We start from the raw sequence: 271,089 nt of genomic DNA on the forward strand, positions 1-271,089 counted from the left end.
AACAGCATCTGGAACACTGGAAGTATTCCATGAGTGGCACCCAGCGCCCTTCTCACCGCAGACGAGGAAACCAAGGCACGAGTGGAGGGAGTAGGGTATGAGGTAATTGTTTTTGCTTTGCATCCCTTGCTGTGGTTAATTATTCTTTCTACCCCTTCCAAGGGATTCTGGTGGGGCTAAAACTCACAGTGTCCAATACCCCTGGAGCATGCAGCCTATAACAAAACCCTGTCTTCCTGGATAGAGTGATGCTCTAAGATGTGCAAACAGTAATCCAGGCCCATCAGGAACCCTTTCTGGGATTGATCTAAATTGAATATACTGAGGCAAGGAAGGGGAGGTCTTTTTCCTCTAGGCTTTCCAAACTGGCTAATGTAAGCCTAGAGTGATCTGTGACATGCCCTTACTGGCTCCCTCATAGGAAAGATTTTTGACAATGGGACAGAATGGGATTGAGAGAAGCAAATGGAGAAAGGGAGAATCCTAAGGCTAGCCTTTGAACCCCTGGATCTATCCATACCTGAAGCCGAACCTTTCCTTTCCTTGATGACTTACGAACCAGTCAATTCCCCTTGGGACATAAGACAGTTTGACCTATGTTTCTACTTGAAGGAGTCTTAGAGGACAGAGAGGTGAAGTGAGTTGGCAGTAAAATATTGGAGCTGGGAATCCAAAACCAGGTCTCACTGCTACCCAAGCTCAAACTTGATTGCCACTTCCTACCTGTGGGACCAGGGCAGATGCCTGCGATTCAGGATGGAGGGACGGAGCCAATGGGAAACGCTATGGGCTTGTACCACACAGGGGAACAACAGGGGCCTGAGCTCCCAAAAGCCGGACATGAGACTGAGCTTTGAGGGAAACCACTCAGCTCAACCCATGTAGGGATGATGACTCACCTCAGGCTCCTAACCCCTTGAAGAGATTCAAGAGACAGGACAACAGGTCAATGGCATATTTATTTACAATCGGACCAAAAAAAGGCATACAGGCATCTTTTAATTAAAAATAATAATGATGATGATTAAAAAAGTCAGAAAAATTGATGATGTTTGAACCTTTTATGAGGAGTCCATTTCCTAATTCCCCCCACCCCCAAAAAAGAGAATCTCTTAGGGAAAAAATCCGAGATTTGAATGAACAAAAGCCTCCATTATCATTCTCTACTGCTTGGGTTCCCTTTTCTCCAACCTGATTCTTGGTGGACACCGTTTGGCGCTACGGAGTCACTGTGAGCAAGGTTGAGAAGTCCACTGGTTTGACTGGTGGAGCTGGTAGGGGCTGCTGGGAGAACCTGGAGTCGGGGTGCAGGGTGTCATGGGGGTGGGGTGTGTTCCGAGCTTAGCCAGCATCCTGAGCTTTGTCTTGTGGTGGGAGTCCCAAAGGGGCTGATGCAAGGGTGAGCGGCTGTTACTTAAACACTAACCCCAGGGTGGGTTTGGCCTCTTGCAACTTAAGAACAAATGTTTGGTTTGGGACATGCACAGGGTGCACAGGGGGTTGGGTGCTGACAGAGGAGCCAGGCTTGCAAAGCTAGCTCCCTCTTTCTAACTTGGCTCTTTGCCTATTCCTGGGAATCGGGGAAAGACTGACAGAACTGACCTTCCGTCTTCCTTCCCACAAGCAGGTGTCACCCAAGGAGGCAAGAATCAGACAGACAGGAGATGGAGGTGGAGGCGGAGGGGATGGGTCTGGCTGAAAGAGCTGAGCATGAGCACTGAGGCTGGGGGATGTCAGGGATAGAACGCCTCTCTCCCCAGCCACCTAAAGGAGGGCATCTGAGGTCTCCCGGCCTTATTCTGTGCTGGTAGGGGGAGTGGAGAGGGCCCGCCACCAGCACACTTCGCAAAGAGCAGCAACCCCCCGGGTAAAGAACTGGGGAGCAATCCTGAGGGGTGAGGACCCTTGTCCCAGACAGACACGTGGATGCTTGGCTTGACTCTGTAAATACTTGGCCCTGGATCCAGGGTTTCTTGGCACACACAGTTCACTGCAAGTCTCTTCTCTGGTCCAGCAAACTCCCGCTGCTCCGAGCAGGGGTGAGTCCTGCTGTCCTGGGGCACTTGGCCCCAAGTACTTCCCGGGGTTTTTCTTGTAGCAATAAGACTTGGTCACCCTGGAGGCCTGGCTGGAAGCCCTGCTTTGGGCAGCCCTGGGAGGAGGTTGGGGGGAGAGAAGAGTGAGGGAGAGGGCTGGTAGAGGCTGGTCGGCACTGAGGATGCACGTCCGGGCTAGAGCTGGGCTTTGTCGCGGCATCAGAGGTGAGGATGGGCCGTGAGAGGCTCGGAAACCTCACCGAAGCCCCAGAAGGCCAGGCGTTTCCTCTTCCAGTTAGTTGTGGGGTGGCCAACAGCCTGAGGAACTGAGGTGGAGACAGTGACCAAACCCAGTGTCTTGGTGATTTATCCATCCTGGATCCTTACGTTAAAAAAACTAAGGAAAAAACCCCCAACCAAAAATAAACCTGAATAAACAGGTCTGAGAGTTCCTGCTGGAGGGAACTTTCGTAGCACTGAAGAAAAAACAACCCACAAAAACCTCATCCCCCACAGAACTGGAATAAATTGATGAAGAAAAGTCCAAGATTTATCTACAGGCCCTCCCGCCCCCCACGCAGCCCCGGGATCCAGGAACACTGTGCCAGGAGTTACATTCCAAACGAGCAGGAGTTATTTTATTTGCGTGCCTGCAGTTCCCCACGCAGAGTGGCTTCCTGTCCGTGGACAGAGTGGGCCTGGCCATGGTCCACCCCCATCAGTCTATCTTCACAGCAGCGTAGATCTTGCGGACAAACATGTAGGCTGCATAGAAGCCAATGGTGCCCGTGAGAAGCCAGAAGGACAGGACCATGAGGGCCGTGTAGCCAAAGTACAGGAGAGAGGGGATGAACTCGACGATGTCCAGCTGGGGCGAGTGGAGAGAGAAGAGAGGGGTGGACACTTAGTGTCAGCCTGCCATGGCCAACCTGGACACCGCCCCCCACCCGACCTTCTCACTGATCTTGTGGTGAAGCGGAAGCCTGGTAGGGGAAGGGGCTTGCTCCGAGTCGGCAGGGAGGGGCAGGCGGAGCTCACAGCCATGGCGAGCCTTCATCGGCAGCAGGGCCCGGGTACCGCCTTGAGTGCTCATGACCACCATGGCAGGTTTTTAACCAGCCACAGATGGGGGACAGAGGGGTCCAACAGCACCCATGGTTCCACAGCTAGGAAGCAGAAGGAGGTAGAATGTAAGCCTTGGGCTGGAGGGCTGGGGGTGTCCAAGGCCCAATTCCACTATCCTAGGCCATTTCTTGTGCGGGGGGTCGGGGGGGTGGGGGGGTGGGGCGGGCGGGTAGGGGTAGGAATCTTCCTGGAGAAGGGCCTGAGAGCTCATTAGGAGAGAGAGAGGAGCCAGGGCCAGCATGCCTTAGGAATGGCCACAGCTGTGTCACTTCTTCACCCTCCACAGTCCCCAGAACAGCATGGCAACAATCCTGGATGGCTGGAGCAGCAGCCGGGAGGTGGTGGGAGACAGGATTAAAGAGCGGGGAGCCACCATAAGCCAGCCTACAATCCTCTCCTCCTAAGAATGCTTCTGTCACTTTTGTTAACATCTCACAGGGAATTCATCTTGGAGCATGCTGGACTCTCCTGCAGAGTTTAGGGGCCCGGCAGGGATGCCAGAGACCTGTTTGTGGTGGTGTTTGCTGGGGTGGGCAGAGCTAATCTGGAACCTTGGTATCAAGACCTACTCGGCACACCAGGGCCTGAGTGGGGCCTGTGCTGGGGCTCATGGGCAGACACATGGTCACAAAATGCCAGGAGCTCGGAAGAAATCAGTATATCCTCTAACTGGGGGGTGAAGGCCATGTTTTCAGGCTTAACCCTCCCCAGGTTCCTACTTTCTCGTGTCTGGAGATGGGGTGAGGGAGGTAGGGGACAGGACAGTGGTAGGTAAACCCAGTGGCAAAACCAGGAAAGGTACAAGGCAAATAGGCAAAGCTGGAAAGGCCCCTAGAATTCAGGCCGGCCAAGGCTGTCATTTTACAGACAGGATCTGGGGCTGGGGTGGAGGTTTTTAGAGCAGAGAAGAAAGACTGGGGCACAGGGAAGAAGACAAGGAGATCATGTATGATCCCGGGGCAGTTTAGGAGGCCCTGTAGCTAGGTTTCATTTGCCCAACACTGTCTCCCATCTTCCATCTTCCCAGTGTTTTGGGGTACCCACTCCTTTACTCTGTGGCCCTGCTGGGGCTGTCAGTTTTAACACAGAACCTAAGCAGGTCGATCAGAGGACGCCATCCCATGGGACCTGAGGAGCAGTGAGGGATGGCATGTAACCCAGGCCAATGAGCATCTTCCCTGGGACTGGTAACTTGACGGTAGAGGAAAGATGTTCTTTTAGCTCTAGGGCTGCCACTGGCATCTTTCCACTTTGAGGCAAGATCCTGCATGCAGATTAAAGCCAAGAATACACACAGAGCTGAGGAATGGATGTGGAGCACCATTTGAAATGCTGGATCTAACCATGCCTGAAGCTAGAACTCCAGCTTCTCAAACTTCCCAAGTTATACCAGTCAATACATTCTCTTTTTGCTTAAGCCAGTTGGAAATGAGTTTTGGTCACTTTCCGCTCAAAAGTTCTGATGAATACGGGCTATAGAGGAGGGAAATTAGATTTCTTCTGGATGATTCCAGGAATAAGAGGATGGCCTGAAGATGGAAGTTACAGGGTGATGGATTCCAGTGTGAATCAAGGAAGACTTTGATAATGACAGGAGGTGCTAACCAAAGAGACTGAGAATGCCAGGAGGGAATGTCTTCTGTCACTGGAGGTGCTAGAGCAGGGGTCAGCAAGCTTTTTCTTCAAAAGCCAGATAATACATAGTTTAGGTTTCGCAGGCCATGTGGCCTCTGTCACAACTACTCAACACTGCCACTATAGTGTGAAAGCAGCCATAGACAATACGTAAGTGAACGAGCATGGCTGTGTTCCAATAAAACTTTATTTACAGAAACAGGCTCACTGGCGCACGCACTAGTTTGCTGACCCCTGAACTACATGGTTACTTGCTGGGATCTCTGGAAAAGAGGGGCACAGTCGGCAAACCGGAAGCGGGGGTGGAGTATCATAGGAAGATCCACACAGTTCTTTCCAACCTGACGATTTGGCCAAAGGGCGTTCTAAGCCTCCACCAACTGACCTGTGACTCTGGTTTGGGAGGACACCCTGGTTGCAAGCAGAGAGGACTCTGCCTGTTTTTGGATTTTGGAGACCTGAGAGGCACAGCGGGTGAGACTGTCTTCGGTGGTAGCCTTGGAAGGGAGGGGTCCACCACAGTGAGCCCAAACTCCTTTCAAGTGGCCCATCCATCTGGCTCATGTGTCATGCACAGACCTACCAAAACCACTGTGGCAAGTGGGGATCTGCTTGTGTCCTTCCATGCCACTACTGGGTGAACCCGAGTTCCTAAATTTGGGCGCCAAAGCCTATTTCGGAATTTTCTCCTTTTATCCTCATTAACTCTTCTCATCTACCTTCTTTGTTCTTTCATGTTCTTGCTATTTCTTTCTTAGTTTGAGCTGAGTACCTCATTACCAGTGTCTCCAATTTCCTGTGAACAGTGCTGTAAGGTGAGAGATTTCCTTTAAGTTCTGCTTTGGCTGTATCTCACAGGTTTCGCATGCAATATTGTGCCACTTATCCTGAAGGCTTTTGTCTCCCAAACACACAGAACACAGATTCTCTCTGTCCTAAAAGGCAGCATGTTCTAGAACACAATGACTTTGGTTCTTCCCACTGTTGGTGGGAAAGACTCAGACACTTGGGTGTTCCCCCAGCACCCTCGTCTCCACCAACCTGCCCTGAAAGGGCTGGGGGCTCCCTCACACAGGGCAGTACCTTGTTAACAAAATAAAAGATGGCATAGACAAGGACGTAGAACGCAGATCCCCCGGAGACTAGGAAATTCCTCCACCACCAGCGGTAATCCTGAGGAGGAAACAGAGCAGAGTTATTGTCTCTAGGCACAATCTCTCTTCCCCAAGTTTCATGGTTGCCTGAGGGGCTAAAGACCCTAGATAAGAACAGTGATATTTGGGGTCATGGGAATGTTTTCTGTCTTGACTGTGATCATGGTTACACAACCATATGCATTTCTAAAAATTCACTGAACTGTAGACTAAAATTGGTGAACTTTATTCTGCATACGTGATACCTCAATTAAAAAAAAAAAAATCAACAAGGACCACAGCAAAAGAGCAGTAGTAACAACAACTAACATTTCTTGAGCAAATGCTCGCTGCAGGCCAGACACCATTCTAAGTGTTATACATGAATCAGCTCATCTATTCCTTGTAGTAGCTGAGTCAGGCCCTCTTGCTATCCTGTCACATGATGAGGAACAGAAGACACAGAGAGGTTAACCAACTGTCCAACCAGGGCTTCTAATGCAGGAGCCAGGAATTCAGCTCAGGCTGTTTGTCCCAGAGCCCTTCCCAAGGGGCTCCACCAAGAGCTAGTCTGCAGAGGGAGGGAAGGTCGTCCCATCTGCCTCAGCTACTGGAGAAACCACTACTGGAGTGGACTCTGTACTGACAAATCTAAGTGTCCTTCTGCAAGTCGCAGTAACTACTCCATGTGACTATGCTGTGAGGTAGGGATTCTTAAATCCAGTCTACAGCTGAATAAATGGGGGTTCAGCTAAGTGAAGTGATGTACTTGCCTAAGACCTCATAGCCAGAGGAGGGGGGCCCACATGGGAAACCCAGACAGCTTCATGACCCATCCAGTCCAGACCCAGCTTTCCTCACCCCCAACTCTTGGCCCCATTCCCCTCACCTCTGCACAGAGCTGGAAGTACACCATGACGATGCTGATTTGTGAACACGACACCACCAGGATGATGAAGACAAGGAACAGGAAGCCAAAAAGGTAATAGAACTGATTCTCCCAGATTGCCTGTGGACACATCACAGCTGGCCTTCAGCTAGCCTGCCTCCACCCAGCGACCCCTTCCCTTGGCACATGCTGCCTGTTCTCGAAAAGCCACCCCTCAGTTCCAACCGGCACACCACCTGCCATCAGGACAGGAATGGAGACACCATCATGATACCATTGGGGCCTGTAGGCCTCGCATGTGGGGTCTGACTGGCCCTTCCTCTCTGGAGCACAGGGGGAGCCAGGCTGTTCTCAGGGAGGAGCTGCGGCATGGCTGATCCTGCAATGGGTGGGCCCCAGCCTGAACTTGACAACTTGTGGAAAATAATGAATCCCACCCAAATCAAAATTACACAGCAGCCACCACCACTTACGGGCAGCCTACTGTGTGCCAGACAAGGTGCTACATGCTTTATGTGCATCTCCAGATATAAGCCTATGAAAGTGTGGCCATTCATGGATGAGGAAGCCAAGGCTCAGAGAGGCTGGCAATTGGCCCAGGGTCACACAAAAAGAGTAAGGTACCCCCTCTGGGGGGCAGCCAACCCATCCTCTGACCCTTTTCCTAGGCAGGGCTAGGTGGGCAAGGGGGTCTCAGCAGGGAGGGGCTGGACCATTCCAGAGCAGCAGATGCTGGGCCAGTATATCAGCAGGGAGGGGCTGGACCACTCCAGGGCAGCGGATGCTGGCCCAGTATAGATTTGGTGCAAGGCACTCTAGGTGCAGAGTGCCGAGCTGGCTCAGCCAGGTGCAGATGGCTCTAAAGAGCCCTTCTGCCAACTTCCATCTTGGCAAGCCTGGGCAGGAGTCACATCATTCCAACAGCTACTACTTAACAAGCTCTGCTTGAGTGCCAAGCCCTGTGCCTTTTATAGACATTGTCACATTCTAGCCTCACAACAATCCTGAGAATTAGGAATCACTCCCCCCGCTTTCCTGAGAGTTCAGAGTATAACAGGTAAAAAGATGTATAGGGACCTGGAAATCAAATCAGATGCCATGATGTTAGTCATGGTGGAGACTGGCTGCCATATTACTGACACAGCTTCTATTTACTGAGCACTTCCCACACACCAGACCCCATATACAATGGCCTATCTCATTTATCCTTCCAAGCCATCTGAGGGGCAGGAGTGGACACCCTGAGAGCATAAATGGGCCTGTCTGAAATCTCTCAGGTGGTAAGAGGCAGAGCACATAAGTGGAGGGACAGGGACGAGGCTAGTAGGGGTGAAGGTTGTGTGTGGAGGGGCGGGGGAGCACCCTACCAACCTCTTGGGGCTGACCTAGCCCCGGGGAGAAGCAGTACTCACACTGAAAATGAAGAAGAGCTCGATGAACATGGCGCCGAAGGGCAGGATCCCAGCCATGAGAATGCTACGGTAGAAGGGGAGGGTTAACACCGCTAGGAGAGCCGGGCCACTGGGCATCCAGGCTCCTCCCAGGTAGCATGAGGGATGGTGCTCACACAGGTGTGGTGGTTCTAATTCTCTGGCATACTTTTTGGACCATGACAGCCTCCTGAGAGAGAGGCAAGCTGGGCATCAATCTCCTCATTTTATAGATGGGGAAAGTGAGGTACAGAGAGGTGGCACAACTTGCCTAGATCTAAGTGATGGTCTTCCCCTGTCTCATCTGCACTTTTCCATCCCTCCCTTCCCTATCCTGGGGGTTCTTAGGCCAACACCAAGTCTGGTTACAACTTGGTCTCCTTAATGTGGCATCGAGTTAAGCTTTCACGAAGTCTACGAGAGCCTGTTGGAGCTGCAAAATACCAGGCACAACATCCCAGGGGAGGGAACCCTGTTCCATGTTCTAAGGAAATGGCTCAGGGCAGTGTCCGCCTTGCCCACTCTAGAATTCCCTGGGCTCACCCCTGCCAGAGACTCACCCAACAAATCGGTTCATGTACCACCGCTGTTCGGGGATCTGCCGGGGAATCTGGTTGGTGCGCACAGGGTTGTCATATGGCTGCTTGCGGAAGCCGAAGTAGTAGCCCAGGTAGACAAGGGGCAGGGAGATCCCGAACCACATGCACAGCAGGGCCACCATGGTGGGGAAGGGTACCTGCGGGCACAGCACCGTGAGGCCCCACAAGGCCCTGAAGCTCAGGCCAGGGGCTATGCAGGGAGGAGGGGGACCTAATGGGTCCCACGGAAGGAAGGCCACTACGACCGAGAAGATCCTGCAGACACATCCCCCACAAGGCTCCTGGCCAGAACCTCCTGGGGCTGATCCAGCCCTGAGGAAACATGGAGGGCAGCTTGAGGACCTTAAAGAAGGAGCCCCGGCATCCCAGAGGGGCTTGTCATCCAGGGAGGAGGCAGGAAGCAAGAACATAATGGGGTGGTGAAGAGGCCAGGATGAAGAATTACATGGTATGTTAACCGAAGACGAAAGGGAAAAAACAAAAGTGCACAAATTGTGTGTTCCCAATTTTGTTAAAATGAAACACCATAATACACTATGAAGCCAAAAAAGCAGGTTATAAAACTGTATGTATAGGACTCCATTTTAATAGAAACATCCCAGTATTTATATGTATATGTGCCTACAGAGGCCTATGCTGAAAAGTTGACAGTACTTCCTCAGATGGGATGTAGGGATTATAAGTTATTTTTCATTTTTTTCTTTATCCTGTTCTACACAGTATTATGTTGTTACAAGAGTCATGCAAACTGGAAGAAGTGAATTAATATATACAAAGTGTTGAGAACAGTACTTATTCCAATGTAAGCACAATATAAATGCCTGCTGTTACATTGCAATTTTAAAGTTATATCATTCTATTTTAAATATAGCTGAAAAGACTGCAAAAATATACTACAACTTCTCTGTACTTTCCAAAATTTCTACAATGAGTATTTATAATGAGCAGTTGGTAACTAACTGGGAGGAAAATGTTGAAAGAGAGAAGGAACACAGGTATAAAAGAGGAAGTGAGAGGATGAACATGACTCTGTCTTTCCTGAGGGCGGCTTCCCCAACCGCTGCAGAGAAGCCAGTCCACCGGCACCCCGGACTCCCAGCCTCACCCAAGGACCTCTGATCAATGGGCACCTGCAGGCGGAGGGGAGGCGGCTCTCGCCACTGAGGCCAGGATGGCAAATGCCTGCCCTCCCCCTCCACTGCAATCCTGCCACAGGATCAAAACCCACCCCCAGCTGAGTCTGCAATCCTACTCCATGAGTCCCGCACAAGTTACTACCAATGGCCGGGGCTGGCAGGGTCCCCGCTCTGAGGGCAGGACAACCCGCGGGAGCTGGTGTTGTGGGACAGGGACAGGCGGAGAGCCTTGTTTGGGATACTGACCTAATAAACCCACAGCAGGCAACGTTCCCTTGGCCGAGGCAACGGGAGATTCCCCAGCTGGCCCCTGGACTGTGGAAATCTCCCTTTAGAGAAGTGAGCTCTGGCCAGCTGTCTGCAAGAGCCCACAGGAAGGCCAGGGCTGGAGTATGGGCAGCCGGACGGGCAGGGCTGGGGAAACCCCAGCTCGTCCACAGCCCCTGAGACTGGGAACAGAATGCTGGGGACTCAGAAAAGGGAAGGGAACAGCAGGAAGTGACCTGTGGGAGTGGGACCGAGCATAGCCGGCCCTCCCTTACTTACTGCTCCTGATGAGTGCTTTCCCCAGATGAAGCAATTCAAAACGAAGCAGATGCCAAAAACCACACCAGGGTACAGCGTTGCCGTCTGGAAGCAAGGGAGACCAAGTTGGGGGTTGCAACTAGGGAGCTGCCACCCGTTCCAGTGGGGTCCCCAGACTAGAGGCCCTCAACCCTCCTTGTCCCTCAGGACTCAGCTCAAGGACCATTCCTTCCAGAAAACATTCCCTCAACTGCCCTTCCCCTGCCCTCATCCCAGTCTGTGAATATGTATTGTTACCTGGTCAATGTCTGCCTATCCCCGAGACTGGAAGCTCCTCAGGAGCTCCCCCTGCCCACTGAGCTGCTCCCAATCCTTAGAACACAGTAGCTGCTCAATACACATTTGCTGAACAGGAATGGCAGCTCCCTAGTTGCAATGAATGCAACTCCCTAGGAATTAATGAATAAAACTTTTATAAAACACCTATGTCTGGGCCTCACCCAAACAGCCTAGAGTGGTGGATAAGCTTTGAATCTTAGGGGCAGTGGGTGCTGGCCTCACAACACATCCTCTCACCTACTCCTCACTACATGCCTGCCTCGATGGATAATTAGCATTACCCTTTTTAAAGAAGAGGGCACTGACGCCCAGCAATGTTAAATACACACCCTGACTCCACACAGCTAAGGGTGGATCAGAGGCTCAAACACAAGCAGTGTAACCTGAGTCCCAGCTCCTGACCCACTGCATTGTAGACCATCCATTCAGATCTCTTGGACTGGGGCCCAGGCAAAGGGAACCAAAGCCCTGGGCCTACAGGAGCCTTCTTTACTGCTGTGGCCGCCCAAGCACCCAGGAGGGCCACTGACCACATTGCCTGAGGGCCCCTGCAATCCGGCACTCAACCTCCAATGCTAATTTCATCTTAGGCCCATAGCCCCACTTCCCCGCCCTCCACAACAGGTCACTGCCCTTGTGCTGTTATGCAAGCAGAGTTATCTCAGGGTATCTGCCTCCTGAGTGCTAATGCTGTACCAAGGGCCTTCCATGCAGTTTCTCTATCCACACAACAACTCTGAGGGGTAGGTGCAACCATCCCCCACTGGAGATGGGGAAAGAGAAAGGACAGAGCCAGGACTGGGAACTAGGAGATTCCAGAACCCCAGACCACCCTGCTGGCTGCTTCCGCCCACCTGAAACCTTCCTCAAGGCCCACTTCAAATGCCATTTCCTCCCTTGTTGCGTGTTCCTGCTTCATACCACTGTGCAGCAGGGCATTCATCTGCCCTCCTGGACGAAATTTACAGAATGGGCACTGTGCTAGGTACCAGGGGTGAGAACAGGAAGGTTCCAGCGAGGCAGACAGACCCGTAAATGGAGAACTAGCTCCATGGCACTATTTGTAGGCATGAGGCTCTGCCCAGGTTCCTCTGGGGTGTCAAGGAGGACACAGAGGTCAGAATGGAGGAGGAGGCTTCTAGAGGGTGACACTGGAGCTAGACCTTATGGATGAGGTGGGAGGAGAGAGGGGGTGGTGTGGCCGGGCACAGGGGAAGACAGGCTGGAGAAGGGCAGATGAGTATCTGTACCGCTGTGGGCCGTAGCACATGCTCACCTGTGGGCAGAGGCAGAGCCCCAGGGAAGGGTCATCTCTTGCAGGGACACCAGGGGCGCCTAAGATAGTCAAGGGTCCGGGCGAGAGGCAAAGATATCCTAAACCTGGGCAAGAGTTCTAGAGCCAGAGCTGGAGCTGGGAGGGAATTCACAGACTGTCTGGCAGGAAAACTCTCAACACTTGTTGCCCGAGAGGAGGTGGGCAGGAGGGAGCAGGAGGCTGGGAAGCAACGCAACAGTCTGGCCTGGGGGTCCAGGTGAATGATGGTGCCTTCAGACGCAAGGCCCAGGTGCGGAGCAGAGAGGCTGGGTTTGGTGTGGGGCTGGCTGAGGGAGGTCCTGGGGGTGCTGTGGGAGGAAGAGCCGCACCAGGGGAGGTGGGGCTGGGTTCCATGCCTCCATAGGTCCTCAGTTCTTGGCACACCGTGGCCTGAGAAAAATACTCAATGCATCAAGAATTTAGGACCTTTCTTTGATCCTTCTAGAACAGTCCCCTTCACAGCTCTTCTACAGGGAGGGCTTAATTTGTGCCAGGGGTGTCGCAGCTAGAGCTCCCCTGGGGCTTTCGAGAGAGAGAGAGAGAGAGAGAGAGAGAGAGAGAAAGAGAGAGAGAGAGAGAGAGAAGAGAAAGAGAGAGAGAGAGAGAGAGAGAGAGAGAGAGAAAGAGAGAGAGAGAGAGAGAGAGAGGGAGGGAGGGAGGGAGGGAGGGAGGGAGGGAGGGAGGGAGGGAAGTGTTTCAGAAAGCTGGGACCACAAGCTTCTCTGAGTTTGGCACCAGGGGGTTCCTGGGTCCTGGAGGGCCTCACTTGTCTGGGAGAGGGGGCTTAGGGCTCCCTGAGAGGTAGGGTCAAGTCCCAGGCATCCTCCTGGGTTTCTTTTCTGTTGCCAAGAACTGTCCTCACCACCAGGAGGACAGAGAAGGGCAGGACCTGTTCTCCCCGAAGAGGAAATGGAGACAACAAAGTCCAGAAGATAGGCTGGAAGCACCATGGCCAGGCCTCTTTTACCCCTGGCGGGTACTTGTCTTTGCTCCATGGCACAGGATGTTCTCTCAGCAGCCCTGGTGGTCAGTTTCTGGCCTTAAACTTTAACACCTAGGCTTGGTGCCCAAATTCTGTTATTCTGAATTTTCTATTTCTTCTCTTGTTTGAGCCATCAGACAGTGTAAGCTAAAAATCACCTCAATTCAATCCTCTCTTCTTACAGATGCAGCAAAAGGCCCTTGGAGGTCTCAAGGTGCCTGTGGCAACAGCCCAGTGTTCCTGACCCTCAGGTGAGTACCCCCCCCCCCCCCCCCGCCCCAACTCTATCACTCTGCTGCTCTGCCTCTGGTCCTAACCCCCACCACAGACTGCCTACACTGCTGAGGAGCCTAGGAAGCTTCTTGGCTCCACACCAACACTGGCAGGAGGTTAGGACACTTACACAGAAGGCTCCTTTCTTCCACCGATGGCCTTTTAGAGTGCGGTACAGACGGCCAGCAGAAAATCCACCAAACACCCTGCAGGGAAATGGGAGGGATCCACACCAATGGGATTTGCTGGCTGAAGGGCAGGCAGCCTATGCCAGCCCCAGAGCCTGCTCAGACACACCTACCCCATGAACATGAAGAGGAAGCAGGCCGTGGTCATGAGAGCTCCCCGGCTGGAGGGCGACAGCATCCCGAGCATGGCCACGACTGTGGAGGGAGTGGGGGAAGAGAGAGAGTCAGGGTGGCTGATGGCCATGGTCCCAGGCCCCAGCCCCCATCCCAGGATAGCACACAGGGCCCAGGGCAGATGAGGCTAAATGAGGCTCCCTTCTCCTTTGGCCTTCCTGACAGCATACTCCCTTCCTCTCTGCAGGGGAAGACCGGTCTCAGCTGCGATGCAGAGGGGCACAGTGGCACTGGGCCTTGGCTGGACACATCTTAACTGTGGCTTCCAGCCCACAGAGCACTTGCAACCAGCCAGGCACTGAGCTGACAGACAGCATTATGAACGCCAGCTCACTGAATCTGCCCTATCAGCCCTCCAAGGTAGAGGCTGGTTATCCATTTCTCAAATGAGAAAACACGTTCGCAGAGGTTAAGTGACTTATCCAAAGTTACAAAGCTCAAAGGCATGAGGCTGAGATACAAATTTAGGCAGATCAGTTGCTGAGAGATTAGATCTTAAAAGTTCTCATCAAAGAAAAAAAATTATGTACCTACGTGGGGTGATGAACGTTAACAAAATGTACTGTTGTGATCATTTCACAATCTATACACATATCAAGTTGTTGTGTTGTCTACCTTAAACTTACACAGTGTCATATGTCAAAAAATAGTTAAAATGGAAAAAAAAAATTTAGGCAGACTGACTTAAGAACCGTCTATAATTACCATATATTAGGGTTTTTTGGGCTGTTCTCTGAGAAAAGACCTGATTTCGTTCCCAATGCCATTGCTGACTTGTGTTAGTCACTAAGGCCTGACTGTAGAGACAGGCCAATGTCACAGCACTAATGTGCGGCTTCACTGATGGAGTGGGCGTGGTAGGCTATCAATAGTGCTGGAAAACTCTGAGGGGCATCAAACCACCAGAGCCTGGTGCTGAGAGGACCCAGCCTTCCCTCTGGGATGGCTGACTCTGTCTGGCCCTGTGTTGCCGACATGCCCCCCTTCTCCAGGAGGGAAGCCACTCCTCTCTCAGACTCAGGCCTGTGCTCCTCTGGTGACAGGACCCCACACCCAGCCCCACCAGGCCCACTCACAGATGACTATGAGGATCATACAGAAGAGCTGAATGCCTGAGCCCAGGAGGGAGCTGAGGATCATGGGGTACTGGGGGGGCCTGAAGACATCACCATGAACCAGCTTCCACCCAGACTCTTCCATGGTGTCTTCCTGCAGGAAAGGGTAAGAGAATGAGGCTGCTTCCTGGGCTTCAGAGGAGGCAGCTCCTGCAGGGACCATCCCCAAGGACCCATGCCACCTGACTAGGGCTGAGGGTCCCTCAGGTATCAACCAGCCTCCACTCTGACAGGGGTGTAAGCAAATGAAATAGCGCTTCCCAGAGAACTGTCACATGGAAAAGGAGGGCACAAATATGAGGCTGACAGCTACATAAAAGGCAAAACTCCTCTCCAAATTCCACATGCCTGGGGCATGAAAAAATAATTTAAACATCAACACAATGAAATGTTAACTCTGAGCGGTTTTGGGTTGTGAGATTTAGAAGCAATTTTTTTTTTTAGCTTTTTTTTAATGTTTATTTTTGAGAGAGAGAGAGTGTGAGCGGGGGGTGGGGGTTTCAGGGAGAGAGAGGGAGACACAGAATCCGAAGCAGGCTTTAGGCTCCGAGCTGTCAACACAGAGCCTGATGCGGGGCTTGAACCCATGAACCGTGAGATCATAACTGGAGCCGAAGTCGGATGCTTAACCGACTGAGACACCCAGGTGCCCCACCCCCCCACCGCCAGCTTTTTTTACCTGATTATAAAAGTAGTATGTGTGGGGCACCTGAATGGCTGAGTTGGTTAAGTATTCAACTCTTGATTTCGGCTCAGGTCATGATCTCACAGTTCATTGAGTTGAGCCCCACATCGGGCTCTGCGCTAATAATGTAGAGAGCCTGCTTGGGATTCTCATTCTCTCTCTCTCTCATTCTCTCTCTCATTCTTTCTCTCTCTCTCTCTCTCTCTCCCTCTCTCCCTCCCTCCCTCCTCAGCTCGCATATGAGCATGCTGTCTCTCACTCACAAAATACACTTAAAAAAATTATGTGTTCTTGTGTAATAAAAAAGTGAAAAAATATTTTTTTGGCATATGGCATGATATTCAAATGGACAGAAAGTAGAAAATTTTTTAAAAATCCAGAAAGACTACACAAAAGATATAAAACTCATAAGTAAACAGTCAAAAGTTTTTAAAAACCCAGAAAGACATAAAACAATGCCATTGTTTTGATACATTTCCTTTAGCCCTTTATATATGTATATGTGCATATGTATATATAATTTTTAAACAATGGAATTGGAATCATACTGTATTTACTGCGTACTTTGTTATTTTCAGTTGATGTTTGATCATGAGCATTTCACCATTTCCAATAAATGTTCCGTGCATTACTATTTTAATGTCTGCACAATTTTTCATTGTATAATTGTACCATAACATAACCAATCCATTATTATGGAATATCAGGCTACATCCAGTTTATTCAAGTTATAAATATAGCTATAATAAATATTTCTAGCCCAAGCCTTTGTGTTTTTGTTTTCCTTAGGAAAATTCTAGAAGAATTACTGGGTCAAAGCAAGCAAATCATTTTATAGCTCATGGTATATAGACTGATTAGTTACTTTTCAGAAAACTACCAATTTATACTTGCTTGGGTGGTGTGCAAAGGTGTTTAGCTCAGGTCAACCATGCCAATGGTAAGTATTATACTAAAAAACACTTGAGCTGATTTGAAGGTCCAAACTTTTTTTTTTTAATGTTTATTTATTCTTTAAAGAGAGCAACCGAGCACAAGTAGGGGGAGGGGAAGACAGAGACAGGGAGACAAAGAATTTGAAACAGACTCCAGGCTCTGAGCTGTCAGCACAGAGCCCGATGAGAGGCTTAAACTCACAAACTGTGAGATAATGACCCAAGCCGAAGTTGGATGCTTAACCACCTGAGCCACCCAAGTGTCCCACTGTCTTCTCATTATTGTTGGACTCTGTGTTTGGGGGTGGGGGAGGGCAGTTATCCCTGAGGTAAAAATGGGTATTCGCAAGTTTGCTAGCCATGTATAGTCTATACATTTTTTGTTCCTTCTCACATTAGAAATTCTGGGGCTTTTTAATTATTTTAACTGTATCATCTTTTTTCAAGTTTGTTGCAAATACTGTCTCCCACTTTTCTGTTTTGTGTGTGTATGTATTCTGACATGCAGAACAGTTTTTAGATTTTTTGTTTTAAGTAGGCTCCACAGCAAACGCGAGGCTTGAATTCACGGCCCTGAGATTAAGAGTTGCATGCTCTACCAACTGAGCCAGGCAGGTGCCCCCAGTTTTTAGATTTTTAATGTCATATCCATTAAGTTTTCTTTCTGTGATTTCTCCCAATCCTTTTGTGCTTGGAAATCAGAAAGCCTATCCCCATCATTTTGGGATTAAACATTTATTTTCCCTTTGAAACTACTCTATCTCAGACACACACACACACACACACAGAGTCTGATAGGCCCAGAGCCCTACTGCTAGTCTGCCCTCCCTCTCCAAGTCCATCCCTCCCCAGCCAAGACACACACACACACACACACACACACACACACACACACACACAGTCTGATAGGCCCAGAGCCCTACTGCTAGTCTGCCCTCCCTCTCCAAGTCCATCCCTCCCCAGCCAAGACCTCGTACAATGTCATCCTCCTTGTTATAGTTGGCGATGTCCTTCCGGAGGGTCCGAATGATGATCATGCTCAGGATGCCTGAAACAAACGGGTGGGGAGAAGAGTTTTGAGTACTGCCAATACGGTCTCCTGGGCTGCATGCCCTCCTAGGCTTGGTGTTTTGCTGAGTGATGGCTGGGAACTTCCTCCAGTGGGAACTGGCTATGCAGCTGCCTCTCCTGAGCAGAGCTCTACCCCAGCTATCCAGACAAGGGCACAGGGAGGATCGCTCCCCTGGTAGGGGCAGAAAAGAGGGCAGGGGACAGGTGTGGGCAGCCAAAGCACAGTGTTTTTTTTTTTTTTTTTTTTTAGCACAGTGCTTTTTATTCCAGGGAGAACAGCACCCAGCTGCTCTGTGGCTTGGTCTTACTGACTTCTGTAGCCTCACTTCCTCCCAGACTCACCTCTTACTCTGCCCTGCTTGCCTGCTCCTTTTGTCATCCGTTCACAGCCTCCTCTACTCTCACCTCCATGCCTCTACCGGAGCTACTCCTTGCTCCCTTTGCCTGCAATGCCCCACTCTGCCCCGACTCCCACCCCCACTGCAAGACTCATTCTAGGCATCTTTGCCTTTCAACACACCAAATGGTTTGGAGGTCCCCTCACTTGTACCTCCACAGTAGCTCGTTTGCCTCTCTGGGCAGCACACGACAGTGGTTAAGAGAACGTGTTGTATGACCTCAAGCTAACTTAACATTTTAGGCTTAGCTCATGGAATCTGAAGGAATGAGAGGTTTGTAAAGTGCTTATTAACACAGCAGCTGGCCCTCAGTAAGCGTGAAATACAGAGCAGCAGGCATTATCTTTACTTCCCATATGATACTGAAATGACCAGTTTTACTCTACCTCTGCCCACTACCCTCCCCCTGCTCGCCAGCCTCTCACCAAGCCTGTCCTACTGCAGGGCCGTGGCCTTGCTGGACCAGTCCTTCCCCGGGTCTCTGAATGGTGGCTCCTCATTCAGAGAGGGTTTCTCTAAAGCAGCCTTCCACAGCTGGGCGTCTGGTCACCCTGTATCTGCTCCACAGCACTTATCACCCTCAGGTCTCAACCATGTTTTTGCTTTTTTGTCTCTCCTACCACCAGAACAGATTCTGTGGGGGCAGAGACTGGGCTGGACCCGCTCAATGCCACATCCCCGGCCTGTGGCACAGTGCCTGCACAGCATGGGCAACAACAAAATCTTGTCCAATGAATCAAGGAAGGTGTGCATGAAGAGATGTATCTGTCTCTCCCTAGGGAGCTCTCCAAGGTAGAGACTGAATCTTCTTCACCTCTGCACACCTGATGCCTACCACAGAGCCCTGATGTCTGTTTTGACCTACACTTGGCCCCCTGGAACACCCTAGAAGTCCCCCTTAAAGTAATGTGATGCCTCAGACCTTCCTCCCTCACCCTCTTGTCCTCTCTACCTTCCATCCCACAGATCTCTCACCTGATAGGAAGAAGACCACCACGACGGAGTTAATGATAGAAAACCAGTGGATTTGCACATCACTCATGGTCAGGTAAGTGTCCCAGCGAGAGGCCCATTTGATGTCACTTTCCTGGAGGGTGGCAGGGGGAGGGGGAAGATAGGGTGGAAAAGAAGCACTTAAGAGTCAGGTCTCTTGTTAGACAATTCCTGCCCAGACCAGAACCCGCCTCCCCTGTCATGAGCTCCAGCCCCTTCTCACCTCCCAGTGTACAGAGTAGGTGAAGTACAGCTGATTCTCCTTGGTGGGGTCAATTTCCTGGGGCGAGGAGCTGGTGCCCTCAGGCAGGGTGCAAGAACTCTTCTCGTCTGCTTTGATGTCTGTGAGAGATAGAGACTCAGTCTGTTCCCGTGGGGGCCAGTGACACTACCCATGGGCTGTTTTTTGGGGGCGGGGGGGGGGGGGGGCCCTCAGAGGCCTGCTGCTGGGACCCAGGGTCTGAGCAGAAGCAAGACAGTTGTAAAACTGTGCATCCCAGAGCCCTGACCTTCCTAAGGGCCGTTGGGGATGCAGAGAGGCATGTGCTGAGTGTGCAAGAGGGAGTCTGAGACCCTCATTTAATGTCTTCCTTCACTCAATTCAAACATTCACGTATTCACTCAGTCACCCTCACCAAACAGGAAAAATACCACCCATTCATGCTATCATGTTTTCTCATTCACTGTCTCCAAAGGCCCAACACTTCAGTAATGCAATCACTCAGATGCTTTGTTCTTCATTTACTCATCTGTTCATCCTGTTATCTGTCCACCAATTTAACACATAGTAAGAACCTACTACGTGCCCAGTACTGTGCTGGAAACAAAATGGGGAGAAAAGGAGACAGAGTCTCTAAACTCAAGGAAACAGTTGAGGGGAGAGATGATGTCAAAAAATCCCACGGCAAACGTAAAGCTGTGCTCACGACACTCACCAGAAGGAGGGGCAGCACAGTGCTCTGAAAGCACAGGATCTATGTCTTACATGAGATTTCTGGGTATGACTGAAAATGAGGTTCCATAGCTTAAAAAGAAAAAAAAACAAAGAAAAAAAAAAAAGCCAGAAACCCACTACCACCTGGACCAAGGCCAGGCCTGCTAAATCCAAGTATGTCCCATGGTGAGCAAAGGCTGACAGGTGAGAAGCTGGACCAGGTCCTATCAGGCCTATAGGGCTAGAGTTGGGCTCTCAGATTCCTGCACAACTGTTGACCTGGGCCAATTCTAGTCTACGCCAATCACTCACACAGAGGAAGAGAAGCACAGAAACCAGCTGCCCGACCGCTCTGCCTGCCCCTTTGTTCTTCAACTGAGGGTAAGCCGGCTGGTTCTTATGAGAGGCCTAGCCAAGTCTCAGTGGCTGTGTGTTCTTGGCCAGGTCACCAATCTCTCTGAGTCTCTGGTTCCTCATCTATGATCACCACATACCTCCAGGGGTTGCCGGGAGGTGGTAAACTGGGAAGGTGCCAGGCCAGGACACAACAGATGGCAGCTCTCCCCTTGCTCGTCACCTTTTCTGATGGGAATGCAGTGACCCTACCTTGGCCGGGCCCATATAACACAGTGGCCTATCAGCCGTCTCAGAAACGAGTGTGAGAAGACCCTGGGTGTGGAAGCCCAGGCCCATCCAGCCCTGCCCCTCTGGTCACACCTCCCCACTCACCCTCCAGCCTGATGCTCTGGGGAATCACCTCGAAGCGGACGACGCGGTATGTGTGCTCCTGGTCCTCTTCCAGGTCCTCCCGGTGGTAGTAAAGGATGAACGAGAGGTGATTGTGCAGGTAGATCTAAAACAGCGATGGAGAGAACAAAATACCAGCAGTCAAGAAATAGCCAGAGAATCACCCCAGGTAAGCAGGTCCCTCCCCTCGTCCAGCATGCCGAGCTATTTCAACCTGCCAGAAACACTGCTCTCACAGCACTCCCCACTCAGAAACCCTCTAGGGGTCCCTGGGGCTTAGGCCCACCATTCAAGGCCTTCTATCATCTTCTCAGACATCTAGCTCCCCCGCAGTCTCCCCTGACATCTCCCTGCCCCGTGCACAGTCCCCACTCCGCAGCTGTGTTCTCACATCTGCTGCAGCTAGGACACCACCCGACTCCACTCAGCTCTAGCCTACCTAGTTTTCAAGGCCCACCTCCTCCATGACAACCTGAACGCACAACAAGCTCTTCTGAACTCCGCTGGCATCAGTCGTCATGGCGCCAGCACCATCAGTGAGCAGCAACTAGGACTTAAGATGCAGGGTCTACATGGTCAGTCCTCTTCCTAACTGGGATCAGAAGCCCTTTGAGGACAGGGATTATGCCTCAAAAGAAATGGTTTTGCCTTTTATTCCCCACGCGGTAGGAGTTCCGTTTAGAAAATTAGTAAGATAGGAGAATCACTATTACAACCATTGCCATTATCAGCATATTTCTCAGAGGCTGTGCTATGAAGCAGACACACAAATTATCTGATTTACACTGCATAACAACCCCAAAGGGCGGGTATGGCCATTACATACATTTTACCGACGAGGAATCGAGGGCACAGTGAGGAAATAGGTAGGCTCAAGGTCACTCAACAACTAGTAGGTGGTGGAAGTGAGATCCAAAACCCAGGAAGCCAGCATGCTCTAGACCACTACAAAGCTCTCTTTCCTACATACTAACGGAATTCTGTGTTTTTTCTTTTGTTTTAGTCTTATAAATGTGGAATCTAACTTTTTAGGGACTGTGCCTTCCACTTCCTGTGTAGCATCTGCCAGAGCCTTGCCCAAAGCACTCGGACTCTGACAGGCCATGCCTAGGGGCACTAAGAGAAAGCTGCCCTGGCCATCCTACCTTTGTGATAAACCTCTAGCTAAATATATCCTTCCCTGGGGCCCCAAGAGCTCGTGCCTTAAAGGGTGAAACTCCCACAGCCCTTCAGCCCGCCGAGACACCCTACCTTGTTGACATCCGTGAAGCCAAGCCGGTAGCCATGCTCAAACTGCACATCCTTTTCCTTCTTCTTGTCATCGCCTTCGCGGTTGGAGTAGAGCTCCAGCCGGGTGGCCACAGGCAGGTTATCGGCAATGCTGGAAACCGAAGGCCCGCTCAGTCCCTCTGGGCCGCCTCTCCCATCAGTGCCCTCCCATCCACCAAGGCGAGGCTTGCAGGGAGCAGAGGACAACTTACAGGTGGACATAGTAGTCTTCCGTGATCCGCTCGGCCACAAGCCGGCTCTGTTCCACGGTCAGGGTCACTGGCTTGTTGGACTGGCTACACAGAACTTCACACTTCTTTTCGCTGTTCATTAGCACCTGGAAAGGGGTGTTGACAATCCGGTCCCCTCTCAGCACCTCTCCTGCCGTAAGAGAGACAGATGGATCTCAGAGTTTCAGCCCTGAGGTTGCTGAGGCCAGCAGAGCCACGGGGACACCGGGCTGACTTGCAGGGCCTCTGGCAGTTCTGCACCTGGCAGTCAATGCTCTGCCCTGTCTGTAGATAGCTTGCCCATCCTACTCCCACCTGTACGCTCCACCCCCGTTCTGCTCTACCACCCCCAGACTCTCCAGGGCACATCAAATATGCCATGTCACTCCATGCCTCTGGGCCTCATGTCATTTCCTTTGCCCAGAGTGCTACTTCTTGCCCCATGTTCCTGGGAAATTCCTCCTCACTCTTCAAGCTGTTTCTATTTCACCCTCTGGGAAGTGCTTTCTGAGTTCTTCAGGGCTGAGCCCATCACCCTCTTCCCTGATTTGCCTCTGTGTACAGGCAGTCTTGTACAGTGGCAAAGACAGGACTGGCCACTGAACCTTGGCTCTGCCACTCACTATCTTAGCAGTCTTGGTTAAATTACTTAATCTCAACAAACTTCAATTTCCTTACCTGTAAAATGGGGATTATAATAGTAACCATCTCACAGGGTTACAATGAAAAATAAAGTACCAGGCACAGAGCAGGCAGACAACAAATACTATTTTTATCATCAGCATCACCTTTGCACCTTTCCATGTCAATGATGCGACTTTGCACAATGTGTTAATATATTACATTTCTGCGACCTCTGAGTTCTTTTAAGGGCCGACAATGTGTCCTATTCATTTCTGTGTCTTCAGATCCTAGCTCAGGCAGGGAGAGGAAGTGGACTGAAATCCAGCACCTGAGATTTTTTAGCCAAAACATGTTTTTACTTAACGAACTGGCACATCCTTTGCATGCCTGTTGCTTCAGAGGGGCCTCCGGATGTCATGCTAGCAGGCACTGAGCAGTTAGGGACTGTCAACTAAAACCGATGGCACTTTCATTCTGAACTCTACTAACAGTTCTTCTGGGACACTGTGAAACTGGGGCAAGCTGAAGACCCACCGAAGCCAACAGGCAGGACTAGCTCCTGCACGAACAATTGGTCTAACACGTGCTTCCCAGCATGGACCTGCTTGGATATGGCACTCTCTGCCTAGTCAGTCAGTCATTCCTTCAGTTGTTTGTTCATTCATTCATTCGTTTGTTCATTTGTTCCTAACGTGAACCTAGTACTGGTTACGTGCTGGGCCCTGAAGATGCAATGTTGAACAGACATACTCATGGATCTTACAGTGTAGTGGGAAGACAGACTTTGGTTAAATCATCAGGATAACGAGACTACACTGTATAACAAGAGGAACTTGCTCTAGACATGGGGGAGCAGGTCTAGGAAAGTTTCTCTGAGGAAGTGATGTTTGAAGTGAGTTCTAAAAGAAGAGAGGCGTTAACTATGTAACGAGACAGAGGAAGAACATTCTAGACAGAAGGAACAGTACATGCAAAAGCTCCTGAGGGTGGGAGAAGTGTGGTGAGTCTGAGACACCTGTGTGGTTGCGGTGCAGAGGGCAGGTGGGAAAGTGACTTAAGGTGAGCTCAAGAGATGGGCCAGAGCTGGACCTGGGGGCCTGGGGGCTGTGCTGGAAGTCCGATCTTTATCCAGGGAGCAAGAAACGCCAGTGAAGGGTTGCTAACAGCTGAAGGAAGACAGTATCTGATTCTGATGACAGAAAGATCACTCTGGCTGTTTTGTCAAGGAAACACAGAAGAGGCAAGGGACTGGTTGGGGCGATGCCAGTCAGTCATGCACGTAAGCGATGACGGTGGCTGGTCAGGGCTATGCTGAGGCTGGAAGCACGTACACAGATTCAGGAGCTACCGAGCAGGCAAAACTAGGGGACCTGATGCTGACTGATAAAAGGGATGAGTGAGGAGTGGTGCACATCAGGTAGACTGAGGTTTCCACAGCCGAGTGCTAGGGGGAAAACAGGAAGAAGAGCAAATTTAGACCGAAGGCGTTTTTTCAGTTTGGAGACGTCAGGTGGGTATGTCAAGCAGGAGGTGAGATATCCAAATTTAGGGCTCAAAGGCCAGGTCAGGGCTGTGGATAGAAGCTGTGAGTTGCTGGCCTGTGAACTGTGCGGCAGGGCACGAGCTGTGCCACCTCAGGGAGTACGACACAGCCATGCAAAGTAGCAGCTGTGACGAGTGTGGACGAGGCCACTCAGGAGAGGGTCTCCCCTTCTCCCCCTTTTAGAAGCCTAGTAACAGCAGCTGACTCCATTAAACCCAGGGAGCGACTGGCCAGTGGAGAACAAGGATGCCAATAAGACACGTGCACGGTCCACTGTCGAAATGATTCAGGTCATCCTCTTCATTTCACAGACGGCCATGCTAGAACCAGACAGGGACAGTGACTAACTAGCCCATGATCATTCAAGGGGACAGTGGTAGTGCTAAGCTCTTGGGCCCCTTCCTTTACACCATGCCCTAATGCCCACTTCTTTTTAGTTTACAAGGAGCTCACTTGAGAAAAGGAAGGACATACACAGAGAGAAACCAATCTGCAGACCAAGCCAGCAGGTATCATTTCTTGATATTTAGAAATTAAATTTAAACCAAGAAAGAGGACATGCTGGTTTGGAATGGCTCATTTCTAATACAGAAGTATTCCTTTCAACCTTTTATAGCTGGAGCAGAGAGCCAGCCAGGCTGAATGAGCAACAAGCTATGAACGTGGACCCTCTAAGAGAGCCTGACATTGTACTCCAGTGCATCTGCCACAGACACTCCCTCGCACGCCATGATATGAACCTCCATCAGTGCGATCACCATGAGCACAGCCCTCAGACAGTCCAAATGAACCTTTCTGGGGAAGGCAGCCAGGACAACAGAAAGAATTGTCTTTAGAGTTAAAAAACAAAACCAAAAAAAACCTGGTCTAGTATCTCAGTTTCTCCACCTATTGGCAAGTCTTAAACCCCTGAAGCTGCTGTTCCCTCTACTATGAAATGGGGGTAACCATATTGGTGAATGACTGGGGCACATGACTTTACCTCCTTTTGTCTCACTTCCCTTACCTATGTTAAGGGGATAGTAAGGGTAGCTACCTTCATAGGGCTCTTGTGAGAATTAACTAAGTTAAAGCAGAGAAGGGCCTAGAACAATGCCCAGCTCCTAGAAGAGCCCTGTAAATACTAACGGTGGTGATGATGATAATGCTAAGTACAAGGCTTGCCATCCAACAGGTATATAATCAAGGAGGTTTCTGCTCCATTCAGGTAGGACACTTAACATTGACTGAATCCTCCTGTGGATTCTGACACTGGGTCAGAAGTGGGAGAGATAGGAATGGAAGGCATGATCCCTCCACTCTAAGAGCCCCTAGGCCATGAAGGGAGCCACTCCTTCAAGACAGAATGATACAATACAGCAGGATAACTTTTGTACACAGAGGTTTCTATTTCTTTCTTTTTAAAAAAAATTTTTTTTAATGTTTATCCATTATTTCACACACACACACACACACACACACACACACACACACACACACAGAGTGCAAGTGGGGGAGGGGCAGAGAGAGAGAGAGAGAGACACAGAATCTGAAGCAGGCTCCAGGCTCTAAGCTGTCAGCACAGAGCCCGACACGGGGCTTGAACCCACAGACCATGAGATCATGACCTGAGCTGAAGTTGGAAGCTCAGCTGACTGAGCCACCCAGGTGCCCCAAGAGGTTTCCATTTCTATGAGGCAGGAACATCCCCCAGCTTCATAGAAGATATGGCAGAGGCTCAGAGAGGTTAAGATCACCCAGTGTCACACCGAGGTGCTGAGCCACGAGTCCACACCAGCTCATGGGAAGGGAGGAGCTGCTCTCAAGGGTCCGGGTAGCAAGGGGCCTGGAAGACAAAGCAGGTCACGTTTCTCAGACAGAGACAGGTGGTTGGGCATGGCATGGTGTGGAAAGAGAAAAGAAGCATAAGTGACAGGCAGGAGGGGCAGCCCAGACAGTGAGTGGAAATCAGCCCTGAGGCAACAGTACGAGGCAAGACTGAGGGCTGGGAGGTGCTGCCTGGTTCTGGTTAAGCTGACTAAAACATCTGAGCCATGGGTAGCCCTGACAGAGAAGGCAGCCCTTTCAGAGGCCTGCTCAAGAAAGTTCTCTCCTTTCTCCCTCCTCAGCTAAAAGAGGAAAGTCTCCTAAGTTCCTTGAGGTCAGGGACAGCATCCTTCCAAAACCAAGATGGGCACAGCGTAAGTACTAATAATTATGTCAGGAACAGAGGCTTCTGAATGAGTGTCTTTTGCTTTAAGTCTAAAATTCTACCAAATGAAGAATTATTTGAATTAGAATAAAATGGCTACTATTTATGGAACACATATGTCAGACACTGTGCTGGGTGCTTCACACATTATTTGAGGCAAGTCTTGCACAACCACTTAGCAAGAACTATGGTGATGTTTCTGCTTCCTTTAGGGCCAGAGGTAGTCACTCATTCTTTTAATTAAAAGCAGAGTAGGTTACAGAAGCCAAGAGCGACAGAAGGGAGTATCTAGAAATCAAGGGAGAGCCAGTCTGAGCAGTAGCCTGCAACTCTGAAGTCCAAACACATGGACTCCAAGCCCAGCTTAGCCATTAACAACATAACCAGAGGCAAGTCACTTAACCTGTAAAATAGGCATAAAAACAGCAACTACCTCCCCGGGGATGTTACGAGGATTGAATGAGCTGATATGTACGCAAACCACGTAGAATGGTGTCCAGCACACGGTAAAGTCAGGGTTCACGGCTATCACCATTACGCAAAGATCTGGCTTCCCATCTGCGACAGGCTGACAGTGAGAGAAAAAACTTACCGAGATTCTCTGCCTTGTAGGTTATTTTGCTGGGCTGGCAGAAGGGCAGCGAGTAGTATTCATAAGGTAGCTGGGTTCGAGAGCTGGTGAGCTTCACAGCCTGGTGGGAGAAGAGAGGCTGTTTGTTGTTCCTCAATCCAGAAACCAAGACAGCTGTTTCAATAGTTCTGCCTGTACCCACACATCGTTGGTATAGTCGGCAATATTATCAAATAAGCAAACTAAGTGCAGCAGATGCAACTGTAGTATACTACACACGATAAAGTCTACAATTCTGATTTCGTGTGTCATTAGTTTTAAACTACATCACAGATTTTGTTTAAACTCATAACCAAATTCAAATACACTGAGAGTCTGATGTCCTTTGACCCTATAATTTCACTTCTGGGCATCTTTCCTAAGGAATAACTCCAAACGAGGATAAACTTTAGGAACAAAGAGGTCCACTCCTTGCTCATGACCACAGCGTGGTTACAGTGCCTACAGTTCCTCGAGCCCATCAGGCTCTGCGCCCGCTGCTCCTCTTGGTCCGACCCCGTGCCTGTCTGGCTCCTTCTCACATTTAGGTCCCAGCTTAAGGCCCCTCATCTGGAAGTCTTTCCCCAACTATTTCATCTAAGGGAATTCCTTCATTTGCTGTACTCCAACATGTGTAGTTTCCCAGGTAACAGGTCTGATACAACATAGTTATTTTGTTTACCTGTTTTAAAAAATCAGTTTCCCCCACTAGAATTTAAGATTTAAGCTTCAAGAGGGCAAGGACCTACAGAGCCAGGCACACTTGTAATGCTCATTAAATGTTTGCTGCATGACAGAAGAGAGAAAAAACGGGAAAACAAGTATAAGCCCCCACACTGGTCAGTAAGCCATAATATACTCATCCAATTAAATATCACGCAACCATTAAAAATGAGGTTTAAGAAGACCATGAAGGAGAATGTTTAGGAACTGATACACGCACACAGACTATAGCTCTGAAAACAGTGACAGTCATAGACAACACCAAACCGTAGGTAAACAGAACAAAATGTCGCAAAAAAAAAAAAAAATTCTAGTCTACGTGTACATAAAATTATCTTTGCTATTTAGAAACTATCAACCATTCCTCATGCATCATCTATAAAAGGACCAATAATTTTTAGAATCCAGGTCCACAATCCTTTTTTAAAATTCATGCTTTGATATGGAGGTTCCTTAAAAAATGAAAAAATAGAACTACCCAACGACCCAGCAATTGCACTACTAGATATTTATCCAAAGGACACAGGTGTGCTGTTTCGAAAGGGCACATGCATCCTTATGTTTACAGCAGCACTATCAATAATAGCCAAAGTATGGAAAGAGCCCAAATGTCCAGTGACAGATGAATTGATAAAGATGTGGTGTATATATGTGTATATATACATATACACAATGGAATATTTCTTTTTAAAATTTTTTTTTAATGTTTATTTACTTTTGAGAGAGAGACAAAGAGACAGAGCACAAGTGGGGGAGGGGCAGAGACAGGAGGGAGGGAGAGGGAGGGAGACACAGAATCCAAAGCAAGCTTCAGGCTCTGAGCTGTTAGCACAGAGCCTGATGGGGCTTGAACCCACACACAAACTATGAGATTGTGACCTGAGGCAAAGTCAGATGTTTAACTGACTGTGCCACCCAGGTGCCCCTATATACAATGGAATATTATTCGGCAATCAAAAAGAATGAAATCTTGCCATTTGCAACAACATGGATGGAAGTAGAGTGTATGATGCTAAGCAAAATAAGTCAGTCAGAGAAAGAGAAATATAATTTCACTAACATGTGGAATTTAAGATATAAAACAGATGAACATAAGGAAGGGAAGCAAAAATAATATAGAAACAGAGAGGGAGACAAATCATAAGAGACTCTAAAATACAGGGAAAAAACTGAGGGTTGTTGGAGGGGTGTTGGGCTAAATGGGCAAGGGGCATTAAGGAGGACACTTGTTGGGATGAGCTTCGTGTGTTGCAAGTAAGTGATGAATCACTAAATCCTATTTCTGAAATCATTATTATACCATATGTTAACAAACTTGGATTTAAATTAAAAAAAAAACCTCATGCTTTGAAATTAGGAATTTATTTTAAAAAATTTTTAACGTTTATTTTTGACAGAGAGAGAGAGAGACAGAGCATGAGTGGGGAGGGGCAGACAGAGAAGGAGGCACAGAATCAGAAGCAGGCTCTCTCTGAGCTGTCAGCACAGAGCCCGATGCAGGGCTCAAACCCATGAACCACGAGATCATGACCTGAGCCGCTACCTGACTGAGCCACCCAGGAGCCACAAAAATTTTTATTTTAAAAGGGCAGGGTGGACAATGCCCTCCAGCTGAGTCTGGAGCAGTACCCCATATTTAATGACTATGTGTGTAAAGAAATGCAAAAATGTTCATACTAAGTGGGATAAATAAAGTCAAACACTTCAGGCGAAGTCTTGTCTATAAGGAACTTACAAAAACTGGGTTTCAGAGCTTTTTTAGATGTCGGACTAAGAGACAGAGGACATCTATTAAGCGTTTCATGAATTGCTTGAGACAAAATGGCCAAAAAGTTACTGTCTATTAGAACAGCCTGCTATTTTGTGTTTCTTCCATTCTCTCTTTCTGGATAATCAAAAAAGAATCCACATTACAAAGAAACTGAGCCCCACCTTTATGTTCCCTCCCACCCTCCCTCCCCCAACCCAAAGTGTGCCCTCTTCCATCCCCAGCCTGGCAGGACTGGAAGCCAGAGCCACCCTCTCCTCCCTGTGCCACAAGCTTTGCTCTGGAGGCAACTTTTGACAAAAGCACTGAGAGGAAGGGCACTGTAGTAGTTAAGAGATGGAGCAGTTAAGAACTAATCCTACTTCTTTGTCTCCATATGACCTTGGGCAAGTTGGTTTACTTCCCTGGGCCTTGGTTTCCTTATCTATAAAATATACAGTAAATCTGTAAAATATACAGTATCTGCCTCAGAGCGTTCCTGGGCTGGGGGGGGGGGGGGCGTGCGGAGAGGGAGGAATTGTGAGTTAAATCAGGCATAATGCCTGGCATGTACATAACCCTCAATAAACGTTACTTTAATTACTGTTCCTGAAAGTAACAGTCTGACCTCCGAGGAATAGAGATGCTCACAATAATGCAACACACCTAATGTTGCATCTACTCATTAATTACTGCTTAGTTCTAAATGCAGATGCTTTTTAACATATTTATATGCTCTCAGACATACTTATACACCCTGCCAGTCTATGTATTAGGAGCTGGTAACACAGCAGTGATTGAGACAGATAAGATCCCAGCTCTTTTACAACTTGATTCATAGAAGTTTTCGTTTTTTTTAAAAAAACAAATGTACTATTTATATATTTATCCTCTTCACTGATTAACAACTCCTGGACAATCACAAACTGCTTGTATGTGATGCCCCAAATAAGCATGACACATAGCAATCTGTCATTTTGCTAATACCTAAAATGTGGTGTCAAACAAAGGGGCCCATACATGGTGGCACATCAGGTAGATGGCCCTTTGTGACCTTCTTGTCTTCTGTTTCTCCTTTTGGACACTGTGACGCTCAGGAAAGGATACAAACTTGATTTTCATGCAATCTTACTGAGTTGCTTCTGCACAGACCAGTGAAGATGTGGTTCACATCAACACGATAACGAGGCAGGAAATGTACGTTTATTTTAGGAGCAGGATTTATTTTTGGAACTAAGTTTTGTTAGCCCTTTTTACAAAATCACTAAGGATGTGAAGGACTACTCAAAACTTTCAACTACTCGTTACTTTGCCAAGGAAGGAACAGTGTAGTAGTCAAGTAACTGGGGACTTATAGAGGCGAGGGGATGCCAAGTGCCCTACACGGTCAACACTGTACAGGAAAAAAAAGACCCAGAAAAATACCAAAGTATTAAGAGTGGTTATATTTGGATGATGACAGAGGAGAGACCCTTTGGCTGGGAGCCCGTGCACAAGATTACGCCCCTTCCCCGTCCTCCCTGGTGGCAGTCCATATCCAATGACTGGTTCATTGGGATACAAAGAACCAGTCCTCTTGCCTCAACTTGGAACAACTCTGAAGGGTCGGCCATTCCAGTTCCAGAGCTTCCCGCAGGCCTCAGTGAATCCCTCTGCCCAGTCCTGCTTCCCTCGCTCCCTCCCGAGCGCTGACTCTGAGAGCCTATCCAATAAATCTGTACCATATCTCTACCTCGGAGTTTGTACGGATCCAAAAAGATCCACCACCAACCCCTAGCCCTACTTGGGGCTCTGAGAATGCCACCACCAGTATACTGTTAAAGAGCCACTAATCAAAGTGCCAGCCTGCCCACTGCCCCTGACCAACCATATTTTAAGAAACTCGTTCCCCACCCTGGCTAGTTGACCGACTGACAGGTGGACATCTAGCTTGAAAAGCAAAGGTGTCTGGTGGGATGGCTTCTCTTTACACTTGAATTGTTCATGCACCAGTTTGCCTTATCTATTTACCATTGATTCCACTATTTATTTGGATCTGATTCATTTTTTAAGGAAATACATTTATTTAAGAAGCTAATACTATTATCACTATTAAAAATGGAAAACCAAGAGCAGCCATAAAATCATGAGTTGAAGTAGTAGCTATATTTCTTAATACACATTAAAAGAAAACAGCTATTAAAATAAATCGTATTTGTCAACTACTTGAAATCACCTCATATACCCCCACTCAGATAGGTAGTACACAGTTTAGAAAAACTGAACTGGGGAATCCAGCTGTGGCAAAATCTGCAAGCAAAAACACAGAGCCGTATACGATAGGCTGTGTGTGTGTGGACAATGTGGGTTATGCAAGAGAAACTGGTGACTGAGAAGAGAAGGGGAACTGATGAAAGAGGGAGGCAGAGGTGCCACAGAGGAGGCAGCCGGTTGAGAGAGACAGACAGACAGACAGACAGACACACACACACACACACACACACACACACACACTCACAACTAGGAACAGGGACACACGTGAGGATGAAAGTGAGAGAGAAACACAGGCCTGGCCAGAGCCAGAACCAAAGAGAAAGCCAGAAAGGGACACAGAGAGAACACATTCCCACTAGCAGAGTTGCAGACAGGGAAAGGGAGAGAGATGAAGAGGCAGAGTGCCCGGAACGGTGGACTCCGGATAGCACTCCCCTTCCAGCCAAGCAGCACGCAGCGGACTCGCTTTTTCCCAGGGCGACTGGCACGGGCTTTTGTTCTCTGCAAGCTTGGGCCCATCTCACCAGGGCCCTCCAGCCAGGCTGCCAGCACAGAGGCTCCAACAGCCCAGAAACGCACCTACCTTGATTTCTACAGGGTCGTTCTGGTGGAAGTTGATTGGTGCAACCCCAGGGACATAGAAGGCGTGAGAATCACACGCGAGCGAGAGGAGCAACAGGGACCACGGCAACCAATCCTGCTTGGAAGAAGAGAGGCTGTAGTCAGAATGGGGGAAAGAAGCGAACATCTCCCTGGGGCAGGTCAAGTCATAGCACCTTCACGTCTGCTTTACCTGACCCAGTGTCATCCCTACTCTGTAAGTGCTGCCTTCCACATGCCCCCAAGAGTCCCACACGGCACCGATCTTGCACTTCTGCACTTCTGGAAACGAGTCACAAAATGAGTGAAGTAATTAACATGGGGACAAAAGGGAAGACTGTCATACAGGAGCCACACTTCCCCACTTCCGGATCAATGTTCTTTCCACCATGTCATGTTGTATCACTCTTCAGTATAGCTAGCAGGAAGCTAAGCTCCACAATGTTCCACAAATTCCCTTTTTTCTACGTAGCAATGGGCTTACTTTGTCAGGAAGGTCCCATATCACCAATACAGCTTCATACACGCCTTCTCCAAACTGTATGGGCCTCATCCCCTGCCACTCTCCTCCTCACTCAGTTCCAGCTATGTTGGCTTTCTTGTTGTCTCTTGATAGCAGGCCCTTCTCTACCCCTCAGGGCCATCCCCTTTACTGCTCAGAATGTCCTTCCCACAGATACATGCATGGCTAATCTCATTCCTTATTTCATTCAGGTCTCTCTCAGATGTCACGTCCTCAGAGAAGCCTTCACTGACAATCCTATCTAAAATAAGCACCCCCACGGTTCCCATTACCCATTCTCCACCCCCCTTGCTTCATGTCTCTTCATGGATAATTACGTACTTGATATGTACAATATGCATGTGTTTATTTGTGCAGTCTGTCCCCTTCCACTTGAATGTGATCTCCGTGTGTCCCCAGTGCCTGGCACAGAGCAGGCACTCAGTAAATGACCTACCTGCAGGATAGTCACCTGAGAAAAGACAAGAGTGACCAATTACTGGCCTCAAGAAATGCACTCCATCGAAACATCTCTTTCCCTTAACAACATGCTTCACCCCCTCAAAGAACTAGAAGAGTTTCCTGATTCTCTCTCTCCATTTGGTCTAGACAAGGGACTCTTGTCCAGACACCCGGATCACAGATTCACTAGTGTTCCTGCATCTGCCCTCTCTGCTCCCTGTACTGTCACAGCATTTCAGACCCTTGTTTCCTCTCACTGGACACAGCCTTCTGATCACCTTGCCTCCACAGCCCCTCCATCTTTCAAGTTACCAGCACATGCACGCACACACACACACACTCAGATGGTTATATGGAGTCAGAATTGCTCAGGGGGCTTGCCAAAAATGTGGCCTCATCTGCATTCTTACCAGGAGCACAAGCTGAGAAAAAGTGGCTTTAATAGTTTAAGGTTCTGAGCTTGGTGCACTTTTTGTAGATGCATAGCTTGGTTAAAGCCTTAAAAAGAATATATTCAGAGTGTTCCCCCCCCCTCCCAATTTGCTGTAAATGTTTGTAAGTATCTGCCAGCTTGTTCATTATGAAATTATGAAGGAACAGTGTGACCCCAATAAAAACAGTGAAAGATGACTATGACAGCTATACTGTACTTAGTAATCAATGGGGTCAGGGGTTAACAGCAGGATATTTAAAAGAAATGACCAGACTAGAAGGTAGAAAATTATCAATGGGGTAGGATTCTGTATAGAAAAACAATACTTTCCCCTTTCTGTCCCTTAAAATTTTTTTTAATTTTATTTTCTTTATTTATTTTGAGAGAGAGTGTGTGTGTGAGTAAGAGAAGGAGGGACAGAGAGAGAGAGGGGGAGAGAGAGAGAATCTCAAGCAGGCTCTGCACTGTTAGCACAGAGCCCGATATGGGGCTTGGACTCAAGAACCGTGAGATCATGACCTGAGCTGAAACCAAGAGCAGGATGCTTAACCAACTGAGCCACCTAGGCACCCCAGAAACTTAAATTTAGATTTATAAAAGAGTTGTAAAAATACTATGAGAGTTCCATGTACTCTTCACCCAGTTTCCTTTAATGTTAACATTTTACATAACCACAAGCAGGCAAGGCTTTTAAAAATAACTAGCTTAAAAATGTTTTGAAAAAGTAGCACATACACAGTAAATAATTCACACAGTACAAATGGATATACCGTGAAAAAGAAATCTTCCTCCCACTTGGGCTCCCTATAGACAACTGCTATCACCAGTTCCTTGAAAATCCCTCTAGAGACATTTTACGCACTTCCAAAGGGAAGGGTGTAGTAGTATGAGTTTGTCTTGAGTACAACAACAACAAATAGGATTTATTCTCTCTTTTTGTGATGGAAAGCCTACGGACCCAGGCTGGCTACAGCATCTGATTTCCTCTCCATCAGACAATTTCCTCTAATTGACCTGTTGTGAGAAGATTATGGCCCTTCCTCTTTGGAGCCCTGTGCTAGGCCTCATTGGTCAGTCTTTAGGAATGTGAGTGCTTTGAGTCAAAGAAACAAATCAGGTCCTCTTTCCCCTAATTCCATCGGGGGGCAATCTGGCACTCCATCAAAAGCCTTCCCCCTCCCCCCCAAGCACATACTCTTTGACCCTGCAATTCTACTTTGAGACATGTTAAAAAAAATATGGCAGGGGCACCTGGGTGGCTCAGTTGGTCAAGTGTCCAACTCTTGATTTCGGCTCAGGTCATGATCTCATGGTTCGTGGGATAGAGCCCCATGTTGGGCTCTGTACTGACAGCTCAGAGCCAGGAGCCTGCTTTGGATTCTGTGCCTCCCTCTGTCTGCTCCTCCCCACTTGTTTTCTCTCTCTCTCTCTCACTCTCTTTCTCAAAATAAAAAGGAAAAATTATTTAACAAAAGAAAAATATGGCAAATATGCCAAAATGTACACAAAAGGATGTTCAATATGGTGTTATTTAAACTGTGAAATTTTCACTAAAATAGCCAATATTAGTGGAATAGGTTAAATTATAATGTATCCACTTACCTATTTATATACTCACTAAAAAGGAAATATTTCTTGAGTGGGAACATTTAAGCTTTAGATCTAAGTAGAACAAGCAGGGGATAGAACACTGCATAGCAGGATTCTCCCCTTTTTAAAAAAGTTACCTTTGAGAAAATGTGTAGCAGGCAAAACGGGCTCTGGGTGTAATGGACTTTCTTCCTTTTTTTATATCTCTATTTCTAACTTTTCTTAGGGGATTATGAAGCATTTATATCAATTAAGAAAAACAATAAAATAAATGACGCAGAAAGACAAAATCACCCTTCTGAACACCTAGGGTAGAGTAATTCTAGGTCGGTACGGAAGGACTTGCACCTGCTGGCCCAAGATACCTTTCCATCAGCACCTTCCACCTTTTGTTTCTAAGCCTTCAGGAAAATCCCAAGATTGTCTTGGCCCTTAGTGAGCAGACTTGGTCAGGTGAGGCTGCCTTTAAGCCTCTGCTCAAGCTGTTTTTCACACCTGCTCTCACCTTATTCAAGTCTACCTACACTTGAAGGTCCAGTTGAAATGTTCTCCAAGACCCTCAGATCTCCACAAATATGTCAAAATGTACATAAAAGGATACTCACCATGGCATTATTTAAAATCGTGAAATTCTGGAATATACACAATTTCCTTTTTAATTACCTAGTTATATACTACTTTAATAAGTATATAACTGGGTAAGCGGATACATTATAATTTAACCTATTCCACTAATACTGGCTATTAAAAAAAATTTTTTTTTAACGTTTATTTATTTTTGAGACAGGGAGAGACAGAGCATGAATGGGGGAGGGTCAGAGAGAGAGGGAGACACAGAATCTGAAACAGGCTCCGGGCTCTGAGCTGTCAGCACAGAGCCCGACGCGGGGCTCGAACTCACCGACTGTGAGATCACGACCTAAGCCGAAGTCGGACGCTTAACCGACTGAGCCACCCAGGCGCCCCAATACTGGCTATTTTAGTGAACAACTTCACGATTTCAAATAATGCTGTGAACATCCTTTTATGTACATATTTTGTGGAATTATTCTTTCCCTTTCTTTTCAAGGTACCTTGTAAGTATCTCTATGATGTCACTAGAGGCAAGAGAATGGAAACTACCCAGTACCCAATTTTCACATCTATACATGTTCAAGGATTAGTGCTTATGTTATTTGGCCAATACTTAAACCTGCGCTTGTCTAAGGCACTACTATAGTACATTTCATGCTGAATTGTGGTCATTTAAGCTTCTGACATCTGTCCACCTGCACTAATTACTTGTCTAGCCATGTTATGGGAGTACTCAAACTAATAATAAGCGTCAACCAACCTCTGATCTATAAAAATATAAAACCATCCACTCACATAAGATTGAATGCTATGGGTTTTGTTTTGTTTTTTAGTAAGCTTTATGCCTAACATTGGTCTCGAACTCACAACCCTGAGAACAAGAGTTGCATGCTCCATGGACTGAGCCAGCCAGGCACCCTGGAATATTATGGTTCTTAATCTCTGCTGTATCCTTAAGAATCTGATTTTTTTTTTTTAATTCTTAAATTTAAGGAGTTCTTGATACCTCCTACCTTTCCGCCTGTCCAAGGATCTAGTTTGAGACTCCTGGAGAATATCTATTACCCCTATACCCTATCTGTACATCTAGGATAGTGGTTCTCAACCCTGATGCATATCCGAATAAGCTGGGAGTAAATGGATTAAATTCCCAATCAAAAGGCACAGGTTGGCTGCATGGATAAAAAAAAAAAAAAAAAAAAAAGATCCAGCAATATGCTGTCTACAAGAGACTCGCTTCAGATCTAAAGACTCACGAGGGCTGAAAATGAAGGGATAGAAAAACATATTCCACATAACAAAAAGAAAGCAGGGGTAGATATACTTCTATCAGACACTACAGACTTACAGTTTAAAATTGTGTCTAGAAACAGAGAAGGTCACTGTATGAGAAAAGGGTCTATTCAACCAGAAGATATAACAGTTATATCTAAGTTAGAAACATATACACACCCAACATCAGAGCACCTAAATGTATAAAGCAAATACTGACAGATCTGATGGAAGAAACTGACAGCAATACAGTAATAGTAGGGACTTCAATATCTCACTTAAAATAATGGCCAGAACATCCGGACAGAAAATCAATAAACAGCTGACTCAAAAAACACTACAGACCAAATGGACTTAACAGACACATATGGAACCTTCCACCCAACAGAAGAAAACACGTTCTTCTCAGCTGTACACAGAACACTCTCCAGGACAGTTCACATGTTAGGTTCACACAACAAGTCTTAACAAATTTAAGAAGACTGAAATCATTCCACATATCTTTTCTGATCATAATGGAATGAAACTAGAAATCATTAACAAAAAAATGGGAAATAAGCAAATATGTGAAAACTAAACAACACACTCTTGAACAACCATGGAGTCAAAGAGGAAATCCAGTGAGAATTTAAAAGTACCTCAGACAAAAGAAAATAAAAAGACAACCTACCAAAACTTATGGAATGCAACAAAACTAGTACTAGGAGGAAGTTTACAGGGGTAAACAACTACATTATACATTTATATATCTCAAAAAGCCTAACTTTACATTTCAAGGAACCAGAAAAAGAACAAATGAAGCCCAAAGTTAGCAGAAGAAAGGAAATAATAAAGATTAGAACAGAAATAAATAAAAACGAGGATTTTTAAAAATAGTAAAAAACAAAACAAAACAAAAATAACCCCACCCACAACAGAACTGTGTTGGCTTTTTGAAAAGCTAAAAATTGACAAATGAAACTAAACAAAATTTAGCAGCACCAATGAGAGAAAAAGAGGCAATGCTCAAATACAATCAGAAATGAAAGAGGAGACATTATAAAAGGTGACTCAGAAATAAAAAGGATCATAAGGGCCTATTATAAACAATTATACACCAACAAATTGGGTAACTTAGGAGAAATAGAGAAATAGGTAAATTCCTAGAAACACATAACCTCCCAAAACTGAATCAAGAAAAAACAGAAAACTAAAACAGACCAGGGCGCCTGGGTGGCGCAGTCGGTTGAGTGTCCGACTTCAGCCAGGTCACGATCTCGCGGTCCGTGAGTTCGAGCCCCGAGTCAGGCTCTGGGCTGATGGCTCGGAGCCTGGAGCCTGTTTCTGATTCTGTGTCTCCCTCTCTCTCTGCCCCTCCCCCGTTCATGCTCTGTCTCTCTCTCTGTCCCAAAAATAAAAAAAAAAAAAAAAAAAAAGAAAACTAAAACAGACCAATAAAAAAAGGGGGGGGCGGGGGTTCAATCAGTAATCAAAGAGCTCCCTTCACAGGTGAATTCTCCCAGACATTCAATAAATAATACATACTAATCCTTCTTAAACTCTTCAAAAATAAAAGAGGGCATAATTCTGAACTCATTTTATGAGGACACCATCACCCTGATACCGAAACCAGACAAAGATACCACAAGAAAACTACAGGCCGATAGCCTTGATTAACATAGATGCAAAAATTCTCAGTAAAATACTAGCAAGCTGAATCTAATAGCACATTAAAAGGAGCATACACCAGGGGCACCTGGGTGCCTCAGTCGGCCAAATGTCCGATCTCAGTCTAAGTGTCTCTCGGCTCAGGTCATGATCTCACAGTTTGTGGGTTTGAGCCCCGCGTCGGGCTCTGTGCTGACAGCTCAGAGCCTGGAGCCTGCTTCAGATTCTGTGTCTCCCTCGCTCTCTGCCCCTCCCCCACTCCTGCACGCACGCTCGTGCTCTCTCTCTCTCAAAAATAAATAAACATTTAAAAAAAAAAAAAAAAGGAGCATACACCAAAATCAAGTGGGATTTATCCCTGGGATGCAAAGATGGTTCAACTTAAGCAAATCAATGTGATACACATTAATAAAATGAAAGGAAAAAAACCCCACATGATCATCTCAATAGACACAGCAAAAGAATACGACCAAATTCAACATCCATTCACAATTTAAATTCTCAACATAAAAGATATAAAAGGAAGTTACCTCAACACAATAAAGGCCATATATGAAAAGCCCACAGTTAACATCATTATTTCTTGCTAATCAAAAATATATATATGTGTTCTGAATTTCCCCTCTCAGAAAGCCAGATACCGGACCTTTTTGCCTTACCTAATACGTGATTTGAAGCCAGGGCAGAGGATTACAACCTTCTGTAGTCATCAAGCCAATTAAATCTAAGAAGTTACTCCAGTTCTACCTTCTTGTGAAACAGAGGTACTGCCCTGGACAACTAAGGGGCTCCCTGAGAGCTTAAGGCTGCAGACAAATGAAAAGCAAATCCTGAAAGGCTTCAATACGCTTCTGTTCCAAAGTCTCGAACCCATAGCACAAGTACATACACCAAAACCAAAGAAAAAGACACAACAACAATGACAATACTCACTCACCCTGGTGGAAAACTCAACACGAAAAAGCAACAAGCCACAGAGCCACTGGGCACCTACCAAGTAAGTACAAGGCACTGTGGCACACAGTCCTTTCCACTTTACAAATACTGACTGGTGCCATTCTCACAACGACAACTGCCTGGGGATTTCTGTCACCATCTCACAGACGACGACTGACAGTTAACCCGAGACTCCGAGATTAAATAACTTGACCCAGCTGAGAAGGCGGAGGAACAGGGATGCTCTTTTCAGGCAGGTGAGCTGCATTAAGAGATGACGAGCATGTAAGGACAATACTGATCACAAGGGCAGCCAACACTGACTGAATGCTGGTTACGTTCTACGAAATACTAAAATACAGAGCTCTCCAAACTGGTACTGGAGAAGGCAAAAAAGACTTAAACAGACAAAATGAAATGGAAGTGTTAGACGCAAATATAGATATACTTTTAAACAATCTTGACATGGAAAGTTTTCTAAGAATGCAACAAAATCCAGAAGCTAGAAAGAAAAAGGATATATATAGGAAAAAGGAAGAAAAATGTACAATTATATACATTATAGACAAAGAAAAAGACAATTTGGGTAAAAATATTTACCATACACCCAACAGAGGATGAATTCCTTCAGTATACCAAGCGCTCTTACAAACCACTGAAGGACAAATAACTGAAAAGAATATGCATGGGCAGTTAAAAAAAAATTCAAAAGGCCAAACAGAAATTTAAAAATAATTTTAAAAATGCAAGTCAAAATAACAACATCTGACTTTTTTTTTTTAATTTTTTTTTTAATGTTTATTTATTTTTGAGACAGAGAGAGACAGAGCATGAATGGGGGAGGGTCAGAGAGAGGGAGACACAGAATCTGAAACGGGCTCCAGGCTCTGAGCTGTCAGCACAGAGCCCGACGCGGGGCTCGAACTCACGGACCGCGAGATCATGACCTGAGCCGAAGTCGGCCGCTCAACCGACTGAGCCACCCAGGCACCCCACGTCTGACTTTTTACCTATCAGAGTCACAAAGCTTTAAAAAATCTGAATACACTAGATATAGGTAAACTGGTGCAGTCTTTAGGGAAGGCAATTTAGTAATATATACTTAAATGGAAGGTAGAACTATTTTTGAAGGACTGCCCACATAAGTTATGAAGTGTAAAAAAATATAATGCACAGCAGTGTGTATAGCATAATCTCATTTATCTAAAAAAAATTTTTTTAAAGCATGCCAAAGACATCATAAGAAAACTACAAATCGTCCTCATGAACACAGATGGAAAAAATTCTTAACAAAACATTAGCAAATCATATCCAGCATATATAAAAAGGTCTACATGGGGCACCTGGGTGGCTCAATTGGTTGAGTGTCCAACTCTTGATTTCAGCTCAGGTCATGATCCCAGGGTTGTGGGATCAAGCCCCATACTGGGCTCCACACTGAGCATGGAATCTGTTTAAGATTCTCTCCTTTCCTCTGCCCCTCTCCCCTGCTCCTGCATGCTCCCTCTCTCTCTCTAAAAAAAATAAATAAATAAATAAATAATACATCTTAACCAAGTGGGGTTTATCCTAGGAATACAGGAGAGTTGGCTTAATATCAGAAACTCAATGTAATACCCCATATAAATAAAGGACAAAAACCACACAATCTTCACAAAGAAAAAGCACTTGACAAAATCCAACACTCATGATAAAACCTCTCAACAAACTAGGAATAGAAAGGAACTTCCTATTCCTATTCTAAGAGCAGCTATGAAAAACCCACAGCCAACATCATTCTTAATGGTGAAAGACCGAATGATTCCTCCCAAAATGATTGATAAGGCAAGAATGTCCACTTTTGCCATTTCTATTCAACACTGTGCCATAAATGCAGACAGTGTGCACTGAAGCAAATAATTAAAGACACCCATACTGAAAAGTAAAGGAGCTTTCATTTGTAGATCACATATTATATATCTAGAAAATCCTAAGGAACCCACAAAACAACTATTAGAACTAATAAAGTGAGCAAGGTCAGAGACTACAAGGTAAACATAAAAATTAATTGTATTTCCACATACTAGCAATAACCCCAAAATTAAATTAAGAAAATAGTTCCATCTGTAATACCTTCAAAAAGAATAAAATATTTAGGAATACATTTTTAAAAAAGACTTGTGTACTGAAAATTACAAAACATTCTAAGTAATTGGAGAGATGTTCCATATTCATGGATTGGAAGACTCAATATTGTTAGGGTAGCAATTCTTCCCAAACTGATCTATATATTCAATGCAATCCCTATCAAATTCCCAGCAGCCTTTTTTTTTTTTTTTTTTTTAATGTTTACTTATTTTTAAGAGACAGAGACAGAGTATGAGCGGGGGAGGGGCAGAGACAGAGAGAAAGACACAGAATCTGAAGAGGCTCCAGGCTCTGAGCTGTGAGCACAGAGCCCAACATGGGGCTTGAACTCACAAGCCATGAGATCATGACCTGAGCCGAAGCTGGACGCTTAACCGACTGAGCCACCCAGGCGCCCCCCCAGCAGCCTTTTTTGTAGAAATTGAAAAGTCGATCCTAAAATTTATATGGAAACACAAAGGACTCAGAACATCCAAAACAACTTATAAAAAGAACAAATTCTAAGCTTATTATAAAGCTATAATAATCAAGACAGTGTGGTAAGGATATACATAAAGACCAAAGGAACAGAACTCTAAGTCCAGAAATAAAGCTATATGTTTAAATTGATTTTCAACAAGGTTGAGAAGGCAATTCAATAGGGAAAGGATAGTCTTTTCAACAAATGGTTCTTGGACAACTGGGTAGCTATCTGCAAAAGGAGCCTCACACCATACACAAAAATTAACTCAAAATGTATCTTAGACCTGAATACAAAAACTGAAACTTCTAGAAGAACAGTAAGGAGATAATCTTTGTGACCTTGAGTTAGGCAAAGCTGTCTTAGATACAACACCAAAAGCACAATCTATATTTAAAAATTTGATAAAATGGATTTCATAAAAATTTAAAACGTTTACACTTCAAAAGATATCATTAAGGAAATGAAAGATATGGGCCAAGAGGGTACTAAGCTAAGTGAAATAAATCAGACAATGACAAATACCGTAGGATTTAACTTGTATGTGGAATCTAAAAAACAAAACAAATGAACAAAACAGAACCAGACTCATAAACACAGAGAACAAATCAATGGTTGCCACAGGATATGGGATGAGGGGGATGGGCAAAATAGGCAAAGAAGATTAAGAACTATAAACTTCCGGCTATAAAACAAATAAGTCATGGGGATGTAAAGCACAGCATAGGGAATACAGTCAATAGTACTGTAATAACTTTGTACGGTGACAAACGTAACTACACTTATAGTGGTGAGCATTTCATTATGTATATAAAATATCACCATTCTGTACAATTGAAATGAATACACTGTAGGTCAACTATACTTCAAATTTGAAAAATTTGAAAAAAAAAAAAAAAAGGAAACGAAAGGTCACAGACAAGAAGAAAAATCTTTCTAAATCACATATCTGATAGAAGACTTGTATCTAGAATACATAAGGAATTCTTATAACTTAATGATAAGACAAACAACCCAATTTAAAAATAGGCAATAGGGGGCGCCTGGGTGGCTCAGTCGGTTAGGCGGCCGACTTCGGCTCAGGTCATGATCTCGCGGTCCGTGAGTTTGAGCCCCGTGTCGGGCTCTGTGCTGACAGCTCAGAGCCTGGAGCCAGCTTCGGATTCTGTGTCTCCCTCTCTCTCTGACCCTCCCCTGTTCATGCTCTGTCTCTCCCTGTCTCAAACATAAAAATAAAAACGTTAAAAAAATTTTTTTTAAATAAATAAATAAATAAAAATAGGCAATAGATCTGTATATACATTTCACCAAAGATGTAGGAAAGGCTAATAAGTACATGAGAAGATGTTCAATATCATTTGTCATTAGGGAAATGCAAACCAAAACCACAATGAGGTAGACCACACATCCCTAAGAATGGCTAACCTCAAAAACAGACAATAACAAGTGTGGACGAAGATGGGGAGAAACTGGAACTCTCATATACTGATGAGAGTGTAAAATGGTACAGCCATGGGAAAGTTTGGCAGTGTCTTTAAAAAGCTAAACATAAACCTAGTATACTATTCAGCAGCTCCAATCCTAGGCATTTACCCAAGAGAAGAGGAAACAGTAGTCCATACAAAGACTAGTACATGGGGGCACCCAGGTGGCTCAGTCAGTTAAGCCTCCAACTCTTGATTTCGGCTCAAGTCACTATCTCATGATTTGTGAGATGGAGCCCTCTGTCACTGGCAGGGCAAAGCCAGTGCCTCTGACACTCAGAGCACTGACAGTGCCTCTGCCACTGGCAGGGCAAAGCCTGCTTGGGATTCTCTCTCTCTGCTCCTCCCCCACTCGTGCTCTTTCTCTTTCAAAATGAGTAAATAAACATTAAAAAAAAAAAAAAAAAAAGACTTGTACATGAATGTTCTAACAGCTTCAATCACAAAGTCCAAAGTTGACAATCCAAACACCATCAATTGGTGAATGGAGACATAAAATGTAGTAGTCACTCAATGGAATACCATTCAGTAACAGAAATGAGGGAACTACCAATTCATGTTGCAACATTGATGAACTCCATAAACATTACGCTAGGTTAATGAAGCCAAATGCAAGTCTATATGGTATATGATTCCCTTATGCAAAATGCCCAAGAAAGGCAAATCTAGAGACAGAAAGATCAGTGGCGGGCTGGTGTTCGAGCAGGGGTGGTCTCCAAGTGTCATCCCCTTGGCTGGAAGGGAGCCTGCTGGGGTGACAGAAATGTTCCAAAACTTTGTGTCATTGTGATGACGATTGCACAAGTCTATACATTCGCTAAAACTTACTGAATTCTACACTTAACATCAGTCATTTTATGGTGTTAAATGACACCCTTATAAACCTGAAGAAAAAAATAACCAGCTCAAGGGAGGCACAGAGGGAACAAGTCTGGCAATAGAATGGCAGTTGTTGAAGCTGAGTGATGGGATATGGGGGCTCCTTACGCCGTGTCTTCTTCTTTTGTACATGTTGAACACTTGTTATAATAAAAAGTTTTCTTAGAGATTTTTATGTGTACAAAAATGTTCTAGAGGAACTTTTCTTTTTTCATCAGACTATGTACCCCTGACGAATGGACTAGGAGGGTAGCTGTGTGACTTTTTCATTGATAACTTATTTACCCTGTTTTCCAGGTACATGGATCACCCATATTCAAAATAAATATTTACATTTTAAGAAGGGGAAGGAAATGGGTTGCCTCTGAAAACACCTGGGCAAATTCCTCTGAAGATGTACAGAAAACGGGGGCTAGAAGGCAAGGACGGTGCAGAGGGGATTCTGGCAACAGATGCAGGAGTAACCAGTGCTGGCTTCAGCAGCGCATGTACTAATTAGAACTGGAACGATAACGGCGATTAGCACGGCTCCTGCACAAAGATGTGTGAGTAACCAAACAAGATCAGTAATCCTTAATCTTGCGGAGAGTACTGCAGACCCCTCTGAAACTCTTCTAAGTCACTGGGATGAAAGGTACACCATAGAGAAGCAGTCAATGATACTGGAACAGTGTGGTATGGTGACAGATGGCGAGCAGAGCATAACGACTAGAGTTAACAATCAATGTTGTGTGCCTGAAACGAATACAACACGTGTGTCAACTATATTTCAATTAAAAAAAGAAAAAGAAAGAAGGATCTAGAACCTGTTCCCAGAAAACACACTCCAAAACACAATCTGATATATGACTCCAGGCCTAGAAGTTCACCGGTCCCAGAGATAAGACCCTTGTACTTGTTACCATTCCGACTTTTTCTGACTCTTTGACTTCATTGTTGCTGCAGCCCAGACAACCTGATAGAGGATGTTTGATCCACAGTTCATTTCTGTAAGGAAATTAGGAAGTAGCAAAATACCTGCTTTTTAGGAAATTCCTTTGTACCTTCCTGTAACTTTTAATTATCGTCATAGCAACTTCCGTGTGTGGTTCACTATGAAAAGCCAATTAAGTAGTTAGCAAATGTCTGTTCAGAGCCAAGAAAGGAGTGGGAGGGAGTCCTAACATGTGAACCAGCCCATTCAACATTATTTTGCTTTACTCGGTTTCCAAGTCACGAGGCAGCAAAGGTAGCGCGTCAAGAAACAAGGCGATAGCAATCTAGAAGCCCTTCATGGTGTAATCTAACACGCCATCACTGGCAAAGATATGGGTGACCTGGAAAGTTATAAAGCTCAAGAGACCCAAGAATCAAGGTCTTGCCCTCCCTACCTATTTTATTCTTGGGGGGCTGGGCAGGCAGAAAAATCTCTCCCAAGAGCCCAATGAAGAACTGGTAGGACTAAAAAGTACCCCTTTCCTCCTAAAATTTGCTCCACCCAGTTTGAAAGGTGTGAACAATTAACTTCTTCCAAGGAAAATAGGAAGTTTCTTCCCCCTACGAACTAAAAATTAGGGGGCGCCTGGGTGGCTCAGTCAGTTAGGCGGCCGACTTCAGCTAGGGTCATGATCTCGCGGTCCGTGAGTTCGAGGCCCGCGTCGGGCTCTGTGCTGACAGCTCACAGCCTGGAGCCTGTTTCAGATTCTGTGTCTCCCTCTCTCTGACCCTCCCCCGTTCATGCTCTGTCTCTCTCTGTCTCAAAAATAAATAAACGTTAAAAAAAAAAAATTAAAAATTAGTTCATTCACTCATACTTCTCTGTAGCCATAAGTTAACATTCTCACTTCTGGAGCCCCCTGCCTTGCAGTCTTCTTTCCCATAAATAGCATCACCCCAGTGATCGAGTCTGGCCTGTCTGAACAGCTTTTCTGGTTCTTATTCCACACCTCTCCTGCTGCAAAAGCAGCACCTTCCTGAACTGTAAGCTAGACTCTTTCATTTCCTTCTCAAAGATACAGTCACCATTTTAAGATCATGTAGTAACTGCTCCCCAGATTAAGAAAAAAATAAAGAAAAAGAAAATGGCTTTGGGGCACAGTTTGCCAACAATGAACTGAAATCAATTACCCAATCAGTTAAAGCTCCCTAAGAATTCAACCACACATGCAAGATGGCTAATGACAGCTTAGGACCACTTACCAAGCAGCCCCCATGGAGCTAAAGAACTAATAGAGGAAAAAGAAAAAGGGAGGAGGGAGAACCAAATTAGCCACAGGAGGCTCTGAAAATGTAGCCTTTATTTCAGAGCTCATAGATACAGAGTTGCTGTTGAGCAGATACATAAAAGACTCAAAGCTGTTCTTTGGGAGTTGGGAAAACCCACAGCCAGCTGTGCAAGAGTCCAAGTGAAAATAATAACTACCCTCACCAAGCAACAGACAACCAGGCCTAAACCTTCAGGCCATAAAGTGCAGAAATAAAACACAAGAAATGCACTCACCTTCCCTCTCCCCTTTGGGCATTTATAAAAGAACGCTCAGTTAGTTGAACCAACAGGCTTAAATGGTTCCCCTCTGGAAGACTTCAAACCTTGGAACTGAAAAATTACAGAGAGCTCTTTTTGTGCTAGGCACTCTCATCTCATATTCTATTTAATCATTACATCAATCCTTTGAGGACAGTATCATTCTCGTTTTAAAAATCAGGAAACTGGGGGCACCGGGGTGGCTCAGTCGGTTAAGCATCCGACTTTGGCTCAGGTCATGATCTCACAGTTCGTGGGTTTGAGCCCCACACCGGGCTCAGCGCTGACAGCTCAGAGCCTGGAGCCTGCTTTGGATTCTGTGTTTCCCTCTCTCTCTACCCCTACCCCTGCTCGTGCTCGCTCTCTCTCTCAAAAATAAACGTTAAAAAAAATTTTTTTTTTTAAATCAGGAAACTGATTCAGTATGGGATGATATCAAGTTCTGAAGATGGATGGTGATGAGTGTTGCACAACAATGTGAATGTAATTGATGCCACTGAACTGTGTACTTTAAAAAAATTACAATGATAGGATCTCCTGAGCCCCTCATCCCCTCACATCCCCTCATCGGGTTCTCTGCTGTCAGTGCAAAGCCTGCTTCAGATCCTCTGTCCCCTTCTTTCTCTGCCCCTCTCCTGCTCGTTCTTTCAAAAAAATAAACATTAAAATTTTTTTTTAAAGTTACAATGATAAATGTGTACATACATGTGTATATATATGTATTTTTTTTAAACACACACACAAAGATTTTAAAAATGGCAATTGAAGTTTAAAAAACAGCTTGCCCAAAGTTATGAAATCAATCACAGTGTCAGATTCTAGCCCAGGTCCTTAGACCAAGGCTTAGTTTCTTCACCTGTAAAATGGACTTTTGTAAGGATTATATGGAATAGTGGATGGGCATATGGTTTATCAACTGAAATATCATGTGAGTAGAAATTTTTCTCTTAAAGTCAGGTCACATAGGTGGTTACTACAAACCTTTGATAGCTTTTGAATCAGAATGTCAGAGTAGGACACACCTTATGAGACCAACTTATTCGGGGGTTGCAAATTTAAACACTTAGTGGGACCATGCACGTGACCTAAACGGTGAGGCTGCTCAAGAGTAACACAGGAGGGCACCGAGGATTGGTGAGCTGGGCCCCATATGGGGAACGCCCTTGACAGGGAATCTGGGCCCAAATTCTCAAGAGAAAATGAAAACCTAGAAGCTTTTAAATGTGAAATCTCCCAATTATGAAATGTTTTGGCAACCAACTCAAAAAATTTTAAGCCTGTGACAGTCAAAACAAAACAAAACAAATTAAAAAAAAAACCCACCCCAAATCAAGTCCACATGAAGATGTGGCCCATGGACTGCGAAATTTATAGCATCTAACGTACCACGAGTAGAAAGTAAGGCCCGAAGATGTTAAGTGACTTGCCAGGGCACCCACACTCCCTTCTAAACCGGCTTAAGAATTCAGTTCCAACTTATGATTTGATTTTGTTTTTTAAGAACTGTTAGTAGCACTAAGCATATCCTCTGAATACAAAACCTCAGGATTTCAAACCGTGGGAGGCCTGTCAGTTTAATGCTCAGGCATAGGTGAGAAATCATGTTAGGAAGGCAGAGAAGGAAGCAATGAGGAGGACGGAGATGGAACTGAGAAGTCCTGGGTGTCCCCAACAGTGCCCCATTTGGGAAACACTAGTGTCAGCAAATGGTTCAGGGATCAAAGCAGGTTGGGGGGTGGTAGGTGGCTATCATTCGTCCGTGGCCAGATGGCCCTGCTCATCCTGGGTCCTTCCCACCTTCCTGCCAGTGCCCAGAGATCAAAACTCAACCTTCTCCAGCATTCTGTGACCTGTTTCTTTAATGCCAAGATCAAAGGAGAACTTTTGTCCAAGTTGTAAAAAAGAAACCAAGAGGCAACTTAATGTTGTCTCGGTCTCCTCTGTACTTCCTGAGAGGATTAAGGTGCTCCTTTAAAGGGACTCCTCAGAGAAACACATCGGAACCAGGGCCTGGGGTCGGCACCTTAACTCCAAGGACACAGCGGCTCCTGTGGAATCCAATCCATACCAGGTAGGGCAACTGGAGAGATCAAAGAGGCAGCACACCCAGTAGACAGCAGCTGGGAAAGACTACAGACACTATGATCATGGGGGGAAAAAAACACTTAAATTTGAGTATTCTGAAGTACAGAATTTTCAACCTGAAATTTTGAAACCATTAAGTCCAAACTTTAATCTCACGTACGACATTTGTGGAAACAAACCAAAAAAACGCCAAAGGGACTTGCCTCAGGCCACAGAGTGGATCCGTGTCAGTGCTGGGACTAAGCCCAGACTGCTGACTCGGGCTCCAGGGCTCTGTTCTCAATGCGCAGATACCAAGCCACACGCGAGGCCCGGACAAAACAGCAACTTTCCCACACATGGGACTGTTGGCAGAGTCCAGGCCTCCTGCAGTCCAGCCCTCTACCATCCAGATTTAGCCATTAAAAACAGTTCGTGTGCTTCTGACTGGAACTGCTGGGATGGGGGTAGTTGGCTACACTGCCTCCATCTGTCCAAATGAAGCTTGTGGTCATTCGGCCCATTCCCCTGTTTCTGGACTGGATCAAACCCAAATAACTTCAAAACACTGTGAACTGACCTAGCAATTCCACTCCTAGGTGTACACCCAAAAAACTGAAAATATGTGTTTGCACAAAAACATATATATGCACATAAATGTTCACTGCCACGTTCTTCACAACAGCCAAAAGTCCCAGCGTCCATCAACAGATGAAAGGATAAACAAAGTGTGGTCTATCCACACAGTGGAACATTATTCAGCCACAAAAAGGAATCAGATACTGATACATGCTACAACATGGATGATCTTTGAAAACATTATACTATGTTAAAAAAAAAAAGCGCCACATATTCTATGACTCCAGTTACAGGAATTGTCCAGAGTAGGCAAATCTTATACAGATAAAAAGCAGATTAGTGGTTGACAGGGACAGAGGAGTGGGAAGTGACTACAAAAGCATTTCTTTTTGGGGTGATGAAATGTTCTAGAAATCAATGGTAGTGAGGATTGCACAAGTTTGTGAATATATGGAAAACCACTAAACTGCCACTTCAAAAGGGTGAATTTAATGGTATATGAATTATATCCAATAAAGAAAGGAAAACGATAAAATCCAGATCGTATGAACCATGATACACATGAGAGAAGTACAGTTTTATTCTCCAACTGGAGGTCTCCACACTCCTGAGGTGCCTACAAATGTACTCAGTGGACATTTTCCAAATGCCACCAAAATATTTCCCAAAACATATTTCATATGCTCAGTAATTCCAGCAAGAATGAGATACGGGCCTGCCTCTCACCCAAGACCCAGGTAGAACAACTCAGTATCCTGTTACTTTATAAAGTCCTCTAAATCCAGGGTACTAGGAAAGCAGGAAACTGACAGAACTTCCATTTACATCAGCCATCCACTGCTATGGTGGGAGAAGTCTTGCCCTGCAGCTTTAGGAAACACCCACTGTGCAAACACAGACCTGAGAGGTGGCAGCCCAACCCCTGAGGAAGAAGAGCCATTCACCAAGAAAAGGGAGGGAGGGAAAATTCCATAAAACGTCTCTAGCAACTTGCACCCATAACCCTAACTTTCAAAACAAAAGGACAAACCCAAAACCCAGCCTGTTCCCATGGTCAATGAATCCACTAGCTTGGTTCCTCTTTAGTTGTATGACTTACCACAGAAACCCATATACCCCCAGAGCACATCCACACACCTCCATCCCCACTGGTTGTGAAACATTAATTATACAAGGGTGTGGGGACTGTTCTGACTTCCGTGTAATAAACGCTTGACACAGACCAAACTCAAGTCTATCTGTGACCCCACTCTGCCCTGTTACGCACGTCCCTCTGTAATACACTTGCTTCCACTCATTTTCACTATTGCATCAAACATAAAGTTTCTCATGTGCACCCTTTAAACTGGCCTCTGTGAGTCACTGTATACATTACAACTTCAGCTTAAAATCAGTTACTCTATACACCATGAAAGCACAGGACGATACTCCCAAGTGATGTGACAAACACCAAATCACTGACCGTGCTTTTCACCGAACTTAGAATAAAATCCCAACTCCTTTTCATGGTTTCCCTGCAGGCTGAAAACAAGCTGGCTCCCCAAATGGAATGTTCTGGAGGGGTGGGAAAGGGAAGCGCCCTAATAGAACAGTCTATTTCAAAATGCAGCCCACAGACTACAAACTGTAGACTACAATCCACTGCAATGATAGGCGTGCTTCTAGAAACACAGCTGCTCTTGCCTCTCCAGTTTCATTTTGCATCATTCTCTCCCACCCCCACCCCTCACCATGCTTCAGCCCCTCCAGCCTTCTGTGTTCCTCAAATATACCAAGCTCTTTCCCACGCTGGTCCTTTATGCTTGCCATTTTCTTTGTCTGGAACATTCTTTGCATTATGCTGGTTCCTTCTTGTCAGTCAGGTCTCAACTCACATCACCTCTGAAAAGACTTCTCTGACCATTTACTCCAAAGTGGTTGCATCACCCCATCGCCCCTAAACACTATCACTTTACCTTGCTGTCTCCACAGCATTTATCACAATCTGACCTTATGTCATTCATCTACCTGTTCACTGGTTCACTGCCTGTCTCCTCTCCTCGGACTAGAAAAGCTCCGCAAGGGTGGGGGATCTTGACCCTCGAATTCACAACTACATCCCCAGTTCCTGCCACAGAGCAGGCACTCATATATTTATTAAGTCAATGTGTGCCAGAAATACGTATTGCTAACTTATTACCTCTTTAAAAACCTCTGAACAGGGCAGGAACTTCCCCAGTGCAATGTGATAAATGCCACTTTATTGAACTTTTCCCCTCGGGCAAAGGAGGGTGTGACTTTTTCTGTTACATTCTTACACCATTCTTGTTTTGAACATAGTCCAGAGAAAAATCAGTTTCAACACACCACTTGTGGTTTAAACTGAAGTCTGAAACCATAGAAATCAAGCAAGGCTATGAAATCTTTTACCTGACCTCTGAGGTTCTAAATAAGGAATCCCTCATTAAACAAAAAGGATGTTACCAATTGGTTAACAGGAGGGAAACTCATTGTCAGCCATTAACATACCATTGTTTGGAGAAAACCAACACCAAAGAATTTACACAAGAATCTTGTCTGTCTGTCTTTCTTTCTTTCTTTTTTTTCTTTTTTTTGCTGAAGTTAAATGTCAGCTCCTTTTTTTCTGTCTTCCTTTGCATTTACTCTCAGGATGAAATTATCTGCTGAGGAAGCAACATACAGGAAGACCTAGAAAATCGCTCTGGATGAAGTGACTTCAATTCTGGTTCTGGTCTCTTGACAAGGAGAATGTGAGCTGAGCTTCTGGAAGGAAGGTCAGTCTTTCGTAGATCTACTTCCCGGGTTCTGTACTAGGAGCCAATAATGTTCTGACCCACATTCCAGGCACAGCTCTTTTACCTGCACTCTTATCCACACACAGGCTTCATCCTAACAAGCTCCATTCTAATGAACCCTCCACCTAAAGAGCTGTGTGGCCCTGCAGGGGCACCCAAGAGGGAGGCAGCAAACAAGGCTGGTAAGGTGTTTTTCACAACGCAGTTCACAGATCACCTGCATCATAATCACTGGAGTGCTTCTAAAAGTGCAGATTCCTGGGCGTCACCTAGACCTACTGAATTACAACTTTGGGAGTGGGGCTCAGGAAACTACATTTTTAACATGCCTCCCCCACGCACACCCCGAGTCTTATGCACAGTGAAGTTTGAGAACCAATGGGATAAAAGCTCCCCAGAAGAGAGGCAGACAGGTGATTTAGAGACGGGACAAAGGTTTAGGGAAGGGTCTGGAGACAGAAGATGGGGAGGGGGGGCGGGGGGCAGTGTAAGGGCATGCTCCGGGGTAGCGACAGTCAAGACCTGTGCGCGGTGGGAACAGTTGAAGGTGGAGGTGAGGACAGGGCTCCGGAAAGGATCTGAGACGGGGTTTGGGCTGGGAGGCTGGTCAGAGGTGAGGTCGCATCCGCGAACCGGTCAGGACAGAGGGGAGGCGGAAGGCGGAGGGACCAAAGTCTGGACGTGAGGAGGAGGAGCAAGAGTGGAAATAATAGGGGGCTCTTCAGAGGGGTCGGAGCTGGGAAGTGAAAATTAGAAAAAAAGGGGGTCACAGGAGGTGGAGACCAAAGCAGGAATAGGAACCCGGCCGAGACGGTAACCGAGACCTTCCCTCCTACCGAGTGCCTCCCCCAAAACTCTGGGCCCTGACAAGCCTGAGTGTGGGGCCAGGGTCGGGGAGAGGGAGTTTGGGAGAGACAAGCCCAGTCAGGGACGTCCCTCAGGACTGAGCTAGGGGTCCCGGAGGTGGCTCGGGCCAGGCATGGGGCGCTGGAAGGTCCTGGGAGCCCCCGGAGGACCCCGCTCCAGCTCTGGCTCCCGGAGTCTCCTTCACTCACCATCGCCGCCGCCATCTTGGATCCACGTGTCGCCGTAATGACGTCAGCGGAAGTGGTGTTTCCCTGGTTACGGAGTTTAACTCCGTGGGGTGCTGCCTGGCTTCAATCTCTCCCGTAGTCGTGTTCAGCAGAGGGGCGAGAAGACTTAACTCCTGATCGGCAGCCTGGTCTGGGCAGGGAGGTCGCTGATTAGGTGACGAAAGGATGGTGTAACTATGGGGGCCATATTAACTCCTGGCAGAGACTGCGCCTCCTCTTCTTCCCCACTGTATTGTGGGTAATGGGGGTGTGCGTAAACGCGCTTGTTCTCTGGACGCCATCTTTACTATTGGCAGGAAGACCCGTTGCCAGGGTTACCTGAGGCCCTGATTTAATGAGTGGGATGGGTACCAGGGCTCCAAAAGCAGTCCAACTACGAGAATAATTTGTAATTAAGTATATGATTATTTGCTTGACTATTTTATATCCTCTCTAATAGATTGTGATTCCTATGAGGGTTGGATCCGCTTTTATTTAACCTTGTACTACCTTATTCTCATTGGCAAAATAGGTAGGGATTATAATAATAGGCTTATGATGAGGATCTAATGATATAATGTTATATGGTAGGTATTCAATAAACAATTGTCTTTTTACATTTATTTTATAATCCTTCAGGTAGATGGTAGGTGCCCAATACAATACACTACTTATTAAATGATGAAAAGCAGCATATTTCATGGAGGAAGACATCTTTGAATATGGACTTCACCATGGCTTGGTTAGCTAAGAGTGTGACTGGAGGTAAGTTACTCAATCTTGCTAAGCCTCAATTTCCAATATCTGGAAAGGGGACTCAAAAGAGTCATGGTGTTAACATTGGGAAAGATCTGCAAGTTCATTTATTCCATGTATTGCTGTAAAGTGGATACAGTACCAGTGTTACCAGAGACTTTTTCAAAAAGTTGTTTAAAAAAAAGAACCATGAGATCATGGACCTGAGCCAAAATCAAGAGTCCAATGCTCAACTGATCGAGCCACCCAAGTACCCCCTTAGAATGGGGCATCTTATCTACGCTCTCCTTTGCCACCTTGCAGGGGAGGAGTGCATGAAGTCTTCCCAAAGCATTGGTGGCAAAAAATTTATTTCCATGTGTTTTTTTTCTTTCGCTTTTTTATTTAACAGACTTTTTAAAGAATGTTTATTTTGAGAGAGAGAGAGAGCGAGAGAGAGAAAGGGAGGGAGGGGGAGAAGCAGAGAAAGAGGGAGAAAGAGAATCCCAAGCAGGCTCTGTGCTGTCAGAGCATAGAGCCCCCAGTTCGGGGTTTGATCTCACAAACCATGAAAAATCGTGACCTGAGCTGAAATCAATAGTTGGACACTTAACCCACCGAGTCACCCAGGCACCCCAGCAGACTTTATTTTTTAACGTTTATTTACTTATTATTTATTTATTTATTTATTTAGAGAAAACATGAAAGGGAGAGGATCAGAGAGAGAGAGAGGGAAAGAGAGAATTCCCAAGCAGGCTCTGTGCTGTCACTGTGGAGCCTGACATGGGGCTCGAACCCATGAACTGTGAGATCATGATCTGAGCCGAAATCAAGAGTCGGACTCTTAACCGACTGAGCCACCCAGGTGCTCCCAGACTTTATTTTTTAGAGCAGTTGTAAGTTTACAGAAAAATGAGTAGAAAACACAAAATTCTCATATACTCCCTCACCTGGTCTCCAGTTTCCTCTATGATTAACATGTTGCCTTAGTATGCTACATGTTACAATTGATGAGCCTATTATTATTTTTATTTTCATTAACTTAATTCTGTAATTTGCATTATAATACACTCTTTGTGCTATGCATTGAGTTTTAACAGATAATGATATGTATCCACCATTAAAAGTATCATACAGAATGTTTTCACTACCCTAAAAATCCCCTATGTTCCTCTTTATTCATCCCTCCTTCTCTGCCAAACCCCCGGCAACCACTGATCTTTTTATTATCTCTGAAGTTTTGCATTTTCCAGAATGGCACAGTTGGACTGCATGGTGTGTAGCCTTTTCAGGTTGGCTTCTTTCACTTGGCTCTGTGCGTGTAGGGTTCTTCCGTGTCTTGATGGCTCGTTCCTTTGGATCACCGAACAATATTCCAATATATGGATATACCACAGTTTGTTCATCTCTTCACCTGTAGAAAGGCATCTTAGTCACTTCCAAATTTTGACAATTGTAAATAAAGCTACTGCAAACATTAGCGTGTAGCTTCCTACATGGACAAAAGTTTTCAACATGCTTGAGTAAATGTCAAGGGATGCAATTACTGGATTGTATGGCAAGAACATGTGTGGTTTTGTAAGAGGCGACCAAATTTTTTCCAAAGTGACTGCACCATCTTGCATCCCCACCAGCAATGAATGAGAGTTCTTGCTGCTCCAAGTTCTTGCCAGCCTTTGGTATTGTCAGTGGTTGGATTTGGGCCATTCTAAGTAACGTGTGGTGATATCTCATTGTTTCAATTTGTACTTCTCTGACATATGATGTTGAACATCTTCTCGTCTTCTCAGGTGAACATCTTCTCAGGTGGCTTGTTTGCCACCTGCATATCTGTTATTTCTTTTTTAATGTTCATTTATTTTATTTTTGAGAGAGAGCGAGAGCACAAGCCAGGGAGGGGCAGAGAGAGAGAGGGAGACCCAGAATCTAAAACAGGCTGCAGGCTCTGAGCTGTCAGCACGGAGCTGGATGCGGGACTTGAACTCACAAACTGTGAGATCATGACTTGAGCTGAAGTCGGACACTTAACAGACTGAGCATATCTTCTTTTGTGAGGTGTCTGTTCAGGTCTTTGACCATTTCTTAATTGGGTTGTTTGTTTTCTTATTGTTGGCCTTTAAGGATGCTTTGTATATTTTGGATACCGGTCTTTTATCAGACATGTGTTTTGCAAATATTTTCTCCCAGATTGGAGCTTGTCTTTTCATTTTCTTTTTTTTTTTTTTAATTTTTCTTTTAACGTTTTATTTATTTTTGAGACACAGAGAGACAGAGCATGAACGGGGGAGGGGCAGAGAGAGAGGGAGACACAGAATCGGAAGCAGGCTCCAGGCTCTGAGCCATCAGCCCAGAGCCCGACACGGGGCTTGAACTCACGGACCACGAGATCATGACCTGAGCTGAAGTCGGACGCTTAACCGACTGAGCCACCCAGGCGCCCCGTCTTTTCATTTTCTTAACAGTGTCTTTCTCAGAGCAGAGTTTTTAAATTTAATGGAGTCCAGTGTATCAATATTTTCTTTCATGGGCTGTGCTTTGGTGTTGTATATGTCCCCATAGTTTAATCTGTTTTTCCTGTGACCAGATGGATAAATCACAGTATAGGGCAGTTAAACTGAAGGAGCAGGAGGGTAGGAATTGACCCCTGGTCTTGTCCATGTAGCAATAGGCTCCCTCCTACGGATCACTGAACAGCAATCCAATGCACCACAAATCATGAGTGCAAATTCCTACTGCAGGAGATGAGCTCCGCTTTCGAATACCCAAAAACATATCCCAAACAAGAAAGCAGGAGAGAAATTCAGTTACCGACTAGGTAAGTTGAAACACTGCTAGATGTGCTTTCCACTGCTTATACCCAGTTCCTCTGTGCTACTCAGGGGTACAGAAGCAATTCAGGATAGGGCTCCAGGGGACCCTGGCAGGTGCTGTGAAGTAAATCTTTCAGGGGATGCAATGATATAGAAAGGTGTCGTTGGCTCCCCATCTCGCTGTCCACCTCTTCCCGTTGTTCCCCTTCCAACGAAAGCTAATGTCAGGCACTTTCAACTGAGACAACATGCAGGAAGGGCCCATTGATCCTTGTCCTCTCTACTTCCTTCCCACATCTCCCTCCCCTCTACTGAGAACTTCCCACACAGGGAACCAGATAGCTCTCAGCAACTACATCTCCAGACTCTGGTATTCCTACGATGGTGGATACTATCTTAACAACCACGATGGCTGCTTGGCCATGGGAAATGCCCCGGCTTCGGACAGCCCTGCAGCCCTAGGGGAGACCCAGACTAACCAGCTCAAGTATCACTGTGGCTTGGCAGGAAAGTCCGGGCTCCAGTCATGAAAAATCATTCCTATCATCTTGGCAAACTCAGCTCTTTGGAGACACAACCCAACCAGCATCCCAGTGCCAATGTGATTAGCAGAATAATGCCCCTCCTCCCTGCCCAAGATGTCCCTGTCTTAATCCCTGGATCCTGTGAAGATGTTGCCTTACATGGCAAAAGGGGCTTTGCTTTGCAGATGTGATTAAGGATCTTGAAAGGGAAAAGTTAGTCTGGATTCTCCAGGTGGGCCCAATGTACTAACAGGTATCCCTACATGTGAAAGAGGGAGGCAGGAGCCGGTCAGGGAAGGAGATGTGACGACAAGCAGTTTGGAGTGACGAGTGGAAGAAAAGCACGAGTCAGGGAATGTGTCAGTTTCTAGAAGTCAGAAAAGACGAGGAAATGAATTCTCCCCTAGAGGCTCCAAAAGGCACGTAGCCCTGCCAAACCCATTTCAGACTCTGACCTCTGGAGCTGTGAGATAATGAATTTGTGTTTTAAGCCACCAAATTTGTGGTCATTTGTTGCAGAAGCCGTAGGAAACTAACATAGCCAGCGACTACTTGGGGGGCCAGTTAGAAAAGCTGGAGCATCGGACCCCATTTCTCTTCAGACTGCTGGTCTTTGGAAGGGTCCCTGCCCCTTTCTGTCTTGTCATCTAGCAAAAAGGCAAATAGATATTCAGGAACTGGCAGAACAAGACAAGCTGTCAGGAAAGCCTTTAGCATTTGTATCGTTTATTTAAATATTTATTTCATGATTTTTAAAAGTTTCCCGTCCAAACCACAGCTGTAACCGGAATCCAGCTGTCCCAGGCACTAGAAGAAATATCAACTTGGGGTCTCCTGAGGATGGCAGACTGGAGATTGCTAGAGTCAAAAAGAGATTGTCCAGTTCAGCCCACCCACCTGACAGGTGAGGCGCTGTGGCTGGGACGAGGGTGGGTGTCCGGGAGTGGGAAGGACAAGCAGGCACCAGGCAGATGGCGCTGGAACCACCTTTTGGGCGTCAGCTGGGTACTCGGCCCTGCCCGGGCTCCACCCATCATGGCTGTTGGTACTGGCTCTCCGTGGCCGTGTAGAAGTCATCCAGCACGCTCTGGATATATTCGAAGGTGGGCCGCTCCTCAGGGCGGTTCTTCCAGCAGCGTGTCATCATGTTGTAGAGTCCCTCGGGGCAGTTCTCGGGTCGAGGCATCCGGTATCCATGCTCCAGTGCCCGGATCACCTCAGGGTTTGACATCCCTGAGAAGGGGCCATGGAGTGAAAAAGGGAGGGACTGGGACAGGGAATCCTGGGGTGGCAGACACTGTTGCGTCCTCAGGAGCCATCACTTCTTACCTCTCCTGGGAGCTGAGCCCCTCCCACTGGGAAAGCCAGGTACCCCTTCCCCAGCCTCCCCTGCAGGCAGGGCAGGGACATGGCACCCAGTTTTGGCCAATGGGAGCTGAGGGGCATTCTCCCAGGAGACTGAAGGAAAGGTGTTCCTCCCTGATGAGAAAAGAGGCCTTGGAAGATACACCCCTCCGCTTTCCTTCAACACAGACACATGATCCTGCCAGGCTCCTCATCCTGGGGACTAAGAACTCGCCTACTGTTTCCACACTCTTAGTTATTTTGTTACTTCCAGCCTAATGCATCCTAATGGATTTAGGTCCCATAACCGATTGCCTGGTTTTTACTGGTGTACTCTCAAGAAAAAAACAGGCAGCCTGTCTCTATGTCACTCTGTGAGTGGGACCATTTCCTTGTTCAACTGATGTTTATGTGGGGTATCCTTAAATTTTTTTTTTAATGTTTTATTTATTTTTGACAGAGACAGGGCATGAGAGGGGGAGGGGCAGAGAGAGAGGGAGACACAGAATCCGAAGCAGATTCTAGGCTCTGAGCTGTCAGCACAGAGCCTGATGCGAGGCTCAAACTCATAGACCGCGAGATCATGACCTGAGCCAAAGTCGGACGCTCAACTGACTGAGCCACCCAGGCGCCCCAATGTGGGGTATCCCTAAGAACAATCTTCCACATGTCTATGATCCCCGATTTTATACTACCAGTCTGGAGCACCAAACTCATACATCCAAGTGCTTCTCTGAACATCTTTACTTGGATATTACAAGTCACGTCAAATTTAACAGGGCTAAACCAGAACTCTTGAAGTTCTATCCCTAGACCATCCACCAACATCTACCCAGCTGCTCCACAAAAACCAAGAGGGTCGACCTTGGTTCTCCTCCCTCTCTCTCTCTGTCTCACCTTCCACATCAGCAAGTCACATTTTTCCTTCTTCTGAAATGTAGTATCAACCCATCAACTTGCGTCTGTCTCTACCACCTCTCCCTGTCCCCACTGCTGTGGCTGTTACCTTCTCCCCAGCCCCCAACCCACTCTCCATGCTGAACCAAAGCATCACTTAAAGATGGAAATCAGATGATGCTACTTCCCTGCTCCAGACTCTCCAATGGCTCCCGTACACTTAGACTAACATCCACAATCCACACCCTTCGCCATGACCATGGGCCCTACCTGATCTGGTCCCTGCCAACCTCATTGTTCACCATCTGCTCTCATTCCTTGTCTCCAGCTACCAGGCTTCCTTGCTTTTCTTCAGGCACATCTCTGGGCCTAAGAGCTAGCAAAGCAATGCCTTCTCCCTGGAATCTTTTCTCTAGATCCTCACTGAGCTGTCTTTCAAGTCACATATGACCTGCTCTGACAGGTGCTGGGGAGCCCCACGTCACCCTCTCTCACAGGTGCCCCATGTCACTCCCTCACACACGTCCTGCTTCATATTCTCCTCAGCAGTGATCTCCAGCTGAGATGGAGAGCCTAGGATGACACGCTAGCCTGGATGTGCTCCATGGCTAGGATGTGCTCCTTACGAGCAGAGACCTCATCTCTCACTGTATCCTCAGTGCCCAACACATAGTAGGTATTTGATCAATAGTGATGAATGAACCAAGTATCTACATCTTTTATTTCTAATCTTTTCAAAAATGTCTTTTTAATTTATTTTCGGGAGAGTGCAAACGGGGGAGGGGCAGAGAGAGAGGGCCAGAGGATCTGAAGCGGGCTCTGTGCTGACAGCAACAAGCCTGATGTGGAGTTTGAACTCACGAACCGTGAGATCATGACCTGAGCCGAAGTCAGAAGCTCAACCAACTGAGCCACCCAGGTGCCCCCTTTAAATTTTTTTTAAAGACATTTAATTTTTTTTTAATTTTAAAATTAATTTTTTTTTTTTTTTTAAGAATCCCAAGCAGACTGCGCTCTCAGCACAGAGCCCAGTGCGGGGCTCTAACTCACACACCGCGGACCATGACCTAAACCAAAATCAAGAGTTGGATGCTTAACTGACTGAGTCACCCAGCTGCCCCTATTTCTAATCTTCATAACCACTTCTGCAAGGTTGATGTCATTGCCTATATTTTTAAAAAGTGAGAACACTGGGGTAGAAGAAGCGAAGTGAATTTCTCAAAGTGTAATCGAGGATGGGGCAAGAACATAAACTCAGGGACCCTTTATATCTACCTTTCCCCTTCTCCCCAGTGTTCTGGCTACAGATCCATAAGGACACACCCTGACCAAAAAGGAACAGAAAATGAGATTATTTACTGAGTCTTGGGCAATCTACATGTTGGGTATACCTGTACCTACGTGGTCTGTTCAGCATAGGGTGCTGCCCATAGACATTGGGGATACAGTCATCCATTCAATAAATAGTTATTAAGTATCGACTGTGTGCCAAGCACAGAGGTGAGCAGTGCAGATATATTAATGAGGAATATAGACATGTTTTCTGGCTTCATAGAGCTCAGTGTCTGGTGGGGAAAATTAAAAAAAAATTTTAATATTTATTTTTGAGAGAGAGACAGAGCATGAGCGGGGGAGGGACAGAGGGAGGGATACACAGAATCTGAAACAGGCTCCAGGCTCTGAGCTGTCAGCACAGAGCCTGACACCGGTCTTGAACCCACGAACTGTGAGATCATGATGCTCAAAAATAAACATTAAAAAAAAAGTGGATGTGTATTTTTTTAAGTGTATTTATTTTGAGAGAGAGAGAGAGAGAGAGAGAGTGAGCATGAGCAGGAGAGGGGCAAAGAGAGAGAATCCCAAGCAGGCTCTGCACTGCAGGGCTCGAACTCAAGAACCGTGGATCATAACCTGAGCCAAAACCAAGAGTCGGTTGTTTAACCAACTGAGCCACTCAGGTGCCCCTGGGTGTGTATTTTGGAGTCAAATGGCCAGAATCTTGTGACTGCTTGGATGTAGCAAGGCGTGAGAGAAAAGGAAGGACCAAGGAAGCTCCCAGATTTTCAGCCTAAGAAATTGGGTGGATGGTGGTACATTGAACTGAGATGGGGCAGGTGAGGGGAGGTTGGGGGCAAGGATCAAGATCTCTGCCTGAATGGACACACTGACAAGTGAAGGGAGCCAGGCTGGGCCATGGAAGCAGTCGCAGCTGATGCCCCCTTCCCTACCTGGGTAAGGGATCCGGCCATAGGTGACGATCTCCATCAGCAGAATACCAAAGGACCAGACGTCTGATTTGATGGTAAAAGAGCCAAAGTTGATGGCCTCAGGAGCCGTCCACTTGATGGGGAACTTGGCCCCTGTGGGGTTGGACAGAGCAGAGTCAGCGAGAGTCTGGGAGCAGTCAGGGCTGGGTGTGTGCTGGGGAACGGGACAGGGGAACACCCTTCAGTCCCGCCTCCGCGGAAGCAAGGGGTATCTATCCTCAGGACAGATATCTAGAGTGGAGAGGAACAGGCACAGGGGTGTGGGGTGTGGCGGGGGAGCTGACACTCTGGGACCCCTCGTTGATTCAGCTGATACTCCAGTGAACCACAGCCCCTGAAGAGTAGGGTCCTCAAGGCCCCGTATAAATGGAATCATACAATGTGCCATCCTGGTGTCTGGCTTCTTTCACTTAACATGATGTTTTGAAAGTGTATCCACGGTTAGCATGTATCAGTACTTCATTCCTTTTTTGTGGCTGAACAATATTCTGTTGTTGCTTCCACTTTCTGGCTGTTGTGAATAATGTTGCTATTCATACCCGAGTTTGCCTGTTTCTGAATTTTATATAAATGGAGCCATCCTGCAACGACTTTTGCATGTAGCACTGGTTTGGAATTTTCCATTGCTGCATAACATTATATTACATGAATGTACCACAACTTATATATCCATTCTACTACTTATGGACATTTGGATTTTTCCCAGTTTTCATCTATTACCCACACAGTTGCCCTCCCCTTAAATCCAACATGCACTTGGCTAGTGCAACCTAAAATTGATCAGAGCCACTGGGTGAGACTACAGGCCTGGAGACTCTATCCAGAAGGACTCCATCAAGCTTAATGACAAGAGCTGGTGCCAGGACAGACACATGTCTCAACTCTCAGCACTCACTCACAGCCCACCCAAGTGGCCCCACGGTCCCTGGGCGGCGCTCCCTACCTTCCCGGGCCGTGTATTCATTGTCCTCAATGAGACGCGCCAGGCCAAAGTCGGCAATCTTGCACACCAGGGACGCAGAGACCAGGATGTTGGCGGCTCGGAGATCTCGGTGAATGTAGTTCCTCTTCTCGATGAAGGCCATGCCTTCTGCAATCTCCACCCAAAACAGACAACTTCATCCTCACAAGTGGCCCAGCCCAAGGTGGGTCCCACCCCAAAACACAAGAGGAGCGTCCAAGTTTGAGAAAACGGGGAAGTGTGTGCACGCAGCTCCCCCTTTCTTATGGAAGGGTCCTGAGCTCAGGTTGGCATTTCTCTACCTTCATGTCCAGGCTGGGGGGAATCTCAGGGCCTGGTTCTCTTTGGGGGGTTTTCTCTAGGGTTCCCAAACTCCCAGAGACTACTTAGAGGAGAAAGCAATGGCATTATTTTCCCAGGAGCCTCCCCCGCTCACACACACACCAGGATACTGTGAGGTACTTTCATCCCCAGCCCTCTTTCTGGGGACAACCTAGGCTAATGTCATATTCTGCTGTATATCTCTTGTACCTTCTTCATTCTCAAGCTTGGGTGGGGAAAATTCATTTATTCGTTCAAGAAAAATCTACTGAGTGTCTCCCGGGTGCCAGACCTATTACTTGAGCAGGTGCTGAGGCAGGCAATGCCCCCGCAGGTGGCGGTAAGTGCCATAAAGCATAAAGCAGAGTAGCAGGACATGAAGTGTAGAGGGCTGTTTTGGATTGGGTGGTCAGGGAAGGCTGCTTTGAGGAGGTGAAGTTTTGGCAAAGATCCAAGTGGTGGTACTAAGTGTGTGAAATAAGAGTATTCCTGGCAGCAAGAACATCATATGCAAAGGCCCAGAGGCAGGAATGAGTTTGGGTGTTCATGGAACAGGGGGCTGAGCAGAAGTTGCCACATGGAGTTGAAGTTGAAAGGGAGGCGGCTGATTGTGAAGAACCTTCTAGGTTTGAAGAGGGGTTGGACTGTATTCTGAGTGCAGTGGGAGGATGGTAGAAGGACTGGAGCAGGAGTATGACATGGCCTGATACATATTTTAATGCCATTATGGCTGCTGAATGAATAATAGATATATGGAAGATTCTTTTTTAAGTTAAAAAAGTCTTTTTTAAGTAATCTCTACATGGGGCTCGAACTCATGACACCGAGATCGAGAGTTGCATGCGTTTCCAACTGAGCCAGCCAGGTGCCCCTGTATGGAGGGTTCTTATTCACAGTGAATGGGTCCCTGGAAGCCTCTGACAGAAAGATGTGGGATTTTTTTCCTCAGAGACATTTTCCACTTACAAGGGTTTGTGCGTTTAACTCTCATAAAGAGGTTTATAATGAGCTCCCAGACACCCAGAAAACAGTACTTACAGTTTACAAATTGGGCTTTGAGCTCCTTGGGCCAGGTCTCATTATAATACGTTTATATGTTTTATAGAGGGGGGACACTTTCCAGATCATACAACCAGGAAAATTTTGAATGCCGGATTCAAACCAGTCTGTGGATTTCCAATACCTGTGCCCCACGTTGCCTCCAATTACTGCAGAACTGGAGGACTGTTTTGGAGGATTGCAGCTGGGTGCAATCTGGTGAGATTTTGGGGGTGGGATAGGGGAGCATGGCAAGACAGACCAAACCAAAACAAGCCTACTCAAGGTCAGAGGCAAGTGGGGGGCACACTTTTGGGAAGTGGCCAGCAGGGGGCACCCATGGCTACTGGAACTGAGGTGTGAGGCTTCAAGCTTTCCAGCCAAAACTTGAGACTGTGCTTTTGTTGGGAATCGCAGGCTAGGGGTGAGCTGAGACAAGGTCTTGCCGGGGCGGGGGAGGGGGACATTTATCAGGAGTCCTTAGACGACAGAAGAGTTAACAAGGGTTATTATGTTAATGGAAAACATTGTCGTTTATACATTTATCGGAAGATGATACTTGAGCTGAGATTGCATTTACTCTGTGCTCTGGGGGGAGGCACGATTGCTATCAGCCATATTTCCCAGGCAAGAAAGGTTAATCCTAGAGAAATAAGTAACTGGTCCAAGTGGAGACCAGGATTGGAACCCCAAAAGCCCAGCTCAGCATCTGTGCACTAATCCATTACCCTACCTGGATTTGTGGCCTTAGATTTGAAAGAACAGGCACTCATGCTACCAGTTACCATTTTTTTAGTGCCCACAGGCAGACGTGCACGTTATTGATTTTCACATATTCTCAGTGGGGCAGGTGGGATTAACCCAATTTGGGAGATAGTAGAGGTTGATGCCTCAGTGACTCCGGAGTTGGACCAGCTCAGCCTGAGCCCCACAGCTCTGTGATCTCAAGCAAGCTACTTCACTCCTCTGTGCCTTCCTTTTCTTCTCTGTAAAAGGAGGACGACAATAGAACCTGCTTCTGAGGGGTCATGTGAGGATTAATCCTCCATGCCTGCATCAAGGGTTTACAGCAGTGTCTGGCGCGTAAGTATCCACTTTAACAGTGGCTATTCATGCTCCCTGTTGAGGAAAGTGGCATTCAGAGAGGTTAAGCAACTTGCTCCAAGCTACACAGGCAGAACTGGGATCAATACCAAAACTCTGTGTGACTCCTCCGCCCATGTACCTACACAGCGTGGCTTCTCAAGGGTGTGTCACCTGAATGAGTAACGAAGAGGTTCCCTGGGCTCAGGGGTGGTCTAAGAACTAGGAGTTGCTGAGGGGGTGAGATTTCCTAAGCACCAAGCAGGCTGCCTTGATGTTGAGCATTAAAACTTGGGTTTACTTCTGAGAGTTATCAGGGAACCCACAGAATTAGGGCTGGAAGGGTCTATAGGGCTGTTCCAGCTCCGGGCTCTTCAAACCAAATCCTACTGATACCTCAAGGTCGTCTTGTGGGTGACGGGACAAAGCAAAGGGCACCCTCTTCAATCAGAGCCGGTCTGTTTTAAAATATTTGGCTCCTGGGACACCTGGGTGGCTCAGTCGGTTGAGCATCTGACTTTGCCTCAGGTCATGAGTTTGAGCCTCACGTCAGGCTCTGTGCTGACAGCTCAGAGCCTGGAGCCTGCTTCAGATTCTGTGTCTCCCTCTCTCTCTGCCCCACCCCCATTCATGCTCTGTCTCTTTCTCTCTCTCTCTCTCTCAAAAATAAATAAAAACATTTTTAAAAAATTAAACAAAATATTCAGCTGCTATATAAGATTTCCTTTCATCAACAGAATTATGGCTTAAAAAAGGGCTTTTGAACTTGAAAAGTACAGATGTGGTCTAATTCCCTCATTTGACAAATGAAGACACTCAGGTTCATGGTAGATCTGAGGCCCAGACGGCCAGTTGGTGACAGGGCTGGGGCATCTTCTACTGCACAATCTGCCTCTCTAGGACTGGAGGTGAAGACCAGGTCCCCAGGTTGCCTCCTTCCTATCCCCAGACCCTCTGCCCTGGACATACAAGGGCCAGGAACCTCTTTCGCTCCCTTGGTTTCTGTTTTCCCATCTGTGAAACAGGGAGAGTGGCTTCTGCCCAGCCTGACTCTCCCCCAGCAAGATTACTTGCCAGTCTGATGGTTATAATCTAGTTACAGGCCAGACTATTGTTTGCCTAGGGACAGGGACCATTACAGTGAAAATAAACATCAGGCCTTGATTTCCATGTGCCTCTGGCATTCCAGGCTCCAAAACTTAAAGCCTTTTTTTGGGGTGCCTGGGTAGCTCAGTCGGTTAAGTGTCTGACTTCGGCTCAGGTCACAGTCTCGATGTTCGTGAGTTTAAGCCCTGCATCGAGCTCTGTGCTGACAGCTCAGAGCCTGAATCCTGCCTCAGATTCTGTGTCTCCCTCTCTCTCTGCCCCTCCCCAACTCATGCTCTGTCTGTCTGACTCTCTCGCTCTCAAAAATAAACAACATTAGAAAAAAATTTAAGGCCTCTTTTTTTTATACCTCTGGACATCCCCTCCCCCACCGTTGGGATTTTCATACTCAAATGAGTTCTGCCTTAAAGATCTCCAGAAGACACAGCCCTAGGCCCTAGGCACGTCTCACTTAACACCCTCCAGGCTGCAAACCACACCCCCTTTATCTTTGCCAGTCCCAGGTTCCAACTGACCAGGCCCAGCTCTTTTGTTTTTCCCCCATGGGCTTTGGCACAGGCTGTTTCTTCTATCTAGAATACCCTTCTCTCTCCATTTCAGCTGCCTAATTTCCACTCACCCTTAAGGATTCAGCCTAGAAGCCTCTTCCTCTGGGAAGACCTCTTGGGTTGCTCCTGGACCATGATAAATGCTCTAGCCATGTACTCCCACAGCATCCCTTTCCTCCCGGTTTCCCACAGAGAGGAGAGGATGACAGAGGACAGAAGTGAAAAGCACTCAGGCCGCAGGTAAGAAGAGCTGCAAAGAGTAAAGGGAAGATGAGAAAGAAATTGGGATTTTAAGAGTGCTTCTGTGGTTTGTGTACATTATTTGTTTTGCTGGATACTTCTTTCTTTTGACGCTGAGCCAGGATCACTTGGGTAATGGCTCTTTCAGAGAGTCAGTTGTTTAATGTCTCTAAACTCTGGGAGGAGAGAAATACTCTCCATTTCATTCACTGCCATATCCCCCCAAATCAACACAGTGATTTAGGCAAACTACTTAACCTCACTGGGCCTCAGCTTCCTCTCTATGCCTTAATTTCCTATTCTGTAAAATGGGATAACAATTACCTATCTGTGGCCAGACTGCTACACTGGTGGCCCCCAATGGACTGTGTGTCTTGGGACTCATGCCCTTGTGCAGTCCCCTCCCACACTGAGTCTGGACTGGGCTGTGGGCCATACTTTGGCCAATGAAACAGTGGCAAGCATGATAGGAGGAGAGGATTCATAAGGCCTTGCACATAGAGCTAGACCTGTTGGAATACTCCTTCTTGGAACCGAGCCACCATGCTGTAAAGAAGCTCTGACTGGCTATCAAGTGACGAAGGTCCACAGGAGAGAGACCCCGGAGGATGAGCCGCCATGTTGGCCATTCTAGCCCCAGGCAAGTTCTCAGCAGAAATGAGTGACCTCAGTTTCACCATGTGGAACAGAAGAACCACCCAGCCAACCCCAGTCAACCCACAGAATCACAAGAAATAATACATTACTGTTAATTCAAGCTACTAAGCTTTGGAGTAGTCTGTTCCATAAGAACAGGTCATAAAAATCCCACTCTCTAAGGTTCATGTGAGGACTGGATGAACCAGTACCTACAAGACACATAAAAAGTATACAGTTGGGGCGCCTGGGTGGCTCAGTCGGTCGAGCGTCTGACTTCGGCTCAGGTCATGATCTCACAGTTGACGAGTTTGGGCCCCGTGTCAGGCTCTGTGCTGACAGCTCGGAGCCTGGAGCCTGCTTCAGATTCTGCGTCTCCTTCTCTCTCTGCCCCTCCCCGGCTCACACTTTGTCTCACTCTGTTTCTCAAAAATAAATAAATGTAAAAAAACCCTTTTTTTTAAGTATACAGTTGACCCTTGAACAACACAGGGTCAGGGGCACCAACCCCCACACAGTCAGAAATCCACATATAACTTCTGAGTCCCCCCAAAACCTAACTACTAATAGCCTACTATTGACAGGAAGCCTTACCGATAACATAAACAATTGGTTAATATGTGTTTTGTATGTTATGCGTATTATATCCTGTGTTCTTACAATAAAACAAGCCTGAGAAGAGAAATGGTATTAAGGAAATCATAAGAAAGAGAACATACATTTACGGTACTGTACTCTATAAAAAAGAATCCCAGCCTGGGTGGCTCAGTCGGTTAAGCATCCGGCTCTTAGTTTCGGCTCAGGTCATGATCTCGGGGTTGGTGAGCTCGAGCCCCGTGTCAGGCTCTGGGCTGACAGCTCGGAGCCTGGAGGCTGCTTGCGGATTGTGTCTCCTTCTCTCTCTACCCCTCCCCCACTCGTGCTCTGTCTCTCTATATCAAAAATAAATAAATGTAAAGAAAAAGTTAAAAAAAAAAAAAGAACCCACTTATAAGTGGACCTGCCACAGTTCACTCGCGTTGTTGGAGGCTCAGCTGGACTGTTGTTCTGAGCGCTCAGTACATGTTAGCTATGATTGCGTGCTATTATTACAGCACGTGTCCAATGAGAACGTGTTACATAAATCATTGAATTCCTGTCCCCTCCCCCCACTTCCCCATCAGACTCTCACCTGCGCTGAGAAGTCGATGAGCTTTGGCAATGGCTGCTTGCTGCCCTCTACGCTTTTCAGGAAGTCCAGCAGGCTTCCTGTGGGGGGGTGGGGGAGGGGGGGAAGCCACAGGACTGCGGTCACTGTTTTGGTGTATGGTTAAAGTTGTTCGTTGTGATGGACTTCAATAAAAACACTTACTTGCCACTCCTTGTGTTTGAGACATACAATTTGAGTGTTTTTAAAGATGACTTTGTGATTCCTAGACCGGGGGGCAATCACTATTTCTTTTGACGGAGAGAGAGTTTTCTGAGCCTGGTGGACCGGGGCCATGGCTTTAGGGCGCCGGCATAACTGTGTATTTAGAAAATGAAAAGCGTTTTCAGGTTTCAAGATTGCACTAAATGAGGTTGCGTGACGTGCTGCTGTTTATCGAAAAATGGGCAAGGATTGAAAATGGTTGTGGAGTGGTGGCCTAAAAAAACTCCCTGAGAAACACGGGTCGGCCGGGTGCGGGCAGCTCGGAACGAGTGCTTGGCCAACTCTTTTCCAGAGCATGGTCCACACAGGAGGGATGGCTGGTGAGGCAGGGAGCCGCCCCCAGCCTCGAAGGCTTAAGCCTCTTCTAGCATTACCCAGCGGGGCTCTGGCCATACTGCCCTCTCCTGTAGCTCCGTGAGCTCCCCGTCCTCTGGCATCCCCTTACCATGATTTTACCCCATGAACCAGGAGGGCTGGGCCACTCACTGCCAATGGAGGCCCAAGTACTCAAGTTCAAGAAGAGCTCCTGGCCAGACCAGGGGCATCTTGAGGGCAAGAACCATGTCAGAGTCACCTCTGAGTCCGTAATCGACTAGTATGAGCCACGGCCTGCATCCCCAGCCCCCAGAGGGCAGCACCTTTGGCCATGAACTCTGTGATGATGTAGATGGGCTCCTTGGTGACCACTGCATACAGTTTCACCAGCTTATCATGCCGCAGAGTCTTCATCAGGTTGGCCTCTGCCAGGAAGGCATCCACGGACATGCTCCCTGGCTTCATCATCTTCACGGCCACCTTGGTGTGCTTGTTGTAGGTGGCTGGAGCAGGAGAGGGAACAGGAAAGGTGGTCAGAACCCACTGCCCTTTCCCCACAGCTCTGGGAGGCCCTGCTGCAGGCCTGCCTCCTCCAGAAAGCCTTCCCTGCTTATCTCAGTCCTCAGAAAGGGAAAGGCTTTGGCCTCAGAAAGATGCAGCTTGAAGGCTAGTTCACCACTTCCTGGCTGTGTGCCCTTGGGTAAGTCACTTGACCTCTCTGAGCTGTGGTTTCCTCATCTGCCAAGTGGAAAGGATCAGTACTGCCTTTGAAGGGCTGTTGTCAGGATTTAAGAATCACCTCAAAACAACGCTCAGTTATTGCACACGCATGTGCACACACACACACATCACTTTTGCTTTCACACATAATCATACATACACACTATCTTTGCTTAAAATATTTTAATCTGAACACTGCTCTCAAAATAAACACCAGCCATATCACAGTCCACAAGGCCCTGCATAATTTGGCCTTGCCCGCTTTGCCCACCTCCTCATCCACCAAACTCCCCCTTCCTTTTTGTGCACCAATCAGCCTGCCTATCTATCAATCAGTCTCTCAAGCACCCAACTCCCCCGCCCACCACAGGGACCCAACCCACCACACCCCTGCTTCATCTTGTTGATCTTGTAAATCTCATAATTACTTGTGTTTCCATTTTTGCCTTGGCTGCCAGGAAGCTCGAATCCAGATCTGAGGTCTTCCTGTGGTGAGGGTCTAAGGCCTTACATAATATTTTTGGTTCTCTAACCTTATCACCCAGATCCATTTTACATTCTTCTCTATACTTTCTCTGCCACATTCTCTTATTCAATACCTGGCACACAACAGGGTCTTAGTAAATGTATTTGAAATACATGAAATTTAAACTTATTTTTTCTGGCTGAATTGTTTGCATCTCTGTAAGTCACCTTCGCTCCCATTTGGAACATGGTGGAGTGCACCGGGCACTGGCCAGGCCTCTACCCCACATCCTGCAGAGAAGGCACTGCTGTTCTCAAGTTATTAGGGGCAGGACAGCCTGCCTTTTGGGTGTCCCACGATGCCTTCGCATGGCGCTGGGCACATGACGAGCGCTCAGGGCAGCTTGTTCATCAGTTGGCAACATTGAACTTACCTGAAAATCTCCAAACTACATTTCCCCACTTTTTCATCATCCTAGGAGGCCTCTGGTTATCTCCACCCCAGACTGGTGGACTGTTCCAGCTCCACACAAGGAAGCAGATTCCTCATCCAGGACTCCTCCTTCCCAGAAGGAAGACCTGGACCCCAACAAGCCTGGCCTCCAAGGCAAATCGGTGTTTGCATAGCAGGACAATGTGGTTGCTATCAAAGGAATTGCTCCTTTATGGTTATTATTCAAATCTCCCCTTACACCCGGTGGCATCCCCACTTTGCCTCAGTCCGTTCCTGGAAGCAAAGACCTCCTTGTCTTTCTGCCCTCCCTCCACCCTCTGGCCCTGGATCCTTACCCATCCAGACTTCCCCAAACTGCCCGGCTCCAAGTTTCTTCTCTAGCTTGAGTAATTCCCGTGGGATCTCCCAGGCATCTTTCTCCCATGGCTTCTGGGGCTTGGAAGACACGCAGGGCACTATCAGCTTCTGGCAGAGTCCATCACTCCCCTCTGGAACAGAGCCCTTGGTTAGTGGAGGGCAGCCAGCTAGAGGGTTCCCCTTGGAGGCCTCCCTGCCTTGTCCTCTGCCTGTGGCTGCTACCATCGGGGACATTCCCAAGACGCCACCTTGACCCTCCTGCTCAACAAGCCTGAGACTTCAGGAGAATCAAAGCAACTATTTGTCAGGGCGCCTGGGTGGCTCTGTCGGTTAGGCGTCCGACTTCGGCTCAGGTCATCATCTCGTGGTTTATAAGTTGGAGCCGCGGGTCGGGCTCTGTGCTGACAGCTCGGAGCTTGGAGCCTGCTTCGGATTCGGTGTCTTCCTCTCTCTCTCTGCCCCTTCCCCACTCACGCTCTGTCTCTCTCTCTCTCTCTGTCTCTGTCTCTCTCTCTCTCTCAAAACTAAACATTAAAAAAAACCCTCACAGCAACTATTTGTCTGGGGAGGGTCAGGAAGAGCTCAGCAGGCCTTAGAGGCTACAGGGCACCCTTCACTAAGATTCTTGAGAGACGAGTCCACGCTGGTTGGGACGCAGCCCTGGGCAGGACTCACTCTTGTAGTGAGCCACCAGCTCCTGCAGGGTGTTGAAGGTGCTCCGTGGGGAGATGTAGAAGCCCCCGCTGTCCAGGGTCCGGATCTTGTAATGTTTCACCGTGTCCCCGTGCTGGGGGTCGTAGTCTCGCACTGACAGAGAGTAGCTTCCTGCATTGGCCAGAGAGAAATCCTTCAGGAGTGGGGTCTCAGCCTTGCCACCTCATGTTAGCACTCTGACACCCCCTCCCGACACCCCTGTAAGGCCACTGCTGACACTGTGTGGGCACCTGGGCAGTGGAGTCGAGTTAAGAGTGGGCTGTGGAGTCAGGCCGTCTGGGTTCTTGTCCAGCCTCCTCCATGTCCAGCGGACAGACTCTGAACAAGTGCTATGTCACCGCTGTATGCCTCAGCTTCCTCATCTGTGAGATGGGATTGGTCACCATCACTCCCCCTACTTTATCACATTGCCTGAGGATTAAAAGATGTAATGCTGGGGCGCCTGGGTGGCTCAGTCGGTTAAGCGTCCGACTTCAACTCAGGTCATGATCTCACGGTTCGTGGGTTCAGGCCTCGTGTCGGGCGTTGTGCTGACAGCTCAGGGCCTGGAGCCTGCTTTGGAGTCTGTGTCTCCCTCTCTCTCTGCCCCTCCCCTGCTTGTTCTCTCTCTCTCATAAATAAATTAATTAATTAACTAATCAATTAATTAAAATAAAAGAAGTAATGCAATATAGCACTCAAGATGTGAACACTCAGTAAATGTTGGCTCTCATTTATCTATCTATCTATCATCTATATCTATCTATCATCTATCACAAAAGCCAAGACACCACATCGGATTGGTAAATACGTTACTCAGAAACAAACAAAAAATTAGCAACAACAAAATGCAGTCTGATTATTGAAATGTAAACATGAAATATTGTGGTAGGTGAACAGCAGCCCCCCAAGATGTCCATGTCCTAATGGCTGGAACCTATGACTTTCTTAGCTTATGTAGTAAAGGGGCTTGGAGGATGTGGTTCCATTAGGATCTGGAGATGGGACATTATTTTGGATTGTCCAGGTGGGCCCGATGGAAGCACGAGGGTCCTTATAAGAGGAGGTGGGAAGGTTGAAGTCAATGGTATGACATGCGAAGATGGATACACAAAGTTGGAGAGAAGTGAGAAAGGGGCCATGAGCCAAGGAATGCCAGTGGCCTCTAGAAGCTGACGACGGCAAGGAATCAGATTATTTCCTGAGGTCTCTAGAAGGAACCAGCCCTGCGGACACCGGGACTTGAGGCCAGCAAGACTGATTTCAGACTTCTGAGCTCTAGAACTGTAAGATAATAAATTTATCTTGTTTTGAGCCACAGAGTTCGTGGTAATTTGTGACCGCAAGAATAGAACCTAATGTGCATGACATCGCATAGACCAGAAACACCCAAGTCTTTCAGTCCATGACCATACTTCTGCCGTTTGCAAGCTGTGTGTCCTTGGGCACGCTATTAGCCTCTCTGTCTCTCAGTTTGCTCCACCACAATGGAGCTCCACTGCTCCACTGTGTCTCAGGATCTTGCAGGGGTTTAAATTGTTGCATGAATAACAAGTGACCATATATGCCAGCCACTGGCCTAAGAACTTTGTCCAAATAAACTATGAATAAATATGAATAATAGCCTCTACGATGAATTGTAATTATATGAATATAATGAATTACATAACTTATTATAATGAATGAATAACCCCACATGGTACAGGTTTTATAGCACCATCATTTTACAGGCAAGGAGACTGAGGTCCAGGCAGGTGCGCTAACTCACTTGCAGCCACGCAGCTGGTAAGCCGCAGAGCCAGGATTCAAACCCAGGCCGCTGGCTCCCCACCCCACTCATTGCCACTCTGCCCAGCCAAGGTGAGGCTGGCTTGGCTGATGCTAGATGGGGCGGGGCAGAATCCAAGAAACAGCAGGACGGGATTCAGGGCACTCGTGCTGCCACTTTTATTAAATTGGCTAAATGGGTCCCTACGGCCCTACCTCTGGAGAGCTGTGAGAGGGAACCAGGCTCACCCTTCTGGCCTGCAGGTCTGGGTTGTTTCTTTGGCTTCTCAGCCTCTATCTGCAGAATGGACCAGCTCAACCAATCCCCCAGCTGCCCTGGGAGCAGTTGGAGAGGAGAAGCTGGGGGTTTGGTATACAGCTTTGCCTTTTTGTCCTATTTCTCTTGTCCCTGGGCTTGAAGGGGGCTTGTTGGGTGGGAGAAAATTAAGCCTAAATATTCACTGGTCTGAAACACTGATTGTGAGTGGCGTTATCCTGCCATGTTCAGGCTTGGCCAATTCAGACATCCAGCCGTAGAGTTGAGGACCACACAGACGCCTTTGTTGGATGTCCCCAAAACTGCTTAGGGTACTGTGGGGTCACACTTTGTACAATTTACTTGACTAATCTGAACCAAGCAGCTTCGAGTCTAAACATATTAGTAAACACGCTTCCATGTATGAAATCTGACATCACGAGACTCCTTATTTCTATTCCTTCCTTTGGGAAAGTTAGCCTCAACTGATGCCAGTTTGAGTGATGTGATGTTTTTGGGTACTGTTCTAGCTTCCCGTGCAACGGCCCTGCAGAAAACCAACCTCACCGCCCAGGAACTTCAGGAAACAGGTCGCCAACATCAAAACTTCCAAAAAACATCAAAAGAGACAGTTTAAGCAGTCTCAGAGGAGCCTGGCCTGGGGCTCTTCCTGCGGGCTGGTCTACCCCTTCCTTATGGAAGGAGGGGCAATCAGCTTTGTGGACAAGATATACTGCGATGGGTATTTTAAATAATACAAGCTGGTAAAGATCAAGCTTCACTAGAATATTTTTGTTAAGGGTCCACAAGCACTGGGGCTTACTTCTAGGGACCCAACCAGGAACTACAGAAGCTAAGAAGACCCAAACCAGGCTTGAGCAAAGGGCAGGAGAAAATTTGGCAGTCTGGTGGGCTGGGTGAGTTACTCAGCAGAATTGCATTTGCAGAGGGAGCGTGGTGGCCAGTCATGCCTGGGGTAACCCTGCAGGGTGGGCAGGGTGGGGAGGGCTGTGTTACCTTTGGTGGTCTCGCTGTCCCGGATCATGAAGGAGCCCAGCATGTTGCCCGGGGCCAGAAGTTGGCGCTCCGCATCCTTCCGGCTGATGCCCTTGAAGAACCACCTGGTGGAAAGGGGTGGGGGGCCTTGTGTGAACCACGGAGTAGGCCAGTCCTGTCCCACCTCCACGGGGCGCCAGGAGACGGAGTGCCTGGCTTCCTTCAGCATTCATTTTCCTACAAGATTCTTTTGGGAAAAATCACCATTCCCAAATGGTGATTTGAAATCAAAACAGAGACATCTTTACTAGGAGTGAATCCAGTTTGCTGAGATAGAAACTTATGCAATTTGGGGAGATTTCTTTAAGAAAAATGATACCAAAAGAAAGAGCCCCCCTCCCCAAAAGACTATTAAAAAAAAACAAGAAAAGAAAAAGAAAACTGTTTTTAAAGAAAAAGAATACAGCATTACAAATACAAAATGCCCATGGGTCATTCCAATGCCACCCAGTGTTAGGGATACGGTGATGGATAGAAAGACGCAAATAGTAAGGTAACAGCAGTCTTAACCAACTCTGGTCAAAATCTGGCTTTTGCAAATTTCACAAGGCCACATGACCATCCTCTCAGGGTCTCAGAGGTCCATGTGAGTGGAGGCCTGAGATTCGTAAACTTCACAGTGTATCCTCTCCTGTGGGTAAAGTTGAATACAAAGTCAGCAAGAGGGGCGCCTGGGTGGCTCAGTTGGTTAAACAGCCAAGGCTTGATTTCAGCTCAGGGCATGGTCGTGCAGTTCATGAGTTCAAGCCCTACATCAGGCTCTGTGCTGATGGCGTGGAACCTGCTTGGTATTCTTTCTCTCCCTCTCTCTCTGTCCCTCCCCAGCTCATGTGTGCGCTCTCTCTCTCTCAAAAATAAATAAACATTAAGAAATAAATTCAGCATGAATTTTCAAGCTAAAATGTGAGATTTCAAATAATTTTATACTTGGACCCATATTCTTGGATCTTTTCATTTTTCCCCCGGGATGTTTGGGATATTGAGTGGGAAAGTCCAAGCAGCAGCTGTCAAATCCTACCATCAGCAGGGTGAGGAGTGGTTTGTGTGCTCTTAAGGAAAGAGTCCCAGACCCAAGGTCAGCTGGCCTTAGACCTGCCACCAACCTGCTGTGTGACTTTGAGCAAGTTGCTTTCCCTCTCTGGGCCTCTGTTTCCTCTGCATCAACGGGGGGGAGAAAGACAGCTAACATTCATCAAGTTCTTGTCATCCACCTAACAACTGCATGGAACTGTGGCCCTTATCATCCCCATTTTATGGATGAGGAAACTGAGGGAACAGAGAGAGCAAGCTACTTGCCTGGCATCACCCAGCTGGGAAGTGGTGGAGGCAGGATTCAAATCCAGGCAGGCTAACTCTTAATCACCATGAGACACTGCCCACCCGCCTTCTTTGCTTTCATTTTGTGGAGTGAGTCCTGCCGTGGTAAAATTTTCAAGCAACGGAACAGGGTACACGGTAAGAGCTGTCTCCCTGGCAACCCCCTCCCCCTGCCCCCCCCCCCCCCCCACCGGGGAAGTTATCTCAGGGGATCTTGCATGAGGAAGAAATGACATATACACACGGAGAGTCATTATAGCACAAGACTGGAAGCAGTTTTGATGACCACTGACAGGGGGCGGTAGGGCGTCTACACAATGGACACTGCAGCTGTGAAAGGATCTGAACAAAAGGTGCAGAACAGCAGGCGTGGTACCTTCCACTTGTGTAAAACAATGGGAGCTGTATGTATTTTTCTTACACGGTAGGAAGCATTTGGGAAGACTCATAAGAAAACTGCTTGCTTCTGGGGAGGGGAAGTGGCTGGTGGGGGAACAAGGGGGCAAGGGAGACTTTTTACTCTCTTCTATGTCCTTCCCCTCCATTTGCATTTTGAAACATTTACAGCATTGTTTATTTCAAGGAGGGAGAGGAAGTCAGATCCCCTCCCCCTCTGCTTTCCAATGCCGGGAAGGCCCTCCCCAAAGGCACCCTCTGTTAGCAGTTTCTTGATACAGGTTCAAGAACCTGTGAGTGCAGTCTGCAAGACTGCTGTGTCTATTTAGGTCAGTGGTTCTCAAGGTGAGAACCTGGACACAAGCAGCAGCCCCACCTGAGAACTTGCTGGAAATACCAGGTTCTGAATCAGAAACCAGCATTTTAACCAGCCCTCCGCGTGATGCTGATGCACTCAAGTTTGAGAACCACCATTTAGGTTATCGCCCTTGTTTGCAAATGATAACCCATCATACATGCTGTCTGCACCCTGCCTTTCCCACTTGGCAAGCGTGTTGACCTTGAGGAGTACCACCAGCCATGCCTCCTCCAAGGCTGCTGGGGGGTGTGGTGCAGGGATTCGGTGAGTGTTCAGATCTTGGAGTCCGGGAGCAGAGCATTGGATGTGCCAAGAGAAAGCCTAGAAGGAGGAAGAAGGAAGCAAGACCCAGCTGCAGCAGGCAGGAGGTGTGCTGGGGGGTGGTCCAGGACAGAAGAGTCCGTGGTAGGAGAGGGGCCTTCCTCACGGCCACAAGAAGGGAGACTTCACAAGGCAAAGAGGTTTCATATGCACTAACAAGAGCATGACTTTAAGATGGGGAAAAAGAGCCCAAACATCGTCATTTTTAACTGGTCAGCATTTCAAACCGTCAACACCATCTAGCCAGAGGGAGGAGGCAGAGGAGAGAAAACCGTAGGGACTGCCGTGTCTTAACTTTTTGAATGGCTCGTCCTGAACTGGACCCTTTCGTCGCCCTGTAGCATGGCCATCTTTTTACTCGCCGGTCCCACCCACCACGCCGTGAACGTCTCCAGGGAAAAACCCTGTCTGAGTCACCTAGTGTCCCTGGAACGGGGCTGCTGGGTGCATGAATGACGTATAACCATCTATATTTTCAGAGTCAAGACAGACGCAAAGAAGAGCCTGCAGCCAAGCACGCTGGGTCACAGGGAGCTCTTTGAGGGCAGGGCTGTGTCTTCCTGGTTCCTGCAGTCCCCGGTCCCGCACAGGGTTGGTGACGTGCAGGTGCGTATTTATCGAATGAACCAAATGAAGGGTGACTGAACAAGCGTGGGCTGGCTCGTCTCTCAGAAGACCCTCTTTGGCACAGGCCATGTACTTCAACCAACACGTATCGAGTACCTACTGCATGCCAGCCTGTGCCCAGGATGCAGTCACAGACAGGCAAGGCCCCTGTGGGGAGGGGGAGGCAGGCAGTGAACGTGTGAGCAACCACAGAAACAGGATTGTTTTTGCTAGCGAGGAGTGTTCAGAAGGGAATAAAACAGGTCTCCGTGAGAGACAGAGGCCCGGAGGGATCCACGTTAGACAGGATGGTCAAGGAAGGCCTCTTTCGGACAGGAAGGGTGAGAAGGAGCCAGGCAAGCCAAGATCCCTAGGAAGAGTGTCAGAGAGGGGAGATAGAGAGTGCAAAAGCCCTGAGGCAGGAACAAACCTGATAGAGCCCACACTGCCTTCTGTAGGGCAGGAAAAACGGAATACTTACTCCTCTGTCTCCAGGGAGTCAACTCGGGCGACGTAGTTGCTGGGAATGTAGCCTTCTTTCCCTGTGGCCAGGGACCGAGCCCTCCACCACTCCCCAGACCTGAGGGACACGAGGGAGCAAAGGAGTCAGGGAGCAGAGGGAATCCCCCCGGACCTCTTGGGCCCCCCAGCCTTGGCCTAGAATACACCCCCAACCCCAGGAAGCTGATAGGGTAAGGGGCAAGGCCGCTACTGTCCCAGTCCCCAGCACGCACTCCATGATTAGGGTAGGGATCTTTACAACAGTCCCCACTGTGCGTCCAAGGGTCTGGAATCAAGCCCTATCCCTGCATTTCACAGCCCACAGCCCTAGGTCTCTGGCCTCACTCTTTTCCCCAGGACTTGCAGGGGTCCCTACTCAGGGTATGGGGCCCTGTGCCCATGGTGGACTCATTGTGGGCCGAGAACCAGAGTGGTCTGACCAAGGACAAGCACTCCCATTCTTGAGCCCCATCTCACAGTGACACAGTCACCCCCCTACCTTATGGTGAAGAGTATTGGGGATTGGAGGTAGCAAACTCTGAGATCTGGGGATTCCTGAATGCAAACGTACCTCAGCAGGTCTGGTCCATAGATAAACCTGTACCTTAATTACAGGAGCCCAAGGAAAGCCTCCTTGAGAAAGCCTTTCGCCTGTTCACTGTCGCCTGGATGTGCACCCCTAGTAAGTACACAAGGCCCTCTTTGGTGGCTTTCGTCCAGATTAAGAGCAAACCCTTTCTCCTCTATTATGATGAGGTTCTCATCAGCCATTTACTCCCTACTTTAAGATAGCCTGTTGGGGTGCCTTGATGGCTCAGTCGGTTAAGCGTCCAGCTCGGGCTCAAGTCACAATCTTATGGTTTGTGAGTTTGAGTCCCGCGTTGATCTCTGCGCAGAGCCTGCTTTGGATTCTTTGTCTCCCTCTCTCTCCGCCCCTCCCCTGCCCGCCCACACTGTCTCTCAAAAATAAATAAATAAATAAATAAATGTATTTTTAAAATTGTTATTAGTTTATTTTGAGAGACACAAAGACAGTGCAAGTCAGGGAGGGAGAGAGGGAGAGAGAGAGAGAGAGAAAGAGAGAAAATCCCAAGCAGGCTCCTTGCTGTCAGTGCAGAGCCAGACGTGGGGTTCAAACTCATGAAACTGCAAGACCATGACGTGAGCCAAAACCAAGAGTCGGAAGATTAACCAACTGAGCCACCCAGGTGCCCCTAAATAGACATTTTTTTTTTTTTAAAGATAGTCTATCAGGCTCTTTATTGAAGCACAGAGGAGAGCACATTGAGTGTTGGAGGTAGCTATGTCTTAGGAGTGGGAAACTCACTCTTCCAGGATCACCATTTTATCTCCCTTCTGGAAACTGAGGTCTTCATGGTGAATGGCCTTGTAATCATACAGGGCAATCACAGTGATGTCGTCAGGACCTGCAGGGAGAGAGACACGGGATGGTGAGGCTTTATCAGAGCACCGCCACAGTCCTGGGTGTTTCCCATCCCAACAACCAGCACCCAGCCCCGGAGCCACTGAGGGATCTGTCTCATGGTATAAGCATCTTGCCATGTGGGGCGGGATTCTGGAGTTTAAAGCTAATGGTGTTTTGTCTGTGTTAGACAGTGTAATAGAAACAAAATAGCCTGTACAAAGTACTTTGGGAGCAACTGAAAGGATTTGCAAGCGTGGTTTTGACGGTTTGGGATTTGGGCCTTAAGCTCTGACTGAGAACCTAACCTAATCCTTTACATAAGACTCCGCCACTCGTCTGCCCAATACTTACCCTCCGTCGACCCTGGTGGGTTGTCGTTGTTGTTGTCAGGCCGCTGCGGGGAAGAGATGGGAGAAGGGGATGAATCCAATAGTGTGTGGGGAGCCACAGGAGGTCTGTGTCCAAAAGGATACCCGAGAGCATCTCATCTCAGCCCTGTGTGTCATGGGAGGAGGACCTGAGAGGGCTGGGAACCGATGTGAGGTCACACCGCGCATTAGAGGCACCACAAAGATCCAGGTGGCTTGGGTTGTGGCCTTGGCCTTGGGCATACTGGGGGACACTGGCCTGTTCCCCCCACCTTGACATATGGTGAGGGGTTGGTCCAGATCAGTGTTTTCTATGATACATTTGAAGAAACTGTAGGTCTTCCAGTATGTCCCATGCGTAAAGGCTCCATTATAATTATGAAAGAAACTGTTCCTCCAGAGGGAACTGGCATCCACTGTGGTGCTCTGAGCAGCCCTTAGCTGCGGCGGTGGAGGCGGGGGGGGGGGGGGGGGGGGAGGGGGGGAAGGGGGCTGGGACTTCATTCCTGGAGCAAATAGACCTTAAAGATACATTGTTGAGTGAACAAAGCTAGTTCTTCAGAAGGATAAACATGATACATATATAAAGAACACATACACACACATCCTAAATATGTTCTGTGCACATGTTACTGTATGCGTGTGAGTGTAAATTCATAGAAAAAGGTTTGCAAGGGTCCATACCAAACTGACAACAGTTGATGCCTCTGGGGAGGGGGGCCATTGATGAGAAGAAACTGTAGCTTTAACTGGGGCTGGATGATTTTTCTTTTCAAGGGGAATGTATTTGTGTGTTGCACACATAAGTGAACTTACAGAAACAGGTGTGGGAAACGATGACAAGTATGTCTTTTTGGGGGGAGATTCACAAAGCACATTAAGATTCATGAAAGCTCTGAGGACTTCCACAAGAAAGGACCCTGTGTCTTTAAAAAAATTTTTTTAATCTTCATTTATTTTTGAGAGAGAGACAGAGTGTAAGCAGGGGAGGAGCTGAGGGGAGGGAGACACAGAATCAGAAGCAGGCTCCAGGCCCCGAGCTGTCAGCACAGACCCTGACACGGGCCTGAACCCACAAACCATGAGACCGTGACCCGAGCCGAAGTCGGACACCCAACCGACTGAGCCACCCAGGTGCCCCAGAAAGGACCCTGTTTTACCCAGTATTTTATAAACTGATTTGGCCTAGGAACCCTCTGTCTGAAGAACACTTACTAACTCATCACTGAACTAATGCTCTGCAAGAGAACAACGAAAGGCTGATAATAGCATCCCTTAAACCTGATGCTCAGGAGACAACCAAAAACTAGTGGGAGAAAACCCTCGGCCTCCCACGGGTGCCAGGCTAGAGGGACTCAGAGAATCTGGAACCCTAGCCACAGAAAGTGCCCAGGGCCACACAGGTTAGGAAGGAACAGGTCTAGGAGTGACTTAGGGTTTAGGATGTCAGTTCAGGACATTACTGGTGAGAAGCTCATGCAGTCGCAGGCTGTATTAATAGAGGTCAAATGTCAGAGGGAGGGAGGCGACTGACTATTCCATCATCTGCCCATTGCCAGAATTAGTCCGATTCTAGACATCACGCTGGGGAAGGGCAAGCAGAAAGGAGAGAGGCCAGGAAGCAGTCCACCCCCACCTCTAGAGACCGCAAGCAGAAGCTATGCTTCCCTAGATGATCTCAGATAAGGCCATGGACTCCAGGACTCCAGAGGAGACAGAACCCCAGCCCTGGGGTGAGAGCGACCCGGCCCTGTTGCTGCCCAGCTGTATGACCCCCGGGGAGGCATTTCACCTCTTCGATCCTCACTTACAGTGGCTTTCAAGTGGCATAAGTCCTGGCTCACAGCTTTCGATGGGGACTAACGGTGTAGAAACACTTCACCCCAGTTGCCCGGAACACGGTAGGTGTTCCAAGAATGGTAACGGTTGTTACAACTGCTCCTGCTGCTATAACCACTGTCCCTACCTGTGCCAGTGGCGTTACTGTTGGCACCACCCATGTCCAACATTGCCGCTCTCCTATTTTACCATCACAACCACGTGGCTAGTGGTGCTGCTGTTGTGGGAGGGTCCCCTCCCTAAGGAGAAGGACAAAACAAAACAAAGCAACTTCAAGGTGACCTGGCTGTGCGCCTCTGTGACCACACCCCTCATGACCCTGTGACCTGCGACCACTTAATCAGACTACACGTTTGTGCGTGTTAGCATCCGTGGGAGACAAAGACATCGAAAATGCACTAAAAAAAACGATGCCCCGTGACGTTCGGTGCTCGGTGCTTCGGGGACGAACCCCAACTGAGCGGGGCCGGCACGAATGAAGTTACTTCCTGGAAAAAAAGCCGCGGCGAGAGATTCCCACTACACTGGCTGCCACGATCACCACTATTCCTGCCCTTACCGCCACGCCTCACGAGCGGTTGGAACTTGCGCTGCCTGGGTTTGAATCCCGCCTCTACCCTTTACTAACCACGTGGCCTCCGGCACGTTATGAAGCTCTGCGTCTCACCTGTAAAATGGGCATGATAAAAATCGTGACCTAGGGTGACCGTGAGGCTTCAGGGTGTTGACAACCGTATAGCCCTTGGGCCGGGGCTCGGTTCCTCGTACGCTCTGTTTAAGCAGAAGGTAAGCAAGCAGATGCCTCTACGAGTGTGACCACTTCTCTTATTTACTGCTTTTGCGCTGGCCCTTCTACTCCCACCCCTCTTGCTGTTACCACAATTGTTACCATGGTGATTGCTACCACAATTGTACCATGATCACTGTCTCTAGTTTAACTGGGCTACTGGTCAGGTCACTCACAACTCTCAGCACCGCTCACGCTACCGCCCAGGCTCGGGGCCTCTCTCGTGCCCTCTAGGACCCGGTCCCTGGAGCCCAGGCTGAGAGGCCAGGGCCTGGGCAGTGGGACCGGGAGAGCCGTCATTGCCCTGGGTACTCGGAGCAGATGTAGCCCAGAGAGCTGGGGCTACATCTGCTGGTGAAGGGTAAGCTCCATGTCACCCCAACACACCCTGCTCACCCTCGGAAACACAGGAGGATGTGAGGGCGATTTGGGGCAGCACGGGGCAGCCCACAGGCTACTGAACTCCTCTTTCTTCCCCCACTCACCCGTTTGCCCGCAGATGTGGGATCCGGCACATATACGGGGCTGTGCAGGGCACTGGGCTCCGTTTTTGAGACCTTGCCTCTGTCCTGGAGGAACTTGGACTTCATGCATCCCATCCTGCGGCAGAGAGAAGGGAAGTGAGCCCAGCTTGCCCCGAGTCCCACACAGGGGAGTCTTGGATGCTGAGTTCCAGGCCCCCTGCCTTCAGACTGGCTCCCCCTCCCCTACCCTGTCTCCACCCACCCCCCCCCCTTACCAGCCCCACTCACCCCACCCTTGCCACACGAGCTCACTCTGCCCTTGCCACTTCTGGGTTTCCCCACGTCCATGTCGGCCACATACCCACACAGGGCTGACTAGCTGTCACAGTCCTGCTACCGAGGACCCCTGCCACGGGGAACTTATCCAGAGAATGAATCATGATGATCATCAAAATTCAACATGCAGAGCCTTGGAGCAGTGTGGGTGGTAGGCACCACAGGTCTGGGATCAGAAAGCCTTGAGCTGACACGTGGCCCCTCCACCCCACTGACACCTCACTTGTCATTCGCCCTGCTCCCCAGTCTCAGTTCCTCATCGGCAAAGTGGGGATAATAATACTGTAGCCTACTCGCAGGGTGTTGGAAGGGTGAGAAAACATGTAGGCGGGGAAATACTCAGCCCAGCGTGGGGCTCAGAGCAAACAGTAAAGTGAAATCACACTATTATCATGTAATAAATTATCATTTTATATGAAATGACCAAGGTGAGGTCACATCGTATGGCTCAAACAATCTAGCTAAATGATCATAGTCAAGGCACCATATATCCCTTAGTATCATTTTACAATTGCCTTGCACTAGTTTCCTTCCTCCTCTCCTCCCTTTCTCTTTCTTTCTTCCTTCTTTTCTTTCTCTTGTGGGTTTATTTGGTCATTCCCTCCTACATTTACTCAGCAAAGATTTATTGAGTATTTTTCGAAGCCACGAATAAGACAAGCAAGGTCATGCCCTTAAAAGAGCTCACCCTGGAGATGAATGGGAGACACAGACAAAAAACAGGCAAACAAATACGTAACAAGATAAATTTCGTGAAACGTGTGAGGACAATTCAAAAGGATGTGACAGAAAACAGTGCAGGGCTTCTGTAGACAGGATGATCGGGGAAGGCTTCTCTGAGGAGGTGACGTCAGACCTGGGACCTGAACGGCACAAAGCAGCCAGTCGTGTAACACTCTAAGGAAACGGTGCTTCGGGCAGAGGGAAACGTCAAGGGCAAAGGCCCCGAGGCTGGAATGTGCTTGGAGAGAATAAGGCACTGAAAGGAGGCCAGTGTGGCTGGAGATCACAGGCATAGAAGAGGAGTGTGGTATGGCACAAGGTTGCCATATCTTTTACAGCCAATGAGCAATCTGGATTTAATTCCAAAGATGAGAAACCATGTAAAGTTTTAAGCAGGAGAATGATGGGATTCATTTGCACTTCAAATAATGGCTGCCAGGTGGCGTATGGACCGTAGGAGGCAGGGCAGGGAACCCTGCCTGTCCACTGCAGGAGTCCGGGCATGAGATGATGGTGGCCTGACCTGGGGTGGTGACCATCGAGGACATCTGTAAGCAATGGACAGATTCAGGGGGACATTTGGGAGGTAAGGATGACAGACTTTGCTGATGGGTTCATGAAATTTAAAGATACTTAAAGAAAACCTGTTTACCTGATCAGAGTCAAAACTTAATCACAGAAAGTGGCAGAAATGTTTTACTTCTTCTCTCAAAATGCCCACATGTATTTGCTGAGAAGACACGCCATAGGCATCCACATAAGAGAGTAATTGTTTTCCTCATCTCTGCACAATTACTCATTTCTTCCAAAGCAATTAGAACTCACTTATACTTATCTGGCTAAATAAACACATGTTTGTGGTTTAAGGAAAAAAGTCCATATTCGTAGGCTCAGTGGAGTTACTTTAAAAAAAAAAAAAAAAGATTTTTAATCACAAGGATGTTTTTGTCTGTCCTGGTGGGAACTGGCAACAATTTACCACTTCAAGACTTAAGCGGTTTCTGCTTCACTTGCCTGCCTGTTGTGAATAAAGTAAGGAACTGGTTCAGACTCCCGGAGTGCTGGATCATTAATTTGAAAAATTATCACAATTAATCACTGCTTTATAATGTACTTGTATGCATTTAAAACACCTCTCTTTGATTTGTGATACGTATGCATTACAGTTCTGGAAATAAGACGCATAGCGTGTGGTTCTGTATGGGATACAATTATATTACATTGCATATATTTTGATTACATAAGAAAGTTCTGGGAAGAACACTGCTGTGATGCAGAACAGCTCCTTCTGCTTCTCTGAGTACCTACTGAATTTCATTTATATCGTCAATTTACATATTCAAGATAGCCACAGGGGACGGAGGGATGGGTCTCTGAGGTCACGTTCGTGCATGATCCAAGGTCACCTCTGAGACCGGATGGTGGGGCTCTCCCTCACAGGGTGGTGGTGAGTACTGAATGAGTTGATAAATGTAAAGGTTCTTGGCACACAGTAAGCACTACAGAAAATGTTGACCATAACCAATTCCGTTTACTAGCAAACGTGGACGTGCTCTGGGGGATAAAGCAAAACCACATGGCAATTCCTCTGACCCACAAGCTTAGAGATACAGCAACACTTAAGTTAACCTTTTAGGGGCGCCTGGGTGGCTCAGTCGGTTGAGCGTCCAACTTCGGCTCAGGCCATGATCTCACAGTTTGTGAGTTCAAGCCCCGCATCAGGCTCTGTGCTGATGGCTCAGTCTGGAGCCTGCTTTGGATTCTGTGTCTCCCTCTCTCTCTGCCCCTCCCCCTCTCATGCCCTCTCTCAAAAGTAAATAAACATTAAAAAAAGAAAAAAAAAGAAGTTAAACTGGAGTTCCCATTAGTTCAACTTTTGCACAATAAAATATTATTTTTAAAAAGTGATATGCTGGCAAGAGTCAAATTTGCATAAAACGTGACAGTCCCCCTAAATCAGGAGAACTGTTCTACTCCCTGGTGTGGAATGGCCTCAGACATGTTCTTTTCGTGACCACCAGACCTAGAAATGTAATGTGAGCCATGTATGTAATTTAAAATGTTCTACAGCAAAAAAAAAAGTTCTACAGCCATATTTTTCCAAGTAAAAAGAAACAAGTGAATTAATTTTAAGATACATTTATTTTCTCCAATATGTAAAAAATGATTGATTTGTAACCCATATAAAAATGCTCAATGAGGGGCGCCTGGCCGGCTCAGTCCGTAGAGCATGCAACTCTTGATCTCAGGTTTGTGAGTTCGAACCCCACGTTGGGCCTAGGCTTAAAAATAAAAAGTTAAAAAAAAGTTAAAAATGATCAGTGAGATACTTTATACTTGTTTTTCCCTCTAAGTCTTCCAATCCCAGTGTGTATATTACATGCTCAGCACACCTCGTTAAGATTTGCCAATGTTTCAGGTGCTCAATAGCCAAGTGGCTGGGCTCAAAGCTAATGTATCAAACAGCGCAGACATAGAACATTTCCATTATCCCAGCACAGCAGAGGCTGGCCCTACATAGATCTGCGTCCCTCAGTGCTTGGCTTAGCACCTCCCTACAGCTCTTGGTTTCTGCTCAAGTTATGGTCTCATGGTTTAGGAGTTCGAGCCACACATTGGGCTCCATGCTGACAGTGTGGTGCCGGCTTGGGAATTCTCTCTCTCTCTTTGCCCCTCCCCTGCTCATGCTCTCTCTCTCTCTCGAGACAGATGAATAAACTTAAAAACAAAAAGATATATAGGGGCACCTGGGTGGCTCAATTGGCTAAGCCTCCAACTTTGGCTCAGGTCATGATCTCACGGTTCATGGGTTCGAGCCCCGCGTTGGGCTCTGTGCTGACAGCCTGGAGCTTGGAGCCTGGGGCCTGCAGCCTGCTTTGGAATGTGTGTCTCCCTCTCTCTCTGCCCCTCTCCAGCTCATGCTCTGTGTCTCTCTCCCTCCCTCCCTCTCTCTCTCTCTCCCAAAAATAAATGAACGTTTAAGAAACTAAAAACAAAAACAAAAAAAGGAATTGTAACCGAATGCCTGGCTACTGTGTGTGATCACGGTGGGGACCAGCAGCAGCAGCAGCACAGAGGAGCTGTTAGAAATACAGACTTTCAAGCCCCATCGCCCAAATCAGAACGTGCACTCCAACAAGGCCCAGATGAATTGCGTGATCATTCTAGCTGAGAAGCAGTGAACATCTCGGCATCCATCCCTCTTCTGATAACAGCACCTGGCTTTTCCTCGAGAAGCCAGCCTTCTCCCACTCAGTGCAAGGTGTTTCAGGAGGCTAACCCCACTCTTGCCTTCAGGGAGTGACAACTTGATACAGGTCTGGCCGATCAGAGAATTCTGTGTCCCCCTGGCAGCCAACGGTGGTCGATTCAGTTATAGGTATGTAAGTGACCCTGACTGAGGCGATCAAAGTTAGCCCTGGGATTTTGCTGGGAAAATTAGGAAAAAGGCACTCTGTTTCTATAAGGATTGCTGATGCAGATGTAGGTGCAGGTGTCGAGGCAGATATAGATGTAGACGTAGGAAACTAAAGTGAGGGACTGTCTTAGTGTGAGGCCGTCACAGAGGACAGCAGAGCCGAGCAATGAGACAGAGTGATTCCTGAAGACATGTATGAACACCTGAAGCCAGCTGTGCCTGAAGCTTGCCAACCTCAGGATTTTTCCAGTTCGTGAGCAAATAAATTCTCAATTGCCTAAGACAGTTTGAACTGGATTTTTACCGTTGGTACCCCAACAGTCCTCACTGCTTCTTACATATCCCTGTGCCATGATCTGGACCGAATGAACCAGAGTCTCTGGGGATGAGGGCCCGGAATCTGCATTGCTAACAATTCTTCAGGAGATTCTTATCCACACTAAGATGTGAGATCCACCAGTGTAGTAGAGTGAGGGCTGAACCTGGGGTGAGAATGCTCGGGTTTGGATCCCGGTTTTGCCCCTGACCCTATGTGACCTCAGGTAAGTCACTTCCCCTGAACTTCATTTCCTGCCCTGTGAAATAGGAGGCTCTTGCTTCTCAGGTTTGGCCTGACATCCTGTGTGACAGGGATGTGAAAGGCTTTTGAAAACCTCTGTACACATGATTCTTGTCTAATTGTGGTTCAAAACCAGGCTCTGAGAGCAGAAGTGGCCTGCCTGGCCCCAGACCAGTTGAGAACTGCTGACCCCTGACAAAGGCACGTCCTCAGGTCACTGCCCAAATCCTGGAAACTGAAACTCGCTCCTTCCCCATTCAGCTTCTGTTGGCCCTACGTGGGAGGGATATGAGAAAGGTCGGCTTGCTTGCCCTGGGACCTTCCCACGGTCACTCCATGTAGGCCATGGAGCCTTAGAGACTCCTCCTGCGTGCTCAGAGTGAAGCCCAAGGAGAGAGGCCAGTGCACTGCCTGGGCATCCTGTGGAGTGGGAGGGAGACTGTTTTCAAGGAGTTTTTAGGGTCAAGCAGAGGCCTGTCAGGGCTGGGGCCGAGGAGCCCTGGATTCTGGTTTCGCCTCTACCACAAGCTCACCGTGTGAGCTCAGGCAAGTCCCAAACTCTCTGGGCCTCAGTTTCTCCAAATATGAAGCGAGGTGTTGGATAAGTTGTCTGAAGGGGACAGCTATAGTTCTTTCCTACATAGTCTCTGCTCCCCCTTTTTCTGAGAACAGCTCCCCAGTCTTCCTTTTGTCACCACCTCTCCCGCATTCTCATTTCGTGCATCGGGGTAGGGCTGACTTCAGCCTCTGGCTGAAGTCTGACCAAGTCTGGCCAATCGGAATTGCAGTAACAGAAGCAGAGCTGGATGTGTGACCCAGTCCTGGACAAGGAGAGTCATCCATTGGCCTTTGACTTGAAGAGAGTTGCAAAGCAGAGCCCAGAAATGGAGGAATGCAGATTCCCAAGCCCTTGAATCCAGCCCTTCCTAAAGTGGAAGTGTTTGCGGACTTTCTAACAATATCCCTCTTCTGCTTGAGCCAGTTTAAGTTGGATTTCTGCCCCCCCCCCCTTAAACCTCAAAGAGTGCCGCCTCATGCAGAGGAAATTCTTACAAGGGATTGCAATTCATACTTCAGTGTAAATGGCTTAGGGCAAAGACTTCGTAGACAGCAGGTATTGATGGATGAGAAGAGGGTACTAGACCCATTAGGATGGGTGAGGATGTATGCAATATGGACCCCAAGCAGCTGATGGCACTGACACCATGCCTAGGAAGTGCCTGGCATGTATTAGGACCTCCATATGTATTTGTGGACTAAATATACTGTGTTCAACCTTCTACAGGCCTGACCATACTTGGCTGAAGTCAGCAGTACCAGAATTAAGAGCCCATTTTGCAGACAGGGAAATGGAGATCCATGGCACAGAGATTCCTCAGGGGGTCACTGGCAGGTAGAATGAGAACACAGCTCTCTTGCCTCTCATCCTCGGGAGGGGGGGTGGGGGGGAGTGGGCAGCCCCAGAGGCTGCAGTGGGGAACTGCAGGGTGAGAGCGAGGAACCCCAACAGGAAGTTCAGGAAGGCAGACCTCAAGGGGCCCAGGGCTCAAGACTGTTCACTAGAGGAACTTTCCCTTCTCGGAACAGCTCAGCCATGGAGGTGAGGAAAAAGTCCTCCCCCATCAGGGACAATTTCCTAAAGAGTTTGCAGGGGTGCAGAGCCCTGCAGAGCCCTCTCCTCTGGTTCCCTGACGATCTTCTCAATGAACCACCCAAAGTGACTGTTATCCCTAATAGACGTGCGGGGGTCACCCCAACTCCTCATCTCTCCCCTTTCCTGACCCCCAGCTTCTTTCTGATCAAAGAGCTCAAAACTTGGACTCTTCAAAAGGAAGGAGTCAGAGAGACCTCTGTTACACAGGCAGAACAGCAGCCCCGGAGAGGGCAAGTGTTGTGCCCACGTTTACACAACAGCGAGTGACAGAGCAACACGCTGAAGAGGAATTCAAGGCCTCTGGTCATCTGCCCGACTCGCCCAGAGGCCTGGCCCTGAGGCGCATTTGTCCCACCTGTTTGTTCTAAACATGTACTAGATTCCTAGCATGGTCATTGCTACCTCTGGATCACCTGTTAAAGTCTGGAATGCCAGGGCAATTGTGACCCTCCTTGGAATACTTTTATCTCTAAGGTAAGCAGGGGGCAGGCAAGTTTGGAAAATATGGGATGGGATTGGAAGTCACAAAGAGCTAACTCTGAATACCAATCCTGCCTCTTAGAGACAAGCAAACCTTTTCATTTATTCATTTATCTATCTATCTATTTATCTATCATCTATCTATTTTTAAATGTTTATTTATTTATTTTTGAGAGAGAGAGAAAGAGAGAGAAAGAGAGAGAGAGAGAGAGAGAGAGAGAGAGAATGAGTGGGGGAGAGGCAGAGAGAGAGGGAGAGAGAGAATCCCAAGCAGGTTCTGCATTGTCAGCATGGAGCCCATCATGAGGATTGATCCCATGAGTTGTGAGATCATGACCTGAGCCAAAAATCAAGAGTCAAACGCTTAGCCACTTGAGCCACCCAGGCACCCCAGTTTATTTCTTTTTTAAAGTTTATTTGTTTGGGGGGGGGCAGAGAGAGGGAGAGAGAGAATCTCAAGCACGCTCTGCACTGTCAGTGCAGAGCCTCATGTGGGGCTTGAACCCATAAACTGTGAGATCATGGTTTAGGCCAAAATCAAGAGTTAGACACTTAACAGACTGAGCCACCCAGGCGCCCCAAGCAAGGCTTTTAAACTGTAAATCAGGTCATATCCCTCCTCTGCTCAACAACTCCTGGGCTCCCATCTCACTTGGAATAAAAGCCAAGTCCCCTCTATGGCTGCCAAGGCTCCATGATCTGGGCTCTCCCCAACCTTGAGGTCCTGTCATCCTCCCTTGATGTTTCCTTTCCAGCCACACTAGCCTCTTGCTGTCCCTCAATTCACCAACCACGCTTCCACCTTGGGGCCATCACACATGCTACTTTCCGGAATGTCCTTCCCCCGGAAAGCCTCTTTCATGCCACCCAAGTCTCTTTGCAACCTGTCTCTGAGAGGCCTTCCCTCACCACCCTGGCTAAGAATGGGAACACCCGCCCCCAACTCCCATCACTTTCTAGCCCTTCCCAGCCGAATTCTTCATGGCTTTGACCACCAGCTGATGTGGCGGCCATGAAGATGAGCCTCCCAGATCTCTGACTGCAGACAGTGGCATTGACCAATGGCCCCAGCTGCTGTGCTTTGAAGTGCATCATCACTGTTGCCATGGGCTGTTCCCGGCCAATGATGGAGTGTGGCAGGGATACTGAGGCAGGCCGTGCCAGGGGGGCCTATGACAGGGGGCTTTGGCTAAGGGGTCCAGGCAGCCTTGCCAAGCCTTCCTTGGAACTGCACTGTAGTCTAAGATATTTCTGCCTCTCCTTCCCTTCTTCTTGCTTTCCTTTCCTCCCTCCTTCCCTTTCTTCTTCATTTGGAGTCAAACATGCCTTGCTGTGTGCTGGCTGGCTTTCCCAGCCTTTTCTTGCAGGGCGCCTGGGTGGCTCAGTCGGTTGAGCATCCGACTTCAGCTCAGGTCATGATCTCCAAGTTCATGGGTTTGAGTCCCATGTCGGGCTCTGTGCTGACAGCTGAGAGCCTGGAGCCTGCTTCAGATTCGGTCTCCCTCTCTCTCTGTCCCTCCCCAACTCACACACACTCTCTCTCTCTCCAAAATAAATAAACATTTAAAAATTTTTTCTTGCATATTTAATCTCTGAAGTGACAGTCTGCTTCTCACCTAATGCACTAATATATTACCTAGGGATTTGTTTATAATCTGTCTCCCACAGGATGTAAGACACATGAGAACAGTGATTCTTTTGTGCCTTGCTGTATCCCAGTATAAAATGAGAATGCAGTAGGTGCTCAGTAAATTCTTGAACAAGTGAATTAAGTCTCCTTCAGCTTCCTGGGAGCCCCAGCTTTCCCCATCAAAACGAGTTACAGGGGCGCCTGGGTGGCGCAGTCGGTTAAGCGTCCGACTTCAGCCAGGTCACGATCTCGCGGTCCGTGAGTTCGAGCCCCGCGTCAGGCTCTGGGCTGATGGCTCGGAGCCTGGAGCCTGTTTCCGATTCTGTGTCTCCCTTTCTCTCTGCCCCTCCCCCGTTCATGCTCTGTCTCTCTCTGTCCCAAAAATAAATAAAAAAACATTGAAAAAAAAATTAAAAAAAAAAAAACAACGAGTTACATATGCAGGTTTAAACTGGAAAGGGATATCCGTGTTTGTTCCTCTCTGCTTAGAGAAGAACAACATCCCTCCCTGACTGTGACTGACTGGAGTCTGCCCCCTTCACCCAGGACATGGTGGCCAGTTTGCCCCCAGGGATGGGGAGAGCTTTTCACCGTAGCTTCTCATCATGCTCCAAGGTCAACTGCCCCCAAATCTTCCCCCCGACCCCAGAGGGAAACCTTGAAGCTGCCATAATGCCTGCTCTGACCATGTTACAGTTGCTTTTTTATAGTTGACAGAATCTCAGTTTCTTTTCTGTTTTGGAGGGTATTTTGTTTTTTAAATTACCTTTCATCACCTGGTAAACAGTACCTCGTCCTTATACATAACATTGCAGATAAATCTAAGATGCCATTGGATTACTCCCTTTGCAGGCTCTCCGTGGCCACTCCTTTCCCCTCAGGTAGCCTCTGCCTCTGTGTTTACACCTATGCGTATTGACGCACGTGAACCTGTCCATGCACATCCCATCACCTTGCCTGTTACCGTTTCAGAACACTCCTGCTGGCAGCACCTGTGTTTCTTCGCCTGAGAGATTTCTCTGTGGCCATCGGTGTCTGCTCAGCCCGTGAGCTTGGCAAGTGGGAGTGTTAGAGAGACATCCCCCCACCCCCCGCCCCGGGAGCAGCCTTCAACCAGTGACTGATAGGAGCAGGTGCATAAATACCCCAGCTCCCTCACCTCTTGAACACGTTCACCAGCTCTCAGAGCCCGAGGGCTCCCTGCCCTCCAGGTGTCCACAGTAGTGACTGGTGCGATAACACACTTTTATTGGCTGCCTTCTCTTCTGTCTCACTTCCCCACTCTCCTACCAGGGCTTTCTGGGACCCTCTCCCAAAGAGACTAAATAATAAATGCATATGAGATTTTTTCTAAGGTCTGTTTCTAAGGAAACTCAAACTGAGACCTATGTCCACGGAAACTATGGAGTATCGTTTTTTTGCGTGTTGACCTCAAAGGATTTGTACTACGTGAAGTGACCTCAAAAGGTTTGTACTACGTCAGTTTGTGTACTGTGGAGTATTGTTTTTTTGTGTGTTGACCTCAAAGGATTTGTGCTTCGTGAACTTGTGAGGTTGTATCCTCCTTATCCCCATTTCTCAGATGAGGAAACTGAGACTCAGAGAGTGAGCGGCTTGGCTGAATGCACCACAACTTATCTGAGGCACCGTCGGCACCCAAACTCAGGTCTCCCACGCCCGATCTCCGGTTCTTCATTTCTCTGGCAGAGATGAGGGAAAGTCTGCTATTCGCTTGGCTGCACCTACGTCTCCCAGGCCAGAGGATTTCAGGGTGATGGTGAGAGCTTGGGCTGTCTTAGGGCAGTATTAGGAATGCAGGCCCTACTCGGTGCCATCCGGCGGGTGCAGTGACACGCAGAGGGTGCAGCCTGTGTGGCCACAGGCACCAGCCAGGAACAAGGGCACACTTTCCATTTAAGGAAACTGGACAAATGGAGCAGGGCACGGGTTGTTTAGAAAGGTGGAGGCTAAGAGACATGGTAGCACTAATGTTCTGTGTAACTTTGGGAAAGCTACTTACCCTCTCCAGGCCTGACATTCCTTTTCGGTGAAAAGGAAGGCCTTGTCATGATAGGGAGGCAGGACTTGAAGACTAAAACGGCTACAGGGGCCCACAGGGACACCCACGGGAGGAAAGTGATCCAAGAAAGGGTGGTGCAGGCCGACAGCTCAGGGTTAGTCTACAGGGCGGCCCCCACACCGCTTCACCGATGCTGCCGTGAGTGAATAGCAGACGGGCATGGGAGACGGAATTTCTAGCCTCGCTATTGGCAACTCTGCCAGTTTTTCACAAGACAGAAACCCAGATTTGTGTGAGTTCTCTTGACTTTAAAACTTGGCGACTAATTAGGCGCGCTTGGGTGTCTCAGTCCATTAAGCAGCAGACTCCGGCTCAGGTCATGATCTCAAGGTTCATGAGTTCAAGCCCCGCCTCGGGCTCTGTGCTGACAGCTCGGAGCCTGGAGCCTGCTTCGGATTCTGTGTCTCCCTCTCTCTCTGCCCCTCCCCTACACTTCTCTCTCTCTTTCTAATAAACATTTAAAAAAAAAGTTGGCAGCTAATTATAAAGAATCACTATGTGGGGCCAACTAAAATACACCTATATGCTGAAATATCTCAGGCAAGAGAGGGGAGAGTTTGTTCAACATTCCTACAATGTTTCTGAGGCCCTACCATGTGCCAGGCACTTAGTATGTGTTAGCGGCAGAGTGGTTTAGGAGCCTTTACTTTCTAGAAGCGTTTAAAGTGTGCAAGGCCTGGAAGATCCCTTGAATGCAGGTAATTTTCTCCTCACCCTCACGGGAAAGGGCCCCCAGCGAGCAGCCTGGTTGGGGTGAGATTAAGATTCCCACACCCCCTTGGGTGGCTATAATAACCGTAATGTTTTAAAAAGGAAAATAGCAAGTGTTGGCAAGGATGTGGGGAAATTGGAACCCTTCTACATGGCTGACGGGAGTGGAAAGTGGTGGAAAACAATCTGGCAATTCCTCAAAATGTTAAACATGGAATTACCACAGGACACAGCCACTCCACTCCTAGGTATATACCCAAGAAATCGAAAACAGGAGCTCAAACAAATACACTAGGTGAATATTCACGACAGTCAAAAGGCTGAGACAACCTAAATTTCCATCTACAGATGAACGGATAAGCAAATCGCGGCATATACATACAATGAAATATTATTCAGCTATAAAGAGAACCGAAATACGAATACATGCCTCAAGTTGGGTGAACCTTGAAAACATTATCTTAGGTGGAAGATGCCAGAATAAATTAATCCAAAAATACAAAAAGCAGGCTGGTGGTGGCCAAGGGCCAGGGGGTGGGGGGTGGGGCAGAAAGAAGAATGGGCATGACTGCTTTCATGGGTACAGGGCTTCCTTCTGGAGAGATGATGATACTTGGGGACTATACAGAGGTGGCAGTTACACAACACGGTGAATGGACTAAATGCCACTCAAATGTTAGTTTTCAGATGGTTAATTTTGTAATGCTATGTGAATTTCGACTCAAAATTCAAAAATTACAAACTACAGGGTGCCTGGGTGGCTCAGTGGGTTACGTGTCCAATTTCAGCTCAGGTCATGATTTTACGGTTGGTGGGCTTGAGCCCCACATCAGGGCTTCCTGCTGTCAACATGGAGCCCTCGTCAGATCTTCTGTCTGTCTGTCTCTCTCTCTCTGCCCCTCACCCACTTGCTCACTCTCTGTTGAAAAGAAATGAACAGTTAAAAAAATGGCAGAGGCGCCTGGGTGGCTCTGTCGGTTAAGCATCCCACTTCAGCTCAGGTCATGATCTCATGGTCTGTGGGTTTGTGGGTTTGAGCCCCGTGTCGGGCTCTGTGCGGACCCCTTGCTTGGAGCCTGGAGCCTGCTTCGGATTCTGTGTCTCCCTCTCTCCCCACCCCTCCCCCGCTCATGCTCTGTCTCTCTGTCTCTCAAAAATAAATAAACATTTTTTTAAAATGGCAAACTACCTAACAGTGCTCTCCTAGGACGGTTAAGCAAATTATAGTGCATCCAAACAGTAGAATGATATGCGGCCATCAAAAATCCAAGGATATTTTGGAGGGCCTGGCCGAAGGAGCATGTGGCTCTTCACCTCGGGGTCATCAGTTCAAGCCCCATGTTGGGTGTAGAGATGACTTAAACAAATAAATAAATAAGTAAACTGAGAAAAATAAAATGACAATTTAAAAAATCCAAGGCTGTCTTAATGACATAGGAAAATGTTTACAATGTAGTGCGAAGCAAATCACTAGGATGGAAATTGTATACGCAGCAGTTTACTGATTATGTTAAATAAAAAGGGCACAGAAAAGACTACGCAAAAACAAACTATTTGTTATCCAAAAACTTTTTTTTTTAAATTTTTTTTTTCAACGTTTTTTATTTATTTTTGGGACAGAGAGAGACAGAGCATGAACGGGGGAGGGGCAGAGAGAGAGGGAGACACAGAATTGGAAACAGGCTCCAGGCTCCGAGCCATCAGCCCAGAGCCTGACACGGGGCTCGAACTCACGGACCGCGAGATCGTGACCTGGCTGAAGTCGGACGCTTAACCGACTGCGCCACCCAGGCGCCCCAAACTTTTTTTTTTTTTTAAAGGAGCCGTGATTCCATGGTTTGAGTTTCTACCAAGTGTCGGGCAGATGAAGAGCTTTGCCCTCCTGCTGGAGAACAGGAGACATGGAACAGCGAGCGGCCCTGGGAGGTCAGCAGACCCAGACTCTGCTGTTTTCCCTGACCCAGACTCCTCAGGTGACCCTTCCCGGCTTTAGTCCACCTCATACACAAGAAGACTTGTGGCCCCTCTCTCCATATTCCCCAAGAAACACCTGCACCCCACACCTCCAAAGCCATCCATCCAGGATGGTCCCAGCAGAATGGTTTGTTGTAGTAAACACCTGTTCCACACCTGAATGTTTAGCAGCAGGGGAATGGGTACTAAGGTAGGGAGGTCAGTCACCTGCTGGGACACTCCACTTAGAAGGAATGAACTAGGCCTCCCTCTGTTTCTCATCCTGGCTAGACCCTGACACCTTAATGATGAGAAGGCAGGGACAAAGGGTATTGTAGAGGAATCACAGCTGGATAGCATTTTTGGAGATCTTCAATACACAGAAAACAATTCTATGTATAATTTGTGCATCCATCTCTATGCAATACATTCATGAAAGCACAGACCGGGAAGGATTATATTTCATGGCAATGGTTGCCTCTGGGAAGGGAGAAAACAGGACTGAGAGGGATACAAGGTGGAAAGGCTTCCGTTTTATCATTACTTTTAATAATTTTATTTTTTGAAAATCAGAAGCAAAAACATGACAAAATGCTAACATTTGTTAATTCTGGGTGGTGGGGTTCCTGGGATATTTGGTATAGGGTCTTCTTCACTTTTCTTTATTTTAACCTTCCCTCCTCCCCTCCTAAGGAAAACAAAACAAAAGGATAGTGAAGAGAAAGCCATGGGTAAAGGAAGCAATATCTATTGAGGCCTTTCTCTGTACTGGCCGAAGACTAACGTGGTGGTTTTCAAAGTGTGGTCCCTGGACCACCAGCAGCATTACTCCAGAATGTAAATTCTCAGACTCCCAGGCCAGACCTACTGAATCAGAAACCCTGGGATCGGGACCCAGAAATCTGTGTCTTAACAAAACCTTCCAGGTGGTTCCGGGGTACTGCTGAAGTTGGCGAGGCACTGGGCTAGACCATAATGTAGCTATGACAACAGTTAACGTGTATTAAGCATGCATACCTGTCAGGTGGTGTCCTAAGAGCTTAACTTACTCTAACCTTCAAAACAACCCTGTTGAGGGAGCCATTATCGTTATTATCCCTAGCCGACAGGTGTAAAAACGGAGGCACAGGAAGGCAAAGTCCCTTGCTCAAGGTCAACAGGCAGCTTGCTCCCGGAAACCCCCTTCCCCTTACACCACACTAAACATGACTTCACGTACTCCAGCTCCCTGTGGCCTTGGGAAAACAACAGCCCCACCTAACAGAGGAGGAAACTGGAATTTGGAGAAAGAGAGCGACTTGCCCAAGGTGTCACAAGGAGGAAAGCGACCGGCAGCCACCCTGCGGTCTGTCCAGGAGGTTTTGAGGTTCGACCTAGACCTGCTGGGGATCAGGGCCCAGCGCGGGAGGAGGAGGGAGCACAGCCGGCCCAGCTGCAGCTCCGCCCGGGTGTGGTTCGCACGTCACGCCTACGGCCAGCTGGCCCCTTCCCCACGAAGGTCCCCAACCCGGCTGCCAACCTGCCGTGACTCGTCACCCACCCCCACCAGGAACCGTAAGGGCCTTCCCCTCCCGGTCTCCGCGAACCCCCATCCCTTCCTTCTCGTTTTTTCTTGTCTTTTGCAGAAGGGGAACCTGGACGGCCCAGAAAAGTGGAGGCTGGAACAAAGTCACTCGGTGGCCAGAGCTCCCCTCCCCTCGAGCTTTTCCAGGTTCGCAGGGCAATCCCGCCCCTCATCTGCCCCACTCCCCGCTCCGTGGGCCCCTCATCCCACGGCCCGTCCGCCGCTTCCCCGACGGCACCTTCCCGATGCGCACCCCAGCCCGCCCTGTGCAGCCCCAGCCCCCCACCCCCCTCCCTCCGCAACAGCCGAAGACCCTCAGGCCGCGCTCACCCTCAGGCTGCCCCGCTTCCCCCGTCCGCCGCACTCACCTGGGCTCCCGCTCCTCGTCCTGCGGGCAGCCCGGATCCTCGCAGCTCGAGCCCCCCCCCAGCTCAGCAGCCCCCGGCGTCCCGGGGCGCCCGTTCCCTAAGGGAGACGGGCCGACTTTCGAGCGGCAAGGATGACGCCCTGAGGAGCCTCGGCGGGCGCCGCGGGGCTTCTCCGGCTCCCCTGGCGCAGAACTGCCCGCGTCCTCTCCCGCTCGCCTCTGGGCCCCGGCGGTGCGCCCGGGCAGGGACCAGCAACGCCGTGGCACTCACAGGCCATCTGGGCTCCTTAGCCGCGCCCAGAGCGATGCTAGCCCCGCCCCCAAGTATCCTAGCCCCGCCCCTGAAGACTCCAAACCCAACGCAGGGACTCTAATCCCAGGCCCCACCTCCCAGCATCCGAATCCCGTCGCCCATCCCAGGTTTCTAAACCTGCCCCTAAGGATCCTAACCCGCTCCCTAAAGGATAATAAGCCCGCCCGTAAGAACTTTAACCAGTCCCACAAAGATCCTAACCCCACCCCCTCCAACACCTCCCCCAATGCATTGTAATCCCCGCCTCCCCAAACCTAACGCGGTTCCCAAGGGATTTAACCCCACCCCAGGAATCCTAACCTGTCTTCAAGAACCGCAACACCCTCTCTTCCTCCCAAAATCCCAATTCTGCCCCAAGGGATTTTGAATTTCACATTTGAATAATTTGTAATCTCGCCCACCAGAGGTTTCTAATCCTGTCCCCAAAGATTCTAATCCAGCTAACTAAAGGATCTCAACCCTTCTCTTCAAACGATTCTGACCCAGCCCTCCAGATTTATAACCCTAACCCCAGGGATTCTAATCCCGCTCCTGGGTAACCCCAATCTTGTTCACAAAGGATTTTAATCCACCCCACCCCAGGATTCCAATCCGACCCTCCAAAGATTTTAATCTCTCATCAAAGGATTCCAACTGGGTCCAGAAGAATCCTAACCCCTATCCCCCTCGCTCTCACAGGATTCTAATCTCCTTCTTCCCGCCCCAAGCATTCTGATCGGTTTTCCCTACCATTCCGATCCACTCTCTCCAGCCCAGACCCCTCCCCCAGGCCGTGTCCCAAGCCTTCCTGGTACTTCTGTGGTCCGCGGTTTCCGCTCCGCAGGCTCTGCGCTATTCAAACCTCATGCAAATTTTCTCACCCGCAGGCACCGCCCTGGCTCATTCTTGGCCGGCTTCCGGCAGCTCAGAGGACTTCGAAAATTAGGGGGGCGGGATGCCGGGCTTGGAGGGCAGCTGGAGGCCCCACATGATTGTGCTCAGGACCCGGCAAGGGCAGAGCACACCTGTTCCTGGAAAAAGAGAGATATTGTCACACTAAATTCTGCCACGCACACTTCCGAGATGTGTAAGAATCCTGGTGCGTTTCTGTGTTCCCACCATTACCATCTCTTCATTCACTCACTCACTCATTCATTCACTCATTCATTCATTCAGCAATGCTGTGCTGGGCTACACAGGGCTTCTCAAATTCAGTACTTCTGACATTTGGGCTGCATAATTCTTTTGGGGTGGGTTGGTGCTGCATGATTCTTTGCTGTGGGAAGCTGTCCTGGGAATGGTAGGATGATAAACAGCATTCCTGGGCTGCACTCACTAGATTAACCTTCTTCCCCAATTGTGACAACCAAAAATGTCTCCAAACATGACCAAATGTGTGTGGGGGGGGGGGGGGAATGGGGCAGTAGAACCATGAGTTAAAAGATAATGACCCTGCTCTTATGTGTTTGGTATATGTGCTTAAATACATATGTGTGAGTTTTAAAAATACATTTAATTCTGTGTTTAATTTACTTGAATGAGACTCAGTTTTGTGCCCCCCCCCACAACATCACTGTTACTAATATTTAGTAGCCCACATTGTCTACATCCTCCAGTTTATTTACCCATTCCCCTAGTCATGGACACCTACATTGTACCCAACTACCATGCCTCCTATGGACTTGTTGTAAGAATTTTGTAAAGACTTTCTTTGCCAAGAATGATGGATGCTTGCAGAAGGGCTGCTGCCAACATTCTTCCAACATTTCCCCACATCTTGATGGACTCTTGGTATCATCCAGTAGTCTTAATTTGAGTTTCCCAGAAGCAGGCCTTAGACACAGATTCGAGTGAAAGTAGGTTATCTGGGAGATGCAGAAAACACTGGTAGGGAGTAGGTGGATGAGACAGGAGAGGGCAGAAAGCCAACTAAGAGAGCATTGTTGGGGTGCCTGGGTGGCTTAGTCGATTAAGCGTCTGACTCCTCTTTTTCTTAAATTTTTTAATGCTTATTTTTTTGGGGGGAGGGGCAGAAAGGGGGGCAGAGACAGGATATGAAGTGGGCTCTGCACTGACAGCAGTGAGCCCGATGCAGGGCTCAAACTCAGGAACCATGAGTTCATGGCCTGAGCTGAAGTCAGACGCTCAACTGACTAAGCCCCCCCAGGCACCCTAAGCATCTGACTCTTGATTTCGGCTTGGGTCGTGATGTCATGGTTCATGAGATTGAGCCCCACATGGGGCTCTATGCTGACAGCGCAGCCTGCTTGAGATTCTCTCCCTCTCTCTCTGCCCCTCCCCTGCTCCTGCTCATGCTCTCTCTCAAGATAAAGTTGGGTTTGTTTGTTTGTTTTTCTTTTGAAAGAGAGCATTGTTAAGCAAGTTACAACTGTGGGCTCTTGGAGCTCACTCCTGCTGGAGCAGGAACTCTGGAGAGAGTGTACTATTTTCACTTCAGAGTTATCCTGCCTAGGTGATGAGGGAGCCTGGGCACTTCTATACCAACTCCTGGCAGACATTGGTTGAGGGATGCTCCCAAGAGGTATTAATCCTCCAGCACTTCTGGCCTGCCCCATGTGTGCTCCAGCCACCACAGGGAGCCTCCAGGAAGAAAGATACGTGTTCTGGGGACTTGAGAGTGTCATCATTAGCATCAGCTACACCTTCCACAAATTTGTTATTCTGATGGTAAAGGACCACAGATAGCTGAAACATTCTCCTCTTAATAGCCAATTCTGCCTCCCCGCCCACCCCCCCTTTTTTTTTTGCTATTGAAGTACTTCTGCAATAAAAATCTTTGTATGTGTTTCCAAAGTTCCTATAAACTTTACTGTGGTATAGTTTTATAAATAAAATGCACCATTAAAACATTCAACTTGATGAGTTTGGGCAAAGGTATACATCTGTGTAACCACCACCCTAATCAAGATCGAGAACATTTTGGGGTGCCTGGGTGGCTCAGTTCATTGGGTATCCGACTCTTGATCTCAACTCAGGTCTTGATCTCGGGGTTGTGAGTTCAGCCCCGCTCTGGGCTTCACGCTGGATGTAAAGCCTACTTAAAAAAAAAAAAAAAAAAAAAAAAAAGATACAGAACATTTCTCTCACTCCAGAGAGTTCCCTTATGCCTATTGGAGTCCATGTCTCCCACCCATTGCCTTAGGGAACCACCGTTTGGCTCTTTGTCATTCTAGATTAGCTTTGTCTTTTCTAGAATTTTCTATAAACACAATCATACAGTATGATTCTTTTATGTCTGTCTTCTTTTTTATTTTTTTTAACATTTATTAATTTTTGAGAGAGAGAGACTGAGCGTGAGCAGGGGAGGGGCAGGGAGAGAGGGAGACACAGAATCTAAAATAGGGTCCAAACTGAGCTGTCAGCACAGAGCCCAACATGGCGTCGAACCCATGAACTGTGAGATCATAACCTGAGCCAAAGTCGGACAGTTAACTGACTGAGCCACCCAGGCATCCCTTGTCTGTCTTCTTTTACTTACGGATTGCTTTTGAGATTTCCCATGTTGTTACATGTTGCAGCATTTTGTTCCTTTTCACTGCTGAGTAGTATTCCATAGTATAAATGTATCACTATTTGTTTATCCATTTACTTGTGATGGGCATTTGGGCTGTTTTCAGATTCTGGTTACATGAATAAAGCTGCACGAACATTCAGGTACAAGACTTTGTCTGCACATGTTTTCATTTCTCTTGAGTAAATACTTAGGACTGGAATTGCTGGGTCATATAGTACGTGTAAGTTTTAACCTGATGATACACTGCTAAATCAGTTTTCAAAGCGTGCATATCATTTTGCATTCAAACCAGCAACGTATGATTTCCAGTTTTTCCACATCCTTACCAATTTGGTATTGTCACTCTTTTTTAATTAAAAAAAGTATTTCTTATCTAACTCATATTAGCATTAAAAAAACATTTGTACAATCACAAATTTTATCCGGAAACACATCCTTACCAGTACTCGGGATGGCAAACATTTTGCCTATTCATTCATTGCCACAGGGTGATCTTGAACAAATCAAATCATCCCTCTGAGCCTCAGTTTCCTCACCTGTCGAGTGGAAATAACAATAGTATTTATCTCAGTGAGTCATTGTGAAAATCAATTAACATCTTACACGCAGGGGTGATAAGAATTCCAAGAAAAATAAATCAGGGAAAGAGGGCGGGATGTGTCTTGAGACAGAGTGGTCGGAAAGACCTCATGAGGAGAGAACATGCAGAGACTCACTGGGTTGGGAGAGCGAGTCATGTGACAATCTAGGGGAAGTGTGTTCCAAGCAGAAGGAACAATAATGGCAAAGGTCCAGAGGTGCATCCACACTTAGTGTGTTTAAGAAATAAAGGAGGCCCACGTAGCTGGATCAGAGTGGGTATAGGGAAGAGAGTGATGGAGATGACGTTGGAAAGGTAACGAAGCCAGATTGTGGGGCCGTGAAGTCTCGGTGTTGATATGAAACTTTAATTGACACAAGATGAGAGGCACTGGAGGGTTTTGAGCAGAGGAGTAAGCCACACTGGCTTGTATTTTAATAGGATCTCTCTGTCTGCTGGGTGAAGAATGGATTGGAGGGGGGCGCCTGGGTGGCTCAGTCGGTTAAGCGGCCGACTTCGGCTCAGGTCATGATCTCGCGGTCCGTGAGTTTGAGCCCGGCGTCGGGCTCTGTGCTGACAGCTCAGAGCCTGGAGCCTGTTTCAGATACTGTGTCTCCCTCTCTCTGACCCTCCCCCGTTCATGCTTTGTCTCTCTCTGTCTCAAAAATAAATAAACGTTAAAAAAAAAATTAAAAAGAAAAGAAAAGAAAAGAAAAAAAGAATGGATTGGAGGGGCACGAGGAAAGCAGGGAACCCAGTGAGCAGGCTGAGGCAGTCATCCAAGGATAATATGACAGTGAGCTTGGGACAAGCTGGTGGCAACTGACAATCATAAAAACTCAGAGAGAGAAAAGATCAGAATATCTGAGACTTCATGGGTATGTACAAGGAAAGTTATTACAGTGCCACTTCTACTGGAAATAACCTCGAAAAGGACTAGTCAATAACCTAGAAAAGGAATAGTCCTAGGGAAGGACTGGAAAGAACCTAGATATCCATCATTTGGGGACTGGGAAAATAAATGATAAGACAATAATGGAGTACCAAGCTATTGTCGAAAAGAATAGGGATGTATAAAAGCTAATTGTATTTCGTGGCGCCTGGGTGTCTGAGTCAGTTAAGCGTCTGATCTCAGGTTAGGATCTTGTGGTTCATGAGTTTGAGCCCTATGTCGGGCTCCCTGCTGTCCACGTGAAGCCTGCTTCAGATCTTCTGTTTCCCTCTCTCTCTGCCTCTCTCTCTCTCTCTCTCAAAAATAAATTAATTAAAAAACTAATTCTATTTCTGTAGAGTAGCAATGATCAATCTGAAAATAAGATTAAGAAAACAATTTCATTTACAATATCACCAAAAAGAATAAAATGCTTGGGAATAATTTTAACAAAAGTAGTGCAAGGTACTTCAAAACCTAAAAAAAAATACCCTCGAAAGAAACTGAAGAAGACCTCAACAAAGGCATCTCATGGGGTGGGAAAGATATCTCATGGAAAAGACATTCTTTCATAGTTTGGAAGATTTCATATTGTTAAGGTGAGGATAGTCTTCAAATTGATCAACATAATTCTCATCTATTAAAAAAATAGACACGCTCATCCTAGAATTTGTATGGAAATGCAAGGAATCCAGAACAGCCAACCAATCTTGAAAAAGTAAACCAAAGTTGGAGGACTCACAATTTCTAATTTCAAAACTTACTCCAAAGTTGCGATAATCAAGACAGTGTGGTAGAAATACCTATCAGTGGAACAGAACCGAAGAGTCCAGAAGTAAACCCTTACATTATGGCCAACTGATTTTCTTTTTTTTCTTTTTTTTTTAATTTTTTTTAAAATTTTTGAGACAGAGAGAGACAGAGCATGAACAGAGGAGGGGCAGAGAGAGAGGGAGACACAGAATCCGAAACAGGCTTCAGGCTCTGAGCTGTCAGCACAGATCCCGACAACGGGGCTCGAACTCACGGACCGTGAGATCATGACCTGAGCCGAAGACACTTAACCGACCAAGCCACCCAGGTGCCCCGGCCAACTGATTTTCAACACAGGTGCCAAGACAATTCAATGGGGAAAAGACGAGTCTTTTCAGTAAATTGTGCTGGAACAGCTAGATATCCCCGTGCAAAATAATGAAGTTGGATCCCTATCTCACACCATCCACAAAAATAAGTCAAAATGGATCATAGACCTAAAGATATAAGCTAAAACTATAAAATTCTTAGCAGTAAACCTTCATGACCTTGAGGTAAGCAAAGCCTTCTTCATGTGACACAAATAACAACAACAAAAATAAACTGGACTTCATCAAAACTAAAAACGTGTGTTGCAAATGAGATAATAAGAAAATGAAAAGACACCCCACAGAATGGGAGCAAATACCTGCACATCACAGATCCGGTAAAGGACCGGTATTCCAAACACACAAGTAACACAACTCAACAATAAAAAGACCACATAATTGAAAAGTGGGCAAAAGATTTGAAGAGACATTTCTCCAAAGAAGTTATACAAATAGCTAATAAGCACATGAAAAGATGCCTCTTATCATTAGTCGTTAGGGTAATACAAATTAAAGCCACGATGAGATGTCACTTTACCTCCGTTAGAATGGCTATAATCAAGAAGACAATCACAAGTGTTGATGAGAGTAAGAAGAAATTATAACCCAAATATATTTTTGATGTGAATGTAAAACGGTACAGTGCCTTTGGGAAACAGTGTGGAGGTTCCTCAAAGGGTTAAACGTAGAGTTACCGTACGACCCAGATATCTCATGCCTAGGTATATACCCAAGAGAACTGAAAAGATATGTCTGCACAAAAACTTGTAAATGAAAACTTCATAGCAGCATTATCCATCATAGCAAAAAGCAGAAACAACTGCGATGTCCCTCAACGGATACATAAAACGGGGTATGTCCATACAGCGGAATATTAGTTGGCAATTGGCAATAAAGAGGTATGAAGTACTGATATATACTGCAACACAAAAGAACTTTGGAAATCTTATGTTAAATGCAAGAAGCCAGTCACAAAAGACCACATATTGTATGATTCCATTTATATGAAATGTCCAGGAGAGTCAAATCTACAGAAACAGAAAGTAGACTAGTGGTTGCCTAGGGCTGGGGGTTAGAGTAAAATAAGGAGTGACTGCTAATGGGTATGTTTTTTTGAGGGGGAGTTGGCTAATGAAAATGTCCTCAAATTGATTGCAGTCATGGTTGCACAACTCAGAATATACCAAGAAACCACTGAGTTGTACATTTAAAATGGACGAATGTATGCTATGTGAGTCATAATTCAATAAAAACATTTATTTTTTTTAAAGAATGAAGAAACTCCTTAGGTACCACTAGGGGATAAGTGGATAAGTGGATTGGGCAGGGAGCAAAGTGCGCAACAGCTCTTGTATTTTACCATTTGTGTCGAACAAGAGAACAAACATACATGGGAGTTTACCAGCACATGTCGGGCTGAGTCAGGAAGGGCACACCTAAACACAGCCCCCATGGTTTCTTCCAGGGAGGGAAATTGTGTAGCTGGGTGACAGAACAGGGAAGGAGACCTACAGGTCCTGCTGGACCCTCTGTACTCTTTAATTCTGGATCACTTGACTATAGTAACTACTCAAAAATTAAGTCAATTTAAAAATCAGAGACTTCACGGACAAGATAAAATTGAGGCTGGGTAGGATTTCCAGAGGATGAAAAAAGTCAAGAAAAGTTTGGTATGTACTTGACAGTGGGGTCGAGGATGGAGGAAAGATGGAAGCAAAGGCTGGACTGCCTTTAACTAGCCGTGACTTTGTTTTCTCATCTGCAAAGTGGAATGATAAGAGTACTTACTTCACCAGGTCATTAAAACTTCCTTAAAAGCTCTCATTATTATGCCCTCACTTATATCATCTCATTTAATCTCTTTGAGCTAGGAATGATTATAAGGGGGTGGCTCAGAGAGGTATAGACACCTGTCCAAGGTCACACAGCCAGCAAATGGGAGAGCTTGGGATTCCCAAGTCTGGGACCCTCAGGTGTACCTCCAAAGCCGGTGCTTGTAATCTGTACACAAACTCAGTAAGTGTGCCCCGGAAACTGAGGAATAGAGAGAAAAATTGGGACCAGAGGACACACCCCAGAGTTCAGTCCTGGAGGGAGGGCAGGAGCTAGGGAACAACATGGGCTTCACTTCACAGTGAGTCATTTGACTCTTCCAAAAATATATTTTCCTATTTCTAGGGGTCATTTGCATTTCATATTTCGAATTCTTTGGGACCACTGTTGATTGTTCCATATTCAAAACAGGATGGGGGGGCGGGGGAAGAGAGCCACAATCATTATTTCAGGACTCAGATATTTCCCCTTTAATTTGCAAAGTAGCCAATGCTCATTTCACAGCAATACCCTCCCAGGCAGGTCAGTGCTGCGCTCATTTCCCAAGACAGGCAAATGAAAATCTGAGAAGACTAGCCCTTAAGAAACTCAGCAACAGCCCCCAGCAGGTCCTTGGCACCCCTTCTTAAGAGTTCCTCCACTCTCCATCTTCTCCTCTCACCCTGCCTTATTTTTCTCCAGAGAACTTGTCACCACCAGGCACTGTAATACTTATTTATAATAAGTTAATCTGTTTATCGTCTGTCTCTTCTGCTTATTTGCAAGTTCCATGCGGGTACTATTCGTGTGCCCATTTTACAGATGAAGAAACTGAAGCTCGAGGTTTGCAAACAGCCAGTGAACGATAGCACTGAGATCCAAACCCTTCGTACTTTGATAAATTTTATTAATGTTTATTAAGGACTTATTATGTACGTCTCTGCCAGGGGCTGGAAGCACAAAAAGATGGACAAGATAGTCTTGGCCTTCAAGCAACATCCAGTCCAATTAGGGAGAGAAAAACTTAAACCAATAACTTAGATGCAGAGCGGAAAATGCTGTGGGAGAGAGTGAGGCCCATGATATTGTTAAGACCAAAAGTTGGAGGGACACTGGTCCAGCCTGGGCTGCATCAAGGAGGACTTCTTGAAGGAGGTGATAGGTTGACCTTTCAAGGTTGCTAACAGAAGATCATGGCAATGGGTATTTCAGACAGAAGAGACAGCCTGGCGAAGGCTGGAGGGAGGAACAGCCTGGCCTGAATGATGAACCGTAAACACTTCTGAGTCGTTGGTGCCTGAAGCCCTCGGGCGTCGACCGGTGGAAAATTAGGCTGGAAATGGCAGCAGACGCTGATAAGGAGCTGGGGCTTTCTCCTGTGGTGACCGCGGACACCATGAGTGCCTTGGATCCCTACAGCAGGTACCATCGTAACGTCAGCTGACCTGTGCCCAGGGGTGTGGCGCGGGAATGGGGGTGCTGAGGGGAGCCCCTGAAGTTGTTTTTCTGCCCCCAGCTGCGTGGCCTCCTCCAGCTGACGGGTTCCCCCCCTCCCAGGGGGATTGGGGGACAGCTCGGTTTCACAACCCCCTGCCTTCCCCCAGGGTCCCCGGAGGGCAAGAAAAGAGGAAGCGCTTATCTGACTTCCTCCGGGGCCCCTGCGCTGGTGCGCAAACCCAGGCAGGTCCCCTAGGCCTGCTGCCCCCCAGCATTCTCCGACATAAAAGGCCTGCCCAGGGACGCCTGGGTGGCTCAGACGGTTGGGTTGGGTGGCCGACTACGGCTCAGGTCATGATCTCGCGGTTTGTGAGTTCGAGCCCCGCATCGGGCTCTGTGCTGACAGCTCAGAGCCTGTAGCCTGCCTCGGATTCTGTGTCTCCCCCTCTCTCTGTCCCTTTCCTGCTTGCTCTCTGTCTCTCTGTCTGTCTCTCTCAAAGATAATAAACAATTAAAAAAAAAAAAAAAAAAAAAAAAGACCTGCTCTGCCCCCTCAGCCTTGGCCGGGCTCCCGGAGGGTGCGGCCAGGCCCCAGAAACCAAGAGAATGGGTTCGCGTCCCAGCAATTCGGATTTACTGTCTGCTCTTGAGCAATACCTCGTGCCCGAGCTTCTCATCTTGAACACGTCACGTCCTCTACTCAGCAATTTAAAACTGGGGCAATTGCATGAATTGACGTGGAGAGATCCCCAAAACACACGGGCAGGATAGGATGAAAACACACTTCTCAAAAAAAAAAAAAAAAAAGAAAGAAAGAAAGAAAGAAAGAAAGAACACGGTTTTGTATTTACCCATATATGTATGGAGATGCTAAGAGAAAGGTCTGGAAACTACACAGGGGCAACAACAGACGTTGTCGCTGAAGAAGAAAGGAAAGTTGGAATCAGGGGGAAAGAGATGATGACTTTTTCTCAGTTGTTTTGTGTTTTTTTTTTTTCCATTTTTAAACCAGACTGTATTTGTTTTTATTTTGTGTAATTGAAACACTAATAATTAATGAGAGGACTGACATATATGGTTATTGAAGGTCTTTTCCCCAAACATTTTGTTAATGAAAATTGCCAGGCATGTAGCAAAATTGAAAGACTTTTACAACAAAACCCCTACAGGACTTACCACTTTACATTCCGCCATTAATATTCTACTGGCTTCTTCACATGTCTGTCCATCTAGCCATCTGTCCACTCCCCCCCCCTTTTTTTTTAATTTTTTAAAATGTTTATTTATTTTTGAGAGAGACAGAGACAGAGACAGAATGTGAGTGGGTTAGGGGCAGAGAGAGAGGAAGGAGCCACAGAATCCGAAGCAGGCTCCAGGCTCTGAGCTGTCAGCACAGAACCCACAAGCCGTGAGATCATGACCTGAGCTGAAGTCGGACCCTCAACTGACTGAGCCACCCAGGTGCCCCATGTCCACTCCCCTTTTTAAAATGTATTTCAAAGTAAATTACTTCAGGTCACATTTTCATTTTTTTAATTAAAAAAATTTTTTTTTATTTTTAAATTTATATCCAAGTTAGCATACAAGGCAACAATGATTTCAGGAGTAGATTCCTTAGTGCCCCTTACCCGTTTAGCCCATCCCCCCTCCCACAACCCCTCCAGCAGCCCTCTGTTCTCTGTATTTAAGGGTCTCTTATGTTTTGTCCCCCTCCCTGTTTTTATATTCTTTTTGCTTCCCTTCCCTTATGTTCATCTGTTTTGTATCTTAAATTCCTCATATGAGTGAAGTCATATGATTTGTCTTTCTCTGACTACTTTCACTTTTTGGCTCACATTTTATTAACTGGAATTCAACGTTTGTTTACAGTATTTTTCGTGTAAAATTTACATACAACAAAGTGCATAAGATTAAGTGTTCATTTGCTGAGTTTTTATAAATGCACGTACACCAATGTAACTTCAACCTGATAAGATACACATTTCTATCACTCTAGAAAGTTCCCTTTTGTCCTAGAGGGTATTTTAATTGCTAACATTTTGTGTCAGCGTTCAGCACAGGGCCAGGTATATAGTAAGTGCTCAATAAATGTTAGCAGAAGGACCCCTGGCTGGCTCAGTGGGTGGAGCGTGCAACTCTTGATCTCGGGGATGTGAGTTCGAGCCCCACGTTGGGTGTAGAGATTACTTAAAGATAAAATCTTTAAAAAAGTAAATGTTAGCTGAAGGAATGAGCGTGCACATGGCCTGCTCCCCTGAAGTCATGCCGTTTTCCTTTTGCAATCCCCCTGCCCTGGGGCTGAAACTCAGTAAAGGCTTAATAAAGATTTATTGATTGCATTGGGTGTATATTGCTGCGTACATTTAGCAGCTTAAAACATTAGAAACAGTAATTATCACACACAATTTGGGGGGTGGGCGGTCAGGAATTTGGAGGCAGCTTAGCTCAGTGGTTTGGCTTGGGGTTTTTCACCAGCCTGCCATCAAGGTCAGGCCTGGAATCATCCAAAGGATTGACTGGGGCTGAGGATCCATTTCCAAGATGCCTCACTCACACGACTCGTGGCAGAAGGTGGCAGTTCCTCACCAAGTGAACCTCTCCATAAGGCTTGCCTGAGTACTCATGACACGATGGCTGGCTTCCCCCAGAGCGAGGGCTCCCGGAGAGCAGGGTGAAGCATCACATTAGTTCTCTGGGTCATCCCTGTTCAATGTGGGAATGGTCTGCACGAGAGCAGGGATGCTAGGAGACTAGACTAACCGGGGTCTCCTTGGAGAAGGTAGTCATTGTGAATGTGTATTCAAATTTTCTGAGCACTTGCTTTGTGCTGGGTGCTACGCTGAGCTCCAGGGAGTGCAGGAATGAGTCAGAACCAGCTATCCCTCTTCCCCTCACAAGATGTGTGTGTGTGTGTGTGTGTGTGTGTGTGTGTGTGTGTGTTTGTGTGTGTGTGTGTGTGTTGGGGTGGCGGATGGAGATCAGATAGACATGGAAACAGATGGTGTTACAGAGTATGATAAATATCACAATAGTGTTTTTTTTTTAAAGCTTTTCTATAATTCACATTCATGGTACAACATTTAAGACACATCATGAAACAAAGTTTCCTTCTCTCCTTGTTATATAGCTACACACTCTTCCAGCTCAGAGGCAGCAGCTAGAACTGTTTTGTATATTCTTCCAGAACTATTCCATGCATATACACAAAGACATTTCCCACCCTTTTTACGCAAAAAGACAGCACTATTCAAAGTGCATTGCTCTACACCCTGCCTTTCCCCCCCTCATTTACTTTATCTTAGAGATAATTTCCTATCAGTTCATAGACAGCTTCTTCATTTTTATGAATGGCTGTATGGCATTCTATTGTCTGCGTGAGCCACAGTTTATTTAACCAGTCTCCTATCCCTGAACATTTCTTTCTTTCTTTTTTTAAGTTTATTTATTTATTTTTGAGAGAGAGAGAGCAGAGGAGGGGCAGAGAGAGAGGGAGAGAGAGAATTCCAAGCAGGCACTACACTGTCAGTGCAGAGCCCCACGTGGGGCTCACGTTTGCCTCACAAACCATGAGATCATGACCTGAGCTGAAACCAAGAGTCGGAAGCTTCACTGACTGAGCCACCCAGGCGCCCCTGTTTATTTCTAATCTCAATGATTTTCCTTGCACATCCATCTTCTCCACTTGTGTGAGTATACTTGTAGGAGAAATTCTTGGCAGTGGAATTGTTGCATCAAGGGGTCTGTGCATTTAAAATATTGTTAAATAGGGTTTATACCAATGTACCCTTCCACCTGCCATACGTGACTGTTTCCTTGCACCTGCAACCACATGTACGTTACCAAACTCTCCAAGCTTAGCCAACCCAGCACTTGAAAAATGTTTTCTCAATGTAGCATTAATTCGTGTTTCTCTTATTATGGGTGAGTTTGACACTTACCACATATCAGAGTTGTTTGTATTTTCATTAAAAATTTTTTAATGCTTATTTATTTTTGAGATAGAGGGAGAGAGAAAGAGAGTGAGCACGAGTGGGGGAGGAGCAGAGAGAGAGAGAGAGGAAGACACAGAATCCAAAGCAGGCTCCAGGCTCTGAGCTGTCGTCGGGCACACAGCCCGACGTGGGGCTCGCTCGAACTCACTAACTGTGAGATCATGACCTGAGCCGAAGTTGGATGTTTAACCAACTGAGCCACCCAGTAACCCCTGTATTTTATTTTCTGTGAACTGTACAAGTTGCTACTGGGCTATGGGTGTTTATTATCTATTTGAATATCCTCTGCACATCAGAGGCCCTATCCCTTTGTTTACGTGATAAGCTTCAAAACCCAGGTTTTGAAGTTTTGGGGTTTTTTTGGAACAAGTTGCTTTGAGTCAGATAAATGAGAAGTTTCTGCAGGTTGTGTCATTTTCTGTACATCACTGCAGAGCTTGCCTGGGGTCCAAGGGAGCAGCTGTGTCATGTAGGGCTCGAAAAAAGTGATGCTGGGACCTGGGGGTGGGGAATAGGAGGTGAGTGGGCAAGGAGGCAGTTGTTAGCTCTTGCACTGGATGGAAAGGGCTGTCACAGGAGACAGGGAACTCACCATCACAGGAAGTGGGCAGGACAGGCTGGCCTGGCTCTAAGACCCTTTGCCCTTCATCTGAAATGCCTGACATAGACAAGTCAGAAATGGAGGGCACACCAATAGGACTGCCAATTTCTGATCGTTTAAGCCTAAACAGGTGGATACTGCACCTGCGGGCTCCAAGTAACATTATTTAATAGGAATATAAACTTTCTAGAGTGTAAGCCCCACGAGGCCAGGGTTCAAGTGCGAAATAAGTAGTCGTGGAATGAGTAAACGAACAAATGAACGGATGAATGAATCCAATCAAAGGATGTGAAAGGCAGCTGTTTCTGAACAGGGAGGGAGCCCTCTCAACCCTGCCCCTCCTTGAACACGCCTTCTCCTTTTCTTTCTCCTCGCCCTATCTGAGTCAGGTCTCTGCCTTTCTCCTCAGGTCCTGCCCAGCTCCCAGGCCCAGACTCTCCTTGGACCTCCAGTCAACCCTCCTCTCCAAGCAGCTAGACTCACTTCAGTAAAATGCAAGCCCTTTAGGTCACTCTCCATTGCCTGCATTTCAAAAGCCTTCTCAATCTGCCCACTCCTTTGCTTTCCTCTCCTTTAAGTCCTGGTCCCCACCCCCGACACCCCATGTTCCTCCAGCAATAAAAATGGTCGTATTTATTGAGCACTTGCGGTATGTACGTTTATGTGGATTATCCTGAAGTCTTCAGCAATCTACAAGATCTCTGAGGGTGATGCTATTATTATCCTCATTTTGTAGGTGAGGGAACCAAAGACCCAGAGACATGTAGGAGCTTATCCAAGGTCCCCCAACTAGCAAATGATAGAATTGGGATTCAAAAGTCACTTGGTCTGACCCCCGGGGCCACCAGTGCCTAACCACGGCAGTAGAGCTAACTGGTTACCAGTCCTTGGAGTGTGCCATGTTCCTTCGTGCTCCCTGCCCTTTGCTCATGATGGCCCTGCTGGGGAGGGTGGGGTGGGGCTCTCCTGTCTACCTTATTCCACTTGCCAAAAATCTTGCTCCTCCTTCAAAGTCTTGCTCGTAAGTCACCCCCTCTGCAAAGCCTGTCCTGTCTTCCCTAGGAAGAGACAGTTTCTCACTCTTTGATTTGACCGTTGAGAACTTTATGCTGTAGTGATTTGGGGACTCCCATCAAACTGAGAGCCCCCCCAGTGGGCGGGGATTGTTCTATATCTCCCTCTTGTCTAGCACAATGCCTGCTACAGAGTGTATGCTCTCTAAACATCTGGTGATCAAATGACAGCGGCCAGAGGACTCTTTCCCAGCACACAGTCAAGGAGCGCCGCTAGGAGTCTTCTGTTGGAAGCTGGGAGGGAGAGAAGTTAAGTTGCAGGGCCCTAAATAAAAGGAGCCACACTGTAAGGGGCAGCTGGAGATGATTTCACTAACTTTACCACTTGTCCATGGGTCAAAACTGTGCCCAGGAGACCTAGCTGGTACAGAAATTCCATCCTTACCCCACCCCTAGAGGTCTTTGGGAAGCAGCTATCTCATGCCCAGGGGTATTTCCCCTCTTGCAGTGCCAAGAATGAAACCATATTGGGAAGTGATCCTGGCAGGGTCTCTGAATGCTACAGGAGGAAGTGTGGCCAGAGTCCGTAGGCTCAGAGCCTAGACTGCCCCAGTCAGGGCCCTTTGGACCTCAGAAACCAAGGCATTACATGGCTTTGGTAAGAGGGTAGTTCCGGGGTGGGTGGGGACTTCCTTGGGGTGTGAGGGAAATTGCTCCATCCCTGGAGCTGTGAGGCAAGAATGTTCCAGTGACTCTGGGCAGCCCTGTCACTGTGCTTCTCCCTCTACGTCTGCCTCACTCAGGAACTTATTAAAGTTCCCTATAGTCTCAGGACAAATGCCTCAGCCTGTGGTCACTACATCCCAAAAGCTGCCGGACAGGATAGCAAAGCGGCTAGGAGCATGCGCGCTGGGGTTGGCCAGATATGGGTCCGAACCCCCGCTTACTGTGTGACCTTGGGTCATTCACTTCACCTCCTTATGTTCCAGTTCCCTCATCCATAAAATGAAGGTAAATAAATTTGAAAACATCAAAATTATGGATTTGTTCAGTGGAACAAATTTGTTCAAAGGAAGTCACCATAGGCCAGTGGTTCGCAAAGTGTGCTCCCTGGACCATCAGCATCACCTGAGTACATGTTAGAAATGCAGAATCTCATGTCCCACCCCTACTCTACGGAGTCAGAGACTCTGGGGTGGGGCTCAGTGATCTGTGTTTTAGCAAGCCGAACAGGAGATTCTGGTGCACGGTAGAGTTTGAAAGCCACTGCCACAGACAACCCAGCGGATGAGCAGTGGATTAGGTGAAGATACTGGGAACATCAATATCCAGCAAGAGATTAATATCTAAAATTTACAGGCTACTCCTGCAAATCGACAAGAAAAAGACAGGAAACCCAATTCATAATGGGCACCAGACAGGAACAGGCAATTCACTGAAGGGGAAGCCCAAATGTCTGGCAAGCACAGAAGATTCTGAGTCTCATATCATCAGAGAAATTCAAACACTGAGATGACCTTACACCCAAACTATAGGCAAAATTGCAAATATGGGGAGACAAGCATCTTTCACACGCTACTAGTAGAATTTAGTGACATGTAAAAAATATGTGCCCTGTGATTTAGGATTCCATCTTGGGTAGAGGGTCCAAAGAAGTTTTCACACAGGCTTATAGGGTCATGTACACAGATGTTCATCACAGTGTTGTTTGTGGTGAGAGGGAATTGGAAGCCACCTGGGCATCCATCACAGGGGGACAGGGGTGAATAAATTACACCATGGATGCTCAGCTTGGAATGCTTTGCAGCAATATGATACAATAGGCTAGATTTTCCCACAGAAACATGGGTGGAACTTAGAAATAATCACATGATGGAGTGAAATAAGAAAGCGTCAGATTGAGATCTTTACACAATACCATTCATGTGGTGTAAATACACACACGATGCATTGTGTATTTTATGTCCAGGACGTAGATCAACACATAGGGTGGGTGCCCACGGTGGGGAGGGGAAGGAAGGTGGGGAATGGGTGGATGGAGGGGGGAATAAAGCAAAAGAAAACATCATTTGCTACAAACTGAGTATAAATCCTGGAACCCTGGACCTGAAGCCCTAATAATAATATTTAAAAGTGGTGATAATTAGGGGCACCTGGGTGGCTTAGTCTGTTAAGCAGCCAACTTTGGCTCAGGTTATGATCTCACGGTCTGTGAGTTCGAGCCTCGTATCGGGCTCTGTGCTGACAGCTCAGAGCCTGGAGCCTGCTTCTGATTCTCTCTCTCTCTCTCTCTCTGCCCCTCCCCTGCTTATGTTCTGTCTCTCTGTCTCTCAAAAATAAATAAATATTAAAATTTTTTTTTAATTGGTAATAATTGTACCTACCTCACAGTAAGGACCATGTGTCTGGCCATGGAAGGCTCTAAAACTTTACAAATAAGTTTCGGCACTTCTGCGTGAGTCTCTGGCCCCCTCTCAGGGGTCACTCCTTCTAGCTTCCAAGGCTTTACTCAGGCTGTGTTGAAGCTGTCCTCATGCCGACTTCTCTAACCTCTCCAACCCGGCTGTCAGGTTTCTTTAACCACCCCGGACCCCTGTGATGATAGCCTGTGGAGTCTCAGGTACTTTTCATTTGGGGCTTGAGCACAGAGCCAGGGTGTAATAGGGCCATGAAGGGCAAGTCCTAGTTCCTCTTCACAAACTTCCCCAAAGATCTTCTTACATCTGACCCCCACCTCAGTTTCCATCTAACTGCGCCCAGCCAAGACAGGTACACCAAGTCCGAAAGTGTTAGAAGTAGAAGGGAACGTTTATTGAGTGCCTACTATGGGCTAGACCCAGCACCAAGGCCTTGTGCTTTTGTTAATCCCCACAACCAACCCTGTGAGGTGGATGGGGCCGACCTCATGGGACAGATTAGGGAATGGAAGTCACCAAGAGGTGAGAACACTAACCAGACAGGAGACCTAGGTCTGTCTGGCTCCCAATCCAAGATCCGAACAAGCAACTTGTTCAGAGTCTTAGGGCCAAGACTGGGACCCCCATCACCTACCTCTGACCCAACTGTCAGTGAAGATATGCCACACTGGTGATCCAATTCCTGCCATCAGGGGAGGGGCGACCCTGCCATTTAGAGTCTTAAAAAGGCCCTCTACGCTATTGTGTGTGTACTTTGAGGTAATATCTCAGGAGAAATAGGAGGTTTCCTCAAGTTCCTTCACCTTTTTTTGAACCTCAGTTTCTCAAACTGTAAAATAGGAGGAACAAGAGGTCTCTGGGCTCTGGGAAGTCTTTTCTCAGTCTGTCAGCAGGTGGAGCCCACTCCTCATCTGTCCTTTGGCCTCCAGAAAGCTGCAAGAGTGGCGGGAGAGAGGGGCTGTCCCTGGCACCTGGGGCTAGTGACAGAGGAGAATGTTGCCCACCCAGGTCTGGCAGAGGGGCTGGCTGAGCCTCCGGCAACTGCCTGCGATTTTGGGGTCCCGCCCCCTGCAGGACATTCTCGGTATTGCAGGGACTGGAGCGCCAAGGGCGAGGTCGGACACCCCGGGAGGGGGGCCCTGGGGCTGGGGTCCCACAGGCAGGAGCGAGTGAGACACAGGTGGGATTGAGGATGCTTCCCCGCCTTCCGCATGGGTGGCGGCTACAGGTAGTTGTCCTCAACCGTGTCGCCCCCACCCGGGGAGTCCCTGGCCTCCTCGTCGGTGCTCTCATCGTCCGGTGCCAGTGCCTCGATGTCATGCGTGATGTCGGCCAGCAGCCGGTGGAAGGCCTGTGCTTCGGGCCGCTGGGCCGCCCCGTCGTAGCTGCGCACGGCCGACGCCGACGTGGAGCTCATGCTGCGCTTGATGCGGCCGAAGCTGTCGGTGAGGATGCCCCCCTCGCGGATGCCCACGCCCTCCAGGAAGCCCTCGAAGTAGCCAATGTCCTGGTCCGGGATGAAGGGCCGCATCCCTGCGGGGCCAGGGGCAGAGGGACGTCTCAGGGTTCAGCCCTTCCCCTTCCATCGTGGAATCACCTTCTCCGGAGAACCGAGTTCAAATCCCCAGCCTGCCCGCTCTCTGGCTGTGTGTTCCTGCACAAGTTCCTTGACTCTGAGCCAGAGAACAATGACCTAATGCTCAGCACATAGTAAATGCTCACTACGCATTAGCTTATCGTTGTCATTATTGCAACTGCTACTTTCCCATTTATTAGTTGTGTGACCCTCATTAAACAGCTGCTCTGGGCCTTACTTTCCTCCCTGTAGAACTGAGATGATTGCACCTCTTCTCCCAGGGGGGGATGTGAGGAGGGGCCAGCACACTGCGTGCTTCATACAAGTCAGCTTGTTTTGCTTCCATCTCCACTCACAAGCTATGTGACTTTAGCACTTTACTTTGCTTCTCTGGGCCTCATTTTGCTCATTTGCCAAATGGGGGCAAATGAGAGTTTCTACCTTCCCAAACTGAAGCATTCAGTGAGATGATGCTTGACAAAGATATTACCTGTTAGCTTATTAATATTATTCCTGTTATTATGATCAGCCCTCCTTACCAGCTGTGTGATCTTGGACAAGTGCCTCAGCCTCTCTGAGCGTCAGCTGCCCCATGGGGTAAATGGGGAGAATATTCCCCCCACCACCCCCGCTTTGCTATGAAGGTGAATGGATATACCAGTGCTCTCTACTGATGGGCTGTGACTGCAAGCAAGTCCCTCCCTGCCCTGCGCCTGTCTCCTTAAATGTGCAATGGATTTCATGATCTTGGCTTTATCGGAGGCTGAGGACTAGGAGAAAACGCTTCTAGCCTGATGCCTAATCGGCAGTGTCATGGACCAGTTGGGAGTAGGGTCCTTGCCTGATCTCGGGGGGTGTGTGGCAGGGGGCTCACCAAGGAGGAGGAACTTGCGCCGGTCCCCGTAGAGCTTCAGCAAGCCTGAGCAGTAGTCCTGGATGGGCAGCCCCAGCCGGTACTCCCGCAGCAGCATTGCAAACTTCTGGATCTCGGGGGGCCCTAATTTACTCCGCAGCTGTGGGGACAACATCCAAGGTCAGTCCCAGGGAGCAATCCCCACCCAGCCTTTGCCTAAAAGACCCAAACCCTCTTTAAGGGTGTATTTGGCCAACATCTCCCCCAAAACCTTTCCCATGGCCTACTGGGGGGGGGGGCATGCAGACACTGGGCTGAATCTAAGCACGAGATGTGCCTGAGTTCAAATCCTGGCCCCTTGGTTGATCAGCTCTGTGATCTTGGGTAGGGGGCAACCTCCTTGACCCTTGCTTTTCTTAAATATAGTAAAGATAATGGTACCTCCCTCTTTGGCTGTTGAAAGGATTAAAATAAAGGCATAAAATGTGCTTAGAACAGTGCCTGCTATACAGAAGACACATAATGAATGCTAGCTGACATTAGTGAAGGCTTTCACAAGCTGCCCAGTTTACTTTCCTAACCTCATATCCCCCCACCACCACTCCGCCCCCGATCTTCCAAGGTCTACTTCAGTTATGTCCAGAATTATTCAGGATTCCTGAAATACTCTCTGTGTTTTCTCCAGCCTCCAGACCTTTGCTTGTGCTGTTCACATTGCCTGCCCCTGCTCACCGTGACCATGTAATCCTGCAACTGCTCAAGGCCCAGGCCGCTGTGGTCGCTGCCGCTGCAGTGGGAGCCGTGGAAAGAGGGTGTGGACGTGCCACTATAACACGCTTCAAATGTATCCTGGGAGCCATTGCTGCAGAGACAGGCAGAATGGGGCCCTCACTCACCTTCCTCTAGCTCCTCTCCCTACAGCAGGTGGGGGTGGGAGGGCACAGCTACTGATGCTCTGGGCTTCATCCTAGATCCCATTTTGGCCTCCAAAGCCCCACTTATCTGGCCCTTGGCTGCCTCTGAAGCCTCATCTCACCCTTGCTCTGTGTGCTCAGGCCTCTCTGCCATCTTCTCTAATACTTCAAGTACCTCTTTACCTCCGGGCCTTTGCACATGCCGTTCCCTCTGCCTGGAATGCCTCTCTACCCTATCTTTTGTTCAACTAACGCTTACTCATCATTGGAGCTTAAATGTCACCTCGGGAAAGTTTTCCCTGACCCTCCCCTCCCCATGACTGGGTTGATCCTCTGTCAAATGTGGTCACAAACTCATAAGTCTACCCATGACATGCAAGGCCTTCCCAGATCCTCCCACCGACATCCACGGTGGCCTCCTGGCTGCTCCTCAAATGCACCAAGCTTTGTCCTGCTTCAGAGCCCTTGCACTTTCTGCCCCTCTGCCCGGAGTGCTCTTCCCCTCTCCTCCTCTGGGCCTCGGTTCAAATTTCATCAGCTCTGAGAGGCCCTCCTGACCCCCAAAGAGGTAGGCTCCCTATGGTTCTCTCTCAGTGCTCTGAAGTGCTCGTTCTCTTTAGTTATCGTTAATGCTTATTTCTGTTAAATAATGACTTCATTGTCTCCTGTGCTAGACGCAAGTGTGCTTGCACAATAAACCATGCAGGAGCAGGGACCTTGGTTTCTTATTTGTTGAGTACCTACTGCGTGCCAATCACGGGTCTCATCCTTGTATGATTCCCCACCGTAACCCTAGCACACAGCACAGTGCCTGGTACATGAAAGGTACTCAATAATTCTTGCTTAATAAAAAAATCAACCTGCCCAAGATCTCATGGTTCATGAGTTTGAGCCCTATGTCGGGCTCTGTGCTGACAGCTCAGAGCCTGCTTCAGATTCTGTGTCTCCCTCTCTCTCTGCCCCTCCCCCGCGCATGCTCTGTCTCTCTCTCAAAAATAAATAAAACATTTAAAAAAAAAAAAGAATAGGGGCGCCTGGGTGGCTCAGTCGGTTAAGTGGCCGACTTCGGCTCAGGTCATGATCTCGCAGACTGTGAGTTTGAGCCCCGTGTCAGGCTCTGTGATGACAGCTCAGAGCCTGGAGCCTGTTTCAGATTCTGTGTCTCCCTCTTTCTGACCCTCCCTTGTTCATGCTCTGTCTCTCTCTGTCTCAAAAATAAATAAACGTTAAAAAATTAAAAAAAAAAAAGAGTAAAAAAAAATTAACCTGCCTTCTGGTTTCTAAATTGTTCCAGAACCATCTTCTATGATTGGCTACAGAAAAGCAGTGTAGCATCGTGGTTAGGGGGTGTGGACCTACAGCTAGGCTGCTTGGGTTCAAATCTCAGGCCTACAGCTTGACCTTGGGCAAGGCTGCTTAGCTTCTCTATTCCTCAGTTTCTCCATGTGTAAAATGGGATGACAAACATCGACGTCATCAGAATTAGAGGAGTCTATTTGTACAGCGCTCAGAGTCATAGACTAGAAGCAATAAATAAACAGCAGCCACTGTAATGTTGCTATGTAGATTTTTCTTGGCTGGCTCAGTTGGCAGAGCGTGTGACTCTTGATCTGGGGGTCATGAGTTCAAGCCCCACATTGGAAGTAGAGTTTACTTTAAAAAAAAAAAAATGAAGTGCTTTATAGAACAGCACTAGGCACACAGCAAGCACAAATGTTAGTCATTATCATGACTCTAGCAGATCTAGGTCTGGCAGCAGATATCAGGTTAAGGACTAGCCCAAGGGCACACAGTATAAGGAAGCCACAAATATTGACACAGAAGAGGGAAAAAAAAATAAAAGTAGGGCATATATTACTGGCAGAGCCTGCTACCTGTCAAGCCAGAGGCCTTAGTAAGAGAACTAACTTTGACCAACTTGTTCCAGTTTGCCTGGGACTTTCCTGGTTTTAGTATAGAAAATCCCAAGTCCTGGGAAACCCCTCAGTGCTAGCGTGGTTAGTCATACCAAACAGAACCCTGGACAATATTGCCAACTGAGTTTTGTTTTGTTTTGTTTGTGTTTTTTTTTTTTAAACGTTTATTTATTTTTGAGACGGAGAGAGACAGAGCATGAACGGTGGAGGGTCAGAGAGAGAGAGGGAGACACAGAATCAGAAACAGGCTCCAGGCTCTGAGTTGTCCGCACAAAGCCAGACGCGGGGCTCGAACTCACGATCCGTGAGATCATGACCTGAGCCGAAGTCGGACACTCAACCGACTGAGCCGCCCAGGCGCCCCTCCTACATTTTCCAGCCTTGCGGCGGCTAGCTGTGACCATGTGACCAAGTCCTGGCCACTAAGACATATGCAGAAGTCATTAGGCCGGGATCCCAGCAAAGCTCTTTACAGACATCCCTGGCATTACCATTGTGATAACTGGAGCTCTGACCATCATCTTGGTCCATGAGGTAACTCTGAGTACGGAAGCAGGTGCCGAGGACCTGGACCCTCGATGACCATAAGGGCCATAAACTCTTGATCTGTTTTACGCAAGAGGTGAGAGGGGGAAAGCTCGATCTTATTTAAAACTCAAATCCTTTTTAGGGTTTTCTATTACATGGAATTAAACCAAAATTAGTTTTTGGCATTAGCTGTGATTTGGGACTAGGCAGGCCACTGTGTCTGGATGACTGGCAGAGAACTACAGGCCTACGTGGAAACCACTCAGGGTTCCGGTTGTCCCCCAGGCTTCTTAGGGTCTGGGTCTGGATCCTATGAGCTCACTAGAGCCCGGAGAGGTCAGTTCGCCTACCCTCCTCAGGGCTCAGGGCTCAGGGCATCAGCACAAATCGAGGTGGGGTCCTTTTCACCCACCCTCTCTTGCCCACAGGGAGCTCAAGAATGCCTAGAAGAGAGACCCTATTTGTGCAAGGTGGGGGTGGGGCGGTACCCACAAGGAGCTGCAGCAGCTGAAGTCGGCATCATAGGCGTACGTCCCGTCTGTGCGGCAGCTCTCACCTGGGGTCAACAGACAGAGGGGCTGTTAGAGGCAGCAGAGAAAGGACCAACGTCCCCAGCTCCCCGAGCCCCCAACCCCAGTCCCACCCTGCGGTTGGGATGGTGGTTGGAGCACCGATGGCCTTGTAAGCAACTGTAAGGGTGTTAGCTTTTACTCTGAGTGAAATTGGGCAGCTGCTGGAAGATTTTGACCATGAAACCTGCCCCCATCACCAACTCACAGCCAACCTTGGGCAACTCACCTCCTCTCTCCCTGCCCTCAACTTCCCCAAGGTTGGGACAATACCACCTGCCTGCCTGCCTTGCGGGGAGGGGGGGGGGGAGTGGTCTTGAGAACAGCAGGTGAGGGAACAGGTGAGGGGATGTTTTGAAAACTGTACATGTCTGAGGCGAGAACAAAAAAGAACTTTGAGGGAAAGGAACTCAAGATCTCCAGAGAATAGCAGCACTGTTCACAGAGAACTTGCTCTGTACCTAGTCCTGTTACTTCTCTGACTCCACTAGCCTTACCCTTCTGATCTTGGCTCACCTCAGTGTCACTTCCTCAGGACACCGCCCTGACTTCCCAGGTGAGGCTGGTTCCTCAGTCTATGTCTGCAGAGTACAGCATGTAGTTACATTTTGTGTACCTATTTACTGTCAGCCTACCTAGCAATGCAAGGCTGTGAGGGCAGGGCCACATCTGGTTTTGCTCACCAGTATGTCCTGGTGATAGCAGGTGCTCAATAAATACTTGTTGAATTTGGTGGGGGTGCCTGGCTGGCTCAGTCAGTAGAGCATGCGACTCTTGACCTCAGGGTTATGAGTTCGAGCCCCCAAGTATAGAGATTACTTTAAAATTTTTTTTAACGTTTATTTATTTTTGAGACAGAGAGAGACAGAGCATGAACGGGGGAGGGTCGGAGAGAGGGAGACACAGAATCTGAAACAGGCTCCAGGCTCTGAGCTGTCAGCACAGAGCCCGATGCGGGGCTCGAACTCACGGACTGCGAGATCATGACCTGAGCCGAAGTCGGCCGCTTAACCGACTGAGCCACCCAGGCGCCCCTAGAGATTACTTTTAAAAAATTAAATCTTTAAAGAAAAAAAAAAAAAAGAATTTGTTGGAAGGTTTGTTGACTCATTTATTTATCCATCATTTGCTCATTTGTTTATCTCATCCTGTGAGAGCTGATGAACTATCTCAACTTCCTAATAACCTCAGTTCCCACAGATGGGGGTGCCTGCAGAAGTAATGAGCTGTCGCTCTGTTCCTGGAGCTATGCAGACAGGGACCACGTTGAGGGGGCTGCGGCTGAGGAAATTCACTTAGCAGCCTTGAAGGCAGCATGGGAGCAAGGCTGTTGCAGATAGGAGCTTTAGAAATCAGACACACCAGGGTGCCTGGGTGGCTCAGTTGGTTAAGTGTCTGACTTCACCTCAGGTCATGATCTCGCAGTTTGTGGGTTCAAGCCCCGTGTCAGGCCTTGTGCTGACAGCTCAGACCCTGGAGCCTGTGTGTCCCTCTCTCTTTGCCCCTCCCTTGCTTGCACATGTTCTCTTTCTCTCTCAAAAAATAAGCAAACATTAAAATTTTTTTTTTAAATAAAAAGAAATCAGACACACCTGGGTTTGAATCCTGACTCTGTCACTTACCAGCTGTGTGACCTTGAGCAATGCATTGACTACTCTGAGCCTTAATGTCCTCGTCTGTAAAATTAGAATCATAAGGTCTCAAAGAAGTCTTTTATCTAGGAGCACCTATGATGTCCCTGGACCTTTGCTTGGCCCATGGGATAGAGTGGCAAATAGGACCGAGAAGGCTGCTATGAGTCACAGTGGTACTGTGCTTGGCACATAGTTGGTGCTCAATAAATGCCTCTCCTAGTCTCATTCTTATTCTAGCCTTTGATTGCGTTCAAGGGTGGGCCTGGAAATCTTGGTTTTGACCTAGAATCCTAGCGGGGCTAGACAGCTCAGTAAACAGACAATGCATGTGCTTGCATTTCTGCAAAGAAGGGACATCAGAAACAGAAGGGAGAGAGAAAAGTTCAGCTCTGAGGGGCTCATTCCAAATCTGGCAACCAGAACGTTGTGCAGAAGCTAAGCTTGAGGTCATTGTGAAAACTGACATTTCATTTTAACTACATAAGGGGGGAGTGCACTGTAATTGCGGTAGAGATCAGGGCCCCTACAGGCTTTCATTGACCCTGAGTCCCAGAGTCCTCGCTGGCCTTTTGGGATGTTTCACAGGAGGGGTGGCCAGGAGTTCCAGTACTCACTGCGACTGCACAGCCACGGCCGCTCAGGCGTTGACGTGTAGTGGTAGCCGGCCCGGTCCACGCACTCGATACTCTGGTCCCCGTAGATGATCTGGAAGACCTGACAGATGAGGGCACAGGATTCCTCGGCAGCATCCTGGCCCAGGGAGGAGGACAGAGCACTCAGGGCCTCTCCAGTGCCCAGGACACCCCTGCTTCCTCAAACAGTGTGAAGAGGTTCACAGGGCCACACGTGCATCTATGGGCACCTTTAAATCGACTTGCAGAGCATTTCCTATCAAAATTACATGGCCACCCTCTGGGTCTTAGACTCCTATATAGAGTCCAGCAGCAACGTTAAGTCTTCTGCTCTGAAAAACGCACCCCAAACTTCTGGGGGATTCATAGGACCTCCTGAAGCCTATCTAAAATAAGCCCTAGTTTAAATTTGTCAGTAGGAAGTTGGGGCTCAGAGAGGTAAAGTGATTAGCCAGCACTAGAACCCAGGTCTCCTGTTACATACTAGGAAGAGGAAGAATCACACGTGTGAAAATTCTAGACTCAACATAGTTACTGCTACTGGATGCCATATTTAGATATGAGCTTCCTGGCATCCAGGGCAAAAATGGAAGTAGGATGAATACACAAACCTCAGTCTCCTGATAGAAGGCAGGAATTTCAATTCTTGGGTGAAACTTTTTTTGAGACTGCACATTTGAAGGGAATTTGCCTAATTTAATTCTTTATGTGTAAGCAAGAGACACAGAGAGACAATAACTGATGAGACCATCTTCACGATACTATTTCATATTTTTGCCTCTAAAAAAGCCCAGGGTATACATTAAAATGTAAGCCACGATAGGCAGTATTGATCCTTATAATAGAAATAGGCAGGGAAGAGAGTATTCTTATTTTATAGTTAAAGGCACCGAGGCTTAGAATGGTTAGGTAACTTGCCCAGGCTAATATAGCAAGTTCACAACGTTGGTTACTACTGGCACTCAGATTTTTTGACTCTAACTCCTGTACCCTCCTTGGGACCACAAGGCCTTGGATAGGAGGCCAGAGAATCAGATACTCCTGGAATGCAACTCTTGGTTTATTTACTCATTTTGCAAATTCTCATTTAGTCCTCTTTCAGGCACTGGGCCAGGCTCTGGGGTCTCAGATGAGGTCTGTATCCTAAAGCCCTCACCATCCAGTGCGATAAACAGGGCACACTGTTCCCTCTGCTTGGAATTCATTTTCCTGGCTTTTCGCCTTGCTTTTTGCTCCCCTTCACCTTTCAGTTTAAAAGGAGCAAACTCTCTCTATGCAAACTGGATTTCCTCCTTCATTACCACTGCAATCTGCTTGTTTTCTTTTTGGTCTGCATCATAAGGTATAATACTATAATATACATTATTTCACCCATTCGTTCAATACTTATTGGGTGCCAGGTGATATCAATATCACGGTGAACCATCCAGAATGCACAGGTCTCTTGTACTCTCTAAGGAGACCAGTCCAGCTGGAGTAGAGTGTATAAAGGGGGACACAGAAAGAGATGAGGCCAGAGAAGAAATGGACTTCAGCCACCACTATAACGTGGGTGGTCTTACAAGCAGTTGTAAGGACAATAACTTTTCCTTGGAGGGAAGTGGGGAGCCACAGGAAGATTTTGAGCAGTGATAAGATGTGACTTATGTGTTAACAGAACTGCTCTGTGGGGGGTACAGATTGTAAGCAAGAGGCAAATCTGTGATCTGGATGACAGAAGGTGGGCCATGGACCTGGGCAGGGGCAGTGGAGGGTGGGGAAACATATATAGGTTTGGGATATATTTTAAAAATAGGGCCAATAGGGTTGACAGAATGGATATGGGCTGTGTGAGAACGAGAGCAGCCACAGATCACTGCAAGGTTTTGGTCTGAACAATGTAAGGACAGAGCTGCCATTAATCAAAACAAGGAGACCAAGGGAGGAGCAGGTTTGGGGGAGAAGATTGGGTGCTTAGCTTTGGATGTGTTAAGTTCGTGATGGCCATCAGCCCACCAAATGGAGAGGCTGATTGGAGAAACATGCCTGGAGATTTGGTGAAAGATAAAATTTGGGGAGTTCTCGGTGTTTTAAATCCACGAGACTGTTTTGTTCACTAAGATATATATAAGGGAGCTGGGGCTGGGGCAGGGGGGAGGGTTGGGGGCCATGGGTCAGAGGAAAAGTTTAGACAGCCTAGGGCTTGAAGGTGTCTGCTAGATTGTGAGCTCCTTAAGGGAAACCACCAAATATGTCTTGTTCATCTTTGTATCCATAGCACCTAGCCCAATGCCTACAACAAAGTTGCTGCTCAATAAAGATGGTCAAAATGAATAAAAGCAAGGATGAATATGAAGCAAGGGGGGAGGGGAGGGAAGGCAAGAATGGAAGGCTTCTGCCTTGGGTGACTGCCATAGTTAACAAGAGTATAGGCTCTGAACTTCCTGGATCCCAGTGTTGAAACCACCACCTGCTTCCTGTGTGATGTTGCACAAATTACTTAGCCTCTGGGTCTCAGTTTCCTTCTCTACAGAATGGGGATGGTTGTAATATTTGCCTCTAGGGGTTAGTCAAAGAATGAAATGTGTTCATGCTGGTTCCTTGTCTGGCATGGGTTGGCATTCCATTCATGCTGGTGATTAGTGTCCTCGTGATTGTTACTGTGGTAGTGCTGACATTGACGACGTGGGAGAAGGAGCAAGGCTGGAGGAGGGGGTCTGTTTTGGTTATTCTGGGTTTTCGTCTCACTGGGACAGCAAGGGGCAACTGTCCTGGAGGTGTCCAGGCTGGAGATTAGAAGCCCTTTGGCGTCGTGGGCACACAGGTAGTACCTGAAGTCCTAGGCAGGGCCGCAGGAGGGGAAAGGACAGAGGCCAGGGTAGACCCCAGGAACAGGGCGGGGTGGGACGGAGACCGGCGCCCTCCAACGCCGGACGTGCCCGGGGAGCACGCCGCTGGGGTTCCGGGTGCCCTCGGGCTCACCCTGTTGGCCACAGCCAGGATGACAAGGTTGCAGTAGGCGTCGGGGCTGGGGTCCTGCGGGTCGAGTGGGTTGGAGCCCGGGTGGCGCCGCTCCCAGCTGCCGCCGCCGCCGCCGCCCGCCTGCCTCCGCTCCCAGCTGCCGCCCGGCTTGCCCGCGCCGCCGCCGCCGCCGTGCCGCCGCTCCCAGCTGCCGCTGAACGTCTGCCGCCGCTCCCAGCTTCCCGACGCCCGCGCCCCGGCGCGCTGGCGCTCCAGGCTGCCGCCGCCGCCGCCGCCGCCGCCCCCGGCCCGGGCCTCTGCGCCCGCGCCCCCGCCCCACGCCATCCGCCAGTCCAGGCTGCAGATGGTGTGGCGCCGCTCCGTGGTGCCCACCCGCCGCTTCTCTGGCGCCGCGCCCGGCGGGCCTGGGTCGCGCCCCGCGCCGCCGGGGCTGGCGTCGACGCCGGCTGGCACCGGGTCCACGCCCAGACCTAGGAGTGGCGGGATGGCGGTCAGGAAACCCGGGCTAAGAGCCCCCCACGAGGCCAGCTGGGGACGAGCGGCGCGTGGCCCCACCTCTGCCTTCTAAGTCTGGAGGCCAAACCCGCCCCGCTCCGTGCCCTTACTTTCGGGCCCACCCCCCCGGCCTCGGCTCCACCCTGGTCTTGTCCCGCAGGCCTTTTCCACCCGCCACACCTCGCTTGCCGTCTGGTCTGAGGGCGGTGGCCAGGCAGTCTCCTCCCTCTGTTGGCCCTACCTCGGCCCCAGTCTCTAGTTTCAGAGACCTCTTCTTTGATTCCGGTTTCCCCTCAACCCCGCCTCTGGCCTCAGGCCACGCCCCTAGCCTGGCGGGGTTTGACCTGTCCCGCCGCTGCCCCAGCCGCGAGCTCCGCCTCTCTGGCGTATGGCCACGCCCCTGGATCAGACCCGGCTGCTAGCCCGAGCTCTCTCCGAGCGCAGCGATCTCGCTCTGTTTCACCAAGCGCTTTAACTTCAGGTCTCAGAATTTGGGCTCCTCCAACCTTCCCAGGCCCCGGCACCTGGCCTCAGGCTGGTGGCGATCCACCCTTCAACCTCAACCTTGGGCCGCGACTTCTTGCTTATAGCCATGGCCTGCCCTTCGTCTCAGGGTAGCGTGCTCAGGCCTTTTCCATCACACACCATCCATCCTCAACACCCCCACCTGCCCGCCCCCGCCTTTCCCAAGACTAGACGCTGGGTCTTTTCTCACCCTGTTCACCTCCCAGCCCTGCCCCTGGCCAGGCCCCGGCAGCTGTACCGGTCTTAAGCACCAGCAGGTGCAGCGCGTCGTCCTGCAGGTAGGAGGCGGCGGCGATCTCGTGCGTGGGGATACGCAGGATTAGCTCTTCGTTGTCGCGCCAGGTGAGCAGCAGGCAGCGGGCCGACAGGCTCAGGATGCTGTCCTGCTCCGCCGTGGTCTTCAGCGGCAGCTCCTTCAACTGCTGCGGGGTGGGTCGGATCTCCTGGGTCCCGGAGGAACTCGGGTGGGAGAGGGCGAAAGGGACAAGACCCTGCCCTCCCCCCCTCTCCAGGGCCTCACCCTGGCGGTGTCCAGCAGCTGCAGGAGCTCGTCCCGGCTGGAGGGGTTCAGTGAGGAGGTGACCCAGGTGAGGTGGCCCAGGAACTGGATACAAAATGAGGGAGTGGGTGGGAGAAGGGCAGAGAGAAGTCACTTTGAAGCCTTGGAGGACCCAGACCTCCTCACTGAGGCAATGTAGATAGACTGAAGTATACATATCTGAATTAATAATAACCTGATAATAACTCTTAAGGTGGTCGCAGAAGCCAGACCCAAAAAATGATGCCCCAAATCAATCAATAATTCTCCATCCATTCTTAGTTATAACTTAATGTTATCACAAACTTTAAGTTACTCAATGTAAGAATTAACTTTTTCCATTAAAATAATGGAGTAATAGTTTTGTTCTTCTAGGTGAATTCCACCAATCAAACTTTTTTCTTCTTCTTTTATTCTCTATGAAATTTCAGCGCCCAGTTCTTATGTGCACCTGTTAGCTTTACCCTCCATATATCGTTGCCAGGTAAAATACAAGATGCCAGTTAAATTTGAATTTCACACAAACAGTGAATACTTCAAAAAATTTTTAAAGTATTTTTAGTCCCATGCAATATTTGGGACATATTAATACGACACAAGTAGTTATTGCTTATCTGAAACTCACATTTAAATGGGCAGCCTGTCAAACCTGACACTCCTATCCCCATAACAATCTTCCCTGGGCAATGAGGATTCTCCACTGCTCCTCCATGGTGCTCTTGAAATAGAAGAAAGGCCTTGAGTGATCTAAGTCCTCTGTGGCTTGCTGAGCTGGGTTCCTTTACCCTGGAGACTGAGTACCGATAACGTTATTGCAGTAAAATCTCACAGGAAGGTATGGCTTTTGCCATCTGCTCTCCCTTGTGGGTAGGTTTTGAGGCTCGTGCTGGGATGACAACACTGAAGCTGAGCAGATGGACATCATTTGCTGAAGGGCTGCAGCATAAGGCAGGAGCTAGGCTAACCTGAACCCAGGTCTCTTTCCTTTGAGCCTCCCCTGTGTGAGACTGGGCTGGTCAGGGCTTGGTGTGGGGGAGAGGTGCAGTCTCTCCTGACGGGATCCAGAACATGCTACCCCAAAATACGGCACCTCGGCTTACAGAATATCCTAAGCTTGAAGAAGTTGAAGAAAATGGTAGACGCAGGAAGGTCCCTCTGACCTGCCCCCACCCCTACCTTTCTTCCCTGACAGCAGAAGATGAATCTCCCACATGCAAGGTACCCTCCCTGTACCGGAAGGGAGCCACACATCCTTCTCATGAGGGAATTTAGGGCTGAGAAGGCTGTATAAACAAACCTTGTTCTTTCTTCACCTTTTACTACCCCTAGCCCCCACCCCTCCGCCTTGTCAGTTCTTCATAAATTAACTGATTGTAAAAAAGATACAAAAGCTTCGTGCTCTGGTCACTTCTTTGGGCCTTCACTCTCTCGCGAAGGCTCTCACAGGACATGTAAACATTTAATAAAATGTGTACGCTTTTCTCCTGTTAATCTGTTTGTCAGCTCAATTTTCAGACCCTGCCAGGGACCCTTAAGAGAGTTGAGGAAAACCTTACCCCTCCTTTACCCCTTGCCCCAAGATTCTGCCCACCCTTCTCCTCATCCCACACGTACCTTGACCTCTTTCTCCAGATAGTCACACAGCAGAATCTGGGGGTCGATGAGGTAGTCAGGAGGATAAAGGGGCATCGAGTGCAGGGGCCGGCGACTCACGCTGGTCCGAAAGGCTGCCCGGCGCGCGGCCTTGGGGAACACCAGCCTCCGGATGGGGGAGACAAAGCCCTGGGGGGGGGGTGCAGGAGAAATAACAGTAATAACAGCAACTGACTTTATCAAGCACATCCACATTCAACATTTTAACTATTTCCCTATTACCTGATTTAATTCTCATAGACTCTGCAGAAGGGGTACCTCTGTGATCCCCATTTTATGGATGGAGAAACTAAGCCTCAGAGGGAGAACTAGCCGAGAAGATCACCAGCTATTAGCAGTAGAACCAATAGTCTGGCTCTAAAATCTCCATTCTAAACACCCAGATGAGGGCGGAGACCCTGCTAAGGCCCAGGCCCAGGCGTAAGAAGTGGGTCCAGGCTGGGACAAGTAAGAAAAATATTGAGATTCAGTGTGGCTGAGGGGTGCCTGGGTGGCTTAGTCGGTTAAGCGTCTCACTCTTGATTTCAGCTCAGATCATGATCTCACAGTTCCTGGGACTGAGTCCCACTGACGGCACAGAGTCTGCTTGGGATTCTCTGTTTCTGGCCCTCCCCCACTCATTCTCTCTCTTTCTCCCTCTCTCTCAATAAATAAACTTTAAAAAAAGATTCAATGTGGCCAAGTGGTGAATGCACAGATATTTGTTAAGCTATTCTCTGTGCTTTCCTAAAAATTAGAAATAGTTAATAAGTAGGGGCACCTGGGTGGCTCAGTTGGTTAAGCGTCATGACTTGGGTCATGATCTTGTGGTTCGTGAGTTCGAGCCCTGCATTGGGCTCCCTGCTTTGATCCAAATCTCGCTTTGGATCTTCTGTCTCCCTTTCTCTCTCTGCTCCTTCCCCACTCATTCTCTCTCTCTCTCTCTCTCTCTCTCTCTCTCTCTCTCTCTCTCTCTCTCTCAAAATAAGTAAAAATAAACTTAAAAAAAATAAATAGTTAATAAGTATGTTTAAGTAGAATCCAGCAGGCATTGCATAAAGATGGCCTACAGCAAGGTTAAAGAAGCCAATTCCAGGACTCCAGCCCATCCCAACAGAATCTAAATCTCACAGGAAAGCACTACTCTAGAGCAGTTCTTAGTGTATGGTTCCTGCATCAGCAGCAGCACCAAGGAACTTAAGAGATACGCGTATTCTCGCTTTCCATCCCAGACCTATTGGATCAGAGCTTAGGGGTAAGACCCAATAATTTATGTGGGTTTTTTTTTAAATTTTTTAATGTTTATTTATTTTTGAGACAGAGAAAGAGGCACAGTGTGAGCAGGGGAGGGGCAGAGAGAGAGGGAGACACAGAATCTGAAGCAGGCTCCAGACTCCGAGCTGTCAGCACAGAGCCCGACGTGGGGCTTGAACACAAATCATGAGATCATGACCTGAGCTGAAGTTGGCTGCTCAGCCAACTGAGTCACCCAGGCGCCCCCCCCCCCCCATAATTTATATTTTAATCAACACTCCAGGTGATTCTGATGCGTGCCCAGCCCAGATTTTAAAACCAGTATCATGGAGCCTGCATGAGATATATGGAGGTTCTGCTAAATGAGAGCACATGGTCTGGGAAAGGGCGTTCCAGGCAGAGGGCACGACATGTGCGAACGTCTGGGGGCTGGCAGGGCTGGCTGAGCATGATGAGCCTGGAGAAGATGTGTGTGGTCTGTTGAACAAGTCACAGAGGGCTTGAATGTCAGCTGTGGAGCCGGGACTTTATTCTGTGTGTGTGAATATGTGTGTGTGAGTGGAGTGTAAAGGTAAAAGTTTGGTCTGTGGCCCTCAGTGGTCCAGCCTTGCCCACCTCTCCAGCCTTATCTTACTGCCCCCTCACTGCCCTCCAGCTACAGGGCCGTCTTGCTTGCTACATTCCTTCCCACTGAGAGCTCTTGTACATGCTGTTCCTCCCCCTGAAACACTTCCCTACCCTCTCTCCTTCCGCCCATTAGATCTCAGCTCAAGCTGACCAGGCTAGGGCTGGGTCCCCTAATATTCTGTACCCCAGCACCACGTATGGCGTCTCTCATGCAACTTTGTATTAATTGCTTTTCTTCAAAGTTGCCTTCCCCCAAAATGCTGTGAGCTCCAGGGAGGGAGCAGAGACCTTGTCTGACTTTGCTCACTGCTACATCATCACCAGCACCAGGCACAGTGTGGGGCACAAAATAAGTTCTTAGTGCACATCTGCAGAAGGAATGAGCCAAGAGAGAACAAGCACCTAGGTCTTGGCTCCCTTCTGAGCCCTCACGATTCACATAGCCTGACCTAGGATTCTTGGGGGAAGAGGGATGGGTGGGGGTGGGCGCTGGAATCTGAGGGACTCCCTGAATGGCAAAGACAACCAGGTGAGGTGTCCAGGGAACCAGACTAGAAAGCTTCTGACAGTAAGGAGGAGTGAGGATCTGGGGGGGCAGGGCGCAGACGAGGCTGGAACCCAGCAGGGGAGCAGGTAGGTGTCTCAACCTGGATAGACAGCCTCATAGCACAGAGCTGCCCTGGCTGAGGTCCTTCTGTCTGGGAGGTAGGGAGAAGAGGAATGGGTCTGTCTGGAATGTTAGGTGTCTGTCTGTCCCTCAGTCTGAGGAAACCCCAGGAAAACTGTGGCAGCAGTTTGAGAGTATCTCCCAAAGTAATCTGTCTGGCTGGGTTTCCCTGGAAGGTGCTTGAGTGTCCCTTCCAGGGATGGCAGAGGCCATTGAGAGCGGAGAGACAGGTTAGGGAGTTTGAGCCCAAATGTCTGGTTGCCCAAGGGTGGGAAGGACGGTCTTTCCAAATGAGAAGGAAGACTCTATGCCACTCGCTGCCCATCACCCCCACCCGGGCTCCCCACTTTACTCCCTCCAGGGACATTTCTCTACCTGACATCCCTCCCAACCTCCCACCTACCTTTTTTCCTTTCTTGACTTCATATTCCATGGTGAAGCGTCCCCTCCACTCCTGCCACCCTCCTGGCCAACCCCCTCCACCCTCTCCCCCCACACAGTTCCTTTGTTCTTTTTCCTGCCTGGTCGGAAACTCCACCAGCCCTGGAGTTCCTGCCCCTCCCGTCTGATAGCGAGTGGGGGGTGGGGGGATGGAGGCTGGTGCAGGATGCAGCCTTGGGCCCCTCCAGCTGAAGGGTGGAAGGAAACCCAGCCAGAGCAACTGTCCTGGGGAGAACGCCTCCAGCCTGAAGCCAGAAGGCTTGCTGTTGAGGGGCGCTTGGGAACTGAGTCAGGCTAGGGATGGGTCCCCTGATTTGGAGTCAGAAAATCCCAAATCCCAACCCTACTTCTGCCACTGACCTTGTGGTGTGACCTTGGCAAAGCAAGTCAGTTCCCTTCACAGCCTCATTTGCCCCTTCCTCTCTATAAATTAGGAATAAAATTGCCTTCCTCTCTGTGGTGAGGAACATATGCAAAAGTGGGTAGGAAAATGCTTCCCAAACTATAGGATACTTAATTAAAAATTAATTAATTAAAAATTAATCATTACTCTTAAGGAGGCAGTATTCATGGGCTTTGAGGACAGGCTGCCGGAGTTTGAATCCTGATTTCGCCAATTACTAGGGTGATGACCTTGGGCAAGTCCCTTATCCACTCGTTTCCCCATCTGTAAAATGGGCATCATGCCGGTCTGACCTCACGGTGACCTTGTAAGGATTAAATGCACTTAGAAGAGCTCCTGACACATACGAAGTGCTTCGTGAATATTAACTACTTCCCTATCTATGTGTCTGTGTGTCCCGGGCTCTTTTTCTGTCTCTTGGGAGAACCTTAGTGAGGCAAGTTTCCTTTTGTGGTTCTGTGCTGAGCACTTTACATATTTCATCTCTCTTATTCCTTACAGCATTGGGGTATCGTTATACCTATTTATACAGATTTACACATCAGCCTCAACTGCAGAGGCTGACCCGAAAAAGTCATAGCGTTTGTAAGAAGAGGGCCTGGGATTTCTGGAAAGTCTGGATCTGAATCTTAGTTCCTTACCTTTAGGGCCAGTGTGCTCAGCCTGTCCCACCCGGGACAGTTGGGGAGGTTCTGACTGACCCAACCACACCTCCATGACACCTGGGTTCTAGAGGTCCCAGGTTGCTGTATGATCTAGGGCAGACTGCTTATTGTAACCTCTCTGGGTCTCACTTCCTCATCTTTCCAATGGGAGCAATGATCCCAAATACCCTGCCCTGCAGTCAGAGGTGTGGCAGGAAGGACATCTGACTATGCATGAGACAGAGCAGCTGGAAATTATGAAGGGCAGGGGCTAATGCATTGGACTGTTTTGAAGCCCGAGTGTGCCAGATCAGTGCCCACAGGAGTGAGAGAGAGCTCCCCACTGCCTCTGGGTGTGAGGTCCACGGAGCCTCCAACCACTAGCCTTCCGCCTTCCCTCCCTTTCGGGGGAGGAGAAATAGTCCAGGCTGCTTAGTGCTAGCTCACACAGCCCCTCCCTCCTGCCTCCCCTATATCCGGCTGTCAAGTCCCAGCATCAGGAAGTGAGATGTCCAGCAGCCCGCCAGGCCCAACAGGAAGAGGCTGGGATGTGCAACCCCATCCCTAACAGCTCCTGACACCCAGGACACCCAAACACCCATTTTACCCCTTGAGCAACTCCCTAATTCCTCAATTTCCCTATTTGTAAAATGAGGACTTCTGTTATTCCTGGACTAACTCCAAGTATCACCGAACTGCTGGGAATACCAAATAGTGTGCTGGGAACACCAGAAGTGTTCTGAATGCTGCTAGAAATAGCAAACTATCTTTGCATTCCCTGCATGCCCACCCCAGGGCCACAAACAGTAAATTCATGTGCTCAGTAAATGTCAGCGGAAATAGGTGGAGACAGGTGGACTTAGGTTCAAATGGGTATGACCTGGAACAGGTCATCTTTCAGAGCCCCAGAGTCTCAAGCGTCAGCAGCAAGATAATGATGATGCTTGCCTCATAAGGCTGCTACAGGGATTAAATGGGAACAGAAGCATACAATGGTAACATTGATTATTAAAATTAGCTTGTGGGGGCGCCTGGGTAGCTCAGTCGGTTAAGCATCCGGCTTCGGCCCAGGTCATGATCCTGCACTTCGTGGGTTCGAGCCCCGCATCAGGCTCTGTGCTGACAGGTCGGAGCCCGGAGCCTGCTTCAGATTCTGTGTCTCCCTCTCTCTCTGCCCCTCCCCTGCTTGCGCTCAGTCTCTGTCTCCCCAGAATAAATAAACATTTAAAAAATAAAAAAAAATAAAAGTAGCTTGTGAATCAAAACAGAGGAGTGAAACAGAATCCTTGTTCTCAAAGACTTAACAGTTGTGGCAAATAGGGTTCATCTCTTTGGGGCCACCTCCGGTTGATTGGCAGGGGCTGCCTAGAGCTCTGTGTAGAAGATTATGAAAACCAGATCTACTCTCAGAACCAAAAGGGGATTGATTATCAATGCCTGCCACGGGACAGGAGGAGGGGATGTGACAGCAGGTGTATGGTGCATATGCTGACCCTGATCTGGCTGGAGAGACACATAAGCAAAAACTCTGATACAAGCCAAGCATTTGGGGAAGGCAGAATCAGGGGCCATTCACCAAACTCCAATGCATTCAAGCTGAGCCTTGAAGGACATACAGAAGATAGGTCACTCTAGGCAGAGGAAACAGCTTGAGCAAACACACAGTGCCTGGGTTGTGATGCTTTGGGCTCCAAAGAACAGGCTGCCCAATCAAAGATGGCTTTGACAGTAAGGAAACTGTATAACCTCTCAAGACGAGAAGCCCAAAGGCAATTGATTTCAGGGCTGGTTAATTGAGCACCCCAAAATGACATCAAGTTCCATACATTTCCTACTGTGCTGCTGTTATGGGCTGAATTATGTCCCTCCCCCCCCCCCAAATTTATACGTTGAAGCCCTAATACCCAGTACCTCAGAGTGTGGCTATTTGGGGAAATAAGGCTTTTAAAGTGGTGATTAAGTTAAAATGAGTCTGTGAAGTGGGCTCTAATCTCATCTGACTGGTGCCCTCCTGAGAAGAGGAACTTCAGACACACAGAGAGACACGAGGGGTGCACACACAGAGGAAAGACCACAGGAGGACAGAGCGAGAAGGCAGCCGACCAAAAGCCAACTAGAGAGGCCTCAGAAGAAACCAGCCCTGCCAGCACCCTGATCTCAGGCTTCCGGCCCCCAGACCTGGGAGAAAATACAGTTCTGTTGTTGGAGCCCCTCAGTCTGCGATATTTTGTTACGGAGGCCCAGCAGACTGATACCGTTGGCCAGATGGCTGCAGTGGCTTTTGGAATAATACAGACACAATGCCATCCATCACTGTCCTGCTTTTGATGCTATCAACTCCCCCCCACTTTTTACTCAATTTTTTATTTCAATTCTACTTAGTTAACATATATGGTAAAGCTGGTTTCAGGTGTAGAATTTAGTGATTCATCGCTTACATAGAACACCCAGTGCTCATCCCAAGTGCCCTCCTTAATTCCCATCACCCATTTAGCCCACCCCCCACACACCTCCCTCCATCAACCCCCAGTTTGTTTTCTGTAGTTAAGAGTCTCTTATGGTTTGCTTCTCTCTCTCTCTCTTCCCCTCTCCCTTCCTCTATGTTCATCCATTTTGTTTCTTAAATTCCACATATTAGGGAAATCATATGACTGGCTTATTCCACTTAGCATAATACACTCTAGCCCTATCCACGTCATTGCAAATGGCAAGAAAGATTTCATTCTTTTTGATGGCTGAGTAATATTCCACTATATATATGTGTGTGTGTATATATGTGTGTGTGTGTGTGTGTGTGTGTGTGTGTGTATACACACACACATATACATGCCACATCTTCTTTATCTATTCATCAGTCAATGGACATTTGGGCTCTTTCCATAATTTGCTATTGCTGATAGTGTTGCTGTAAACATTGGGGTGCATGTGCCCCTTCGAATCAGTATTTTTGTGTCCTTTGAGTAAATACCTAGTGGTGCAATTGCTGGGCCATAGGGTAGTTCTATTTTTAACTTTTTGAGGGAACTCCATTCTGTTTTCCAGAGTGGTTGCACCAGTCTGTGAGGCCATCAACCCCTGATAAGGCTGAAGGGTTTCCCCTTCTTTTATTGTGAAGGAACACCTGTCCCACAGATTCTTCAAAAGACTTCCCTGAGGAGTCTAGGAGCCAGATGTATGAGCCAGGACATATTTTGGCTGTGACAAAGACACAAATAACAGTGGCTTAAACATGATAGAAGTTTCTCTCTTCTATCACCTAAGCAGTCGGGGCAGGCATGGCAGCTCCAGATGTCTGGGACCTAGGGGCTTCCTATCTTGTTACTCCCCATACTAGGATTTTTTTCTCACCTTCAACACGGCTCTGGTCCAGCCAATAGGAAAGGTAAACCTAGCCAGAGGAGAGCACAACCCCTCCTTTTAAAGGGATAACCTGTAAGTAATATGAAATTCTACTGCTCACATCCCATTGGCTAGAACTTGTTTCCTTAGCCACACCTAACTGCAAAGGAGACTGGGAAATGTAGTCTCCCAGGTGGTCACCAGCCCAACTAAAAAAGTTCCTTTATAGACAAAAGGGAGCATGGCTACTGGGGGACACATAGAAGTCTCTGTCTCACAGAATTGAGTCATATGCCCTTGCCCCCACCAATCTTCAGTCAGGGGAATCATTTTGGAGCAATGGTTCTCAAACTTGAGTATCAGAATCACCTGAAAGACATAAAAACAAGCTGCTCCCAACCAACCCCACAGTAGCTGATTAGGTAGGTCTGGGTGGGGCCTGAGAATCAGCATTTCTAACAAATGTCCGGGTAATGCTGGTCTAGGGACCACCTTTTGAGAACCCCTGTCTTGGGCCAATTCTGACTTGCTTCCTGCGGCCAGGTACAGGCTGCATTCCCGGAGCATTTGGGATGGGGGTCCCTAGGAAGTGAGGCTCCACCTGCATGAAAGAAAGGTGAGAAAGGCTGTTGGGTGGGAGCCAGGAGAGGCTCACAAAAACAGGAAGATGAATGGTTTGGAGAGGCTCTGTTGGAGATAAGGATCAAGGAGTATTCGGGGCCCAGTAGTGAAAAGTCAGCATTTTGCAAAGGGTTCGCTCTTTATCCTGAAGGCCCTGGGGAGCCATGGAGGTTCTAAAGCAAAGAACTATTGTAATGAGATTTGTAAGAGGATGAGAATACATTAAAGCAGTGGGCCTCAAAGAGAGGTTCTCAAACCCCTTGCATCAGAATCTCCTGGAGAACCTGTAAAATGCAGACTTCCAGGCAAGCTCTATCCATTCGGGAGATGGAAATCTGCATTTAAAACTACCCCCCCCACCCCCCCCCCCCCACCCCCACCCTGCCGACTCTACCCAGGTGATTCTGATGCACTTTGAAGTTAGAGAACCACTACACAGAGAGGAGGCAGGGAGATCTTTTAGGGGCAATACTCACTAGAACGGAAGCTCTATGAGAGCAGAGACCATGCTTGTTTTTTTATCTTTCTTGTTCACGGTGCCTAGAAGAGTGCCTGGCACACGATAAGTGCCAACAAATATTTGGTTTAGTGGTGTTAGGAACTTCAGTCTGGGTCCTGATTTTGTCTTGGATTCGTTCTGGGACCCCAGGCAAGTCTGTCCCCAGCCGCATCTCTTTCTTCCCCTTATCTGTAGAATGAAGCGTTTGGAGATAATCCCTCAGAGTACTCTGGGTTCCTCTCCTAGCCAACTGCCTTCATCTCTTAGGGGAACCGGAGGGATTGTGGCAGAAGATATCCTTCCTTCCTTCTCCCTCCTTCCTTTTTGCCTTCCTCTGGCCCAGAACAACCAAAACAATAGGACACAAGCAGCACGTACTGAAATGACTTTTAATATCTCATGTTGCAGCAAAATTAAAAATATACAAAAAGTTTGTGGTGTACAAAAGAGTCTCAGTACAGAAGCCCCAGCTTGGGGTCTCCTCCCCCTCCTGGGGGAAGCGCAGAGGGGTGAGTGGGGGTGGGGGACTGAGGATGGCACAGATGTAGTAAATACCAGGAGGTGGGACCAGGAAGGAATAGGAAACAGGGGTGGGCCAGAGCGGGACCGATTAGGGAGCAAAGAAAGGACCTGGAGGGGAGAATCACCAGAATTGTGCTGAGGGAGGGAAATCAGCCCCTCAGCCATGGCTAGTGGTTCCTGGAGTTGGAGACAGAGTGGAAAGGGAAGCATCAGTGCTGGGAGTGTTCTGGTGGGACCCCCAAAGGACGTGGCCTCTGGTCCCACCCTGCCACCAATGGCCCAGTGACCTTGGGCTGGTTGCCTCCATAGGCCTTCCCCCTTCCATAAAACAGGAGGCTGGATAAATAGATTCCCAACTTGGGGTCCCAGACTGTAAGGAACCCTGGAGGCAGGAATGGGGGCCCATGAGTGCTCTTCAGAATTGTGTATTAAACACTCCAATATAATACAGACATTCCCCAACCCTCAAGCCCTAAAAGCTAACCTGAGGCCTTGGTAGCCTTTATCTGGAATCAGAAGCTCAGCTTGAGTTACTTTAATGTGGAAAGATGAATTATTCTTTAAGAAGTGAGACTTGTTTGGGAGAAAAATCTTCCAAACTATAGGATCCCCAGGGGTGAAAATAATAAGAGGGGGCCCTGGGAATTGTTCGGGTCCTTTCTAGCTATTTTACGAGTTTGGAAAACCAAGGGGGTTGGGGGCTGTGTAGTATGAGCGCACCCTCGCTCCCCCTGCCAAGTTTGGTGGGCTAGCCCAAGGGAGACAGGTCTGGTTTGGGTTCTGGGATATTTGGGTGAGAGAGGGGTAGAGGAATACCCTTCTCCCCACCCCACCCCTGCCCTTCGCCCCACCTTTTGTCTCAGGCTACCCTCCACTCTGGGATTATTGCAGGTGCTCAGGGGCCCCCCACCCCTTCAGCCTGGCCTGAGGGTGCCCTTACAATGATTGTGCATAGAAAAAAGGCCAGGATTGCTGGGGAGAGGGCGGACCCTGCCTTGCTGAAGGGTGGATAAGGCCAGGCATTGGAGGACCTCTTCCCACTTGCCCGGGGGTGGGGGGGAGGAGGTCTGCATCCAGGAACCAGGCCATCCCGGGAAGGGGCCTTCCTTTCCCACTTCCATAGTTTCCTGCTCTTCCTCCCCTGGCCTCCACCTGCAACAACCAAGGACCCAGAAATGTCCTAGCCAGTCCTCAACCAGAAGGACATGTTATAATCCCTTTGCCCCCCAGGCCCCAAGTCTTAGAAGGCCCTCTGGTTGGGGAGGGGAGACTTAGCCCCCTTGTCCACTGCTGCCCATATATGGCTTGGCACTCAGTCCCTTTCAAGGAGACCTCACAACGCGTATCAGTATAGGAATTGGTAGCTCCTCCCCTGAAGTCCCTACCTCCAGCTTTACCTGGGACAGAGATAGGTGCCAAAGTGTGTCAGGGGCCAGCACAAGATGGCAGCAGTTGGGTCTTGGCTTTCGGTCCTCATCCTCTCCCTGGACTCTCCCTTCACACAATGCAAGTTCCTCCTAACCGGGGGCCCCAACACTGGAGAATACCCCAGCCTCCAGCTTTTCCCCTTCAGGTATGGAGAGGCCTGTAACCCTTATCAGACGATGGTTCCCCAGGCAGGGACCCTGTGAACACCCAGGTCTCCCTCCCCTTTCCACTTTTCAGATGAGGGGGGAAGGGGAGACACTTCTCAGGTGGCCAGTTGGTGGGGGGTTTAGAAAAGTCTCAGAGGGAGCCAGGGCTTCTGTCCTTGACTTCCCCAGAGGGGTTTCCAGACTCCACACGGCTTCCTCGAACCTTCTCAGCATTTTGAACTAGAGATTTCAAACAGGCGGCCCATGGGCCAAGTCTGAGATTAGTTTGGCCAGCACAGGGTTTTTCAAACATTTGAGTTCTAGGGCCTATAGTCAGGGCATGTACCCCCTGTGTTTTCCAGAGTCCCCACCACTCCCTATTGTACGGCACTTGCCCTTCTCTCCTTTTCTTCATTACCTGAAGACATTTGAACTTGCAACCCATACACCCTTGTCCAGGAAAACCTCCCCACTGCCTGAGGTTTCTGTGAACTCCAAGCCCAGGTGCGCTCCAAGGGAAGGACCTGTGGGACTTTAGCCCTTTGGAGGGCATTGGGCTGCCAGGTAAGATCTTCCCTAGATACTTGCAGCGCCCTTGGCCCTCGCCAGGCTTTTCTCTCCCTGGCCTTTTTTCTCCCTTTCCCCAACTCTTCTAGTGACATACCTCTGTGGGATTCAGTGCGGCAGGGAGCTGGCAAGGGTAAGGCAGATTTGGGGGGGGGACACAGGATGGGACAGATGAGAGGAGGGGACCAAGAAAGCCTTCCTTTGGGGAACCCCTGCTGGGGAGGGGTGGAGGTCTGTGCTGTCTAACCAGGGTGACAGTTACAAGGCACGTGGCACATCAGTGCATGGAGGTGTGACAAGGGGTGTGTTGTGCCTGGAGAGGTTTGGGGAGCAGTCAACAAGCTGGGAGATCAGTTCAAGAAAACTAGGAGACAGAAGTCTATCCTGGAAATGGCGATGTGGTCTCCTGGGGGTAGAGATATCGAGGGCGAATTTGGTACTCAGTGTCCTGTTCTCTTCCTGGCAAAATTAAGATGGACCCAACTACCTCTCGGCTCCAGGAAAAGCCTAACTCTGCCACTGACTTTCTGTGTGATCTTGGGCAAGTCCCTGGCCCTCTCTGGGCCTCCATTTCTCTTCTATAATAGATGTGGAGGGCAGGTAACTTAGGGGACCCCAAGGTTCTGGGGGCTGTGGTTCTGAAATATTCTCTCACTGCAAGGACCCTGTAGGGATTCTGGGAAGGACTAAGCAGCCAGGCTAGGGTGCAGGACAGAGATTGGGGAGCAGGAGGCAGGGACCCAGGGGGTCCAATTCTGGCAAGGAAGAGAGGGACTGGCTGAGGTAGATTGTGTCACAGGAAAAAAAAAAAAAACACCAAAACAACAACACATGGGATGATGCCCCTTCATCACTCTGACCCCTCTATCCCAGTGAAATGAGGACTCACGGGGACCAGATGAAGTAGAGACAGGTCAGTGGAGAGCACGACCTCAGGACAGGAAGCGATGGGGTCCTGAGCTCCTGGATATATGGGGGGTGGGGGGTGGTCCTTAAGAGACTAAGCTCTTTCCTGAGGGTGAGAAGCAGGAGAAGGTGGCTCCGAGGGCCCTTTGACTGTGGCATTTCCAGTGCTGGGTTGTCCTTGCAGGCAGAGGCTCTGAAGGCAGGTTTCGTGGGAGAGAGATGTAGGGGTGGGGAGGGAGTAAGGTCCAAAAACGTGGCCCTGGTTTCCCTGAGACCCTCACGCTGCCTCTTAGCGCTGCCAGCTCATTCCTATTCCCTGGTTCTCTGGTGGCTTCTGGATCTGTAAGAATTTCCAGCTCCCGGGAGCGCATTTTTAACTTTTCCTTCTAGGGTGCTGGATCATGGGGCAGCCAGACGGAGCACTGTAGTACACTGGGGAGTAAAATAACTTGCCAAGGCTGACCCTCACGTCACTTCCCTGAGCCTCTTTACTCCTTTGTAAGATGGGTTGATAACAGCTGCCTTGCAGAGCTGTTGCAAACAGGGGCGAGTTTAAGTGAAACAAACAGTCAGCCCTGGGCAAGCGGTCGGCCAGACCTGTGTCTGCCTCCCCAACGGGTGAACCCACCAGAGGGGGTCTGGGTCAACCCTGGACCCCGCCCCCCTCCCCATCCCCTTCAGGCCTGGTTCCTGAAGCTTCTTAGGGATCATGGAAGTACTTTCTTTAAGTAGGAAAAGCATTCTTTGTGTGTTGGCGGGAGGGACGCACTCACCATCTGGGCCTGTGTGGATGTCTATGCAGTCACCTGTGTGCCAGGGGGTGAGGGGACTTGCGTCACAGGTGTGGTGTGTGCTTGTGTATATGTGTATGTGGGCAGTCCTGCCCTCTCTGCCTTTGGGGTCACCCTGCACGTTGAATGTGGTCCTTTCCTTATATCCTCAGCAAATTCACCCTCACTAATCACTATCTGAAGGGACAGCAGGAGTCTGGGACCTGTGGGGCTAAGCTGCCACTCTGGGCCTCAGTTTCCCATTTATAAGCCGAGAGAGGCTGAACCAGAGAGGGCAAAGTGCCTCTCTAATTTGCATAGTCTAGGATTCTCATGCACCTCCTCACCCCCAGCCCAGGTCTGCATCTGTCCTTAATATCGCCTGCTGTGCCCTTGCATTGAACACACCTTAGCTGGCATGGGGGAGTGGGGACATGGTAGCGGGGGTTCCAAGCTCTGCTTAGAGGCTCCGTCCCCTCAGCCCACAGAACTGCCTACTTCTCTGCTCCCACGCTCCCCCACCCTATCCAGGACTGGCTGCCCCAGCTAGAGAGGAGGGGCCACGGGCAAGTGGTCCCATGGGCACCCAGGATATGCAGGAATGGACTGCAGGTCCTAGGGAGTTGTCAGATCTGAGGCAAAACAAGTCAGCTGGAAAACTGACATCCCAAGGAGCTACATCCATCTGCAGGGCGGCTGAGAGCCAAGATTTATGTCACGTCCCCAGAGCTAATTTTTTTCCAGCTGGAAACCAGTTGGCAGTTGAAATGTCTCAAGGGTTGTGAGGACAAATTCCTCTGGGGAAGATGGCTGTGGACCAAGGTGGATGGGGCATAGAACTCCTATAAATCCCAGAGATCTAGAACTGGAGTACCCGTTCCTAGAATATTCCACTCACATGGGATTCTAGAGCCCCCTCCCCCACCACCTTGGCAGGAGCCAGAATCCCCCAGAGCAGAGTAGCAGGGCTCCAGTGCCATCACCCTCATCACAGAATCCAGATCAGAATGACTCCTTAGGACATTTTATCAGCTAAGTGCTTGAAAACTTAATCCAGAATTAAGAATGTCTCTCTAGAACAATTCCCCTGCTAAGTGTGTTAGGACCTCACCAGACAGAGTATCTGTTGTATTCAAGACTTTTATCTAGAAGAAACGTTCTAGATACTCATCTAGAACAAACAATGGCTCCTTGAAACGTTTCACCTGAGGTTTCTGGAACCTCATCCATAACAGAGCCCATAACAAAGGGTGTCTCCTGACGAGTTCACCTTGGAAACATTCTCTATGCTGTGCATTGAGGGTTCCCCTCCCCCCAACCTGCTATCCCTTCATGCTTCTGCTGGCTTGGACCCCCTCAGTTGTCTCAGGGTTCTTCTTCCTGTCAGCCCCCACCCCCAGCTCCCTCTTTTAAGCCCCCTTTTGTCCAGGCTCCGGACCTCAGACCCCACAGGAGCTACACCAGCCTTGTCCACCAGACGTTCAACCTTCCCTCACATCTTCCACGGCCTCCTCCGTCCTGCTCAGAGATCCCCTCTCTCCAGAGAAGTAGCCCACCCCCAACACCCCCTGAGGAGCACAGGACCTAGGTCACGGACCCCAGACGGTGCCCTTTCTCTGGCAGGTCCACCAGGAGCGACATGTGGGTGACTCCAGGCAGGGGAGAGGGTGTGGTGCCCCTGGCACCCGACGTGGCACGGAGGCCTCCTTGGAAGCGGGGCAGCTAATGAGGAGTGTAGCACCAGTTGATTCCCTGGGCCCCGGTTCAGGGGAGTTTAGGAGATGGGCCACAGGGCTGCAAACAGGCCTAGGGCTGGGGCCTCCACAAGGCTGCCCCCTCCCCAGAAAGAACCCATGGTGGGCCACTCTACACTTGGACCAACAGATCCACACCCCTGTAGCTGGGTGGCCCTGAAATTCCAGGCTCAACACTGTGGTCGATGTGGGGTCGGCCAAGCCTGTCCCTCTTCGTGGGGGAGACTGTGGCTTACACCGTGGTCTCATACTCCAGCAACTCCTGGGAGGTCCCCACGCTCCGGTACTGCAACCGGGGCGTGGCAGGAGACGAATACTCCAGCGCCAGAATAGTCTTCCGGAGCCGGCGGTCAATAAAATGAGCATCCCATGCAGGGTACTTCTTACGGGGCAGGTCGATCCGAATGACAGGCCCCTCTGTCCGCAAGGTACGGGCCACTGGTGTGGGAGGCAAGCCAGGCCGCACCTGGAAGACAGGTGGCGTGGGGGTCCCTGCACGCTCGCCCCCCGCGGAGGCCCCATCCCGCTCAGTGCCTGTAGTCCTCGGCAGGGACCTTGGGGGGCTTGTGACAGCGTCGGCCGGTGGGCCACAGGGTCCTGGGGCCTCAGGGCAGATGCAGCCAGGCATCTGGGGACCCAGCATGGGCCCGTTGGGGTGCAGGAGGCAGTAGTAGACACACATGAAGAATATGCCCAGCGCGAAGCTGGAGGCCACCACGCAGACCAGGATGAGCGAGTGGAAGTCGGTGGAGAAGTTGCGGCTGGAGTACCAGAAGCCAGTGAGCGCAGCGTTCTCAAGCAGGACGATGCAGTAGTAGAGGGTCATGCGGCGGCGGCTGCGGCCCTCCTTGACGTTGAACCAGCAGAAGATGTAGATGATGCCCACCACCATGTTGTAGATGATCTCCTCCCACTTGGACATGCAGAAGTCCGTCTCGCCCTGGATGACCCAGAAGGTCATGACGCACCAGTGGGCCACGATGAAGATGCCGAAGTAGAGCTTGTAGACGCTGGCAAAGAGCGCGAAGGCCAGACTGCGAGCGGCGATGGTGAACAGGTGCCACAGCACCTGGGCCACAGCGCCCTTGTAGGACAGTGGCCGCTTGTCGTCCCGTGAGTCCCGCAGCACCTTCTGGTAGGAGGCCAGCGTCCAGGCCAGGGACACGAGCGAGGCGGAGGTGGACAGGGCTGCAGAGACAGGGTGAGGGCAGGGCGGGCTGGGTTAGGGGTGGGTCCGGGTTGGGGTCTGGGGAGAGGGGGGAGGGTTCTGGGTCAGGAGCTGGGTTCCGAGGAGGTGTGAGGGGAAGGGTCTATAAATCAGGAGGGCTGTGGGGAGGGTCTGGGTGGGTGGCCTTCAAGAGCAGTGATGGGGGCAGGTAGAGCGGATGGGGCTGGGTACTTCTGGAGGAGTGGGAGCATAAAGGGGGAGGGAAGGTAGGTGACTTTGGTCTCCATAAAGGTCAGGGCCAGGTCTCTAGAATAGGGATATCAGGATTCAGGAGTCTTGGTGGAAGGGTGGGAAACTAGGGTCCAGGATTCTGGGAGTGAAAAGGGAAGTGAAGAGTTGGGGGGGGGGGGTCACAATTAGGTCATGAAGGAGCCAGGAGGGGACTATTAGTAGCTATAGGCCACCAGGGTGAAGCTGGGGTATGTCGAGGGGTGTCCAAGCTAAGCACAGCTGAGGGCACGGGAAGAAATCTGGGGTGGGAAGTTTCGATTGGGGCACAGTATCCTAGGCAAGGGGCTCCCAGGGGCCTGAGGGTGGTGATAGAATCTTTTAGGTCATTGAAAGTGGGATGGACAGTGTCCGGGTGGGAGGAGCACGGGGGTGCTGCCCGGATGTGGTTTCTGTCTGACAACGAAGGTTGGCCTGGTCTGTGAGAGTCAGGGAAGGGGCAAGGTTGGTGGTGAGCACCTGGGGACCAGGTAAGCCTGGGAGGGGTCCCCAGGGAGTGAAGGCCAGTGAGGGGGTAAGTAAAGAGACTCTCTGGAGACTGAGGGTGACTGAGCAGGTCTGTGAGTCAGGGGGGTCCCCAAGAGATGCAATCTGGGATCAGGACACATCCGGGAATGAAGAGCGGGAAACTCCAGAAAGGGCCCGAGGTGTGGTGATGGGGTCAAGAGCCTCTCTGGACTTAGCAGAAATGGGGTCTGCTCTGTCCTGACAAGGAGGAAGGGGAGGAGGGCGAGAGCGGGCAGCACCCAGGGGTGCCAAGGGGAGGCGAGGAGGTGGAGCCAGGCCTCTCCCAACACGGAGGGTAAGCGGGCCGGTGGAAGGGACATGGGGGGTCTCCAGAGGCCTGGTGGGTGGTGAGAGTAGCAGGGGCGGGGCCTCCAAATCCCTAAGGGTGGGCAGGAGTGGGGGTGCTAGGAAGGAGGGGGGGCAAGCCGACTACGCAGGATGAACGAGCCCCGGCGGCGGGGGCGGGGGCGGGGGCGGGGCGGGGCTCACCGGGCAGCAGGTCCGGCTCGCCGCCGCGGTGCACCAGAAGGCTGAGCTGCAGCACCAGCTGCGGCGCGCTGCGCAGAAAGGTCTCCAGCAGGCGCAGCATGCTCACGTCGGCGCTCTCGAACAGCATCCGCCAGTAGAAGTGGCGCCGCAGCCGCTCCCCGCGCCAGCGGCTCTGCAGCCCCAGGTACATGGCGCGCAGGTACCTGCGGGAGGGACGCCGTGCTCAGGCCAACACCCGCCCCGCGCGCACTGGTCCGGGTCTCGGCTCCCAACTCGCCCCCCGCCCCCGCCCTCCCCGGGCCGCGAGGCCAGCGCCCGGCGCAAGCGCGCGGTGTGCCCTCTGTAAAGTAGCGCCCAGCCCAACCTGTTTCCTCGGTCCGTGGCCTGGACATATCGGAAGGATCGCCTCCCCAGGCTGTCGTCGGGGGACCCCGAATGCGCGCTCATTAGCTTAAAGCGCTTGGCACAAAGTAAGCCCTTGACTCAGCCTTCTCACCTTCATTTCTGCTCCCGGGGCCCGCTTTCTTTGCAGGATTCCTGACACTTCACAGTGCACTGAGGTTCTAGTAGCCTCGTGATTGCCCTCATTTTACGCATGAGGAAACTTGAGGCCCGGAGAGGTATGCCACTTGTTCAAGGTCACACAGCTAGGAAGCAGTGGAACCAGGATTCAAACCCAAGCAGCCTGGTTCTCTCAGGAACACTCTCTGGTGCCAACCCCCAGCTTCCGGGCCTGTTGACCAACCCCACCTCTAAGTGGCCAGTTTTTCCCCGCAGGGCACAGGGAAGCTGCTCATAGATCCCCTGGCACGAGACTTTGCTGCTTCCTTCTTGAGCTATTTCTCCCAACAAATGTCATGGCTCCAACTGCCCTCTGCAGGTCACAGACCCCAACTCTCCATGTTCTCCCTCACTGCTGGGCTTTTGCACCTGCTGTTCCTTCTGCCTGGAACACCCATCCGGGTCCTCCAACCCCACTCCAGCCCCAAACCTGGCAACTCCTGCTTTTCTTCCAAGGGGAAGCCCTTAAACATGATCTTTTCCAGGAAGCGTCTGCTAACCACTTTGTACCAGGGGTAGGGACCTCTCCCGGGCTTCTGTCTAACCCACAGTGGGTTGTAACTGCCAGGTTATGCGCCCATCTCCCCCAGGCTGAGAACTCTATGAGGATCACTAGGTCAGCTTGCTAACTGCTGTACCCTCAGTTCTTAGCACACAGTAGGTGCTCAATCTGTGTTGGCTCAAAGAATGAATGCATGCATAATTGCAAGGTTTTGTTTGTTTTTGTGTTGGAAGTTTGTTTAATTAAATGGAACTCTGGTAACCCAGTAGGGGGTATGGGCAGGATCCTGAAGTCCTGAGTGCAAGTTCTGACTTTGCTCCTCATTTACCGGGTGATCTTGAGCCAGACCCTCTCTGAGCCCTAGTGAATCCCTCCCAAAGTGGCTGTGAGAATGAAATGGATGAGAATATACTCTGCACCTATGAAGTGCAGTGCCCGTGTAGGATGAGAAGGGAGGGGCCTGCCATCCAGATCTCTGGATGTGCTTTTCCTTCTCTGCCCTTGTTCTTTGCCTAGAAGCTCTGCCCTGGGTTGTTGCAGCCATAGACCCTGGCCCCCAAGCCCCTCAATTCTCTCACTCATGGGGCAGGCACACCCTTTGCTGAAATCAGAGACTGCTCTTCTAGAAGTTATTTCTCCAGAAATCAGGGGAGAAAATCCCAACACAGATTCAGTGATCTTATCACTTGAATCTGAAATTGAGGAACCAGATATTTGGGGGTCTCCTCCCAGATGTGAAGTGCTGGCATTTTTAACATGTTGTCTGGGAACCTGGGGACCAACTGTATTCAACTGTGTGTTGCCAGCCCACGAGGAGAATCACAGTACCCCCTGGAATTTGGTATCAGCTGATACCCAGAGTTTCCCAAAATGAGTATCCCAGTTATAGGAATGGTGTGGCCCTCCCTGGACCTCAGTTTCCCTATCTACCAACAAGAAGGATGGGCTTGATGACTCTGGAGATCCTTTTAGAGCTAATGTTCTGGGACTCAAACCTCCTTCACCAAAATGTGGCCAGAAACATCCCATTCAAGGCTCTCCTCCCCATCCCTGGGTCTTCCCAGCACCAATCAATGGTGTAGACATACCTTCAACATGACACAGTGTAGGACCAGCAGCTGGGAAGGGGAAGAGGGCTGGTCCCTCAGAAGCGGACTGAACAAATGCAAAGGCCCTCAGTCTAACTCCCCCATCCAATGCTAGAACTCCTTCGGCAATTCCCAGCCCCGTGTGTTTACATCTTCTGCTTGCACGCTCCCCAGGATGGGGAGTCCCTACCTCTTAAGGCAGGGCCCTTGCCTTCTGAGCACCTTCAGGACTGGATTGTGTTTCTTCTGATGAGCAGAAATTTGTTTCCCTATGCCTTCCATCCTCTGGGCCCCTGCCTTCCCCACCACTTAAGGATCCCTTCAGCCAGAATCATTCATTCACTTACCAAGTATATTTTGATCGCTTGTTATGTGTCAGGCCCTGTGCCCAAGAGACACAGATAAGATAAGATCTGAAATAGATGCTCTAAGATGCTTGGGAGCCCAGAGAAGAGATGGGTAACTTTAGCTTGGGCGGAGAGGAGATCAGGGAAGACTTCCCAAAGAAGAAACATTTCATCTCAGTTTTAAAGCATGGGTAGGATTTGAAGGCACACAGGAGGCAGAAAGGCATTCCGGGCAGAAGAAACGGCCGAGGCAAAAGCATAGAGGCATGAGAGGGCATAGCCTTTTAGGGGAACGGCCAGTGGTTTGCTGGGGCCGGAAGGGAACTCAAATTGTGAAGGGCATCAAATTCTAGACTGAAAGGTTCATATTTTATTTTAAATCTGAATTCTATCCCACAGTCAGGGTGATGTGATCGGTTTGCTGGCTTAGAAAGCTCGCTCTGGAGGCTGGCTTGGAAGAAAGCCAGGAGAGGCTGGGGTTTGGTCCAGGCCTGAGATGACAGGCTGAGCAAAGGCAGGGCACAGAGGAGGGGCAGAGAGCAGAGGAGAGATGGCTAGGTGTGGGGGATGGGGGCTATGGGAGAGACCAAGATGGCCTCCAGAGCTTCTGGGGAGCCCAGAGCACAGACCACCTTCCCCAGCCTCCATCTTCTCCCAGACCTATTCCCTTCCCTATTCCTGTGGCTCTGGCTTTGAACAGAGAGGAGAGACCAGCTGGTCCAACATGAAGGGGCCTGGGGAGTTGGGGGAGGGCGACACCCTGGAAGTTTCTCTCAGGCTGGAGGACCATCTGTTTCCTGGCCCAGGTCAGCATGAGGGAGGCCCTCGCCCAGCCAGCATCCCTCACCACCTGACAGGCTGCCTCCCACCTCCCCGCCCCCTCCTGCCCCCTCCCCTGCCAGCTCCCAAGGCCCCTCATCCCAGATAACCGCAGACAAAGGGCTCACCCAGCCCAGGGCTACTGTGGGCTGAGCAAGGAAGGGAGAGGGGAAGGAAGGAGGCCTCTGATTCCCAAAAACGTGATGTTGGGCAGGGAGTGTGGAAAGACCCTGCTGGATTCTGGGGATGAGCGGACATGGGTACAACCTCACTCTGCCCCTTTTGGCAACAGGATCCCAAAGCGTGGCTGTTCCTTTCAGCCATCACTAAACACTCGCCGCCAAGGGCCTGTGAGGTTTTCATGAGCCTAGGAAAACGTTGGAGGCCTGGAAAAAAAAAAAATTGGCTCTAAAACACAGGGAAAAACTGCAGAATCAAAATTAATAAATGTTTAATTAAATGTCTGCAAAACAGAACATGATATCAGCCAGTTGCCTGCAATTTGGCTCTTATCTGGTTATATATAATTTACATTTGGTGTTTGATGTAGCTGCATTTTAATATGCTTGATAGATGTGGGGCCCACCAAGGTTTTAAAACAGCCCTGCCCAGGACATGCCACCTAATTTCCCTGCGCCTCAGTTTTACCTTCTTTAAGAAGGGGCCAGCACTCACCATCCTGCCTGTGTCACAGCCCCTGGGGTGGGGATCAGAAAGGCAAGGTGGCAAAATGCTGGGCTTGTGCGTTTGCCTCCCAGCCCTGATCTGGATGCAGTGTGGCCTTGGGCAGTCTCTTTGCCTCTCTGAGCCTCATTTCCGTCTTGGTTGTGAACATTGAATGAGGTGATGGGTTTGAAAATAATTTCTACACTAAGAGGGGTGGGTGTGCACAGAGAGAGGGAGCACATGTTAGGTGGGGGCCTCTGGCTCCTCCCGATCACCAAGCAGCCTCTCCTGAAACCTCTTCTGGGAAGCCCACCCTGCTCCACCCTATTTGAAGGAAAGTTGGAAGAAGTTGATTTTCACCACAGACGGGACCAACACCACCCACAGAAAAGGACATCCCATCTCAGGGAAAGGAATCCAACCTGGGGGTGGGGTCTGGGGGTGCATCTGGTCTCAACAAAAGGCATCCCCGGTCCATCCATCCTTTCCACTGCCACCACCCTGGTCCAGGCCACCATCATCTTTTGCCTTCTCGGTGGGTTCCCTGACTTCTCCTGCCCCCTGTAGTCCACTCTCCACGTGGCAACTGTTGGAATACTTTAAAAACCAGTCAGATCACATCATTCCCCGTCTCAAAACCTCCCAAGGGCCTCCCATCACACTTAGAATAAAGTCCAATGGTTTTCCCTTGGCTCGTGGGCCCTAAACCATCTGGCCCGGCCTCTTTCTCTCCTCGTCTCAAGCCAGCATTCCAGATGCCCTGGAGGTTCCTCAAACCCGGCCGAACTTGTTCCTGACTCAGGACCTTTGCACTTACTGTTTGCTCTGACTGGAACATCCGTCTCCAGACCCTTCCGTGGCTGGGTCCTGGGTCCTCACCGGCTCCCGTGTCACTTTGTCAAGAGGCCTCCCAGGTCGGCCATCCCCTGTGGGCCCTCTGCCCTCCCCACCCCAGTCTCATCACTCGCATTGCCCTGTCTGATCTTAATATAGCCTATCAAACAATCTTGTTTATTACTTGACACATTTACGTTCTGTTTTACCACTGGGCTCTATGACGGTAGGGACTCTGTCTTGGGCACCACTGTCTCCTCAGCATTAGTACCGGTAGTAGGTGGTCAATAAATATTTGTCGAATGAATAAAGGTGAGAGAGTGTTCGCGTGCATCTTTCTGCTGACCTCAGAGGCCCTGGGGCTCCTTCTCCTGAGTTTTCTTATTGCCAGAACACCTTGTGGGCAACTCCTGTCCTCACCGACTCATTCCTGTCCTTCCTCCTCCAGGAAGGCTTCCCTGATATTTCTTAGCGCGGTTGGGCCCCACACAACACTGACTTAAACTGCCGAGACCGGTGTGAACCGGAACCTAACAGGTTTACCGTCACCCATTTTACAGTGTGGAAACGGGTGCTCAGAGGTCTCTTTTGGATTAATTTGCTGACTGCCCATTTTGTGCTCAGAGAAGAAGAAGCCTGTCTGGGAGGAATTGGCAGAGCAGGTAAGTGTGTATCGTTGAGAGTGGGGCTGGGTGGGGGAACCCACCCCACCCTAGAGAAGAGAGAAGCCAGCAGGTAGGCAATGAAATCGCTTGCTCAGATATGCAAAAAGCTCTGTCTTCTAGACCCCATTGCCTCTGAGAGCAGGCAGCAGGATCAAGATGTGGATGGAGCTCATTCCCTGCTTCCTGGGTCTGGTTGCCATTGTGACCCAGGAACCTCCCAGTGTCCCCCAGACCTGGGAGCTTCTCCTCAATGGGCAGAAGGGAGGAGGAAGGATGAGGGGATCTCATGTCCCTGAGAAGCCAGGAGGCTCCCGGGCCCCGTGTCTGGGTCACTCTGTCTCTCTCCTGTTTTTCGTTCTTGTATCACCGGGAGTCTCTCGTGGTGGCCAGGATTTCTGGCCTGGGCCTCAGTCTCCATGCAGATGGCCAGCTTGGACCCATCCTTTTGTCTGCCCTCAGATCAGGTCCGGGGCCTTGTCTCTGTCTGTGACTCAGATCAGCCTGTTGTCATGTCCATCCCTTGACTGCGGGGTTAGCCTATTTATTTATCTTTTCTTCAGTTACTGTCAGTCAGTCAATCTGTTAGTGAGTCTCACCCTGGGACCCTGGGTCAACCCACCTGTCTGTCCCTTAGACTACAGGTCACGCTGCCTCTCACATACTATGCTCCTCTGTTAGTCAGACTGACCTTAGGGTCCTGGGTCAGCCTATCTGTCTGCTCTTAGAGGCTGGGAACATCTGTCTGTGTGTCCATTAGAAGTCAGGATGGCTTGTCTGTCCCTTTGGATACTGCACCTGCCTTTCTGTCTGTCTGTCTGTTTCTAGGATCCTGGGTCTGCCTTTTGTTCTGTCTGTCTGTCTTTCAGTCTCTCGGCTGCCTGGTCCATCTGGTGGTCTGTTGCTCAGCTCGTGGCTCGGCATGACTGCCAGTGTTCCTGCCGTCCTCCCCTGCCTGCTCCTCCTCTCCCGACTCTGGGTCTCTTTCTGTCTGTCTGCGTCTCTCACGTCCTCAGCTCCTCCATCTGTCGGTCTCGGCGTTTCTGAGTGTGTGTTCTCGCCCCTTTCCACTCCCCCTCACGGCTCCGGGCCAAAAACACAGCAGCTTCCAGCGGCTCCCCCACTCGGGCTCCATCCAGGAACCACCCCCCCACATGGCTGGCTCTCTGGTCTCCCACACGGGCCAGGCCTGCAGATTCTGGAAGGTGAGCCGGTGGAGCTGATGGGAAGGAGCAGGAACCCACCCGAGCGGAGCCCGTGACTGTTCTGTAGGTGTGTAGGGGGACAGCGTGCAGGTGTTAATAATAACGATAATAGCTCACATTTATTGAGCGCCAACTGCACGCAAAGCCTTGTTATACAGACTGTCCGTTCCTCACGGCAGATCTTTGAGGTGGGTGCTATTATTATGCACGTTTTACAGATGAAGAAACGGAGACCCAGAAAGGGAGTGGGGCTTGTATAAGTCACACAGCAAGTTAGTGCCAGACCTAGGACTCCGACTTGGCTCTCCATGGGCCCCTGCCTCGGAGGTGATTCGGTTCCCTGGAGCCTGTGCAGTATGGCTGCCAGGGAAGACCCGTGTTGGACAGGGATGGACCTAAAAGCTTTGACTGAATGACAAGTGTTCAGAGCAAACAGGAGGAGGTAGGACACTGGTAATTGGAGTCAGAGGACTCAGGCTCAGTCCTTCACTGGACTTTCTGGGAAAGTCTAACCCCTCTGGGGACCTCAGTCTCCACTGAAAAATGGGCCCTAGTAACCAGATTCTTGCCTACCACAGGGGGTAGTCATCAGGCTCACAGCCCACCCATCCAGTTCTGGTAACGTTAGGGCCCAACAGCAGTGTCTTGAACCCAAGCACTTCCTTCCACCAGGGGGCACCATTCTAGTGCAGGCCCCTGAACACCAAGAGGTAGCTGAGGTCTCTTTCTTTCTTTCTTTCTTTCTTTCTTTCTTTCTTTCTTTCTTTCTTTCCTTCCTTCCTTCTCTGCCCTCTGAGCTTATTTTTAACACAGCTGCCTGAAGGGTCCTGTGAAATCCTGATCAGGTCGTGCCACACCCTACTATCTTAGAATAAACTCCTCACCATGACCTTCAAGGCCTCGTGTGATCCAGGTTTGTCCACCTTGGAGAGCTCATCTGCCTCCACCTTCCCCTCTCATGCCTCTCCAGCTGCTTCCTGAATACCCCAAGCCCATTCCAGCCTCAGGACCTCTGCCTGGACAGGGGCTTCATTCTCAGTCTTTCCATAGCTCAGTGTCACCTCCCTCAGTGTCAACTCCGCAGATACCCCTCACCCCACTTCCAGAGCATTTCTACCCACCCCTTGGCCACTTTCTGTCCTGTCACTGTTTTCTTTTTTTAAAGTTTATTTATTTATTTTGAGAGAGAGAGAGAGAGAGAGAACACTAGTCGGGGAGGGGCAGAGAAAGAGGGAGAGAGAAAATCCCAAGTGGGCTCTGCTCTGACAGCACGGGCTCGGTCTCGTGAACCCTGAGATCATGACCAGGAGTCAGACGCTTATCCACTGAGCCATCCAGGCGCCCCTGATTTCTTTTCTTAATGACACATATCACAATTTGAAATGGTCAAATTTCTTGCTTACATATTTGCTGCCTGTCTCTCTCTGATGGTGGGGACCATGGTTGTCCTGTTTTTGGCTATGTCCCTATTGCCTGGCAGAGAGTTAATGTTCAATATATGTTTGTTTCTTGAAAGAGTGAATGTGTAAATGTACCTTATATCTTATGTACTTTATATATATAGTTATATATAATATATAATGTAATAATTATATAATATATTCATATAACATATATGAATATATAATATATATTCATATATGTTATATATATAATATATGTTATACATATTGAATATACATATATATGAATATATATGAATATATTAATATATATACATATATGTTCATATATATATAATATATAATATATATAATTATAATTATATTATATATTCAAATATATATATTGAATATATATGAATATATATGAATATATGAATATATATAGAATATATATGAATATATGAATATATATATTCATATATGTTATATATATAATATAATATATAATATATATAATTATAATTATATTATATATTCGTATATGTTATATGAATATATTATATAATTATTACATTATACATTATATATAATTAAATATAATTATTGTATTATATTATTATATTTATATTAATTATGAAATTGCTATATAATTTTTTAAAGTAGGCTCCATGCCCAATGTGGGGCTCGAACTCATGACCCTGATACCAAGAATCACACACTTTACCAATTGAGCCAGCCAGGCCCCCTGTGAATGTACTTTATAAAATCTACTTAATAAGCTCCCCAAGTAAAGGCGGTCAAGTGCAGAGAGAAAGAACCCAAGCTTGGGAGTCAGGGAGACCCAGGTTCAGATTCTGGATCTGTCATTTACGGTCTGTGTAGCCTTGGACAAGTTGCTTCCCTCTCTGAACCCCTCAGCTCAATGCCCATTTTATAGAGTAGCTATGAAATCAGAAAGTGGTGATAAGCATAAAATTCCCAGCCCAGTTCTGGGCCCTTGACCTACGGGGGGTTTTAGGAGTTGCCTGACTCAGACGCCTCAGCAGGAAGAGGAAGCCTTGTGGTTTCCAGTTTCGTGTCTGGGACCTATTCCTGAGACCTATTCCTAGGCTGGCAGGACCTATTCCCAGGAGGCAGAGGGTCAGAGAAGTCCCTTTGGGGAAAATGCATAGGGCAGGGTCTTCTTTGGGGGGTCTTAGAAACAACCCCCACTCATTGAGAGGCCTTCTGAATGTACTTTGCTAAAATCCTCATTGCAGACCCGTGAGATTTCATGGGCATGATTCCCATTTTCCAGATGCGGAAATGGAGTCCCAGAAAAGAGGAGGTTTGTTTGACATTTACTCACCCTGCATTTGTGAATACCTACGCAGTGCCAGAAACTGTGCTAAAGTGTTGGTGGACACGATAGTGAGCAAGACAGACCCAGCCCATGTCAGGTATTGCCTCGTAGGAGACCTGGACGTTATTTAAATCATCATGTAAACTTGTAACGACAAACATTCCATGGGTACCAGACATGCTCCAAACAAGATTCTGTGCTCTAGGACAGAAAGATCGGGCCTGGCCCTGCTTGTAAAGGTGTGGCAGTCAGAGATGGCTTCAGAAGGGGGTGGCTGCTGAGCCATCGTCTGAAGCAGGCACAGGAATTAACCAGGTGAAGGAGGGAACAAAGGGAATTTCTGGCAGAGGAACAACATGGGCAAAGATCCCGAGTTACAAGGAAGCAGTGAGTGATCCGAGGGGCTGGAGCTCAGAGAAGGAGGCGACAAAGTGTGAGATGAGGTGAGCCGTGGCGAAGCATTTGGTCTTTATCTTAAGAGTGATGGAGCCATGGAGAGGTTTAAAACAAGGGAGCAAGGGTACGGCTAGCCAGCACTTCTGCATTTTAGAGGGAACACTCTGTGGGGAGCAGAAGGGAGAGAGGCAAGGGTGGAAGGTGGGAGACCAGTTACAGGTGAGAGTTGAGTGTGGCCCCCACAGAAGGGCACAGACTCCAGACGCAAGTAGCAGGCACTTGCGAAAGTGACTGGCCCAAGGTCAATAGCCAGAAGCATCAGAGTTGCATCTCATCTCAAAATCAGGGCACAGATCAGGCTGAGTCAGGCCCTGCAGACCCAGCTACAGTCTCTGGGTTCTCTGGGAAACAGTGGGGCCCCCTTAAACAGCCACCTTACCTGCGGTGGGGCTCAGGAAGCTCTGGAACGGCCTTGAGGCTCCCTCCCCATCTGCCTACCCCTCAATGCTGAGCGCTCCTGTAAGGATGCAAAATGGGACCTTCCTGGGGTTGGCAGCCAAATGAGTCATAAATGTCAGAAAAGAATGTGATTTTACACGTTTGGCTCCCGTTCGTGTGGTGCTGAGAGCTGGGCTGTTTCCCTCCTCCTTAGCAGCCCTCTACAGAGTCACAGCACCTCTCTCTCTCTCTCTCTCTCTCTCTTTTTTTTTTTTTTTTTTTGCTGGGCTAAGGCCAAACACTTCCCTGCCACTAATTTTAGGCTCTGGCTGAAAAGCTGAGACCCTCTCCCCTCCCACCCACTGCTATCGGCTCATCTTTTCACTCAGCAGGAAGTAGGCAGCCCCTCTCCAGCAAAGCATTTGGGACGAGGTTTCCCACCTGGTTTGTCCTTTACTGTGTGCGTGCAGCCAGATCTCCTCCGCTGTCTGAGCCTTACTTTCCCCATCTGTGAAATGCGTGCAGAACAGAGACTAAAACTCAGGACCCTGTACTCTAGCCCAGGGCACTTTGCCCGCCCCCTCCCCTCCATTTCTCTCTTTTCCTGATATCTTTGGGCAGAGTCATCCCTATTTGGGAAGGCATGAGCCACTGGGGCACAGGGGTTAGGGTCCAGTCGCCTGGTGGCATCTGAAGGTACTTGGAGGCCCAGGCACGGAGGAAGCACCATTTCTTTCTGTCCCTGGCCTGGGGGACACTAACTTATAGAGAGACCAAGCTGATACTATGGGGGACTCTGGGGAAGGATAGATGGGTACCTTGCCTAGAGAGCAGAACAGCTCTAGCTGACTGCTACCCTGGGAGACTGTGAGCCCAGTATGGATGGAATTGCAATTTTTCAAGAATAGATGGAAATTAGGATATTCATGCAAAAAAAAAAAAAATATTCCAACTTGGAGATGTTGGCAACTAATTTTTTAAAATACCATATGAATTTTTAAGAAATTATTATTCCTTTTTAAAGGTGTGATAACAGTATTAGGTATTTTAGTCATACTTTTAAAAAGTCTGTCTTTTTAGAGATGTCCTGAAATACTTGTGGATGTGGTGATATGATGTCTGAGATTTGCCTCAAAATAACATGGAGGCGAAGGAGACAGGGTGGGGTCTAGACCTATGTTCTCTAACATCTGAGTGTCCAACCCTAGCCGCATATGGTTATTGAAATTTAAATTAATTAAAGTTAAATAAAATTTAAAATTCCCCTTCTCAGTCACACCCAGCACACTTCAAATGCTCAATAGTCAGGCATGGCTAGGGGCTACTGTATTGAACAGTGCCGATATAGAGTATTTCCATTACAGCAGAAAGTTCTATTGGATGCTGCTGGCCTAGATAAAGCAAGGTTGGCCATGAGTTAAGTGTTGAAGCAGGGTGGTGGCACGTGGGGGGGGTCATTATCCTGTTCCCTCTACTTTTGTATATTTAAAAATTTTTTGGGGGCGCCTGGGTGGCTCAGTCGGTTGAGCGTCCGACTTCGGCTCAGGTCACGATCTCGCGGTCCGTGAGTTCGAGCCCCGCGTCAGGCTCTGGGCTGATGGCTCAGAGCCTGGAGCCTGCTTCCGATTCTGTGTCTCCCTCTCTCTCTGCCCCTCCCCCGTTCATGCTCTGTCTCTCTCTGTCTCAAAAATAAATAAATGTTAAAAAAAATTTTTTTTTTAATTTTTTTTTTTTCCATAATCAACAGTTTCATCGAGCAGTAGGGAGAAAATACTGTGTGGGCCAAACAAACACATCCTCAGGCTGGATTTGCCCATGGGCCACCGATTTGCAACCTGTGATCTGGCAGTTAAGCCTCACGAAGCCCCCAAGTTCGATCTGCACAGTCTTAAAACCATAAGGGGCTTTACAGAGCATCTAATTTACCCTCCAAACAGAGCAGGAGGCCCGGCTGCAGCTTCCCTGCCAAAGTCAGTCACTCTTGTCTGCACTTGCGTGGTGATGGGGAATTCACACCCTCAGGAACAGCCCACTCAGTTCCTGGACAGCTTGATTGTCAGGGTGTTCTTGCTCCTGTTCAGACAGATTCTACCTCCCTTGGACCTTGGGTTGTTATCTGTCCTCACACTATCTCTGGCACCACAGGAAAAGTCTCTTTCCTTGAAAGATTGTCTGTGGATGAGGGTTAGCACGCATTAGGACTCCCGATGCCCCTCCTTTACCCACTATCTTGTGACTAAGTAAGTGGGATGGCTGCTACCTGGGCCAATAATAATAGTGGTTGCAGTAAATATTTCCTGAGCATATAGAATGTGAAAGTTCTGTGCATTTATATTATCTCAGGACATCTTTACAAGAACCTTAAGAGGTGAATGCTGTTAGGGGCGCCTGGGTGGCTCAGTCGGTTAAGCGTCCCATTTCGGCTCAGGTCATGATGTCGCAGTTCATGAGTTCGAGCCCCGTGTTGGGCTCTGTGCTGGCAGCTCAGAGCCTGGAGCCTGCTTCAGATTCCGCGTCTCCCTCTCTCTGCCCCTCTCCTGCTCACACTCTGTGTGTGTCTCTCTCTCAAAAATAAATAAACATTACAAAAAAATTAAAGAAGTGGGTGTTATCACCATCCCCACCTCACAGATGAGACTAGAGTTCTGGCTGGTGAAGCAACTCGCCCGGGGTCACACTAGTAGGAAGTCATGGAGCCCTGAGCCCACCAGCACTCCAAGCTCTCAGCTACTCTGCCCTCTCGTCTGAGTCCTGGGGAATTGAGCCAGTGTTCTTGAGCCCCTAACTGGACTTACAGATGGGGGTAACTGAACTCTAGGGAGTGAAGTGCCTTGCTCAAGGTTCTTGTTTCAAAGAATCCATTTAGCTCGCACAAACATTTACTCAGGACCTACTGGATCCATCTCCGAAGTCAGCCATGCCAGCATTCCTGTATCCTTCTGGGAACCTAGCCCCAGGGCTGTTCCTACCACATCTTATACAAATAGAAATGCATTGCCCTTAGCCTGCATTTGTCCACTGACAGTGTGGAAGCCTGCAGATATAGGCCTAGCAGACCCCAACTGTGCCCACAACCACACTGGGGTCCCACACTGCCTTAGCGCCCCCCACATCGGCCACAGATACAAAGCCTACTTCGACAGACTCATGTTCTAGTAACTGCTAGGGACCTTGCCAAAGCTGGCCAGGTGCGAGGTCACCCACAGCAATTGAGGGTCTGCTCTGGGCCAGTCACCATGGGGGACGGAGGAAAGAAAGAGCAAGGCCTCACCTCCTCAGAGGCTTGTAATCTGGTAGGAAAACCAGCTAGGTGGGCAGGTGATCACAACAGAATATAATCAGGACTGTGAGGCTGCAGAGGAATGAGTAATTGTGCCTGGAGGGAAAGTCTGAGAGGAAGAACCCAGAATGTTAACAGTAGGTACTTTATATTCAAATAAAAACTTAAAAAATATCTTTCTGATTTTTTCCCCCTCTTCCCAAAGCAAACCTTGATTGGTTGTGTTGTAGGAATACACTTCACTAGCAGACTTGGGAGCCTGACTGCATCACTTTAAACCGTGGCTTTGCTCTTTACTAACTGGGACGCTGTTACCTCTTTGTGCCTCAATTTCCACATCTGTAATATGGGCCAATAATGCCAACACTAATTGAGCACTTAATGGTATGCTGAGTCCTGGGCAAAGCATGTTCCATATATTAGCAATAAGCCTTCACAATGGCTACTTGTCTAGCCATGGGACATTATTATCCTATTTCACAGATGAGGAAACTGAGAGAGGTTAAATGTCTTGCCCAAGGCCCATTAGCTCACACATGGCAGAACCAGAGTTTGAGCTCCTCAGTCCTTACGCTTTATCACCACTCTCTCTACTTGACAGAATTGTAGTGAAGTGGAATGATCTGATTGAAGTTTCTATAAGGTAACTATAATTTTCAGGGGTGCCTGAGTGGCTGAGTCAGTTAAGGGTCTGATTTCAACTCAAGTCATGATCTCGAGGCTCATGAGTTCGAGCCCTGCATCGGTCTCTGTGCTGACAGCTCGGAGCCTGGAGCCTGCTTCTGATTCTCTCTCTGTGTGTGTCTCTCTCTGCCTCTCCCCCGCTCTCTCTCTCAAAAATAAGTAAACATTTAAAAATTTTAAATAAAAGTATAAAAACAGGTGAATGTGTACATGTATTTCTTGGTTAATTAAAACCAAAGAAAATCTTTAAGCAATATAAGAAATAGCCACTTAGTAAGCGGAAATCTTTCGTAACCCCACCTCTCTGCCCCCCAAGATAATGAGGGGAGGGGAGTCTTCCTTATACCTTTTCTATGCTGCCTGAGGTTTAAACGAGTATATAGTTCCTTTATAGACAGACAAAACAACGAAACAAATTCCACTTTAGATTAAAAACAACAACTTGCCTGAGTGAGAGAGTGGGAGGTGGGGTCTGAAGGGTTGAGGGCAGAACGGGTTTGTTCAGGGAAAGCTTCTCAGAAAGGGCACCATTGGAGCCCACCTTTAAGGATGTGCAGAATTTCACTGGGAGAACAGGACAGAGTGTTGCCAGAAGGACTACAGGCAGCTGCTCAGGGACATGAAGATAAAAAGCGTGTGGTTTGCTTTGGGGACGGGGGGGGGCGCGGTGTACAGAACAGTGAGGAGGGGAAAGGGCAAGAGGTCAAGGGCCCTAATGCCCCACTAAAGCATCTAGACTGGAGTGGTGGCAAGGTCAGATTTGAGCATTCAACTATCCTTCCGGCTGCAGGTGGAGGCAGCGGGAGGGGGATGGGTGGGGTGGAGGGAACTGGAGGCTGATAGGATTTCCCAGGGGAGGAATTTCAAGACCCTAACAAAGGCTGGGTGGTGAATGGAAAGGCCAGAGTAGATCCCAACCCATCTTCCTTCTCCTCCCTAGGGACCTTCGCCCCAGCTGCAGGGGTTCAAAGCCATTTCCTGGCAGCCCTCCATCCTCCCCACAGGGCTTCTCCTGTGTGGTCTTTATAGATCAAACAGGGGACGCTGGGCCCAACTGCCGCCGCTGTGTCTGTTAGGAGCAGCTCTAATGGCCTGTTGCAGGCGGATGGGCTGGGAGAAGGGGGTGGGGGGTGGAGCGCCTCCTGGAGAGGGGTCTCCCGGGAGGTAGGTGGCGAGGCTGGGCTGGAACAACCCTGCAGAGTCAGAGCAGGGAGGAACCTTGTGGACAGTCATTGAGTTCAGGGGGGTTGTAAACCCGTTTCAGCAGGGGTCCTGTCAAAACAAATCCTAGGTAGGTAACCAAAATAATCAGAAAAGAGAACCTCAGAGATTTCAGTTGAAATGATAGTGAGAAGGGAGTGAAACGGTTTGGAAACCATTATGGAATCTGCTCTCTGGCTGGCTTTATAAATAATAATATAAATAGGAATGGCTAAGAAGAATTGCACACTTCCTGTGTTTCTGGCACTGTGCTAAACACCACGTATACATTATTTAACTACTCCCTCAAGCCACCTATGATAGGTACTGTTATTAGAATATCCATTTTGCAGATGAGAAAATCAAGGCATAGACCAGTTATGCTGTTTGCCCCAAATCACAGAAAGTGGCCAACATAGGATATGGCTGATTCCAGAGTCGAATTCTTAACCATTAACATTCTGGCCCCAGTGGGGAAACTGACAAAAGAGGGAAAGATACCCTGTCCACTTGGCCTGAAACAGACCCCCCCCCCCCCCACCACTAGCCTGGCCCATCCTTCATCTCCCCTCACCTGGATCATGGAGCAGGATCCTCACCAGTCTCCAGGCTTACCCTGGCCACCCTCCAGTCTATTTCCCAGTAGCCAGAGTACACATTGTGAAACTTAAGTCAAGACCCTATTCCTCTTCTGCTCAAATCCTCTGGGGCTCCCGCTTCATGCAGAATGAAAGACCAAGTCCTCCTGTGGCCTTCGAAGCCCTGTGTGATCTCGCCCCTGCCGACCTGTCCACCATCATCTCCTACGGTCCCACGACTCTCTGCTTCAGCCACACAGGACTTCTCCTGGCTCTTCTTTTTCCCTTTGCCCTGGACATCCTTCCCAAGGCCTCCACACAGCTCACCCTCACCTCATTCTGCCCTCTGCCCACAAGCCACCTCCTTGCAGGGGCCTTCCCTGATCATCTTATCTCAAAGAGCCAAACGCTCCTCCCTGGGACTTTGTAGCCCCCTGCACTGTTTCACTTTTTCCATAGCACTTACTATTTGACTCATTACATTTTATATTCTGTTTAAAATGTATACCATATTTTCTTTTGCTTGCTTATCGGTTTCTCCCGTTAGACTGTTGAGCTCTATGAGAACAGGGACTTTGTCTTATTCACCACTCTATTCCTAGCATGTATACAGCAGGTGCTCTGCAATATTGTGGAATGAATGACTATAGATTGAGTGCACAGGTACCTTTGAGGCCCTCTTGCCCTCCTGCCCCTCCCTGGTTAAGTGTGAAGTGAACAAATCTCCGTCCACAGGAAACAAAGCCCAGGCTGATGGCACTAATCACCTCCAATGGTTCTGAATACTTAACAATGGGGCCAGCCCTCTGCTAAATCCTTGGTATGTGTTGTCATATTAAACCTAGAAAGAACCCAAGAGGTGGTCCTTAGATTATGAAGGATGAAACTCAGGCACAGAGAGATTATATAGCTTGTCACAATCACATATAGCAAGTAGACGGGTCAGGATTTGAAGTGAGGACATTTGAATCCAAAGTCAGTACTCTTAACCATTAAGCCAAGAATATAACTTCCCAGAGAGAAGACCCAGAGACTGACTTTCGCACCCAGTAGGTTACTCATTCATTTCAGAACTTCTCTTGAGTGCGGGGTTTGTGAGGAGGCAGAGGGAGCAGTGCTGGGGCCTAGACATAGAAAGAGTATTAGAGGGAAGGCCTTCCCTCTAAAGGCCTGCCTGCCGCCCTCCTCTCCCTCCCCATTTTGGGGTCCCCAGATCCTGACAGCCTCAGAGGAATCTATGCCAGATCATCTCTCACTAATTGGCTTAGCACACTATGCTTATCTGGGCAAAGCTTGCGCCCAGTGAGTTCAAGATTAGGGAAAGCAGGATTCATGGTCTACCGCTCTGCTGCCCACAGGGTCAGGGAAGACAGGGTTAGGACTTTAATTGGCTTAACAACCCTGAGTGGCTTAACAGCTCAGAGGGTTGGCGTTGAGGAGGCCGGGAGGGATGAAAACACAGGTTGCTGTCCAGCTCACAGCCAGCTTCATGTCCCACCAAAGGATCTGGATTTGATTTTCTAAGGGATCAATCTGTCTTTATGTGGGCCATTGCTCTGGGATCCTCCAATGCAGCCACTGTGTGGTGCCAGAGATAAGACTTAGGCTTGGGAGTTGTTGGACACAGCTGGGTTGACACCTCAGCTCCCCCTACTTCCTCAGTGGGTGACCTTGGATGTGTTATTTGACTTCATCTGAGCCCTTCTTTCTTGTCTGATTGGGTATATCAATTGCCACCAGTGGGGAGCTTTCAGGGTAGAACGAGATCCTGTGCCTGGAGCACCTCATATGGAGTCTATTGGGTCATGGTGCGTGTGCAGTGTCCATGAATTCCTTCCCCTCGTCTTCCTCCTCAGAGCCCCATCTTGGGTTTAAAATAATAGTAACACCCATTTTCACAGGGTTGTTTGGAAACAGAATCCAGCCTTATCAATTGAAGCCATGCACCGATACAGGTCTGTGTTACCTGGCTCCTTAAAGTAGTCAGACTTTTGATTCAGCATTGTATAAGCTTGAGGAGTTGAAAGATATTTTTATAATTCAAATTATTTTATTCAGAATTGAGGGTGTGAGATCAGAAGGTGGACTGGCCAGCCTCCCAGCTTTGATCCTGTAGGGCTCTTCCTCATTACACCAAGTTCTACCACTCAGAACATCTGCACCAAGGCCTGCTGAACAGTGAGCATGTTCATTGTGGGAACATTTCACGTGGTAAGCAAACATATGCCAACGTTGCTTAATTTCTAGGAATGCCAGCCCCAGTGGCTTCTCTCTATCTTGTCTGGGTTTTCCTCCATTTAGCCAGACACTTAGCCATTTTAGAATCCAGAGCTTTTGGGACAGGGGCCCAGAGGCTTTAGCTCTGGTAACTAGTCCCAGAGTCAAAATTCCAGAAAGGGAAGGTTCTTAAGGTCATCAGATCTAATGTTCTCATTCCACATACAGGGAAATTGAGGCCCAGAGGTGGGAAGAGTCTCACCCAAGGTCACCTAGGAAGCTAGTTACAAACCCTGATGAAGACGTGGGTTTCCTAATCTCCTCACCCCAAGTCCAGCACTCTTCCCACGATACACGCTGTCTCCCCATCCTCACCCACATAGTTCAACTCCCTCCCCCTCCTTTCACATTCTTATCTCAGTGCAGCAGAAGCCCTGACTTTCTATCTCCTGGAATCTTGGAATCTCAGACTCATAATTCTTTGAGCTTGGGGGACACTTTCGTGGCAGAACTGCAGGATGGATAAATTGAACTTAGGCTTTGAAGGCAGAGAGTCCTGAGTCCCAGCTCTACTACAGCTTAGCTGTGTGACCTTGGGCAAGGATGCCCCCTTTCTGAGCCTCCACTCCCTCAGCTGGTAAGTAGGAATAATACCACCACATCACAGGATTATTAGGAGGGATATAAGAGATGAAACGGATAAAAAGGCAACCAATGGGCTTGGCACAAAGTGAGTGCTTAATAAAATAATTGTTACAGAACTGTAAATTAGGGCTCTCATGCCTCTAATGCCTAAGTGAAATGGTCCAGATGTGACCAAAGGGAATGGAGCTGGACAACCAGGAGACATATACCCTGTATACATGGCTATAGGCCTGATACTGCTGGATTCCTTTCCCCCCCCCCCCAAGAAAAGCTAGAACTCTTGGTTTTTGAAATACTGTACAAGCCAAACAAAACACGTTTGTATGCCATATTCAAACCTGGGGACGTTAGTTTGTCATCCCTGGAGAATCATCTCATCCCAAGCCCCTTGCTTTACATATGAGGGAGAGTGGAAATAGTTAGCCCTTTTGTCTGAGAAGCCATGGAGCTCCATGGACCCTCAGCCATCTCTAGGTACTCTCCCTGAGACCCCCACCCCTACCCCATGGTCATTTTTTGCCCTGTTTGAGGGAATCTCAGTTTATGTTCAAGAAAGAAGTATTTGTTTCTTGTAAGTAGATTCTAAACAAGGGGAGGAGGGGGTTTGAGGTAGCCAGTGAGTTGAGGGGCAGCTGGCCCATTTTAGGCTAAAGGGAAAGGGGGATGAAGCTTTGGCTACCAAGAATAGGAAGTTGCCATTTCAGAATCTAAAAATATCTATCACCATCTGTCCACTCGGGCACAGAATGATAAATGCAGATTAGTTCCTGGATGTAGACATGAATATTTTTATGTGTCAAGCTAATAATAATAACACCACCTTGTGTGGCTAGAGCTCCACCTCCCTTTTCCCCCAGGGCAAGCTAAATGAAAAATACACACCATCTCAGCAAGGCGTGGATGGGGAAACCAAGGCAGAGAGAGACTCAGCAACACAACAAGGGTGACACAGCAAGTGAGCAGCTGGGACAAACCCTGGGAGTCCTGTTTCCAACCCTCAGCCCAGCACTGAATCTTCTGAGTTAGGCAGAACGTGTTAACAAGTAGCAGAATAAATATAACAACAGCAGTAATCACCCCTTACGTCTCTACAGTGACTTTGACTTTTTCCTTGATTTCCCTACATCTGTGATCATGACAATCTATTACATCCCTAAAATATGTTACAGTCTGCAAGGCCTTCACACAGACTTTCTCTCACCCTACCATCCCAACAGGTAATAAAATGGGATGGTAGACCAATGAGATGAGATAAGTAGGAATTCTCCCTCATTTCACAGGTGAGGAAACAGAGGCTTGGAGGGAGGTTCATCTAAGACCATAAAGTGGGCAAGTTTATTCTGTCAGTGCACAGTAGAGCCTACGCTACCAGAGCGATTCTGATTCAAGGGGAGCCCCAGGTTCAGAATTCCCCCTGTCTCCAATTAGCTCAGCTCAGCAGACAGCCTGGAAGTGGGCTGCTTGTACAAAGCCTCAGTTTTGTTTTACTGTCCTGGGATTAAAGGTCAGCTAGTGGCCATTTAATCTCAGATTCAAGATCTTAAATCCCCTTGGCCCTGTCGGGATAGGGGAGACAACTGGGGAAGTCCTAGAAAACAGAAGACAGCTTCTCAGCAGGGTCCAGCACACCCTTAACCAGAAGTCCAAAAAGTTTGGGTGGGATATTCATTTAGCTGCCTCAGATTGTTTCTCCTGGGAGGTTGGGAATGGACTGCAATTCCAAACTGAGAATCTTTGAGAGCAAGGAAGGACTTCTGAGATCTTTCCTAACCTGAGGCTTGGCACTCAGGCAGAGAGGAGTGGGTCAAGGCTGGAGGGAGCCCTGGGGCCCTGTTCCAAGCTTCCCTCTCATAACCCTTCAGCCCCTGGCCCTCCTTATTCACACCCCTGAGGATCACTTTTTCTCTCTTCTTGCCCCATCCCCTCCTCCCTCAATGGCCAGATCAGAGAGGATGGTACTGAGGTTGGTCAGTGTTTGAGGGTAGAGGGCAAGAGAAGCTGGCAGAGAAGAAATCAGAACTGCAATAGGGTGGGGCGGGGCGGAGGTCAGGACGCAAGGGGGACCTGAAGAGGTCAGAACAGGGCTGGGGCGGCAGGGAGCCCCCTTGCCACCCCCACTCCTTGGGCTCAGCTCCCTCCACCTGCGCTTCTCCTACCTCCAGACCTGGCCGAGCTGCAGGAGGTGGACGAGGGTCTGCAGCAGCCAGACGCAGAGGCGGCAGCAGCGGCGGCGGTAGGCGCTGGCCGAGGAGGGCGCGGGCCCGGGACCCAGCTGGGGGCTGCCTTCTTTGGTCCGGAAGGCGGCGGCGCTGTCCTTGGTGCTGATGGAGGGCCCGCCGGTGCCGCTGTCCTTGGTGCTGACGGCGGGTCCCGGGGCTCCCGCGGGCTCCGAGTAGTCGTATACGAACCAACGGAAGCTGAGCAGCTGCACCACCAGCGAGGGCAGGAGCACGAATAGCAACGTGAGGCCAAAGTAGGTGCGCTGACCCTGCAGGTAGTAGGAGGCCGCCAGCCACAGGTCCGTGGCGCCGTCGGAGAAGAACACGAGCAACGCGCACAGCACCCAGCAGCAGTCTCGCAGCTCGTAGCGCGGCCCCGAGCCCCCCGCCCCGGTCACTCCAGGGCCCCCGGCCACCGCCGCCGCCGCCTCCCCGCGCCCGCCTGCACCACCCCGGGCTCCTCCAGCCGCCCCCTCCGGCCCCGGGCCGGCCGCGGCCGCCGCTCCATCCGACTTCGCGGCCATGTTGGTAGAGCAGGAGGCGGGGAGCGACTTCCGGGCGGCGGAGGGGGTGGGGTGCGGAGTGGGGAGGACCCTGTGCGGGAGGCTCCCGCCTTCTCGTCTTCCTCCTCTCCTCTTCTTCCTCCTCCCCTCTACTTCAATTATTCATTTCCCTCGGCGCCGCCCCCGTCCCTCCCCCACCCCGCCTGGGCTGTGGCCGGATGGGGGCAGCTCCCCTGGGAATGGAGAGGGGGAAGGGAGTGGAGAGCATCCCAGGTCATCCTCTCCTTCCTTCCTCAGAGGCGTGGGGCCCCAGCCACAGGCTTCTGCCTCTCTCCCCCACCCCACTGCACTTCCTTATTTCCTCTTTTCTTCACCGCCTCTTTCTCCATCCTCTCCTCTTCCATTTATCCTCTGTTTACCTTGGTGCTTTAGGTCTGAGGAGAGTAGGGGACCAGTGATTTGGAAGCAAGGGAGTGCCTAGGCAGGAACGTCAGTAACTCTTTAGCAATCACTGGATGCTAACAAGCCACTTCCTAGTTTCCAGAGTGTTCACATATTGTTCCATTCCCATCTTTGATCTTGAAGGGTCCCTTTTCTTATTGTCTTTGAATCTGAGAAAATTGCAGCTCTGAGAGTTGTTTTCTTTTCCCCACTCTCCCCTTTCCCTCCCTCAGGGAATGCCTTCACCTGGCTACAGCCCTAGCAGAGTAGGGGCAGGGAAGGGGGCAACATCAGAGGGAGGGGAATGGGAGGAAACACCAGGTGGAGGGAAGAGACAGTGCAAAGGCTTGCAGGCCTGAGATTGGAGGGCATATTGTCAAGAAAGTCTGGACCACAGATCCAGGGAGGTGCAAAGCTTGGAAAGATGGGGCTGGAGAATTCTGAGGAATGAGATCCTAAAAGTCCAGAAGATATACTTTATCCAAGATGCAATGGGAAACCACCGCAAAATTTGAGCAGGAGACAAATGCAATCAAGTCAAGATTTGGAAAGAAGCCCTTGCAGCCAGAGAAGCGAAGTAACTTGGGGGTGGAGAAGCCAAAGAGAGAATATAACAGTAATCTAGGAGAGGAGGTAGGGTTGCTCATACATCCCGGATACCCCCCCCACACACCCCCAACCCCTTTGCTCAAATTGGATATATCAGGGCATTTATTGTACAAACACTCATGTAGCAGTTTCTCTTTGCCTGAGACACCGGAATCACTGTACAATTACTAACTCATTTTATCTTCACAATTTGTGAGGTAGTTTACGTTTTGTCTTCCCATTTTACAGATGAAGAAATTGAGTCACAGAGAAGTTAATTCATTTCTTCAGAGTCACACAGTTACTAAGTGCTAGAGACAAATTCAAGCCATCGTCTGGCTCCAGAGTAGGCTTTGCTATCTCCCAAGGTGGGAGGGAGGGTTGAGGACCACCCTGCCTCGGAGTAGCTGGGAAGGGAAGATGAAGGGCAAACAGCTGCCCTGGGTCAGCAAGGAGCAGCCATCTGCAGTCCTGCAACCCAGCAGCCCTTTTGTGTCCAGGGACTGTTTTGGTCCCAGCAATGCTCAGGAGGTTGGAGAGCCAGCTGTGGCCCAAAGCTGAAAACAGAAAAGGAAGAGTTAGGGATTAAAGGAGTTTTCCAGGCTGGATTCAAAGCTAGTAGTCTCTATCCACAGGCATGTGTAGACTAGTGGGAGTTTTTGTGGGTTGGGCTGGAGGGGAGTCTGAATCCCAATGTAATTTAGGCAGGAACAATATCTTTTCCTTTTTTCTCTGTTTACAGCCCTAGGCAGGGAGACTCATGGAGTGCACGGAGCCCTGGGCAGAGCGAAGCTCTGACCTTGGACCCTGTAACGGCCCTGGGCCGGTTCTGTGTGTGTCTGGATCTCTACCTTCTCATGGGTACCTGGATGGGGCTTGACAGTTAGGTTCTGACCTCTGGGCCCCACCACAACGGAGGCAGCTCTGTACCTCCCATGCCTTTCTACATCCTCATATCAACCTGTTCAAACAGGCAGTAGAAGATATACTTTTATGTCTGAGGCCCTAGAGCCAGGGAACCTGGGTTTGAAACCTACTCACCTCTTCCTGACTCTACGACCTTGGACAAGTCACTCAATTTCTCTTAGCTTGAGGGGGGAAAAAACGCAAAATGGGGAAGGGCAACCAGTGTTTTCCTCCTGGAACTGTGGTGAGGAGAATTAATGCTAATTATTAACTTAGGGTGATGCCTTCCACAGGAAGCCCTCCCGGATCTCCCACCCAGTTGTGCCATGCTCCTTATCCCTCAGAGAAATCTCCCTGATGCTCCCCTGTTATGAACTTCCATGACGTGTTAGTCCGATTTATCCTTTTATGTTTGCCTGTTTGGAATTTCCTGACAGCTCCGTGAGAGTTGAGACAATTCATCTATTTTTTTCACCGACAAACTGCTGAGTGCCCAGTGCTGTCCCTGGCACCCAATAGGTATTTGATAAACATCATTGAAGGAATGAGTGAGTGATCAACTCTATGAAGTAAGTTCTGTTGTTCTCTGTAATTTATAAACCAGATAACTGATTCACACAAGGGCGGTGGCCTACAGAATTATCAATCCATTCTGAGTATCAGGAGTTGTGCTAAGAAGTTATGGTTATGACTATATGTTGCCCTCAAACTGCGCCCCCTTTTTTTTGCGTGAGGAAACTGGGACCCTTGGAGGTGCTGTCACTTGCCCAAAGCCATTAGTTAGGGAGTAGCAGAGTTGGCATTCAAGAACGCTAGTTCAGGCCACTGGAGAGGTGACAGAAGAAGGATCTGATGGGATTATCTGAAGTGTGGGCCAGGTGGGGGTGACCCACCTACCAATGGTACTTAGGGGAACCCTGACCTGAATGGTTTGGACTGGCGTGTTCTGAGTGGTCTGAAATCAAAGATCAGGGATTCATCCCAGGACTAATAAGGGAGTAAGGGAATGGTGTTTTAGTGGAAGGGATGTGTCAGTGTGTGTGGTGGGGGGCAGGTGTGGCACAGAACAGCTTGAGCAAAGGCTCTGCAGTGGGACTGAGTCAGGCTCATACGAGGGCTGAGGAGAGGCTGGATGTGGCTAGTGCAGAAGGAGAAGGTGGACCACAGCTGTTTAGAACCGGACAGGCCCTGAGATCTGATCCAGCTCCCCAAGCCCCTCCTTCATTTTACAGATGGGGACACTGAGACCCAGAGAGAAGTCCCACATCTAGCAAGGGGCAGAAGCAAATCTGGGAGCCTTTCCTTAGGTCCCTAGGTCATGGTCTCTGGGCTTTGGTGGGAATCTGAAGAATCACTCTTGGGGAACAGTCCTTATCACATTTTTCTGATTAGCTCAAAACTCAGTCCGTGCCTACCGCACCCTCTGATTGGAGCAGCTTCTAGTAATATTCCTGTTTTTCTTGTGTAAACTATGCACAAGATAATTGGCACCGCATTGTTTATAGCAGCAAATATTGGGAATGACCCAAATGCCCATCAGTCGGGGACTGGTTAAATAAATCATGGACTTTCTGACAACAGAATGACATGTGGCCGTAAGGGAGGCAATGAAGCTTTCCATCTCCTAATACAGAGAGGTCTCCATGGGGACATGCAAGGGACAGAACGGGGGTGAAGCTGAGTGAAAATGAGGAGAATAATCTATTTGTTGTATATGCATAAAGAAACTTTGGAAGTCTATATAAGAACATGAGATTACTAAAGAAGGCAGAAGGGGAACAGGATGGGAGAGGGAGACTTCATTATATGCCCATTTATAATTTTTTTTGGAATCATGTGAGTGTATTTACCTATTAATAAAATAAAATAATAATGAGGACAGCTGCTACTCAGCGATTGCTGAATGTTGTCATATGGGAATAGGCGGTGAGCATGGTCAGATCTTCTAATTACTCAAGAGAAACCAGAAATCTGGATTTTATTGTAAAAATCTCTTGATTTTTAAATGTTGGCTCCATTTTTGCTCAAACACTTTTCAGGCCAAGTAAATAGGTCAGTGGGTCAGACACGGCCTGAGGGCCACCAGTTCCAGCCTCTAATGGCTTCCTGCTCCCAAAGCTGGAGTTCTCAGCACCCCAGGGCCCCACCCCCATGTGGGCAGCAGAGGACAGAGAAGCGCTGTCATGCCCCTTGTCCTGCCCCTCTCCTGGCACCCTCATGCCCTTGCCCCTTGGGGATGTGACATTTGGGGCTTTTAACTCAAGATCTGGAAGGCAGAGAGGGGTTATGAACTCTCAGATAATTCCCTCCCCCGGGGCCCTGCAGGCTTCGAGGCCCAGCTGCTTCCTGCTGCCCACCCATCTGTCAATGGGAGGTGGGGACCGGAGTGAGGCTGGCAGTGATGGGGGTGGGCAGGAGTCCCCGTGCTGAGCCTCAGATCACTGGGCTCTGTCCAGACTCAGAATCCAAAAGGAAAAATCTAGAGATTGTGAGAAAAGGAAAACATGGGCTGCAATACATCCTCAAGACTCCTTGCATATGAGGAAATCACTCCGCCTTGCTAAGCCTGTTTCCTCTTCAGTAAAATGAGTATCCTACTTCGTGATGTGTGGTAGTAAGGATCAAACGAGATTTTTCCTGGCACACAGTAGGGCCTCTATAAAGATAAGCCATTCCTCCTCTGTTTAATGTTATTATCTGCCCCCGGACTGTGAGCTCTATGGGAACGAGGACCTTGTCTGCCTTGTTCCCTGGCAGAGGCACCTCCAGGCGAATGGAAGGTGTCCAATAATTACTTACGGAGTGAATTAATCCACTTTTCAATGTCACCTTGCCCACCAGGCCCTCCATTATGACCTAGCTCCTGCTTACCCAGTTCAATTTCCTTCCTTATCTCTCTCTCCCCTTCTCCTTGGGCTCCAGCCACACTGGCCTCTTCCAGGTTCCTTCCTGCCACAACACCATTGGAACAATTTCTCTACCTCACCTTCACCCGTAGTCTTTCCTTTTGCTTGGTTTATTTTTACCCAGCCTTAGATCTTGGGTCAAATGTCACTCTTTATAGAAAGCTTCTTTAACTTCTACTCCCTGATTTAGGTTAAGGCACCCCTCTGTATTATCTTATTTGACTCTGAGCTTTTCATATGAGCCTTATTGCAGTTAGAAACGGTATATGCATGAATGCCGATCTTATCCTTGTGACTGAAAGCTCGCCAGACTCAGGACTAGACCTGTCCTATTTTACCAGTGGGTCCCCAGGGCCTGGCACAGGGTAGGCACTCAATAACCATTGCCTTGAGTGACTGAGTGAGTGACAAGACCTATTTTACAGATGAGTTGAGCCTCTCATCTCCACCCAAGACAGGGGAAGTCTTGACTCCATGTTCCACCCTATTTCCAGTGGAATGAGCATCTCCTGAAAGATTCTGGTTGGTAAAGGAGAGGAGAGGGGAGAGAAACAGAGACAGACAGATGGACAGGACCCTTAATTTCCTCCAACATATGATTAGGTCATGGACACACTCAGTCATTCAGTAGACCTCTCCTGGGGGTCCCAGGCACCTGATGGGAAGTCCATGGAGCCCCTAGCCCCAATGGGCTCCATGGCTAGTGAGAAAGCCAAAACAGTGGCAAAAAATAAGCAGCCCAAAACAGGAAAGTGGTTGATGTCAGAAGAAAAGAAGGACAAAATTCCCTCTGGCAGACCTGGGGGAGAGCAACCTTTCTGGTGAATCAGGTGTGTGGGAGGAGGGTGTCTTCTAGGAGGAGAGACCTTCGGGGAAGAGTAAGCCCTTAACAAGTGGTGAAGGAAAGCAAAGGATATTCCAGGCAAAGGGCAGGGCCTGAGCAAAGGCAGAGAGGTGAGAAGGAGGGTGTTCAAGTGGGGGCGGTGGGGAGGCCTTGGAGGGGATCTCCCAGTTCTGGTGCTTGATCTGGTTATATAGGTGTGTTCAGTTTCGGAAAATTCTTGAACTGTTGTCCACTTATGATTTGTGCCCATCTCTGTGTGTGTGATGACCTCATTAAGATTTTTTAAAAATACATAAACACACAAAACAACTACTCGCACTTTGTAAGAACCTCAAATATTTGAGGTGCCTGGCTGGCTCAATCAGAAGCGTGCAGCTCTTTTTTTTTTTTTTCTTTTTTAAAAAGTTTATTTATTTATTTTTGAGAGAGAGAGAGCAGGAGAGAGGCAGAGAGAGAAGGAGAGAGCGAGAATCCCAAGCAGGCTCTGCACTGTCAGCGCAGAGCCCAATGCAGGGCTCGAACCATGAGATCACCACCTGAGCCAGAATCAAGAGCCGGATGCTTAACCAGCAGAGCCAGGTGCCCAGAAGAGTGTGCAACCCTTGATCTTAGGGTCATGAGTTCGAGCCCCACATTGGGTGCAGAGAATACAAATAAATAAATAAACTTAAACAAACAAAATAAGTCTCAAATATTTAAGGACACATATCAAACACAGTAGAGAGCACCTCTGTACTTTAGTGCCTAAAAAAATAAATGTCAAATTTCATTTAGAAAGCTAGAGAAACAAATGGTGCTCATACACTCTAGGAAATAGTGCAGCTGTCAGAAAATACGACAGTGATCTAAATATACGAATCAAAAATGTCCGAGAGTAAACGGGCTACAGAGTGAAATACTCGCGAGCAGTGCTTTCCATCCACCTTCCTTCCCTGCCACACACACAGTGGTCTTCGATATTTTCTCTGGGTTCCTGACTATGTCTTTAAACGGATATCACAATTCTGAAAAGACACTCAAACTGGGACTCTAAAGGGAGCTGAGATGGGGGAAGGGGTGCCAAAAAGGAACTTCAGTCCTCTCAGTAATGTTTTCATTGTCTATAAGAAGAATCTATTTCTGGGATTTAAAATGAATAGATTTAGTATTAAAGATAGTCGTCACGGCCAGCTCAGGGAGGCCTGGAATGTTCTGGGCTTGCATTCTCTTTGAGGTCACTTAAGATTTTTCAAGTCAAGCCATGGGACCATCTGTTGCCTGATGAAATCGAGGCGAGGGGAGTAGGAAGACGGGTCCCCACCTGGTGTCCCCATCTGGCTTCATGACCTCAGGAAGGTCTCATCCCCTTTCTGGGCCTCAATATCTTCATCTGCCCTATGGGAATCAGGTTTCTGTGTTACTGGGGGATGTGGGAGGATGAAGTGAGGGCACGGAGGAGGAGGATCATATGAATATAAGGATTATTCTCTGGGTCAGGAGAGGAGAAGGAGTGGAGGCCTCTCCACCTCCTGCCAAGCCCACAAGGGCGCAAAGGAAGCGGAGGGAGGAGCTGGGGACCACCCGGGAGAGCAAACAGTCCATCTGGGGGACGGGCATGTTGTCAGCAGCTGGGAGGCCCGGCCCGGACTACTCAGGGGCCAGAGCCCATGGGGCAACCACCCAGGCTGCCTGGAGAATTGGGATATGGAGCAGACTTCTTGCTGCTCCCAGTCCCAGGGTAGCCACAGCCCTGTTGCCTCTCCAAGCCCTCATCACCACGCTCCCATTCCTAACGCCCACTCCCTGGACTGTAACCCTCCTCCCTTTTAGCCCATCCTATCCCCACCGCCAGAGAAGGCTTTCACAAAATACACCCAATCATGTCCCATACTTACTCAGAACCTTCCAGCAGCTTCTCACTGATCCGTGAGCAAAACCCGATCCCCTTACCTTAGCCAACAAGCCCTGGCGGGATCTGCCACTCCCATCCCCCACCTGCAGTAGAGGGGTTAAGAGCCTGGCCTCAGAGAGAATCTGCCTCGGTTAGAGTCCTGGCTCTTTTCCTCATTTGTTCATTCATTCATTCATTCATTCATTCAAAAATGTCTATTCACCACCGACTGGGGGCCAGGTACTGTTCTGGGCATTTGGGATACGTCATTAACAAATGAGACAAAGATTCCTCCTCTTGTGAAACTTCCTTTCTAGCAGAGGGAGATGAACAACAAATATAAGGAAGTTAATTATATAACACCCTGGAAAGGGACAAATGCTAGGGAAAAAAAGGAGAAAAAAGTAGAGCAGAGGAAGTTCATCAGTGGACAGGGAGGGGCAGGGTCTGCATTTTTAAATACAGTGGAGTGGTTGGGGTAGGTCTTGCTGAGAAGATAGTAGGGCACGCAGATAGTAGGGCAGAGGGAAACAGTGGAGAGAGGTAGGAAATGCCTCAGAGAGGCAGGGCAGCGCAGGCAGGGTCTTGTGGGTCTTGGTGAGGAGGCTTTTACTGAGTGAGATGGGAGTATTGGAGAGTTTTGACCATAGGGAGTGGGGAGGGCAAGGCAGGGAAGGAGGGGAAGCCGAGCAGGCCCGGCAGATGTCACGTGGATGGCAACTTCAGCCTGATCCCACGGGGGGACTGTGGAGTGCAAATTATACCTCGGAGTTACCCATCCGTACCCCCACGATCATCCCAGGTGAGGAAGGTGGGCTTTCATATCTCCACAATGATGGGTCATAGCTTAAGGGGAAGGTAAGTCACCCCAGGAGGCTCCAGCAGCCTGAGGGCAGTCCCCCCTAAGGGGAGAAGTGGGTGCTGCTCACTGGGCACATACCCAAAGGGGGTGCACAATAAAAGGGGACCCCAGGGGAACGGGTGTAGCTTTGCTCTTGTTGGCTCCAGCCTCCAAACACTGAAGTCCCAGCAGCCACGTCCCTTTTGCCTGGGCTAAAGATTTGGGGCATGCCCGGTGTGACCAGGCAGGGTTTCTCTGGTTGGGGATCACCTGCCCACTCCTGAACCTCCACCCCAGGCTGCAGAGGGATCTATCCTCTGCAATATCCTCAGCTTGGGGCAGTCCAGGCTTCTGGGATCGGAACTAGTTACCCTCGGGTTAGCTCTGCTCATCCTTGAACACTTTGGATTTGACAAAGTTCTGCTTTGTGTTGAGTCTACTCATTCATTCCGTAAACGTTGGCTGAGCACCCACTGTGTGCCAGGCACCGTTCTCAGTTCGGGATTCACAGCGGTGAGCAAGACAGATACAGTCTCCACCTTGGAGCTTACGGCTGGGGAGGGAGATGACCGGAGAAAAAGGTAGTATTTGAGTGCAGAGATGGGAGAAGCCCAGGAAGCTGTGTGCTCCTAGAGGAGACTCCTGACCCTTGGGAGGACGTGACACCAGGCTGATAAGTAGGGGGTATGTGGCAGTGACAAAGGTGCAGGAGAAAATTAATCCAGGCTAATGGAGGAGGGAGCGCAAAGGCCATGATATCCCTCACCATTGCCTGCCCGCCCCCCGCTATTTCCCAGTGCAGTGACCATCCTCTCCTACTTGGATGATTGTGGCAGTCTCCTCTTGGGTGTCCCACAGAGGGGCAGAGAAGCTGGGGTACTCAGTCACTAACTCCTCTCTTCTTGGGTAAGGGTCACGTCTCTGGGCCGTAACTCACCGGCATTCCCCCCACTCCGCAGTGGGGGTGCGGACATGTGCCGCAGTGTCTGCGGGTGACCTCCAGGAAGGGCTTTGCCCATCTGGGCCGGGCACCCACAGCCCCTTCTGTAGAACTCTTTGTTCCATGCCTCCTTCACCTTTCTGACCCCACCTCCTACTTTCTTCCCCTTGCTCATCCTGTTCTACCTACACTGGCCTCGTTATTCTTCCAGTTTACTAAATAAAGCCTCACCTCAGGGCCTTTGCATTTGCTATTCCCTCTGCCTGGAACATTTTCCCCCCAGATATTCACATGGCTCACCCCTCACCTATTCCACATTTCTGCTCCAATGCAACTGCCTCAGAGAAGCCCCCTGACCACATTATTTCATATAGCCCCTCTATAATTTTTTTCCCCACCATCCTGCTCTGTTGTTCTCCATGGCGTTTATCACTACCTGATATATGATATATTTACTTGTTCGTGTGTTTATTGCTTGTCTCTCCTGTCAGACTGGAAGCTTCCTGAGGGCAAAGACCATGTCCGTTTTTTGCCCATGGTGGAATCCTTATAACGGGATCAGGGCAGTCAATAAATATTTGTGGAATGACGGTTTTGGATATAAATGAAACATATGACTTCTCTCCCCAGGGGTGCTCTCTAAGGGCCAGTCACAGTCAGTTTGGGAGCCCACTTTAACCCTTCCCCATCCAGGCTCATCTGGGAGGGGTCAAGGGTTAGCCTGGTCCAGCCCTCTTTGGGCCCCAAGGTGGAGGAGACCCAGTCCTGGGGTCTAGGCCCCAGGGATGCCTGGTAAGTCCTGTTTCTCCTTTGGCAAATGTTCCTCTTTCCTTTATAGGGCCTGTGCCTACGTTTCTGAACCAGAAGGTGTTTACACAAAACATCTTGGGTTTGGCGACAAATTCACCCTCAGTGAGGAATCCTTAATGAATCTTCTTTCCCCACGCAGGGCAGCTGCAGGGAAAATTAGCCGTGCCTCTGGCACTTGAAGGAAGCCAAAGGCCAGGCAAAGAGGAGGTGGGGCTTCTGGGGCCACAATCTGGGGTGGGGGGAGTTTTTTCCCCCAGGATCCAAAGACAGTTGTGGTATGGAGACCAGAATGCTTCTAGACACACATTTGTTCCTGATTTTCTGTGTGACAGGGCATTGTGCTTCTCCTGGCCTCACTTTGCAGCTATGAAATGGGCAGTAATAACCTATCTGTACAAAAAATTGTGAAATTCAAGTGAGGCAATGGACATTAAGGGGTTTGGTTACCAGGGGCCAAAGGAGAGAATAAAAAACTGGAATCAGGGAGGCAGGAGGTCAGAATCCTAGGTCGGCTGTTGGCTGTGTAAGGTCCTCACTCCTCTCTGGGCCTCAGTTTTTCTCAGCTGTACAATGAGGGGTTCAGGCATGAAGATCTCTAGGGAACCTTCTAGTTCTGAGTGGCAGCCATGTTCCACCTGCCTGCCTTTTCTTGGACATCCTTCCAAACCTATGGCCCACACCGATTTGCTTTCTAACACTTACAGAACTTCTTTTCTGAGCTGGCACTTCATTGTTCACTGCACATGGTTTTCCAGCCCCTTCCCTGGGTCTAGGTCAACTACTCTGAACATTGGGCCTAAGACAGGGGCTCGATGAATACTGGTGAAAGCTGAATTTTTAAAATGATGCCTACCTCCTTCTGATCCGGCAGAGACACAATGAGGGAGAATTTTATTCACTCCCATTTTTATAAATTGGAAACTGAAGGTGTCAGAGGTTAAATATAAGCCACTCTGACACATGGACCTTCTTCCTTCTTAGTGTTCCTGAAACAGGGGAAGAATGATTTTATTACTCCCAAACACCATAGTATGTAATTATATCTTTTGTCATGAATTGTCGGTGTTTCCCACTAGGATGACGTTGCATGAGGACAGAGACTGTGTTTTGTTCACTGCTGCGCCCTCAGCACCTAAAACTGCCTGGCGCCTAGTAGGTGCTCAACAAATAGAGAAAGACAGGCAGGTGGGTTCAAAGGCAGCGCTGCACGCTAGGCGCTCTGGGCCTGCAGGGGGCGTTCCAGTCCCGCCCCCAAAGCTAGGCCCGCCTCTCTCTCGAGTGTTGGAGCCTGCGCGACACAGTTCTTTTAATTGCGCATGCCCGCCGGAAGGCCTGCCCGGGCGGCGCTTGCGCGTGCGCATGCGCAGCCGAAGCGGAGCCCGAACGGAATTTGAGCTGTGTCGCAGCCGAGCCGAGTGGAGTGGTGTCGGAGGTGGTGGGCATGCTGTCACCCGAGGCGGAACGGGTGCTTCGGTACCTGGTGGAGGTGGAAGAGCTCGCCGAGGAGGTGCTGGCGGACAAGCGACAGGTAGGAGGCCGGTCCGAGGCGCTGGGGCTGGGGTTCGGCGGTTGGGGCCTGGCGGCGAGCGCCCTAAGGCCGCGCGCTGGGCGCGGAATCCGGCTCCAGCGGGGGCTCGCAGTGGGCTGACCTGGGCTGGTGGGCTCACGGCTGTGACTACAGACGTGGGGCGGCGGTAAGGTAAGGTGGACCAGACGCCTGTGACGGCGCCTCGCTTCACGCATTTATTAGCACGTGTTAAGTGGGCGCCTGCTCTGTGCCAGAGATTCCCTGTGCCCATCCTTTCTCCGTCCCTCGCCGTGCCCTCGGGATCCCGAGCCGTTACCTCTTTCGTAGGTTTACCTGAACATCTTTTTCAAAGGGCAGTTCCTGCTGCCTCGCCCCACTGACTGTGGGTGCTCTGCCTTGGCCAAGGCTCTCGGGACAAGAGAAAGAGAAAAGAGTGGTCTTGTGATTGGGCAGGTGGGGACGCTGGAGGAGAAGTGGGGCCTTGGTCGTGGAGGGCCTTGTAGACCTGACCTGGAAGTCTGGGTCTTGGGTCTTGTGCTAATTTAAGCGTTGAGGATTTGAAGGGACATGATGGGGGGAGGGAGGATGATGTAATTGGATTTAGGCTTTAAAAGAGTTTCTCTGGCCGGTGTGTGGAGCACGAAATATAGGGGGGCATGGGGGGTGGTCTGTGAGGAGCCACTGCCAAGGTTCAGGCAAGAGATGGGTTTGGCTCTAGCTGGTGGTGATGGAGACAAGCGAATGGGTCAGAGGTATATTTTGGGGCTTTAGTAGGCCTTGATGTGGTTACATATGGGGGTGAGGGAGTGGGAGGAGTGAAGAGTGATTCATGACTCGTCTCCAGTTAGAATAATTGGATGACTGGTCGGGTGTTTACTGAGAAGGGGAAGACTTGGATGAATAAGTGCCCATTAAATGAAACACTGCATCAGGGTGTGCTGGATGATAATAATAAAGAAGCGATTAAAATTTGCCGAGTACTTACTGTGTGTCAAGGACTATGCGAACTCATTTAGTTCCTGGCTCAATAACGTATGAGCTAAGTGCTATTCATATCTCCATTTCTCCGAAGGTGAAATTACACAGCTCGTGGCGGGCAACAGGATTCAAACCTGGGTATCGTGGCTCCAGAGCCAGGGCTCTCCAGAAGGATACCGTAGCGTCTCCTCACTTCCTTAGTCGCTTTTGTGTTGTTAGCACTGTTTCAGTGCCCCCACCCCTGCTATTGCAGTCCAGGATTGTTGGCCTTCTCCTGATACTAGGTCAGCATCAGCTGAAGGGACTTGTCCAGGGAGCGGTTTCTACTGCCATGGTGATTCTGAAATGCTCTGCAGCTTGAGAACTAGCACTCCAGTGAATAATAAGTTACCCATTTAGTCAGCGAACTTTTCCCCAGCACCTTCTCTGTGGGGACAGCACCTACACGGAGTATTGTCTTTAAGGACCTGGAAACTGAATAGGAGAAGTACATTTGCACATCAGTGTGTTTTGGGCATGACATTGGAAGAAACCCAGGGATAATGCCTTGTGTCTGTTGAGTTTTAAAAGCCTCTGGTCTGTTGGAAGGTAATGGTTTGGGGCAAGAGGGAGCTGAGTTCCCTCCTACCCCTGTGCTTTGCAGATTGTGGATCTGGACACCAAAAGGAATCAGAACCGGGAGGGCCTGCGGGCTCTGCAGAAGGATCTCAGCCTCTCCGGTAAGTCAGGATTTCATCACTGGGCTCTGGAGGCCTGTTCTATCTTCCTTCTAAGGCTTTCAACTTATCTGTAACAAAGACAAGTCAGGAAGCCCCACGTGTGTGACACAGCCTGTGGAGATGAGGGAGAAAGTGTTGCAGGTCTGACACGGACTGTGGCTCAGGGTTTCAGCGGCTCATCTCCATGATGGGGGTTAGTTGCTGGCTCACTGATGGCACTAGGAAGGTGCTGGGTGGGGGTTATGGACACAGTGAAGTTCCTGCCCTTGTGCCCTTACAGATAAAACAGCATAAATACATAATTGGAAGTTGTGAGAAAGCTGAGGAAGGAATTGGACATGAGGTGGGTGTTGGAGGAGGGGTTGAGGGCTTTTCAGATGAAAACAGGTGGGTAAGACAAAGTAAGTGGGGGGGGGGCGGCATGTGATGTGGCTGGAAAGATGGGCAGAGGCCAGGCCCAGGGTTTAAAGTGCACCAGAAAGCCTAAAACCTGCTCATTGCTTCTCATCTCACCAGAGTAAAAGGCGGAGTCCTGTAAGACCGCCTAGAACTCTCCAACATCCTCTCCTCTCCTGTTCCCCCTCGCTCATCGACTCCATTCACCCTGGTCTTGCTGTTCCTGTTTCCTCTGCCTTGCTCACTCTTTCCCCAGATGTCTGCAGGGCTCACACCCACTTTCTTCAAGTCTCTGCCCAGATGTCACATGATCATTGAGGTCTTCTCGGACCACCTAATACCAATGACAAGTTCGTCCCCTACTCTGACATTCCCCATCGTCTTACCCTGCTTTATTTTTCTGTGGAGTACTTAGACTTATCAGGGTCTGACAGGTCCTATCTTTGCTTATTTATTCTTTCTCCTCCACCGTAACATAAGCTCTGTGAGGGCAGAAACTTTGTCTTGTTCTACTGTGTTGTCAGCATCTCAGACAATGCCTGTCAAGGGAGTAGGTGCTCCAAAATATTTGTTGAAAGAGTGACCATTTGCCCTTTCAGAAGATGTGATGGTTTGCTTCGGGAACATGTTCATCAGGATGCCTCACCCTCAGACGAAGGAGATGATTGAGAAAGGTAAGGCCTTCTGGGGATGAGTCAGGGACACATCTCCCCCACCAGCGCCAATCGTAACCCAGAACTGAGTGAGAGTCAGGCTTTGGGCCATTTGAGGAGAGGCAGCTGTGTTACAGGGTTCAGGTAGGTGTGGGTTTGAGTCCCTGCTCTGCCACTCTGAGCTACTTCTCATCTCTAAAGGGGGGGACGCATCTCTGTAGCACACTTGTGAAGGTGGGATAAAACAGTATATGTACTTAGCCTAGTGCTTGTTTACCAGTGAGAAACAGTTTGTGCCACAAATACAGAAGACCCAACAAACCGAGGCTTCAGGAAACCTGGTTCTGTTTTTCTCCTCAGTAGTTGTCCAGAGGCAGGCAGTCCAGGACTGGCACTGCTGCTCACAGCAAGGTCACCCTCACGTATTCTCGTGGTGGCGGTGTGGTCATTGCAGGCCTCGTGTCCTCATGCCAGGCTGTAGGAAAGGCAGAGGGCCTGCTCCATGTATGGCCTTGCTTTCTGTTTCAAAGTAAGGCTGTCCTCCTTAGAGACTTCGGACATCTCATTGGCCAGAACTAAGTCATGTGGCCACCCGTAGCTTCAAGGGAGCCTGGCAGAGTGAGCTCTTTATTTTTCAGGTCCCCTGTAGTAGAGACTGCATTGAAAATGGAGGTCTGGGGAGAGTGAGCCTCCGGGGTCTGCTGCAGCCTGGGCACTTAGCATGTACTCAGATCTTCATAGCCACGACCCTGGAGGCTCTTTGTAGGAGCATAACGGCAAAAAGTCAAGCTGCAAATGGGTCCTTGCCTGGGAAAAGGAAAGATTATGCATAGTTTTTTCTCTCCCGACCCTTGGAAAATGTATAGATCAAGACTCTGAAGGCAGAGTCTCCCTAGCGCTGTTGAAGTAAAATTTTAGCAAAGGAGACTAGAACAGCTTAAAGAAGTTTCTGACTGCGCTTTTGAAAAATGTACAGTAATACTATGGTTATAAAATTAAGAGTCGTCATTGCACTTGCGTGGTGGCCACAGTTCATTCAGGCTAAGCTTTCAGAGGGGGTTGCTTGCCTGGGTTCAGGATCTGGTCCTCAGCTGTCTTGGTCCACAGATACGGTCTTGTCACCATACCTCGAGGGGTTCTGGGACATGATTGTCGCTGGTTCTCCGGGTCCTCCCAAGCTAACCAAGCCCCTGAGGGCCTAGCGTCGCTCGTTTACCAGGAGCACTAGAACCGCTGCCCAGGCCTTCTCCCCACCCGAAAGAATGAAAATCTGTGGGGAAGACAAACCAGCAGGTGGTCGTTTGGTGACATTAGGCAGTGGTGTCACCAAACATTGTGGCGTCTACTTCTCATAATGCAGTGTGCCCTAAGGTATGAACAGTCTTGGCAAAGATAACCGTTTCTGTTCACCAGGGTTAATTAGGTTAAGCCCGAGCATCGGGCCTATCCATTGATTGTTTAGGTCACATGTTACCACAGTCCTGTTACCTAAAAACCCCTCGCATTGATGGAGTTAGGTTTGTAAAACTCCTTAGCCATGCTTTTTCTAATCATCTTCTTCACTCTGGTTTGATGTTTGAATTTTCTGTGATTTCATTGTGTGAGGGTGACCTAAAGTCCCATATTGCCTTCCCCACGCACTGAGCAGCCCAAGGTACTTTGCATATGAAAATAGGTCAGTGAACGGAGAGGCGAGTGCTCAGTCCTGTCCTGGGCTTACTCGACCATCTTGGGCAGATCACATCCCTTCTGTAGGCTTTACTTCCTTCCTCAGTTGGTCTCTCAAGTCCCCTTCTTCCCAAATGCCAGGAGCCCTTGATCTCAAGGAGTGGGGGGAGAAGCGGATGGCTTCTCCCTTTGGGTGGGTCTGTCTGTGGTATAACCTCATCCTCTGCCCACCTCGTTTTTTTCAGATCAGGACCATCTGGATAAAGAAATAGAGAAACTCCGCAAACAACTTAAAGTGAAGGTCAACCGCCTCTTTGAGGCCCAAGGTATTGGCCTGGCGGGAAATGGAAACTAGGAAGAGAGAGGACTGTCAGCATGGACTTTGCAGAGCAGGGTGGAAGCCTCTCCCAGGCGGGCAAAGGCCTGGGCAGCAAGCGAGCAGTGCTGAAGCTGTGGGCAGGGACGGTGGTTGTAGCCACCCAGAGATGGAATGAACAAGGAAGGTCGTGGGGTCTTATTCCTGTCAGGAGTCCTTTTCCAGGCACAAGGAACAGCCTGGGCTATCTCACAGGAAATCCTAGGCATGGTATAAGAAGCAGGATAGCTCTGACTCAGGACACTTAGAGGGCCTCAGTCAGGTGGTTAAGGCCAGAGCTAAATTTCTGGGTAAACCTAACCCCTCCAGATTGGTCACAGGTCTGGCAGAAATCTGGAGGTTTCTGGGCAGCAGAGTCAGGTTCTTGGTGACTCCTGTGCCTCGTCCAATGCATTGCAGAATTTGAGGCCCTTCCCTGTCAGACCTCAAGGCCAAGTGTTTGGCAACACGAATGCAGCATAAGCCCCTTTCCTGGGCCTGACTCCAGGGCCAGCAGGAGTTGGACAACAGGAGGCCCAACTAGCTGATGGATTGTTTTCTCCCTTTAGGCAAACCAGAGCTGAAGGGTTTTAACCTGAATCCCCTCAACCAGGATGAGCTTAAAGCTCTCAAGATCATTTTAAAAGGATGAAATTCAAGAATGAGATGGGGGACCTAGGACAGCATCCCCCCTGAGGTCATGGAGGACCCAGGACTCCAGCTTTGAAACCTACAAGGACACGATCCACCCTGCTAGAAGATGGGCGTCTTTACACTTTAAGATGTAAAGAAGATCTGCCCCATGAAAAGCCTTTGTCTGGGGGGATTGGCTCTCCGTGATGGCAGAAGGGAGCCCTCATTCTGCCAGTGTCTGCTGGGGCTGACTGCTAGGGCTGGATGGACACAAGGCCCATTGATAGGCCCTGGCAGCCACCAGTGCTGAGTGGGGGCAGCGCCTGTGGGGGTGTGAGAATGGCCACAGCAGGCATTTTTAACAAGGGCCCCTGTTCAGATGGGCCCCGGACGTCGGGGAGCATCATTCCTGCATTCCTCTCCAGAAGAGAGGCATTCTCAAGCAGCATGTAGTGGAATTGGAATAAAGCAGGAGGCTCACAGGTGGTTTCTGAATGAAAGGCCGAATCAGTGTTTCGTAGTTCACCACAGCCATCTGTGGGCCAGACGCACCACTCCCCCAGCACCGCCTCCACTTTGACCCTTTTTTCCTGCTTGCCCCCAGAATGGAGCCCAGAGTGGGTGCTGCTTATCAAACTCTTGCACCTGTCTTTTAGTCAGGAAGGCCTTGCAGAGTCCCGCACCAGGGACGGGTGGGGGAGCTGCCTCTTCACGAGGCCCTCTGCCACCTCTGAAGGCGGGGCCTGGGTCAGCGCCACGCAGGGTTCCGGCCTGCCTTCGCTGGTCTCAGATCCTAATGTGCTGTGAGGCAGCACGCTGTCTTTCATGTCACTGAGCTTAATAAATGTTTCCTGGACGAAAGAATAGTAGCTTCTGTTCTTTACCTCATTTGGTCCTTAATCGAGGCCACGCTGCCTTTAGGATGCCACCAGCCTTGAAATGCTAGCAGGACTAGACCGCCAGTACCAACACTGGTAACACGGAGCGGGCACGCCTCACCCGGTCCCCTCACTGCACTTGGCTCCAGCCGATGATTACGTGGGAACACAGGCTGGTATGTCCAGATGTTACTTTTTTTCAAGAGGAGCTAGAAATCTGGATTTTTAAATTGAATCTCCTGCCTTTTAAACATCACTAATACAGAAGAGTTTTAAAGACTTAGGTTTTGGCCAACAAAATACCCTACATAAGCCAAATTTGGCCCCGTACCTACAATTTTGCATCTTCCTGAGTTTTAAAAGTAGAATTACATTGTTTTCCCCATCATGGTCCTAAAGTGGGGAGGTAGAATTGGAAGCTATTTGTCCATCCATAGTAGACTAGTTAAAGGAGTCAACAGCTCCAGACAGGGGAATAGTCTACACCTACAATCAGGGATAAGGAAGCTTGCTGTGCACTGATTGGGAGCAAGTTCCAGGGTAGAGTAAGTGAGAAAAGCAAGACGCCAGAGCAGGGTCTCATAAGCCGATAATCTGTGTGCAAACACTGTATGGTTCCCTCCCCAAGACAGAAACTGCCGGGTTGGAGCACAAGGGTGAAAGAGGACACCTCACCTTTGTAGTACATATTACATAAAAATGTAAAAAAGGGACCGGAGCATTCGCCCCAGTAGCTGCTGTCTGATAGGTGTGCCTGGCGCGTGACTTCTGTCTGAACGTTGTCCCTGCCTGTGTGGCAGGGTGGATGCTTGGCCAAAGGAGCCGGTCAGGTTGGCTGTCCTGGAAATGAGGAACCTGTGTCCAGGGCTGTCTGGCCTTGCCTCAGTCACATGGGTGGAAGGAGGTTCCCACGCTCTGAGGCAGGAGGCCCAGAGTGGCCTAGCTTCTGGCCTTCCCAAGGCCGGCTGGTTCACTTCTTGGGTCTGCCGGTATTTTTCCTTCCCCAAATCCCTTCCCCTTCCCCTTCTGCTATTTGCAGCCAAAAGAACTGTCCTGCAGTGGGGAGAGTTGCAGCGGGAGCTGCCTGGGCTCTCCTAGGCGGTCCCCCGTGGAGCAATTTGCCCACAGCCCACTCTGCTGCAGTCTCTCTTAAACCAACAGGAGGCTTAGGAATGGTGGAATGTGTAGAGAATGCAGAACTTTGATTTGCGCCCAACTCCCCAAGCTGTATCCCGTTGCTGGCCAGGCCAAGGCCTTCTGGCTTAAAAAGCTCAGCTCCCAACCTCGGGAAGGTGCGTAGAGGCCCCACATCACCTAGCTGCCTCCTAAGTGCACCTTTGCAGAGACCCTCGCTAAGCAGCTTGGCCTTCCCGATCCTTACCTTGTCCACTTGGAAAACAAGGATGCTCTGGCCTGTTGATGTCAAGATGGTCAGGGGAGCTCCATGAATTCCTGACACGCCAAGTCAGGGTGTTGCATGGAGGGAAAGGTGTATTTAGGGCTCAGCCTTTCCCCAGACCCCCAGTAATCCAGTAAGTGCTTGCTTTGCAAGCACACCTTAAGACCAGTTCCCTAGCCCCTGACCCCTTGCTCCTGAAGGCTTGTTTTAAGCACTGACCTTCAAGACATCAAAGGCTCAAAGCCAGGAGGGCCTGGCTCCGGTCAGCATCATGCCCCGAGCCAGGCCCAGTGCCCAGTGACTCCGAGTGAGGTCTGTTCTCATTTATTAGACAGGATCTCTCTGGGGTAGCAGAACTTGCTGCGGTTGTCCTTGTCAGGCCCGATGGCCAGGCCAATCCCTCAAGGTTAATATGCATCTAGTCCCAGGGATTGGCCGTCTCCTGGTGCAGAGGTGCCCAGGTGGGGGCATCCAGGGGACATGGAACAAGCAGTAAGCAGCAACGCTGCTGCCAGGCCAGAGGGAGGGAGGTGAGTGCTTGGAGGCACCGCTGTGCTGGAAAGAGGGGAGAGAGGACTGTGCTGGCACCTCCCAGGGTCGCTTTCCTCCCCACCGCGGGGACTAACTGGAGGCTTTCTTCTGGCTTTGAAGGGAGCGGAACAGTTGCCTCAGCTGTTTTTTCCGATCGTTGACACAGCCTGGAAGGGAAATGGAGTGTTAGCTGGGATGGCCTGTCCTTGGTAGAGGAGACATGGGGGGCGTGGAGGGGCCTGTGCTCCCACTTCCTGGAAGAGGGAGGGCCCGCAGGAGTCGTGCAACTCCGGATGGCCTGTGTTTTTCCCTGTGTTTTTTGTCCCGACTCCACTCCTGAACTGCACACCCTCAAGCAGATCATTCTCCCCTGTTGAGCATAGCTTTCTCATCAATCAACCAGGATACCTGCTTTGTGGACTGAATGTAAGGATCACCAGAAAAAGGTAACATTCAACCCCGGTGCTGAATGCGGATGAACTTGCTGAGCCTTCACAGGAATGACGTGTAGAAGAAAACTGAGTTTCAGACAGGGTAAGAAATTTGCTTCGAATCATACCGCAAGTAGCAGAACTGAGACTCGAACCCAGATCTAGCTCCAGAGGCCAAGCTCTTTTTTTTTTTTTTTTAATTTTGAGAGAGAGTGTGAGCAGGGGAGGGGCAGAGAGAGAGAGGCGGAGAGATAGATAGAGAGAGAGAGAGAGAGAGAGAGAGAGAGAGAATCCCAAGCAGGCCCTGCACTGTCAGCAGACAGGCCACGCTCTTAACCACTACCCCACACTACCTTTCCTCTTGGCTTCGCTTGGTGAAAACATTGCATGCTAGCATAGTGCCTGGTACCTAACAGGTTAAACGTTAGCTTCCTTCCCTTCCTTACCCAACCCCATATGGCAGGCACAAGTGGTTAAGAGAGGAATTTTCCCCGCAAGTGGCCCCTACTCCTGGCAGGGTGTCCCAGGCAATCCATGCTGAGAGGCCGACAGGAGCTTCTGAGACACCTCCTCTCAGCACCTTCACGGCGTTACCCGCTTCTCGTTTGTTCTCACGGCTGGTCTGTGAGGCAGCACCACGGTCCTTTAGTTGTGCCAGGCACACTGATGGCGCTCACAGATGCTGGCTGAATGACTGCATCGCTGTGGCCACAACTACTGACCTGGAGGCATCTGCCCTCTCAGCACCCCAGAGCCTCCTGGGTACTCAACTGATTATCAAGGCTTCATTGAGCTGAGGCCCACTATATGCGTCCCCAGGGTTTTCCAAAGTGAGTTCCATGGAACTACCTGGTTCCTTCATAACTCCCAAATCTTTGTGTCCAATGCAAGCCTCTTGTTGGAGTTCTAGACTCATCTCTGAGTTACCTGCTGATCTTTTCACCCGGAGACCCTTCAACCCTTCATTTCATCCAGGCTCTTCCCAACTCGACCAGCTTCTCTTGTGCTCGCACCCAGACGCTCGACTGGAGACTTGGGGATTATTCTAGAGACTTCTAAAGCAGGGGCTCTCAACTAGGCTGTGCTTTAGTCAGCTGGGACCTTTTAAAACTCCTAAGGGCCAGATCAACTGTATCTTTACCTTCAGCAGACATTAGTACTTTTGAAAGCTCCAGCATAATTCCTATAGCGGCCAAGATGGAGAGCCACTGTTCTGCATCTTTGCGACTCAGACAGGGTCCAGGGATAAGCAGCATTAATATCTGAGGCAGATGGTTGCCAAAGATGGCTGCAACAACTCCTTCCATTCCTATATGCACGCCTTCCTGCAAGGTGACTGCCGCTCCTTGACCCAGTGGAGGGCTCCATTTCCTTGCCCTGTGAATCTGGGCTACAGCAGCTTTGACTAATGGATTGTGACGGAATGACACTACACCGTGGGACTTCTGAGCCTAGGCCTCAGGGGGCTTTGCTAGGTCTCCCACCTTCTTGGAACGTGAGACTACCATGGGAAGAAGCCAGGGCTGGGCTGCTGGAGGATGAGTGGCCACCTGGAAAGAGAGGCCCCGCTGACAGCCAGCATCACAACCACCACCCGTGCGAATGAGGCTCTTCTAGGCCTTGTGTCTCAGTGAATCGGCCGGGTGCCTGCAGCCTTATGAATGACCCCAGGCGAGACCTGAAGAATCAGCAAATGGGACAGAAGTTGTTTTAAGCCTCTAGGTTTGGGGAGAGTTTGTTTGTTACATAGCAACAGTCAACTAGGAGAGCATCACCTGGGAGCTTGTTAGAAAGGCAGAATGTTAGGCCCGCATCCCAAACCTACTGAATCGTAATCTGCATTTTAACAAGATTTCCAGATGATTATATATATGCACATCAAAGCTTGAAAGCTCTGTAGAGTCATCTTGCAACAACACAAGGTGGCACTGCTGTAGAAAAGCCTTTCATAAATCCCCTCTCCTCTCCTTTCTCAAGCAAATTAATCGACACTCCAGGCTTCCTTGCAGCTGGGGTGGCCATGTGACCCAGTTCTTGCCCATAAGATGTCAGCCCTGGGAGGGTTTCCCTTTTGGAATAAAGAGTCAAATCTTGAAGGAAAGCCTTGGCCCTTGGGCCTTCCTGCTTCTTCCTGCCTGGGATGAAGACACAGTGTCTGGAGTAGGAGCAGCCATATTGCAACCATGAGGCAACAAGCATGAGCACCAAGGCAACCCACTAAGTGTAGCCAAGTGGAGAGAAGAAAGCGCTGGGTCTCTGGGGGCATTTTGCATCCATTGTGTCAGCCCTGTCACCTACCCCAAGACATCCTGTGGCTCAAAACAGATCATTCCCTTTCTGTGTAACTATTATTTGGCTTTTCAGTTGCTTGTAGCCAAACTCAATCCTAAATCCTATCAAACCCTAAAAAAAGATTTAAAACTTCTTTTCATTAAAAAAAAAAAAAGCCACTTAAATAAAATTTAAAAAGCAAATAACAAATTCAGGAAAATATTTATAAATACATTTGACAGAGGGGTAATGTCATCAATGTATTGATATCCAAGGCCTTTATAAATTTAGAGAACAAGCCACTGAAAACTGCATAAAGACTATGGACAGCTTACAAAAGAAGAAATACGAATTGAAAAACTCTGCAACATAACCAGTAATCAACAGAATGCACATAAAAACAAATCTACTTTTTTACCCATCTAGTTGACAAAGGTTTTTTGTGGTGTTGTGTGTGTGTGCGTGTGCGTGTGCGTGTGTGTGTTTTATTCAGAGCAGGCAAATCTGTGTACTCTTTCTAAAAAGCAATTTGGCTGTAATAAGTCCATCCCTTTGACCCAGTACTTCTACTTCTAGGAATCTGTCCTAAAGAAATAGCCAGAATTTCAGCTGAGCTTGATGTGAGAAGATGTTCATCACAGCATGGCATTACTTATAAAAGAAAAAAACTGGAATCATACCAAATGTTCAATTAGGAGAAATTGATTTAGTAAGGTTGACCTATATACAAGCTGGAATATTTTACAGCTGTAGAGTAATTTTGTTTTTAATTGTGCTAAGGGATAGAATTTTCTAGCACCCAAGCATTCAGGTTTTAGAGTAAGAGGGATTGGAGTTCAACTCCTCATCACTTATAACTGGGACCTTCAGCAAGTTATGTAACACCTGGAGACCACTTCTCCATCTATAAAATGATACAAGCTGCCTAAAAATGAAATGATGTACGTAAAGCTTGGACCTGGCCAAAAAGTGTTTCCAAAAGAGAGGCTCTTATTAGTATTGTTGAATGACATGGAATATACTATGTGGAAAAGTGGGACTCAAAACTCCAGCCCAATGCCAATGTTGTAAAGAAAAAAGTATAAATATAGGCATTTTTGAAAAACTGGAAGGAAATACAACAGATTGTTGAAGCTGGTTATGTCTGGATGGTTTTTTATTCCCTTTTAGTTTTCAAATACTCTACAATGAGTGAATAATTTTTATAATCAAGAAAATTTTTCACTTTTTAAAAACCAAGTTTAAAGTCAAGCCCTGAAGTCCTTAATTTCTTTTACCACATTGTACATTTTTGGAGTTCTTTTCCACCTAAGCCTTTTGCAATCCACCTCCTGATAGATGAATAATATCTCTTGCCATGTGCCAGGTGGCGTTCTAGGCATATGTTGAGATAAAAACTCTTTTGTCTCCATTTTACAGATGAGGAACAGAGAGGTTAAGTCCCTTGCCCGAGGTCACACAGCTGGTAAATTGTAGATCAAATTAAAACGGTCTAACCACTATGCCAAGCTGCCTCCTAGACTACCTGGCTCCTCTCATGACACATCCCCCGTGCCCACTCCCCACCTGGCCCCACTTACCAAGGTGTGTGTTGGTCACAAAATTCCCCATCCCCGACAGGTCAGGAGCCCCCTCTTCTCGGCTGACAGGGCCATCATTCCACATGAGGTCAAAGCCTCCCACTCGCTTCTCCCTTCCTGTGAGCCTAGATGGGCAGGAGATACAAGGGGCTAATGAAGGTGCACCTGGTGAAGCCCTAAGACCCAGGCGAGGCTCCTGATCCCTCCTGGCACCCTGCTCGTGCCCACGCTGTCAGCATTTCTTCTTCTGTTCACCCATTTCCCAGGTTTCAGAGGGGTCGTCTCCCATATTGTCCCCAGGCCCCCACCCTTGCCCTCGGTAACATGAACCTACTTATACTTAAAGTCTGCTGTCCTTCCCAGACTATAAACTGCAGGAAGGCAGGGACTAGGTCTGTTGTGTCCTTTACCGTGTCCCCGGTGTGGGGCACAGGTCTTGGCACATAGTAGGAGCTCAAATGTTTGTTGAATGAATGAATGATGGTAGATACAGAGGACAGTTGAGGTTCTACCTGCTCAGCACCCATTTCAGCTTCTTTCAGCCTCAGGGTACCTTGGGTTTTTTTGAGAACCACTCCTCCCTCTCTCACTCACATGGCTCAGCTCAGGGCTGATCCTACTCCCCTGGGAGATGGGCACAACATGTAGGCCCAGGCAATCAGAGTCACAATGATTGGTTCAGAGATAGGCATTGACATAATCCCCACCAATAAGAATGAGAGTTAGCCCTCAAACTTTTGCTGGAATAATTGGGAAAAAGCTAATACACAGGAAAGAGGTGGGTCACGGAGAAGGAGAAAGGGAAAGAAAGGGAATCAACCAATACTGACTGAGAACCTGGAATCAGCCATTCCTGAAGTCAGACCCTGGGTTTTCCCATCATATGCACATCGTTATAACAGTAGTCTCAGGGCGCCTGAGTGGCTCAGTCGGTTAAGCGTCTGACTTTGGCACCAGTCATGATCTCATGGTTTGTGGGTTCAAGCCCCGTGTCAGGCTCTGTGCTGACAGCTCAGAGCCTGGAGCCTGCTTCGGATTCTGTGTCTCCCTCTCTCTCTGCCCCTCCCCCTGCTCATGCTCTGTCTGTCTCTCTCTGTCTCAAAAATAAATAAAAACATTAAAAAAAATAACAGTAGATAGTCTCTTATTGAGCACTTACTATGAGCAAGGCACTTTATAATAAATTATCTTAGTAGATTAACAATCCTGGGGGTTAACATGAGGTTTCCCATTTTACAGACCAGAAAACAGGCTTAGACAGGTGAAGTCCAGGGTCTTATGGAAATCCTGCTGGACTGAATCTCAGAAGGCTATAGGTGGCCCTGCTGTGCCTCAAAAGGGCTGAGTCCTTGGACCAGGATCCAACCCTGTGTGGACATCTCAGTTTGTCCATCTGTAAAATGGTGAGCAGGCCCGAACCATCTCTAAGGGCCACTCAAGTCCCAGGGTTATGAGTTCTCTGTCTTCCTTGATGGGAGCCCCAACTGTCACATACAGGGGTGCCTGAGCGAGGCTGCCTTCCCTCACCTGGCCTCCATGTCCACGACATGCAGGGTATCTTCCAGAAGGCAGGTCTTGAGCTCATAGTCCTCCTGGCTGCTGGCTGTCAGCGATGGGGATGCGTTGACCTCCAGGAGCCACCTGGGGAAGGAGGGGAATGGAGAGCCTTAGGGTTGCCTGGTCCCTGGGGACCCTGGAATTTCATGGAGAGGCTAGATGGGGTGCCTGGGCCCAACCCTCAATTCAACCAAGGTTGCTGTCTCCATTTTTCCACTAGAAGAAAGGTTTCAGTGGCTAAAACTTTTTGAAAACAATTGTCACAAACTTGAAATCCCCACTGGGGCCAGGTGGTACCCAAACGAGGCAAGCTGGAGGGGGTGGAATGGTCTTGGTGCCCTCGTATTGCTCTTCCTTCTCCCACTAGAGCTGTGAATACAAGACAAAGTCCCGTTTCCTAGTGAACTTTTGCGTGTGTGGGCAATGGCCGCTGCGGGCGGCAGGAGCTGGGAGGGGTGGAGAGCGGTGAACCGGGAAGAACATTCCACTCTAAAGCGGTGGCCCCTCCAGAAGACTGTCACCCTGTGGGAGTGTGAGCCCAGGGTTCTGAGTTTTCCAGAAAAGGCGAACATCCAGATTGTTGTGTAAACGTCTCCCAGTTTTTCGAGATGCTCAAATGAATTTACAAGGAAAATAATTTGAACTCCAAAATTGAAGCGTCTGTGGCCAAAAGCAGCCCAAGGGCCTAGAGCTTGCAAACTCTTGTTTTGTGCAAATCCGGTCATTTACAGGCAAGAACCTGGGGCACAGAGAGGGCAGGACCCATCCGGCAGGTGAGTGGCAGACTCGGGCCCCCCTCCCACCCCCAAGCTTGTTTCCCCATCAGTGTCCACTTTAATACCCGAAGCCACATCTTTGTAGCAGGGGACAAAGGAGAGACCCGCTGGCACCCGGACCCTGTTTCCTTGAACCTGGGTCTGACATAGGTATCAGTCTAGAGCTCCTACTGCTGGCTCGGAAAGCCCTCAGCACCTATCCAGTGACCCTGGGGAAGGAGCTCGGGAGCCGCAGTGCAGGCAGGGAGTAGCTCAGCCCAGGAATTATGACCTGGCTCTGCCCTTGACTTAATGTGTAACCCCAAGCGCCCAAAACAAACCCACTGGGCTTCTGTGTCCTGTTGTGTCACATGAGGGCCATCACGATGGTCCCTGCCACCTCAGGCTTGTCTTCCTCAACAGCTCAACCTCCTCTGTGGGGATTGTGGGAGCGCACCAAATTCCTTTTTTTTTTTTTTAATGTTTATTTATTTATTTATTTTTTTAAATTTTTTTTTTAACGTTTATTTATTATTGAGACACACAGAGCGTGAGCAGGGGAGGGGTAGAGAGAGGGGGAGACATAGAATCTGAAGTAGGCTCCAGGCTCTGAGCAGTCAGCACAGAGCCTGATGTGGGGCTTGAACTCACAAACTGCGAGATCATGACCTGAGCCGAAGTCAGTCGCTCAACCAACTGAACCACCCAGGCACCCCTAATGTTTATTTATTTTTGAGAGAGAGACAGAGCGTGAGCAGGGAGGGGCAGAGAGAGAGAGGGAGACACAGAATCCGAAGCAGGCTCCAGGCTGTCAGCAAGAGCCCGACACGGGGCTGGAACTCACAAACCGTGAAATCATGACCTGAGCCAAAGTTGGACGCTCAACCGACTGAGCCACCCAGGCGCCCCATGAATGCACCACATTCTTAACAGGAAGTGACTTGGTAACAATATTCCCTTACACGGCACTTTGCACCCTGAGAGCAGCAGGGCTTACAGAGAAGTTTCTTGCCTGGTACTCGGGAAGGATTGCTGACTCAGCAGATGTTCAGGAAAGGTCTTTTAGTGCCAGGCACGGGGTTCGGTGCTTTACAGACAATACCTCATTTATCCCTCATAATAATTCTATAAGCACAATGTCCATTTTACAGATGGGCAAACTGAGTCACAAAACTAGGAAGTGCATCCAACCAGGAAGCGGCAGAGACCACACCCGGGCCGTCTGGGTGCAGAGTGTGTGAAACGTACCCCGCCCCCGTTCCCCGGGCTGCCGGCCCACCCACTTACGGTTTGAGGTCCTGGTCTATGAGGATGTCATAGCCGTACAGCTCAAAGCAGTGCTTGTCGCTGATGATCACCTTCTGCACGCTCTGCAGGCTCCTGATGAAGATGTTGTCCATGTCGCTGAAGAGTGTCTCCACCGCCTCCGGCCCATGCTTGGACGCCAGGTACTGGCGGAAGCGCTGGATCATCCACTTGCAGCCCTGGGGCCCCAAGCACACAGGGAGCGGGGGGAGAGGGAGCCTCCGTTAACTGGGACCTGGCCAGCCGGGACCCTCAAACAGTCACCATCAGCACGGGGCTTGGGTTTCGACAAGAGGCTCCCACCAGGGTCCTGTGATTAGGAGGACTCTGAGTTTGTCCCTCTTGCAGGGCAAAGCTACTGCATGCTCAGGGGAAGGGGTGGATGTGCCCTCCCAGAGCCTGTGCTTCTTTCTAGAGCACAGCCTGGGTCCCCAGCCTCCCGGAAGTCGCTGCCCCAACACCCTGCACAGGTTTCTTCCCTGGGCCTGCCTTCCTGGGGACAGACTGCACTGACCATGGGTGTACCCTGAGGCCCAAAGATGACCAACTGGTTACTGTTTTCAGGGGGCTAGGGGTACGTATATGCAGGAGGCCCCCACTGTGTAGGATGGAGCTGGGGGAGGGAAAAGACGGGAGCGGGTGTGAGCTGGGAGCCAGCTCTCCCTGTGCCCCTCTGTTCTGGCTCTTAACTCTGAGAAGTCTGAGAATTCTAAATTCGAACTTGGCCTTGTAGGTTATTAGACAGATAAATGGATGGATGGATGATAGATAGATAGGTGAAAGAAAGAAAAAGAGAAAAAAAAGAAAGAAAGAAAGGAAAAGAAAGAAAGAAAAGAAAGAAAGAAAGAAAAGAAAGGAAGGAAGGGAAAGAAAGAAAGAAAGAAGAAAGAAAGGAAAAGAGAGAGAAAGAAAGAAAGAAAAAGAAAGAAAGAAAGAAAGAAAGAAAAAGAAAGAAAAGAAAGAGAGAGAGAAAGAAAGAAAGAGAGAGAAAGAAAGAAAGAAAGAAAGAAAGAAAGAAAGAAAGAAAATGCTTTCAAGGTAGGAGGATAGAACACATTTTGTTACAGGGTGTGTGTCTTTGATTCGTAACTTTTAAATATTCAGACGCACAATGTGTGGGTCTCCTTCTGTACTCTTGTCCTGGGTCCTGCAAGTGGGAAGGGTGGTCCTGACCTCACTGATGAACTGGAACTATGAGCCCAAGACTGGCCTGTCCTGGGCTCCGTGGTACACCATCGCCTCACCCCAACCCAGTCCCAAAAGGCTGGCTCTGGAGGCCAGAAGCACAGCTTCCTCACCTTCTTTGGATGGTAGTCAGGAGAGGTCTTTTGCACAGCGACATTGGTGAGGTGAACATCTGGGAGAGGTAGGTGGTCAAGGACAAGTGTGAACAAGAAGGGTGAGCCCTGTTCCATGGAACCCCCAGAGATCAGACTAAGACTTGTGCTTGGACATTGATGAGGAAGGCGCCACGATGGCCCAGACGTCACATATGTGGGCCTTGAGTTCAGGTGGGCCTGGGTTCAAATCCCACCTGCGCCTTTTACTGGCTGTGCGCCCCTGAGCAAGTCACTTAACCCCTGAGCCCTATTAAGTGGGGGGACTTAGGTGGGGGAAACGGGCAAAGAGTAAGCAAACAATCAAAACCAATCTGGACGGAAGTGGGGCTGATTAGTTATGAAATCTTTCAGCGGGATTTTTTTTAGCTTAAAAACGACAATAGAAATCACAGAGGAAGTCAGCGGATGAACAGAGCCAACCATGTAAAAATAAAAATAATCAGATATCAGGGCAAGAATGAAAAGCAATCATGACTAGATAAAAGATTTGTAGCAAATGTGACAGACTAATGTTTTTATCACATGAAAATCCCACATAAATTGTTAACAATAAAAATTTATGACCCTAATAGATACATAGATATAGGGGTATGAAAACATCAGGGAAAACATAACTGCTAAAAGACCATCTGGGAAAATGCCTGACGTTTCTAGTAATAGAAGATACATAATTTTAAAGGGATGTAAATGGAGGGGAGGGGTGGCGCCCGAGTGGCTCAGTTGGTTAAGCATCTGACTTCACGAGATCAGGTCAGGATCTCATGGTTTATGAGTTCAAGCCCCGCATCAGGCTCTGTGCTGACAGCTTGGAGCCTGGAGCTGCTTCAGATTCTGTGTCTCCCTCTCTCTCTGCCCCTCCCCTGCTCGCGCTCTGTTTCTCTCTCAAAACTAAATAAACATTAAAAAACAATTAAAAAGCTATAAATAAAGGGATGTAAATGAGGAAGAAGTACCAATTGGAAGAAACCCAAATTCTAAGGCAAAACCCTGCTTCCCCATTAAGTCAGTTACATATTTTTTAACCTTTTTATTTGGAAAAACTCAAAACTCACAGAATCATTGCAAGTGTAATGAATGCCCATATAGGCTTCATCTACGGGTGCTAATCGTTTTAGAAATGTCTTTAAAATTTTTTTTTTAATGTTCATTTATTTTTGAGAGAGACAGAGCACGAGCGGGGGAGGGGGAGAGAGAGGGGGAGATAGAATCTGAAGCAGGCTCCAGGCTCTGAGCCGTCAGCCCGGAGACTGACACCGGGCTTGAACCCACAAACTGTGAGATCATGACCCGAGCCGAAGTTGGATGCTCAACCGACTGAGCCACCCAGGCGCCCCAGAAAAGTCTTTTTTAAATGATTGTCTTCAGGGGCGCCTGGGTGGCTCAGTCGGCTGAGCATCCGACTTGATTTCAGCTCAGGTCATGATTTCACGGTTCGTGGGATCATGCCCAGTGTCGTGCTCTGCACGGACAGCTCGGAGCCTGCTTGGGTTTTTCTCTCTCCCTCTCTCTCTCTGCCCTTCCCCCGCTGATGCGCGCTCTAAATAAATAAAGTTTTTTTTTTAAGTTCCAAACTGTTTGAAAAAATAAAATCAAATGATTGTCTTCAGCAGGGAGAGCTGGGATAAAATGGCCCTGTCAATGGAAGGGTAATAAAAATACAAAAGAACCTTCTGTAAAACAATCTGGCCCATATACCCTTGCCCCAGTATTTACACCTCTGCAATGTCGTCTGAAGGAAAAATTAAATATGGTAAAAGATTTATGAAAAATATGTTTCTTCCCAGCATTGTGTGTCATAATTGGAGGAAGCAGAATACTTTCTAAATGCCTGCAGGGTGGAAGATTAATAAACCAATAAGTTGGGGCGCCTGGGTGGCGCAGTCGGTTAAGCGTCCGACTTCAGCCAGGTCACGATCTCGCGGTCCGTGAGTTCGAGCCCCGCGTCAGGCTCTGGGCTGACGGCTCGGAGCCTGGAGCCTGCTTCAGATTCTGTGTCTCCCTCTCTCTCTGCCCCTCCCCCGTTCATGCTCTGTCTCTCTCTGTCCCAAAAATAAATAAAAAACGTTGAAAAAAAAAATTAAAAAAAAAAAACACCAATAAGTCTACTCAGTGGGATACTTTATAACTAATAAAAAATGTCTACAAGGAAAATACTGATATGTGTAGTGAAAAAAAGTTATGTTTATACAGTTGAGATCACTCCTTTATAAAATGCAACAACAACAAACTGTACAAACGAACCTGGGAGAAAATACGTCAGGGTAAGTAATTGTCTCTAGAAAATAAGAACACAGAAGGTTTCTTTTCTTTTCTGTTTTTCCTTTTTGTACATTTTCTGAATTTTCTGATTTGCCTTTAAACGGCTCTACTACTTATATTGTGAAAGCTATACTCTTTAAGTGTTTTATTATTTTTATTATTAAAGTAATACATAAAGGTTGTAAAAACAATTCATAATATAGGAAAACGTGTAAAGGTGAAAATAAACGTTCCTGGCCTGATTCTAATCCCCCTTGGTGTTTAGAGTTTATAAATTAGTGAACATCCTTTCTGACTTTCTTTTGAATAGAAACATATTTCCTTAAAAGCAAAACTAGGATTATAAACACACCAGGTCTATACCTGTATGTTGTTTTTGATTTTAATAGTCTGTCTTAGATACCTTTCCATGATATTTTAATTGGCCTCATTATAACAGCTGTACAATAGCATGTAGATGTTTTATCGTTCATTTTGCCATCCTTCAAGGGTGTTTTAACTTGTTTCTATTTATTGTTACAGTGCTGAGGTCATTATTTTTATATTTTGTGTGTGCACATACATGCATATATATTTGAATAACTGTATGTGAACTATATATAAAAATATAAATCTCTAACTCTTAAATATGGAGAACAGAGGGTTACTGGAGGGGTTGTGGGACGGGGGTGGGCTAAATGGGTAAGGGGCATTAAGGAATCTACTCCTGAAGTCATTGTTGCACCATGTGCTAACTAACTTGGATGTAAATTAAAAAAATAAAAGAAAAAAACATTTAAAAAATGTAAATCTGTATATTTAAGGTCAGGTTAAAATATGTCTTATTACTTTATGATCCAAAGTTGCTTTATTATTATTATTTTTTTAATTTTTTTTAACGTTTATTTATTTTTGAGACAGAGAGAGACAGAGCATGAACGGGGGAGGGGCAGAGAGAGAGGGAGACACAGAATCGGAAGCAGGCTTCAGGCTCTGAGCCATCAGCCCAGAGCCCGACGCAGGGCTCGAACTCACGGACCGCGAGATCGTGACCTGAACTGAAGTCGGACGCTTAACTGACTGAGCCACCCAGGCTCCCCTGCTTTATTATTTTAAAAGTTGGTGTGTCATATACGAAACACATACAGCAAATATTAATATCTGCTAAATCTGGGTGGTGGATGCCTGGATTTCTCTTATAGTCTTTTTTCTGCATTTTTGTACATATTTTAAATATTTCAACGTTTGAAAATTAAAAACAATTAAAGGAAGTTGTGGAACATCGTGTGTATTGACTCACTGTGAAAACAGCAAAGGCTTGTTCACTAGAAACTAGTCCTGGGAAAGGCCGGGGTCTGTTTAACAAGGCGCCATGACCCGAGATATACAAGCACTTTTAAGTAGGGAACAGGGGACCACTAACATGTGCTGAACGCTCACTTTGTGCCGGGCACTGTCCTAAGGGTTTTACGCGTGTCATTTAATTTTAACAAAACACATGGTGGCCAAAAGATAAAACTGCAATGAATGATGACTTGCATATGTTAAATGCTTGCTAGAATTACATAATTAAACAAACATACTAAAAATGCTAGAGTTGGGGCGCCTGGGTGGCTCAGTCGGTTAAGCGTCCAACTTCGGCTCAGGTCATGATCTCACGGTTCATGAGTTCGAGCCCCATGTCAGGCTCTGTGCTGACAGCTCAGAGCCTGGAGCCTGCTTCAGATTCTGCGTCTCCCCCTCTCTCTGCCCCTCCCCTGCTCATGCTCTGTCTCTCTCTGTCTCTCAATAATAAATAAACGTTAAAAAAAATTTTTTTTAATAAAAAATTTAAAAAATGCTGGACTTGGAAAAATAGGGGGGGGGGAATTGTTGGAAATACTCAGCAGGGCCAACTGCCATTCTAACACGCAGGCGACGCATGTGCATGAGCTCGGGACAGACACATAATCGAGAGACAAAATTAAGGCAGGGGGTGGGAACTGGCTGGAAGCATTAGCTGTGTTGTCCAAGCAGCAGCAGCAGCAGCAGCAGCACCTTCCGTAGCCTTCTCCCCCACAGGCAGGTAATTCAGTCCTGCTGATTCATCACCTCTCCATTTCTGGATTACCAGCCTCTTTGCTTCTGATGCTCATGTCTAAAAATCTTATGTTTATTTACTTTGGAGAGACAGAGCATGAGTCGGGAGGGGCAGAGAGAGAGGAAGACACAGAATCCGAAGCAGGCTCCAGGCTCTGAGCTGTCAGCGCAGAGCTCGACGCGGGGCTCGAACCCATGAACCGTGAGACCATAACCTGAGCCGAAGTTGGACACTTAACCGACTGAGCCACCCAGGCGCCCCACATCTAAAAATCTTAGAAACATTATTTTTGATGTCAGTATTCTAACCAGATAATACACTCACGTGGTTCAAAAGTCAAAAGGCATCAAAATGTGCCTGAGGAACTATCTCCTCCCCACCCCTGTCCCCACCCACCCAGTTCTCATCCCAAAGGCAACTTCCGTTCCCAATTTCTTACACTTCCTTCTAGAGATGTCTGCGCACGGATACAAACATATACAGAGATATAATTTGTAATGTGAATGGAAGCATACTTTTCAGAGTTCTATACTTTGTTCTTTTCCAATTAACAATACGTCACAGGGATTATTTCATATCTGTACATAAAGCACGGCCCCATTCCTTTTTAACAGCTGCATAGTATTCCATCATGTAAATGAGCGGTTTGTTTTATTTCCTTTTTTTCTCTCTCTCACAAACAAGGCTGAGCAGTGCATTGCCTTTAAACTTCTCTTTTCCTATATTGTGAGTGTACATGTCGGGTAAATTCTCAGAAGGGAATTTGCTGGGTCAGAGGGTATGTGCTTTTGTCTTTTGATAGACATTTGCCAGATTGCCTCTGGAGTGGTTGTACCCACTTACACGCCACCAGCGACACACGTATTCCCCCAGCCTCGCCAGCATAGTGTGTGATCATATTTTTGGTCTCTGCCAGTTTGATGGGTGAAGAGGGCATTGTGTTTGAGTGAATGTGTGAGCCAATGTCTAGGCACACGGAAGGATGCAAACATTCTCCAAAGGAGCTCGAGCTCTCCCATCCTGTGAATGTGAGTCAGTGTGGAGCGAGCAGAGAAGTTTGGGGTGAGCTGCTCTGAGCAGAGTGGGGCTGCTCCCCTGGGATCACCGGGGGCTCCCCCACCCCCACAAGACTGTCAGCTCCCGGAGGGAGGGACCAGGCCCGTCTTGTCCACTGCTGTATCTCCTGTGCCGAGACCGCAGCTTGGGACTCGGTGGAATGAAGAAGCTCTCCCTGACCAGCTGGGGGGATGGGGAGGGGCAGGGCGCAAGGGGGCTGGGCAGACGGGATCCGAGGATACACTGGTCATCGATGCTGCTCAGTGTGAAGCGGGTGTTGGAGAATCGGGCGAAGCCGTCCCGGTACAGCCAGGCCCGCAGCGGGATGTACTGTGTCGAGGAGGGAAAGGAGGGAGAGGAAGGGGAGGGGGGTGAATACGAGCAATCTGCCCCTCCTAGCTTTTGCACCCGCCGTTTCTTCCACCTGGAGTGCCCTTCCTTCCTACCTTCTCACATCACCCCTCAAGAATCTGTCCAAACAGCCTCCTCTGATTCCACCCCCTCCCTCCCTGGTGTCAGGTGCAGGGAGAAGATTCAGAAGGGAACCGAATGAACGAGACTCTTCTCTGCTCCGCTACCACGCGCGACACCCTTCCGGGTGTGTCCACGTTCCCCACCAGACGCTCAGCTCCAGGAGCCCAGGGGCTGAGCCCGCCTCCCACGCCCCTATGTCCTCATGCCCCACATTGAGGAGCACCTCACGAAGGTTTGAACGGTTGCTGAACGAATGGGTGGGGAGAGGCGGTATGGCAGCTCCTTGTCTGAGAGTAGACTCTGGCACTAGGCCGCCTGGATTGGGAGCCCAGGTCTGTCCGTCACCTGTGCGTGACCTCGGGTAAGCCACTCAACCCCCTCTGATTCTGTTTCCTCATCTGTAACATGAGGATAATAATAGAACCCGCCTCCCCGGTCATTAGGAGGACCAAACGTAGTAAAACCTGCTGAATACCGGGGTTTGGTACTTAGGAGGTGCTCGGTAAAGGTCAGCTGCGGTTACCACGAATGGCGGAGTGAATAAAGGACAGGCGGACGGCAAATCCAGACTCGGGTCTCTGAGATGGCAGAAATGGGATCTGTTTCCGTGCCCCCGCCTTACCCTCAGACGCCCCCTGGGCTCTCCCAGGCAGGCTCACATAGGCACCCCCCAGAATGGCTTCTGCCCCCTGTCTCCTGGCCCAGCTCTTCCTTACCTGCTGCTGGAGGAGGGCCCCATCTTAGCTACTCACCGACATCACCAGTACGTAGACGCGCAGGTCAAACTTGCGGCCTGTCAGGCAAGGAAAGAATTCATGCAACAAATACTGACCGTGTGCCAGGCAGCATGGTAGGTTTGGGGGTTAGAGCAGTGGACAGGCAGAGGTGAATGCCAACAAGAGCACAAGAGGTACAAGGAGAAGGTAACGAGGAGCGGAGGTGGTTAATGTGGGGGAAAGGCTGGAGACAGGGGATCAAGGAAGGCTTCGTGGAGAAGTGGTGGCCTAGAGGAAGAGAGGTGCCCCCCAGCCTGGAGGGGCCGGGCCTTGGGGGAGGAGGGACTGCCTGAGCAAAGGGCTCGGTCCAAGGGCAGAGTGGAAGGAGACGAGGTCAGTGAGGTCAGCAGGGGCCAGCTCACGTGCAATGTTTGGATTCTGTTTTAGCAACCATGGGAAGCCACTGAGGGGATCTTGTCCCCCTGGGTACTGTGCTGGAGCGGAGCATAGGGGACCAGAGTAGCAGTGGGCATCAGTGAGGATGGGAGGGGACAGTGGCCAGAACCAGGATGGAGGGGGTCAGATGGATTCAAGAGCTGCGTGGGAGCTTGATGGGAGGTCAGACATGGGAGGGGAAGAGAGAGAAACACACCCACAATGGTCTCCGACCTCTGGCTTAGCAACCGGGGGCTGGAGGGGCTGTATCCCGACGGGGAGGCTGGGGAAGGAGCCATATGGCAGGGGGAGGGCGAGGGTTGAATCTTAGGCATGTTGGGTGTGAGCTGCCGGGAGGTGCCCAAGGGTCGGTGGGACATCAGGATCCGGGCTGCCGGGGTGAGGTCAGAAAGCTGGAGACAGAAAGCTGGGAGGTCACTGGCATCTGGGGGTGTTGAAAGCCACGAGAGAGGATGGGGTCACTGGGGGAGGGGAGGGAGGATGTTGCCCGAAGCGGTGAGAGGAGCCAAGTGGCCCTCTGTTCTGGGCAGAGACCGCCATCTCACCTCCTATCAGGTAGGGGTTTTCGATATAGCGCTGAGCTACGTAGTTCTCCACGGGGATTTCATCCTTCTGGTCATCAGAACTTCTTGCGTCCTGGTTGTAACAATAACTATTATTAACATCTACGGAGCATTTCCTGTGCAGGAGGCATCGTGCTAGACACTCTCCTCGTTTGGTCTTTAAATCAACCCTATCGGGGAAGGACGAACGTTATCCCCCATTTTACAGATGAGCAAACTGAAGCACAGAGAGGGGAAGCGACTTGCCCAAGGTCACACAGCTGCTCCGTGGCACAGCTGGGACGTGGACCCACATGCAGGCTGGGCCCAGAGCTTCGGCGTTTAACCTCTAGACCTGTGCTGTCTATTTACATTTAAACTGCTTAAAAATAAGTGAATTTAAACGCTAGCACGTGGATGAACCTTGAAGCCATTATGCTAAGTGAAATAAGCCAGATACAAAAGGACAAACACTGTAGGAGTCAATTTCGACGAGGTCCCTGGAGGAGTCAGATCCACGGAGACAGGAAGTAGAAGAGTGGTTGCCAGGGGCTGGGTTGGGGGGGCTGCTGGGAAACAGGGAGTTAGTGTTTCATGGGGACAGAGTTCTGGAAGCGGACGAGAGTTCTGGAGGTGGATGGTGGTGGTGGTTGCACAATGATGTGAATATACTTAGTGCCCCTAAATTATACGCTTAAACGTCGTTAAGATGGTAAATGTCACGTAGATACAAGAACGAAAAGAAATTTAAAATCCAGTCCTTGAGGGACACCGGCTTCATTTCAGGTGCTCAGCGTCAGCACGTAGCTAGTGGTCACGGTACTGGAGAGCACAGGCATACACCGTTCCGCCTCTGTAGAAAATTCCATTGGTCCGTGCTGCCTGGAGGGCCACGCAGGTGCCCGGGGACTTTCCTCTCCCTTCTCTGCCTGCGAATCCTTTCCTGGCCAGCCCAGAGAGGCTCTGTCTCCCACCTGCACAGCACCTCATGGCCTGCAAAGCCCCTTCTCAGCCGCTGTCCCCTTCACGGTAACCATGTGACAAAACTGAGGCCCAAAGGCGAGTGGCGCATACTTGGTGAGGTCACACAAGGGCCTGGTGGCAGGGAGCCACTGGAACTCAGGGTCTCTGGCCCCCAGGGCAGAATTTTCTACACCGGCTGTCATCCCCCGGCCCTCTCCCCCTCCACCGCCAAGCTGCTTCAAGACAGAGGCAACCAGGCCTTCCCTTCCTGGGCCCCGGGCCACCTGGCACCTGTACTCACATGGCCTCCGGGTGGATTGACAGCGCTCCGGGCTGGCTGGGCCTCTGAGCTGGTGAGCTTCTTCCCAGCGGTGCCCTGATGGGAAGGAATCAGACACACAGAGGAGGGAGGCAATTCACTTCCTGAGCACCTGCTCATGCAGCAGGTGCTGGTTGTGTAGCAGCATTATCATCTCTAAAGTTCAGAGGGGGTTAGCAATTTTCCCAAGATCACACAGCTGCTGAGTGGCAGGGGCAGGATTGGAAGCGGGATTCCTACTACGCTGGATCCTGGGATATGGATGGGTCATGGGGAGGGAGGGAGCTACCTCAGGCTCGGCCTGGGACTTGGAGGAAGAGTCAGCCAAGCTGTCCCCAATCAGGTGAGCAGGAGGCCCAGGTACAGAGGCCACGTTCTCAGGTTTTAGGCATAGTAACTCGTTCTCAGCAGGCACTGTTACTACTCTCCCCCATTTACTTGGGCACAGAGAGGAGAAGAAGCATCTTGCCCAGGGTCACACAGCTTTTCAAGGGCAAAATCAAGATTTGAGCCCAGGCAATCTGGCTTCAGAGACTCCGTTCCCAGGGGCAGAGCTTCGCTGCCAGCCCTTCAAGCTTTGGAGGAAGGAAGGAGGGGCCCCTCGCGGCAGCAAGGGCAGAGGGAGATTTCCGGAGCAAGGGGGAGGGGTAAGCTTACCTTCCTCCAGTCCATGATGTCCTTCAGCCTCCGGAAGAGGAAAATGCCCTTTCCCTGCGACCGGGCTACCTGGGGTGGGGGTGAGTGCAGAAAGGTCTGCTCTCAGCTCTATATGGTTCCTTGTTGGCCCCTGTGCCTGGGGCACCTCCCCACCATTTCTCTGTCTCTATCTCTCCCATGGGCTTCCAGCCCTCCCCAGAGGAATGGCCCAGCCCAGCCCCATGGGGCCAGCCACTGAGAAGGTACTAAGCCTGGCTGGCGGGTGGGAGGGAGGCAAGGGGGGAGGCAAGAGAGAAGCCGACTTCGCTCACAAAGGCATACAATGGCATGAATAATACAAAACAACAGACAATTAAAAAACCATTTCTAACAGTCTTGGGAACACATCATCCAATTCTTTTTTTGGAAATCAATTTGCCTCCCTAATTAGGTTTTGCTTCAGCTAATACTGATCAGTCTGCCTTTACTGAATCCCAGCATGGATAATTCATGGCTTCACAGAGTCTAGGGGCTGGAAAGATCTTTAATATCATGCAGAGCAGTCAGCACCAAAGGCATTATTCCCCCCTGAGAAATCCCTCTGTGATGGTCACCTGCCAGGGAGCTCGCCACCCTCCCCCTACCTCCCGATGCAGCTCATTTGTTGCGGGATGGCTCTATGAAGCAGTCATCCCAAAGGTATACATTAGGTGACTACTGTGTGCTGGGCATTATGCTATAGCCGTGACCCAGACCTCATGGAGCTTTCACAGCCTAACCTGTGTCGAGCTAAAAATTTGCCAGCCTGGCTCTGGCCTGTAGGGCTTCCTAAAACAAATCTGATCCCTGGGCCCCAGAGCAGCCCTTTGGGTAATCTGCAGCCAGTGAGCAGATCCCCTCGAGGCGTCTTTTCTCTGGCATTAAGGCACCCAGGTAATGCAAACTGTCATTTCCCTCTGTTCTTCTCGGAGCAGAGCCAAGTTGGTTAATGTGATGTTCTCTGTACAATGCAGGGGCAGGCAGGGCTGTCGGGCATGGATGGGCAGGCTGTCCACTGCACAAGGGCTCCCCGTCATGGGGCCAGTGGGAGCTGAAACTCAGCCCCCGCTCTGCCTGCTGTGCTGTGTGCCTGTTTCGGGGTTGTGTACGCCCAGAAGATGGGGTGCCCGCAAGACCTGGGAGTACTGGTAGCATTTCAGGGGAAGCCACATGCACACAGCTATTTGGGAGAGCAACAGTGTGCATAAAGGGCTTCCCACAGTTCCCAGCTACCCACAAGACTTACATTCACCTCACAAAAGATGACCCAACGTAAACAGTGAAAAAGTCACTCAACTTCATTAGCCTCAAGGAAATGCAAATGAACACCCCAAGAGGATGCCACCCTATACTGCCTGAGAGTGGGTAAAACTAAAGACCGACAACAGCAAGTGTTGGCGAGGCTGTGGAGAAACCGGAACTCACAACTGCTGGTGGGCGTGCACCAAAGCTGGACATAGGCATCTGCTCTGACCCAGAAACTCCTCTCCTGGGCACCTGCTCGGCAGAAACCCGGGCACCCGTGGACATGTACAGGACGTGTAGCACACGATTCACAATAGCTCCAACCTTGAAACTCCCAAATGGACAAGTACGCACTCAACGGAATCGTGTCGACAATGATGATGAACAATGCACCGACCCGCGTCAGTGTGGATGAGTCGCCTGAACACGATGTTGAGGGAGAGAAAGCGGACGCAGTGGAGCCATACTGCGTGATTCCAATTACACAAAGTACGAAAGCAGACAAATGAATCCATGCTGTTAGGGACCCGAGGGGTAGTGAGTGGGAGAGGGTCGGAGGGGAGCTGCTGAGGGGCTGGCAATGCCCTGTTTGCAGTCTGGGTGCTCGTTACTCAAGTGTGCTCGCCTCGTGAAATTGACCAAGCTGTGCCTCTGTGACTGGGGCGTATTCTGTTTACTAAACTTCAATTAAGAAGTTCTTTTAAAGACTCCTGCCTTTGGGTCTAGGACCCCCCACCCCTACCTTTCCTGTAGCCATTCCCCTTCCTTCTTTCCGGCCGGCAGAGCCCAGCTCTCACACGGAGGCTGGAAAGAGCAGATACCTGTGTGGTCAGCCTCCCATGCAGCTCATGGGAACCATGCAACTAGTTTTGGTCAATGAGGACCAAAGAGACATCGGCTTGGGGCCTTGGGGCTTCTGAGAACGATTTTTTTTTCCTTGTTAACAATATTGGGGTGGGCGCCTGGGTGGCTCAGTTGGTTAAGTGTCTGACTCTTGATTTCAGCTCAGGTCATGATCTCATGGTTCGCGAGATCGAGCCCTGCATCAGGCTCTGCTGATAGAGCGGAGCCTGCTTGGGATTCTCTCTCGCCCTCTCTGCCCCTCCTTCCCTCTCAAAGTAAATAAACAAGCATTTAAAAAAATACATTGGGGTTGAGGAAGAGGAGAAAGAGAGGGAGGGAGCAAGAGAGGAAGGGAGGGAGAGAGAGAGAGAAAGAGATGTTTGCCTCCTTTCCTTCCTTTGAATGCTACACTCTGGGGAGGTGAGGACTATAACCGTCACCAATGAGGTGACGAGTCTGATGGAGGAAAGCCAATACACTGAGGATGCAGAGTGATGACAGAGAAGAAAGATAAGGAATGTGGTCTTTTCACAGCACCACTGAGCACATCCCCCAAACATGGAACTTCCTACCTCTGGCTTTCTTGTTATATGCGGTGATAAAATGCCTTTATTGTTTGAAGCATTGCTAGTATGTTGGCAAACACGTCTGTTCCGGGAGATGCCCTCCTAAGGGAATAATCCTCAGGGTGAAAAGTAAACTTCCTGCTTGGTGATCTATCAGGGTTGTTGAGGCTGGAAACCACCACCTGCTCCCTAGCTCCAGCAGACTGTAGTTTCCAAAAACAATCACAAAAATATTTCCACTCCCATATGTTTTCCCAGAACCTTGCTACCTCCACCCTCCATCAAGAGGTAAATTCAATGTCCCGCCCCAAATCTGGGCCAGCATTTGGGACTGTCTCTACTAATTGCATATGGCAGAAGTGACATTGTGTGGATTCCAGTGCTGGGTCCTCCAAGGCAACACAGCTTCCACACAGCTTTCTCTTTGGGGATGGTTGCCCTTGGAACCTAGCCACCATGCCGTGAGGAAGCTCAGGTCACATGGAGAGGTCCATACGGAGGGCAACTGAGTCTTCCAGCCCTCCACCCTGGCTGAGCTCCCAGCCAACAGCCAGCACTGACTTGCCAGCCCAGTGAGGGAGCCAGCTCGGAAGAGAATCCTGCAGCCCTCACGGGAGCCGTCCTAGTAGATGCTCAAACAGCAACGAGCCTTCCCTGTCAAATGCTGCCCAAACTAGCATGAGCTAATAAATAAGACAGGATTTTCGTTTCAAGCCACTGAGTTTTGGGGTGCGGGAATAGGACCAGCACACTGACTTTAGGGGAATGGTTTCTAACAGTGGCAGCCAATACTTCTCAGATGTTTTCTGGGTGCCAGGCACAAAGACTTATGCCCATGAGCTCCTTAAAGCTTTACAAAGAATCTTCTATGTAGGCATTAACGTTATCCCCCTTTTGCAGCCAAGGAAACCAAGGAACAACGCCAAGCACTCTGTTCAAGGTTACCCAGCCTGTAGGTGACAAACCCAGGTAGTTAATTTTTTTTTTTTTACATTTATTTATTTTTGAGAGACAGAGAGAGATGGAGTACAAGTAGGGGAGGGGCAGAGAGAAAAGGAGACACAGAATCCGAAGCAGGATCCAGGCTCTGAGCTGTCAGCACAGAGCCTGACACAGGGCTCGAACTCACAAGCCGTGAGATCATGACCTGAGCCAAGGTCAGACGCTTAACTGACTGAGCCACCCAGGCGCCCCCCAACCCCCACGGTCAACATGGTCCTACTGTTGGGACTATCAATCTTACTTGATAATCTGGGAGTAAAATATTATTTTTATAAAAAGATATGTTTTCAATTGGAAAATAATATGAATGGATTGTTGGGGCGCCTGGGTGGCTCAGTCGGTTAAGCCTTCAACTTCAGCTCAGGTCATGATCTCACGGTTTGTGAGTCTGAGCCCTGCATCGGGCTCTGTGCTGACCGCTTGCTCAGAGCCTGGAGCTTCGGATTCTGTGTCTCTTTCTCTCTCTGCCCCTCCCCCACTTGTGCTCTGTCTCTCAAAAATAAATAAATGTAAAAAATATATATATATGAACGGATTGTTAGAATGAACCATATTTAGATTTTGTACCACCTGTGGCCACTCATGGCCCTCGATGCCCTGCCCCTGGGGATCATTTCTCGTGAGGCATTCGTTGTGTGGCATTCACTGGGTGTTACAGATGTAGTTGGTGGTCCACTCAGCAACGCCAAGTATGGGAAAAAAATTCCCTTTTTTCTCTGCCAACAGAACCCCATTTGCGTATTTGTTTTTTAATGTAAGCTCTACACCCATCGTGGGCATTGTATTCACGACCCTGAGATCAAGAATTACCTGTTCCACCAACTGAGCCAGCCAGGCGCTCCCAACAGAACCTCATTTGGATCACCTCTTCCTGGTGGCCCTGCCCTCTGCGGTGTCTGATGCCCACGGTGGTCCCATGCCCCCACCATGTGACCGGTTCAAGCAGGGCCAGCAGGATGCCAGGGGAAGTCTACTGCAGTGACCTCTGGGGAGTTTGTGTCTTCTTCAAAAGGGACACACAAGACCAGGGTGTTCCTTCAATCCTGTGGCAATAGTGGAGGCGTGAGGAGGTGAAGCTAGAGCTTGGCAGCTACATTGTGACCAAGAGTAGCAGCCAGCCCGCTGGGGTGGGAACCGATGATGATGTCAAGCTGCCCTATGATGTTGAATCATCCCTGGAAGCGACCTCTCGTCATTAAAGGAAATGTCCTGGGGTCTGTAAACTCGAAAGAGAAGAAAGTTTTTCATCCTAACCAGATTTTCCCACTGCTTCCCATTATGAATGCAGACAACAAATCCTAGTAGTACTAGCCAAGCCTGTGACTTTACTCTCAGAAGAAATCTCGGTTATTTTTAGATCACATTAGAGTTGCTGCAGGTGTCTCAAAATATTGTTTTTGCTTGTGATGATTTTGAAAGTATGGTAACAATGGGGCCTGCTGTTAGACTCTCACTGTTAATGAAAAGCACATATATTGTTACTGTTACTGTTACTGCATACAGATCATTTAATAGTTTGTGTGGCCGTTGTGAGAACATGCTAGCAGGTCTCCAACTGCGGAAGGTGCTGGACTGACCGCCAGCTTCTACTACCGCAATCCACGCTCCACTTGTGGGGCCCCGCCTGCAGGGGACGCTCCTGCCACGGACGGAGGACAGAAGGGGCCTTGAAGGCTGGCCCACTCCCTGGAGAGTGGGGCCTCCTCTGGCATGAGGCCTCCCCCAGGCCTTGCTGCCCGGCCTCTAGGTGCTTCTCTTCCTTCCCTCTCTCCCTCGCTGACTGCCGTCCAGGCTCCCCGCACTCCCTCCCCCAATTCCTCACGGGCAAAACTTCCGGCGGCATGTTGGTTTGTTCCTTCGTTCGTTTGTTTCTCAGAGGACCCAGACTAACCGGTTGATAACTGTTTTTCAATAGAGTTGCTTCTTTTTATAACCAAATTATTTTATCCTTTTAAAAACACTATTTTGTGACCGTGTGAAACACTATTTTTACCAGCCCTTTCTTTGGGCTCCCTGTAGTCGTGATTTCTGTTATTTGCTGCCCAAGGCATCCTGCCAACCTCCTGCCCACCCAGAGGGCCTGAGCTGGTAGGAAGGGAGAATGTTTCGATGGCAAAGAAGTTGGGATCAATGCAATTTTTACATCAGTTGGACTTTTAAATGGCAAAGCCAAGGGCTTGTTCTTATACTCTGAGATGGGCTGGGGCTCAGGCTCGGTGGGAAGAGGGGTCCCTGCAGGTGGCAGGGAGGGGATGATGCTGCTTACTCCCTTCTGAGTCCAACTCGCCCCGCCCACCCCCGCATCGCCCCTGCTCTGCTGCCCGGAGTGGAGTTGGAAGCTGAAGAGTCAGCAGGCCCTAGGGCACCGTGCAGAGGAGATGCCAGAGGGAAAAGGCAGGCCAGTGGCTACCCTGACCCGCCGGCCATGGCAGCTATGTGAAAACTCTTGTGTGTGGGTGCACGAGGACAAGCTGGCTCACAGAGACAGGCCTTGTGGGAGGAGTGGAGGGATTCGGGATTTTTTCTATTTTCTGAATTTGGAGTAATTTTTTTTTTTTTTTTTAACATTTTCCCCACCCCGAAGGATCCAAACAACAGGATCCCAGAACTAATACTCCGTCCCAGCGGTTCATGGTTCTGTGGCTCCAGAGAACCCTTGGTTGCTCTACCTGGGAAATTGTTAGAAATGTAAGTTCTTTGGCCCCACATCAGGCCTACTGAATCAGACCCTGGGGGATGGGAGCGGGGGCTTTAATAAGCTCTCCAGAAAATTCTGATGCACTCTCAGTTTTGAAAATGATTCCGCTAGGGTCTCACTCCTCAAAGTGTGGTCCGTGGACCAGCAGCAAGGGCCTGACCTGGGAGCTGGTTAGCAAGGCAGACTCTCAGACCGACCCAGACCTGCCGAATCAGTCTCTGCCTTTAACCAGGTTGCCTGATGATGGTGGGCACATTTGGGCTTGGGAAGCACCGACCTCGTGCTTTCCAGGTGTCGCCTGGAGTCTTGGAAATAACCGTAAAAGCGGTCAGTGACTGGACACCTAAGTGCTAAACCCTTTATATAATGTGTATAACCGCATTGGATTCTCTCGCAAGCCCGGCAGGTAGGTGCACTCATTAATTCCATTTTATGGATGAGGACGATGAGGACGCAGACTTAGAGGGGTTGAGGAACCTGCCCAGGGCTTATGCGTGGCGGGTACAGAGTTAGAGCTCAGAGCACCCACTCCCGGCTCCCCACACCCCAGACAGGGCGCCACAGCTATTCAGGAGCAAGGACACACGCACACAGCCAAGATGCCTCCTCTTAATTACAGCTGTCTTGTGTCTGCCTCTAACAAAGGCCGTGGGCTGGGAAAGGAATCAACTTAATATGCAATTGCTCATCCCAATTAGCACAAATTACCATTTGTCTGAGAGGCTAATGTTGGGAGCTGGGACCGCCCTGTGGCTTGTAGTCTTCCTGTGCCTAACGAACCCCTTCTTCTCCAGCTGCAGAGGAGGGGACAGGTGCAGGAGGTCCCGGGGTCAACGCTGGCTGGGACCCAGTCGGGAGGATCCGTCGTTTCTGTCTGGCACGTCGATTCCCCCTCCAAGCAGCTGTGCTCTTGGTTGAATGTGCATATCGGCCAACACCAGGTCTAGTCCCCAGCTGCACGAGGAAGGGCTGCCCCCCACGTCCTCCCCCCAGCTCCCTTCCTGGGGCCTGGCACGGTCCCAAGCCCAGAAAATATTAGGGGGCTTTGATGATACCATTCAAGGCTATGGTGGCTTTGTGGTGAGAAACCAGCCCTGGCACGAGGAACAATTGAGGGGCTCATAGGTGCTCTGCCGCGCCTGCCCTCCACTCAGTGTCTTGATCCCCGAAGGGCTGGCTACCTCTGGATGCAAGGCTTTCATGCATGCAGTCCCTCTTCCCAGAATGCTCTTCCCTACCTCTGTCCTTCGCCAGGCTGACTCCTCGGCATCCTTCAGGCCACAGTCAATATTTCTTGACTTTCAGTCAAAGTCCACAATTCTTTTAATAACACTAATAACAATGGCAGCTATCATTTATGGAGTGCTTAAGGTATGCTCTACCTGTGTTAATCACACCACAACATTATGTGACAGGTAACACAGTCTCACTTTGCAGATGGGAAAACTGGGGCACAGACAAGTTAAGTAACCTGTCTGAGGTCACACAGCAAGGAAGTGGTACAGGCAGTATTTAAACTAAGGGATTTGACCTTGGAGCCCAATCTCCCTTCAGAAAAGCCCGCTGGGCAGCAGGGAACCTCCTACTGTTTCCTCTCTAGTGTCACTTAGAACAACTGTACTCACACAGGTATCTTCTGTATCGTCTGCACTCAAGGAAGGTAGAGACCCACTTCCAATTTGCTGAGGGCTGTGTCCCTAGCACCTACTTCTATGCCTGGCATGTAGCCAGCGCTCGGTAAACATTGTGGAATGCTTGAATAAATGGGTCGCAGTCTCCTCATCTATAAACCAAGGTAATATTGGGGCGCCTGGGTGGCTCAGTCGGGTGAAGCGTCTGACTCTTGACTTCAGCTCAGGTCATGATCTCATGGTTTGTGAGATCAAGCCCCACGACAATCCTGCTTGGGAGTCTCTCCCTCTCTCTCTCTCTACCTCTCCCTCCACCCCCTGCTCTCACGCAAGCGCACACACACTCTCTCTCTCAAAATAAATAAATACATATTTAAAAATGAAATGAAATAAAATAAAGTAAGGTAATATCTCATCCCAAAGACCATCTGGAGAATCAGGTAATGCAGGCAAAGCGCTTGGCATGGCCTGACTGCCACCATTTTCTCTCATGTCAGGAAGAGAGGTGGGGACCTGAGCTCCAGCAAGGCTCTGGATTCTCTGCCCTGGTGCCCTGAGGATACTTTTCCATCTAGTAAACATGTATTGAGCACCTACTGTGTACTAGCAGTCATAGCTGCTGGGTTCAAACACTGCAAAGAGGAGACAAAGCTCTTCGGCGGAGGGGCACCTGGGTGGCTCAGTCGGTTAAACGTGTGACTTCAGCTCAGGTCATGATCTCGCAGTTTGTGAGTTCGAGCCCCGCATCAGGCTCTGTGCTGACAGCTCAGAGCCCGGAGCCTGCTTCGGATTCTGTGTCTCCCTCTCTCTGCCCCTCCCCCACTCACGCTCTCTCTCTGTCAAAAATAAATAGAGTTAAAAAAAAAAAAAAAAGCTCTTCTGGGGAGGCAGATGGTGCACCTAAGGCTGAAATCCCAGGCAGGGGTTCTGCCATGAAGGATCCCTGCTGGTGCCTGGGCAGCCCTCCCTCCCACTGCCCCTTTCCTCTGGTCCCCTGACTGGGCACCGGGCACTCACAGGCTTCATGATCCAGGTGATCCCCGGGTTTTTGCGGAACTCTTCCACGAACAGGTGGTACTCGCATGGCATCTCAAAGGTTTTGGGGAAGAAGTCGCACTTGGCTGCCTCCAGCTTCCCTGCCTCGCGCTCCAGCTGCTTCCGGAACCGCTTCAGGTTCTTCACCATGTAGTTCTTGCGCGTCAGCTGGGCGGCGGGATGGGTGGACAGGCTGTTAGGGCTCGTGCCCCCTGCCCTGCTCCACCTCCCAGCCCCAGCCATCGACACTGCCTCCCACAGCCTCCATTCTCGGCCCACGAAGTAGCAATAACAGTAAGAGTAACTTTGAGAGCCTGCTAGTCTATAACCATCCCCACTTTACAGGCAAGAAAACTGAGGCTCAGAAAGGCTAAGTCAATTGCCCAGAGCTACCCAGCTAACAGAAGGCACAGCCAGGACTTGACCCAGGCCTGTCTGACTCCGAAGTTCATGTTGCTAACTTCTAAGCTGCACTAACCTTTTCAAATCTCAGCAGCTTTGGCTCCTCCAGTGTGATTTGTGATCTGATTCCTCCCGGACCTCCCTCCCAGCTCTAGACTCCCAACTGCTCAATCTGTCTCTTCCCTGAAATCACCATATGGCTCAAGCATCCTGCTCCTGCGGCCCTTGCCCCCCAAGCCAGGCTGCCCCTCACATCTGTAGTGTTGACATGCCCACCAGCCTGTGACCTGAGTCCCCACCCCAAGATAGCCTGCTGCTCGGGTATTAGATCCTTACCCTCTCACATCCTTTAGCCCATCGTGTATCTTGTGCACATGCTCCCCACCTGGCATGTACCCCAAACTCCCTTACGCTTTTCCATTCTGCTCCTTGCACTCCCGTGCCAGCCCCTGCTCGTTGCGACATCCAGTGACATGAAGTGGCCGACTCAGTGCCCCCCCTTCCCCCGCCACCACCAGCCCACCCAGCTCACCTCGTAGTGGTTTCGGAAGTGACTGATCCGCATGTGTTCGTCCATGTAGGTGTGGTCAAAGTTCTCCCGGAGCCAGCTGACGTCACACCAGTAGAAATCCCAGTCCCCTTCACTGGGGGTGGGTGGGACAAAGGTCATGAGGTAAGGACCTCAGCACTGCTGAGGGCCTGGGGCCCATGGAGGTGCAGCTGAGGGACAAGCAAGGTTCATAAGGAGCCTCAAGGGGGTGCCGTGGGCCAGCCCTGCCCACAGTGTGCTTCGCTAGGCCAGAGTGAGAACGGGAGAAATGTTCCTACACAAATCCAGGCTGCCGGCTTCCTTTGGGTTCCCTTTGAACAACCGGGGTATCGGCCACACGGGGTCCTGATGCCTCCTGGCACCTGTCGGCGGGAGTGAGGAACAGCCACCAAGTTGGGACGCACCCTCTCCAGATCACAGCCCCTACCTACCACTGCCTACGGCCCATGGCAACCAGCCAGCCTCACCTGATCAGGTTACCTGCCTGGGCTCTAGAAGCATCTGGGTTGCCACCCCCGGCCCACATCACCAAGCAGAGCCTCCCGATAACATCTGTAAGCCCTTCCCTGTCCACAAAGCCCTCCCCTCACTGAGTCCTCAGAACAGCCTCAAGAGGTGACTACAATCATCCCTGGAGCCCTCAGTCGAGGAGAACCTCGCTCGCCCAGGGCACAGCAGCATCAGCATTCCTACCCAGGCTAATCTACCGAATCCGATGCCAGAGCTGGGGTGCAGAGAGGAGGTGCTTGAAAAGGATGTGACAGGAGAGAAAATAATGCCACCACCGTTGCTTCCAACGTGGTTTTTTTGTTTGTTTGTTTTTGTTTTTTTAAGTTACAAAATTACAGCAATAACCGAAGACTAGACTCCAGTACCAGGCAGTGGGAATCACGGATTCATCCATTGGCTCATTTGTTTCCTCATTCACCGAGAGGGTAGAAATGCACCTGGGACTCTGCACACAGACCGACTGGGTGCAGTCCAAGCCCTGACAAGCCAAGTGACCTCCAACATGGCACTTTTTACTCTTCCATGCCCAGGTGTCCCGTTTTCCAGCAAATGGGTATGATAATAGCACCTCCCAGAAGAAGGTTTGCTGGACGATTCAGAGGTCAGGCGTGTAAACTGCTATAGTAAAGAGTGTCTAACGGGCTCAGCTATTGTTATGCAACAACATTGACTGAGCACCAGGTCAGGGCAGCTGGTGGCCCTCCCCCCTCCTATCCATTCTCCCCCTTTTGTCTACAGTAATAGAATTCCCAACATTTACCTGGGGAAATGTATTCCACATTTTCCAAAATAAAAGCTACATTTTCCAGATTCTCTTGCAGCTAGGCTAAGTCTGGCCAACGTGAGGGACTTCTGGGCTGTGTCCTTCAAGGGCAGGGCGTGTACTTTCTTGTCTCCCTCCTACCTACTGCTGCTCGCCCTGTGGATGCAAGACTGGAGCTTCACCTTAGACCGTGAGAAGGGCTTCACTCAAGGGATGGCAGGATGGAAAGACGGAAACAGGTGGCTCCAAATTTCTATGCCATCTCTGAAATTCCTACACCTGGACTTTGGTGGGAGAGATAAATAAACTTCTGGTCCATCAGAGCCTCTTTTGCTTTGGGTCTCTGTTATATGCAGCCCGACCTTAGCCCTCACTAACATTAGCACCTGCTATGTGCCAGACATTGTTCATCTCAGCATCCCCAGGGCCCACCATAGAAGAGATGTAGGCTTAGGGGTCAAGTAACTCGTTCAAAGTCACAGGACTAGTAAGTGGCCAGGGACGAGCAGCCCTTGACCTCGACCTGCCATCCCTAGAGGATTCAAGCCAGCTAGTCTGTGACGGCTGCACTCCTTGATTCTCCAGAGAGCTCTAGGACCCTGGCTACCGAAGAGTCCAACTGAACTGGGAGCAACTCCCACTCTGACACACATGTGCTGTGTGACCTCCAACAATTGGCTTGATCCCTCTGAACATAATCGTATCTTGCTGGATGGTTCTAAGACTTAGACAAGGCAGAGATGTCGTCTGTAATGTGCCTGATACACTCGGAGTGCCAAATAAATTTTGGTCCCTGTCACAGCCAAATTGGGACAAGTCCCAGTAGCCACCCACAGGAACTGGGAGAAAACAGAGGGAGACAAGGCCTGGTGAGTCAAAGGGAAAGAGGGCCGAGATTGGCAGGGGGTGGGGATGCGTCTTACTCCTTTACTTCTACCCAGCCCGGCCTGTGGCGAAGGACATCCATGAGAGTATTCATGAGAGTGGTCTTGAATCGGATTGAAGCTCTCTGCTCTCTGCAAGACAGGGTGACAGATCGCTCGCTCAGGGTCACGCAGAAACCTGTGCGTGGATGTTCACAGCAGCTTTATCCAGAATAGCCCGAAGCTGGCAACAACCCAGATGTCCTTCAGTGGGTGAATGGTTAAATAGCGGTCCATCCATGCCATGGAATACTGACTTAGCAATAAAAAGGAGTGAAATATGTGTACATTCAACCTGCATGCATCTCTGGGGAATTATGCCGAGTGAAAAAGGCCGATCCTAAAACGTTCTTATATACTGTACAAGTCCATTTATATAGCTTTTCTTTTGAGAGAAAGAGCATGCACGCACATGCAAGTGGGGGAGGGGGGTGGCAGAGAGGGAGAGAGAAGGAGAGAGGGAGAGAGAGAATCCCAAGCAGGCTCCTCATTGTCAGCACAGAGCCTGACGCGAGGCTCCAGCCCACAAACTGTGAGATCATGACCTGAGCCAAAATCAAGAGTTCTCCGCTTAACTGACTGAGCCACCCAGGTGTCCCTATATGACTTTTGAAATGACAAAGTTATTAAAATGAAGAACAGATTAGCAGTTGCTTGGGGTTAAGGACAGGGGGGAGGTGGGATTGTGGAAGAAGGCAGAGGGAGGAGGAGGAAGTGGATGTGGTCATAAAATGGTCATATTAGGGAGCAGTGGTGATGGGAACTTTCCTTATCTTGACTGTATGGATGTCAGTATCCTGGTTGTGATACCGCATTATAGTTGTATTCTCTGTTACCATTGGAGAAAACCAAATACAGGGCACATGGTAACTCACTATATTATTTCTTATACTTTTTTTTTTTTTAAGTAGGCTCCTCACCCAACATGAGGCTTGAACTCACAGCCCTAAGATCAAGAGTCACATGCTTTACCAACTGAGCCAGCCAGGCACCCCTCACTATATTATTTCTTATAACTGCATATAAATCTACAATTATCTCAAAGTAACTATTTAATTAAAAAAATTAACACATCATTAGAAGTCTGGATAATGGCTACCTTTGTGGGGGAATGATAGAAAGAGAGCATGAGTGGGGTTTCTGGAGTGTTGGTGATGTTCTGATTCCTGATATGTGGGTGTATTAAGTTGACGAAAATTCACTGAGCTATAAAGTTACGACACATGCACCTTTCTGTATATACAACAGAACTCTGTAACAAAATACACCACGAATAAAGCTTAAAGGACTAGTTACAGATTAAGACAAAATATTTGTAATGCTTACAATCTGTAAGACATTTGGACCAAGTACATAATGAGCTTCGACAAATCATTTTTAAAAAGACAAAAATGCCTAAAGGATTGAACAGGCAATTCATAGCAGGGGAAACGTACCAGTAAGCACGAGAAAAGATTCTCAACCTTCCCGACAATCAAGTAAACGCAAATTAAAACATCGCAGGTTATAGTGGAAGAGGATGCGAAAGACTCTCAGTCCTACTGAAGCAGGGAGGGGGAAAATGTGCAAACTAAACAGCACACTTGACTATGGGGCTAGTGGGGAGCAACGGACAAAAGAAAACCTGAACTGATTCCAGAGAGAAAAAAGCCCTTAGCGGGGAGCAGAGAGCTATAGCAGGTGTCCAGGTCTGGGGGGGGCGTCTGAGTTTGGGCAAGGGGAGGAACGAGCCAGCCACGGAGAAGCAGTCACCAGGAGAAAGCAGCTGTGCTTGGACAAGAGGGAGGGCGGCCAAACAAATCAAAATCTGGAAGAGTCCCATTCCGAAACCAAAGCAGACCGAACCGAACCAAAACAACATTGCGGCAAATTTGCGTAAGAAAGAAGCAGTAGAGAACGTAGTAAAGCAGAGAGAAAACCCATACTCCTGCACAATGATGTGGTGTGGGCATTCTGGCAGCCCTGCCAGATTGAATCCAAAAATGAACCAAAAAACAACCCACAAACAAACAAACACACAAACACTGAACTGTAGTTCAACCCCCTTCCGGGGCAAAGGCTCAAAATGGCAGTACAGGAGGTTGGGCTTGGGGCCAACTCACTGTAATTAAAGCTTTGGCCCAACCCATGTTCCACTCAGCTTTAGGAGGAATCAAATGATCAGCCCCTAACCCTAAGTAGTGGTCAGAAGAAAGGGCTTACGGTCTCTGTGGAGTGGAGAACAAAGGCAAAAGAAAAAAAAAGTTAAATTTCTTTACAACTTATAGCACATTGACAAGTCCTTGAGACAGAGTGACCTTCCTCCAGAAACTCGACTGCCTCCATGTTAATACTTTGCTAGAGATAAAAGGCAACCTTAGCTTGACATTAGCCTGACCTCTAGGATCCTGTAAAGAAAATCCCTTATCTCTACCTGTCCCCCTGCCCTCCGTAACCAAGATATATGTTAGCAATCGTCCTCCAAACACATGGCCCACTGACATCCATCTGAAGGGTCTCATGAGTCAGGTTTTACTAGACCGTTGTAAATGACTGTATCCTAACAACAGCTAGCCCCTCGAGGTCCTGGAAACCTTGCTTCCAAATTCCTTAGAGACTTACGTTATCCCAAACCCAATATAATCAGCCACTCCTCACAACCCCAGTGCATCTGTTGTTGTTGTTTTTTTTAATTTTTAATGTTTATTTATATTGAGAGAGAGAGAGAGAGAGAGAGAGAGGGAGAGAGTATAAGTGGGGGAGGGGCAGAAAGAAAGGGAGACACAGACTCCAAAGCAAGCTCCAGGCTCTGAGCTGTCAGCATAGAGCCTGATGTGGGGCTCGAACCTACAAACCCTGAGATCATGGCCTGAGCCAAAGTCAGATGCTTAATTGACTGAGCCACCCCAGGCGCTCCCTGTGCAGCTCTTCCTGCCCATAGATCCTGTCTGCATGCCTTAATAAACCACCTTTTTGCACCAAAGATGTCTCAAGAATTCCTTCTTGACTGTTAGCTCCTAAACCCTAACATTTTCACATCATCTGGAAAATCAATCAATTGATCTCTCTTTCTACTCACATATCCATTTTGGTACATCTGAATCTCCATCAGGGATAATTTTCCTTGACCCTGAAGCACCTTCTTTAGTGTTTAAATACATGGCAAAGAGTCAGAGCACCTGGGTGGCCAGTCGGTTGAGCATCTGACTTCGGCTCAGGTCATGATCTCATGGTTCGTGGGTTCGAGCCCGGCATCAAGCTCTGTGCTGACAGCTCGGAGCCTGGAACCTGCTTCGGATTCTGTGTGTCTCTCTCTCTGTCTGCCCCTCCCCCACTCGTGCTCTGTGTGTGTCTCTCTCTCAAAAAGAAACATTAACAATTTTTTTTAAATACACGACAAAAATAACAGCACAAAGGACCAGAGGGGAGTAAACAGAGCAAGCTGTTCTAAGGTTCTTCCATTGTGCACAAAGTGGTATAATACTGATTCACAGTAGACAGTGATGAGTTAAGGATGCGTATTGTAATTCCCTAAAACAGCAGTTCTTGGTGGGTAGTCCAAGTAGTCCTCAGGGTCTTCGAGTCTCTTCCAGAGGTACACAAAGTCCTCCCTTTTCCAACTACATACATTTGTGAGGCTGGATTTCCTTCCTCTTCTTCAACCAAAACAACATATCACAACAGATTGAATCCAAAAGGTTCAGGAAGCCAAATGTTGTCTATTAAGCCAGACATTTAAGAAATACACAAAGATGTGCAAACATTTACTACTCATCATAATAAATTTGGAGGAGGGAGAATACGGTTATAGTTCGTAAAAATGCATCATTTACACTACCAGGTAATGAGTCCGTTATTGCTTTCTAAATGAATTAATAAAATTTTTTAAATGTATCATTTTAAATTTCTAATTTTCGAAGTGTTTATGATAAAAGTTGACAATAATAATTTTGAAGTAGAAAACTTGAGCTCAAATTTTAAGAACCCCTGCTATAAAGTAGTAAAGTAAGGAGTATTTAAACATGAATCCAAAACAATGAAGAGACCCAATTTTAATATCCATCAGATCGGGGGAAATGTTTAAAATCAGACAAATACCAAATGTTCACAAGAATGTAGAGAAATGACAATTATCCTATAATGCTGATGGAACTGTAAATCGGATAAATCTTTAGAGAGCAATCTGGCAGATTGAAACTGTCAGTTACTATTCAGGCACATTAGACTGGCAAAAACCTAGACGTCCAAGTTCGGCAACAATGTGCTAAAATGGAAACTCTTCCTGTACTGGTAGAAGGAACTCTGGGGAACCACATGGCAGTATTTAGTGAAACTGAACTTGCACATAGTCTATGGCCAGCAATTCCATCCTAGCTCTATACCCTAGATAGATACCCTAGGCATTATATGTACACGGATGTTCGTTTGTTAATTATTACTATTTTGTACGGAAATAACCTGCAGCACACGGCTGGTGGCCCACCCTTGTCCCTTGGACATTCTCCATTCCTGTGCACGCAGTCAGCTCAACCAGTGCTTAAAGCAGGTCCCAAGTGCCCTTCCCACACCAGCATACAACTAATGACGACTGGAGTTGATGGGTAAGTCCTCCAGTTCCTCAAAACTCAGTGGGGACGAGTCTGCAGTATTCTGTACTATCTCCTAGGAATCCCCAGTGGGACTGAGCCCCACTGGCCCACCACAATAACCTGTCTGTAATGCCCCGTTTATTGGTTTCCTTCCCTTGGATGCCTTGCATCCCCCCTGCCCTGCCAATGCTTACTGAAATCACCTTCCAACTTTCCAAATAAACTACTTGCTCACACACCCTTGTCTCAGGGTGTGCTTTCTAATTCTAATTCAATTCTAAGGCCCAGCCAGAAGGCCTCTCAACAGGAAGCAGATAAATAACTTGTGGCTTACAATGGAACACAGATAGCAGTCAAAATGCATCCAGAGCTACGTGCACCAACGTGGATAAATACTGAAAATAGAATTTTGTGTGACAAAAGCAGGGTGCAGAATAATAACACGATAACGTCACTTATGTAACTTATATTCCTAACCATTCATGCAGCTAGGGGTGTCCAGGCGACACGATTCTGGTAAGATAAAAACATAAGATGGCTAAAGAGGGTGGGTTCCTGGAAAGCACTGGTTCTTTTGATGAAAATAAAGAAAGATGGGGAGCTTGGGTGGCTCAGTCGGTTAAGCAACCAAACCTTGGTTTTAGCTCAGGTCATGATCTCAGTTTCATGAGTCCAAGCCCCACATCGGGCTCTGTGCTGGTAGCACAGAGCCTGCTTTGGATTCTCTCTCTCTCTCTCTCTCTCTCTCTGCCCCTCCCCTGCTCACGCTGTTTTGGTCTCTCTCAAAAACAAATAAACCTTAAAAATAGAAAGAAAGAAGGAAAGAAGGAAAGAAAGAAAGAAAGAAAGAAAGAAAGAAAGAAAGAAAGAAAGAGAAAGAAAGAAAGAAAAGAAGGAAGGAAAGAAAGAAAGAAAGGAAAGAAAGAAGGAAGGAAGGAAGGAAAGAAAGAAGAAAGAAAGAAAGAAAGAAAGAAAGAAAGAAAGAAAGAAATGTGGCTTGAGACTTCCCTCGCCACTCCTTCCCACCTTGATCGTGACATGAAGGCTGGAGCTGTAGCAGCCACTTAGTGTCCAGAAGGAAAAGGTCAAGGCAATCACAGAGACGCTAGCTCTGAGAGCATTGAACCACTCTGCACCTGCCCTCTTGACTCTTCGTTATATGAGGAAAGCAAATGTAATTGTTTAAAGCTACTATTAGTTGGGTTTCCTGTTACTTGTAGCTAAACACATTTCTAATTGGTGCCTGACCCAATAAAATAGACCCTGTTAACTGAAGTGCCCTTTTTTGGCTGGGGTGGGAGTGGGTGTGTAAGTTTAGGGTCAGGACCCAGACTAGAGCTGAGCTGCTCTGTGGAAGAGAGTAAGAGATTTGAAATTGGTGGCAAAGTTCTCTCAGTAGGTAGAGAAAGAAGGCAAAGTCGATGGGCGCTGCACGAGAGGTGGGCTCAGAGACCACACACACCTTCCTCAGTGGTGACATGGCCAGATGTGACTTTAGAAAGAATAGAAATACCTAATGAAACAGAAGTATCGAAAATATGCGCCACGGCGTGTGTGGTGTAACTTCTAACTTCTCACGAAAAACCTCCAGCGAAGTCCACACCGCTCCCTCCTGCTTTGGGCATCGTGGGCCCTGGAGCCCAACAAGCTCTGCCACTAACTGATCCTACAGGCTTCAGCAAGTTACCTACTTAGCCTCTCTAGGCTTCAGTTTCCCCATCTATAAAATGGACACAATAGCAGTATCTACTTCAAAGGACTGTGGCAAAGATTCAAAGAGATAAAACAACTAGCCTGGCACATGGTAAGTGCTCAGTGATTGTTTGTTATTATCATTGTCATTACTGAAGCAAAGAAGCGGGGGTGGAGAGATGGGAAAAGGGAAGGAAGGAAGGAAAGAAGGGAGGGAGGGGGGTGGGAGGGAGGAGAGAGGAGGAATTTAGTTCTGCGTTTATTAGATTGCGTGGGACCACTCACCGCTCTTTTCCCTTTGATAATCCATGGCCCTTGTAATTTTGATTCTGTAATGAGAAAAGGAAAGTGATGTAACTGGTTCTGCACATCCACACTGCCTTCCCAGCTCAACTTACCGCAGATCTTAAAATGCTGAAACCATCCGATGCAGTATCGCCCGATGCTGAGACAAGAAGGACCTGCCTGGCCAAGTTCACATCGGTCAATATGTGCCCAGCAACTTGGTCCTTGGGATAAATCCTCAGGTATTCAAGGGCCCACCTCATAGGATTGTTCCACAAGCATGACCAGTAGAGTGAACACCTAGTTTTCAGCACTCCAAAGGTCCAACCCCAGTTTTGAGGGCTGAGTTTTAAGGGCTGAGCTCAGCAGGCTCTGTGAGAAGGAGCTGAAACATGTTTGATTAGATCCATGATCCAGGAGTAGACTGAGTCAAAGGCTCGGAGCAAAGTTAATCTCTTGCATCCAAAATGGGCCTTTCAAATCCTCAAAGCAGAGTGGCTATTATTTTGCTTCTACCACGTCTAAAACAGTTTGGCCTTCAGTCCTGGCAAGACTGATCCCTAACGGCAGGTATGAGAAAGAAATCAAAATTGGTCTTGTGCAGGATGACTTCTGTAGCTTAGACAGACTTGTCATCTGCATTTGTTTTCTATTACTGTATAACAAATTACCACTAACTTAGTGGCTTAAAACAGCATAAATTTATATCTTGCAGTTTCCGCTGGCCAGGAGTAGCTTAGCTGGATCCTCTGCCCAGGTCTCACAGGGCTACAGCCAAGGTGATGGCCTGCGTTACGTTTCTCATCCAGGGCTCGGGGTCCTTTTCCAAGACCATCCAGATTGTTGTCAGAATTCAGTTGCTTGGGGCTGCAGGACTGAGGTCTCTGTTTACTTGCTAGCTGTTGACTGGGGTCTGCTCTCAGCAAGAGGCCACGCAGTTCCTTTCAACATAACCCCCTAGGCAGTTCACAGCATGGATGTTTGCTTTCTTCCAGGCCAGCAGGAGCTCATTTCTCTGACTTCCAACCCTTTCCTCTCCAAGTCAGCCACGATAGAGTCCTATGCCATGCACAGTAACAATCACGGTAGTAACTATCCCATCAAATTCATAGACTCCACCCACACTCAAGGGGAGGGAATTACACAAGGTGTGTCCATAAGGGGTGGGAATCTTGGGGGCCATCTAGAATTCTGCCTACCATACCATCCTATCCCTCAGAAGGATAGGGACAGTGGAGAGGGATAGAGAGTACTGCTTTATGAAACAGACAGAAACTAGCCCCCCACAAAAGCAAATGAACTCTTATCTCAGTCATATACACAAGCCCCTCCAAGTACCCCAGGACTAGTCAGGTGTCCTACTCTTTTTTTATTTATTGTATCTTTTATACTCTTTCATGTTTTCAGTTCTATTTTCCATCAGTTTATCCAGTTGCTCAGAGTATTTGGTTGAAAAATTTTTCCTTTCCTCATTGAATTACATTGACTCTTCTGTCAAAATTCAGTTGACTGTGTATATGTGGGTCTGTCTCTAGACTCCATCTTATTTGCTTATTTATCTACCCTTATGTCACCACCACACTGTCTTAATTACCATAGCTTTCTAGTAAATCTTGAAATCAAGTAGCATAGGTCCTCTAACTTTGCTTTTTTTCAAGATTGCCTTTGCAATTTGGGGTCATTTGCACTTCAATATAAATTTTAGAATCAGCTTGCTAATTTCTACAAAAAAAAAAGCACGTTGGGATTTTACTGGGATTGTATTGAATCTATAGATCATATTGAGAAGTGACATGTATTGAGTCTCCCAATCCCTGAATATGATCTATCTCTCCATTAATTTAGCTCTTCTTTAATTTCTGTCCACAATATTTTCTACTTTTCAGTACAGAAGTCTTGGACTTTTTTAAATGTTTATTTATTTTGAGAGAGAGAGAAAGCACAAGCGAGGGAGGGCCAGAGAGAGAGAGGGAAAGAGAGACTCCTAAGCAGGCTCTGAGCTGTCAGTGCAGAGCCTGACTCAGGGCTCACAAACTGTGAAATCATGACCAGAGCTGAAACCAAGAGTTAGACACTTAACTAATTGAGTCACCTAGGCACCTCCATTGGACATTTTAAATTAAATTATTTCATAGGTCTTTAATTTTGTGATGCTAATTTAATTTTTATTTTTATTTTTTTAGGTAGGCTTCACGCACAGCATGGAGCCCAGCTGCGGGCTTGAACTCATGACCCTGAGATCAAGACCTGAGTTGAAATCAAGAGTAGAATGCTTAACCGTCTGAGCCACCCAGGTGCCCATGTGATGCTTTTTTAAATAGTATTTTTTACAATTTCATTTTCCAATTATTTGATGATAGAATATTGTGGTAGGCAGAATAATGATCCCCCAAAAGATGCCCATGTCCTAATATCCCAGAACCTGTAAATATGTTACATTGCAAAGGAAAACTAAAGTTGCAGACATAATCAACTGACTTTAAAATAGATTATCCTGGATTATCTGAGTGAGCCCAATGTAATCACTTGTTTTTTGTTGTGAGATGGAATTTAAAGAACTGGGGTGCCATGCATGAGAGAACACGGGATAAGAAGCAGGCTGGTGGGGAGGAGGGTGGATTCTAGAGTAATTCATTTCCCTTCTTTGGGCCACATTTTCCCCATTTTAAAGTGGGGGGGGGCGCTGGCCTGTGCACTCCTAGAGGACAGGGACTTATGTGATTCACCTCTGTGTCCTCCTCACTGGTCAGCAGTGGGCTCGGTTTGGAGAAGCCATTGATTAGCGTTTGGGGATGAATGCATTACAAATGGATGGATAGGTAGGCAAACAGGAGGCGGGATGAATAGATCTCTAAGAGCTTTTCTAGGTTCTGAGGTTGCCCCCAGGGCCCCCGAAATCGCTGAGTACAGTTTAGAATCCCACATTTTCGTAGCTTTCCCGCCAGCAAGCCCCGGCTGCGGACTCGCGCAGCATCTCGGGCGGCGGCGCGAGGCCAGCCAGGGCTTGAAGTCTTTTCTCTGAATTCATTTTCCCCCTCCTTGTCCGGAATCACTCCGCGGGGACTCCGGACATCGCGCCCCCCCTCCCCCCGAGTCTGAATCCTCCGCGGCCTCCCTCCCTCTCTCTCGGGACGTTGAAAACATCTGGACCCCGTGGCACTCCTACCTTCGGGCGCGACATGACACGATTCCACAGGACCAGACCCAAACTGCCACCTCGCCGCGCGCGAGCCCCTGCGTCCCGTTGCCAAGGCGACAGAGGGTGCCGGGATCCGCCGTGCTGATTGGATGAGCCGAGGCGCCTCCTCTCCGCGCGATTGGTGCGCCTGACCCGGGGCGCGGGAAGCTCGCGCGCCCCAGAGGCCCAGATCCCCCTATTCCCCGGACCTTTCCCTCCCAGCCCGTAGCCTCCGCGACCCGGGGGCGCACCCGGCCGGAGACTGGCTGCCTTTCGCAGGCACTTACTGCGCCTCCTCCAGCTACGTTTCGCTTGACCTAAGAGCACCTAGCCTGAAAAGTGGCCAGTCTTTGGTAAATGCAACGGCACTGTTTCTTTACTCGGTGCCTAAGTCAGTCACCTTGTCGGTTGGTCAGTTGGCAACGTGGCCAGGCACTCCTGCTTTTGCTCAGCCACTCTCTCTAATTCTTAGGCACCAACTCTATGCCAGGAGTCACCTCAACGCCTGCTGACCAGTCTGCTAGTGCCTATCCATAACAATTCATTCTTGGCACTGCAGCTAAAGAGCATTAAAAAAAAAAAAATTTGTTTTTAATGTTTATTTTTGAGACTGAGCCAGAGACAGAGTGCACGTCGGGGAGGGGCAGGCAGAGGGTGACACAGAATCTGAAGCGGGCTCCAGGCTCTGAGCCATCAGCACAGAGCCCAACAGGGGGCCCGAACTCAGGAACTGTGAGTTCATGACCCCAGCCAAAGTCTGCCGCTTTACCCACTGAGCCACTCAGGCGCCCCTATAGAGCATTCTAGAACACGAATCCCATCGTGTCTCTACACTACATATAGCCTGAAGTAGCAATTTGTTTGCCATTGAACCCTGTATTGACTCCCTGCCTTTTCCTGCCTCACTTCTCCACTGTCTTGGGATCTATATACCAACCATAACTGATTAGAAACTGTTAAAAAAATGTGTTGTTTGTTTTATAGCAACAAAATATAAGTTATGTAGGAATATATCTAATAAAATATATGCAAGGTGCTTCATTAAACAACAAATTATTAAGCCTCTAGTCTTTCTTTTAATTTTAAGCCTCTAGTCTTATGGCATGCCTCATTCTTGACACTGAGGATACAACAATGAACAAAACCAACAAGCAACTGCCCTTGTGGAGTGTATGTTCTCACAGGGAAAATTACAAAACATTGAAGGACATTAAAGAAAGCCTGAATAAATGGAGGAATATACCCTGTTCATGGACTGGAAAACTCAATATCAAAAAAATGCGTATTTTCCCAAATTCAGTCAGGATTTTTGTGAAACCGTCTCAACCCAAGAGAGGCAAATATCAATGGAATAATAAGGGGATCCTAGAAACAGACACAGGTGTCTGTGTGCATGTGTGTGTGTGTGCATGTGTGCGTTTTAACTTGATGTGCAATAGAGGTGGCATCATAAGTCAGTGGGGAAAGGATGGGGAGCTCAGTACATAGCGTTGAGAAACTGGCTTTCTGTAGGAGTGAAAAACAGATGCCTAATTCAAGCAGGTTAAAGAATAAATATGGCAAACAAATACTTCAGGTTATTAGAAAATATACATATATATAATATTTTATGATGTCATGGTGGAGAAATATTTCTTAATAAAGCACAACTCAGCAGAAAAAATCTGTGACCCTCTCACAATCTAAACTGCCATACAACAAAAAAACATTGTAAGTTCAACTAAAAGACAAGCTACAGGGGGGCCTGAGTGGCTCAGTTGGTTAAGCGTCCGACTTTGGCTCAGGTCATGATCTCACGGTTTCATGAGTTCAAGCCCCGTGTCGGGCTCTGCGCTGACAGTGTAGAGCCTGCTTGGGATTTGCTCTCTCTCCCTCTCTTTCTGCCCCTCCCCAACTAGCGTTCTCTCTCTCTCTCTCAAAAATAAATAAATAAAGGTAAAAAAAAAAAAAAAGACAAGCTACAGATGAGGAGGAAGTATCTGCAACACATATAACAAAGGACCAGTACTCAAAGAACTACAAACTCTTAAGAAAAAGACTACTCTTACTTCACAAAAGAAAACTGGACAAAGTACATGAATAGAAAACTTTCAGCAGAAGAAACTCAAGTAGCCAATAAGCAAATTGAGATATGTAAATCAAAACAATTATAAAATATTATTTTAAACACATCATCTAGATAAAAATAAGAACATTTAAAAAAATTTTTTTAACGTTTATTTATTTTTGAGAGAGAGAGACAGAGCATGAGCGGGGAGAGGCAGAGAGAGAGGGAGACACAGAATTGGAAGTAGGCAGGCTTCAGGCTCCGAACTGTCAGCACAGAGCCCGATGTGGGGCTCGAACTCATGAACTGCGAGATCATGACCTGAGCTGAAGTTGGACACCTAACTGACTGAGTCACCCAGGCACTCCTAATGTCAAGTATTTTTAAGGATGTGTGGAAATCAAATCTTTATATGCTGTTGGTACAGACACACTTTGGAAGGCCATTTGCAATATCTCATAAAGTTGAAAATGCACACAACTCACAACCTGATTCCACTACTGGACATATATTCTAGAAGCTCTCTGAATACAGCTGCACAACCTGGGGACTATCACTTTGAGGCAAGACGTCATCCTTCCCTAAACAAATTCTCATCCTTGTTCATAGGTTATATGTACAAGGATGTTCATTGCAACATTCTTTTTTTTTTTTTTTTTTTTTAAGAGAGAGAGAGAGCCCAAGCGGGAGAGGGCCAGAGGGAGAGAGAAAGAGAGAGAGAGAGAGAGAGGGAGAGAGAGAGAGAATCCCAAGCAGGCTCCACACTCAGTGCAGAGGCCAATGTGGGGCTCGATCCCACAACCCTGGGGTCATGACCTGAGCCAAAATCAAGGTTGGGTGCTCAGGGAGCCTGGGTGGCTCAGTTGGTTAAACATCTGACTTTGGCTAAGGTCATGATCTCACGCTCGTGAGTTCAAGCGCCGCACTGGGCACTGTGCTGACAGCTCAGAGCCTGGAGCCTCCTTCAGATTCTGTGTCTCCCTCTCTCTCTCTCTTCCCCTCCCCCCTCTCAAAAATAAATAAACATTAAAAAATTAAAAAAAGAGTTGGATGTTCAACCAACTCAGGCACCCCAAAACATTCTTTATAATCATAAGAAATATTAGAAACAATCTAAATGTCCACTCCTAGCGAGATGGATTAATAAAATGGAATATATTCTAATAAAAATACTATAATGCTAAAAATTAATGTTCCAGATCTGTATCAACATAAAAATAACCCCAAACTTACTGTTGAGTGAATAAAAGAGACTTGCAGGATGACAAATATTTTTAAAGGTTGAAATTTGTATTAATTATAAACATACAAAAGTGTATTCTACATACTTACGGATATATTGGCATTCAAAGTTTAAAAATACTAGAAAGATGCACACCAAACTCACAATAGTGGTTTCCTCTAGGGAGAGTGAAGGAAGAAGGGAGAGGAGAGGAAACTCCAACTGCTTTAAGTTTATTTGGAACATTTTGTTTTATTTAAGCAACACAGTTGAAGCCAATTAGCCAAAGTAGTCTTATCCGGATTTATTTTTTGGTTTTTGCCATAATAATAAAAGAATGTCAATACTACCATAGAGGAAGAATTTTAGGATGCTTTGGGAATGCGTAACTGTGGGGTCTAACCATCTTTAATTGGAGTCAGCAGACTGGCGGGACGAAATGGGAGCTAGTCTGGTAAAGGGGATGGGAAGAGCATTCCAGACAGAGGGAATGGCATGTGCAAAATTGGAAATCAGAGAGAGTGAAGCATGTTTGTGGAAGTGAATGCCGATCAGTGACCAGGAAAGTTAAGGAAGAGGGGAGAGATGAGGCTGCCAACCCTGTATGTTTTGCTGTTTCCTTTTTTGTTGTTGTTGTTTTTTACAAATGTGGAAACAGAGCCCTAGTGAGGAGAACAGAACCCGGGCTTCCTAACTCCCTGTCAGTTGCTCCAGGCAAATCATAATGACAATGGTAACAATGAAGATGTTTTATATGCCTGTCTCTCTACCAGGTACTTGAAATATGTCCTCCTCGGGGCGCCTGGGTGGCTGGGTTGGTTAAGCGTCCGACTTCGGCTCAGGTCATGATCTCACGGTCCGTGGGTTCGAGCCCCGCGTCGGGCTCTGTGCTGACAGCTCAGAGCCTGGAGCCTGTTTCAGATTCTGTGTCTCCCTCTCTCTGTGACCCTCCCCTGTTCATGCTCTGTCTCTCTCTGTCTCAAAAATAAATAAACGTTAAAAAAAAATTAAAAAAAAAAAAAAGAAATATGTCCTCCTCATCTCACTAGATACCTATCGAGGTTTTTCCTTCCTGTGTTACAGCTGATGATACCGAGACTCACAGAAGTTAAGAAATTTGCTCCAAGTCACAGAGGCAGAAGCCAGATCCCACAAGGCCTTGTGTGCTATGCTAAAGAGATAGAGCTTTTTCCTAAGGGCATTGGCCAGTGTATGATGTTCCTATTGTAGCTGTAATTAGCACAAACTCAGTGACCTAAAGCAACACAAACACGTGAGTTTACAGGTTTTTTTTTAAAATGTTTATTACTTTTGAGAGAGAGAGAGAGACTGCACAAGCAGGGGAAGGACACACAGAGAGACAGAGGGAGACACAGAATCTGAAGCCGACTCCAGGCTCCGAGCTCTCAGCGCTGAGCCTGACACGGGGATCCAACTCATGAACCCGTGAGGTCGTGACCTGTGCTGAAGTGGAGCCACCCAGGGGCCCTGAGCTTACAGTTTTTGAGGTCAGAAGTCTGAGGTGGATTTCATTAGGCTGAGATTAAGGTGTCGGCAGGGCCGGGTTCCTAGGAGGCTCTAGGAGAAAATCTGTTTCCTTGCTTTTTTCACCTGCATTCCTTGGTTCATGGCCCCCTTCCATCCTGAAAGCCACCAATCCTACCACTCTGACCTCTGTTTCTTTTCTTTTCTTTTTTTTTTTTTATAATATGAAATTTATTGTCAAACTGGTGTCCGTACCAAACCCCGTGCTCATCCCAACAGGTGCCCTCCTCAGTGCCCATCACCCACTCACTGTCCCCTCCCTCCCATCCCCCCATCAACCCTCAGTTTAGTCTCATTTTTTAAGAGTCTCTCATGGTTTGCCTCCTTCCCTCTCCGTAACTTTTTTCCCCCCTTCCCCTCCCCCATGGTCTTCTGTTAAGTTTCTCAGGATCCACATAAGAGTGAAAACACATGGTATCTGTTTTTCTCTCTATGACTTATTCCACTAGCATAACCCTCTCCAGTTCCATCCATGTTGTTACAAAAGGCCATATTTCATTCTTTCTCATTGCCAAGACCTCTGTTTCTATCGTCATATCCCCCCAGACTATTCTCCTGCCTCCCTCTCTCACTTATAAGAACCTGGGTAATTACATTGGGCCCACCCAAATAATCCAGGACAATCTTTCCATCTGATGGCCAGCTCATGAGCGACTTTAATTCCATCCACAGCCTTAATTCCCCCTTCCCATATAACATAACATATTCACAATTCCCAGGAATCAGAGCATGGACGTCTTTGGGGAGATCGTTATTTTGCCTACCACAATGAACCACACTGAAGTATTTTTTTTTTTTAATTTAATTTTTTAAAGTTTATTTATTTGGAGCGAGAACTGAGATGTGCTGTACGTGTAAGATACACACTGGATTATGAAGACTTAATACACTAAAAAGGACGTAAAGTGTCTCAATAATTTGAAAATATTGACTACGGGTTGAAATGATAATATTTTTGATATATCGGGTTAAATAAAAACTTATTTACAACCTGTTTCTTTCTACCTTTTTAATGTGGCTGCTAGAAAATTTAAGATTACGCGTGTGGCCCACGTTACATTTCTGTTGGGTGGTGCTGGCCTACACTTGTAGCCAATGAAGGTAGGAACCGTCTCTGCTTTAGCCACCTCTGTGTCCCTAATATCTAGCATATAGTAGGTATTCAGTAAGCATTTGTTGAATAATTTCGTTTTTATGAGAACCCCGTGCACAGGGAGAGATGAGACAGGCAGACCCATGTATAGTGTGAATTCAAGGGAGAAAGAAATGCCAGGGAGTTTTAGTTCTCTCCAGTCACTGCATTTCAAACCGAGTTAACTCTCGGTCCTGCTCTGTACCAACATTCCCCCCCACCCCAGTCACCTACTATGTAGATGGGGCGGGGGGGGGGGGGGTGGCCAGAGGAGCCAAGCTGGCTCAGCTACTTCTATTTCAGACCCCCAGGAGGTGCCTGGCCTCAACTATTTTTTACATTCTTCATCTTTGGTCCTAGCAGCCAGAAAGGCTCACCTCAACACACTGAGACACAGATAGGGTAGCTGGAACCCCAGAGGGAGTTGTCCAGGGTCAGCCAGCAGGGCAGAGCTGAAGAGGGCCTGGAACCTTATCAGATCCAGGACTCTTGCCTCTAACTATATCCTCCTGGAGTCTCCTTTACTTCAAGGGACTCAGGTGTCTGTAACCCCCGCCCCTCACCTCCCTCTCCTCACATTTTAGCTCTGATTTCTTGAAGCCTCTAAGGGTGGTTATGCCTGGTCTCAGCAGATGCTGACCCAAAGCAGAAGGGAGGAAAGGATGAGAGGGAGGGAGACTGGATGGATGGATGGATGGATGGATGAATGGACGGACCGAGGGAGGGATGAATGGGTGGACTGGAGGATGGGAGGGCAGATGGCTGCATGAATTGGAGACGAGGATGGCTGGCTGGTAGGAGGCCCGCATGGGGGCGGGGCAGGAGTGGGGATGGACCGAAAGAAGGAATTACCCACACAGTGTCTGAATATGGGGGGACCCACAGCGATCCAAGTTCAGGCCCCCGTCACGTTTGTGCTAGGAAACCGCGGCCAGGCCCAGGGAGCCGGGCGTGCTGCCCCAGGGCCCGCAGGGAGGTCCGGGCAGCGCCCGAGCTGTGATCTGAGCGGCTGCGCCACCGGCCGGGGGCTCTTCCCGCCCCCGCGCCCACCCCGCCCGCGCCAGACGGTGCCAGGTGGGGGGGGGGGGAGCCCCCGCCCCCACCTCCGGAGGTGGCGGCCCCACGCGGCCCAACAAGCTGCCGTTGTCCCGCGGGCCCTGGGCCCGGCACACTGGGGCTTTGTCCAGCCCCCCGCCGCGACCCACGGTGGGGGGGGCCCCACATGACCGAGGGGGTAGGAGGAGCCTGCGGCGGCGGTGGCGGCGGCGGCGGCGGCGGCTCCACCACCATTTCCCTCCCTGGCCGGGGGTCGGCGGGCGGTGGTGGCGGCGGCGGCGGCGGCGGCGGCCGGGCAGGGGCCCCTGTTCCCCGCCAGGCTGCAGGCGCCGGGCGTGGGCCAACAGGGCAGCTGTGACCCGAGCGCTCTCCGGGCGGCGAGCTGGGGGTGCGCCCGGACCCCCGTCCCCGTGATCATGGGGAATGGCATGACCAAGGTAGGGGGTCGGGGATCGCGCAGCCCGCACCTGGCCGCCCCCAGTGTCGCCGCGGCGCAGGCTCTGCCCCGGTCGCTGTGCCCGCCTCTGACCTTCTGGCCCTCTCTCTGACGCTCTGTGTGTCCAGATCTCTATCTCCCGGTGACTCTCTGACCCTGCGTCCCTGTGTCTTCTGCTTACGTCTCGGTCTTTCTGTGTCTCTCTGGTCTGTTCTCCCTGTGCCTCTGTCTCTCTGCCTGTTTCTGTGACTCTGTTTCTTGCTGGGTCTTTCTGTGGCTGTCACTCCCACACTCTATCTCTCTGGGTCCCTTTCCCTGTCTCCAGGTGTCTCTGTGTCCCTTGTCTCTGACTCCTTGGACTCTGTTTCTTCATCCTTCCCCCTCTGCCTCTGCTTGACCCTCCACCTGTCCCTGCCTTCCCACCTCCCTCTTCAGACCCCCCCCCCCCCGCACCTGGTAAGTCCACCTCTCCCCTTGCCCCACTCCTCTGTGATCCTCCTCCCCTCTCTTCTCACCCCTGCCCAAGCTAGCTTCCCCTGGTGCCCCTCTCCTGCCATCCCCGGCCCCTCTCACAGTCCAGGCCTGAGAGGGAGAGGAGAAAGCTCCCTGAGTCCTGAGGTCCAGACACCTCACATGGGACAGAGATGGGCTGTGGGCCCCCCAGCTGCCAGGTGGGCAGGGTGTGCACCCCTACCCCACTGACCACAGCCTGTCTCTCCTGTAGGTACTTCCTGGACTCTACCTCGGAAACTTCATTGGTGAGCACTGCCCACACTGTCCCAAGGCTGTGGCACTCTGCCTGTCCCAGGCCTGTGTCCACCATTCATGCTCCAGCCCACGCACCTTGGAAGCGCTCAGGAATGGGGCCGGGGGCAGGGAAGCAATGCCAGGCTGGGAGGGAGAAGGAGCTCATGAGGACTAAGGGATATGTGGGCGGGGAATGTCCTCAGTGCAGAGGGCTCAGAACCGCCCTTTCTGCCAGATGCCAGGCAAGTCTGCACCTGCTCTGAGCCCCAGCCTCTCCCTCAGCACAAGGTCCACTCACCTCTAAGGGCTCTTATAGCCCTGAGGTTCTGAGTTGAGGTCTGTTTGGGGGTGCTGCTTCTAGCTGGGAAACTGGGAGCCTTCCCCACCCCACCACAACCTTCTACACAGAGGGGCGGTCTCTGGAGACTAGACGCTACCTCAGAAACTTGGTAGTGAGCACTGTCCCCTCTTTCCCAAGGCCATGGCACTCTATCTGTCCCAGGCCTGTGCTAAGAGACAGGCTGATCCTGAGACTCCACACATTTCCATGTGCAGTCAGAGAAAACTTCAGAGAGGGAGGGGCATCTGTGCGAGGGGCAGGGTTTTCCCCACCACGCCTGCGCCTCTCCCACCCGACCCGGCTTAGATGCTCCACTCTCATAAATCTGATCTCCTCCCTGGAAGGCCCCTCGGCAGTTCATGCCACTTGATTTCGGAGTATTAGGCTAAGTAAGCTCTGAATCCTTTTTAAGTCCGTAGTCCCATGAGGGTAGGGGCCATGAAACTGCCCCCACACCCTCATACCCAGCCAAGGCTGCACCTAGTAAGCACTCAGTAAATGTGTTGAATGAAGTAGACATTTGGAGAAGGAGGGGAGGAGTGTTATTTATTCTAATGATAAAAGATCTGCACACACTGGGATTCCAGCTCCTAGAAATAGCCACTGATGGAAGCATGAGGTTCATCCCTGGGTCAGTTTACATAGATCTTTGTAGATACAGATATAATATGTAAAATACAAATGGGAACCTGTTCTGCATGCTGTTCTGTAACCTGTTTCTTATTTAATAATATATTGTGGACACGCTGGCTCATCAGCACATAGAGGTCTTTTCAATGGGCAGCACAGTATTCAAGGATGACTATACTTATTTATCCATTTCTCTTATGGTGGACGTGTAGGTTGCCCCCACTTTTTAACTATTTCTGGTGTGTCTGCTGTTATAAGCAGAACCGCAGAGAACTTCATCCTCTACACCCAGCTTTCTGTGTGAGCAAACCCCTCTGTAGACAGGATTCCTGGAAATAAGAGTTGCTGGATCAAGGATATGCCAGGGAAGGGTGTTTGCCATGGAAGGGAACAGCCTGGGCAAGACCAGGAAGAGGCTGGGCTGTTACTTATGGGTGCCCCCACGACAAGACTGAAGCGTTGGGGTGTGGTAGGACCTGTCACGGCAGGAGCATGACAGGAAGTGGCCAAGGAGCAGGGAGCTGGCAGAGGGTGGGCCAAAGTGGAGAGGGAGAGGTGGGAAGGGGAGCTGGGCAGTGAGCTCCCACCCTTCATGGCCAACAGGGACACGTAAACCGCACCCACCAGATTGGCTCAGGCATCCTGTCTCTTTCAGATGCCAAAGACCCGGACCAGCTGGGCCGGAATAAGATCACACACATCATCTCCATCCACGAGTCACCCCAGCCTCTGCTGCAGGTACTCTTTACCCCCATCTTTGGGCTGTGTGTAGGTGGGGAAGGGGGCTTCCGACCCCCAGTGGCACCCATTTATCAAGGACTTACCATGTGCCAGGCCCTATACTGTCTTCCTGACCTATACTAGGTCATTCCATTAAAAACTGATTTGTTTTACATTAGCATCCCTATTTGATCCCTGTTTGGCCACTAGGGCCCAGAGAGGTCAAGTAACTTGCCTGAGGTCACACATTCAGGAAGCTGAGGAGCTAAGATTTGACCATCTGACCCCAGAGGCCTCACCCTGAATCTTAAAGAGGACCCTACATGGGCTTCCCGTTGCCCAGCTGAATGGATGGCTACAAATGGATGATTCTGGGTTCTGTGTCTTGCCATGTAATCTTGAGCTATGACTTCACCTCTCTGGGCCTCTGATCCCTCAGTCCTGTCTGCCCCCAGAGAGGCTGTTGTGAGGAGGCAGAGGGGCTGCAGGACGGTGAAGATGCTTTGCACATTGTAAAGCACGGCCCCCACCGGAAGGGTTGGTACCAGTTTTCTGGAGTCCTGGAAAAGAGGGGGTATGGGTGTTATAAACCAAAAGAGAAAAGTAGGAAATCCAGACCACTTATTCTGTAATCTTGGGCACAGGACTTCATCTCTCTAAGCCCCCTACCTCACTGAGTTGTTAACAGCCGCAAAACAGCCAACAACTTACAGGTGATATAACAAAGCTAGTCATATTCTTATCCCATAAAGATAGCCCGCTCCTCCTAATCTGTTAGAGTCTGTGTCACCCACTAAAGGGGAAGAACAGTGGGTAGAAAAGGGCTCTGGAGATCTGAGCTCCAAACCAGGTTCACAGATTTGCTGTGTGACCTTGGACAGGTTCCTCTCAGTCTCTGGGCCTGAGTTTCCCCCTGTGTCAGATTTGACGGTCTCTAAGAGCAACTTCCAATAATCTGTGGTGCTCAGTGTCATTCAAACAAGAAATTTCCAGGTCAATGGAGTCTGACTTTGCTTTATAGGGCAGGCTTGTTTTGGAGTATTTGGAGTATGCAGTCACTGGATTGCACAGGGAAGGTTGTCAAGTCGTGAATAGATTGACTAATGAAGCGACTGCTTGCCAAACGAGTCCCCACTCCAACCGCCTTCCCCTCTTCCCACAGGCAGCCCTGCCTCCCCGTCTATTTACCAGCCAGGGTTTGATAATGGCAAGCAATCCCAAGGCCAAATGTGTTGCAAAGTGAAATTGCAAACCTTGCAAAAGATGCAGGATGGTGTGACCTTGGGAAAAGTGAGTCAGAGAAGGGCTGGAATCTCACCCAAGGCCATTAACAAATGAGGATCTGGCCTGGGGTCCCTTAGCTTGTGGCTGAGGGTGGGCCAGGCACTTGAAAAGAGTCATTTGAATATCAAAGGATGAAAAGAGGTCCTTGAGAAAAGTGATTCTTGAGCACAAATCATCTTTATGATCTTGTGTGAAGGTTAAGCACGAAGTAGAGGATATTATAGCAAGTTTGTTGGAGAAATTACTGGCAATGCATTCCTTGATTATTTTAATAATTAGCACATAGTTTGATAACCGTAATTAATGAGCCATATAAACTTATTTTCATGGCTTTGTTTCTTTTCAAGGTAATAAAATGTTTTGCCCTTTTTTTAATTTTATTTTTTATTATATTCTTCAAAATTTTTTAGAGAGAGAGCACACACGGGGGGAGAAGGGCAGAGAAAGAGAGAGAGAGAGAGAGAGAGAGAGAGAGAGAGAGAATCCCAAGCAGGCTCCACACTCAGCGCAGAGCCCAACACGGGGCTCGATTTCACAACCCTGGGATCATGACCTGAGCTGAAATCAAGATGCTCAACTGACTGAGCCACCCAGGCGCGCATGCTCTTTTTAAAAAAGTAATCTCTGTACTCAACACGGGGCTCAAACTCACAACCCTGAGATCAAGAGTTGCATGCTCTACTGACTGAGCCAGCCAGGCGCCCCCTGTTTTGCCCTTTTTATGCTATAGTTTTGTAATCCTCATTTGGAGGACAGTTACTGCTGTGGCCCTTTCCCACCTCTTAAAGGTCCCTGGATCCTTTTTATCAAGTCCTCATGCCCAAGTCACCTTATGAGTTTAGGATACCATCTTCTCAGAAGGTTCTGGATAGAGCTGGGAGGCACTCACACATGCTATCTACCCTCTTCAGATAGAGAGGGCAACAGTGGCTCGGAGAGGGGTGGGAACTGGCCTGGATCATGAGGTGCTTGGGCAGCCCAGGCCAGGGTCAGGGGTGCAGCCAAGGGCCCCCCACTGCCCATGTGTGTTTTGTACTTGCAGGACATAACCTACCTTCGCATCCCTGTGGCAGACACCCCTGAGGTACCCATGTAAGTTCTCTGGATACACCAACAGATGGACAGACAGCTGCCGTCTGTGGTGATGCGGGGAGGGGTGAGGAGGGGGTCTGGGGGAGGACAGAGAGGACTCACACCAGAAAGCTGTCCTGGGGACCCTCGCACCAGTGGTCACTCAGACCTATGTCTGTCTCAGCCATGCCCTGAGCCAATGCCCCTGGCCAAGACTCTTAATCTCCCAGAGCTCGGTGTCTTCAGCTGAAGAAATGGAGAGACTGTCCTGTCTCAGGACCAGATGCCCCAGCAGATCTGAAGGCTCAGCCAGTTCCTGGCCCTGGAGTTAAGATGTCTGGGCTCCAGCCAGGCTTTGCCATTTACTAGCTGTATAACCTTGCACGAATTGCTTTCCCTCTCTGAGAGGGATCAAAGATCAGATTGCAGACCCCAGAGGAGTGGGACTCCTCTGTCTCCTCCCACTCGTTGCCTTGAAAGATCAAGATAAACCCTCTATGACAATAGGATCCGTCGGACCCACTGGAGAGGTGCTCCTGCCTCCGTGGCAGGATTTCTCATTATTGGCCTCTTTCACTGGCTGAAATGCCACCATTGTTGCTTCACACACACCTCCACTTGTACTATAGTCCTGGCCCTTATTCGCTGCATGGGCTGGCTGACCTGAGGACCCAGGGCTCTTGACATCCCATCCATCAGTGGGGAGGGAGACAACTCCCAGGAGACCTGCCCCCCAGTGCTCCCTACCCTGTTGCTTTCTTCTCTAGCAAAAAGCACTTCAAAGAATGTATCAACTTCATCCACTGTTGCCGCCTCAATGGGGGGAACTGCCTTGTGCATTGGTGAGTTAAGAGAGGAATGAGGGCAGGAAGTAGGGGAACTGCCCTCCCAAACACACACTCACCCTATGGGGAATGGGGAACCTGGGAGGCACCTTCTCCAGCCTGTTGCCATATATGACAGTCCATCAGTCGTCTCATGGAGGCTGATCAGGGGCTCCAACCAGGGCTCTGTGCCTTACCAGCTGTGTGGCCAAAGCCAAAGAGCGGTTTCTCCCCGAGGCTCCATTTCCTCATCTGTGAAATAGGGAAAAGAATGTTGACCTGCTGGGCTACCAGGAGGGATAGGAAGGTAGCTCGACACTCTCCAACAGTTCTGGCTCCCTCTCCTCCCCTCTAGGCTTTTGGGGAAATAGGGCAGAGCAGGAACCCTGGGCTGGGAGACAGGACCCCTGAGTCCTCCCATGGCCCCTGGATCAGTTGATGTCATTCATCCCTTAACTTCCCACTGAGCACCTACCCTACACTGGACTCAAGGCAGCCCTGCCAGAGCCCAAATCATAGGAGCAGCTCCTCCAACCTGTCACCCTGTCCCCCCTTCCCGCACTCCAGCCGCCTTGGCCAACTCCCCACACTTCAAATCCACCAGCTCCCACCTCATGGGCTTCATACACTGCCCAGAATGTTCTTGACTGACCCTTACCCATCTTTCAGGACTCAGCTTGCTGGCACTACCTTCCCTAATCCCTCTCCATCCCTCCCCATTAACTAGATTAATACCTTTTCCTATAGGATCTCCTAGCTCCTGGACTCATCTTCAGAGCAGTTATCACCCTTGAATTGTTTCCGTGGTTAGCGTCTGTCTCCCCCAACCATACTGTAAGCCCAAGGATGGCAGAGACAATGTCTATTAATTCCCCGTCATGTCCCCAGTTCCTGAAAAATAACAGATGGTCAGGAAATGTGTATTGAATGGATGAAGTGATGTTTCACTCGGACCTTTGATGTGGGAGAGTAACAGGGGGATACTCCAGGCAGAAGGAACAGCACGGGCAAAGGAAATAGGAAAACAGGTCCTAGTGGGTTCTTTGTGATGGGAGCTCAGGAGGAGAGGGTGGGAGAGCTGAGGTGGAGACCGGGTGCCTGGGGGTAGGGCATGGAGGAGATCGGACCTTCCCTGAAGCCTGGTGGGTGGGTGGGTGGGGGGTCTCCCAGCTTTGCAGGCATCTCCCGCAGCACCACCATCGTGACGGCATATGTGATGACTGTGACGGGGCTTGGCTGGCGGGACGTGCTTGAAGCCATCAAGGCCACCCGGCCCATCGCCAACCCCAACCCAGGCTTTAGGCAGCAGCTTGAAGAGTTTGGCTGGGGCAGTTCCCGGAAGGTAGGGGCTCAGGCAGAGGCAGGAGCTGGGCAGGGCTAGGAGACTCTTCCTGCTTGAGTTGAACACCGACTGCAAAGAATTTAGCCTGTGCTTCAGACCTGGCAGGAGATTTTGCTTGGGTCTTGAACTCATGACCCTTGAGCTAATCTAGCCCCTAGGTGTATTTTGTTCGGTCAGCCAGATGTTCCCTTTTCTTTTTTAGTTTAGAATTGGGTAGCCTTTGGGCCAGACTATGGACCCTTCCATTTGACCAGGTCCCAGCACTGCCTGCTCTACCTGCCTGGAACCTGAAGGCATTTGAATGTTTGACCCCTTTGGGGAGAAATGCCATTTCCCTACTCCACCCCTGGGTCCCTGGTGAGGCCAAATCAGTTCCTTCTCTTAGGCCCACTGGGCAGAGGGCACACGGGGATGGCAGGAACCGAGGCCTCCCTCGGAACAAGGGATGAGAGACACAAGAGAAGCAGCCGCAGGAAAGCTCTCTCCGGGGTGGCAGGCTGGTTCTCAGAGGCTGATGTGCAAGGCCGCGTTAGGAAAGAGGCGGGCAAAGAAGAGGCCGGCGTGGGTGGAGTTGATGCGCAGAGAAGAGGGTCTCCCCTGCGCCGGGGGCGGGTGGGCGTCGCTTTAGCGGGTCGGAAGACCGGGTGGCAAAGGGGAAGGGGGGGGGGGGGTCCGGAGAAGATAGGGAGGAGGAGGCTCGTCTAGGGCGAGGGTGAGAGGATGCTCAGGAAGGGGAGGGGCCCAGAGAGGGGTGGGGAGCTCTCGGGCCGGCGGAAGCGACGAGGGCCGGGGTGCGGGGACCCGCCGGCGGCCTGGCACCGATCCCCGTCTCGTCCCCACCCCCCTCCCTTCCCCCAGCTCCGCCGGCAGCTGGAGGAGCGCTTCGGAGAAAGCCCTTTCCGCGACGAGGAGGAGGTGCGCGCGCTGCTGCCGCTGTGCAAGCGCTGCCGGCAGGGCTCTGCGCCCGCGGCCGCGTCCCCCGCACCGCACGCGGCGGCCTCCGAGGGAACCCTGCAGCGCCTGGTGCCGCGGCCGCCCCGGGAGGCCCACCGGCCGCTGCCGCTGCTGGCGCGCGTCAAGCAGACTTTCTCTTGCCTCCCGCGGTGTCTGTCCCGCAAGGGCGGCAAGTGAGGATCCCGGCCCGCCGTCGCGCCCCTCTTCCTCCCGACTCGACTGGTCCCCTTCGGGGCTGTCTGGGCCGCCCACCGCCTCCAGGACGGGCCCAGAGCCTGTGGGAGCCCCCGCGGCGACCTGAGCCCCGCCCCGATGCCCGCCCTGCTCGTCCGCGTCCGCAGTCTGTGTGTCCTCCAACTCTGCGCGTCTGTCTCTGTGTCTGGGCCGGCCTGCTGCAGCCGCCTGGTGCCTTAGTCCTTGGGCCGGGGGGGGGGGGGGGAGGGGGCACCCGGGCCTCCACCCTTAAAGGCAGCGGGAGTGGGAGTGGGTGGGTGGGTGGGGGTTAGGTGGGCCTGGAGGATATTAAAGAGACACAGAAGCTGTCTGTCTGAGCTCCTCCTAATCATTCCGCAAGGGCGGGGGTGCAGAACTCTGCCGGGGGCTGAAGCCTGCCACCTCCCATAAATTGCAGTGGGCAGGGCTGAACTCCGAGACTCCATGCGCTGCCCTGACCCCCCACCCCCACCCGTCCCCGGAGCCCTGGCCTCCTGAAGAGGCCCCTGAACCCCTCCTTCTCCCTGAACCTCTTTCTTCCTCTGAGCCCTTCCCTTCCTCACCAGCTCCCTCCTCTTCCCTATTTACAGATCCTAGCTAGTAAGCCATAGGGGAGTGCCTTTTTCATGCCTGCCTGTTTACATGCATGAGTGCACTTAATCCTCGGGAGGAAACTGAGGCTCAGAAAGGGTAGGCAGCTTGCCTGAGGACAGCTAGAGTAGGGGAGGCTGGATTGAACCTGGGCAGTCTGTGCCCTGTGGTGGTTGTTAAGAAGCAGTTCCTTAGTGCCCATTTTATTTGGATTATTTGGGGCTTTTTGGTGGTAACTTGAATATGTTCTTTATATATTTTGGATATTAACTCCTTTTTGGATAGATCATTTGCAAATACCTTCTCCCACTAAGAGCCTGCCCACCTAGAGCTGAAAGCCCCAGGGCAGCCACTGAGGAGAGAAGGCTTTAGGGCAGCCCAAGAAAGCAGCAAACTGACCCCAAGGGTACACAGAGGTCATCCGAGCTGAGTTTTCCTAACCTAAAGGTTACTTTCAACTGGGGTTGAGAGGGGTCTGAAAAAACCCTGACCTAATAGCCACTTGTATGGGGTTCCTGTTATGCACCAAGCACTGTTCAGAGACTATGCACCAAGACTGTGTTCAGAGCTGTGGGGGAGGCCCAGATGCCAGTACTGGGAGTTCTAGGATGGAGGAAATAATCCTCACCTGCTGCCCAACCTGCTCCTCAGGAAACAGGTTGGTGTCCAAGGTCACCAGCTAGCAAGTGGTGGGGCTGGGATTTGAATCCAAGCAGTCAGGCTGGGAAGTTGAGGGCACGCCATTCTCCTAGTTACTATGATTCTGCCACCCAGAAATATGAAGAGACTGACTTCAGCTTCGCACTTAGATGTCGTCATTACCCTTGGATTCAATCCTATGAAATGCTTTGGGCCCCCACTGAAGCCCTACAGTGAGTCTGAATCCTGGCCACACCTGTAGAGGTGTCAGAACTGAGTGGTTGTTGGCATGTGAGAACAGAGGGGTGAGGAGCATAAAGAAGGCCCCCCTGACCCTCAAGGCGCCCATGAAGGACAGTGCTACCAGCCTCTGGTCAATGCTGACTGGGCATCCAGCTCTGTGCTCCCTCGGAGTTTGAGTTTCCCCATGTGCACAGCAAAGGCTGCACTGCCTGACCTCTTTCAAATCACAACCCCCCTTTGGCAATTGAATGAAAGACACAAGCCCTGGAAAATGCATAGGCATGAAAAAATTTGCATACACTTTCTGCGGGGTTGGGTGGGGGTGTCCGTAAACTCCAGGCGTAAGCTGTTGGAAGGCAGTGTGGGGAACTGTTTAGGTTCCTAGGCTCTGGGGACACAGAGACACAGGTTCAGATCCTGACTGCCCCCACATACTAGTTCTATGACCTTGTTATAGAACCCAGAGGGCTTTCACCTCTCTGAGCCTTATTCTTCTTAATCATAAAATGCGTAATTATCACCTCACCATGCCGTTGTGAGAACCAACTGAGACCCTGCAGGAAAGGCTTTAGCCTGGCCAACACTGTAGTGAGGCATCAGCAGATGAGGACTTCCAATATTCAAGGAGCTATTTCTCCAAGGGTGACCCTTGGACCACCTGGATCAGAATCCCCTGGGAGAACTCGTTAAATGCAGATTACTGGGCTTCTGGCCCAGAAAGCCTGATTCTGCGGGTCTGGGATGGAGGCAACGAGTGTACATTTTAAACCAGTCTCTGCCTCTCAATTCTGATTGGAGTTAGTCTAAGAAGCACTATGGCTTTACAACCTCTACAGTCTAGGTCCCGTAGGCTGGGAAGAACAGAAAACAGGTGCACGGGCGGGGCAATGGACGCCTCTGGGTGCCCGTCCACTCTGGGGACGGACATATCCCGGGCTACCCACCCCCTACCTTCCAATGGATCTTGGCGTCTCACCGTGCCTCTGCCCCCTCGCGCCGCCAGGCTACCACAGGGAGGGGCGAAAGGATAAGGCTTCCCGGGTGAGGGGGGCAGAAAGGAAAGCGAAACTCGTCTTTCCAGAACTTTCACTTTCGCCGCCTCCGCGCGCCACCCAGGTGGCTTCGCGATCCACTCTCGCGCTGGGGTCCCGCTCTCCCCGGGACCTGGCCCCTCCGGCGCACGGCGGCTCGGATGGCCGGCGACCCCTGGCGGAGGGAGGAGAGGCAGGTTCCCGACGGCAGGCGACCGATGGCGGGGGCCGGGGGTCCCCAGCGCCTCCGCGACTGGCTGGTGGCGCAGATCGAGAGCGGGCGCTATGCGGGGTTGCGCTGGGAGGACGCAGGCAAGACCCTCTTCCGCATCCCCTGGAAACACGCGGCCCAGCAGGGCTACCAGGCGCAGCAGGACGCGGCGCTCTTCAGGGTAAGGGGGCGGGAACCGCGGGACGCCGACCTGGAGCCACTCGCTCCCCTTATGCGCAGCGGTCTCTAGGTTGCGGTAGTGTTCCGCATATACGAGAGACCCTCTGACGCCCTCTTACAATCAGCCAGAGCTGCCAAGACCTGCCCCGTCCCACCTCCCCCAGGGAGAGCTCTCCTCCCTCTCCAGGGGGAAGTTAGATGCCACCCAAGGGGATTCCAACTCCCCCCCACCCCCAAACCAATCCCAGCAGCCTGAGGACATTTTCTGTGCTTCCCCACCCCAGTGACCTCCTCCAGGGATGCCCTCCCTCGCTTGCTTCAGTCATCATTAACTTCCTCCAAACTGCCTCCTTCCTATCAACATTTCAACTCTGGAATCTCTCTCCTGAGCAATAAGCAAGAGCCGCCACCACCCCAACCCCCACAGCCACCTGCAGCTCCCAATTCTCAGGCCTCCCCTCTCCTTTCATAGGATGAAGGGCCTGGAAAGAAGTTCCTGGTCATCAACTCCCTCACTCATAGCTCCCCATCCCCCCCCCCCCCCCCCCCCCCGGTCTGGCTCCCCACCACCCTTGCTAACGTCACTAGTTGCCAAATCCAAGGATGCCATCACCATCATCTTTGATGCCTGGGTGAGTTTGGGCCTGGTGGACCCTTCTTCCTTGAAACGGTGGCACTTGGTTTCCAGAATCTGCCCCCATCAACCCCCTGCTCCGTTTTCCTCCTCCGACCTTGCCACTCCCCTTCCTCAGCATCCACCCACCCCCTCATCTTTTGGTGCTCTCAGCGCTGGCTCCAGGACCTCCCTGCTCATCCCCCTCTCCCCCTCCACACAGCCTTAACATGAGCCCTACAGTTTCCAGCCTCCCCTCCAAGCCCCAGGTGTGCTGGTCTAATGGCCCCCAGAGCTCTCAAACTCAGCGTACCCTCAGTACCACACTCGTCAGCTCGCCTCGACAAACTTCGATGTTTCCCCAAGTGGAAGATGGCCCCGATTGTCACCCAGACCCCAGAACCAGGCACCTGACCCTGGCCTTTCCCCTCTCTTCCAATCTCATTGCACTCCATCACCAGGTCTGCTGGATCTTCCCACAAAAGCTTCTCTGCAATTGTCTGCTTGGACCCATTCCCACCGTCTCTCAGCAGGACCATTGCGGGGTGACCTCACAGAGCTCCCTGCTTCCCCCTGCCTCTCAGCTCTCCCCTCAGTCATCCACAGAGATCTTCCTAAATGTAAATCTTGCCTTGACACTCCCCTACTCAGAATCCTGCCATAGCTCCCCATTGCTCTTGTGATAAAGTCCCAACTCCTTACCGAGGCTTCAAAGCACCGCATGAACTGCTCCTCCCTGACCTCACCTCTCCCCACCCTGCCCTCCCCAGCTTTAGGCCTGGCCTGACAGTTCTTTCAGTTTCTAAATGCTTCATGTCTCTCTCACTATTAGACCTTTGCACTTGCTGTTGCTCCTACCTGGAACACCCTCGCCTCTCCCCCTACTCCTGGCCAACTCCCATGTGCTCAGCTTAAACATCCCCTCCAGAACCTTCCCTGATGCATTCGTCTGTTGAATGCATTTGTCCAGCTCAATGGTTTCCCCCAGCCATCTCTGATTCCTTCTGCTTCCTCCACTGGAAGAACTTTCCCTGTGCATCATAAGTGCCTTGTATGAGTCTGTCTTCTCTAGCAGACTGCCTCCAGCTACTCGAGGGGAGTGACACTGAGTGCAGTGACTGGCCCACAGAGCTGTTGAACAGGTGGTTACATGGGCTGTTCAGAGAAGGGAGATTCTTTTTTTTTTTTAATTTTTAAGTTTATTTATTCATTTTCAGAGAGACAGAAAGAGAGAGAGCAGGGGGAGGGGCAGAGAGAGACAGAGAAATCCCAAGCAGGTTCCGCTGATGCATGTGTGGCTCGAACCCATGAAACGCGAGATCGTGACCTGAGCCGAAACCAAGAGTTGGTCGCTCAACCAACTGAGCCACCCAGGGGCCCCGGAGAGGAGAGAGATTCTGAGGGCTGCCCTCCCCTTCCCTCAATCCACCGCTGACCCACACAAGGGATCCCCTGGCTTCACACCTTCCTGTGCCCCTAAGCGCAGGGGATAAAGTTTGGCCTTTGAGAATCTCCGTGCTCCAGCTTCAATCTGTCTCTTCTTTCTTAGTTCCTCTTCCCCTTGCCCCACCACGGGCCCGTTGATCCTCATTAGTCATGGATTCCGCATTTGCCAGTTGGCTTATTCGTTAACATGTATTGGCAAGGCCAAAATCAATACTCAAGACACTTCTGTGGCCCACAGGCATGTGCAGAATGGTGAAACATTTGAGCCCCCAGACACACACGTTCCCAGCCGAGGCCGAACAAGGTCGCTCCAGGTGTGGAGGTCACAACAGCGAACACAACAAAGGCCCCTCTTTCATCGTGGTGACAGCACTCTGTGCCCTGTGCCCAGGCCAACTTTCAATTATGTCCTGAATAGAATGAAAAGCAAAACTGCAATAAATAAGCACTGACTGTGTGCCAGGCACCGTGCAAAGCACCTTACGTAGACCACTCATTCTATACCCCTCACAACCACACGAGGTTAGGTATTCTGGGCACCGTTTGCTGACAACAAAATCAAGCCTGAAAGCTCTCCCCACGGGCAAGTGGCACCAACCCAGGAGCTGGCTTTTCTGTTTGGTGTCCGTTTCCCCACCAGGCCTGGAACCTCTGGGATAACGAGTAAATGGGATTCATCAGTTAACCGCCTCCCCGCCCCGCCCCCGCCCCCCCCCCCCCCCCCCGCCCTGAGTGTGACCAGTGCAAGTAATACATCTCCCACACTCCTCCCCTGTGGCTCCTCTGCTCCAGCCACACCGGCCTTGCTTGAATCTGTCAGCCTCTTCCCACCTCAGGACCTTTGCACTTGCTGCTCTTCTACCCAGACCACCCTCCCCCCAGTTCTTTGTCGGACTCCCTCCTTTGCACTCAGGCTTCAGCTCAAATGCTACTTCCTTCTGGAGGCATTTCTGACAACCCTTCTAAAGTAGCCCCTCATTTATTTATTTATTTATTTATTTATTTATTTAATGCCTCTACCACAAGAGTCACTCACTCTAATGTGTATAATGAATATCTTTGGTCTGCACGGTTTCTTGCAGAGTGGGCATTGCTGTTTTGTGTGTGTTCTTACCGTATACACTTCATGTGGTCTATAGATCTCATTCTGTGCCTTACTCTTTTTTTTTTTTTTTTTTTGCTCCGGATCATGCGCTGAAGACTTATTCTTGTTCCCTGTGCATCTAATTTATTGCTCCTAGATGCTTCTAGATGCTGCACAGACTCCCTGTTGGGTACCATGACACACACCCCCAACCCACTTTCCCAAGGGTGGATATGAGTTTGCTTTCCAGGACCAGAATCAACGCTGTCGTGAATATCCTTGCCCGGGTCTCCTCATGAGCCTCTGTGAGCATTCCTTTGGAATTAGAAATTCTGCTCACAGGGTATATTTAGACTTCATTTGACTAGGCATGCTTGATTACCATCCAGAAGTTCTGCACTATCCCAGGCCCACCACCTTCTGTATCCCCACCACCTTCTGGCATTATCCAACTCACTAAGTTTTGTTGGCTTGTGGGTGATAGCTCACATTTCTGTTTGCATCTCTGTGACACTAATGAGTTTAAGTACATTCTCATATGCTCACGGGCTTCTGGTTTCCTCCTCCCTAAACCACCCGGGCTTGCCCTTTGATAAGAACTTTTTCTTTAGGGGACGCTCTCTGTTTCCTGTTGGTTTGCAAAGTTCCTTGTATATTCTAAAATTAGCCCCTTGCCGGTTTCACACATTGTAAATGTTTTGCCTTCTGGTCCCCGCCTTTGAAATTGTTGAGGATGGTATTCTCTGCCCCTACAAGAGTTTCTCCCACATTATCTTCCACGAGCTCACAGTTTCTCCTCTAACCTTTGGTTTTCTAACCATCTGGCGTCCACTCTGTATGTCGCAAGAGGTAAGGATTTAGTTTTCTGGTTTTCCAGGTAGCACATCACTGCCATTATTTTCTATCCCATCATCCTATTTTTAAAAATTGATCATAATCCATCACTTGAAATATAATGATTCCTGCTTGGCTGTCTGAAGCTGTTTTCTCTCATTAGACTTGAGTTCCTGGAGAGCAGGGACCACGTCAGTCTGGTTCCCCATTTGGTCTCCAGCTCCTGGCTCAGGCCTGGCGCACAGTAGGAGCTCGAGGAATATGTGTTGGAGGGAGGGAGGGAAGAACAGTGAAAAGGATGAAGGGGCAGAGAGACAGAGGCCTGGAGGGAGAGAGAGAAGGGTGAGAGGCACGGTACACCCTCATTCATCCACACGGCAGCAGCCCCCTCTTCCAGGCTATTCCTCCCCACGTGCCCCTGCTCGTTCCCAGGCCTGGGCCATACACAAGGGCAGGCACCTAGAGGGCATTGACAAGGAGGACCCCCCCACATGGAAGACCCGGCTCCGCTGTGCCCTCAACAAGAGTGCTGACTTCTGTGAGGTGCGTGAGCGCAGCCAGCTGGACATCTCCGACCCCTACAAGGTCTACCGGATTGTGTCCGGCAGTGCCCATGGCCCAGGTATGATCCTGCCCCTGGAGGTAGTGACCGAGGATGGCTCTCTGGGCAATAAGGAGCCTACCCTGCCCATCTGTAAACTGGGAAACGGTGGGCTTATGGAGCTTAAACTCATGCGCTGGTAAACGCAGAAGGACCCATAGACCTTCTTGGTTTATCTTCCCATTAGAAGGGATTAGGAGGAAACTGAGGCCTGGAGAGAAGTGGGCCCTGCCTGGGATCATGCCATGAGCTGGGGTACTCTTTGTGGGAGCACCTCTGTTGGGGGCTCCCCTTGAGGCCCGGGAAACAACCGGCCGTTCTTGCTCTATCCAGTGGCCAGGACTTGCGCCCCGCCTGGGAAGAAGAACATCCTCCGGAGCCGGCAGGAGCCCCCTGGAGATGTGACGGAGCTGGTGGCCCACAGGACAGACCAGGCCAGTTGTCCTGCCAGCCCCTGCAGCCTTGCCAGCTCAGTCACCTCCGCCCTCGGTGCTCTCTGGCACTGTCGTCTGTCCTGTCCTCTTCTCCAGCTGCTGCCTCGTCACCATCCCTTGTCTCTCCTGCCAGCTCGACCTCTTCTTACCTCTACTCCACCTCTAGTACCACCCTCAGCCCCACCGGCCCCTTCCCTTCGCCTCCAACGTCTGCGGCTCCGCCGCCGGCTGCATCCGCCCTGTTTCCTCCCAATTCACCCCTCGCCCCTGTCATCACTCTCGCTTCTGTCCCCATCTCCGTCACCTCTGTCCCCACCTCTGTCACCTCTGTCCCCTCATCTCTGCCACTTCTGTCCCCATGTCTATCACCTCTGTCCCCACCTCTATCTCCTCTGTCCTCTAATCTCTGCCACCTCTGTCCCCATGTCTATCACCTCTATCCCCACCTCTGTCACCTCTGTCCCCTCATCTCTGCCACCTCTGTCCCCATGTCTATCACCTCTGTCCCCACCTCTGTCACCTCTGTCCCCTCATCTCTGCCACCTCTGTCCCCATGTCTATCACCTCTGTCCCCACCTCTGCCACCTCTGTCCCCATCTCTATCATGTCTGTCCTCTAATCTCTGCCACCTCTGTCCCCATCTCTATCGCCTCTGTCCCCTGCCTGCTCACTCTGTCCTCACATGTCTCTCCCTAGCACAGTGAGCTTCACCTCTGACCCGACAACCTCCATCGACTCTCTTTACTTCTATGAGGGAAAGGGTCTTGAGCTCTGAAACCTCAAAGTCTCCATCAACCCCACTGGCCTCAGTCTGCCCAGACTTCCCTCTGCCCCAGCGAGCACAGTCTGGGAACTCCGGTGGCCCACAGTCTCCTCTCCCACCCTCATGACCCTCTCTCCCAATGGCCAGGATGGCTCCAGATCAACCACAGAGGATAAGGACAAGGAGGGCCCCCCCAGGCTGGCCCAGCAGGGCTCCCTGCCACCAGCTGTCCCAGGCCCTCTGGCTGACCACAGTAAGGACCGGATCTCCTCGCCTGCCCTTACTTCCTCCCTGGCCTCCTCCAGGATCTTGATTCAGGGGTCGAGGGACCCAGGGCAAGTTGTTCCTGGCTGCTTCCCCCCCTTTCCTAGGGTACCAGGCGCAGGACCCCACACACCGCTGGAGCCCATCACCCTCTGAGGACTTCAGCAACCCCGGTAAGGAATCTGAGGCCTTCCCCTCAGGCAGGTGCCCAGAAGTGGGGAGGGCCAAGGGGTGAGGCCAACTAGGCCCCTTCACCCAAAGCACCCAGCCCGGGTAACAACAACAGCTCATGTTCGCTGAGGGCTCAGTTTATGCCAGGCATCTTTCTAAGCTCTCCCCACAGCCTGTGAGATAGATACTGCCATCGTCCCCACTTTACAGATGCAGAAACGCGCTCCAAGGTTAAGAACCTTGCCCCAAATCAGACAGTGAGGAGTCCTGGGAAGGTTACTGTGGGGTCACAGCTGCTAAGTAGCAGTGAGGGGATCAGAATGCAAAGGCCTGGCTGCAGACCCCCCAGCCTTAACCATTGAGCATCCCCCTGGCCCCTCGTATGGAGTGTTGTTTCTATCAGCATTAAACTGTTTGCTGGGAAGAAGCTCCTAGACTACCAGCGGTTAGGACTGGAAAGGCCCCAGTGTCGTGGTACATTGCCCCAGGTGTACCAGGTAGATGGCCATGTAGTTGTACCCCAGTAGATGGCCCCTATGCTTTTGACCATGGAGCTCGAGCTACCAGTTCATTTATACTGGAAGCTGCTGCTATTTAACTGGTGCCAGTCCTACTACTGCTACTACTAGAATCCTCATCATCATTTATCCGGAGGGAGCACCAAAACTTCCCCAGGTGTGGGCTGGAGGGGCCTGGGGGGGGGGGGGGAGGGCGAGGGGAGTAGGGCGTGCGGTGCCGGGCGCCTCCAACGCCCGGCGCGCCCCCTCTGCCCGCCCCGCAGATTGCTGGCTGCACGTGCGGCTGTTCTACGGCGCGGAGCTGGTGCGGGAGGCCACCTCGCGCACGGCCGAGGGCTGCCGCCTGAGCCCCGAGGCAGTCAACGCGGCCGAGCGCCTGCTGGGGCCGCCACCGCGCGTCGCGCAGGTCGGCTTCCCGGAGCCGCCGCCCGGCGCCCGCGTGCTGCAGCGCCTGCTGCGACACCTGGAACGCGGCGTGCTGCTGTGGGTGGCCCCCGAGGGCGTGTTCGCCAAGCGCCTGTGCCGGGGCCGCGTGTACTGGCGCGGCCCGCTCGCCCCGCACCGCGCGCAGCCCAACAAGCTGGAGCGCGAGCGCACCTGCCAGCTGCTCGACACGCGCCGCTTCCTCGAGGGTAAGAGCGCGACGGTGGGGCCGCGGGCAGCTTGGGACAGAGTGGCTGGGCAGAAGGGGCGTGGACAGCGGCGAGTGGGCACACAGGATGTGAGCGCAGGGGAATGGGATTCTGGGCTTGGGATGGGCACTGAAACAAGGGATGTGACACATAAGCACTGGGAGTGGGAACGAATTATAGGCGGGGGGGGGGGGGGCTTGGGCACAGATGTGGACATAGGCTTATGGGGAATGTAGGCACGGGGCGGTTTGGGGCATTGGGTGTGGGGCATAAGCATAAGACTTGGGCACATGTATTGGCATAGGGCACAAAACATAGGCTGGGCACTGGGCACAAGATAGGCACAGGTGAATGGCAGTGGGCATGGGCTGGGCATAAAGGTGTGACAGTGAGCACAGGAGCACAAGGCACAGGGCATGAGCACTGGAAGTGGGCACAGACGTGGGACATGAGGCGGGTATAGGGACGAGGAAGTGGGCACAGGGCATGGGCACACAATGGGAATGAAGCCTTATAGGACATGGCCATGGGATATGAGCACAAGGTGGGCACTAGGTGGGATTCCCAAGCCTCCAGTCTTGGTCCCTGTAGAACTGCGCGCCCACCTGCAGGATGGCCACCAGGAACCTGAGTACCAGATCCGTCTGTGCTTTGGCGAGGAGTACCCAGGGCCCCCAGACCAGCCCGAGGAGCGACTCATCATGGCCCACGTGAGTCACCTCCAGAGAAGAATCACACCCTCCAGTCGCCTCCAAACAGCCCCTTACTGATTTCCTCCAGTCCTCAGCTCCTGACCTGATGACCCTCTGATCTGTAAGACCCTGCATGTAAAATGCCGGTGGGGTGGGGCGCCCGGAGGTCGGCTCTGTCGGTTAAAGCGATAGAATTCAGCTCAGATCAAGATCTCACAGTTCATGAGTTGGAGCCCCACATCAGGCTCTCCGCTGTCTGCGTGGAGCCTGCTTCAGATCCTCTGTCTCTCTTTCTCTCTCTCTCTCTCTGCCCCTCTCTCGCTCTTGCGCGCTCGTTCTACCTGTCTCTCTCGAAAATAAATAAACACTAAAAAAAATAATGAAATGCCGGTGGGGTGAGGACTGACACTAGGTTTGTGACTTCCCACCGGAATGTAGGGGGCGCTAACGGAGACAGTTGGCTCATGGCCCACCCCACCCCCCACGCCCCCTGCAGGTGGAGCCCGTCTTCGCCCGCGAGCTCTTCCTGCACTGGAAGCGCCACTACCACGGTGCCACGGCCAAGGCGGGTCCCCAGCCCCGCATCTCCGATGGTATCACTCACCTGCTGCCACAGCTGAGTCAGCACTAAGGGGTCACTTCCTCCCCCCCTCCCCTCAGAAGTCAGCACCTCCCCACCAGCGGACCCCATCCCAGACCTGCCCAAAGAGCCAGTGGACTTGGGACTGCCCCCCGCTCATCGCCCAGGTCGGTGGGGACAGCGGAAGCAGATCCCTGCCCTTCAACCTCCCCGCCGCAGAGATGCAGCCCTGGAACGGGGCGCGTGGGCAGACAGCAAGCAGCTGGGCCTGGGAAATCAGGAGGAAACCAAACTAGACCTTGAGGTTCTGGAAACAGCAGTTACGGCAGAAACAAGACTTCATTTCTTGTTGAGAGCACAAGAGGTCTGCAGTGGTCTGCTTGAGTGCCCATTTTACCTGCAACTGATTCATTAGAAGGTTTGCTTCAAGTTGGGTTTACCAGTTAGATCCTTAGGGATTAGCATGAAGCCAGACAGTAACAGAATTGCCTGGCCTCTGAGAGGTTCTGAGTTTCCAGAACCTTCCTCCCACCTACCATTGGTCTGTATTCTTATGTGGCCAGGGAGGGGTCCCACAGCAGAAAACTTGGCCTGAATGGGGCGGGGGTGGGGATGGGGGGCTGATGACTGAACCACTGGCACCAGTAGATAACCATCTTTGGGGAAACTGATCCAGACCCCTAAACACAGCAGTAAGGCAGAAGGCAAAGTTGGAGGGAGGGGTCCAGTCCCTCCCCCAAGCCCTGCTGATTTTTGCAAATGGCAGTTTGTAGGCAGTCCTTGAGAATTGGGAGGGAACCCCATCAACCATAAAGGCAATTGATCCTGCCTTGTCAGTAAAGTCACTTTCTGCCCCAGATATCAGACCTTTTACCTTTTTTGATTTCCGACTTTATAGGCATTCTCCTACAGATGGCAACATAATAAATCTCTTTTAGTGATACATTAATAAGCCACTTTTATGGAGGGAGTGAGCTGTATGCTTCGACAAAGGACAGAAATCAGCCGGATCACTGGTTTTTATTCATTGGACAAATGTTGGTTGAACACCTACTCTGTTCCAGGCCAGTACTAGACAAAACAGCCTGTCTCTACTCTCTTGGGGTCCATAGCCTGTTTTCCGTGGGGGGGGGGGGGGGGGGGTCCAGTGACTGTCCTCTATCCCTGCTCCTTTTCTATAGAAGGGGTCATGTTAAGGAGTTATAGAATCCTAGATTCAAACCTGGATTCAGATTTCAGGTTTGTCATTCACTAGTTGTGTGACCTCAGGCAAGTCACTTAACTTTTCTGAGGCTTAGATTCCCCATCTATTCAAAAGAAGCCACAAAGGCCTTTGGAGCAGGGTTGGTAAATGCAAGGAGTAAATGCAGAGAGGGAAGTTGAGCTGTCAGGAGGCTGGCTTGGAGAGTGGCACACAGTAGGTATCCTCTGACTTGGTTACTTATGGGTGGGAGAGCATGGAGAGCATCCTTAAGATTGGATCCTGACTGTTCTAGGCTTTGCTGGCGCAAGGCTGCAGCTGGTGGGGAGCCTCAGTCCAGAGTGACATTCCTGAGCCAGGTCTAAACCCCTACTCTGTGCTAAACTCCTGGAGGCTGCTGGATTCCGTGTAAGGGGGCGTGTTACATCCTCACCACAGTATGGACAGCTGAAGAGTCGCCAGCTCCAGTTTAGAGATGAGAAACTGAGGCTCAGCCAGGGTCAGGGACTTGCTCGAAATGCCTCTTGGAGGTGGGCAGGGGTGGAGGGGGGAGGTCTCTGCCTAGATGGCCGTCCTCTCCACAGCGGTCACTAGAGGGCGCCAGAGCTCAGAATACTGGGTTTGGCGGTTCTCCTCGCCTCCATGGGGCCGCGCCCCTCACACACCGCGGAGCTAGGAGGGTAGCAGTATTGTGACCTCAAGGGCTGTGCACTGCCGGGAGAGGGGGGCGGGTCTGGGGCAGGGAGAAAGGAGACCCCAGGCCCGGAAGGAGAAGGAGAGGAGAAAAGGGGAGCTGGAGGCGGGGACTTGAGGGCCCCTGGGGCTTTTCCCACAGGACTCCCAGTTCTCTAGATCAGCCCCTTTGATTCTGCCTCTTGTCTCTCTCATCAGTGTGCATCTCTCTCTGTCTCTCTGCCCTACACATCTTGCGTCTGTGCCTGTGTCTCTGTCTCTTGCTCTTTCACTCTGTCTCTGTAGCTTTATTTGTTTCGGTGACTCTAACTGTCTCCATATAGCGTGTGTGCGCGCGTGCGTGTCTGGCTCTGTCTGTTCTTTCTGTCTCTGTCTTACCTTCGTCTCTCTAGGTATGTCTCTGCCTCTGTCTCGCCGTGTGCGTCACTGTTTCTCTTGTTATGTCTTTACCTCTCTGTGTCTTTCTCTCTGTTTTTAACTGCCTCTGTCTCTTTCTGTTTCTGTCTCTCGCTCGGTTTGCATGTCCTGTCCCTTGCAGCCACCACCCCCCAGCACATGTGGGCTGAGGGTCTCAGTCCCTTCCCTCCTATCTCCTCACCCCTGGCAGCTGTGCAGTTTCCCAGTCCTGGCCTCCCTGCCCGCCCCTCTTGGGCCTTAGGGGAGCGGGGTGAGGGAGGAAGGGAGGGCAGCCTGGTGGGCCCACCCCTTTTTGCCTTTCCAGGCTGGGAGGCTGGGCCAGTGAGCCTTTTAACCAGCCGGGGCAGGCTGTGCGGGACACCAGCCTTGGACGCAGTGCCTGGCCCCTCTGTGGTCCCGGCCGCCGCCAGACCGGCCAGCATGCAGCAACAGCCCCTGCCTGGGCCCTTGGCCCCTGCGGCTGAGCCGACCAAGCCTCCCTACAGCTACATAGCTCTGATTGCCATGGCCATCCAGAGCTCCCCAGGACAGCGGGCCACGCTCAGCGGCATTTACCGCTACATCATGGGCCGCTTCGCCTTCTATCGCCACAACCGGCCCGGCTGGCAGAACAGCATCCGCCACAACCTGTCACTCAATGAGTGCTTTGTCAAGGTGCCCCGTGATGACCGCAAGCCAGGCAAGGGCAGCTATTGGACGCTGGACCCCGACTGCCACGACATGTTTGAGCACGGCAGCTTCCTGCGCCGACGCCGACGCTTCACCCGGCGAGCAGGTGCCGAGGGAGCCAAGGGCCCTGCCAAGGCACGCCGTGGACCCCTCAGAGTGACCAGCCAGGATCTGGGAGTCCCCGACGCCACAACTGGCAGGCAGTGCCCGTTCCCGCCGGAGCTGCCAGAGCCCAAGGGCCTAAGCTTCGGGGGTCTGGTGGGGGCCTTGCCAGCTACCGTGTGCCCTGCAACCACTGACGCCAGGCCTCGGCCACCCATGGAGCCCAAAGAGATGCCCGCACCTAAGCCTGCAGGCCCGGGGGAGCTCCCTGTGGCCCCCTCGTCTTCCCCGTGCCCAGCATATGGCTTTCCTGCTGGCTTCTCTGAGGCTGAGGGTTTCAGTAAGGCCCCCACGCCCATCTTGACCCCAGAGGCGGGCGTTGGGAGCAGCTACCAGTGCCGGCTGCAGGCACTGAATTTCTGCATGGGGACTGACCCAGGCCTTGAACACCTCTTGGCCTCAGCAGCCCCCTCTCCTGCACCACCCACTCCTCCAGCCTCACTCCGGGCCCCGCTGCCCCTGCCAGCTGACCCCAAGGAACCTTGGGTTGCAGGCAGCTTCTCTGTCCAGGGAGGTTCCAGCTACCCATTGGGGCTGACCCCCTGCCTATACCGGACACCAGGAATGTTCTTCTTTGAGTGAAGCCAGCCCGGCCTCGGGCAGTCCCTGCAGGGTGAGCCTGACTCTAGGATCTGGGGCACTCTCAAGGGACCCGGGCCTGGCAAGCCAACGACAGCTGGGACAGGAAGCCAAGATTGGAGTAGCGAACACGCAGCCAGGCCCCAGGGCCTCTGGACAGACTTGAGGGAGAGGGGAGGCAGGGCCCCCGTGGGATTTACTCTGTGGCTCTCAGGGCCAATAAAAGCAGTATGATGATGGTCAGCCTGCTGGATGGTTGGGGACTGAGGGCTGGGACGCCTGGCTCTGTGTGCAGTGGCTGTGGTTGTGGGTTGCGGGGCAGAGTCAGGGGATCCTGGGTGGAAATGTCCCATATGAGGCTTTCTCTTGCTGGGGACTTTCTCAGGGAGTTTCCCAGGAAAGTGGAGGAAGGGGGAGCAGGGAATAGGGAAGAGAGAAAAGGAGTGTAGCCAAGAGATACCAGGCAGGGGGTGAAGATGGGCTGGCCTGAGGGGCTGATTCTCCAGCCCCAAACTCTGTGACTCAGCACCCCCCCCATTAACAGTGGTCATAATAACTGTGACCATTTGTGGCATTTATTCTGCCTTGGGTTTGTGTATATCCTTTCCCCAGACCCTATGCAATTCAGGATGTTATCCCCATTTTCCAGTGGTGGAAACTGAGGCTCAGAGAGTTCGGGCTCATTAGCTCCGACCCCAGATGGCAAATAAGTGGCTATGCCCCCAGCCCCTGACCCGCAGTGAGGAAGCAGGGGTGGCACATGGGAGGAGAGCTGGTGGTGACCCCCAGGGTGGGAGAGGCTTTTCTGGAATCCTGGAATGCCAACGCCAACAAGGCACCCTTGCCCCTTTGCACAGACAGGGAGCCCAAGGCTCAAAAAGGCAGACCCCAGTCCCTTTGCATTTTCCACATGAATGGGGGACCTCCCTGAGCCCCCAGCTCTCCAAGGCCCCCTGATGACTCTTTAAGAAAGCATTTCTCTTATGGGGGAAGTGTGACTGTCCTGGATACAGATCAGAAGTGACTGAGCCCTGACTTTTGGCCTCCTCTGGCCGTTCCCCTCGGCAGAAGCAAAAGACGGGGGTATATTCGTGGCCCCTATCAGAGGAACAGACTCAGGGACCTGAAACCTCAGTGTCCCCACCCCCTTCAATACCAGCGTTGCTGAGGCACAGGGCTTCCTTGTGGAGCCTCAATGCCCCATCTGGATCCTGGGTATAGGGAGAAAAGAGAGAGGCCAGGGATACTGGGGAAACCCCCTTTCTGGCATTTGCTGTAGGGGCTTTGAGGGTCTTCTGTCCCACGAGGTGACACCCAGGGGTCTGGAGACCCCTTGGTCGGGCAGGCAGCACAGTGCCTCCAGAGGCCCTCACTCGGGCAGGCGGCCATGCTGATTTCAGTCTCTGCTGCTCTGTCCTCCCTCAGCAGGTCCCCTGGGGCCAGGGAGGAAGCGAGCCTGGCTGGACAGTCCCTACTGTCTGGTTCCCACAGACTCCAGAGCCGCCAGGGTGGAGGGGGGACCTGCAGGGTGGGGGCTCACTGTGACCGGAAGGGGTTGGGAAAATGCCTGGCCAGCTGTGGAGGCCCTCCCCACCACGTGCGCGGGACCCCAGCCTGGAGTCCATCTAGCAATGGGGAGAAGGAGAGAGGGTTTGTTCTGTCTCGTCACGTCTAGGCAGCCTCATGGGTGAGGAGTAGGGGGAAGTCCTGGGTGTGCAAGGCATGGGTGAGGAGAGGGGAAGGAGGCGCTTGTGTGGGTTTGTTTTGAGGTGTGTGTGTGTGTGTGTGTGTGTGTGTGTGTAATGCGCAAACAGTTACAGAGACAGGGACAAACAGATTCAGGGGGGTAAGAGTTCTTTCTCAGTTGGGTCAGGGAAAGAGGCCTCTGGCGGGCACTGTTCCCTGTGGTGCATTCCTGTGGAGACCTGGTGACCCCAGTCCCTTCCCAGCTTGTGTCCTGAACTAGTAGGAAGATGGGGAGGCTGGCCCGACGTCAGGGAGCCCCGGCCTCTGCATCCTGCTCCAGCCATCCTCTGAGGAGGTTAGCATCTGAACTGGGGTGGGGGGTGGGGGTGCCTGAGGAGAACATGCAAAAAAGTCTCAACCACACCCTGGTGCACAAATCCACTAGGGGCACGAGCCCTCTCTCCACGTCCCTCTCTGACCCCCAACATAGTCAAGAAGTGAAGACAGGCCCCTCTGCTCCAATCCCCAAGCAGGACCCAGGGCTCAGTGCCTGCCTTGGACTCCCTTTATGATTCTGGAAGTGTGCCCATCGCTCTGGGTCCTGATTTTACTTCCTTTGCCCAGCGGGGGCTGGAGGAAGGGCAGCCTGACTCTGAGTCTGCGTCCCAGGGGAGGGTCCGACATGGGAGACTGCCTGGAAGGGATCCCATCTCCAGAGGTGTTGGACCAGGAGGCCCAGACACCATGATCTCATGTTGCCCTCTGCTTGCTGCCCAGCCGGAGGACCCCACCCACTGGGCCTCCTGCCCTCACATTCTTTCCATGACCAACAGACGCCCTGTGCTCCTGCCTGGCCACCCCCACCTGGAGGAGCGGACAGTGCTTAGCAGAGATCCAGAATGCCTATGCGGGGGCCAACCCAGAGAGAGCACCTCAGTACAGATGGCCCAGACCCAGGCCAGAGAAGGCAAGTGATGTGCCCAAGGCCACGCAGCAAAGCAGGAGCAGGGAACCCCTCTGCTGCCTTAACTGTATAGCTCTTGGAGGACAGGGGCTGTCCCATGTGACTCTGCTTAAGGGACCCTCCTTTCTGGAGGCTTGTCTGTCTCCAGAAGGGGATCCCAACCCCTTCCCCCCTTCCCCAGCAGGTCAGAGTGGGGAAGGGTGCCCAGCTGTCTTGCAGAGGCAGGCTAAATCAAATTCTGAAATGGTAGAATCAGTGGTATTTAAGAATATTCCAGAGCTTTTAATCACAGCAGCTTAGATTCTTGGAATATCAGTGCTGAAAGGGCGTGTCCTGCCCAATTTCTGAATCCCTTCTATACCAAGAAGTGCATGTCACGTGGGGTTCCAGGAAAGGGGAGCCCACTGCCTTCAGAGGCCACCCCTTCCCGCCCAAGTCTGGCAGCTCTGAGGGGCTTTCAGGAAGTTCTTCACCTGCTGGTCCTCCGGTCTCTGCTCTCCCTGCCCCCAGGGAAGGCCGCCACCCCCACCCGCAGGGCCGGGCCTTCCTCAGGCTCCTCCACCCTCCACATTTTATCTCCCCGCCGCTCTTTCGCCCACCCGCTTCCTTCCCCGGTTTATGGCATTCCACTGTTCAGAGCTCAACGCTCCCCACACCCCAGACAGCGCCTGAGCCAGGGGCCCGGAGACCCTGTCCTGATGAGGGCGGGCCACTCTGAGGCTGCCACACTGATGAGGACAAAGGGGGAGGTTGGGCCGGCCAGCCTGTCATGTCTGCCTGCAGCGAGTATACAGAACCTTGCGATCCAGTCTTCAGCCAAAACAGGCTGTCCCAACACAGGCTCCCATCACTCCCGAAGGCCAGGCTGCCAGGGGCTAAAAGCAGGAGCTCTGGAGCCCAACTGGCTGGGTTCACATCCCAGCTCTGTCACTTCCTTGCTGTGCAACTTTGAGCAAGTGGACTTGCCTCTCTGAAGACCACTCTGTTCATTCGTAACCTGGGGGTAATGATTTCAGCCCCCAGGACTGGTATGTGCAAAGCCTCATCCTACATACCATGATTACAATTCAGCTAACAAGAATGACATCAGAACTTAAGACAGCCCCACTGAAGGGCCTGGTGACCTCAGCCCGGTCTGTCTGCCCCTTCCTTTGCCGGGGGGGGGGGGGGGGGGGGCGGGGGGGGGGGAGGGCAAACTTCTGTCCCCCGACATCCGGAGGTGCCTAATCCCTACTCCCTCCCCACTGGTTAACTGGGTGGTGACAGGGAGGCAGCTGGTGGGGCCAAAGGAAGTGGTTCCAGGCTAAAAACAGGCCATTTAGTCACACAGCCAGAATCCTGCGTGGTGGCCCCTGGAAAGCCAAGGGCTGCCTCCTCCTGACCACAGCCCTCAGGGAGCCCTGATCTGTTTTGGATACAAATGAGAGGCTGACCCTCCTGCTCCTGAAGACAGCCAACTCACTGGTGAGTGTCGTTTCCACTTCTAGGCCCTTACGCCGGCCGTCCCCTCCACCTGGCACGGGCTGACCTCTCAACATCCAGAGGCCAAGTTAAATACCACCTTCTCAGAGAAGCCTCCCTCATCCCCCTGATTAGACGCCCCTAGATTATTCTCCATCTCTGCATCCTATTTGTGTCCTCCACCAGGCACCTGTTGCAAAGTGGATTTATGCATTTCTATGCGTATTCACTTTTTATTGTGTCTCTGCCTTAGAATGTAAGCTTCAGGGAGAAGGGATTGGGTCTGCCTTATTCATTTTACCTACTTCCCTAGCCCAGTGACTAGCACACAGCAGGCCCTCAATAAAGGTTTGCTGAGTGGAGAAATGGAGTCATGGCCACCCACCCATTCATCCATTCGCCCTGGATTAAATCTCAGAGGAGCCCCCAGGGGCTCCCTGACCCATTCAGAGCAAAAGCCCATGTCCCATGGGCCCGTGCCGTCTGGCTCTGCCCCTGCCAGCCCCGTTCTCACTCCAAACAGCCTTTGTACCTGCTCTTCCTTCTGCCGGGAGCAGTCTCCACTAATATGCCCTGAATACCCTTCGATCTCTGTCCAAACGTCCTCAGAGAAGCCTTCCCAGACACTGCCCCCACCCACCCCATCAACGCATTCCAAATTCACTACTGCCGGTCAGAATTCTCCCACCTAGAGGGGCACCTGGGTGGCTCAGTTGGTTAAGCGTCCGACTTCGGCTCAGGTCATGATCTCACGGTCCGTGAGTTCGAGCCCCGCGTCGGGCTCTGTGCTGACAGCTCAGAGCCTGGAGCCTGTTTCGGATTCTGTCTCCCTCTCTCTCTCTGACGCTCCCCCATTCATGCTCTGTCTCTCTCTGTCTCAAAAATAAATAAACATTAAAAAAAATTAAAAAAAAAAAAAAAGAATTCTCCCACCTAGAATAAAGTTCCCCAAGGCCAGAGATTTGTGTCTCCTGGCTGTTCCAGACCTAGAACACTGTCTGGAACACTGTAGGGACTGAAGAAATAGTTGTGGAACAAGTAAGCTCAGCAGCCTATGCCACCTGCTCTATCCACACACCCCATGTAATGCACTGTCTCTGGGGGGCAGGTGCTATTATTACCCCATTTTACAGACAGGAAACTGAGGCTCAGAGAGGGCAAATAAGTAGATTTGAGCCCCATTCTGTGTGACCCGAGTGCAGTCTCCCTGTCATCAGCCTGTCTCCCTAGAGGCTCATGAGACCTGCGTCTGCCTCCGGTCCCCAACTGTTCTCTTTAACCTCTCAAGCCAACCTGGCCCAGCCTCCTTCTGGCCTCCCTGCCTCCAGTCTCCCTCTTTCACTCACCGACCTCCCTGGCTTCAGAGATCCTTGTAAACCACAGATCTGGCCCTGTGCCTCCTTTGCTCAAAACCCCTCCATGTCTCCCTATTGCCATACTGGAATGCTCCAAGACAAGCTTGCCCTTAGCTACAAGTCTTTGGACATGTGATCTCCTCTGCCTGGAACATCCACCTCATGCCATCTGGAAAAAGCCTGCCCCTTATTTGCCCTCAGCTTGGATGTCACTCGCCGCCATTGAAAAGAAGAGAATGGGGGTTAGTGTCTTCTTCTGAGGCCCTCCAGCTTCGCCCTGACCCCCAACCTCCCACCTGGTAGGGTTCCAGACGTTGTGAGCTCCCTGGGGGTGGGGACCGTGCCCACAGTTCACCTCTGGGTTCTAGCTTGGGGCCAGGCCCAGAGAAGGGACTCAACAAACAGCTGTGACATGATTGGATGTGTCAGAAGTAGGACTGTCTGCTTTGCATCGTGACCCCACTGTTTACTGGCTGGGAACCCAGAGACCTGTCCACAAACTCCCTGAACCTCAGCTGCCTCATCTGGATGAAATACCTAAGGAAAATACCCACTCACAGGGTGAGGATGAAATGAGTTCATAAATGGAAATCACTCGGTACTGTGCCTGGCGCTCAGTAAATCGCAGCGTTAACGTGCCGAAAGGAACAGGTGTGTGGGCAGCTGCACGAATGGGAGCTCGGCGCAGGTATGCACCTCCTTCAGGGCCAACGCTGGCCGCTTCACACCCTCGGGCAACACTGTCACTGGCTGAATCTTTTCCCACCACTGCCCCGTTGGGTCCAAGGTGGCCAGTGGAATTCAAGGCCACTGGACGCAGACAGGAAGAGGCAGCGTCACCAGGCCTGGTGTAATCCAAACCAGATGCGGCCTCAGACCCATGGGGGTGGTCACTGTGGGCCTGGCCAAGGCCCAGAGGCAGGAAATAGTCTTGGAGGAACGCTTTCTGGGCTGGAATCAACCAGGAGGAGCTGTTCCATTGAGGGTGTTAACCCTTCTTAGCCCACAAGGGGGTGCCCAGGACCCTGAGCAGGGAGGGGAAGCTCATGGCCCTGTGGCCCCAGGAAGCACGTTGCAGGGAAGATCACAGCGTCAGCATTGTAACGGGCCCCGTGCCTGAGGAACCGACCCACAACCAGGCAATACGGTCGGGCACAACCAGCTAGGGGATACTCACAGCTGGCACCCGGGACTTGAAGAATCACAGACCAGAGCCTTGGCCCTGGCCCTGGCTCCAGCTGGCAGGCCCCAAAGAGCCATGGATTCACTCTCTCCACCAGGATGGCCCCTAGGGTGAGAAGCTTTTTCCTGCGAGGCTGCTGGGGATGGGGGTTCTAGTGGTGGTAATGGGGCTGGGGCCCAGGCCTGCCCAGAGGCAGAAACTCAGCCCCACACTGAAGGCTGCCACCGTAGCTTTTTTTCTGAGTGTGCTCTGTGGCCCTTGGAGGGGACAAAATCTCTCTGAACCCTCATTTCCCCATCCATATTGTTGAGTCTATATCCTTTACCTCCAGAGACCAGGGGAGGCACAAAGGAGGGCCCCTGATAAATCAAAAAGAACCTTCCAAGATGCGCTCCTAGGAGGTGATAGGGACAGAAGCAGTGATCAGCCCTGTTCCACGGTTCTGGGTGGGCTTCCTTCCTAGGACATGTTCATTTACTGTGTGGTCTTGGGCAAGTCACCTGCCCTCTCTGAACCTGTTTCCTCATCTGTGAAATATGGTAAATGGGCACCCTATCCCATCTTGCGACTGTCACAATGGCCCTAGGAGTAGCAGTGGGGAGCAGAGCTGAGGCTGTTGTTTGCATACCGTAGAGGAGGAGACTGAGACTTGCACCCAGAGTCCAGGGGCCTGGGTTCTCTGCTGAGGGGCCTTCCTTGTTTTGGCCTCGGTTTCCCCAGCTGGATCCAGGCCCTGGATCTCTGCTGTGGCCGGACCTCATTTCCTCACCCCCCGCCCCACGGCTGTGACTCATCCCTCATCATCACGCTGTGTGGCCGAGGCTCAGCCTGGGTGGGGGCCAGCGACTGAGAGAACTCAGAGGAAACCACAGGCCTGGCCCAGCTGGCAGGTGGTGAGCAGGCAGGCGGGCAGGCAGGCCGGCAGGGATCTACAGCCCTGGGGGCCTTGCCCATAAGCACGAGTCCCATCAAGAGCCCAAGCCAGGCTCCCCAGGCTTCTCAAACCCTGAGTACAAGACCCCCAGGCTTAGTCCCCAAAGTCTGCCACACCCCGCCCGTGTGGCACCTGCTGCCGTGGGACGCTGCACTCACCTGCTGGTACAGGGCCAGGGTAGGGGGTGAGAACCCTGGCCTTGCCCTCCAGGCCAATATTCACGGAGGCAGGGGAGGTAGGGGTGAACTGTCAAGGTCTCGGTAGGTGGGCAAGTCCAAGATTTCTCAAAAGGTAGGCAGTGTAACTGTTAAGAGCAGGGGCTCTGGGCCCCATAGTCTGGGTACAAATCCTGGCTCTGCCATCGACGAGCTGTGTGACCCTGAGAAAGTGGCTTAACCTCCCTGAGGCTTGGTTTCCCCATCTGAGAAATGGACATAACACAGTGCCTGCCACGCGGGCTCACCATGAGTAATCAGTGCGATCATGAACACATAGAGCTGGACCAGAGCTGGTACCCAGCAGGGCTCAATGCGTGCGAACTGCTGTCCCTGCCATTCCTGCTGGAACCAGTTCACCCCGAGCAGGCAGACCCGCTGTCCCACGTAGGCCAGTCCCACCTCTGACTCAGCTGTCCTCACAGCCAGAAAGACTGTGCCCTATTAGTGTTAAGCTCTCTTGCCCCCTGGGCTGCCCTCTCCAGCAGATGGAGCCCCCTCCCCTGCATTGTATGCAGGCCTGGGGCAGAGCAGGCTGTGGCCCACAGGGAAGAGCAGAGAACAGCTCTCTCCTCCCCCTCGCCCCCCCCCCAGGCCTCTGGGGAGACCCCCATCCCTGCAGCTCCAGCGAAGGCACCACAGTCCTGCCCGAACTTCTGATGCCACCCGGAGCCTCTGTTTTCTGCTCACACCTTGTTCTGGCGAGAAGCAGGGTGTGCGCACGAGCAGAGCCTTGCTCTGGGGGACAGAAGAGTTCATTTCATGCTCCAGCTTCTGACCTGTTGAATAGCCTTCAAGTTCCTTCCCCTCTCTAAGCCTCAGTTTTCTCCTCTGTAAAATAGAAATAATAAGAATATTGGGGCACCTGGGTGGCTCAGTTGAGAGCCCCACTTCGGCTCGGGTCATGATCTCGCGGTCTGTGAGTTCGAGCCCCGCGTCAGGCTCTGTGCTAACAGCTCAGAGCCTGGAGCCTGCTTCGCATTCTGTCTCCCTCGCTCTCTGCCCCTCCCCCACTCATGCTCTGTCTCTCTCTCTCTCTCTCTGTCAAAAATAAACATTAAAAAAAAATTTTTAAAGAAATAATAAGAATATCTACCTCATAAGCTTACAGTGAGAGAGAAATGAGTTAACGTCCATACAAGC

The 271,089-nt window shown here is 49.7% G+C and overlaps 9 protein-coding genes across 16 annotated transcripts; 4 read left to right on the plus strand and 5 right to left on the minus strand.

Moving 5' to 3' along the window:
- Positions 1 to 940: 940 nt before the first annotated feature.
- TM9SF4 (transmembrane 9 superfamily member 4) lies at positions 941 to 53,971 on the minus strand. Of its 3 annotated transcripts, none has more exons than XM_019458827.2 (18): positions 53,809 to 53,971; positions 32,431 to 32,544; positions 27,107 to 27,206; positions 22,139 to 22,307; positions 21,909 to 22,038; positions 20,640 to 20,763; positions 19,200 to 19,318; positions 18,959 to 19,070; positions 17,492 to 17,562; positions 14,856 to 14,988; positions 13,719 to 13,800; positions 13,548 to 13,623; positions 10,530 to 10,613; positions 8,809 to 8,984; positions 8,231 to 8,294; positions 6,819 to 6,938; positions 5,880 to 5,969; positions 941 to 2,904 (listed from the first exon to the last, which is right to left on the minus strand). In XM_019458827.2, exons 1-18 carry the CDS (start codon positions 53,821 to 53,823, stop codon positions 2,755 to 2,757), a joined length of 1,929 nt encoding a protein of 642 aa, XP_019314372.1. In that variant the 5' UTR covers positions 53,824 to 53,971; the 3' UTR covers positions 941 to 2,754. The 3 variants fall into 3 exon arrangements, with proteins under 3 accessions (XP_019314372.1, XP_019314373.1, XP_019314374.1); XM_019458828.2 differs by lacking the exon at positions 53,809 to 53,971 and adding an exon at positions 32,641 to 32,670; XM_019458829.2 differs by lacking the exons at positions 32,431 to 32,544; positions 53,809 to 53,971 and having other exon boundaries at positions 22,139 to 22,263.
- A 4,633-nt stretch (positions 53,972 to 58,604) lies between these two features.
- On the minus strand, positions 58,605 to 99,986 carry HCK (HCK proto-oncogene, Src family tyrosine kinase). Its single transcript, XM_019458830.2, has 13 exons — positions 99,691 to 99,986; positions 84,236 to 84,350; positions 81,108 to 81,150; positions 80,658 to 80,757; positions 79,311 to 79,409; positions 75,793 to 75,896; positions 72,735 to 72,884; positions 72,038 to 72,190; positions 70,387 to 70,566; positions 69,509 to 69,585; positions 63,347 to 63,500; positions 62,365 to 62,496; positions 58,605 to 59,128 (listed from the first exon to the last, which is right to left on the minus strand). The coding sequence occupies exons 2-13, from the start codon at positions 84,347 to 84,349 to the stop codon at positions 58,929 to 58,931; spliced, it is 1,506 nt and encodes a 501-aa protein (XP_019314375.1). The 5' UTR covers position 84,350; positions 99,691 to 99,986; the 3' UTR covers positions 58,605 to 58,928.
- Positions 99,987 to 117,790: 17,804 nt separating this feature from the next.
- On the minus strand, positions 117,791 to 135,236 carry CCM2L (CCM2 like scaffold protein). Its single transcript, XM_019458831.2, has 10 exons — positions 135,145 to 135,236; positions 132,176 to 132,343; positions 130,544 to 130,627; positions 130,262 to 130,445; positions 129,004 to 129,473; positions 126,025 to 126,160; positions 123,700 to 123,763; positions 120,582 to 120,711; positions 119,871 to 120,009; positions 117,791 to 118,953 (listed from the first exon to the last, which is right to left on the minus strand). Exons 1-10 carry the CDS (start codon positions 135,172 to 135,174, stop codon positions 118,643 to 118,645), a joined length of 1,716 nt encoding a protein of 571 aa, XP_019314376.1. The 5' UTR covers positions 135,175 to 135,236; the 3' UTR covers positions 117,791 to 118,642.
- Positions 135,237 to 146,891: 11,655 nt separating this feature from the next.
- On the minus strand, positions 146,892 to 170,830 carry XKR7 (XK related 7). The gene is made up of 3 exons (XM_053890358.1): positions 170,239 to 170,830; positions 149,234 to 149,436; positions 146,892 to 147,969 (listed from the first exon to the last, which is right to left on the minus strand). The coding sequence occupies exons 1-3, from the start codon at positions 170,823 to 170,825 to the stop codon at positions 147,014 to 147,016; spliced, it is 1,746 nt and encodes a 581-aa protein (XP_053746333.1). The 5' UTR covers positions 170,826 to 170,830; the 3' UTR covers positions 146,892 to 147,013.
- Positions 170,831 to 182,289: 11,459 nt separating this feature from the next.
- PDRG1 (p53 and DNA damage regulated 1) lies at positions 182,290 to 188,744 on the plus strand. The gene is made up of 5 exons (XM_019458836.2): positions 182,290 to 182,478; positions 184,100 to 184,175; positions 185,171 to 185,245; positions 187,138 to 187,218; positions 187,817 to 188,744. Exons 1-5 carry the CDS (start codon positions 182,392 to 182,394, stop codon positions 187,897 to 187,899), a joined length of 402 nt encoding a protein of 133 aa, XP_019314381.1. The 5' UTR covers positions 182,290 to 182,391; the 3' UTR covers positions 187,900 to 188,744.
- A 1,721-nt stretch (positions 188,745 to 190,465) lies between these two features.
- On the minus strand, positions 190,466 to 231,398 carry TTLL9 (tubulin tyrosine ligase like 9). 2 transcript variants are annotated; one of them, XM_019458834.2, is made up of 16 exons: positions 231,326 to 231,398; positions 228,160 to 228,203; positions 221,615 to 221,707; positions 219,697 to 219,780; positions 219,401 to 219,512; positions 218,449 to 218,634; positions 209,429 to 209,497; positions 208,754 to 208,828; positions 207,493 to 207,583; positions 206,528 to 206,568; positions 205,544 to 205,631; positions 199,886 to 199,944; positions 198,570 to 198,766; positions 196,498 to 196,611; positions 194,971 to 195,095; positions 190,466 to 190,855 (listed from the first exon to the last, which is right to left on the minus strand). In XM_019458834.2, exons 1-16 carry the CDS (start codon positions 231,338 to 231,340, stop codon positions 190,779 to 190,781), a joined length of 1,470 nt encoding a protein of 489 aa, XP_019314379.2. In that variant the 5' UTR covers positions 231,341 to 231,398; the 3' UTR covers positions 190,466 to 190,778. The 2 variants fall into 2 exon arrangements, with proteins under 2 accessions (XP_019314379.2, XP_019314380.2); XM_019458835.2 differs by lacking the exon at positions 219,697 to 219,780.
- Positions 231,399 to 238,395: 6,997 nt separating this feature from the next.
- Positions 238,396 to 247,169, plus strand: DUSP15 (dual specificity phosphatase 15). Of its 2 annotated transcripts, none has more exons than XM_053890362.1 (7): positions 238,396 to 238,517; positions 239,500 to 239,533; positions 241,148 to 241,230; positions 243,539 to 243,588; positions 244,335 to 244,409; positions 245,562 to 245,733; positions 246,592 to 247,169. In XM_053890362.1, the coding sequence occupies exons 1-7, from the start codon at positions 238,506 to 238,508 to the stop codon at positions 246,862 to 246,864; spliced, it is 699 nt and encodes a 232-aa protein (XP_053746337.1). In that variant the 5' UTR covers positions 238,396 to 238,505; the 3' UTR covers positions 246,865 to 247,169. The 2 variants fall into 2 exon arrangements, with proteins under 2 accessions (XP_053746337.1, XP_053746336.1); XM_053890361.1 differs by lacking the exon at positions 238,396 to 238,517 and adding an exon at positions 238,542 to 238,776.
- An 82-nt stretch (positions 247,170 to 247,251) lies between these two features.
- LOC109272588 (interferon regulatory factor 4-like) lies at positions 247,252 to 259,370 on the plus strand. 4 transcript variants are annotated; one of them, XM_019458839.2, is made up of 8 exons: positions 249,623 to 249,796; positions 254,205 to 254,394; positions 254,707 to 254,807; positions 255,718 to 255,823; positions 255,942 to 256,007; positions 256,787 to 257,155; positions 257,747 to 257,865; positions 258,344 to 259,370. In XM_019458839.2, exons 1-8 carry the CDS (start codon positions 249,623 to 249,625, stop codon positions 258,476 to 258,478), a joined length of 1,260 nt encoding a protein of 419 aa, XP_019314384.2. In that variant the 3' UTR covers positions 258,479 to 259,370. The 4 variants fall into 4 exon arrangements, 3 of the variants coding, with proteins under 3 accessions (XP_053746334.1, XP_019314383.2, XP_019314384.2); XR_002082520.2 differs by lacking the exon at positions 254,205 to 254,394 and having other exon boundaries at positions 247,258 to 249,796; positions 257,767 to 257,865; positions 258,344 to 258,458; XM_019458838.2 differs by lacking the exon at positions 254,205 to 254,394 and having other exon boundaries at positions 249,067 to 249,796.
- Positions 259,371 to 261,094: 1,724 nt separating this feature from the next.
- Positions 261,095 to 262,391, plus strand: FOXS1 (forkhead box S1). Its single transcript, XM_019458840.2, has one exon. It carries the CDS (start codon positions 261,159 to 261,161, stop codon positions 262,149 to 262,151), a length of 993 nt encoding a protein of 330 aa, XP_019314385.1. The 5' UTR covers positions 261,095 to 261,158; the 3' UTR covers positions 262,152 to 262,391.
- Positions 262,392 to 271,089: the final 8,698 nt, after the last annotated feature.

This window comes from Panthera pardus, unplaced genomic scaffold (assembly GCF_024362965.1).
Source record: "Panthera pardus isolate Hobbes unplaced genomic scaffold, ASM2436296v1 HiC_scaffold_25, whole genome shotgun sequence".
Taxonomy (NCBI): Eukaryota; Metazoa; Chordata; class Mammalia; order Carnivora; family Felidae; genus Panthera; species Panthera pardus.

Coding starts and splice junctions, on each gene's coding strand:
- TM9SF4 (XM_019458827.2), bottom strand. Junction 27,207..32,430: donor ACGACCCTGTAGAAATCAAG/GTAGGTGCGTTT, acceptor TTCTCCCACCAG/GCTGTGAAGCTCACCAGCTC. Junction 6,939..8,230: donor AGCTCTTCTTCATTTTCAGT/GTGAGTACTGCT, acceptor ATGTGTCCACAG/GCAATCTGGGAGAATCAGTT.
- HCK (XM_019458830.2), bottom strand. CDS start 84,349: ATGGGATGCATGAAGTCCAAGTTCCTCCAGGACAGAGGCAAGGTCTCA. Junction 80,758..81,107: donor CCCACCAGGGTCGACGGAGG/GTAAGTATTGGG, acceptor CTCTCCCTGCAG/GTCCTGACGACATCACTGTG. Junction 62,497..63,346: donor TGAATACACGGCCCGGGAAG/GTAGGGAGCGCC, acceptor CCAACCCCACAG/GGGCCAAGTTCCCCATCAAG.
- CCM2L (XM_019458831.2), bottom strand. CDS start 135,174: ATGGAATATGAAGTCAAGAAAGGAAAAAAG. Junction 132,344..135,144: donor AAGTCAAGAAAGGAAAAAAG/GTAGGTGGGAGG, acceptor CCCCCCCCCCAG/GGCTTTGTCTCCCCCATCCG. Junction 126,161..129,003: donor TCCTGGCTGTGGCCAACAGG/GTGAGCCCGAGG, acceptor TCCCTGGGCCAG/GATGCTGCCGAGGAATCCTG.
- XKR7 (XM_053890358.1), bottom strand. CDS start 170,825: ATGGCCGCGAAGTCGGATGGAGCGGCGGCCGCGGCCGGCCCGGGGCCG. Junction 149,437..170,238: donor CAGCTCGGCCAGGTCTGGAG/GTAGGAGAAGCG, acceptor TCCCTCCCGCAG/GTACCTGCGCGCCATGTACC. Junction 147,970..149,233: donor CGAGCCGGACCTGCTGCCCG/GTGAGCCCCGCC, acceptor CTGTCTCTGCAG/CCCTGTCCACCTCCGCCTCG.
- PDRG1 (XM_019458836.2), top strand. CDS start 182,392: ATGCTGTCACCCGAGGCGGAACGGGTGCTTCGGTACCTGGTGGAGGTG. Junction 182,479..184,099: donor TGCTGGCGGACAAGCGACAG/GTAGGAGGCCGG, acceptor TGTGCTTTGCAG/ATTGTGGATCTGGACACCAA. Junction 187,219..187,816: donor CCGCCTCTTTGAGGCCCAAG/GTATTGGCCTGG, acceptor TTCTCCCTTTAG/GCAAACCAGAGCTGAAGGGT.
- TTLL9 (XM_019458834.2), bottom strand. Junction 219,513..219,696: donor AGCCGGCAGCCTGGATTTGT/GTAGGAACATTT, acceptor ACCCACCCCCAG/TGAAGGGGACTGGGATTTCT. Junction 198,767..199,885: donor CTGACTACCATCCAAAGAAG/GTGAGGAAGCTG, acceptor TTGGGGCCCCAG/GGCTGCAAGTGGATGATCCA.
- DUSP15 (XM_053890361.1), top strand. CDS start 238,756: ATGGGGAATGGCATGACCAAG. Junction 241,231..243,538: donor CACCCCAGCCTCTGCTGCAG/GTACTCTTTACC, acceptor TTGTACTTGCAG/GACATAACCTACCTTCGCAT. Junction 243,589..244,334: donor GACACCCCTGAGGTACCCAT/GTAAGTTCTCTG, acceptor TTTCTTCTCTAG/CAAAAAGCACTTCAAAGAAT.
- LOC109272588 (XM_019458838.2), top strand. CDS start 249,331: ATGGATCTTGGCGTCTCACCGTGCCTCTGCCCCCTCGCGCCGCCAGGC. Junction 249,797..254,706: donor AGGACGCGGCGCTCTTCAGG/GTAAGGGGGCGG, acceptor TGCTCTATCCAG/TGGCCAGGACTTGCGCCCCG. Junction 257,156..257,746: donor CACGCGCCGCTTCCTCGAGG/GTAAGAGCGCGA, acceptor TGGTCCCTGTAG/AACTGCGCGCCCACCTGCAG.
- FOXS1 (XM_019458840.2), top strand. CDS start 261,159: ATGCAGCAACAGCCCCTGCCTGGGCCCTTGGCCCCTGCGGCTGAGCCG.